The 288,358-nt window shown below is 43.8% G+C and overlaps 1 protein-coding gene across 3 annotated transcripts; it reads left to right on the forward strand.

The window, feature by feature from the left end:
- The first annotated feature begins 34,065 nt into the window (after positions 1–34,065).
- LOC126253640 (DNA-binding protein D-ETS-4) lies at positions 34,066–218,683 on the forward strand. 3 transcript variants are annotated; one of them, XM_049955134.1, is made up of 6 exons: positions 34,066–34,189; positions 211,821–212,221; positions 212,971–213,338; positions 215,504–215,658; positions 215,793–215,973; positions 217,121–218,683. In XM_049955134.1, exons 1-6 carry the CDS (start codon positions 34,151–34,153, stop codon positions 217,525–217,527), a joined length of 1,551 nt encoding a protein of 516 aa, XP_049811091.1. In that variant the 5' UTR covers positions 34,066–34,150; the 3' UTR covers positions 217,528–218,683. The 3 variants fall into 3 exon arrangements, with proteins under 3 accessions (XP_049811091.1, XP_049811093.1, XP_049811092.1); XM_049955136.1 differs by lacking the exon at positions 34,066–34,189 and adding an exon at positions 155,500–155,566; XM_049955135.1 differs by lacking the exon at positions 34,066–34,189 and adding an exon at positions 200,418–200,564.
- Positions 218,684–288,358: the final 69,675 nt, after the last annotated feature.

Here is a 288,358-nt window from a genome sequence, read left to right on the forward strand (position 1 = left end):
ACCGTAGCCCAGCTTCATGGAGACAGTTGCGAATGGTCCTCGCCGATACCCCAGGAGCAACAGTGTCCCTAATTTGCTGGGAAGTGGCGGTGCGGTCCCCTACGGCACTGCGTAGGATCCTACGGTCTTGGCGTGCATCCGTGCGTCGCTGCGGTCCGGTCCCAGGTCGACGGGCACGTGCACCTTCCGCCGACCACTGGCGACAACATCGATGTACTGTGGAGACCTCACGCCCCACGTGTTGAGCAATTCGGCGGTACGTCCACCCGGCCTCCCGCATGCCCACTATACGCCCTCGCTCAAAGTCCGTCAACTGCACATACGGTTCACGTCCACGCTGTCGCGGCATGCTACCAGTGTTAAAGACTGCGATGGAGCTCCGTATGCCACGGCAAACTGGCTGACACTGACGGCGGCGGTGCACAAATGCTGCGCAGCTAGCGCCATTCGACGGCCAACACCGCGGTTCCTGGTGTGTCCGCTGTGCCGTGCGTGTGATCATTGCTTGTACAGCCCTCTCGCAGTGTCCGGAGCAAGTATGGTGGGTCTGACACACCGGTGTCAATGTGTTCTTTTTTCCATTTCCAGGAGTGTATTACTAAATAACGCACCATCTTGTGCTTCTAGTTCCTAGGATACTATTTCGTGGACCTTCTTTAAATACTCTTCTCTTCCACCATCGTTTTCTTTTCCTTCGGTTTTCATTTCCGTTGTTAGCTGCGTGCGCAAGTACCAAGTAGGCCGCCGCTGCGATACTTTATCATCCTTTATACTACAAGACCGACACACGTGTGGCACAAATTCTGTTGCTTTGGTATAAATTAACCTGCCGCATGCAACATACGCCGCAAGATGTTGCCTTTTGTAGCATGCTACAAGGTGACGCACGCCACATTTCCGTAGCATGCCACAATGTTGCAAGACGTCGCCCCAGCGTAAACGAGGCTTTAGAGCCACGTCTGTATTGTATGGTGGATGTGATGTGTTGCGTACGAAACTAAAACCTGCCATCAGATCCAAACGTCGTGGAAAACTGTGAAGAGGTGTCATCCTGCAACAAGATAACGCTCGCCCACATTCTGCCAAACGGACAGCCGTCGCAAAAAGAAGTTGAGATTCGAGGTGCTGGAACATCCACCATACAGTACAGACCTGGCTCCAAGTGATTTTCACATGTTTGGACCCTTACAGGAAGATTTGAAAGAGATGAAGACGTCATTGCTGCGGTGCAAAATTGGTTACAGATGCAACCGAAAAACGTATTTTCTGATGAAATAAAAAAAAAAACCTCGTAAAACGTCGGGAAAACTACATTAAGTCCAGGGAGGTTACGTAGAAAAATAACGCACGTTTCAGTTTTCTATCATCAGAATAAGTACAGCTTTTCACAAATGTGCCTTTACTTTTTGAATTCCCGTCGTATACCTGTATGTAGATGATTTTGTAAATAAGCTTTACCTATAATGAACTTTTAAAGATTCGAGGTGTGGCTAGAAAAAAACCGGACTAGTACTGGTGAAACAATAAAACGAATGCAATAAGGCTGAAAGTCGCGTGGCTTGTCACGTGACTCTCGCTCCGCCTACTGCTCGAGTTTCATCTGCCTCCTGCACTCAGTCTGCCCGTGGCGTCTGTTTTAAGTAGTTGACGTTTTGTCTGTGCGTCGGAAAATGTTGAGTGTACAGAAAGAACAGCGTGTTAACATCAAATTTTGTTTCAAACTAGCAAAATCTGCAAGTGAAACGTTTGTAATGTTACAAAAAGTGTACGGCGATGATTGTTTATCGCGAACACAAGCGTTTGAGTGGTTTAAACGATTTAAAGATGGCCGCGAAGACACCAGTGATGACACTCGCACTGGCAGACCATTGTCAGCAGAAACTGATGCAAACATTGAAAAAATCGGTAAACTTGTTCGACAAGATCGCCGTTTAACAATCAGAGCAGTGTCTGAGTTAACAGGAGTTGACAAGGAAAGTGTTAGGCAGATTCAAATGGTTCAAATGGCTCTGAGCACTATGGGACTCAACTGCTGAGGTCATTAGTCCCCTAGAACTTAGAACTAGTTAAACCTAACTAACCTAAGGACATCACAAAGATCCATGCCCGAGGCAGGATTCGAACCTGCGACCGTAGCGGTCTTGCGGTTCCAGACTGCAGCGCCTTTAACCGCACGGCCACTTCGGCCGGCTAGGCAGATTCTTCATGAAAGTTTCAACATGAACAAAGTGTGTTCAAAACTGGTTCCAAAGTGTCTCACAATTGAACAGAAGGAACGCCGAAGAATGATTTGTTCTGACATCCTGGAAAACATTGAAAGTGATCCCACCTTCTTACAAAATGTTATTACTTGCGATGAATCGTGGTTTTTTACTTACGATCCCGAAACTAAACGCCAATCGATGCATTGGAAAACTCCTGGTTCTCCACGACAAAAAAAAGCACGAATGTCAAAATCGAAATTCAAGGCAATGATGATTGTTTTTTTTTGACATCAAAGGGATTGTGCACATTGATTGGGTACCAGAGGGACAAACAGTGAATCAGCATTACTACATTAGCGTCCTGGCTACCCTACGTGAGCGAGTACGGAGAAAACGGAACGATTTGTGGAGAAAAAAGTCATGGATCCTTCACCAAGACAATGCCCCAGGTCACAGTGCGTTGTCAGTGAAGACGTTTTCGGCAAAACGCAACATTCCCATCTTACAAGGGGAGGCCTCCAATTGTGAAATTCAGATTCGATTCATACTGCGCATAATAAAAGCTCATGGCCAGAGGTGTAATGTGGCAAAGTACCAAGATGCACTTCTCAGCCGTTGTCGAGAAAATCGACAGTTAAAAGAAACCGTTGCCGTGAAATACTCTCTACGATTAATGAGTGCGCCTCCATTTTTCCGTTTGTTTAACAGGGTGTAGCAAAGCTCTCCCGTCCGCACTCATTTTCGACGATGTAATAAGTTGCGCTAGGGACCGCATCTACCTTCTTTCGAAGTTAGCAGGCAACTACGCTGTTATGCGGCGGCTCGTTTCGGCCCATTCAACATCGGTCCTTCAAGTGTAACGAGCGAGTAACGGAGTTTATATTTCATACCTGCCACAGCGAATCTGTGCTCGTGGGGTCTCTATTCTAATTCGAACGTTTGACTTATGCTATACGTATTCGTTTCGGAATATCGTTTCTACGTCTTCCGTTAACTATACGTGATTAACATTATGAAGACGATTAATAACATTTGTGAAATAGAACTTTGTTTGCGGAAAACATAATGACGTTCGAAGTCGCCAGTTTTTTCACGACAAACGACTTTCAACAACTTATTATATGCATAATTGTTGCAACTGATCGCCGGGAATTATACACACACACACACACACACACACACACACACACACACACATATATATATATATATATATATATATATATATATATATATATATATATATATATATATGATTGATTGGTTTGTGCGGCGTGCAACTGCGCGGTTATCAGCGTATATATATATATATATATATATATATATATATATATATATATATTTGAATTACAAAAAACAAATACTAATAAAGAAAAGGTTGAATGGCGCGAGATTCGATCCGGCGACCTTCGGATTACGAACCCGAGCGCTTACCGCTGCACCACGACGCTGTAGAAAGTAGAGAGTATTTCACCGCAACGGTTTCTTTTAACTGTCGATTTTCTCGACAACGGCTGAGAAGTGCATCTTGGTGCTTTGCCACAGTGCACCTCTGGCCATGAGCTTTTATTATGCGCAGTATGAATCGAATCTGAATTTCACAATTGGCGGCCTCCCCTCGTTAGATCATCCACCCTACTCACCTGATTTGGCCCCCTGTGACTTTTTTCTTTTCCCTAAAGTCAAGTCAGCTTTGAAAGGAACTAGATTTGAGACAGTTGAAGCAGTAAAAGAAAAAGCGACGGAAGTAATGTATGGACTTACCGAAAATGATCTGCAGCATTGCTATGAACAGTGGAAAATTCGTATGGAGCGGTGTAGAGACCGAGGAGGAGAGTACATTGAAGGAGATAACATGAAATTGTAAATAATTGTAAATAAATGTTTTTTCCAGCATCGGTCCGGTTTTTTTCTAGCCGCACCTCGTATAACAAGGGATGGCTTTTCTGATAGTGCATACGCGTGCATAGTGAGTTTCGGCAATAACTGTTTAACCATGGGTAACGCCGCGGTCCAAGCTAGTAACATATGTAATTATACTAACCCCCTAAGACATCCCCCCCCCCCCCCCCACTGGTAAAAGCACAAATCGCACCCTGGGCCAAGCTCAATCCTTCAGCAGCAAATCTGACTTTGTACGTAAAGAAAACCATTGGAGCTGCGATCACTGAATAGCAAACAACTATGCGAGACGTTCCGCCTATGGACCGTCAACGTACAAAGTGACGTTTGCTCAAGGCGTGGTCTACTGTTAAGCACCGCCCGTAGCTTCGACGCTCTGTAACGTCGTTGGCTGACGTTTCCGGACACGGGTTTCTGTTCCGACGTAAGGACAAGCGCCGGCACGACGACGAAGGACGGAAGAGCGGAGACGGCTGTGAGACGACGTCAGCCAATAGCAGGCTGACTAGGACGAGACCACGACAGGGGCCCTATTCTGTATGGTTAATACCGATTGGTGCAGTAGGTTAGTCTCGGTAGTGACGTCATTTTCGGTTCTTTATCGAAATATCCTATTCAGTAAGCTTCTGAGACTTGTTACCGAACGGTCCTCCCACCGATTTTGCGACAATTGTACCGAGAGGTTTTGGATTTCAGTGTGGCCCTGTCGATCGGTGACCTGTGGTTTATGTTCACCTATAATTTGTTATTTTAAACATATTGAGCGGTTTTAGCTTTGGATTTAGTGACTGTGTTACAAAAGAATAACCAGAGGACGCATCCAGTTGGAAAGTGAGTTCGTAATAGACTATTTTCCTTTTTTAGAAATATGGTTAAAAATGGTTCAAATGGCTCTGAGCACTATGGGACTTAACATCTGAGGTCATCAGTCCCCTAGAACTTCGACTACTTAAACCTAACTAACCTAAGGACATCACACACATCCATGCCTGAGGCAGGATTCGAACCTGCGACCGTAGCGGTCGCGCGGTTCACATCTACATCTACATCTAAATCCATACTCCGCAAGTCACCTGACGGTGTGTGGCGGAGGGTACCCTGAGTACCTCTATCGGTTCTCCCTTCTATTCCAGTCTCGTATCGTTCGTGGAAAGAAGGATTGTCGGTATGCTTCTGTGTGGGCTCTAATCTCTCTGATTTTATCCTCATGGTCTCTTCGCGAGATATACCTAGGAAGGAGCAATATACTGCTTGACTCTTCGGTGAAGGTATGTTCTCGAAACTTCAACAAAAGCCCGTACCGAGCTACTGAGCGTCTCTCCCGCAGAGTCTTCCACTGGAGTTTATCTATCATCTCCGTAACGCTTTCGCGATTACTAAATGATCCTGTAACGAAGCGCGCTGCTCTCCGTTGGATCTTCTCTATCTCTTCTATCAACCCTATCTGGTACGGATCCCACACTGCTGAGCAGTACTCAAGCAGTGGGCGAACAAGCGCACTGTAACCTACTTCCTTTGTTTTCGGATTGCATTTCCTTCGGATTCTTCCAATGAATCTCAGTCTGGCATCTGCTTTACCGACGATCAACTTTATATGATCATTCCATTTTAAATCACTCCTAATGCGTTCTCCCAGATAATTTATGGAATTAACTGCTTCCAGTTGCTGACCTGCTATTTTGTAGCTAAATGATAAGGGATCTATCTTTCTATGTATTCGCAGCACATTACACTTGTCTACATTGAGATTCAATTGCCATTCCCTGCACCATGCGTCAATTCGCTGCAGATACTCCTGCATTTCAGTACAATTTTCCACTGTTACAACCTCTCGATACACCACAGCATCATCTGCAAAAAGCCTCAGTGAACTTCCGATGTCATCCACAAGGTCATTTATGTATATCGTTCCACACTGAAGCGCCTAGAACCGCTCGGCCACACTGGCCGGCAGAAAGAAATATGGTTAGGTTAGGTTGTTACTGTGAATGATTACATAAAAAAAAAACGTTTTCGCTCAATATTCTCTCATAATTTGTTATTTTTATGCAAATAAGAGTTGAAATATCATTAAATATCAAGACATCGGTTCTGCTTACGTATATTACGTGAGTGTGAACTGACGTTACTAGCGACTTTGTGTACTTTTTCCCACAAATAGGTTAGTTAATAATTATCGAAACGTGTTTACAACTTTCAAGTAACAATGGAAAGCAATTACGTGAAGCCTGATATTGGAAACCTTCCAAACTATCACGCATTTATGACTTACGGAGCACCGTTTGGCAACGAAGTCAGCCTACATTCCTCTACACAATACTACAACAAATGGGCACCGCATTGCTGTTGTTTGGCGTGGCCAAGTAGCAATAAATCGGCGGGAGGTGGCAAGAAAAATCAAGGGAACTTTGATTGAAAACTGTCAAAGTAGCATAGACCAGTTCCAGAGAATACCGTTTATCAACATGTAAATTTTATCAAAGGCCTACTACATAGCACAGGTTCTCCCCATTCCATCAATGGTGGCGAAGACGATCATGTCGACCTTAGCAAAGTTCTTCTGGAAAGGGGAATTTTTTCGAGTGCCGGTGAAGACAGCAGTTTTGGATCCAAGCAATGGAGGAATGGGTCTAACCGACATCAAGTCTAAAGCGATGGCATTGTATGTCAAACGAACATGGAGCATAATGCGTAACGATCCAGGGTGCATTACAGCAAAACTATACGACATTGTCAGGCCAGAAGGTGTAGAGCTGCCGATAAATATACAAAGAATAAGTTTTAAGCTAAAACACATTAGGGAGCAGTATCTTGAACTAAGTTATCTCAGCAAAAAGCTTTTAAACTCCAAAAACGCTACAGCAAAGGCGATTTTAGCTGAAAGACGGAAACATGAAAGGAAAAATAACATAGAAATTAAAGCTACTGGAATAGCATGGAATGTGGTCTGGGAAAACATCAGTAGTGATGTTGTTTCGTCTGACGTGAGAACAGCGTGGTACAAGGTAGTCAATAACATCATCAGCGCTAATGAGCGTCTCTTTGCCATCAGTTTAAGTGACACATACCTCTGCAGCAAATGCAACCTCGTTGATGGTGTGCCTCATCGTTACACATGTGGAGGTCGGATTATCAACTGGAGGCGGAACAGGGAGAAAATTGCTCAGATAACAAGAACTTCAGCAATGTACCGACTAATATTTTCGTCACACCAGAAGAAAGTTACTATCATCAGGCAAAAAATAACGCAGTGATTTGGTTAATGGGCAATTGTACAAGTTATGTTTTTAACAATATTGGGAGCGATGAACATATTGAATACAAGATGTATATGGAAAATGAATTGGAGAAAATACTCAAATATCAGAATCACAATAAGAAATATGGTAACATGCTCCGAATTGTCTTCAACAGAATGGGTATAGGTTAGGAACTGGATTCCTCGTAGAGAGGGAATGGGTTGCATCACGTTCCCGACCCTAACCTCACCTGCAAGTCACACATGACAAATAAATCAGTAGTACAGCAGATACAAGAATATGACGACAAACATCTGATGTCTGTTATAAAGGAAGATCTTGAACTCCCTAAGGATGCGTTTTAGAAGGCTGGAGCTGAGAAAAATAACAAGGCAGTGAAGGATTTTGCGATGTCGCTGTTCGGGACTGCTCTTGTGTCCACGTAGTTTACCCTGGAAGGAACACACATCAAGGATTTACTGACTGATTAATTTGGGTCTGGGAAATGATGGTGAGGAACCTCAGGCTGCAGAAGAAGAAAACGTGCATGCTGAAGTGCCACCAGTTGAAGATGACAGCGAAGGTGTTAAATTGTGCTACTGCTAATGGCTGAATATCATTCCTCATTCTATGAATGCTGTAATTTATGACTGCAATTATCTGTCACCTTATTTACGTGATTTCATTGTAGCAATTGTTGTTACTGTTTTTGTGAAATAAAAAAAAGTGGTTAGCGCGCGGGAATGCAATTCCAAAGGTCACGGGTTTGCGCAAGGGTGGACGCAAATTTTTTTTTTCCTCCTCATATATGCAACACATTCTGAGACATTGTTATTCGTGTAAGTTCAGATTTGTCTGCAATATTCGTTATTACTTACATGTAAGAGCGCACTTCCTCAGTAATGATTTCGTGATTTTTGTGTGTTTAAAATACGAAATATGAAATTGTTGGAGATGAAATTGCTGTGAGTGAAACAACCGACAGTCGACAGTGACCTTTATATTTTTTCTTGTCAGAAATAATTCACCATTTTTTCCGAATATGTAGCGATTTCCGAGTATGCTGTTAGACAGTAATCTAAGAGCACAACTTAAATTACTGAGAACGTAACTATCAGCAATCATCTTCATAATCTTGCTTGTCACAAGTATTTATCTGCGATCGAATCCTCAACCACAGTAGATAGAGATGAAAGAACTCTGCGTAATATATTTATACTGTAGCATCGTATACAAAACATTTTCATTCATGAGATGCATGTTATAAACTTCGACGAACTGCAGGCGATCTCTAAAATGCGTTTTTTTTTTCAATTTTGTTTTTAAGACCCAAATTGTTGACGCATCATATAGGGAAGTGGGCTACTTAATAATTTGGATCTCTAGGAGTGTGTTATAACGACATTCTGTTTATCTTCTTATTCTATGAAACTCTCAGAATCAATTTTTCGGGTGTTTTTGTAGATGTATTAGTACTATGTGGTACTACACACTATTCCTAACTCATTTTCCGAAACGTAAAATCCAAAACACGATGCCAGTGTGAATGAGAATAAGATGACATAATGCGGCATTTACGACAATCTGCAGAATACAGTCAAATACACTATCGTTATTATGCATGCATGGAAACATGCGGTCAGAGAAACTGTAAAACTTTTTATGCATTTCAGCTGAGAATCATGGAAATGGAAATACTGCACCTGATACTGTTAAGGAGGAGGCAAGGGCGATGAAGGCGGGCACGTCAGCTCGATGGAATGTCGCGTCATGCGTTATGGCAACGTAAACGCAATTTTCGGTACTTGGAAGAACAGTGCGTCTATGTCGCCTGCTAGCCGCTTTGTGTTCGTGGCGCTGTGCGCGCTGCAGTGCGCATGCGCGGATCTGCGGCCGCTTGCTTTTGACTGGCTTGTGCGACGCGAACCGGCAACAGCGCTTCGGTTCTCTAGACCCGAACGGTATCGCTACCGATATGGATACTGAATAACGCAGGGACTCTAATTCGAGTACTAGACCGTTCGGTGCTATTGAGTACCGAAACGATCGGCACAGTGGCGGAAAGATACAGAATAGGCACCCAGGAGCGGCATCTACACAAAAGAATAAAAGCGCCGCGCCCGCGGCCGGATTGGATGACTAGCCGTCATACTAACGCTACAGCAGCGACTTACGAACTGTTTTGTTTTGCTTGTATTGCTTGAACTGTGGTCTAGGGATCTGAGAAAACAGCTTTTTAGCCATCCTATATTATTAGGCAGGATACTACAGTTTTCCTATCCTCCATTTGTTCCTCAAGACACTTTCTACAACCCCTTTCAGTTTGTCGCAACATTCCTGGGACGTCCTAGACATTTATACTAGGTGCTCGGAAATTCCCATTCCAGACTTCTAGGACTTATAGAGGGAAGTGAGTAGATAATATTTTGAACTGGAAACCATGTCTGGAAATGTACTGTCTCCGTTCTACAACCGTTTGAAAACATGTTGATAACGTGACCACTTTTACAAGTAATTGCTTAGGTGTGACCCAATACATCACTGATTTTGCAATTATATTCATTAACAGGCAAAGAAATTGCTCGTGTCCTCTTTCCGGGTTCTCTTCAACGTGGAGTACGGCCTCTTCCAATTCGGGTGTGCGGCATTTCCATGGAGCACAACAGTCACGCCTGCTGATGGTGAAGGTAGCCTGTGTCGAAGCCGTAGCATAATTGTGGCGAAAACGGAAGGCGATAGAATCGGTCTTCCATTAACTAAGCTTCGCCATTCACAAGGAAGTGTATTCTCCAAATATACACACAACCATGTTGCTCTAACACTCGTAGAAACGTCAATGAGGCTCGAAACAGATCAGAGAGGATTGCTGCGCTAGTATTAGTCTTAGTCGTAGGAAAGGGGAATTTTGTTAAAATCCAGTAGAGGCGCGGTTGGGCGATGAAGTTTGGCGCCGCTGGTAGTGTGTGGTAATAGTCGGCAGCCAGTAGGCAAGGCGGAGTAAACATGGCGCGGAGCTGCAGCGGCGTATTGCATGTACGATGTATTTGGAGTGAAGCAACAGCTAGGCAGGGAACTGCAGCATTGCTCTAAGTTATTGCGATGTATGAGGCGAGGCAGTAGGCACAGCCAGGAGGGCAATGTGTAAACGGTTGACGTACGGGAATTTACCCCTGCCATAGTTTCTGTCTCTCTCTGATACTACGTCAGAAGCGAGCGGAAAAGCAGTGTAAATAGTCAGTCACCTTTAGCTTGAGGGTGTGCCAGGTCAGTCGAGAGTCGGGTCGGACCCGTGCTGGTCTACGCTTATAGGGGCCAGTCTGGCAGCGATGTTTTAAATATTCTGTGTAAATCTGTTCTTTGGTTCTATGCACTTGTTCGGGCTCTATCCCGCCTCCGGGGGCACAACACCGGGGCGGGACGGAACGGCAGCCAGGTACTTGGAGATTGCACGATCTGCCTGAAGGAGGGCAGTGGCAGTGGTCTGCAGTGGGTCCAGGACGGGCCACGTTCACTTCCCACCTGGCATACCGGGGTCCGGGCGAGGCGTGCACTGCAGGGGCATCAGAGACAACGGCGGGTGTTGCCACCCGGCATTCACCACTAGTGGCAAGTTGCGGCACTGCATCCAGGAGGGGATGGGTTCGAGTCTGGTCCTGTCCTGGGAGCAGCAGCGGCCGAGGGCCACGGGTGACCAGTACATCCACCTTCGTCCCGTGGTCGGACAGAGCAGGCCAAATGGGCTGCAGGACGGCAGGGACCAGGGACTGTAACAGTCTCTAGAATTGCGCGCAGCTACGCGACGCAAGATACGACTAATCGGCAGGCGGCGACCAGTCAGAGCGCGGCCGGCTTTCAGCTGAGCGGCCTCGCAGACGGCAGCAGCGGTGTTGGCATACCAGGAGTTGCTGAGCAGGCTGGACTCGCGGGACAACACTGCACCGACACTACGCTCCACCCATTATAATACTGTAAATTATGTGAATAAGGAAACGCTTCCAAATACCGCTGTATCAGTCCGACTGTCCCTTGACGCTATTGAACTTGCTCGGCCACCTGACGAAATGCGCTGTGTTGGGCCCCAGCTTCAGCTTTGCCAGCTGGAGTCCCGGGTTCGACAACCGACACGCCGCGACAGGGTGTATAGACGTCAAGTGATATCGCCCGATCCATCTTAACCACCCCGTGGCCGGCCGAAGTGGCCGAGCGGTTCTAGGCGCTACAGTCTGGAGCTGCGCGACCGCTACGGTTGCAGGTTCGAATCCTGCCTCGGGCATGGATGTGTGTGATGTCCTTAGGTTAGTTAGGTTTAAGTAGTTCTAAGTTCTAGGGGACTGATGACCTCAGAAGTTAGCTCCCATAGCGCTCAGAGCCATTTGAACTATTTAACCACTCCGCACCATGACTACCATGCTGCATACCTACCTAGCAAACATGTTTTCAAACGGTTGTAGCAGGAAATGGTACGTTTCCAGACATGGGTTGGTTCAAATGGCTCTGAGCACTATGCGACTTAACTTCTGAGGTCATCAGTCGCCTAGAACTTAGAACTAATTAAACCTAACCAACCGAAGGACATCACACACAACCATGCCCGAGGCAGGATTCGAACCTGCGACCGTAGCGGTCGCGCAGCTCCAGACTGTAGCGCCTAGAACCACGCGGCCACTCTGGCCGGCCCGGACATGTGTTCCTATTCGAAATATTATGTACTCACTTCCCTATACAAGTCCTAGAGGTTTGCAACGGGAACTTGTGAACACACTGTATACAGGGCCTCTCTCCTAAGAGTCGTCAGGTACATTTTCTTTGGTGTCTCAGCGGATAACTGCAATTTCGTTTACACCGTGTATTGCTGGAATCAGCTCAAACAAATACTGCTCATCACGTCTTTTACGCGACGCCCAGTGTGGATGGAAAGCACCGGTTTATTTCCTGTTATGAACGAAATCAATTTTTGGGCGTTATTTTACGTGCCATCCGATAGTGCGATCCCAGATTAGTCTAGTGTGAGATTTGTTACGTGTCCCATTACTTGCGAACAGACTGATGTAGTTACCAACGTTATTCACCATGGTAATTACACACAGGATGTTCCAGGAGGAATGGTCAATATTCCGGAATATTACGGGAACGCTCATTCGAAGAAAAAAAAAAAGTCTAGTAAACATGGGGCGTCAAATGCGTACCTTAAGAGCAATGACACTTGGTGCGTGGAGGTGCGTGGAAGAGATGTGTTTAGCAGTAACAGAGATGAAAAACTGCTCATTTTTTTAAGGCAGGCAGTTTGTAGGCCATGTTCACTGGACTTTTTTCCTTGTTTTGGTCCATACTACCACCTCCCAAAATGTGGAAAGCAAACAACTTGCAGCAGAAGAGATTTGTATCATAATATTGAAGACGAATAAGGTATACATTTTATTTTTTTTTGTTTCGAATCATGGTTCCTGTCATATCCGTGAATACTGACAATTCATGAAGATAAGAAAATATTTTAATATACACTACTGGCCATTAAAATTGCTACACCACGAAGATGACGTGCTACAGACGCGAAAATTAACCGACAGGAAGAAGATGCTGTGATATGCAAATGAGTAGCTTTTCAGAGGATTCACACAAGGTTGGCGCCGGTGGCGACACCTACAACGTGCTGACACTAGGAAAGTTTCCAACCGATTTCTCATACACAAACAGCAGTTCACCGGCGTTGCCTGTTGAAACGTTGTTGCGATGCCTCGTGTAAGTAGGAGAAAAGCATACCATCACGTTTCCGACTGTCATAAAGGTCGGATTGTAGCCTATTGCGATTGCGGTTTATCGTATCGCGACATTGCTACTCGCGTTGGTCGAGATCCAATGACTGTTAGCAGAATATGGAATCGGTGGGTTCAGGAGGGTAATACGGAACGCCGTGCTGGATCCCAACGGCCTCATATCACTAGCAGTCGAGATGACAGGCATCTTATCAGCATGGTTGTAACGGATCGTGCAGACACGTCTCGATCCCTGAGTCAACAGATGGGGACGTTTGCAAGACAACAACCATCTGCACGAACAGTTCGACGACGTTTGCAGCAGCATGGAATATCAGCTCGGAGACCATGGCTGCGGTTTCCCTTGACGTTGCATCACAGTCAGGAGCGCCTGCGATGGTGTACTCAACGACGAACCTGGGTGCACGAATGGCAAAACGTCACTTTTTCGGATTAATCTAGGTTATGTTTACAGCATCATGATGGTCGTATACGTGTTTGGAGACATCGCGGTGAGCGCACATTGGAAGCGTGTATTCGTCATCGTCATACTGGCGTATCACCCGGCGTGATGGTATGGGGTGCCATTGGTTACACGTCTCGGTCACCTCTTGTTCGCATTGACGGCACTTTGAACAGTGGACGTTGCATTTCAGATGTGTTACGACTCGTGGCTCTACCCTTTATTCGATCCCTGCGAAACCCTATATTTCAGCAGGATAATGCACGACGCATGTTGCAGGTCCTGTACGGGCCTTTCTGGATACAGAAAATGTTCGACTGCTGCCCCAGCCAGCACATTCTCCAGAACTCTCACCAATTGAAAACATCTGGTCAATGGTGACCGAGCAACTGACTGGTCACAATACGCCAGTCACTACTCTTGATGAACTGTGGTATCGTGTTGAAGCTGCATGGGCAGCTGTACCTATACACGCCATCGAAGCCCAGGCGTATCAAGGTCGTTATTACGGCCAGAGGCGGTTGTTCTGGGTACTGATTTCTCAGGATCTATGAACCCAAACTGAGTGAAAATGTAATCACATGTCAGTTCTCGTATAATATATTTGTGCAATGAATACCCGTTTATTTATTTCTTCTTGGTGTAACAATCTTAATGGCCAGTAGTGTACTTTCTTTTTCATAACATTATGAGATGTCCGTCCTATCCGTCCAGTCATTGAAATGTTTGTTCTCTTTCTGTAGCCTTGGCACTTGTCATACTATACGTTGGTTATAGAATATGCGCCTTGTGGTAAGAGTACATTACCGTCGCAAGTAAATGTGATGAATAGTGAGAGCAGGCGAGACACCACACAGACGTCTCAGAAATAGTTGGTTGATTTGGAGCAGAGGACCAAACAGCGAGGTCATCAGTCTCACAGAAATGAAAACAGCAAATAAACGGGTGTGAACAATTTTACAACAAAGGAATTCAGGAGTCAAGACTTCCAGAAGCGGAACGCTACTTCAAAAATGTTTTGACAGAGCACAGAGAAACTATGTGACTGTTCAAAATGGTTCAAATGGCTCTAAGCACTATGGGACTTAACATCTATGGTCATCAGTCCCCTAGAACTTAGAACTACTTAAACCTAACTAACCTAAGGACATCACACAACACCCAGTCATCACGAGGCATGTGACTGTGAAACTGTCGCTTTCATTTGTTGCTGCTTATGTGACAAAGTATTACGTTTTCATCATCACATTCACATTCATACGAACACCTATATTAGGCAAAGAGGCATTCTCACCCACTTACCAGTCGTACAAATGAGGTGTGTCGATAAGAGATTCCTATCATATGACACATGGACTGTCACTAATGCCGTGTATGACGCACCAGACGTGTTTTCCAGTGGAGGGTTCGGTTGACTTGTCGCCTTCTCATCAAACGTTTGCGGTTCCCATTCGAGAGCCACTTGCTTTCTCGGCTGGTGATAGAGCAGTTATACAGAATCGACTGTGAGAGGTTTCTGCCTTACATCTCGCTGTTGCAAACAGACGTCACACCACGACATAGACACAAATTTGAATAAAGCGAACAGTGAAGAAAAAAAAATTGTATCGAGGGATGTGTGAACATGCCTCGCCCTCTTGGTAATCCAACATCGTAACCACTTCACCCCGACGCCATTCCTGATGTGGTGTTTGGTGTTTGGGGCGATCAACTGCGTGGTCATCAGCGCCTGTACAAAGTCACCACTTTTTCGCAGTCCAATTTCTTAGACAGTCCAATCTAGCCACTGTCACGAATGATGATGATGACAACACAAACACCGGAGTGGCCGTGCGGTTCTAGGCGCTACAGTCTGGAACCGGGCGACAGCTACGGTCGCAGGTTCGAATCCTGCCTCGGGCATGGATGTGTGTGATGTCCTTAGGTTAGTTAGGTTTAATTAGTTCTAAGTTCTAGGCGACTGATGACCTCAGATGTTAAGTCCCATAGTGCTCAGAGCCATTTGAACCATTTTGAGTTAAGTCGCATAGTGTTCAGAGCCATTTGAACCCAAACACCCACTTCCGGGCAGAGAAAATCCCCAACAGGCCGGGAATTGAACCCGGGACCAGGACACCGTGATGCAGAGGCAGCAACACTAGCCACTTTTTTTTTCGGTATTGATCGTTGGGTTTGGTCGTTGCGGACGTCACATGACATCCGATAAAGTTCGTTTGTTGATCCTTCTACTCAGTTTTTTATTACAGAGGCCAACCAGCTCTCTGGTCGCGACACTAGACCACGAGCTGTGGACAGACGCCAGTTCTGTTCGCGGCTGCTCTATATTGCACTTCTTGTTCTTGTACCATTCACTGTTTCCATTCTGCTCTCTTTTCACAGTCCAGTACACCTTCTGTCTGTTTTCATGGTTGATCTGCGTTCAGTTTTTGACGTGTTATCCACTGGACCCTCTTACCCCTAAATCTGAGGGGGGTGCGATGGGGAGTTTCCGTGTGAGATCCCCCGCCATAGTACCGTAGCATGCCGCTAGAGGAAGCAGCACTGATAAAGTGTAGAGAGCCTGTATAGGGAGAGAGTGGCCATAGGTGAAGTTGCCCGTGATTGGTTGATTAGCTTTGGCAGAAAAATGGCGCCAAACGTCTCTCGCGCTTCCTATGTACGCCGTGCTTTTGACTTGAAGTTCAGAGGACTTTTGGAAACGATTAAAAGGTATTTGAATTATTGAGAGACTTGTTATGCGTTGTGCATGCATGTTCGATTTAGTTGTATATCGTTTTTAGTACGTAATTAGAGTTTGCGATCTTAAATACGAGTTGAAATAATGAAGCGTTTTGTGATGAAGTCGGTACGCCTACATGTTTGAAGTAAACACGTTAGTAATTGTACAGTATTGTTTTTTACATCTGTAATTCGTTCTGCAGACGTTCGTAAACGATGCCAGGTTGTGCTGCATTTGGTTGTTCCAATAGAGGCGAAGGTGGATTTCGCAGTCTTTTTAAATATTTTTAGTGACGCAAAACAGGTAGGTCTATAACAATTTACTGCATTTTTAAGCTCTTATTTCTTTAACAGTTCGTGCATACTGGTAGCATCACAAACTTTTCTGAAGCCAATATCTGACAGTCCTTGCTGGAAACGGAAAGTTCCTGTAATTGTTGTGCCACGCTCATTAGACTTTATAGCGTCAAACTTTATTTCGTTCCGAATCCGAAGACTAGGCACTATTTTGGTTACAGTATTATTGCCTGACTGTTGACGCAGGCAAGTTGTAAGCACGTTTTCCGCAGTTGTCGTGGTTGCTGAAACATTATTCGTAGTAAATAACTGTAGGTACTCTTGAAGACAGTTTTTAATAGGCCTACTTACTGTGGGGTAGAAGGGATACGGTAGTTTTCTTGTTATACTTTGAAACACCCCCGTTTAAAATTCCTTTACTGGATTTGTGTAATTTATCGAAGCCGCTAAACAGTTAATTATTATGATTATATGACCGTGTGCTTAATGGATGAAAGGCTATCGGTTTTTCTGCTGTGGTTTCGGGGGCATTTCAACCGAGTGCGGCTGTTCTGAGACCGAATAGTGGAATGATTGAAAGTTTTCTATTATTAAGGACCACAAAGGTTGCGATGTACAAACTGTATTGTATTTTCTACGAACACACAAATTCTGAGGCGGTTGCTACCTTCGCCTTACACGTCTAATTACGGCTATATCTTTTTATTGATTGCTGATTTTCAGTACTTCGTCACACGCAATGCTGATGGTTAACATCCACAACAATCCTCACTGCAATCCATGGTTGTCGCTGGCCGACGCGGTTGAAGCGAAACACGTAATTCAGCACTTGTCACTTTCTGTTTCATATCACTCGCGAATCGGTATTAGTGAGGGTCAACCCCACGACTCGTCATACTCCGGTGAATTTTACCGTTTACAACTCACTCGACCACCCTTCTTGCCCGTCTCTCCTGCGCTACCGCTCACTCGACACTCTCCCATACTACTCCGCACTCGACACTCGTCTCACTGCCTTCTGCAGCGCTCGACAATCGACTCCTGTCTACTATCGACCCGGGCGTCGGACACTATCATGTTCGTGGGATCACGGACCCCTTACAACTTGGTCGTTATTACAGTAGCCTACATTTAACATTACCTGATTTTTGTAATCTTTTTCGTTTGTTATCTACGAGAGGTATTCAGTGTATATATGAAAGAAAGTCGTAAGCAGTTGTTTATTTGTGACATGCAAAAAGTTTGAAGACGGGACAAGAAGTACTAATACGACTCACACTTTTTGCATGTCACAAGTAAACAACTGCTTACGACTTTCATTCATCTGTATGAAATTTTCCTGTGCTGTACGTAGTAGGCTACAATGGGTATATTAGAGCTGTAAAGAAAGGCATTTAACGAATGATTTCGCCATATTATCTTGTGCTTTTGGTTGGGTGAGTGTGTACTCCACTACTGCCCTACTGGCCATTTAAAAGTTTGGCAGAAAAATGGCCGCCGAATCGTCCGGTTGGCCACTCTCTCCCTATACAGGCTCTCTAGTTTCCCCGTCGTGCTGACGCCGGGGCGACGCCGCTTCCACGAAGCGCACGCCCGATCACCGCAGCCAGGGAGAGTTCCGGAGCGCCGGCCCTGCTGTTCCGGGGGCAGTGAACACCTCTGGTCGCACACCGCCCGCCGCTTTCGCTGCGACGGGCGCCGCTGGAGTTGCCGGGGCACCCCTTCTTCGGGTTTCCGGTCAACGACTTGGCTTGCACTGTTCCCTAGTCGTGTGCTTCCCGGTCTTCGTCCGAGTTGTTGATTGCATTTTTATGCACAATTTTTGAACGACAGACTCAGTCGTCTTCTTCACCTGCCATGAGTATGCTGTTAAGTGTAATCGCTGTCTTGGACTCTAACCAGACTGTGAGCAATAGATCTTTTTTGTTTTTTGCTGTGTATTTTGAAGTCCCATATCATGTGATCTCCACCTCATCGTGTCAGATTAGGGACGATAGGATACAATCTGGTGAGCAAGATGTATAAGACAGGCGAAATACCCTCAGACTTCAAGAAGAATATAATAATTCCAATCCCAAAGAAAGCAGGTGTTGCCGGCCGAAGTGGCCGTGCGGTTAAAGGCGCTGCAGTCTGGAACCGCAAGACCGCTACGGTCGCAGGTTCGAATCCTGCCTCGGGCATGGATGTCTGTGATGTCCTTAGGTTAGTTAGGTTTAACTAGTTCTAAGTTCTAGGGGACTAATGACCTCAGCAGTTGAGTCCCATAGTGCTCAGAGCCATTTGAACCATTTGAAAGCAGGTGTTGACAAATGTGAAAATTACCGAACTATCAGTTTAATAAGTCACACTTGCAAAGTACTAACGCGAATCCTTTACAGACGAATGGAAAAGCTGGTAGAAGCCGACCTCGGGGAAGATCAGTTTGGATTCCGTAGAAATGAAGGAACACGTGTGGCAATACTGACCCTACGACTTATCTTAGAAGCTAGATTAAGGAAAGCCAAACCTACGTTTCTGGCATTTATAGACTTCGAGAAAGCTTTTGACAATGTTGACTGGAATACTCTCTTTCAAATTCTAAAGGTGGCAGGGGTAAAATACAGGAAGCCAAAGGCTATTTACAATTTGTACAGAAACCAGATGGCAGTTATAAGAGTCGAGGGGCATGAAAGGGAAGCAGTGGTTGCGAAGAGAGTGAGACAGGGTTGTAGTCCGCAGCTCGTGGTCGTGCGGTAGCGTTCTCGCTTCCCACGCCCGAGTTCCCGGGTTCGATTCCCTCCGCGGTCAGGGATTTTCTCTGCATCGTGATGACTGGGTGTTGTGGGATGTCCTTAGGTTAGTTAGGTTTAAGTAGTTCTAAGTTCTAGGGGACTGATGACCATAGATGTTAAGTCCCATAGTGCTCAGAGCCAGCCAGACAGGGTTGTAGCCTACCCCCGACGTTATTCAATCTGTATATTGAGCAAGCAGTAAAGGAAACAAAAGAAAAATTTAGAGTAGGCATTAAAATCCATGGAGAAGGAATAAAAACTTTGAGGTTCGCCGACGACATTGTAATTCTGTCAGAGACAGCAAAGGCCCTGGTAGAGCAGTCGAACGGAATGGACAGTGTCTTGAAAGGAGGGTATAAGATGAACATCAACAAAAGCAAAACGATGATAATGGAATGTAGTCGAATTAAGTCGGGTGATGCTGAGGGAATTAGATTAGGAAATGAGACACTTAAAGTAGTAAAGGAATTTTGCTATTTGGGGAGCAAAGTAACTGATGATGGTCGAAGTAGAGAGGATATAAAATGTAGACTGGCAATGGCAAGGAAAGCGTTTCTGAAGAAGAGAAATTTGTTAACATCGAGTATAGATTTAAGTGTCAGGAAGTCGTTTCTGAAAGTATTTGTATGGAGTGTAGCCATGTGTGGAAGTGAAACATGGACGATAAATAGTTTGGACAAGAAGAGAATAGAAGCTTTCGAAATGTGGTGCTTCAGAAGAATGCTGAAGATTAGATGGGTAGATCACATAACTAATGAGGAGGTATTGAATAGAATTGGGGAGAAGAGGAGTTTGTGGCACAACTTGACTAGAAGAAGGGATCGGTTGGTAGGAGATGTTCTGAGGCATCAAGGGATCAGCAATTTGGTATTGGAGGGCAGCGTGGAGGGTAAAAATCGTAGAGGGAGACCAAGAGATGAATACACTAAGCAGATTCAGGGGGATGTAGGCTGCAGTAGGTACTGGGAGATGAAGAAGCTTGCACAGGATAGAGTAGCATCGAGAGCTGCATCAAACCAGTCTCAGGACTGAAGACCACAACAACAACAACATCAGTGAAGTGCATGCAGAAAACATTATGAGCGATGGGCTGGTACGGAAATGGGCGAGAATTGCTGAAGATGGCCGTACTAATGTGAATGATGTGGAACGAAGTGAGCGATCTTCAGTCATTACTGGCGAATTAGTGCAGAAAGTTGATGAAAAAGTGAGAGACAACGGACGCTTTACGATTTCGCCGTTATGTTATGAGTTTTCTCAGGGGACAAGAAGTGTGCATTATGCAGTTCTTGTTTAATCAGGCGGCAGATATCTGCGAGGTTGGTAAGCAAAAGTTGTTTGTACGATACATACGTACCTTAATATTTGTGGGAATTGTATAGAAAAGTAGGTTAAAATAGAGGCTTTCATGTAAAAATGAAAAGGCTGAGAAAAGTCTACTTGTCATGTTGATTAATGGGGTTCCTGCCGGTTATTCGAGTCTTCCTTGCACGATATTTCAACTGCGTGACTCGCAGTCTTCTTCAGGTGCTGTCTGATACTGAGGGCGGGTGGAGGGGGGGGGGGGGGATCCACCGGGGCTGAACCGCACAATAGCCCGGGGTTCGGTGTGAGGCGGCGGTGGAGTGGGTGGACTGCTGTAGCCTGTTGTGGGGTTATGAACCACAGGGCTACGGCGAGATGAAGCCTCTCCGTTCTAGGTCCCCTGTTCAATACACAACATATATAAACAGCTGCAATTCTCTGCGAATATTATAACTTTATTTTTTTATTTTTTGGGCGTTCATTTTATTGCCACTTCTGATCAAAGTACTTGCTCACACATCGAATGTATTATAAGCAAACAAAAGCAAATACACCATCCAGTCATATTAAAGTGACCACCTCCTATGTTCGACGTCAACGTGCAGTAACCACTCCCAGGCGGCAGGCGGCAGCAGTGGAGGGTATACAGTATAAAGAGTATCGGGTGGGAGGGGATTCCAATTCGGTTTTACAGAGAGTACTCTACTGCATTGGCTCCTTACTTAGCCTGCATTTATCGCGAGTCTCTTGCCCAACGTAAAGTCCCGAGCGACTGGAAAAAAGCGCCGGTGACCCCTATATATAAGAAGGGTAGAAGCATCGCTCCTGCGAAACGCAACTCGCCCTTTTTTCACATGATATCTTGCGAACCATGGATGAAGGGTATCAGACGGATGCCATATTCCTTGACTTCCGGAAAGCGTTTGACTCGGTGCCCCACTGCCGAGTCCTAACTAAGGTACGAGCTTATGGGATTGGTTCCCAAATATGTGAGTGGCTCGAAGACTTCTTAGTAATAGAACCCAGTACGTTGTCCTGAGGTGAACGTATCATCTGGAGTGCCCTAGGGAAGTGTGGTAGGTCCGCTGTTGTTTTCTATCTAAGTAAATGATCTTTTGGATAGGGTGGATAGCAATGTGCGGCTGTTGGCTGATGATGCTGTGGTGTACGGGAAGGTGTCGTCGTTGAGTGACTGTAGGAGGATACAAGATGACTTGGACAGGATTTGTGATTGGTGTAAAGATTGGCAGCTAACTCTAAATATAGATAAACGTAAATTAATGCAGATGAATAGGAAAAAGAATCCTGTAATGTTTGAGTATTTCATTAGTAGTGTAGCGCTTGACACAGTCACGTCGATTAAATATTTGGGCGTAACATTGCAGAGCGATATGAAGTGGGACAAGCATGTAATGGCAGTTGTGGGGAAGGTGGATAGTCGTCTTCGGTTCATTGGTAGAATTTTGGGAGGATGTGGTTCATCTGTAAAGGAGATCGCTTATTAAACACTAATACAACCTATTCTTCAGTACTGCTCGAGCGTTTGGGATCCCTATCACGTCGGATTGAGGGAGGACATAGAAGCAATTCAGAGGCGGGCTGCTAGATTTGTTACTGGTAGGTTTGATCATCACGCGAGTGTTACGGAAATGCTTCAGGAACTCGGATGGGAGTCTCTCGAGGAAAGGAGGCGTTCTTTTCGTGAATCGCTACTGAGGAAATTCAGAGAACCAGCATTTGAGGCTGACTGCAGTACAATTTTACTGCCGCCAACTTATATTTCGCGGAAAGACCACAAAGATAAGATGTCTACATCTACATCCATACTCCGCAAGCCACCTGACGGTGTGTGGCAGAGGGTACCCTGAGTACGTCTATCGGTTCTCCCTTCTATTCCAGTCTCGTATTGTTCGTGGAAAGAAGGATTGTCGGTATGTTTCTGTGTGGGCTCTAATCTCTCTGATTTTATCCTCATGGTCTCTTCGCGAGATATACGTAGGAGGGAGCAATATACTGCTTGACTCTTCGGTGAAGGTATGTTCTCGAAACTTTAACAAAAGCCCGTACCGAGCTACTGAGCGTTTCTCCTGCAGAGTATTCCACTGGAGTTTATTTATCATCTCCGTAACGCTTTCGCGATTACTAAATGATGCTGTAACGAAACGCGCTGCACTCCGTTGGATATTCTCCACCTCTTCCATCAACCCTATCTGGTACGGATCCCACACTGCTGAGCAGTATTCAAGCAGTGAGCGAACAAGCGTACTGTAACCTACTTCCTTCGTTTTCGGATTGCATTTTCTTAGGATTCTTCCAATGAATCTGTCTGGCATCTGCTTTAGCGACGGTCAACTTTATATGATCATTCCATTTTAAATCACTCCTAATGCGCAATCCCAGATAATTTATGGAATTAACTGATTCCAGTTGCTGACCTGCTATACTGTAGCTAAATGATGTGGGATTTTTCTTTCTGTGTATTCGCAGCACATTACACTTGGCTACATTGAGATTCAATTGCCATTCCCTGCATCATGCGTCAATTCGCTGCAGATCCTCCTGCATTTCAGTACAATTTTCCATTGTTACAACCTCTCGATATACCACAGCATCATCCGCAAAAAGCCTCAGTGAACTTCCGATGTCATCCGCAAGGTAATTTATGTACATTGTGAATAGCAACGGTCCCACGACACTCCCCTGCGGCACACCTGAAATCACTCTTACTTCGGAAGACTTCTCTCCATTGAGAATGACATGCTGCGTTCTGTTATCTAGGAACTCTTCAATCCAATCACACAATTGGTCTGATAGCCCATATGCAATATCCAATGAAAACTGAGTGATCTATAACCAATCGGCCATCACAGTGGAAGATGCTGGTGAATACTAATTAAAAAACCGCTCGTTGTCCCGTAAGGAATTCATTTTTGCATACACAATACTATATGAACATTACTCATGGCGTTGAATTAAAGTTATTTTCTATCTTCTTGTCACAGGGCCAGTACCCTATATCATGCAATGTAACTTCTATTTGCACCGTCTTAAGATGTCCTGAAAAGGTCCGAAAACCAATTTCTCGAATGAACGAGTGTTTCAAGTCAGTGACTCTTTGCAATTTTCTGTATTCAATTGGCTTTTGTTACCCGCCTTCATAGCCGAGGCCGCTAATGCGATGCCTATGCGGTGGCGCTCGACTCTGAAATAAGCAGGTTCGAAGCCTGGTGGCGGAGGAAATTTTCACTGTCATTGTTTGGCCGGAAAGGGGAGGAGAGGCGATGGCGTGAAGTTTCTGATCACGAGTCTTTGTGCCAAAGTCCTGGACTGAATTTCAAATCTCTCCACAGTGTCATGTGAACTGAGGGCATTTGACGCTGCTGGTGGTGTTCCCTCCGTCTGATGGGGACGTTAAGATCGGCGACCCCGTTGGTGCTTTTCGAGAGGAGTATGCTTTGTGCCTCAGTTGTACGACTGGATTCGTGATTTCCTCTCGGAAAGGTCACAGTTCGTAGTAATAGACGGAAAGTCAGCGAGTAAAACAAAAGTAATATCCGGCGTTCCCCAAGGAAGTGTTATAGGTTCTCTATTGTTCCTGATCTATATTAACGACATAGGAGTCAATCTGAGTAGCCGTCTTAGATTGTCTGCAGATGATGCTGTCATTTACCGTATTGTAAAGTCATCAAAACCAAAACGAATAGCAGAATGATTCAGATAAGACATCTGTATGGTGCGAAAAGTGGCAATTGACCCTGAATAAAGAAAAGTGTGAAATTATTCACATGAGTACTAAAAGAAATCAGTTAAATTTCGATTACGAGATAAACCACACAAATCTGAAGGCTGTAAATTCAGCTAAATACTTAGCGATTACAATTACAAATAACCTAATCTGGAACGGCCACATAGATAACATTGTGGGTAGAGCAAACCAAAGACTGCAATTCGTTGGCAGAACACTTAGAAGGTGGAACAGGTCTACCAAAGAGACTGCTTACACCACGCTTGTCCGCCCTATTCTGGAGTATTGCTGTGCGGTGTGGGATCCGCATCAGGTGGGACTGACGGACGACATCGAAAAACTACAAAGAAGGGCAGCTTATTTTGTATTATCGCGAAATAAGGGAGCTAGTGTCACAGACATGATACGTGAATTGGAGTGGCAATCATTAAAACAAAGGCGATTTTCGTTGCGACGGGATCTTCTCATGAAATTTCAATCACCTGTTATCTCCTCCGATTGCGAAAACATTCTTTTGGCACCCACATACATAGGGAAATATGATCTTCACGATAAAATAAGAGAAATCAGGGGTCGCACAGAAAAATTTAAGTGCTCGTTTTTCGCGCGTGCCGTTCGAGAGTGGAACGGTAGAGAGACAGCATGAAGGTGGTTCATTGAGCCCTCTGCCAGGCACTTTATTGTAAATAGCAGAGTAATCACGTAGATGTAGATGTGATGTAGAGCACCGACTGTCATCCTCTGTCTTTCTTCCATCCATGAAAATACAAAACCATTACTACACTGCACGAGCACTCAACGCAATCATCCACACGACACAGACACACACACTTGACACTTCATCACAGGCCGCAGGAAGGCAACGGCGAACCACCTCCACTGGGACCTTTCCGTCAGCGGTAGTGCTGGATTCTTGCACCTGCTCCCACTACGCTCATCCGCTGAGTATGGCACTACTATCTCTGTCCTTATTTCTTCTTTTGCTATAAAATCGTATATTAGTTTCTACACTTGAGGTGTCAGGTCAGATGGGTGTTCTGAACACAATTTCCACACAAAGCAGCTCAATAGGCTGTGGAGTGGAAGGGGTAGGCTAGCAATAGAACAGTGCATCACCATTGACTAAACACTCATTTATTGAACACATACGTCAGGTATTACCCAAAAGGAATATTCAGTACAAATTACAAAATAATATTCTTTTCCTTTAAACCACTCAAACATTTAAACAGGCAAATAGCAATCATTTAACTGAAATCCTTTTAAGAAAGCAAGACTAGAAAATTTGAATGATGAGTTAAAATCTTATTTAAATAAGCTATGACCGAGCACATATTTTAAAACGAAATACTTCCTTTAAGGAACCAGCGATCAAAATTAATTACATAATCCTCAACAATCATATTAAATCCAAGAGACATTTAAGATTAAACAGTAATATATAACAAATGGTTCAAATGGCTCTGAGCACTATGGGACTTAACATCTGAGGTCATCAGTCCCCTAGAACTTAGAACTACTTAAACCTAACTAACCTAAGGACAACACACACATCCATGCCCGAGGCAGGATTCGAACCTGCGACCGTAGCGGTCTCGCGGTTCCAGACTGTAGCGCCTAGAACCGCTCGGCCACTCTGGCCGGCAATATATAACATCAGAGAGCTGCAGTCCCAAGTTTTAAGCAGCACGTTTCAGATGGAATGCACTGCAAACGTACAAGTCCCTCAGACGATCTCCCCACACGGGAAGTTATTGCCGCAATCGACAAAATATCAACATCATTCCATGTACAGACTTAAAACAAACTAAAAGCTCACTTAAGTTTGGTACAGTTAATGCTCTTTCAACATAACATACATCACAAGTCTAGGCCTAGGACGGCACCGACACCCCGCAGTTTAGCCCGCGAAAAACTACAGCGTTGCACTCATGACGTATCCTTACACAATCCAAGAACAGAGAGCCGGCTCCCCAATAGCGGAACATTTAACCACGCGCAGCATGCGGGTTTGCGGGATGCTGATCTCGCCCTTAACCTCAACACCAGTTCAAATACTAGTCAGCCTACAATCTTGAACCACCATACACATTCCTTCAGTTGCTGCAGAGAAAGCCAATGTGATAGGCAAACAGACCAGCATATGATAAAGGCTTAAGCAATTTCCTTACTAGACAACCCTTATGAATAGTAGCCGTAATTTTTTTTTAACGTGAGCACACCCACAATCAAAAAACAACGCCAATCATAAGGACAGTAGCACATAAGCAAGTAGCAATGGTAACTTCTGCTTAGATTGGCTACAAATCAGAGCGTGATTTAACACACCAGAGAACAGTCTTTCCAACATAACCATCAATACAATAGCAAATTACTCACACGTGTACTCTCCCACGATTTCGATTCGCAAAGCCATAGACAAAACGCGGAGAACGTATCACTTAGACCAACATAATGGTGCTCCCTCAGTTACCCCAAATAACTGACTCCCTTAGTTGCACAGCAAAGAACCAGACCTAATGAAACCACCACAGTTTTCGCCTCTAAATTGTCACAGTATAAGTGAGACTCAATCACAAATGTAATTTTACATCGCCAGTTCCCGTATAGTCAATACGAGCGCCTGATTTTCACCCGTTTATAACGGCAGGCAGCAACATCGTACGGAAAAGAGCTTAGACACAAGCTCTTACCAATTCTCTTCTCCGAAAGCGGCCACCGCAACTCTCGGGAACCACTGGGACATCCAATGCAAAAATCGTTACTCCTTCACACAAATTACAGGACGCCCGCTTCCCGCTGCTTGCTACGGCGCCTTCCGTTCAGAGCCAACTTGTATATCTCCGTGCGGTAGGTCCGGTCCCACACTCGCCGCGTCAACGCGACAACCGTCTTCCACCACGTCCCGGAGCACACCCCCCACAGGACCTCGCCTCGTTACTCCTCGCGTAGGCCCCAGAGGTCGCTGCTCACCGCCCTGACCGTGGCACGAAAGATAAACCACCAGAGTGGCACTATCGATGTGAGCCGCCACGGCTCAACACTTTTAAGTCTTCAGTCGCTAAAATTGTTTGAACATTCGTTGGTTATGCATTGCCGAAGGACTCCACACGCTGCAGCAGCATCGCAGGTTCTTGATATTTTCTGTTGCACCCGAAGAAAATGCGGTTAAGTTCTTCTTCTCTGCCACATTCACATGAAGAAGATGCGATATGCTGAGGCGATGTAGATGCTACCGGAAACTCTCGTGATTAAATCGAAGGTCTGCAATTCTCACTACAAAGTTTCTGTAGTACTTGGAATTTTTTTTTCTTTATCGAGGGCCTGATTTGGAGGGAAGGTGGTTGGGGGGGGGGGGTTGGATCCTGAGTTTAACTTTGTGATACCGGTGCAGGTTTTCGTTCCACTGGGCATGACTGTAGCCTTTATGGCATGTGGTATATAGCCAGGTGGCCCGGACCTATGTCTACCGCTTCCTTGGCCAGCGTGTCTACTTCTTAATTTCCCTTTAATCCGCTGTGCATCTTCTGTCATAATATAATGGTAATCTTATTTAGGCTTTCATAATTTTATGTACGGGATAATTTTTGGTATTGTTTACATCGTAGCATCATCGATCAAATCTGAGTGCGAATCTAGTAAAATAATGACTGTTTCTTCTTGAACTCCTTTTGCGTGTTAAAATCCCTCCAAAAGAGCTGTAAGTTTTGCAGTGAGTATGAACACTTCTTCAGGGAGCTTCAATTTGTCGCCTGGATTAGTCTTTGTTTTTTCGAGATAATAGTCTTATAAATTATTTCTCAATGGCATTTTTTTGTCGGTACGCTATATCTCCCGTATTTCTTAATCAAAATTAATAATTGAGACATCATCTTAAATATTTGGCTCACCACTAATGACAAAAAATACAAATAGATATTTAAGATAATTCCTATTTATTGTTCCGTCTGAGTTGCACATTTCTTTAATTCGATTACATGTTTCGAGAACTCCGGACCAACTTCAGATCTAAGAAATTGCATCAGCACCCTGTCTTGCTACTCAGAACAACATATCAGCACTCTGATTTGTTGTTCTGAGTAGACAGGACAGGTTGCTGATGCAATTACTTAGATCTGAAGATAATCCACAGTGCCGAAACATGTTATTGAATTAAAAAAAGTGTATAACTCAGACCGAGCAATAAATGCGAATTATCTTAAATATGTACTCGTATACAGTTGCTGAATTCTCTGTAGACGATTATGCCGACTATAGAGAAAAAATACAAAAAAATACTGAAAAGTTACTGTTATCTCTAAAAATTTTATTTTGAAGACATCTTTGTAAAGTCTATGTGGGGCGTGCCATCTATTGACAACCTGTTTACCTAATATACGTGATGGTTGTTGCTGTTGTTTTGATTCTTTACGAAAGCGTAGTATATCACGTGAGTTCAGTCATACACGTCGATGTAAAAAATTTGGAAGGCGCTATCTATAAATCTAATCTTACTATTACGCACAACAGCGGTTGGTGGTGTTTAAATTCTGTAAGCAAGCGATGAGCACGGCCCAAATAAACTGAATTACACCAATGTTCATTACAACAGGTCATTTCTGTTTTCTTTTATAACTTAATTTATAACTTTTTTATTTAATTTTTAATTCGTTTGTAGCGTCACGTTACACTTCTTCTAACCTCAATACCGTTAATCTGCATCAAAATTGCTAAACACTGTTATTGTAATAACGATAGTTTTATTACCACCGTATTCAATGCCACAGAAATCAATGAAGAATATGTTTCGGAATTTTATTCAACGGCGATTCTGTGTCCAAAAACGGTGACTGTACAACAGTTAATGAATATGAATGTCATTCAGTTTGTTATCTACAGAGCCAGTGGTTTACCTCAGTTCTGATTCTGTCCAACCTGAAGAAACAGACAACGTTCAATTATAACTAGTAGACCCGTCTTGTTTACCACCTTATCAATTGCTTTCAAAGTAAAAGGTTATTATTATATTAATGTGAGATCTTAACGCTAATCTGGCATTAATTACTGTTGTAATATTAGTGGTTACTCAATTATGCGAGTACATCATCACTGCCAAATTTTTTGATTCCGATAAAATGTGCTCACACCCCGCATTAACCTCACACCTTCTGATCCAGCCATGCTTTTCCAAGTAACAAGACAAGAATTTTCAACAAAAGTAGCTTTTGCAATGACCGTTAATAAATTGTAACGTCTAACGCTTTATAGGGCAGAACTGTAATTACCAGAACCTGCTTTTTTCACATTGAAGTTATATGTGGCTTTCTCGCGAGTTCCCACATTTAGTGACAATTTTTTTTGTGCTAAAGACACCTACAACCAAAAAGTAAACGATGATCTCATTATAACTGCTAATGTTCTCTTCAAAGAAGTTTTGTAAATTTAAGATTAAAAAAGAATTAAATTAATCTCACAAAGACAGTACCTGCTTTTCATATGTCTTACAGTTAACAATATTGTACATAACGATGATTTTTTACATTGAGACTAATATTTATTACTGTGTAAAATATCATACATTTTATTAATAAATACTCGCATTTACTTATTACTCCAATGCTGTATAAACATCGAAGCGCAACATCCGCACTGATAAAGGTGACAGATGACCTGAAACTTTTCATGGACAGACAAGAAGCGACTATCATTTGCTTGTTAGATTTCAGCAAAGCATTTGATACCGTCGACTTCGACATCTTACTAGCCAAACTTAGCGGTCTAAATTTCTCACCAAGTGCAGTGCAATGGTTTCACTCATACATGACGTCTCGTCAGCAACACGTCCTGTCTGGAAATATAAAATCACAATGGCGGCAGGTAGTGTCAGGCGTTCCCCAAGGCTCAGTATTAGGTCCTATACTCTTCTCTCTGTATGTCAATGATGTGTCCTCGGTTCTGACCTATTGCAAATATCATATGTGTGCTGATGACCTTCAGTTGTATCTAAGTGCGAAACCAAGCAATCTCAAGAAAGCTATTGAAAATTTCAATACTGACCTCGATGCACTGTCAAAATGGGCACAGGACATAGGACTAAAACTAAACACATCTAAAACCCAAGCGGTACTTGTTGGTCACTCTAAGCTTATTAGCCCAAAACAGCGGGAATCCGTACCGCCTCTTATCCTAAATGGAACAAATATTAACTTCTCTCACTCAGAAAAGAGTTTGGTAGTAATAATAAATGAAAATCTAAATTGGACAGAGCACGTAACTGCAGTGTGCAAAAAAGTATCTGCATCCCTTCATGTCCTACAAAAATATAAAAAAAACTCTTCCCTTTCGAGTTGAAAAAGAAATCAGTACAAACGCTTATACTCCCAATCATTGACTACAGCGATATTATCCTACAAGGCCTCTCTCACGAAAATTCGCGACGTCTAGAACTGGTCATGAATGCCTGCGTCCGATATATGTGACGTTCGACTTTTTGATCACATTTCATCAGCATATGAAAAATTGTCCTGGCTGCGTGCAGACAAACGCAGAGGTTTCCATACACTCTGTCTCATCTACTGCCTTATAAATGTACACTGTCCCTCATATCTCTCCTCGTCCCTAACGCTCATGTCGGAACAACATGACAGAAACACACTTTCCCATCATAATAAAATCCTCTCTGTACCACTGCATCGCTCAGTCACCTCCTCCAAGTCCTTTACAGTAGCGGGAACCCGACTCTGGAATAGCCTCCCTCGTTATGTTAGAGAACTTAAGAACATGTCCGGCTTCAAAAAGCAGTTAATGACGTATCTACTTAAGCAACAGTAATGCCTTCCTCTGTACATGAATGCACTTCACCTCATTACTTCCCTCTTTCCCCCTCCTTAAATCTCTCTTCCCCAAAACTCGCTATACTAGTAAACATCTACTTTACACACCAAGATATTAACGTACATCTGCACAAATCTTCATTACTATTGCCAATTTTTCTCATGTTTGCCGTTATTATCTGATTTTTTTTACTGTTATTATTATTGCTTTTATCATAATCTGTATGTATAGCACCTGTTGTAAAAATACTGCCAGCGTTTACTTTATTAGGTCTTAGTCACTACTCTTTATTCATATTGTCCGAAAACAAACATCGAAAACTATTCGGAGGGAAAAAAGAAATTATGACAAACGGCGACTAGATGAGATAGAACAAGATTTTAAGAAGAACAACACCAGGAATTTTTATAAGACGTTTAAAGAACATATTGCAGGATACCAGCCACCCAATCTTTGTTTCAAGAAACCGGATGGTTCACTAGAAACTAACACAAAGAATAACTGCCAAATCCTCGCAGACTATTTCAACAAACTTCTCAACTGCGAAAGACCTACAGAGGATATTCACTACGAGACGTCTACACCAAATCCTGACGCTAAACCGCCAACCATCAACGAAATAGTAGAAATTATCAAGACTCTGAAAAACAATAGAGCCCCAGGAGAAGATGGAATTATTGCAGAACTATGGAAACTAAATGACGAAAGATTAACAGGAAAAATTCACAAAATCATATTAAACATTTGGGAAACAGAACAGATCCCTTCTGAATGGAAATGCGCACTCATCCATCCACTCCACAAAAAAGGGGACAAAACTGAACCAAATAATTACAGGGGTATCTCACTCGTACCGGTCACATATAAAATCCTATCAAAAGTTCTCATGAATAGATTAGAAGAACAAGCTGACCCACAAATAGGAGAATACCAGGCTGGTTTTCGCAAGGGACGATCATGCATAGAGCAGATCTGGAATCTGAAAATGATTCTCCAGATGAGAAACACCCGAAACACAGTGGTTACTTTTGTAGATTTTAAAAAGGCCTACGACTCAATAGACAGAGTAGTGCTCTGCAAGACGCTGGAAGAATTCAGCATTGACAGAAAGACAAGAGCAATCATTCGGGAAACATTAACTGACACAATCTCCAAGGTTAAATTTATGGGGGATATCTCGGAACCATTTGAAATCCAAACTGGAGTGCGACAGGGTGACGGACTTTCTTTAATATCATTCTTGAAAAAATTATCAGGACATGGGAAAAAGAAGTCAAAGGAATCCAAATTGGCATTAGAAAAGATAATAGATTCAATGTGAAGTGTTTAGCTTTTGCAGATGACCTTGCAATCCTCACAAATAATAGAAAAGAAGCTACTAACGCCATAGAGAAATTACACGAAATTGCACAAAGAACCGGCCTGCAAATCTCATATGAGAAAACCCAGTACATAGAAAGAGTGCCACAAGACAAATCGCCTATTGTGACAACCCATGGGAAAATTGTACAAGTACCACATTTTAAGTACCTGGGAGAAATCATCCAGCCATCAGGGATCAACCTAAAGGCCAATGAGGAAAGAATAAAAAAACTACAGAAAGCATATAAACTCACGTGGAACTATTATAACAAAAAGTCCATATCCATTAACGCAAAATTGAGGCACTACAACACCGTCGTACTTCCGGAGGCACTGTATGCATCTGAAACAACACAAATAGGTGGGCAAACTAAAATCAAAGAAATAGAGAAACAAGAAAGGAAAATTCTCAGGAAAATTTTTGGCCCGATACAAGAGCAAGGAATCTGGAAGAAGAGACCAACATCAGAATTATATAAATACACAGACAAGATTACAGATACAATAAGGAAAAGAAGAATGCAGTTCTACGGACATATCCACAGGATGAATGAAAACAGAATTTCAAAGCGAACTGTTAAAGTCATCAACTCAGGCAGGGGAAAAACAAAATGGATAAAAGAAGTTGAAGAGGACTTCAGACAAGCACACATAACAGTAAATTATGCAGAAAATAGAACTGAATTCAGGAACATCATCAAAAAACATAAATTTGACACCACAACACAGAAGAGAACAGGATACAAATGGACAGCGGAGCGAAAGAAACAACACAGTGAACACATGAAGAAAATTTGGGCTCAGAAAAAACATAAACAATCATCATAAAGGAATTCAAGTTCAAACGCTCTCTTAAATGGGAATAATCGAAAATAATAATAATAATAATTGTCACTAGAGTAATCTAATTTTCTTATTTAAAGTATTGTCATGATGTAACTTGATGTGTGAAATGCTGCATGTGTGGAACACTGGTCCGATGTAAGAGAGGGCCTGATGGCCCTAATATGATCAGGTTAAATAAATAAATAAATAAAATAAACAAATAAAATATATCATCTGTAGGCGATTGATCAAGATAGAGTGCGAATTACTTGCACAGGTAAACTGGTTAAACCTTAATGACTACCCTTTGTAATCAGACACTTGTGTCATTACATCAGTTTCAGGCTCTAGACTATAGGATCAGTGCCCTTTTTTTTAATGCTTGATCCGCCTTTTCCCAACCCTGCAGCACGTCTTACGTCGTCAGTGATGCCTAGCCGCCCCTCTTGTAAACATCCAGCGGATGACAGTCGTTTGTTTTCATTTCGATCGCCGCAGTTTCTGCCAGGCGTCGCCGATTTATTAATCGTCCGCCGTTCTATTCCCAGAACGGCCAATATAGCAGGAGCAAGGCAAGGCGAGGTCGGGAGCGAGCCGGCGCCGAACTCTGCCGAGCGCACACGAGTGCGCCCGAGCGTTACGTACCGTGTCTCGGCGGCCGCAGCGGCGGGTAGCAGTCGCAGGAAAGTGGCAGACAGAAGAGCCACGCAGCTTGAGCCAAGACACACACAACACACACGGCCTGCAGCCACCATGTGCGACCTCATGTACTTCGACGCCCTGCGGGAGCCGGTGAGTTTATTTTATGGCCTATTGTGCTTCTTGTTTACCCTGAGGACAGGTGACTGCCCCGGAGGTTCTGCGTCATCGTAGCGGCACTTGGCGCTCTTCCACGTCGGTGCATTGTCGTGTTGCTTGAACACGTGATTATCCCTATTTCAGGTGGCACATCTCTGCCGACATGCTTGCTGTGGGCATTTCGGAAGCACGTGTCAGTTCGAGCTGCCCGCGCTATTCGAAAGCGGCAGTCTTGTTGGTGTCATTGTGGACTTGTTGCTCTTTCTCTGCTTCTATCTTTTGCCGATTTCAGCAGAAATTCTTCAGATGCGCAGTTCTTCTTTGCAGCTACAGTGATACAGCAGTACAGTTATTCAATAAGGTGCCAATTTGCCCACTTATTGTTATTTTTTGTGTTTGCTGTCGCAAAGCGCTTCAGTTGGAAGAGGTGGAGGTGCACTGACCCCTGGCATAGGGCGACATGTCAAACGAGCAACGACGTTCCACTTTCGTCTCAGCTGGACCAGCAAGCGGCACAGTGATTTACTGTTTTCGAGAAAAAAAAAAAAAAACATCAGCAGTCGCGTGCATGTTGTGGAAGGTTCTCTCGGAGGGCGTACCTCGTGGCGGCTTGCTGCGTTGTCGATGTCGTCGTTTTGTCGCTCCCGTCAAGGCTGCCCGACTCGAGAGAAAGGAGGTCACGACGGGCGCGCGCCATCTTGCTTCTTGGTGCTAGTTAGAGACGCAATACGGACACCTTCGAACGCGGTACACCCAGGCGCTGGGTGTCGGAGCGAAGGAGGGATAAAAGAGGGAACTGACAGAGGCGGAGAATCGTGAAACTATCGCCGTTTCTTTCGGATCGCACGCTGCTCCGCGCCGGTCACAACGCTTGTCTCAGACTGTGCACCTGTTGCATCATTCCTTCAAATATCTCGACGGGGGGGACAGGCAGTTGGTGACATGGCGAGGCCACATTCCAGGTCTGCAAGGTCGGGCACCTGACGCGGCTGTAGTGCATGAAATGGACCTTAAGAGCAGCAAACATATTTACCGAAATAATGAAATAATACGAATGAAACATTATTGTATTTTGAGGAATAATCACACGAATCATATCCAGATCACAAAGATACGCATTTTCTTAATTTTCCGAGTTGTTTAGTGGTGAATTCAATGATTCTACCTTGTGCATGACCTTACTTTTATCAACAATTTTACTGTCGACAGCCTGATCGAGCACAAGAAAACAGTAAACATCGAAATGTGTACAATCGTACAAAAGTTCCACGCTGAGCAGTTACGTAATAACGTGGCGCACTCTCTCTCTTGTCAAAAACTTCTCTTCGTGGTAATTAACCGTCCCGTCGTCATTAAGCCCATTAAGGCGGGGGGCTGTTAGAGTTGACGAGGACGGAGGGACACCTGCCTTTGAGAGAAAGCATCCCAGCATACGTCTAAAGTGATACAGAGGAAAAACTGAAATCCTTAATCTCGAGGCAGCCGGGATTTATATGCGCTTCTCTTGAATCAGGAGATAGTGACTTTTTCATCTTGTTGACAAACTATGTTGTTGGCCTTAAAATGTAGGACAGAAAAACACATCCTTATGAAGCTCTGCTTTATGCTTTCTGAGGAAGTATTTTCGCCGCCATCTCTTGAAGCTACAGAAATTACTGCTCATTTTCCACTCATCACCCAGCTTCAAGTAACCTTAGGAATAGTGAATTCCAGTCTACAGAATACTGATCAGAAAAAAAATTGCGCCGGAGACCGTTAGGCTGTATTAGAAAGCAGAGCAACCGTGGAGTTGCGAAGACAGTCGGGAGATAGAAGCTATAAGTAGACTTCAAGTATATTCGGCTGGCTCAGTCAGAAATATCATTGCTCACGAAAACCGTCTTTTACGACGAAGAGCTGGAACGATCGCTGGAAATCCCTGAGCCGGCTGGCACCTGTCGCACGAGACCGATGTAGGTAGGAGTGGATGGCAACGTGTCGATCAGGGGCTCCGTATGGGAGCTGAGTCCTCTGTCCACATGGACAACGCCGCTAAGAACCAACGGGGACGGCGGGACACGGAGAGATCTCCACACAGACCCCCCCCCCCCCCGCCTCTTATCCTACAGCTATATTGTTGAATAATTGTGGATCTAAGGCAACCATTTCCAACAAAGAAAACAGTGCAAATCTAATTTATTTCTTGGTCGTATCGGTCCCCATCTAACATAGCTGAATCACCGTCAAAAACAACGCTTTTAATAACGAATGAAATAATTATGTTAACGGAACGGACCATCCATAAATATTTTCGACATACCACCCCCCCCCCCCCTCCACACACACACACTTTATAACATCGTGGTACGTTTTCACTATTAGTTTTCTGGATAAGTAACTAGAGGGAGGGCAGGAGTTTGACGAGAAAACACTCCATTTCAGTAACGCCACCTAGAACTAAAAGTGATGGAGGAAGGAAATTTCTGTTAATTTAGCTGAACAAACCATCTCCGTGTTTAGAGAATACAGTGAGAAAATAAAATTACAATAATGGGCGGAACTGTAATTGGTGGCACCTTCCGAATGCGATGGATTACAGTGCCACCATGGTGGCAGGAAGCGATCACTCTTCACAAGGGGGCATAAACACATGTAAATTTCATTGTCAGTCTCTTTTTGAATGGAAACAGCCAAGTATTCTCCCGAAATCATCTAGGGAATCATGGAAAGCTTTAATCTGAACGAGTGTAAAAAGATCCGAACCCCGTTTCTTCCAAATACATGAGACCAGTGCCGTAAACATTGAGGAGCCTCTCTTGGTTTATCAACAGTATGGTCTACTGATCTTTCTGAAAGTAGAGTAATAACAGACTGAGAGAAAGAAAAGCATAGTTTTGAACGTCTTCCTGAAGTGCACACGTCAGAAGTTCTAATTATCAGATCATTTTCTCTAAGCTTCGCAGCGTTTATAGACTGAAATGACATTGTTTTTAGCTTTAGTGTTACGAAATGCACTCCACCATGAGGTTAAGTAGTCGAGACAACTTAATGCTGAAAGACTATTTCAGTATATCACGCTTATCTCTAACTCGACTGCTTAAGGCGGAGAGTCTGAATGTACCACTGTTTGTAATTCGGTCTGTGAACATATTCCAGTGGACCATTCGAGGTTGCATGTACAACTCGGCTATCCGTCACCGGCCAGGCATGCACGCCAGTTCACCACGGAAAGGCCTCGTGGAGGTACAAACAGTCTATGAAGATGATTACGCTGTGGGCTTCTCATCCCTGAGTCCGGCCAGGCATGCACGCCAGTTCACCACGGAAAGGCCTCGTGGAGGTTGGCGGCCTCGGACAAGATCGTTGTGAGAAATGCCTGCCAGCATATCTTGATTCCACTGTTGAAACTCCATTACATGCCCTGTGTCTACGCAGAAAACTGCCTTGGGCGCTGCTTATGTAAGTCTGCAGAGCTGTTTCCCTTTTTCTTCTGCGCAGATAACGCGCAAGGCGATGGTAATCAAAGACAAGCTGTTCGTCCGTCTCATCAATTACACCCAGGTGACACTACCATAATTAACTTTTTACTGGCAGAAACTGGAAAGAAGATATACATATAACTAACAATGTAAATGTGCATAGGTGGAAACCGTCTGCGCCAGATGTCCTATGATTTAAGTAGTAAATACACTCCTGGAAATTGAAATAAGAACACCGTGAATTCATTGTCCCAGGAAGGGGAAACTTTATTGACACATTCCTGGGGTCAGATACATCACATGATCACACTGACAGAACCACAGGCACATAGACACAGGCAACAGAGCATGCACAATGTCGGCACTAGTACAGTGTATATCCACCTTTCGCAGCAATGCAGGCTGCTATTCTCCCATGGAGACGATCGTAGAGATGCTGGATGTAGTCCTGTGGAACGGCTTGCCATGCCATTTCCACCTGGCGCCTCAGTTGGACCAGCGTTCGTGCTGGACGTGCAGACCGCGTGAGACGACGCTTCATCCAGTCTCAAACATGCTCAATGGGGGACAGATCCGGAGATCTTGCTGGCCAGGGTAGTTGACTTACCCCTTCTAGAGCACGTTGGGTGGCACGGGATACATGCGGACGTGCATTGTCCTGTTGGAACAGCAAGTTCCCTTGCCGGTCTAGGAATGGTAGGACGATGGGTTCGATGACGGTTTGGATGTACCGTGCACTATTCAGTGTCCCCTCGACGATCACCAGTGGTGTACGGCCAGTGTAGGAGATCGCTCCCCACACCATGATGCCGGGTGTTGGCCCTGTGTGCCTCGGTCGTATGCAGTCCTGATTGTGGCGCTCACCTGCACGGCGCTAAACACGCATACGACCATCATTGGCACCAAGGCAGAAGCGACTCTCATCGCTGAAGACGACACGTCTCCATTCGTCCCTCCATTCACGCCTGTCGCGACACCACTGGAGGCGGGCTGCACGATGTTGGGGCGTGAGCGGAAGACGGCCTAACGGTGTGCGGGACCGTAGCCCAGCTTCATGGAGACGGTTGCGAATGGTCCTCGCCGATACCCCAGGAGCAACAGTGTCCCTAATTTGCTGGGAAGTGGCGGTGCGGTCCCCTACGGCACTGCGTAGGATCCTACGGTCTTGGCGTGCATCCGTGCGTCGCTGCGGTCCGGTCCCAGGTCGACGGGCACGTGCACCTTCCGCCGACCACTGGCGACAACATCGATGTACTGTGGAGACCTCACGCCCCACGCGTTGAGCAATTCGGCGGTACGTCCACCCGGCCTCCCGCATGCCCACTATACGCCCTCGCTCAAAGTCCGTCAACTGCACATACGGTTCACGTCCACGCTGTCGCGGCATGCTACCAGTGTTAAAGACTGCGATGGAGCTCCGTATGCCACGGCAAACTGGCTGACACTGACGGCGGCGGTGCACAAATGCTGCGCAGGTAGCGCCATTCGACGGCCAACACCGCGGTTCCTGGTGTGTCCGCTGTGCCGTGCGTGTGATCATTGCTTGTACAGCCCTCTCGCAGTGTCCGGAGCAAGTATGGTGGGTCTGACACACCGGTGTCAATGTGTTCTTTTTTCCATTTCCAGGAGTGTAATTGGTCTATTTTAGCATTTCAAGCCAGTGAAGCATCTCCACACGTTTATTTGGCATCATTTATGAGATGGTATGCTTATGTAAACAATGTGGTCTTGCATGCTCTGGTAGACGTTCCAGTCTAAAAAAAATTATTTGCTTGAATCTATAGCCGCACGTGTATTCTGTTTAATGACTACCGATTTCGGTACCAAATACCATCGTGAGGTCGTCCTTTGGTCGGCAGTCCGCTAGTTCGCTTATCCAAGCAGGTGTGTCACGTACTCATCTTTCAGTCTCCATTTACAACATAGACGGAGCCGTCGCTAATGACTGCGCCTTGGCCAGAACTTTAAACACTAATCTCCTTTCCTTTCTTTTACATCCCCTCCCCCCACCTCCACCCAGCCACCCAACGCTGTTTTTGAATACGAAGAATGCGAACAGGCTATAGCGTCGTGTGTTCAGTTTAGCTGTTTTGCATTTCTCTTAAAATGTGCGCAAGTTGAATGTAGACCTACGCATCACGTTAAAACTGTTCGTCTCGATAAGCTATACAAATACGCCTCACACACTACACTGAGGTTACAGAAAATCACGGGCTTGCAAGATTTTGTGCACGAACTGACCTGTCGATTATGAACCGTAAATGTTCAGCAGGATTAATGGCGGGCGATCTGGGTGCCCAAATAGTTCACTCAAATTGTCCACGATATTCTTCAAACCAATCGCGAACAATTGTGGCTCAGTGGCGTGGCGCATTGTTATCCATACGAGGTGCATTCAAGTTCTAAGGCCTCCGATTTTTTTTCTAATTAACTACTCACCCGAAATCGATGAAACTGGCGTTACTTCTCGACGTAATCGCCCTGCAGACGTACACATTTTTCACAACGCTGAGGCAATAGCAGCACAGCTGGTGAATGTGCGGCCACGGAGAGTGTCTTTCATTGTTCGAGAAAGCCAAAAGTCACTACGAGAGTCCCATTCATGCTGTCGCTGTGCGTCAACATTGCTCGGCAACATGCCACACGGGCAGCCGTGTCGTCATCCGTCAGCATTCGTGGCACCTACCTGGATGACACTTTTCGCATTTTCAGGTCGTCGTGCAAGATTGTATGCACAGAACCCACAGAAATGCCAACTCTGGAGGCGATCTGTTCAACAGTCATTCGGCGATCCCCCAAAGCAATTCTCTCCACTTTCTCGATCGTGTCGTCAGACCGGCTTGTGCGAGCCCGAGGTTGTTTCGGTTTGTTGTCACACGATGTTCTGCCTTCATTAAACTGTCGCACCCACGAACGCACTTTCGACACATCCGTAACTCCATCACCACATGTCTCCTTCAACTGTCGATGAATTGCAATTGGTTTCACACCACGCAAATTCAGAAAACGAATGATTGCACGCTGTTCAAGTAAGGAAAACGTCGCCATTTTAAGTATTTAAAACAGTTCTCATTCTCGCCGCTGGCGGTAAAATTCCATCTGCCGTACGGTGCTGCCATCCCTGGGACGTATTGACAATGAACGCGGCCTCATTTTAAAACAATGCGCATGTTTCTATCTCTTTCCAGTCCGGAGAAAAAAAGTCGGAGGCCTTAGAACTTGAATGCACCTCGTAAAAATTCCATCGTTGTTTGGGAACATGAACACCTTAAACGGCTACGACATAAACAATTCTACTCAATGATCGGTTCGGTTGCACCAGAGGACTCAGTGCATTCCATGTAAACACAGCCTACAGCACTATGGAGCCACCAGCAGCCTGCACAGCTTGGTTCATGGCTTCGTGGACTCTGTGTCGCACTCGAACCATACCAACTGGAACCGTGTCTCATCTGACCAGGGTTTTCCAGTCGTCCAGGGTGCAACCGATGTGGTCACGAGCCCAGGAGAGGTGCTGCAGGCGATGTCCTGCTGTTAACAAAGGCACTCGCGTCGCTCGTCTGCTGCCACAGCCCATTAACGCCAAATTTCGCCGCACTGTCGTAACGGATGCGCTCGCCATACATCGCACATTGATTTCTGTAGTTATTTCACGCACTGTTGCTTGTCTGTTGGCACTGACAACACTGTCAGACGCCGCTGCTCTCGGTCGTTAAGTGAAGGCCGTGGGCCACTGCACTGTCCATGCTAAGAGGTGATGCCTGAAAAGTGACAGTCGCGACACACTCTTGACACTGTGGTTTTCGGAATATTGAATTCCCTTACGATTTCGGAAATGGAATGTCCCATGCGTCTAGCTCCAACTACCATACGCGTTCAAAATCTCTTAATTCCTGTCGTGGGACCATAAACACGTCGGAAAGATTTTTTCAAATGAAACAACTGGTACAAATAAAAGCTCGTCAGTGCACCGCCGTTTTATACTTTGTGTACGCGATACTACCGCCATGTGCATATCGCTATGCCATGACTTTCGTCCCCTCAGTGTGTATTCTCACACACAAACGAACACATACACACACAGTATGAGTTGTCCGCCCTGATAGCTGAATGGTCAGCGTGACGGATGTCGTCCTAAGGGGCCTGGGTTCGATTCCCGGCTGCGACGGGGATCTTCTCCGCTCAGGGACTGGGTGTTGTGTTGTCTTCATCACAAGTTCATCCCCATCCGGCGCTCAGGTCGCCCAATGTGGCGTCGAATGTAGTAAGACCTGCACAGAGGCGGCCGGACCTGCCCCGCAAGGGGCCTCCCGGCCAATGACGCCAAACGCTCATTTCCATTTCCACTACGACTTCATATTTTGAATGGGACGTATTGTCTCAGAAATAAAGGGTCCCCATTGCTCCACTTCCCACCAAGAGTTACAGGAGGCTTTGACTGGTTGTATGCCAAATACTGTAGCCGGTAATTCATTCCTACATACGCAGTTCTTCTCTGCCCTTTCCCCAGTTGACGATTATTCAGCTGAAAATGAAAACCGAAATCTGAAATAGGCATAGTAAAAAAAATATGTGATTCGAAACTCGACTAGGCTGAAAATGACTAAAGTTTCGCAATGGCCCTTGCTAACCATTCTTGCCACTCCCTCCTAAGCTGCTCAGAGCTTCCCACTCCGTACAATGGCTCTTGGCACCTATGTGAGAATTTCTTTTTCTCTTGGCTACAACCTCAGTATTATTATTAAGATGTATTGCTTTTCAGTCAGTCAGCAGTGACACCAGTACACGAAACATATCGTTTTATAATGATTCCGTGTGCAAATTGTGATGGTGCATTTAATTCTCATTTTAGCTTCTTTCCTGTTTCACACTAGCTCAATTTTTTAATAAGTAATGGGAGATATCAGTTAGAGACTTCTCCAAGAAAACATTTCAGCATTTTTCTTTCCACCTCTATTTAACAAAAACTTTTGTTATTTTTTCTTACTCTGTTTTTGTTAACGTTTAATGTATTCTAGCTTGTGTTATTTTCATTGAATGACCCATTCCAGCATCCATCAGTAATGGGTTTTGGAAAATTCAAAAACTATGACGGTCAGAAAGGGGTATGAACTCGAATACTTTTTCAACGTTTTTGTCACTGTGGCTCCACGCTGTGTTGGAGTGCCGGTAACTGAGCCGACACACTATGCTCCAAATTCAGACAATATGTCGAAGGCTTGTCTACTTGCTGATATACTCTTTATTTTAGGAGACAAAGAAACGAAGATTATGATGTGAATCAAGATAACGTGAAATGTACGATCCTTCCTTACATTATTAGGGAGACATTTTAATCATGTTATCAGTTTGCTTGATTCATCCAGGTTTCTTAAGTTGTCAGGAAGGCAGTCTTTCCTGGTTACTTCAGCCTGCTCCTTGTTATTCTATCCAGGTTTCAGACTATATTAATTATTTTCACAATTTTAGTGTGCTTGCTTGTGTGTGAATGAGTATTACTTCAGCTGAACGTGCATTCTATGCTTTTTGACTTTTACAAGTCTTCATTACAACTGACTAGGACTATTTTAGCAAGATGTTACTATCCTCGCTGTTTCCCCGTCGAGTCGGAGATTTCTCCGTTCGAGGACTGGGTGTTGTGTTGTCCTTATCTTCGTGCCGTCATAACTGACACGAAAATGGCTTACATGGTGTCACATGACAAGTCTAAGCCTCTGTAGCTTCGTACCAGGATGCAGCTCGGCCCTAACGAATCTTCTGAATCGTCGAAACACACTGTCGTATCTTCCACTGTTGAGAGGGCTGTATGGGCCCTACCCGAAAGCCAATTAATTAAAAAAGTATCCTCGCAGTAGAGCGTCTTAACTAACCCACCAACCCATCCAAACACACACGCGCAGCCGGCCGTGGTGGCCGAGCGGTTCTAGGCGCTCCAGTCTGGAACCGCGCGACCACTACGGTCGCAGGTTCGAATCCTGCCTCGAGCATGGATGTGTGTGATGTCCTTAGGTTAGTTAGGTTTAAGTAGCTCTAAAGTTCTAGGGGACTGATGACCTCAGAAGTTAAGTTCCATAGTACTCAGTGCCATTTGAACCATTTTGAACACACGCGCATACACACAACTTAGTTCCTCTGCTTGTAGTACAACGATGGTATTCTTCACATCATTCATTGAATTTGATTTCATAGAACCCAAGTACAGAGTCGACCAACATCGTCGTGTAGAGTGTCAAGAGCTTAAGGAACATTTGGGGAAAAAATGAGTGACCATTTAAGAGTTGTGCGTTCTCTGTACCCAAAGCCAATTCCAGCCATGTAAGACTACGGGAAGGAATACTCTATGTTCTTGTTCAACGATTCATCCTAAACATTCGCCAAGGGTGCTTCGAGAGAGGAGAGAAGCAGGAAAATTAGAGTAGAGCCTATCGTCTCATCGACACTTGTTTACTTATGGAGCACAGACTGGTCACGAGGACTGGGAAGTGAATTTAAAGTGGCCTTACTTTAGGCAACGAGGATAATGGAATGTAGTCAAATTAAATCGGGTGATGCTGAGGGGATTAGATTAGGAAATGAGACACTTGAAGTAGTAAAGGAGTTTTGCTATTTAGGGAGTAAAATAACTGATGATGGTCGAAGTAGAGAGGATATAAAATGTAGACTGGCAATGGCAAGGAAATCTTTTCTGAAGAAGAGAAATTTGTTAACATCGAGTATAGATTTAAGTGTCAGGAAGTCGTTTCTGAAAGTATTTGTATGGAGTGTAGCCATGTATGGCAGTGAAACATGGACGATAACCAGTTTGGACAAGAAGAGAATAGAAGCTTTCGAAATGTGGTGCTACAGAAGAATGCTGAAGATAAGGTGGGTAGATCACGTAACTAATGAGGAGGTATTGAATAGGATTGGGGAGAAGAGAAGTTTGTGGCACAACTTGACTAGAAGAAGGGATCGGTTGGTAGGACATGTTTTGAGGCATCAAGGGATCACAAATTTAGCATTGGAGGGCAGCGTGGAGGGTAAAAATCGTAGAGGGAGACCAAGAGATCAATACACTAAGCAGATTCAGAAGGATGTAAGTTGCAGTAGGTACTGGGAGATGAAGAAGCTTGCACAGGATAGAGTAGCATGGAGAGCTGCATCAAACCAGTCTCAGGACTGAGGACCACAACAACAACAACAACAACAACATTACTTTAGGCACGTGTGAATAGCGTATGGACATGTGGATAGTTGTGAACATTCTCTGCAGCTGGTCCACTTGGAGCCTCATACTGAAAAACTTTACTAATATCCTCAGTAGTCCTAGGAATATTTACTATTATCGTTGATGCACAACCGAAGTTTTAAAGTGTGTGTGATTGGGTCAGCACAAGTCGAAATATGATCGTGGGTCTCTACGCTATGTCATAGTTTTCCCCAAGTAAACTGCGTAGGAACTAAACATAAATATAGTGATGGCGCAAGAAGAAAATGTCTCGGACGTCTGTGTAGTACCTGGAAGTTGGCGATTGTTGCGGTGACCTTTAATTTTGCCTTTTCTTTTTACTAGTCGAGCTACTCGCTTGTTACCCCGTGGAGGAAATACCACGCAAAGAACATGCCGGCGCCGCCGGTGAAAAGCGTCGAGTCACGGATGCCAGAGCAATTAGATATCGCAGGAGACTCGTCTGGCAACAGTTGCGACTGGTCGGTCACCTGCGAGCGTTTCAAGTCCTCTGATCTCGCCGTTTATTACAACAAACTGGAGCTCATCTCGAACCTTTTACGTTGTAAGTGGCTCCTAGGTCTTTCCGTTTAATTTTGTGAATGTCTCCGTTGGACCCATTCGTTCGCAACATCCATCTTATGTGAGTGTTCGCGTATATGACTGTAAAAAAAAAAAAATCGTAATCTGGATATTAGACATGTTCGTTTCCGCTCACAAATGACAAAAAAAAATTTTTTTTATTGTAGCTATTTCCCTCCATAATGCCTGTCTACTATATTTGTTATGGCCGCGTGGGATTAGCCGAGCGGTCTAAAGGCGCTGCAGTCCTGGGCTGTGCGGCTGGTCCCGGCGGAGGTTCGAGTCCTCCCTCGGGCATGAGTGTGTGTGTTTGTCCTTAGGATAATTTAGAATAAGTAGTGTGTAAGTTTAGGGACTGGTGACCTTAGCAGTTAAGTCCCATAAGATTTCACACACATTTGAATTTCGAATTATATTTGTTATCGCAGTGAAAAGTGGGACCGTACGAAAGGGAGAAAATACAGTATGTCACTGTAGTCGTTTTACGTTTGTGTGTGTATTGTATGACTTAGACACCGTTCGTACTCGCTTGGAGTTTTTATGGCAATTTGACTTTCAGATTTCTGCCTGAAGATGAATAGCACTCGAAGTGCATTCGCGAAAAAGGAAAATATAAAATATGTTTTGATAACTGTAACCGGAATCTATCATGTTTACTAATAACGTGAATACTGTGACCTGTCTCACGTCAAACTACTATAATCTTAATATTTACTATACTCGTAATACTGAAAGTTTAAATGGGGTGTCAAAGAAAGCATTGCCTCATTTTAAAATTAAATAACACGAAAATAAACGAATGCAAAAAAAATGGCTCTGAGCACTATGGGACTCAACTGCTGTTGTCATTAGTCCCCTAGAACTGAGAACTACTTAAACCTAACTAACCTAAGGACATCACACACATCCATGCCCGAGGCAGGATTCGAACCTGCGACCGTAGCAGTCGCACGGTTCCGGACTGCGCGCCTAGAACCGCGAGACCACCGCGGCCGGCGAAACGAATGCAACAAACGGTCTGTTTATTGTGAAACTTGTAAGAATTTTAAACGGAAGTTTCGAAAAAGTAGTTGCAAAGGTGTATAAAGAAACTCGTCCTCTGCAGACACGCTTTGCCATCATATCACTATCTTTTGAAAGTGTCTACCGCTCTCCGGCCGCTGTGGCCGAGCGGTTCTAGGCGCTTCAGTCTGGAACAGTGCGACCGCTGCGGTCGCAGGTTCGAATCCTGCCTCGGACATGGATGTGTGTGATGTCCTTAGGTTAGTTAGGTTTAAGTAGTTCTAAGTTCTAGGGGACTGATGACCTCAGATGTTAAGTCCCATAGTGCTCAGAGCCATTTGAACCAGTACCGCTCGCAGTACAAAGGTGTTACAATCGAGCAATGAAATTTGTCATTTCGTCTTATATTGTCTCAAGAGAAATAGATTCAGTTGCCACACAGATCAACAGTGCAAGCTTGTCCAGCGTGGCTGGACGGTTACGATAGACACTGTTTTTCAACGTGTCGCGCAAAAAGTAGTGGCAAGGAATCACATTGTGTGAATATAGAGGCCAGACCACGACTACACGCGTAAATTCGGGGTTCCGAAGGATTCATCAAGAAAGTGAAGTACCTGTTCGGTGCGACGAGGGGGAGCCCCATCTCGCACGAATCATTCGGTACCTGGTCGATCATCCAGCGCTTGCTGTTTGGCGACAATTGGTCAAATTGCAACGTACCATTCACTTGACACCAATTCTCACATGAAAAAAGGACCGATAATGCCTCTACTGCATACCGTAGCTCAAACAGTAACTTAGGATGAAAGCAGTGGTTTCGCTTCACTCAAATGGGATTTTTTCGGAACCTCTAGATGTTTTGTTCAGTCCCGAGACCATTCAGGTGAAAGTGTGCTTTACTAGTGAACCAGATGCAGCCAGCATCAAATCTTTCGTAAAGGCAACCTTTTGTGATACAGCGCATGCTGGTATCACCCGGTCACTTTAGATTTTGAATGGAACTATTTCTCGGGATTGTACGCGTGCTGGAACACTTCAAGCCGTCTATGCTGTAATTCTTCGGACGGATTTGCTAAATAAATCTAAAAGCTGGGAACGTTTCCAGCTGTCCGAGTAACTGCAGCTGGCCTGGCACCAACATTTCCCACTTGATCACCAGCCACGAAACCACCCGCAAACCCGCAAGGAAGTCCAAAACGGAGCACCCCCCCCCCCCTATCGCCCAGGTCCCCTCCCCGTTCCTTCTAGAAGTGATTTCCTGTGATTCCTCTAAACGTCCCGATGTTTGCAGCGAGACAATACTAAGGTGTGTCGAAACTGACAGACTTATTTATATCAAAATGGCGATTTTAGAGTCGCGGACTCCTTCCATCCGCCCTCTCACCCCCCCCCCTCCCCCCCTCCACCGGCGCCTACGGCCCTGGATACATATCTGCTAACACCCAGGCCACGTTACTTGTCCGTTCGAATTGGTGAAAAGCTTGAGACTGACCCCTTTGGAATATTACATTGTGTTTGAAATGTTGTTCTTCAAATGGTTCTAAGCAATGTGGGACTTAACATCTGAGGTCATCAGTCCCCTATGATAGTGTGCCTTTATCCAGTTTATGGAAAGCTTTAATATCAATAGGAATAAATCCAAGAATAATTAAAGCAATTCAAAATTTATATAAAAATTCTATTTCAAAAATAAAAATTGGTAAATATCTATCACATGGATTCCAAGTCACAAAAGGATTACGTCAAGGATGTAGCATCTCACCTACATTGTATAAAATATATACAGAAGTAACTTTACAGAATTGGAAGAAAAAATGTCACGCTATGGGAATACCAATAAATGATAGAACAATATACTCGTTACAATTTGCAGATGACCAACTGATTATAGCCCAAGACTATGAGGACATAGAGTATATGACCAGAAAATTGATTCAAGAATATAAAAAATCAGGTCTAAATGTAAACATGAATAAAACAAAGTACATGGTAATTGGTGGAGTGAATGGAGATTTAATATTAGAAGAAGGGATGGGAACAATAACAGCTACCGAGGAATATAAATATTTAGGTGTGAAAATTACAAATGATGGGAAACAGGACAAAGAAATTAGATCAAGAATAAATTCTGGAAAGACGACAATCTCTTTATTGAATGGAATTCTCTGGGACAAACACATAACAACTGATAACAAAATAAGGATTTTTAAAACAATAGTTAGGAGCATTATTACATATGGTTCAGAAGTGTGGACAACAAAATGGCAACTGAAATCAAAATTATTAGCCACAGAAATGGATTTCTGGAGACGTTCAGCAAGAATATCAAGACGAGAAAGAATAAGAAATGAAGTAATCAGAGACAAGATGAAATGTAAAAATTCAATTATTGATTTCATCGAGCACAAACAACTTAAATGGTATGGGCACATCAGACGAATGGAACAGGAAAGGCTACCAAAATGCATAATCGACTGGGTACCAATTGGAAGAAGAAAAAGGGGACGACCACCTGATACATGGATACAGGGAGTTCAGTCAGCAATGAGGAAGAACAACATTCCTGAAGATTTATGGACAAATAGAGAAGAGTGGAGAACGATAATTAGTGACTTACTGTAATCTAGAATGGGTTCTGGAAAAATGTACTCACAGTGTAAATCCAGAATAATAATAAATCAGTCCCCTAGACTTATAGGGAACCTCCCCATCCCACCCCCCCCCCCCCCCTCAGATTTAGTAATAAGTTGGCAAAGTGGATAGGCCTTGAAAAACTGAACACAGATCAATCGAGAAAACAGGAAGAAGTTGTGTGGAACTATGAAAAAAATAAGCAAAATATACAAACTGAGTAGTCCATGCGCAAGACAGGCAACATCAAGGATAATGTGAGCTCAGGAGCGCCGTGGTCCTGTGGTTAGCGTGATCAGATGCGGAACGAGGGGTTCTTGGTTCAGGTCTTCCCTCGAGTGAAAAGTTTTATTTTTTATTATCAGACAATTATCAAAGTTCAGGCACTCACACATAATCAACTTCGCTCTCCAAAATTCCAGGACATGTTCAGATTTGCTTGGACACATGCAGGATTTGACGGTCTACACACGGAAAAATTTGAAAAAGTTAAAAACATATGTTTTGACAGAGCACAGGGAACACTGTGCGACTGTGAAACTGTTGCATTCATTTGTTGCAGTTTATGTGACAAACTCTTATGTTTTCATCACTTTTTTGGAAGTGATCATCACATCCACAAGAAAACCTAAATCGGGCAAGGTAGAAGAATCTTTTTACCCATTTGCCAAGTGTACAAGTTAGGTGGGCCGACAACATATTCCTGTCATGTGACGCACATGCCGTCACCAGTGTCGTATAGAATATATCAGACGTGTTTTCCTGTGGAGGAATCGGTTGACCTATGACCTTGCGATCAAATGTTTTCGGTTCCCATAGGAGAGGCACGTCCTTTCGTCTACTAATCGCATGGTTCTGCGGTGCGGTCGCGAAACACAGACACTAAACTTATTACAGTGAACAGAGACGTCAATGAACGAACGGACAGATCATAACTTTGCGAAAATAAAAAAAGGAAACTTTTCACTCGAGGGAATACTTGAACCAAGGACCTGTCGTTCCGTAGCTGCTCACGCTAACCCCGGGACAACAGTGCTGCTGCTCTCAAATTATCCTTGATGTTGCCTCTCTTCCTCATGGACTACTCAGTTTGTATATTTTGCTTATTTTTTTCATAGTTCCACACAACTTCTTCCTGTTTTCTCGATTGATATGTGTTCAGTTTTTCAAGGCCTATCCACTGTGCCAACTTATAACTAAATCTGAGGGGGGTGCGATGGGGAGATTCCCTTGTTAGAACTACTTAAACCTAACTAGCCTAAGAACAGCACACACATCCATGCCCGAGGCAGGATTCGAACCTGCGACCGTAGCAGCAGTGCGGTTCCGGACTGAAGCCCCTAGAACCGCTCGGGCACAGCGGCCGGCAAATGTTGTTGTAATACGTTGTTCTAACCTGTGGTATTCCAGTACCAGGAGCACACGTTACTCAGTAGTCTACATGATTTCAAGCTCTTCCTTCGAAAATTTCTACCGTCTCCACAATAAACGAACCGTTTGTTGCTTTCTTATGTCGATATTTGTCTTCATTTTGCTTAATTTTAAGATTAGAGTGTCTTTTGTTGGACACCCTGTACGTGTGAATGAAATGGGTGCTCGCCGCTTTGGCCGAGCGGTTCTAGGCGCTTTTCCTCTCTACATATGAACTGAAACTGTGGTTCGGAGTCCACGCTAAATTGGAGGTTTCCCTGTAACAGCCGGGGTGAGTGAGTCCAATAGGACCATGCCGAGCAAAGCACTTGAGGTGTTCTAACCTGCGTTCGGCCTGAGGACGCTTCGCTTGCTGGCTGATTGTGGGTTCTCTCCAGCCGCGTCTCCCAAGCCTGATAGAGAACGTAGCTGCCTGCCTGCGGCGAGAACGTCCAGTAAACAAGATCCTGGACGCAGCGAGGCGTCAAAGGTCACGAGATAGGCGCTGGCGACGACGCAGTCAACTGTCCGCTGGTGAGCGCGTATAAAACGGCGCTGCCTTCCACAGAGTTCGCCGACCATCTACCTGATCGAGGGACGACCAGAACCAATCAAAGTGAAGACGCAGCACTCTGAATTTATGCGGTTCTGTAAGATAGCGGTTCAGGAAGGACTTGATCCCAAAACACAAATATGAGTGATACAGAACTCATTGTACGACTGGTCCCAAAGTCCTTTGTAGCAGGGCTTTCGTTGTAACGAATATAGCACTATCAATGTCGATGTTATTTCAAGAATTAGTTGCCTCTGAGCACTATGGGACTTTACGTCTGATGTCATGAGTCCCCTAGTACTTAGAACTACTTAAACCTAACTAACCTAAGGACATCACGCACATCCATGCCCGAGGCAGGATTCGTACCTGCGACCGTAGCGGTCGCGGGGTTCCAGACTGTAGCGCCTAGAACCGCTCGGCAACTCCGGCCGGCCAAGAATTAGTTACAGACGATACCTTTTTCCTCTGGACACATCTGAAATATCTAATTCAGCAAATCAATTTGTCTCATTTCAGTTTAATGCCACGGAGAACGAGAAACTAGGTTGTGACTTCCTCCGTTGGCGAAACGTTTATACGTTTCTGAAACTACATCGTTTTGTACCTGTTCGTGAACAGAACAGTTCAAAGAGTGACAATATGAAAAAGTCAAACGGTGGGTAGTCAGAAGACTTGTGCGAGTCAAGCTAAATGATACTCTGCTACCTACGAAGATTATTTCCTTTCGTGCACCGCGCATGCGCAGCTTTTCAGTTGTTATTATCACTTTCTTTAAGCTCCAATGAAACCGACGGTTTTCCATATTTGTATTAATGACAGAAACAAAAATTCGAATCAGTGTACAAGTATTAGCATCAAAATACAAAGAGACAATTTTTAAATACTTTAATTTCTGGCCGGCCGGGGTGGCCGAGCAGTTCAAGGCGCTACAGTCTGGAACCGTGCGACCGCTACGGTCGCAGATTCGAATCCTGCCTCGGACATGGATGTGTGTGATTTCCGTAGGTTGGTTAGGTTTAAGTAGTTCTAAGTTCTAGGGGACTGATGACCTCAGAAGTTAAGTCCCATAGTGCTCAGAGCCATTTGAACCATTTTTTAATTTCTGGAAATATTGCCTTGGTACTGAAAAAAGTTACTTACAACGAGCACTTCACTGTATGAATTATCTATCTAAATAATACGACGTCCTCCATCGCTAAAATTAAGCATAGCATGGTAATTTCCGGGCCAGTTGTCCAGTACGAAAAAAGAAAAAAAATACTGTGAGCAACATCATTTGCATATGGATATAATTTCTTAGGTACGCGTATATGAGATGATGTCAAATTAACCTAAACAGCAATAAAAATCAGTTGTAAAATAGGCTACATTTGGAAATATAAACAATATCTTAAAAATTAAGACCTGAGATGAAAGAGAGATACTTTTAGCATTTCTTGCTGCGCGGGGTAGCCGCGCGGTCTAGGGCGCCTTGTCACGGTCCACGCGTCTCTCCACGTCGGAGGTTCGAGTCCTCCCACGGGCATGGGTGTGCGTCTTGTTAGTTAGTTTAAGTTAGTTAGTTTAAGTTAGATTAAGTAGTGCGTAAGCTCAGGGACCGATGACCTCAGCAGTTTGGTCCCATAAAACCCTACCACAAATTTTCCAATGTTTTATCATTTCTTCCTCGGGAAAAGAGAGAGAGAACTAAGCGAGAAAGACCTAAGAAGAGATAAACAGACAATGCTGTGGAGCTTACTTAAAGAGTAATCAGTGAAGTGCAGAAGAACAAGAATTAGCCGGCCGGTGTGGCCGTGCGGTCTAGGCGCTTCAGTCCGGAACCGCGTGACCGCTCCGGTCGCAGGTTCGAATCCTGCCTCGGGCATGGATGTGTGTGATGTCCTTAGGTTAGTTAGGTTTAAGTAGTTCTAAGTTCTAGGGGACTGATGACCTCAGATGTTAAGTCCCATAGTGCTCAGAGCCATTTGAACCATTTGAACAAGAATTACTGGTGATCGACCTGTTACTGGCTATAGGATCCATTGTTGTAAATGAGTGGTGAAGAGAGGACCAACGGCTTTTCTGTGCCAAGGATTGGAATCTACATGACTATCCGACGGATGATAAGCGACACATACCAGTTAGAGATTTAGACATTCCAAAACAGCTGCTGCTACTTTAGAGTGTGGATTAGACGTTACTGACAGAATGTTCCGACCAGTTTTCCCGTTAGGTGCGATTTCAGAGTGATATGGAGGCAGCGGGAGAAGAGGTCGGTGCAAGGAGCAGTCCACCACGCAGCACGCGAGTCACAAGTGTGACGTCAAAGACACGTGCCTTTGGGTCAACGGTATACACGCCGTGACGCCGATTATCTCGTCTCGCTTTATCTGTTCTTTTGCCTCATGCACTTGATCACTGACCTGCTCGTACAAATGGCTTTACAGTTCACTGCTGTTTAAAGTGTTGCGGCAACCGTGGCATAAGATAAATCACAGAAAAATACTTTTATGCAACTCTGTCATTCACTTGATTAACTTCAAAAGTAAGAAAGTTCTGCTCTCCCGTTTGTTAATGAGCACCTAAATGACAATTGTTTCTCCTTACTATGGTTCATTTTCAGTGTTGTGTGTTGGGAATGACATTATACGACATGCCATAGCTTTTTTAATGGGGTCCACAGCCACCAGAAGACGAATGACAGCGCTGATACGGCGGTGGCAACATAATGGTCGCTCATTTTCCTAAGCAGTCAGGTTCTGTAAATTTACAGTTATCCCTTTTATCATCAGTTTAGCTTGGTTCAAATGGTTCACATGGCTCTGAGCACTATGGGACTTAACTTCTGAGGTCATCAGTCCCGCTAGAACTTAGAACTACTTAAACTTAGCTAACCTAAGGACATCACACACATCCACGCCCGAGGCAGGATTCGAACCTGCGACCGTAGCGGTCGCGCCGTTCCAAACCGTAGCGCCTAGAACCGCTCGGCCACCCCGGCCGGCCAGTTTAGCTTGTCTCCTGGCATATCCCAGATGGCTTTTTCTCTCCAATGCTCTCCAGTATCTCTGTCACACTGCAAACTATCTCTGCTTTTCTCGTCTTATTACTACTTTGTTTTCTCCTTTACATCACAACTGACAATCTTACCCTATTATTTCAGGCTCTTCCTCTGATCAGTATAGATTCATTTTGTCCTGTTGTTCAAAACGGCTTCCACTCTTCTCGGAATGGATAAATACAGGTCCTGTACATTCTCCAAGGGAATATTATAGAAGTCTTCCTGCAAAATAGTGGCAGGTTCGGGTAATAACGATGGAGCTGGACAGCAATCACGCACCATTCTCTGCAAAGTAGCCCAGGAGGCTCAACAGATGCGATAATTCATTCTCGTGCTCTCAAAACCAGTCCTAGACGATGCGGGCTCTGTCGGCTTGGACCACAGGATCACCATTGCGGAAGAAACTTTGTGCTATGAGATGGACCTGATCGCCAAAACGGTCACATAATCCTTAGGACAAAAACATTGTACCATAGGATGAAGCTGATCGCCAAAATTGTCACATAAACCTTGGGAAACAAAACATTGGGGTCGACTGATCGTCAAAATGGTCAGACAATCCTCGGGAACCAGACCTAGTACCGTGGGATGGACATGATCAGTCAAAATGGTCACATAATGTTTGGTAGTAATGTGACCCTGGAGAGCGCCCATGGTGCTCTCGGAATACCACGATATGGCTGCCAAAATCATCACTGAACCCCCTCTATATTTCCCTCTTGGCATGTAAACTCAGACAGAAGTTTGAATCAAGATTCATCCGACCGGATGACTCTTCCAATGCTCCATACTCCATAGGCCACGTTTTAGGCTTTGGCACCATGTTATCCTGTTAAGGGTATTTGCGTCGCTGATGAGTAGTTTTGCAGTTCCAGGTCGCCTTGTAATTCCCCGCTTACGGAACACTATTCATATTGTTTTGGTACTGACAGGCCTCGCACGTGACTTTTGCACCTGTCGCTCTCTTTCTCTCCGTCACAGTCCTCTTCAATGATCGTCTGTCATGATCACTCAACACATACTTTCGTCCGCGTTGTCACTTAGCGGATGATGTTTTTTTCCGCTTTCCCTGCATGTGGTACGGTAGCTCGTGAAGCACCAAACGCTTCAGGTGCCTTGGGTATAAAAGCATCCACCATACGAGCACCAACAATCTGCCCACGTTGATTGATTAATTGATTGATTGATTTTTATTGCCCTAAAACAAAACATTTACAGGGATGTAAAGCTTGTATAAGCAACGTCAATAAATGTACAAACAACAATGACAATAAATACACAAATAATTAATCTATGTTAGAAATTATGCTCACAGAAATCTTCCATCGTATAAAAACAATTTTGAATTAATAAAGATCTTACAAATATCTTAAATTTTTTCAGCTCCAGACTCTTAACTGACTCTGGTAGTTTATTAAATAGCTTTACAGATGTGTGTTTGAAGCTGTTTAGAGTTTTGGTATATGAGCAGTAGTCTCTTCTTACATCATTACTGTGTGGTGTGTTATAACTATGTACATCAGAATTCAGATCAAAACTAGACAAGTTCTTTTTAATGTACAAGAGACATTGAAATATGTATATATATGGCAAGGTCATAATACTAAGTTTAATAAATAATTCTCTACAGAGAGTTCTAGGTGGTACTTTACATATCAGTGTGACAGCTTTTTTCTGGGCTGTAAAGAAGCATTTTGAGTAGCAGTTATTTCCCCACAAGATTGTCCCATACGTTAAATTCACTTAGCTCTGACGTAATGGACTTACTACAGAGAACGCTGTTCTGGCCACGACTGACACCGGCAACGTATTGAGGGAATTGCAGAGGAGCCATTCGTGGTCCAGTACAACTGCACAACCAATAGGCATGGCCGACATCTGCATTTATGTCCAAGCAGGCATTTCACGCGATGTTTTCATATTGTTGTCCAATCTCTGAATATTGCTCATGTGTCATACAAAATGTAATGTTTATTCACTAGGAAGTCTGGTTAAATGTACGAGAGGGTTTGAAGGTCGTAATCCTGCAAGGTGAAATAATAGCATAAATAAATGAATTAATACAATCGATTTCCTTTCATATGTTGCGACGGAATAATGATAGTATATAAGCTGCACATGCCCTAATCTCTCCTAGGTTTATACCTTTCATCGCTACGGGATATGTAGGGTGACTCAGCTCCCCCTATCCGCTGGTTTTATGCAACTCACAACACCCTCAAATACCACGTGCAAGATTTTCATATTCTCTTGCTGGCTTTGTGCAAACTATTGGTCCTTTCACAATATATACAAATGACCTAGTAGATAGTGTCGGAAGTTCCATGCGGCTTTTCGCAGATGATGCTGTAATATACAGAGAAGTTGCAGCATTAGAAAATTACAGCGAAATGCAGGAAGATCTGCAGCGGATAAGCTCTTGGTGCAGGGAATGACAAATGAAACGTATTGCGAATACATAGAAAGAAGGATCCTTCATTGTGTGATTATATGATATCGGAACAAACACTGGTAGCAGTTACTTATGTAAAATATCTGGGAGTATGCGTACGGAACAATTTGAAGTGGAGTGATCATATAAAATTAATTGTTGGTAAGGCGGGTGCCAGGATGAGATTCATTGGGAGAGTGCTTAGAAAATGTAGTCCATCAACAAAGGAGGTGGGTTAGAAAACACTCGTTCGACCTATATTTGAGTATTGCTCATCAGTGTGGGATCCGTACCAGGTCGGGTTGACAGAGGAGATAGAGAAGATCCAAAGAAGAGCGGCGCGTTTCGTCACATGGTTATTTGGTAAGCGTGATAGCGTTACGGAAATGTTTAGCAAACTCAAGTGGCAAATTCTGCAAGAGAGGCGCTCTGTATCGCGGTGTAGCTTGCTGTCCAGGTTTCGAGAGGGTGCGTTTCTGGAAGAGGTATCGAATATATTGCTTCCCCCTACTTATACCTCCCGAGGAGATCACGAATGTAAAATCAGATATTCGAGCGCGCACGGAGGCTTTCCGGCAGTCGTTCTTCCCGCGAACCATACGCGACTGGAACAGGAAAGGGAGGTAATGACAGTGGCACGTAAAGTGCCCTCCACCACACACCGTTTGGTGGCTTGCGGAGTATAAATGTAGATGTAGATGTACAGAAAAAAATGAACAGGACCTTTTACAGGAAATTTAATGTAGTTAAAATTTTGTAGTGGGATGTGGTTTTTGCTACACGCTGTAGTGTTCGAATTATTCAGGAAAAATCTACAAAACAGACGTTCAAAGGCGTTTCTCTTCAGTAAGTCGAAAAACGAGGCCTCGAGAGAAGACATATCAGAGTACAACATTTAACTACATTAAATTTCCTACAAAAAAGTTCTGTTCATTTTATCTGCACGGCTAATAGTCTGCACGTAGCGAGCGAGAGTGCATGGTTTTTGAAGGTGTTGCGGGTTGCATAAAACCTATCGGTAGGGGTGGCTAAATAGCGTTGATACGGTGGTGGCAACATAATGGTCGCATATTTTCCTACGAAGTCAGGTTCCCTAAACTTACAGTTTCGCGAGCGTTACACCGCCTTTCTTCCCCGCTCCTAACCTCTCACCGTCGTTGTTCGGCCGTCGCGTCGCCGGCGTGTCAGCGTGCCCGCTGCCAGGGCGGCGTTAATTCGGGCCGGCAGGGCGTGTGGGCGACGGCAGCAGGTGTGGCAGGGCGGCAGGGGGCGGGGCTTCTGGGAAACGGGCCGCGTAGGACGCTCAGCAGTCCGTGCAACGGCAGGCGTCGGCTTAATGATGGCCGCGGGTCGGAAGGCTACCCTGCTGTGTAACATTGTTCTCTGTACTACTGTCGGAAAAGATCATATACGAGGGCAGTTCAGTAATGGTGCAACACTTTTTTTTCCCTTCAAACATTTTTTTTCTTCTCAACTCCAATACAAAATATTATTCACAACACTTTTGGCAACGAAACCCTGTTTTCCCACATAATCTTCATTCAGTGTGACGGCCTTACGCCACCTTACTGACAGGGCCTGTATGACCGCATGGTACCGCTCTACTGGTCGACGTCAGAGCCAGCCAGCATCTTGCTGTACAAATAACCTCACCATCATCCACGTACTGCTTCCCCCTCAGTGCAGCCCTCATTGGACCAAACAGATGGCATTGGGAATGTGCGAGATCCGGGCATCGGGTGGATGAGGAAGAACAGTCTTATGAAAATTTCTGAGCTCGTCATGGGTGCGGAGGCTTGTGTAAAGCCAGCACAGTCTTGGAGAAGGAGAAATTCGTGTGCAGTTATGTGGCGAAGTCGTTCTTCAGTTTTCTGAGGGTAGCACAATACACTTCAGAGGTGGTCGTTGCACCATGACGGAGGACACCAAATAGAATAACCCCTTCAGAGTTCCGGAAGACCGTTGGCATGACTTAATCGGCTGACGGTGGAGGAGAGGCAGTGTGGAGCCACTCTGTGGATTGCGTTTTTGTTCCCGGTTCGACGTGATGAATCCACGTTTCATCGCTTGTGACGATGTTCGATGGAAAATTATCGCGATCAGCTAAGTAACGCGCAAGCAATTCCGCACAGATTGTCCTTCGTTGCTCTTTATCGTCATCGACTAAGAGGCGAGGAACCCAGCAGTCAAACACTTCTGAGTACCTCAACTGGTGGACGAGTGTGCCAGCACTACCAACAGAGACGTCCAGTCGAGCAGCGAGGTGTTTGATTGTGATCAGCTAATCACCTCGAATGAGGGTGTCCGCACGTTCAAACAATGCAGAAGTCCCAGGTGTGTGCGACCGGTTGACACCCGGGGGATGCGACAGATTTGCGCGATCTTGTTGCGATGACGGCATACGCCTCGCCCAACGACTCGCCGTGCTTTTGTTCACAGCCAAGTCTCCGTAGACATTCTGCAAGCGCCTATGAATATCAGCGACATTCTGGCTTTCTGCCAAAAGAAACTCAATGTCGCCTCTCTGCTTGGAATGCATCTCTGTTACTGGCGGCCCACATCTCGTGGTCGTGCGGTAGCGTTCTCGCTTCCCACGCCCGGGTTCCCGGGTTCGATTCCCGGCGGGGTCAGGGATTTTCTCTGCCTCGTGATGGCTGGGTGTTGTGTGCTGTCCTTAGGTTAGTTAGGTTTAAGTAGTTCTAAGTTCTAGGGGACTTATGACCACAGCAGTTGAGTCCCATAGTGCTCAGAGCCATTTGAACCATTTTTTTTTGTTACTGGCGCCATTTTGAAAGCTACTTACAGCGCCGTCGCCAATTGGAACTTCATGAAACTTTAGGGTCTGAAGCGGAAATATTCCACAAATTCCGCATTTTTTCCCAACCGAAATTGGTAGAGAGAAAAAACTGTGTGGCATTACTTATTGGATGCCCCTCGCACGCCTCAGGTCTCTAAGACTTTGTTACAGCAGAGCATATACGTTCAGTACCAGGTCAAAAGCATCCAGACACCTATTAGTGGACATTAATACGGGGTGTGCCCACTCTTTGCCTTTATGGCGGCTTGAACTCTACTGGGGACTATTTCAGTGAGGTGTCCGAATGTCTGTGGAGGAATTGCAGCCCGTTCTCCCTCGAGATCTGAGACCAGACAAGGTGGGAATTTTGGGCGCTGGCGTCTGGGAAGAAGTCGACGTGTCATCCCAAAGGTGTTCCATCAGGACTCTGGACACGCCAGTTCATCTCAGGAATGTTACTGTCCATAAACCATTGCCTCACATATCTTGCTTTGGCAGTATGCATTTACCGTTTTCTTCAGCGCAATAAAGGGCACCATACCTTAACCACGAAAAAATACCGTTCTTCTTAAGACCAATTCCTCTGCACTTCACTGTTGGCTGTACACGTGATGGCAGGTAACGTTCTCCTGGCATTCGCCAAAACCAAACCCATCGGATTGCCAAAGGGCCTTGTGTGATTCATCGTTCCAAGTCGTTCGCTTCCAATCATTCACTATACAGTGATGTCGCCCTTTACACCACCTCACGCGTCAATTAGTAGTGACTACAGAAATGTGTGTCTTATGAGGAGCTGCTCCAACACAGTAGGGCCTACTCCATTATTCTTATCTCGCTGGCCACAGTAACTATGTTATACGGACTACTAGTAGCGTTTTGAAACGCACAAGTGATCCTTTCGCTGTATTTCATGCGATTTTGTACAACCACCCCCCGCAATGCTCCGTGGTTCCCCACTGTCAGTTCATTAGGTCTGTCTGGCCTTTGTTTGTATGTGGTTCTTCCTTCGCGTTTTCACTTCTTAATCGCATCGCCAATAGTAGGCTTGGGCAGCTTTAGAAGGGTTGAAATTTCCCGATGGTCTTTTTACTAGGGGTGACATTAAAAGAATACTCCGCGTTCGAAGCAAATGAGCTCTCGTGACCGATCCATTCTGCTGTAACTGTTTCTGTACTGACAGCACAACATTCCCCTTCTCCTTTCACACTGGTGGGTCCGCCTCTTGTACGCTTCTGGTCCGTTTCGTATTTCGTAAGGATGTCCGAGTATTTTTCATCAGACACTGTATCTACTGCAACCAGTGATAATTTTTAGAAATTAAAAATCTTACGTAAAACAGTGCACGATGAGTGAAATTCTCAGGAAAACATACTCACATCAAAAAGAGGTATGCATCAACTCGGTTCCGAGAGATCCGGAACCTGTACAGAAAATTGGAATAGAGATCGACATAGATATCATTTCCGCCCTTTTTATTGCTCATGAAATCACACATTGCATGTTGTACCACCATACAGCGAGACCTTCAGAGGTGTTGGTCCAGATTACTGTACACACCGGTACCTCTAATACCCAGTAGCATTTCCTCTTGCATTGATGCATGCCTGTATTCGTCGTGGCATACTATCCGCAAGTTCACCAAGGTACTGTTGGTCCAGATTGTCCCACTCCCCAACGGCGATTCGGCGTAGATCCCTCAAAGAGGTTGGTGGGTCACGTTGTCCATAAACAGCCCTTTTCAATCATTCCCAGGCATGTTCGAGAGGGTTCATGTCTGGAGAGCATGTTGGCCACTCTAGTCGAGCGATGTCGTTATCCTGAAGGAAGTCATTCACAATATGTGCACGATGGGGGTGCGAATTGTCGTCCATGAAGACGAATGCCTCGCCAATATGCTGCTGATATGGTTGCACTATCGGTCGGAGGATGGTATTCACGTATCGTACAGCCGGTACGGCGCCTTCCATGACCACCAGCGGCGTACGTCGGCCCCACATAATGCCACCCCAAAACAGCAGGGGACCTCCACCTCGCTCCACTCGCTGGACAGTGTGTCTGAGGCGTTCAGCCTGACCGGGCTGCCTCCAAACACGTTTCCGACGACTGTGTGATTGAAGGCATATGCGGCACTCATCGGTGAAGAGAACGTGATGCCAATCCTGAGCGGTCCATTCGGCATGTTCTTGGACCCATCTGCACCGCGCTGCATGGTGTTGTGGTTGCAAAGATGGACCTCGCCATGGACGTCAGAAATGAAGTTGCGCATCATGCAGCCTATTCCGCACAGTTTGAGTCGTAACACGACGTCCTGTGGCTGCACGGAAAGCGTTATTCAACATACACTCCTGGAAATGGAAAAAAGAAGAACACATCGACACCGGTGTGTCAGACCCACCATACTTGCTCCGGACACTGCGAGAGGGCTGTACAAGCAATGATCACACGCACGGCACAGCGGACACACCAGGAACCGTGGTGTTGCCCGTCGAATGGCGCTAGCTGCGCAGCATTTGTGCACCGCCGCCGTCAGTGTCAGCCAGTTTGCCGTGGCATACGGAGCTCCATCGCAGACTTTAACACTGGTAGCATGCCGCGACAGCGTGGACGTGAACCGTATGTGCAGTTGACGGACTTTGAGCGAGGGCGTATAGTGGGCATGCGGGAGGCCGGGTGGACGTACCGCCGAATTGCTCAACACGTGGGGCGTGAGGTCTCCACAGTACATCGATGTTGTCGCCAGTGGTCGGCGGAAGGTGCACGTGCCCGTCGACCTGGGACCGGACCGCAGCGACGCACGGATGCACGCCAAGACCGTAGGATCCTACGCAGTGCCGTAGGGGACCGCACCGCCACTTCCCAGCAAATTAGGGACACTGTTGCTCCTGGGGTATCGGCGAGGACCATTCGCAACCGTCTCCATGAAGCTGGGCTACGGTCCCGCACACCGTTAGGCCGTCTTCCGCTCACGCCCCAACATCGTGCAGCCCGCCTCCAGTGGTGTCGCGACAGGCGTGAATGGAGGGACGAATGGAGACGTGTCGTCTTCAGCGATGAGAGTCGCTTCTGCCTTGGTGCCAATGATGGTCGTATGCGTGTTTGGCGCCGTGCAGGTGAGCGCCACAATCAGGACTGCATACGACCGAGGCACACAGGGCCAACACCCGGCATCATGGTGTGGGGAGCGATCTCCTACACTGGCCGTACACCACTGGTGATCGTCGAGGGGACACTGAATAGTGCACGGTACATCCAAACCGTCATCGAACCCATCGTTCTACCATTCCTAGACCGGCAAGGGAACGTGCTGTTCCAACAGGACAATGCATGTCCGCATGTATCCCGTGCCATCCAACGTGCTCTAGAAGGTGTAAGTCAACTACCCTGGCCAGCAAGATCTCCGGATCTGTCCCCCATTGAGCATGTTTGGGACTGGATGAAGCGTCGTCTCACGCGGTCTGCACGTCCAGCACGAACGCTGGTCCAACTGAGGCGCCAGGTGGAAATGGCATGGCAAGCCGTTCCACAGGACTACATCCAGCATCTCTACGATCGTCTCCATGGGAGAATAGCAGCCTGCATTGCTGCGAAAGGTGGATATACACTGTACTAGTGCCGACATTGTGCATGCTCTGTTGCCTGTGTCTATGTGCCTGTGGTTCTGTCAGTGTGATCATGTGATGTATCTGACCCCAGGAATGTGTCAATAAAGTTTCCCCTTCCTGGGACAATGAATTCACGGTGTTCTTATTTCAATTTCCAGGAGCGTAGTAGCGTTGCTGTCAGGCTTCCTCCGATCATAATCCGTAGGTAGCGGTCATCCACTGCAGTAGTAGCACTTGGGCCGCCTGAACGAGGCATGTGATCGACATTTCCTGTCTCTCTGCATCTCCTCCATGCCCAAACTTTGCATCGCTTTGGTTCACTCTGGGACGCCTCGACACTTCCCTTGTTGAGAGTCCTTCCTGGCACAAAGTAACAATGCGGACGCGATCGAACCGCGGTATTGACCGTCTAGGCATGGTTGAACTACAGACAACACGAGCCGTGTACATCCTTCCTGGTGGAATGACTGGAGCTGATCGGCTGTCGGACGCCCTCCGTCTAATAGGTGCTGCTCATGCATGGTTGTTTACATCTTTGGGCGGGTTTAGTGATATCTGTGAACAGTCAAAGGGACTGTGTCCGTGATACAAGATCGACAGTCAACGTCTATCTTCAGGATGTGTTTATTTATATGAAAAGAAACAGCCTGATGAGCAACACCGCTTTGTGAGATATTTACGAATAACTTTTGCTACAGAATGTGTTATTTTTCACTTCACCTTCCAGCATTCTTCAAGAAATGCGCGCTAGAAGCAAACTGGTGAACGTCTGGTGGCGTAAGAAAAGATGATGTAATGTTATGCAACAAATGTTTGTTAGAAATGCAAAAAATACAGCTTTAGCCTCGGATTCGTTCTCACGCAAAGGAGTATCTACTTTGTTGGCGATAATGCGCTATCGAACTGATAAGTTTGAGAGGAAGACGAGAATAACGCTTACGTACATTGCTGCTGATAATGACAGAAGTGAACATTCGAGTAGCACGACTCTTGAACGCGGCCGCAACGGCTGGCGCACGGATGGCAGTAGAACGCCAGACGGCTCGAAGTGATAATAAATCGGAGTCTCGGATTTGTCCGTAACATCTCAATTATGTTGGGGAGAGAGCACAATGCCCGGTTACCTGAAGTGACGACCACGATATGAACCGCTGGAGCTATCGTCTCACTTAGTAGTTTCTGAGTTTTTAAATTACCGTATAGCTGCTAACAAAATACGGACCATAACAATTTTATGCCGCTCACACCTGCCATTATCACAGTGCATCGTTACATAGCGTTCATTTACAGTGAACTTCTTTCTTCACGTAAAAGCATTCATTTTTAATACAAGACAAGAGATGATATATGTGCTGTGTTGCCATGAAGCAACCAGAGTATAAAAATCAATACTCGATTCACTCTTCCAAGCTAGTGGTTACATAGTTAATATTATTGGCATATGTTGTTGAAGTCTGATACGTTTATTATAGAATACCCAGGAGCTGCGTATATTTTAATCCTCATTGTACTAGTGATGCAAGGTTATTATTTCCCTTACCCATTCGATACTTCCGATGCCGATACGTTCGTATTCGTTAAGCTACTACGAAATTATCGAATACTTGGCATCGATAGTTACACCATAGATATCGAAATTTACTTACTTGAGTATCGGAACGTCCCTGTCCTTAGTGTTACTCAAAGTGACGCATCTCACGATGCTGCAGTAACTACAATCGACTGTCGTTAATTCGAACCTCAATGGACCAAGTTGCTCCATGGATCAAATTAATTAGAAGTTTCATGATAAAACCACGGTAACTCGAAGAAATCCTACGTGTTTTGGCACAGTCGATATACTGAAGTGGTTGTCATAGAAGACAGCCCAGCTAACACATTTAATTCGAAATCAGTGGCTGTGTAGCTCCTGGCAATCCGAATTGTTTCGTCAGTTTTCCAAATAATTATTTCGCGACGCTCCATCTGTTTTCTCAATAGTACATGCTTACTAGAGTACATAAATAGTTGAAAAAGATGACTTGAAAGAAGTACAAATGTTTGACTTTACCAGAAAAAAGCAGGTTATTGACGCCGTGTAATGTGGTGTGAAAAAGAGGAGGATTTAGTGAAAACTTCAGGGATTCCGTCATCCAGACTGTCGACAATCCTGAAGCCTAACGACAATATACATACAAAATACACTACTGGCCATTAAAAGTGCTACACCAAGAAGAAGTGCAGACGATAAATGGCTATTCATTGGACAAATATACTAGAACTGACATGTGACTACATTTTCACGCAATTTGGGTGCATAGATCCTGAGAAATCAGTACCCAGAACAACCACTTCTGGCCGTAATAACGGCCTTCACACGCCTGGGCATTGAGTGAAACAGAGCTTGGATGGCGTCTACAGGTACAGCTGCCCATGCAGCTTCAACACGATACCACATTTCATCAAGAGTAGTGACTGGCGTATTGTGACGAGCCAGTTGCTCGGCCACCATTGACCAGAGATCACAATGTGCTGGCCAGGGCAGCAGTCGAACGTTTTCTGTATCCGGAAAGGCCCGTACAGGACCTGCAAGATGCGGTCGTGCATTATCCAACTGAAATGTAGGGTTTCGCAGGGATCGAATGAAGGGTAGAACCACGGGTCGTAACACATCTGATCGTCCACTGTTCAAACTGCCGTCAATGCGAACAAGAGGTGACCGAGACGTGTAAACAATGGCACCCCATACCATCACGCCGGGTGATACGCCAGTATGGCGATGACGAATACACGCTTCCAATGTGCGTTCACCGCGATGTCGCCAAACACGGATGCGACCATCATGATGCTGTAAACAGAACCTGGATTCATCCGAAAAAATGAGGTTTTGCCATTCGTGCACCCAGGTTCGTCGTTGAGTACACCCGTCTCAGGCGCTCCTGTCTGTGGTGCAGCCTCAAGGGTAACCGCAGCCATGGTTTCAGAGCTTATTGTCCATTCTGCTGCAAACGTCGTCGACTGTTCGTGCAGATGGTTGTTGTGTTGCAAACGTCCCCATCTGTTGACTCAGGGATCGAGACGTGGCTGCACGATCCGTTACAGCCATGCGGATAAGATGCCTGTCATCTCGACTGCTAGTGATACGAGGTCGTTGGGATCCAGCACGGCGTTCCGTATTACCTTCCTGAACTCACCGATTCCATATTCTGCCTACAGTCATTGTATCTCGACCAACGCGAGCAGCAATGTCGCGATACGATAAACCGCAATCGCGATAGGCTACAATCTGACCTTTATCAAAGCCGGAAACGTGATGGAACGCATTCCTCCTCCTTACACGAGGCATCACAACAACGTTTCACCGGGCAACGCCGGTCAACTGCTGTTTGTGTATGAGAAATCGGTTGGAAACTTTCCTCATGTCGACACGTTGTAGGTGTTGCCACCGGCGCCAACCTTGTGTGAATGCTCTGAAGAGCTAATCATTTGCATATCACAGCATCTTTGTCCTATCGGTTAAATTTCGCTTCTGTAGCACGTCATCTTCGTGGTGTAGCAATTTTAATGGGTAGTAGTGTGCAAAAATCAGTTCTTTTAATTTGGGTTGTGGTGCACTGAACTACGTATGTTATTGAAACTGCTGTACCATTTTGTAACTTACATCATTTCTTCGACCTTTTTCCTGATTCCACCTTGGTAAGTGCAACTTTTGTTAAATCAATCTCTCAGTAGCTAGAACTTTTTCTTAGGTCTCTTGAACCTCGAATTGTATTTACGTGAAGAGAGACAGGGAGCGCACGGGCACCTAGCTGCTGCTGTAAGGAGCAGGAGGCGTGTAGCCTTGGCAGTGGGGACTTCCAGCGTAGCCGTGGGCCGCACTCAGACCGCCGCCTACCCAGCTAGAGCAACCGGGTAGCGGCTGCTCCAAGGACGAAGCGGGCGCTGCGAGAAAGGCAGGTCCTGCCACGTCGCTAGCCCGACAGCAGTACGGATCAATCACTGTGAAAACGACTCAGCGCACGTTGAAAAAAAGAAGTTGAGCAACACAATAATAATTTGCGGATTACCGAAGTTCTGTTTCACAACTGACATCAGAGCCGTACAACGTCAATGACTGAAACCCAACTTGACGAAAACTATAGCAGTTAAACCGGAAAATCTTCCGGTAACGCAACTCTAAATGGATTGAACTTTCCACTTCTGCGCCTCGGCAGCAGCGCGGTCAGCACGGCGGATTCCTAAGCGAAGGACCCCGGGTTCGATTCTCGGCCAGGTTGGAGATTTTTCTCCACTCAGGGGCTGGGTGGTGAGTTGTCCTTACGTTTGTATCACCGTAGTTGCTATCACATTATGAACATGGCTGAATAATCACAGCCCGAGAAGGGAAAAAAAAGCTTTATCTCGGTAAGCCCTTACATCCTCCAAGTCTTTTTGCAATATTCACAACAGTTAGTACCACATACCTTTACCCTTCATCAACGATGGTTGCTCCTTTTGGTTTCACGGGTGATTATGTCGTTTCATGACGAAATTTTTCCGATTAGATGCCATATTAGAGCAACTGTATCTTTACTGCAGTATTCTTGCTTTGTTTGACGGAAGTAAGACATTCGTCTTTCTTTTTTCTGGACGCCATACAAGAAGGGCGCAGTGTACATATTTGGAGGTGCTACCACGCATTATTTTGAACTGTAACTCTAAATAAATGGCTGGAATCTTAATAAAAGTACCGTATTCCACAATCTTTATTGGTATTACTCAAATCCCGCCTATTTTGGCTCTGAGCACTACGGGACTTAACTGCTAAGGTCATCAGCCCCGCCGGCCGCGGTGGCCGTGCGGTTCTAGGCGCTGCAGTCCGGAACCGCGGGACTGCTACGGTCGCAGGTTCGAATCCTGCCACGGGCATGGATGTGAGTGATGTCCTTAGGTTAGTGAGGTTTAAGTAGTTCTAAGTTCTAGGGGACTGATGACCTAAGATGTTAAGTCCCATAGTGCTCAGAGCCATTTCAACCATATTTTTCATCAGCCCCCTAGAACTTAGAACTACTTAAACCTAACTAACCTAAGGACATCACACACATCCATGCCCGAGGCAGGATTCGAACCTGCGACCGTAGCGGTAACGCGGTTTCAGACTGTAGCGCCTAGAACCGCTCGGCCACCCCGGCCGGGCCCCGCCTATTTTATTGTTGTGGAAAAATTTATAGATGCGTCTCTAGCATTTGTTGATGATGTCGCCACTTTCCTGGAGCAAAGCAGATAAGCTGCCGACGCCGTTTCAGAGTAAGAACAAATGTTACAATCTGAAATATGGGTAAGGAAGGTATAAACAAGTAAAATAAGGTAAAAGAAATAGGGATATTACACCTGCAAGGTCTAGCATTATCTAACGCCTGTGACAATTTTTGTTAGTACCAAAATATTGAATAATTATGGTGTGTTTTAGACCTATTTGCTACTCAGTTACGCACCGCCCGTCCAAAAAATCTGAGGCGGATTTTATTCCCGGCTGCGCCGTTGCTGCGTTGCCATATTGAACTAACAACTGTAGCGAGCAGCTGTATATTTGACAACACCGATGTGAGCAGGCAATGTTTAGTAGTGGAGGTGTGGCCGTAGCGTGTCAGAGTTGTGTCGGAAGTCGCACTGGAGCAATACCTCTAAATTAAACCAAGTGTTCAAGATATTTTCTAAAATCTCTGAAGAAGGCAAAAGTATGTGCAAAGTTCGTCCCGCACACCTTGACTCCCGACGTCTAGACACCTGCCTCGACTTGATTAAAATACAAAATGAGGACGATTCTTTTCTAGAAAAAAATCATAGAGGATGACGAGACTTGATATTATCAACATGAACCTAGCATAAAGCGACTAAGTACAGAAATTCAAATGAAGCATCAATGCTTTGACGACATAACGGACATTCAAGCCAATGTGACGCACGAGTTGAATAACATCCCAAAGAAGGACTTTTCCAACAGCTTCACGTGGTTGTCTGAACGGACATTCCGTGTGCTGTACTCAAATAGATTTGGGGGGGGGGGGGGGGGGAGAGGATGGGGCGGCGATGGGGGTTCAAAAATGGTTCAAATGGCTCTGAGCACTATGTGACTTAACTTCTGAGGTCATCAGTCGCCTAGAACTTAGAAGTAATTAAACCTAACTAAGGACATCACACACATCCATGCCCGAGGCAGGATTCGAACCTGCGACCGTAGCGGTCGCTCGGTTCCAGACTGTAGCGCCTAGAACCGCACGGCCACTCCGGCCGGCGGCGATGGGGGTGGGGGGGAAGGGAGAGACTTTGTAGAAATGTAGAAAACAAGAAGCATTAAGAACACTATCTTAATTCTTCTATATTTTTTATGATTCCTATCTCCAGACTTTTTAGGAAAAAAATGGCTCAAATGGCTCTGAGCACTATGGGACTCAACTGCTGTGGTCATAAGTCCCCTAGAACTTAGAACTACTTAAACCTAACTAACCTAAGGACAGCACACAACACCCAGCCATCACGAGGCAGAGAAAATCCCTGACCCCGCCGGGAATCGAACCCGGGAACCCGGGCACTTTTTAGGACTGACGGGACATGTTACTTACCGAATATTGAATAACGTTTTCTACAAACGAGTGACCGCTCTTTGTTTGCTTTAACCCCCCCGTTACACTGACTGTTAAGGCGATATATTACAGCATCTCCTTATTTCAATCTTCACGCACCTCATCTTCGTTTGTTGATGCCTTCACAGATTACTAGAACTTCACTCACTGTCCCTTTCCGTATTTTTCTGATTCTTTTCATTCTGCATTTGTCCCTCTTGGTCTTTCTTTACATTTCAGTTTTGTTTCTGTAGACTCTGCTCGCATGCTTTAGCCTCATACCATTCCCCTGTCAAGTACTAGGTTTTCTGTGTTTTACCTGATCACATGACAATAATGCCGGGATGGTTTCTTCAGGAAGGCGACGTCAGGTTTCTGGCCCCAATCAAAAACGTGCTTCGTCTCGTACGTTCCTGACTTCGACGTGGTGCAAAACTCTAACATCATACTTCTCACCTTGGTCGCGATTACAGCATGAACATGGGAATCCATAAATTGCCTTAATATTGATCGCTGAAAAGATATTATTACATGTTGTAAATAAGTAATTTTCGTCTCAGTAGCTACGCTGAAACAGCAGAGCCACCGTCAAAGCATCAAGTAGTGTCGAGTTTAAATCGTAAACCGTATATGCAGCCACTGAAATGAGAAGACGTTTCCGGGAGACGCCATAAATAAATCTGCTAGTCTCCTTTTGCAAAAGAACGATTCCTCAACACCATTCTGTCTCTAGCACGAGTCAGTAACAAGATTTTTGCCCCCTTTCGGCAGCAGCTTTTGTCTGTATTTTGGTGAGATGCACTTGAAAGAAGACTGTACATTCCCCGCTGCCGTGAATATTGTCACCGGTAGAAAAGTGTCCCTTGAGCCGTCGAGGAGTGGAGGGTAAGACGCCTTTAGAAAACGATTCCGACGAGGAATATGAATAACAGCTATCATGTGCAAAAGAACAAGGCAATAAAGAAGTAGAAGATTTTGCAAGAAGATTGCGAGCGAGAAAAACATTGACACTGTCAGTTGGAATTTAGACACCTGTTGACGGCAGGACTCTATTCACAGACGGGCGAACGGTGTTGTGCGCTAGGTACTTTTCCTCTGACGGCGTTCCGTTAGAAGGAATTGGGAAAGGGAATGGAGAAAATCCCCAGCCTGCAAACAGCTCGCTCAGACTTGGCAGTCAGAAAACACCGCTTATCGCTCGCTGCTGTCTGCAGATAGTGGAAAGCTGGAACAGCTCTGTTATTGATTTCTGTGCCATCAGAAAAGCCTGACTGAGGCGAGACGTCGCCTGCACCCGACTTACCAGGCCGTTTTGTCCGTAGTCGTACGAAACTCGTAAGTCCTCCTGTCTGAGTTTCAATGCAGGTTGCAGTGCGCTCAGGCAGCGCCCACACTAATGTTACGTCTGATCCTCAAAAAAGAAACAGTTCTTCTCGAAAGACTTGGAAGGAACTGCCACGATTTACACTGCTGGCCACCGTAAATGCAACACCAAGAAAGACAAGAGGTAGCACAACAAAATTTTTTTTGTAGATAACATGTTGACCGAGTATCAACTGATTACGTTTACAGACGTCTGTGACATGTGGTTCCTGCCAGAATCAGTAGCCAGAGTAGCCGCCATTGTTGGAGATCACCGCTGCCACACGTCTCGGCATTGAGTCAAAGAGACGTTGGATGTGTTCCTGGGGTACAGCAGCCCAAGCAGCTTCCACACGTTGCCAAAGATCATCTGGTGTGGCAGCTGGGGATGTAATCTGGCTGGGTCACTCGTTGAGCAACCATGGACCACATGTTTTCTATCGGCTAAAGATCCGGAGAGCGAGCCGGCCAGGGAAGCAATTCAATCTGGTTATTGACGAAGAACCTTTGGACAATGCGTGCCACGTGTGGTCGCGCATTATCCTGTTGAAATATGGCTGTGCCTGAGCCCTGAAGGTAAGGAAGGACAACTGGCTCCAGCACCTCGGATATGTAGCGCCGGCTATTTAAAGTACCGGCAATGCGTACCAGAGGCGTGCGAGAGTAATATCCAATACCGCCCCATACCATAATACCCGGTGCAAGACCAGTGTGGCGGTGCATAATGCAGCTGTCCAGCATCCTCTCTCCACGGTGTCTCCACACTCGAATCCGACCATCGTGGTGCTGCAGACAGAAGCGTGCCTCGTCAGTAAAGACAACGTCATTCCATTCTGCCGTCCACATCAGTCTGTCATCACACCATTGGCGACGGAGACGTCTGTGGTTCTGCGTCAATGGTAGACGAAGCAATGGACGTCTTGCGGACAGACCACTCTGCTGTAAACGGCGTCGAATGGTACGCGCAGACACTGGATGATGCGTTACAGACGCAATGTGCTGTGCTACGGTTCGGGATGTCACTGAGCGATCCGTCACTGCCATGCGCACAATTTGCCTATCAGCACGTGCAGTGGTGCACCGAGGTGAATGCGATCGACCACGTCGGTCCGTCGTACCCTCCTGCATCCAACGGTCACATATCCGCATTACAGTTGTTTGGTTTCGTCCAACACGACTAGCGATTTCTCTGTATTATAATCCACAACCTCGGTAAGCCACTATCCTTCCTCTGTCGAACTCGGATACTTGATCAAACGATGTTCGCTGTTGTCTACGAGGCATAACTGATCGTCTTGTGAAACAACCACAAGGTAAACACACGTGCCGAACGTACACTCGTCGAAATCGCCAAGCCTTAAATGGCGCTATGAGGTGGCGCCACAGGCGCGCGTGATGTGCGTCTGCGCTGAAATTCTAATCAGTTGCATATCTCATCGCTGCAAACTCATGGTGTAAATTTCACTTGATTCGGATGCTTCCTTCAGGGTGTTGCATTTACGGTGGCCAGCAGTGTACGTCCTCGTTGAACAACCTTGCCACCATCCATAACGCCACAAGGGGTAACAGGCTTAGAAGTACCACATGCTGCTCCTGTACAATGTGCGTTTCCGAGAAATCTGATTTCAGAGTTTTACGAGCCTGTTGAATGCCATTCTAGAGCGCCGTGGCGTTACCGCAACCTGTTAAGACAGTAAACTACACTGCTGGCCACCGTAAATGCAACACCCTGAAGGAAGCATCCGAATCAATTGAAATTTACACCATGAGTTTGCAGCGATGAGATATGCAACTGATTAGAATTTCAGCGCAGACGCACATCACGCGCGCCTGTGGCGCCACCTCATAGCGCCATTTAAGGCTTGGCGATTTCGACGAGTGTACGTTCGGCACGTGTGTTTACCCTGTGGTTGTTTCACAAGAAGATCAGTTATGCCTCGTAGACAACAGCGAACATCTTTTGATCAAGTATCCGAGTTCGACAGAGGAAGGATAGTGGCTTACCGAGATTGTGGATTATTATACAGAGAAATCGCTAGTCGTGTTGGACGAAACCAAACAACTGTAATGCGGATATGTGACCGTTGGATGCAGGAGGGTACGACGGACCGACGTGGTCGATCGCAATCATCTCGGTGCACCACTGCACGTGCTGATAGGCAAATTGTGTGCATGGCAGTGACGGATCTCTCAGTGACATCCCGATCCATAGCACAGCACATTGCGACTGTAACGCATCATCCAGTGTCTGCGCGTACCATTCGACGCCGTTTACAGCAGAGTGGTCTGTCCGCAAGACGTCCATTGCTTCGTCTACCATTGACGCAGAACCACAGACGTCTCCGTCGCCAATGGTGTGATGACAGACGGATGTGGATGGCAGAATGGAATGACGTTGTCTTTACTGAAGAGGCACGCTTCTGTCTGCAGCACCACGATGGTCGGATTCGAGTGTGGAGACACCGTGGAGAGAGGATGCTGGACAGCTGCATTATGCACCGCCACACTGGTCTTGCACCGGGTATTATGGTATGGGGCGGTATTGGATATTACTCTCGCACGCCTCTAGTACGCATTGCCGGTACTTTAAATAGCCGGCGCTACATATCCGAGGTGCTGGAGCCAGTTGTCCTTCCTTACCTTCAGGGCTCAGCCACAGCCATATTTCAACAGGATAATGCGCGACCACACGTGACACGCATTGTCCAAAGGTTCTTCGTCTATAACCACATTGAATTGCTTCCCTGGCCGGCTCGCTCTCCGGATCTTTCGCCGATAGAAAACATGTGGCCCATGGTTGCTCAACGAGTGACCCAGATTACATCCCCAGCTGCCACACCAGATGATCTTTGGCAACGTGTGGAAGCTGCTTGGGCTGCTGTACCCTATGAACACATCCAACGTCTCTTTCACTCAATGCCGAGACGTGTGGCAGCGGTGATCTCCAACAATGGCCGCTACTCTGGCTACTGATTCTGGCAGGAACCACATGTCACAGACGTCTGTAAACGTAATCATTTGATACTTGGTCAACATGTTATCTACAAAATAAATTTTGTTGTGCTACCTCTTGTCTTTCTTGGTGTTGCATTTACGGTGGCCAGCAGTGTAAAAGGGTGACCGTGCTACTTTCTAGCATTTTTTTAATCTTCCACCGATGACTTTTCAATTGCTACTGAATATCTCGGTTACGGCTTCATTTTAGAAACACAGTTAAACGTAAATTTGCAGTCTACTGTAGTGAAGGAGCATCCAGAATGCTTATGAGCTGTCGACTAGCAAATCGATCATAGCAGGAAGAAAGCAGGCAACACCGACCTATCCCTCGTACAGGGGACATAGCAGTCATCTATTATTGGACCAACTTCCAAAATCATTACAAACACAGTGTACACGTATAGCTTGTATGACTTCACTAAGGTATGTGCATGACTATATCAAAGAAAATGTGCATTTCATGACGAATCCTTATTATACCTCTTCTACATATCACCAAGAATGTATCACTGCTAACTTTAGTATTATAATGTGAAAAAAACACCGTCTGGCTCAGAGCTCTCCCTATTAGCAAGTGCCGGTATCGATCTGTCCTGCAGATCATCTTCAGCTCTAATTTGGAAAAGAAAAAAGGGTTGATAAAAAAAGACAGAAACGCGTAGCATTACAAACCAAAACCGTCAAAGGCAGTACAAATTAAATCAGAACAACATGAAAGATACACATACGTGGCACGGCAAGGTACAGTTTGTCGACAGTGGTATGAATGGCAAACAACCAACTTAAAAATACAAAAGGTGTAGTGGGGGAAAAATTGCATAGTTAGTTAAGTGACATGTGCACGCTCATAGGTTAGGACACTGATACAGAGTAAAGAAATTCTTCCACCATAAGAAAAACAATTAATAACATTAACGAACATGTTAACCTAACACTTTTCAATATGTATGATGTGTTACAAAGTAAAAGATAAAATACAACTGTAGCAACACGTCGACAGTAAACTGTACATTGTACATTTTCCTTCTAGTTCATACATTTCGTAAAAAAGTCCGGAAATAACAAATACTTATAATTACAATTTTAAGAACTGGCTTTCATTTAATAAATAAAAACAAGAATAAAGGTAAAGATACTGAGAACTCCTACTGTAAGTTGAAACTGGGAGAAAGAATTCGGTTACATGTGGGTTTCATTATATTTTGATGTTATTTGTACTACCTTTGATGGTTTTGCTTTTTGACGTTATACTTTTGTAATTTTTTTATTGTCATTCTCTTTTCCTTTAGCAGCTTAGACCCGAAGACGAGCTGCACGACAGATCGAAACCATTAAACGCTAATAAAAAAAACTGTGACCCAGATAGTGTTTTTTCATTTATTATGACTTATGACAACCGAGATTAATGATCATAAAATGTGGCGTCAGTTATTGTCCCTTTCCGCAGGAACTTGATCCGTTGTAGCAATACATGTGTTTGGTGGAAGACTATAAAAAGCTCTCGTGTGGTATTCAACAGGCTCGTGAATCTCTGAAGATCCATTTCTCGAACACACTTTATAACGCATTGTACTGAGTCAGCATTTGTTACATCCAAGTATGTACTACAATCGTGCGAACGATGAGCAAAATCGGTGATGTGTTGGGTGTATGCCTCCCTTGTCAGTAAGATTATGCCGAAAGTTTCGAACTGGGTCTGGATAACAGTGCACAAACACGCCATTGTGAACTGTTTGCGAGTATCTCTCCCTCCATTGGAACGCAAATACACTCCTGGAAATGGAAAAAAGAACACATTGACACCGGTGTGTCAGACCCACCATACTTGCTCCGGACACTGCGAGAGGGCTGTACAAGCAATGATCACACGCACGGCACAGCGGACACACCAGGAACCGCGGTGTTGGCCGTCGAATGGCGCTAGCTGCGCAGCATTTGTGCACCGCCGCCGTCAGTGTCAGCCAGTTTGCCGTGGCATACGGAGCTCCATCGCAGTCTTTAACACTGGTAGCATGCCGCGACAGCGTGGACGTGAACCGTATGTGCAGTTGACGGACTCTGAGCGAGGGCGTATAGTGGGCATGCGGGAGGCCGGGTGGACGTACCGCCGAATTGCTCAACACGTGGGGCGTGAGGTCTCCACAGTACATCGATGTTGTCGCCAGTGGTCGGCGGAAGGTGCACGTGCCCGTCGACCTGGGACCGGACCGCAGCGACGCACGGATGCGCGCCAAGACCGTAGGATCCTACGCAGTGCCGTAGGGGACCGCACCGCCACTTCCCAGCAAATTAGGGACACTGTTGCTCCTGGGGTATCGGCGAGGACCATTCGCAACCGTCTCCATGAAGCTGGGCTACGGTCCCGCACACCGTTAGGCCGTCTTCCGCTCACGCCCCAACATCGTGCAGCCCGCCTCCAGTGGTGTCGCGACAGGCGTGAATGGAGGGACGAATGGAGACGTGTCGTCTTCAGCGATGAGAGTCGCTTCTGCCTTGGTGCCAATGATGGTCGTATGCGTGTTTGGCGCCGTGCAGGTGAGCACCACAATCAGGACTGCATACGACCGAGGCACACAGGGCCAACACCCGGCATCATGGTGTGGGGAGCGATCTCCTACACTGGCCGTACACCACTGGTGATCGTCGAGGGGACACTGAATAGTGCACGGTACATCCAAACCGTCATCGAACCCATCGTTCTACCATTCCTAGACCGGCAAGGGAACTTGCTGTTCCAACAGGACAATGCACGTCCGCATGTATCCCGTGCCACCCAACGTGCTCTAGAAGGTGTAAGTCAACTACCCTGGCCAGCAAGATCTCCGGATCTGTCCCCCATTGAGCATGTTTGGGACTGGATGAAGCGTCGTCTCACGCGGTCTGCACGTCCGGCACGAACGCTGGTCCAACTGAGGCGCCAGGTGGAAATGGCATGGCAAGCCGTTCCACAGGACTACATCCAGCATCTCTACGATCGTCTCCATGGGAGAATAGCAGCCTGCATTGCTGCGAAAGGTGGATATACACTGTACTAGTGCCGACATTGTGCATGCTCTGTTGCCTGTGTCTATGTGCCTGTGGTTCTGTCAGTGTGATCATGTGATGTATCTGACCCCAGGAATGTGTCAATAAAGTTTCCCCTTCCTGGGACAATGAATTCACGGTGTTCTTATTTCAATTTCCAGGAGTGTAGCTGGGAAAAAAATTCTCCCACCGCCGGTATTCGAACTAGCTGCTACCACTAAAAGTGCTACCAAAATTTATAGACCTCAACGATGTAGGTACTCTGCCTCCATAGCTGAAGGGTCAGTGCTGGTGAGTGCGATGAAGGGGAGACGGGTTCGATTCCCGGTACCTCCGGGAAATTTTTCTTTATGGGAAGACTGGTACGCAGTGGACTGAGTTTCCTGAGGCCAAGTAATGAGCTGTTCGACCGAACAGTAGCGATTCCAAGGTCGAGAAAACCGTCAACGAACAGAAGAACGGTGCTGACCATATGACGCTCCATACCGCATCCGATGACGCCACTTGCAGAAGATGACACGGAAGTCGGTAGGGCCAGAACACAGAACTTTTCTTTTTATTTAGTCTTGTAGGTTGCTACTGTTGGGCAAGATCCCTTAACATCTATTATTGGATCAAGCTGACGCGAGGAAAACTCAATAGATCGAGACTAGTAATGGGAGGTGAGTATCAAAGGTACAAGTGTCACTCCAGAGAGATGCTGTGTTATTGGTCTTGAAAGATGGACGCCACGCCTAAATGATTGTCATTATGTGGTGTGGCTAGGTGAATTAGATGATGAACTATCAGAATGCTAACACGAAGGATAGGATGTTAAGATTTTCCAGCTGCAAAATATGGCTTCCACCCGATACCCTTCACTGCGGGATTGATAACTACTTGAGAGAGGTAAAATCTTCTCAGGTATTGTTGAAAGGAAAGTGCGAGTATTAGTTGAGGACCAATTGGATGAAAATCAGTGTGGGTTTAGGCCTCTTAGAGGTTGTCAGGACCAGATCTTTAGCTTCGGCAAATAATGGAAAAGTGTTATGAGTGGAACAGGGAATTGTATCTATGCTTTATAGATCTAGAAAAGGCATATGACCGGGTTCCTAGGAGGAAGTTATTGTCTGTTCTACAAGATTATGGAATAGGAGGCAAACTTTTGCAAGCAATTAAAGGTCTTTACATGGATAGTCAGGCAGCAGTTAGAGTTGACGGTAAATTGAGTTCATGGTTCAGAGTAGTTTCAGGGGTAAGACAAGGCTGCAACCTGTCTCCACTGTTGTTCATATTATTTATGGATCATATGTTGAAAACAATAGACTGGCTGGGTGAGATTAAGATATGTGAACACAAAATAAGCAGTCTCGCATATGCGGATGACTTAGTTGTGATGGCAGATTCGATTGAAAGTTTAATATTTCAGAGGTAGATCAGAAATGTAAGGACTATGGTATGAAGATTAGCATCTCCAAAACGAAAGTAATGTCAGTGGGAAAGAAATATAAACGGATTGAGTGCCAAATAGGAGGAACAAAGTTAGAACAGGTGGACGGTTTCAAGTACTCAGGATGCATATTCTCACAGGATGACAACGTAGTGAAAGAACTGGAAGCGAGGTGTAGCAAAGCTAATGCAGTGAGTGCTCAGCTACCATCTACTCTCTTCTGCAAGAAGGAAGTCAGTACCAAGACTAAGTTATCTGTGCACCGTTCAATCTTTCGACCAACTTTGTTGTATGGGAGCGAAAGCTGGGTGGATTCAGGTTACCTTATCAACAAGGTTGAGGTTACGGATATGAAAGTAGCTAGGATGATTGCAGGTACTAGTAGATGGGAACAATGGCAGGAGGGTGTCCACAATGAGGAATTCAAAGAAAAACTGGGAATTAACTCTATAGATGTAGCAGTCAGGGCGAACAGGCTTAGATGGTGGGGTCATGTTACGCGCATGGGAGAAGCAAGGTTACCCAAGAGACTCATGGATTCAGCAGTAGAGGATAGGAGGAGTCGGGACAGACCGAGGAGAAGGTACCTGGATTCGGTTAAGAATGATTTTGAAGTAATAGGTTTAACATCAGAAGAGGCACCAATGTTAGCACTGAATAGGGGATCATGGAGGAACTGTATAAGGGGGGCTATGCTCCAGACTGAACGCTGAAAGGCATAATCAGTCTTAAATGATGATGATGATGATGATGATGATTGAGAGAGGTCGGACAAAAGTAAGAGAGCTCCTACCACGATGTGATACCCAGTCAAGCATTGAAGTGTTAAAATCAATATTGATTTTGCTTAATTTTTGGGATGCGACACGAAGAGACATTGGCGATACAGTATTTCGCGATGTAATCTGCAGGCAGTTGGTAGATACATGTGCACTGATACCTGAGCGGCCGCTGCTCATCAATCAGAGAGGGCTTTATCTTTAATCACGATAACGCCAAATGTCACGCTGTGTCACGCTGACTACGCGTGTTCGGCAAATATTGCGCGAGTATACTGTTTTACCGTGCATCCCCGGTTCCCTTGACCCTGCACTGCATTATCATTTTTTGAGACCCTTAACGAGAGAAGTTCTGCAGTTTCTGGAATAAATTACGCTATCACTCTGACGCCAATTCAATGGCAATTCCGCTCGAACTGATCCTTCCCGATTTCTATGTCGCGTAAGAAAAAGTGGCGGAGTGGTGCACGCACCTAATGAGTACAGTGCACCGCCAACTATGTTGTTGTTGTTGTTGTTGTTGTGGTCTTCAGTCCTGAGACTGGTTTGATGCAGCTCTCCATGCTACTCTATCCTGTGCAATCTTCTTCATCTCCCAGTACCTACTGCAGCCTACATCCTTCTGAATCTGCTTAGTGTATTCATCTCTTGGTGTACCTCTACGATTTTTACCCTCCACACTGCCCTCCAATGCTAAATTTGTGATCCCTTGATGCCTCAAAACATGTCCTACCAACCGATCCCTTCTTCTAGTCAAGTTGTGCCACAAACTTCTCTTCTCCCCAATCCTATTCAATACCTCCTCATTAGTTACGTGATCTACCCACCTTATCTTCAGCATTCTTCTGTAGCACCACATTTCGAAAGCTTCTATTCTCTTCTTGTCCAAACTAGTTATCGTCCATGTTTCATTTCCATACATGGCTACACTCCATACAAATACTTTCGGAAACGACTTCCTGACACTTAAATCTATACCCGGTGTTAACAAATTTCTCTTCTTCAGAAACGCTTTCCTTGCCATTGCCAGTCTACATTTTATATCCTCTCTACTTCGACCATCATCAGTTATTTTACTCCCTAAATAGCAAAACTCCTTTACTACTTTAAGTGTCTCATTTCCTAATCTAATTCCCTCAGCATCACCCGATTTAATTTGACTACATTCCATTATCCTCGTTTTGCTTTTGTTGATGTTCATCTTATATCCTTCTTTCAAGACACTGTCCATTCCGTTCAACTGCTCTTCCAAGTCCTTTGCTGTCTCTGACAGAATTACAATGTCATCGGCAAACCTCAAAGTTTTTACTTCTTCTCCATGAATTTTAATACCTACTCCGAATTTTTCTTTTGTTTCCTTTACTGCTTGTTCAATATACGGATTGAATAACATCGGGGAGAGGCTACAACCCTGTCTCACTCCTTTCCCAACCACTGCTTCCCGTTCATGCCCCTCGACTCTTATAACTGCCATCTGGTTTCTGTACAAATTGTAAATAGCCTTTCGCTCCCTGTATTTTACCCCTGCCACCTTCAGAATTTGAAAGAGAGTATTCCAGTTAACATAGTCAAAAGCCAACTATGATACTGCCCACAAATTATAATAGTAAAAACAACACTAGTCAATAATGATAACTGATCATGCCAGTCAACGTATACACGGTATGATGTGGCATAACTAAACATAACTAAAATGTGGGCACATAGTTCCCTACAGATAGCTTATATTGCAAATTAGAACGTGTCTGAAATTAGCAAAATAAATATATCGTTTTGATATACACTCCTGGAAACTGAAATAAGAACACCGTGAATTCATTGTCCCAGGAAGGGGAAACTTTATTGACACATTCCTGGGGTCAGATACATCACATGATCACACTGACAGAACCACAGGCACATAGACACAGGCAACAGAGCATGCACAATGTCGGCACTAGTACAGTGTATATCCACCTTTCGTAGCAATGCAGGCTGCTATTCTCCCATGGAGACGATCGTAGAGATGCTGGATGTAGTCCTGTGGAACGGCTTGCCATGCCATTTCCACCTGGCACCTCAGTTGGACCAGCGTTCGTGCTGGACGTGCAGACCGCGTGAGACGACGCTTCATCCAGTCCCAAACATGCTCAATAGGGGACAGATCCGGAGATCTTGCTGGCCAGGGTAGTTGACTTACACCTTCTAGAGCACGTTGGGTGGCACGGGATACATGCGGACGTGCATTGTCCTGTTGGAACAGCAAGTTCCCTTGCCGGTCTAGGAATGGTAGAACGATGGGTTCGATGACGGTTTGGATGTACCGTGCACTATTCAGTGTCCCCTCGACGATCACCAGTGGTGTACGGCCAGTGTAGGAGATCGCTCCCCACACCATGAGGCCGGGTGTTGGCCCTGTGTGCCTCGGTCGTATGCAGTCCTGATTGTGGCGCTCACCTGCACGGCGCCAAACACGCATACGACCATCATTGGCACCAAGGCAGAAGCGACTCTCATCGCTGAAGACGACACGTCTCCATTCGTCCCTCCATTCACGCCTGTCGCGACACCACTGGAGGCGGGCTGCACGATGTTGGGGCGTGAGCGGAAGACGGCCTAACGGTGTGCGGGACCGTAGCCCAGCTTCATGGAGACGGTTGCGAATGGTCCTCGCCGATACCCCAGGAGCAACAGTGTCCCTAATTTGCTGGGAAGTGGCGGTGCGGTCCCCTACGGCACTGCGTAGGATCCTACGGTCTTGGCGTGCATCCGTGCGTCGCTGCGGTCCGGTCCCAGGTCGACGGGCACGTGCACCTTCCGCCGACCACTGGCGACAACATCGATGTACTGTGGAGACCTCACGCCCCACGTGTTGAGCAATTCGGCGGTACGTCCACCCGGCCTCCCGCATGCCCACTATACGCCCTCGCTCAAAGTCCGTCAACTGCACATACGGTTCACGTCCACGCTGTCGCGGCATGCTACCAGTGTTAAAGACTACGATGGAGCTCCGTATGCCACGGCAAACTGGCTGACACTGACGGCGGCGGTGCACAAATGCTGCGCAGCTAGCGCCATTCGACGGCCAACACCGCGGTTCCTAATGTGTCCGCTGTGCCGTGCGTGTGATCATTGCTTGTACAGCCCTCTCGCAGTGTCCGGAGCAAGTATGGTGGGTCTGACACACCGGTGTCAATGTGTTCTTTTTTCCATTTCCAGGAGTGTAGTACAACAAACGTCAGTAGAGTATTACGAGTACTACCATTCACACTAAGGAAGTGTTGTGCGATGGTAACTATAAGATCACTGAATACCATTCTTGATGCAAAGTCCTTCACTGCAGAGACGTAAAGCACTTCATAGTGCAGGAGAAGTCCAGGGATCAAGAATGCGAACAGAAAATCTCTTTTTGATTGGACGTAAGACATGGTCTATGAGATTCCGACTGGGTGACACATGACGGTGTACTGAACTAGTTGCTGTTGCAGTCCACAGGATTACTGACCTGTCCTCGAGACTTCCCGCCTTCTACGTTCAAATCGTTGCCTATCGACAGACATATGCATTTACTGCAGATAAGCACCGAGGCCATGCCTTGTACAGTGAGAGTTCCAAGCTGAAGGCGACGCAGATGTGTGCCACAGTCTAAGGATACACCACTTACAATTTCAGTGACTGCTCATGGTCATTTCACCTATCTGCCACCTAAAAGAAAACTCAGAACTGGATAATATCGCAATTCCAGTGTCTGCATCAAGTTAATTCGAGTGATTATCAGCAAATATCGGAGTTCTGTTTGCGTCGTCGTCCTTGACTAAGCGTTCCGTGGTTAGAACTGCCCCCATAATCCAAGAACGGTAAAGTAACGAATTTTCAAGATTCTGCCCAGCTACTAATATGATGTACTTCTGATTATTAGTGCTCTCCATCAGAGTTCATGCTTTAGATGATACACTGAAGGAGGGAAGGACGCGACGTAAACGAGGTCATTAGATGATTCACACCCCCACATGTCTTATCACATTCTTGTTGTACCAGCTGCCACTTTTACTCTCAAAAGTCCACTTTCTTCTCAACAAACGGTGGAGGCAGATTGCAGTGCCGATTTGTGTATGTCCTGCTTTTCAGCAACGCTACTTTGGTAAAAACATACTCAGCCTCTGTGGAAACTTTTTTTTCACCCGTTATTACTATATAGCGATATTTTTTATCCTTTCTCAATGCGGTGGGAAAAAGTGTATTACTACATTGCGGCCTGAAAGCTGCACGTAGCTCTGTGAACAATATAACACATTGCATTGTCCGCCATAAAACGGATACAATTAATAAAATTAACGAACATGCTAACCTAATACTTTTCAATATGTATGATGTGTAACAAAGTAAAAGATAAAATACAAATGCAGGAAAACGTCGACAGTAAACTATACATCATACATTTTCCTTCTAGTTCACACATTTCGTAAAACAGTCCGAAATTAACAAACAAATGTAATTACAATTTTAAGAACTTGCTTTCATTTAATAAATAAAAACAAGAATAAAAGTAAAGATACTGAGGACGCTTATTGTAAGATAAAACTGGGAGAAAGAAGTTGGTTATGTGTGGGTTTCATGATATTTTGATGTTATTTGTGCTACCTTTGATGGTTTTGCTTTTTGTTATTATACTTTTGTAATTTTTTTTATTGTCCTTCTCTTTTTATTTAGCATATTAGACCCAAAGACGAACTGCAGGATAGATAAAAACCATTAAACTCTAATAAAAAAAACTGTGACCCAGATATTGTTTTTTCATTTATTATAACAATCGAGATCAATGATCATAAGACGCGGCGTCAGTTATGATATCTTCATTACTATTGTCCCTTTCCGTCCCCCAGAGAGTTGTTCGACTCGATGCTAGCAGGTTAAAATCCTCTTGGTGAAGAAATTTTCGCCATTTGAACTTGGTAGGCAAGAGGAGGAAAGATGATCAGAATTGGCTACAATTTCCTGGATTAAACTCCATATCTCATGAGATGATGGTAGGTGATGGTGATCCGTTAGTTACATGGGGACGTTAAACCTGGCAGTGTCTGGTGCCATTCGAGACAAGCACGCTATGCGCTGACACAGTTTCATTCTCTCCCTGCGCTCATCATACAACACAAACATGACAACGCAGTACACACACACACACACACACACACACACACACACACACATTATACTCATTATACTCGTACGCACACTACGTGAAAAGAAGCCATTGTACGCGAAGGGAGAAAGCATTTCCGACTAGGTCGTTAAACCAACGATGCGGTTGTCTACTAGGAAACAGTACCATACAACTCTTCCTCACTTTTCCCGTAAGTGGGATTATGCGCTCAGACCAATGTTTTTCAACTGCAATTACTGTGAACGACCCAGTGATAGAAACGAGGATAAAAACTATTCCCCTTTTTTTACTATCTGAAAATGGCTAGATTTATCGCGTTCTGTATTAAATAGACTAGTGTGCAAAACTTAGGGACGAAAGTAACCGTCGCGTGATGTGTCACGTGCCAAGTTATATAGCTTGGAAGATGCGTAGAATGAGATTGTACAGCACAGAAAGTAACTGAAAAGTGTGGTGTCTGGCGGTGACACCACATTCCTCCCCCGCAAATCGGCGGACGGTTGTGGTTGCGTGAGCGGTGGAGCGGCGGCTGCCGCATCGTTGTGCATTGCACGTTGACCCTGGACGAGCTGTCCAAGGGCATCCAGTAAGGCCTGCGTCTGCTGGTTCTGTAAGCGATAAAATTCGGACAGTACATCTGGAGATGGTGGCGAAGCCATTACACAAGTAAATCAGTCTGTATCAATACGAACGCAAAATACTCGTCGTCAAACTGTTGTGACTTGGCAAGACAGCCAAGCCACTATGAGATAGCCGAAAGGCACGCGTTTAAGCTCATGCAGGCTGGCGTGAGGTCTGGAACAGTTAAAGGAGTTGAGTCTAGTAAAAAAAGTACGTAGCTTCTGGAATACTTAACTTTAATCCATAATTGGTGAACATCGGTCTGACGGTACATGCATCAGAAGATAAATAGCAAATGATAATGGCGCCTTGCTAGGTCGTAGCAAATGACGTAGCTGAAGGCTATGCTAACTGTCGTCTCGTCAAATGAGAGCGTAATTTGTCAGTGAACCATCACTAGCAAAGTCGGCTGTACAACTGGGGCGAGTGCTAGGAAGTCTCTCTAGACCTGCCGTGTGGCGGCGCTCGGTCTGCAATCACTGATAGTGGCGACACGCGGGTCCGACGTATACTAACGGACCGCGGCCGATTTAAAGGCTACCACCGAGCAAGTGTGGTGTCTGGCGGTGACACCACAAAAAGAATACGCACTGAGACAAACACAAATGACACTTTTATTCAAAGATAATAATTACACTGAAATCATCGCGATTTATGATGGTGCAGCATCCTTGAGCTAAGGTGGTTCCACATCTGTTGAATAGAGAAGCTGCCTCATGTTCACATGATATACGAGTGTGAGTCAAATGAAAACCTTAAATTTGTAATAACAAATCGAAATTTCGCGCCGTTATCCTGTAAGTTGGTAAGCGTGCTACAGTGTGCAGAATGGTCTGTAGGTGGCAGCATAGTGCAGATGCACACATACCTTCGCAGTATCAGTATAAAGATGGCCGCCCCACTTGCGACTTGCACCAGGGAAGAACAGCGTTCAGTTATTTGGTTTTTGCGTAGTGAAGGTGTGAAACCTATTGAAATTCATCGACGAATGAAGGTTCAGAACTGTGATGCATGTTTGTCACAGCAGCAAATCTACGAATGGAGTAAGAAGTTCGCAAATGGTGTGACTTCAGTGGAAGATGCTCCTCGTCCAGATCAGGCACAACGAGTTGTGACTCCACAGAACATTGCAGCAGTTGAAGCCATAGTGAAGGTAAACCGCCGAGCGACACTGAACGACATTGCAGCATGTTCAGAGATTAGTCATGGGTCAGCACACCGCATTGTGAATGACGTGCTCCAGTTTCACAAAGTGTGTGCAAGATGGGTGCCACGGCAGCTGACTCCTGAAATGAGAGAACGACGTCTTGATGCTTGTGAAGAACTTCTTCGGCGCTTTGAGCGAGAAGGTGATGGCTTCCTTGCAAGAATCGTTACTGGGGTTCACTTCCACCAACCGGAAACGAAGAGAGCGAGCAAGTAATGGCGCCATTCCTCATCACTAAAACTAAAGAAGTTTCGAACAGAACCATCAGTAGGGAAGGTTATGCTGACTCTCTTTTGGGACGAAAAAGGCGTCATTTTGGAGCATTACATGCCTAAAGGGACAACTGTCACAAGTGCATCATTCACAGATCTCCTAAAAAATCATCTGCGCCTGCAATCAAATCAAAGCGACGTGGGTTGCTTTCAGCAGGTGTCCTTTTGCAACATGACAATGCAAGGCCTCACACTGCCCGTACAACAGTTGCAACAATCACAGACCTGCATTTTGAGTTCCTTCCTCATCCGCCATACTCACCAGACCTTGCCCCAAGTGATTTCCGTATGTTTGGACCACTCAAAGACGCAATGGGAGGAAAGAAGTTCCGTTCTGATGAAGAGGTACGCTACGCGGTGCATGAGTGGTTGCGCAGACTACCGAAAGAATTTTTTTCTAAAGGAATTTATGCACTTTGTAAGCGTTGGGGGACTTGCATTGATCATGGGGGAGACTATGTTGAAAAGTGATACAGCTTTGTACCACTTCTGTACAATTAATAATATTTAAAAAAATATTTTAGGCTTTCATTGGACTCACCCTCGTACTTCCTGATCAACTGTACACTAATTGCCGCATTATGCGTCTGAAGATGAAGCCTTTCGCTTCCGCCGTGAGAGGCTTAACAGCTGCCGTGACGACGTTCCCACCTCTCCCATTCCCATGGAAGCTACAAGGTATAGCAATCTAAAATCCTCGTGCATTTGAAATAAGGAAACCGCAACGGGTCGCGCACCATTCCTTTTGTTTGACTGCGCATACTGCGTGATCCCTTCGCTGTCTTTCTGCATCGCCACGGCCGGAGAACGGCGCACCTGGCGATTGCCGGAAGGCTAAACTTGCGCCACCGTGCCTGCGTCATCAGAGAGAAAGTCTGTGAGTCAGACTGGAGCGCCCATGGCGGATCCAGCCACCTATATGGCGTCACAGGGACGTGGTAGCTGGGCTGCGAAATACACCGCCCCTCGGCGGACGCTCTGCACAGATTCGTAGAACTGTTTCGCTTTCGTTCCCGAGTCTCTTTCGGCGTTGCGAAGCGGTAACTGGCACTTTCTCTCCGACTCCGGGGTTTCTGGTAATGGGCCTCGGGTGAAATGCATATTCCGCAAGTGAAAGTTGTGAAGGACAAGAAAGGGTCTATTGGAATGGCTGTCGCCGTACTGGGCACGAGCTATTATTACCGCTGGCCGGCTGGCAATCCTCTGCGCAGTATACGGGTACGAAAGTCGAACAAATCTTAGGCAGTGTAACGATACTATGTAGTTGTAATTAAAGTGCAGCTAGTCAAAGAGGTCCACTGTGGGCTGTAATTATGGTATGGCAGCGAAACTTGGTAGACATTCTAATGTGTTAATGCGGAATCGATTAACGCTGGAAAAGTTAGTTCCAATTTTGGCCACCAGGTTCGAATTTGGCGCTGTGAATGCAACAAAGACGTCTCCAGAAATGTTTCTATCTGTAATTGATTAGGAATGGGGCGTGGGCAGAGAAGGCCAGACAAGGGACGAAGGCATAAAGTTGTTCAACATGAGGACCGGAGAGGTCTACGAGATGCTATACAGCGTCAGATTTTGACCTGGTGGCCAAAATTGGAACCAATTTTTTCCAGCGTAAGTCATTTCTGCATTAACGCATTAGAATGTCTAACAAGTTTCGCTGCCATACAGTAATTACAGCCAACACGAGACCTCCTTGAGCAGCTGCACTATAATTACAAGAACGTGGTCATATACAGAGAGCCACATTTAACTTGACTACCTCAAATAATTTTTGTCCAATAACAAAATAAAACAAAAATTATCAAGCAAATGTTGTTTAGGCGCCAGGTTCATATTATCCAGCACGACTGCCTTTCTTGTAACTTGGCTCGTTAATAAGATACGAAGAACAGTACATCTTTTCTTTACAGCAGCCCATGTCTTTCATTCATTAATCCAGTTCCTCACCTTAAGATTTATTAAAGCTGTGTACCATTCATGTAAACATGACTTTGTTTAAAACGTAATACTAAACTAACTTAAATTCTCGTGTACACGCACACAATCGAGGTACCTAGGGGTAGCCGGCCGGAGTGGCCGTGCGGTTCTAGGCGCTGCAGTCTGGAACCGAGCGACCGCTACGGTCGCAGTTTCGAATCCTGCCTCGGGCATGGATGTGTGTGATGTCCTTAGGTTAGTTAGGTTTAATTAGTTCTAAGTTCTAGGCGACTGATGACCTCAGAAGTTAAGTTGCATAGTGGTCAGAGCCATTTGAACCTAGTGGTAGCACTTGTTGGAGATGACAGTAAACAAATGGAACCATAAGGAAAAAGCTCAGTGATCATTCAGTCAACTGTCTTCAGCTAAAAGTTTGTGTGAGTAGAATGTACAGCAACGAAGGCAAGGTAGAAATGCTGTTCATCTATGGATAGTGTAAGCTATCAAAATAGTAATTGAATAATGTTTCCTTACTTACAATACGCATACATATAGTACACTATTGTGGTATTTTTAATTTAAGCATGACAGTACAGGCTGAAGAAACCAATTAAAATTTGTACCATGGCCGGGACTCGAACCCAGGCTGCCACTCTGTCATTGCAGCTGACACAGCTACACGGATTACCCCAGTACGTCTCCCTCCCTAATACAAACACTAATTCACACGTCAGCCCATCTTTATGTCCCACTTCTTAAACGGGATGGTCTGTATACACAGCTTTCGCTGCGTAGTGAGCAGGAGACCTTGGTTCGAATCCCGGCCTTGTTAAAAATTTTAATTCGTGTTTTTGGCCTGTATTTAACATCATAGACAAATTTGAGACTTAATGTGTCTGTGGAACATATAATTCCATACGATTAATTTAATTTAAATGGTATGTTGTGTACTGTAAAGGCAGTCTTGATTAAATACTACATTATCATTACTTTTCTTTTACTGTGATTAACTAAATGACCGTGTGCACTTTCCTTGTGTTTCTATTTCTTTTCTGTCGACTCCAGCAAGTGCACAAGTTACGAGTACATTACCCCAAGTATCAGCCCTGTGTGATACTACAGCAGATCAAAGTCAGTATTGTGTTACGTTTTTAATAATTTTATGTGTCCGTGAATGCCACACCGTGATACGATTTTTAATAGATTTTGAGGAGAAAAAGTGGATTACCGAATAAAAACTATAGTGCGCTAATTAAAATAGACGTCTTTCTCCTCGTATCGTATCTTCGTAGCGAACCAAGTTACACGAAAAACAATCATACTGGTTAATGTACTCGATAATTTTTTTATTCTGCTTTTGGCCAAAAAGTTATTTGAGATGGTCAAGAGAAATGGAAAATATTATATAGAGAACGACTGGGTGTGCAGGATACAAGTAGGATTCTGGCGAGAGTTAAGAATTTTCAGCAATTTTCAGCATAGGCCTTAAATAATTTCTCCGAAGAGAGCACGTCGCCGAACGTAGCTATTGGAAATGTGTACTGCCTAGAGATATTGCAACTCACAGAAGGCTAACCAAGATCCTAGGTACGGAAAGAGGGGAGGGGACACAGCGCATGTGGAGGGGGAAAAGTGGAAACAGTTAAAGACTCATCCGGATTGGTCTGACAAAGCTGCAGCACTTCTGCTGCCGCAAACGAATTACGGTACGATACTTCATTTTATAAGTAGGTGCATCATTTTGTTTTGGTGCTACGGTACTGTGGCGTGGAGACTGCAGACATGCACCTGAGAAAGAAATATTAATTACGTAACTTATTTTGTCGAGGTGATAATTAAAACTTCATGACTAGTCCTCGGTAGTGTTTGCCTGGAAGGTAGGCAATCAAGTACTACAAGTTTCGAGGCTTATTTCTGAAAAGCCATCTTTTTCAATCTCAGATGTTCACCGATTATTTCACGCTCAAAGAGCCTTTAGTTTTATTTCAGTTTCCACGCCCACGCATTATCTGGGACAGTCGAAGATTAATTTTATCTAAACGAGCCGTCAGTATTGTACAAAACACAGTACTGACAAACCGTTCTTTCTTCCAAATTTTATTAGTTTCATGAAAAAATAAACAACATTCAGTCACGCGGCAGTTCATTTAGCTCTACGTGTTTCACAGATACTCAGTTGTTAGTGGTCAGACTCGGCTTTGGCTGACACATACATTTACGAATACATATTGATATACAGTAGCAGCACATTTTTAATCCCGCAACCCCTACTTCTCGGAGCATGGACGTCAACTCGAGGCGACAGACGAACTCGCTGAGGTTGGTTCCTGTTTTTAATGTGCGTGTAAGGCTTAGTAGTGAAAGGGGTGCTGAGTATGGTACAGCGGAAAAAAATCCGAACCACCTTTACAATGTTAGTGGTTTTTCTGTGAGAAATTTCATTAGATATGTGTGCTTCAGCCTGAAGCGGGCCCAACTGATAAATAATTTTATAAGGCTTGATATGATCAAGAATGCGAAACGGCAGTCTTAATTTTTGATATGACCTTCATTGCCGAGATCGCGAGTCTATAAAACGATATTACCAGTTTCAGTTGCGCTAGCGATCTTCTTCAAATCGTTACACAGTGTAACACGTCACAAGTTTTACATTCGAGTACTGAGTTATAAAACTGAGTACTTAGTATTTGAATGTACAAATGCGTCTCTAGTGATATTTTATGATATGAAGATGATTCCTAGCAAAAGCGAAACCGATATTATCGTCTTATAAACTCGCGATCCAGACAAATAATAGTTACATGATAAATAACTCGTTCATCCCACGAGATAGCTGCCGACAGGATTGTTTTCCCCTTTGACATATTTCTTTGCAGTCCTATATTTGCACTTTGTCACTGATAAAAAAAAAAACAATGGTATCGGCTGGCTGTTTGTGTACGCAGTACGTGACACGTCTCAGATCTTTTCTCAGAAATCTGTAAAACAGAGATATTGTAATGAACTAAAACAAATTTAGTGGCTCGTTTATGAAGAGTAATCTTGCTTAATCTCTTATCTTTGTCAATAAATACCCGCTCAATTGCGTTTTGTTTTCTTTGAGTTCCCTGGTCCGCCCGTTATCTGAGATTCTCATATATTAATTATGCCGAAAGGAGGTGTCACCCGATAAGTCCAAAGCAACTCGCACCAACACTCTTTCTGAAAAAAAAAAAAACGCCCTATGGTAAAAGATATGGGATGATGCATGGGAGAACTACGGCAGTACTAGTTTTTGGTGCTGGATTACAACAATAGCAAACCAGAGAAAAAAAGTGCTTCGCCGAAAATTATTGGACAGTTAAAACATAGGATTCGCAAATTATAAAAGTATTCGAAGGTAAAAACATTCTGTTTATTACAAATGGAGGACCACAAAAAAGGACACATAAATGGTTCTGTTTCATGTATTATGAAAAAGGAAATAAGAATTTTAACGAGACTATAATCATTTTTCTTTTCTGTTGTTGAGGTGCCCAGTGTGTCTAGCAACGCAGTCGAGTCTAGAGATAACGTATAGGCAGATAAAAAATGATTGTGACAACTATTTAGGAAAAATAATAATGGAAAAAAGACGGCGGATATTTCACATGCGTGTATTTAAGAGTATATGACACAGTGAAGGAGATGAGAGGAAAGTTCAGTGCCCGTGGTATTAGGTACAACGCCAAGGTTACATATACAATATGACATGATTGTCATGCCTGAATGAATGAAGGAAGGAACGAAAGAAGATTGTGGTTTAACAAAAACTGTTAAATGTGTGTGAAATCTTATGGTACTTAACTGCTAAGGTCATCAGTCCCTAAGCTTACACACTACTTAACCTAAATTATCCTAAGGACAAACACACACAGCCATGCCTGAGGGAGGACTCGAACCTCCGCCGGGACCAGCCACACAGTCCATGACTGCAGCGCCTTAGACCGCTCGGCTAATCCCGCGCGGCTGTGGTTTAACGTCCCGTTGACATCGAGGTCATTGGAGACGGAGCACAAACTCGGATTGTTTCAAGGATGGGGAAGGTTCAAAATGGTTCAAATGGCTCTGATCACTATGCGACTTAACTTCTGAGGTCATCAGTCGCCTAGAACTTAGAACTTATTAAACCTAACTAACCTAAGGACATCACACACATCCATGCCCGAGGCACGATTCGAACCTGCGACCGTAGCGGTCGCTCGGTTCCAGACTGTAGCGCCTAGAACCGCACGGCCACTCCGGCCGGCGATGGGGAAGGAAATCACCCGTGACCATTCCAAGGAACCACTCCGACAATTGCCTGGAGCGATTTAGAAAAATCATGGAAAACCTAAATCAGGATTCCCGGACACGGATTTGAGCTGTCGTCCTCCCGACTGCGAATCGTGTGCTAAGCACTGCGCCGGCCGCTGCGGCCGAGCGGTTCTAGGCGCTTCAGTCTGGAACCGCGCTGCTGCTACGGTCGCAGGTTCGAATCCTGCCTCGGGCATGGATGTGTGTGATATCCTTAGGTTAGTTAGGTTTAAGTAGTTCTAAGTCTAGGGGACTGTGACCTCAGATGTTAGGTCCCATGCTGCTTAGAGCCATTAGAACCATTTGAAGCTAAGCACTGCACCACCTCGCTCGTTTAATTAGTGAAAGGTGATTGGGGTATACGTTTCCAGCGACTAGGAGCTTATTAGCCCCGGAGCACTAGCATGCATTGGATAAGAACGGTACTGGTAATCAGCTTTGACATGAATAGGCTCGATCTGACGCTCTACATCTACATCTGCATGATTACTCTGCAATTCACATTTAAGTGCTTGGCAGAGGGTTCATCGAACCACAATCATACTATCTCTCTACCATTCCACTCCCGAACAGCGCGCGGGAAAAACGAACACTTAAACCTTTCTGTTCGACCTCTGATTTCTCTTATTTTATTTTGATGATCATTCCTACCTATGTAGGTTGGGCTCAACAAAATATTTTCGCATTCGGAAGAGAAAGTTGGTGACTGAAATTTCGTAAATAGATCTCGCCGCGACGAAAAACGTCTTTGCTTTAATGACTTCCATCCCAACTCGCGTATCATATCTGCCACACTCTCTCCCCTATTACGTGATAATACAAAACGAGCTGCCCTTTTTTGCACCCTTTCGATGTCCTCCGTCAATCCCACCTGGTAAGGATCCCACACCGCGCAGCAATATTCTAACAGAGGACGAACGAGTGTAGTGTAAGCTGTCTCTTTAGTGGACTTGTGTCCTGCCAATGAAACGCAACCTTTGGCTCGCCTTCCCCACAATGGTCTTTCCAACTGAAGTTGTTCGTAATTTTAACACCCAGGTACTTAGTTGAATTGACAGCCTTGAGAATTGTACAATTTATCGAGTAATCGAATTCCAACGGATTTCTTTTGGAACTCATGTGGATCACCTCACACTTTTCGTTATTTAGCGTCAACTGCCACCCGCCACACCATACAGCAATCTTTTCTAAATCGCTTTGCAACTGATACTGGTCTTCGGATGACCTTACTAGACGGTAAATTACAGCGTCATCTGCGAACAACCTAAGGGAACTGCTCAGATTGTCACCCAGGTCACTTATATAGATTAGGAACAGCAGAGGTCCCAGGACGCTTCCCAGGGGAACACCTGATATCACTTCAGTTTTACTCGATGATTTGCCGTCTATTACTACGAACTGCGACCTTCCTGACAGGAAATCACGAATCCAGTCGCACAACTGAGACGATACCCCATAGGCCCGCAGCTCGATTAGACGTCGCTTGTGAGGAACGGTGTCAAAAGCTTTCCGGAAATCTAGAAATACGGAATCAACTTGAGATCCCCTGTCGATAGCGGCCATTACTTCGTGCGAATAAAGAGCTAGCTGCGTTGCACAAGAACGATGTTTTCTGAAACCATGCTGATTACGTATCAATAGATCGTTCCCTTCGAGGTGATTCATAATGTTTGAATACAGTATATGCTCCAAAACCCTACTGCAAACCGACGTCAATGATATAGGTCTGTAGTTCGATGGATTACTCCTACTACCCTTCTTAAACACTGGTGCGACCTGCGCAATTTTCCAATCTGTAGGTACAGTGTTGCCAGTTACCAGTGTAGGGAACAACTGGAGTTACAGCCTACATTGGCGGCGTCGCCAAGTATTCTCCGTCCCTCTCTGCACAGAACGCACCCACACACCCGCCTTTCACTCGCACTCGCACACCACTCTAGTAAACACTCCCTGATCTTAGAATAGAACTGAAGAGCCTCAAGCGAGTGGTGCAACTTCGCACACAGGAGCTCTGTTATAGCGGTGCGAGCTTTCTCCCTGGGAAAACCTAGCGGGCAGCGGCGTGTTGGAGAAGTGCGTTACGTAAGCCGACTCCGCTCCACGTTGCGACCCACCCCGTCGTTTCTTTTCTTGAATGGCCGGACCCTGAAATTCTGGCGACGGAGCTGACGAGGCGGGCAGGTGATCAATCACGCTTTTCTCGATAAGGCGGTAATTAATGCCGGAGGCGGCCGCTGGCGGCAGGTGCGTATCGACCGCCGGCCGTTCTGCGAAAGTAGCCTTTTCGCGGGAATCCTTGCGTGAATGCAAATGCAGTTCTGCTTAGAGCGTAAAAAGATTTACGCTGGCCGTGAACGCGTCTGTAAAATGTCAGACCACGCCCTTCCTCCCTCGCTCTTAATCAAAATCAACAAATTTTCCCAGTTGGGTTAACAGAACCTACCGGTCCCGGATGTCGGTTTCGTCCCGTGATGTGGCGTGTGACGCCCTATGTTCGCAAGCAGAAAGACGACAGAAATATTTTCTTTTGCATCTTTATTCTAGTCTGGAACATAGGTGTGGCGATCTGTAGCGTAGCCAGAGGCATGGATAAGGTTGGAAAGGTGACAGTTTCGATGGAATTTGGGGAAGCCAACGGATGTGAACGCGAAATCTTATGTGCGATGATGTACTGATCCGAAGCGTAGTCCAATTTCTATGTTAGGCTGACGAGTGTCACTTAGGTTGTGAGTTCGTGAAGCGGTATCGAATGCACCAGGTAATCCACGCAGGCAGTACACTGGCAGATTGGAGGCTTCTGTAGGCCTGTACGGTGCGGCTGGATAGCTCAGCTGGTAAGAAAATTCTCCCTAGATGGCATGGTCCATCTCTGTGATTTGGCTCAGTGTCTAAATACAATATTTGTCCCTGTCAGTTTATGTAAAAAAGAGTGATATGGTTACCGGAAGGCGGGAATAAACTTCTTTCAAATACTAGTACTGGCAGCATGACCAACCTCTGATCGAAAGTACGAGGTGCATTCAAGTTCTAAGGCCTCCGATTTTTTTTTTTCTCCGGACTGGAAAGAGATAGAAACATGCGCATTGTTTTAAAATGAGGCCGCGTTCATTGTCAATACGTCCCAGGGATGGCAGCACCGTACGGCAGATGGAATTTTACCGCCAGCGGCGAGAATGAGAACTGTTTTAAATACTTAAAATGGCGACGTTTTCCTTACTTGAACAGCATGCAATCATTCGTTTTCTGAATTTGCGTGGTGTGAAACCAATTGAAATTCATCGACAGTTGAAGGAGACATGTGGTGATGGAGTTATGTATGTGTCGAAAGTGCGTTCGTGGGTGCGACAGTTTAATGAAGGCAGAACATCGTGTGACGACAAACCGAAACAACCTCGGGCTCGCACAAGCCGGTATGACGACATGATCGAGAAAGTGGAGAGAATTGTTTTGGGGGATCGGCGAATGACTGTTGAACAGATCGCCTCCAGATTTGGCATTTCGGTGGGTTCTGTGCACACAATCCTGCATGACGACCTGAAAATGCGAAAAGTGTCATCCAGGTGGGTGCCACGAATGCTGACGGACGACCACACGGCTGCCCGTGTGGCATGTTGCCGAGCAATGTTGACGCACAACGACAGCATGAATGGGACTTTCTTTTCGTCGGTTATGGCAATGGATGAGACGTGGATGCCATTTTTCAATCCAGAAACAAAGCGCCAGTCAGCTCAATGGAAGCACACGGATTCACCGCCACCAAAAAAATTTCGGGTAACCGCCAGTGCTGAAAAAATGGTGTCCATGTTCTGGGACAGCGAGGGCGTAATCCTTACCCATTGCGTTCCAAAGGGCACTGCGGTAACAGGTGCATCCTACGAAAATGTTTTGAAGAACAAATTCCTTCCTGCACTGCAACAAAAACGTCCGGGAAGGGCTGCGCGTGTGCTGTTTCACCAAGACAATGCACCCGCACATCGAGCTAACGTTACGCAACAGTTTCTTCGTGATAACAACTTTGAAGTGATTCCTCATGCTCCCTACTCACCTGACCTGGCTCCTAGTGACTTTTGGCTTTTTCCAACAATGAAAGACACTCTCCGTGGCCGCACATTCACCAGCCGTGCTGCTATTGCCTCAGCGATTTTCCAGTGGTCAAAACAGACTCCTAAAGAAGCCTTCGCCGCTGCCATGGAATCATGGCGTCAGCGTTGTGAAAAATGTGTACGTCTGCAGGGCGATTACGTCGAGAAGTAACGCCAGTTTCATCGATTTCGGGTGAGTAGTTAATTAGAAAAAAAATCGGAGGCCTTAGAACTTGAATCCACCTCCTAATACATAGTGGTACTGCTTTTGAAACAAGTCGTTGAATAAACTAAACACATGTCACAGCTTCTTGCAGTTATGTCTTCCCTTTCCAAACACTTTGACGCTGCGCAGTACAACGTACACACATTATATCTTGAGAGTTTTGTGTCGCTTTTGTTGGAGAATGGCCCGCTTGGCGCGAGAATTACCTTTCCAATGAATTCAATTTCACTGAAGACTTTACCTTTCAGAGCGGGAATATCCGTTATTTCCTTTGATTAGTTCTTCTCTCAGCCTGGTCGCCACGACGGAATCAGAGAAAGTGCGTTGCACGCCGAATCGGGCAAATAAAGAGAACAGAATAAGCGTGTTCTGAGAAGTTCCTGGCGCGATGGAGAATTTCTCGCCGTGGTACCGGAGAAAGCTAATAGCGTGGTGCACCGGCGTAGGTGAGTCGTATGAAAGTGAAAAGGACAGCAAACACATTCACAACCGTTCGATAGGTGTAGGGCGCAATGGCTTCCGCAACACTGGGTGAAACTCCTTAAATACACCGTTGTCTGCAAGTGTACTGTGAAGACCTTTGAGGTTATTAGAAAACCAAGACTGTAGAGGCAATTTGTAATAGTCAACTCACATCAGAAACAACGTTTTCAACAATACCAACTTCTTTTTACTGGTCATGGCGTTAATATTTTTTCACATTCAATTAAACCTAGTTCAATGCTGGCTTTCTTCCGGTAACTGAAAGTCACATTCGAACAATTTAGAGCTCCTATCAATGACTAAGGTATCGAAAAAAATTATACACTATTTATAGCACAAATTCACTTTTACTTACGGTATATTCTACTGATTTTCGAGGTGCTTCGGCAGACGATCTATCTACCTTAAATCTTTAAAGTGGGAAAACGCTTTGAGTTAGTTGTGTTAGTGCAGTAAAACACCTTCGAAAAACACACAGCACAACGGCACATAGGTTTTTCCGCACACAGAGCGACCACCAGTATACAAAAATAACTGGAGAGAAAGGGGGGGGGGGGAGACAGACAAACAGGCAAGACGGAGGGGGGAGGGGGACAGACAGAGAGAGAGAGAGAGAGAGAGAGAAAGAGAGAGAGGCCCCTGTACTCATTCCGAAGCACTCGTCACGAGTCCGAAGGAGCTCGGTCCCAGCTGTTGAGAAATAACCGTGGGATAAACAGGGTCCCCTAATGGGTTCCTGTTTTGCCTGGTGCAGGATTAATGTTTTCCTCCCTTATATGCTGCTAGATTACTACTTTCCTCCCTCAAACATCTACGTCAGACAGACTTCGAGGGGTCGTTCCGAGGTCTCAAACGAGAGCGACATGGTTATCTTAGCCCTAAGGCCATTCTTTCGTTCACGTGGTACTGTTCTCATTAATTTCCCAGGATGTTTAGAATGCTTCACAGCGAAATTTTTTACAGAGTACTGTCGTCAGTGTGTAAGAGACAGTGCGTCATAGTTACATACTATTCCTATATGCAAACCATCCGTAATTATGGATCATTTTTTGGAGGTCCCATACACAAAACGGGCACAGTTTTCAAACTACTGTAAACGTCTATTAGAATAATAATTAAAAATAGTAACCGAACTCCTTGTAAAGATCTGTTTAAAATAGCTGGTGTCTAACTGCATCATGTGAGCACACTCTCTTATGCACATCAAGAAGAACATCAGCAGTCACATCACGGCATCAGCATTCAAGATCATGTCACAAGAACCAGAGTAAACTTATATTTACCAAAAGCAAACAGACAAGAAACATTACATAGCATTTTCTGCAAGCGTGTAAACTGTGTAATAACGTGCTCAAGGAGGGTAAAGAGACAAAATCTGAATACCGAAAAAGTTAGTTAGTACACCTCTAAAACAATAACTTATACGACAAAGTCAACGATTATTTAGATACCACGGAGCAGGGAATGATAATAAATTGACGTAATTTAATAATAAACAGTTGTCATTCTGCGGTAAGCTGTTATGATTTAATGGTTCTTACTGTAAAAACCTTTTCCCAGGACTTATGACGGAAAATTTTAACTTGTTTCCAGTTTTTTCAACTCAACATTTCAGTCACCGAGATGAGGTGCTGACTCAGTTTTTCCGCACGGGCCAAGAGACTAACATGAAGAATTCGACAAAATGGCTGAAGTATCGTCAAGGTTCTGAAACCAGCAGGAAGAGTTGTGTGTGTGTGTGTGTGTAGTGTTGGCATTAACCAGCGACATGATACAAAATAATTACTGAAGTAGTTTTTGATAAGATAATGTTACTGCGTGCATGAATCAGTTATTTTTTGAAAGATACATACTTTTTCTAATAATATGACGTGTCTGACATAATTCTGCAAACGATATATGGATCATCAACAACTAACTAACTAACTAACTTAATCTTCGGTAGTAAGTTCATTTTCAGTGCCAAAGATATACCAACTTCTGTCTCATAACTACTAAACTATACCTTGCGCAAGTTTTGCGAAAATCATGTTGTCAGTTTGTGACTACTGTTGTCTCCTTATTGAATAAAATCGAGATTTTTTTAATTGTTGTTATACATTTTAGCCTCAAGTCACACAAACTGTACCACCACCAAGTTAGCATTAGATGATCTATTTAAAAAGAAAGGAAGAAGAGGCATCATCGTAAAATACTAGGAAACTAACAGAGTTCTATAGACAGTTGCACGTTGTTGAGTACGTTACACATTAACGTGTCAACTGAAGAGACCCAGGAACGAGCTCACACTGCGAACATATGTGCGCTGTGATTGAACTGAGGGCTAGAATTAACTACGTAACAGCGTACAATTCCTAATCTTTGAATCACAAATGCAAGACGAAAAATATTCACAATATAAAATTGTCTGTGAGAGAAAGCCTTCTCAAATTGAAAAACTGGCCAGGTGCGAGTAGAGAGTTTGGTACAGACTTAATTACGTATACAGACAGTTCATCCACCCCGGGAATCGAGTATCTCGACGATTTTTGCCTGTTATCGATCAGATACTCGCAAGGTATCGGTTTCAGGTTGTTCCAAGGCTTTTGACAATGTTTTAATCTTAAGTCTGAAGTCGGATAACAAATGACAAAAAATATATTTTTTTGTGTGGTATAATTACGTATTAGCTGTTTTTTTTATTTTCTTCCTTTATTTTTACCGTGACATCTTGCTTCTTGCCAAATTCCGTAATTTTAGTTCAACAGGAAGTACCCTATAGGTTTAACGAGCGAGTTTGCGAGTATCAGAATACGTGATATAAATGGCCGCATCTTTTAATTGCATTGATTCAGAAGCTTCAAGTTTTTACGCCGCCAACGGACCGTAGACTTTAATGTGTGACACAGATTTTAACGTGACACGTCAATCCGTTCTTGGAAAAGGGTTTCCAAAATTTGGACGGAAAGACAGACGTACGGACGGACAGCAAAGTGATCCGTTTTCACCGAATGAGAAACAGAACCTTAAAAATCGTAAAAATTTACTTAAGTACTAGTGTAAATAAGCTAGACGTTCAACAGAAGCGGGACAATGACGCCCGTCGCCTTCAGCAACGATCTACGAGTAGCAAAATTGTAGCTGAAGATCACGAGTGTGCATTAAATGGACAGAATAAAGCTACTGTCAAATCAAGCGCGAGCTGACATGAAAAAGAAATCTAAAGCAAAGACAAACGGCAAGAAACAGGGAGTAGAGACGTTATAGCAGAGCAGGAAGTACTTTCAGATATGCTTCGTTACAAAGCGTAGTCAGTAATTTTTTTTTTTAATCAGTTGAAATTTGAGTCTCTTCAAGTCTACCCAAATGGCATCCTTTAGGAATAAAATGACAGACATCAAGATGCTGATGTTGCGTCCTACTTTGTCTTTATTTATATTATCCGGTGAACACCTTGGGTTGAAATATATAATGAAAAAGGATTCAAGGCACTATGTCTAATCTATTTAAAATAGAATGTAATTTCTCCTTTATGTGCCAAATAAAAAGGTTTGTCGAGTGTCAGACACAAGCGTACACTTCTTTTGTTTGCGAGGCATCTTAAATGACGGCTTCTCGTGATCGTTTCTCTACATGTGCATCTGTTTTGTTACTCGTTTAGACTGTTATGGACACGCATGCTCATTTCGAAACTTTTCTCTTCGCTTATTATCAGTACGTTTGTAAACGCAGACGACGAAAAATTTTTAAAAGTAAACTGTTGAATTCTGTTAAGGTATTTTGAAAGTAATATATTGGTAATTTCATGAAACTGTATCTGAAGCACATAATTTTATGGAAGTAACAAGTAGCCGGCCGAAGTGGCCGTGCGGTTAAAGGCGCTGCAGTCTGGAACCGCAAGACCGCTACGGTCGCAGGTTCGAATCCTCCCTCGGGCATGGATGTTTGTGATGTCCTTAGGTTACTTAGGTTTAACTAGTTCTAAGTTCTAGGGGACTAATGACCTCAGCAGTTGAGTCCCATAGTGCTCAGAGCCATTTGAACCATTTTTGAAGTAACAAGTAGACCATCGGAAACTTGGGGATGCAGAAACGAGAAGCAACTGATACACGGTTCTATCCAAAAATGTTAAAAATTAAGTGTATACAAAAAAATGAAGTAAAAACTCACTGGAAGAACCTTACCAGAAGACGTGATAGGGTAGTGGGACGTCAGGGAGTAGTTACCTCGGCATTGGAAAAAATAGTAGACAAGAAAAATAGGAAAAGACGAAACTAAAATATGCAAAACAATTTATAGTAGATGCTGGATGTAGCAGTTACGTAAGAGTGAAGCCATTAGCACAAGATACAACATTCAAGCTTTTGTACTACCCTCTCTCCCGCCCCCTATATTTATTTCCCCTAGAAGTATGCTTCCTATTGACAAATATCAATGGGCACATTATTACACAAGATTTTCGTGGAAGCTTCTCATTATGTGATATTTTCCTAGTGTGTTCCCCAGTTTTGTTTACGTCCACCGTTTAATTTGCAAGATGCAAAATTCTTATTGACACAGTCGTCATTGACAATGTTACAGTGAGTGCAATGTTTCCCCTAACATATGTTGTCTGACAACCACGTCTCTGTACGTCTTTGCCAGTCTCCACACGTGAGGATGGCAGCTCCCGGCAAGCGTCAGCCATCGTCGAAATGAGCCCAGCCCTAATGTCTTTATAAGCACCTCATGCCAGCCTACGGAAATTTTTCTGCCTACATATCTTAATACGTAACCATCCCAGTAGAGAAGGAGAAAAATATTCACATTTAAAACCGTTCAGGCTTCAGGTTTACTTGACCGCTGTGAGTGCTCATCTTTGATGTACATGGTACAGAGAACTCTTTGAAATATGCGTGATAGCCCATCCGCGTAACTTTTCTGCACATGTATGTTCATTAATTTGAACTCAAAGATGCTTAAATTAGGTTGTGTACAATCTTTTCCGTTTGTTGTTGTTGTGGTCTTCAGTCCTGAGACTGGTATGATGCAGCTCTCCATGCTACTCTGTCCTGTGTAAGCTTCTTCATCTCCCAGTACCTACTGCAACCTTCATCCTTGTGAAACTGCTTAGTATATTCACCTCTTGGTCTCCCTCTACGATTTTTACCCTCCACGCTGCTCTCCAATACTAAATTGGTGATCCCTTGATGCCTCAGAATATACCATACCAACCGATCCCTTCTTCTAGTCCAATTGTGCCACAAGCTCCTCTTCTCCCCAATTCTGTTCAGTACCTCCTCATTAGTTATGTGATCTACCCATCTAATCTTCAGCATTTTTCTGTAGCACCACATTTCGAAAGCTTCTATTCTCTTCTTGTCTAAACTATTCATCGTCCACGTTTCACTTGCATACATGGCTACACTCCATACAAATACTTTCAGAAACGACTTCCTGACATTTAAATCTATACTCGATGTTAACAAATTTTTCTTCTTCAGAAACGCTTTCCTTGCCATTGCCAGTCTACATTTTATATCCTCTCTACTTCGACCATCATCAGTTATTTTGCTTCCCAAATAGCAAAACTCCTTTACTACTTTAAGTGTCTCATTTCCTAATCTAATTCCCTCAGCATCACCCGAGTTAATTCGACTACATTCCATTATTCTCGTTTTGCTTTTGTTGATGTTCATCTTATACCCTCCTTTCAAGACACTGTCCATTCCGTTCAACCGCTCTTCCAAGTCCTTTGCTGTCTCTGACAGAATTACTATGTTTTTATTTCTCAGACAGACTGAGTGTTTCCCAATTTGCAGTAACCTATGTGCAGACGATCCAGATTTTGTTTAACCGGCATGAGAGCGTCAGGGAACGCCACTCGGACACGGTACATGAAAGGAAGAGAGCCTTATTTTCGGAATTGTAAGAGACTGCGTACCAGTATGAGAAGAGAAACCAATTAATTCATCCAATAAACAACTTTCTTAAAGATTACTACGGTAAAATTAGAGACATAGTGGCTTGTACATAGGAAAATTGATAATTGTTTTCTCCGCGAATGGAATAGGAAGGGAGCGAGATGACCCCAGTACACTATTTATCCTTCTGCCACGCGCCGAACTGATGCTTGCAGCGTGAAAAGTGTAGAGTTATCTCGAACTGACTGAAGATGTCTTCAGGCGCAGGAAGATGCCATTAGTATAGTGGAACGCCAGCCAAATGAACCGTTGTTTGCGCATGCACGTGTTAACTTTGGTGCCATTTATCACTTCCATCGCGTCAGACTTTGAATATGTAATCCCTATATAGGCAGGTTTAACGTTTGTGTCCAACTGAGAAAGAGTTCAAAATATTGTCCGCACCTCGTGGTCGTGCCGTAGCGTTCTCGCTTCCCGCGCCCGGGTTCCCGGGTTCGATTCCCGGCGGGGTCAGGGATTTTCTCTGCCTTGTGATGACTGGGTGTTGTGTGATGTCCTTAGGTTAGTTAGGTTTAAGTAGTTCTAAGTTCTAGGGGACTGATGACCACAGCTGTTAAGTCCCATAGCGCTCAGAGCCATTTGAACCATTTTTAGTTCCAAATAATAAAGGTCTCGGTGCCTGGAATTTGAACATTTATAGAAGTTTAATTTCACTTGCTGCTCGGTACAAGACCCACCGCCTAATTTCTCGTGGTCGGTCGTTTATGGCCTCTTAGCCGCTTCGTCTGTTCGCCGAACCTGGAGGAGCCAAAGATGGCCACCACCAATCCCTCAGTTCACACGCATCACTTCCCCTGTCCGCGGCCGTTTCTTTTTTCTTCTTTTCTTTTGTTGCAGCAGCTTTTTATTTACTTACAATAAAATAAGTTTTGTGAAATGGAAAAATAAAGAAATTGTTAGATAATTTAGAAGAAAAAATGTAAGATGGGGTAGGTGATAGATGTTAGAACCTCCACCTTGATGCCTGCTGGTGAATACCTCGGTATTTGTCCTCGAGCCTTTGACTCCCAGACTCCATACTTCATTGCGGGTTAGTGGCGGGGAAATTTGTTTAAGTTAGATCTACCTTTTTGGTTATAATATGCGTAGAACTAAGGTTATGTACAGGTTTATAATACCTTGGTAACGATACACCGAAACTGTTAAAAAAAACTGCATTATACTTACGAACAGTTTTAAAATGAGCTTTCGGTTACGATTTCTGCCGCGCGGGATAGCCGAGCGGGCTAAGGCGCTGCAGTCATGGACTGTGCCGCTGGTCCCGGCGGAGGTTCGAGTCCTCCCTCGGGCATGGGTGTGTGTGTGTTTGTCAGTAGGATAATTTAGGTTAAGTAGGGTGTAAGCTTAGGGACTGATGACCTTAGCAGTTACGTCCCATAAGATTTCACACACATTTGAACATTTTTTGGTTACTATTTCTGATCTCTATTTAGCCTAAGGACTGCGTGAAGCACTGAATGACCAAGTTATTAACCTCTACAGGAAGGGCGTGTCCAGTAGGTGGCAAGAAGAAAGGCAGTCGCCGCCCCTCCCCCCTCTTCCCCCCCCCCCCCCCCCCCCAACTGAAAAGTATGACGGAAGTCGCATCCTGACCTGTCAAACAGTATCAGTACGAATGTTCACTCTGTATCGAGGTTTGCTCAGATTTGAAACTTCCTGACAATTTAAAACTGTGTGGTTGACCGGGACACTAACCCGAACTTTCGCTTTTTAGAGACAGGCACTGGCGGAAGTGAACTTGTGAGAATGGAACGTGGTTCGTACGTGGATAGCTCAGTCGAACAAACATTTTCCTGTGAATTGCAAAGGTTCCGGTTTCGAATCCCGATTGACAAATATTTTGGTCTGCTGGGAAGTTGCAGTACCAATATCAGTTTCAATAAAGCCAGAAGAAGCAGTGGGTACCGACTGATGAACACAGTGCCCTCTGTCGTGAAACATAAAAACTGTTTCCTCATTCGTCGTCAAACTAAGTTGAGCTGAACCCGCTCACTCACACTGTTCCTGGGTTCACCGTTCGGCCACAGTACATTGTGGAGGGAACCGCATCGGTGCGCCTGTGTTTTGCTGCGAGTGTAGGCACAGAGCGGCTGTGTTGGCAGGCTGCCCGCACGTGTGGCGACCAGAGTGTGTGGTGTGTGGAGGCAGGCGATAGCGGCTCGCGGAAATTCCCAGCCGTCGTGAAGGAGTGGCGGCCAGAGTTGCTCCGGACCTTGGCCGCGCCACCACACATTGGGAGAGAGAGAGAGAGAGAGAGAGAGAGAGAGGCTGAATGGCTGGTCTTATCAGTATCGGAGTTTTGTTATCTGGTTTCTGATGAGATTATACATTTAGAGATAAGACAACTGCTCCGTCACGAATAATCGACAACTTTTTCTCCCCAGATTTGCTGCAGTAATGTTGCGCAAAAATAGGCCACAGTTTACAGCGAAACGGAGTCGCCCTGTTAGCTGCCTAGAAGTGTGTATGACAGGAGACATGGGACTTGCGTAGGGGCGTGCATGGCGCTCGTCAACACGTGGTTTAGGCTGGGAAAGGAGAAACGGTAGGAATGAGTGTGTTGGATCTGGAAGGAAGGACAAATATCAGAGAAGATTTCACTGTGTGGGTGGAATAGGTTGTTGAAGTTGCGTAAGGGGAGGATATGTAGTGTCTGTAGATGTAGGATCAATGGATTGTCTTGATATTTGGTTGACTGCAGGCAAGGATGGGTAAGGGGGGCGGGATGGTGCACTTTGATTTCAGTTTGAGGGATGCGTAATATATATGGGAAAGTGGGCCGCCGTGGTTCTAGGCGCTTCAGTCCGGAACCAAGCGGCTGCTACGGTCGCAGGTTCGAATCCTGCCTCGGGCATGGATGTGTGTGATGTCCTTAGGTTAGTTAGGTTTAAGTAGTTCTAAGTTTAGGGGACTGATGATCTCAGCCCCATAGTGCTTAGAGCCATTTATATGGGAATGTATAGGACGCAAAAAGATTAAGGGGAATTTGATGGTAATGGATTCGAGTAGGGTAAGTGGGCGAGGGAAACCAGAAGTAGTGCTTAGCGTTCAAAATATTAGCGGCGTTGAAGGCGAAGTTGAACGAAGAAGAAGGGTAGAATCAAGGCTTTGTACGTGTGGAGAGTGATGCAGAGGTAAATCCCAATGATCGGCCAGTTAGTAGCGTTAGTCTATTGTGGACTTTAAAATAATTGAAAAGGCATGATCGCTTGAATCGTTTATTGCATGACCGGTTTCAGATCTGAAACGTGGATGATGTCCATATGGTTTTATAAATGTTAATCCACGTTTCAAATCTGATGATGGCACCTTCAGAGTGCTGAAACCGGTCATCCAATAAACGATTCAAGCCATCGTGCCTTTCCAATTATTTTAAAACCAGAGTGATCGCCCCACGATACACTATGTGTTCACTGCAAAATATTGTGGACTTTGTAGAACCTAATTGTAATACAAGAACACCGATATTGTTGTTCTGGCGTTTCTTGTCCAATGGTCATTGAGAAATGGGAAAGTACGTGGTGGTTGTAATTAAATTGAAGTACTCACGGAGGTCCAGAGAAGGCTGCAATTATCGTGTGGCAGCGCTTTGTAGATATGCTAATGTTGAACCGATTTACACTCAAAAAAGTTAGTTCCAATTTTGTCCACCAGGTGGAAATTTGGCGCGTGCACTGTTTGTATGACGGTATGACAACAACGCTGTCATTAATAATAACACCGACATTATGCCTTTCTCACTTGTTTAACTTTTTCTGCCCACGTCCCGTTCACTAATTCAGTACGCATGGAAACTTTTCTATACTTTTTCACAATCACAGGGCCAGATTTGGACCCGGAGTCCAAAACTGAAACTTTTTTTTTTGCGTAACTCGGTTTCGCAATAACACAGTAACATATCTACGAAGTTTCACTGCGGCTCGGGGTGAGTAGCTGTACTTTAATTGTAACCACCTGATATTTTTAGTCACAGAATACTTAGATTTTGAAGTAATAGGCTTAACATCAGAAGAGGCCCCAATGTTACCACTGAATAGGGGATCCTGGAGGAATTTTATAAGGGGGACTATGCTCCAGACTGAACGCTGAAAGGCGTAATCAGTCTTAAATGATGATGATGATGATGATGATGATGAATACTTAGCGGCTGCGAGATACACTGATTTTCAAAGAAATTATCTCTGGCGGTAGGGAACATTTTGAGGCTATACGAGGTGCATTCAAGTTCTAAGGCGTCCGATTTCTTTCTCCAGACTGGAAAGAGATAGAAACATGCGCATTGTTTTAAAATGAGGCCGCATTATTTGTCAATACGTCCCAGAGATGGCAGCACCGTACGGCAGATGGAATTTTACCGCCAGCGGCGAGAATGAGAACTGTTTTAAATACTTAACATGGCGACGTTTTCCTTACTTGAACAGCGTGCAATCATTCGTTTTCTGAATTTGCGTGGTGTGAAACCAATTGAAATTCATCGACAGTTGAAGGAGACATGTGGTGATGGAGTTATGGATGTGTCGAAAGTGCGTTCGTGGGTGCGACAGTTTAATGAAGGCAGAACATCGTGTGACAACAAACGGAAACAACCTCGGGCTCGCACAAGCCGGTCTGACGACACGACCGGGAAAGTGGAGAGAATTGTTTTGGGGGATCGGCGAATGACTGTTGAACAGATCGCCTCCAGAGTTGGCATTTCTGTGGGTTCTGTGCACACAGTCCTGCATGACGACCTGAAAAGGCGGAAAGTGTCATCCAGGTGGGTGCCACGAATGCTGACGGACGACCACTTGGCTGCCCGTGTGGGCTTGTTGCCGAGCAATGTTGACGCGCAACGACAGCACGAATGGGACTTCCTTTTCGTCGGTTGTGACAATGGATGAGACATGGATGCCATTTTTCAATCCAGAAACAAAGCGCCAGTCAGCTCAATGGAAGCACACAGATTCACCGCCACCAAAAAAATTTCGGGTAACCGCCAGTGCTGAAAAAATGGTGGTGTCCATGTTCTGGGACAGCGAGGGCATAATCCTTACCCATTGCGTTCCAAAGGGCACTGCGGTAACAGGTGCATCCTACGAAAATGTTTTGAAGAACAAATTCCTTCCTGCACTGCAACAAAAACGTCCGGGAAGGGCTGCGCGTGTGCTGTTTCACCAAGACAAGGCACCCACACATCGAGCTAATGTTACGCAACAGTTTCTTCGTGATAACAACTTTGAAGTGATTCCTCATGCTCCCTACTCACCTGACCTGGCTCCTAGTGACTTTTGGCTTTTTCCAACAATGAAAGACACTCTCCGTGGCCGCACATTCGCCAGCCGTGCTGCTATTGCCTCAGCGATTTTCCAGTGGTCAAAACAGACTCCCAAAGAAGCCTTCGCCGCTGCCATGGAATCATGGCGTCAGCGTTGTGAAAAATGTGTACGTCTGCAGGGCGATTACGTCGAGAAGTAACGCCAGTTTCATCGATTTCGGGTGAGTAGTTAATTAGAAAAAAAATCGGAGGCCTTAGAACTTGAATGCACCTCGTAAAAGCGAACCGATGTCGTAGTGTTTAGACGGACGGACGGACGGACGGACGAGTGCTGACCCCAGCGGCGGGGCTGTGAAACGCTGGCTGTGTGGACACTTGCCGGCGGTGCTCGGCCGGGTTGTGGCAGCGCGGCCCGGCCTGTCAAGGACGACCGGTGGTGGCGGCTGGAGGGAACGGCTGGCTCCGTGTCCGTGGTCTGGCTGCGGGCTGCGGGCGCCAAAAAGACCCACAAAGCGGGCCGCGCAGCCAGCCAGTCCAGCTGGGAGCCGCAGCGGGGCGGCCGCAGCGGGGTCGGGGCGTCTCCGGGCCTCCTACATCTACATCTGAGCCCGCTCACAATTTGTGGCGGGGAGTGCCTCCCGAACCACCATCATCCTTCCCCCACGAATTCTCTGTTCCATTCGCGAACGGTGCGCGGCTAGAGCGACTATCGATTGACTTCGGTCAGACCGCTTAATTTATCTGATTTTCTCACCGTGGTACAGCATACGGTCCAGTCACGTTAATATGACCACCACCACAAGCTATATTCGACGCCAAAGTGCAGTAGTCACTCACAGACGGTAGATGGCAGAACAAGTGGTGGAGGATATGCACTACTGCCCATTAAAATTGCTACACCAAGAAGAAATGCAGATGATAAACGGGTGTTCATTCGACAAATATACACGAACTGACATGTGATTACATTTTCACGCTGTTTGGGTGCATAGATCCTGAGAAATCAGTACCCAGAACAACCACCTCTGGCCGTAATAACGACCTTGATACGACTGGGCATTGAGTCAAACAGAGCTTGGATGGCGTGTACAGGTACAGAGAATCTGCTGGCCAGGGCAGCAGTCGAACATTTTCTGTATCCAGAAAGGCCCATACAGGACCTGCAACATGCGGTCGTGCATTATCCTGCTGAAATGTAGGGTTTCGCCGGGGTCGAATGAACGGTAGAGCCACGGGTCGTCTAACACATCTGAAATGTGACGTCCACTGTTCAAAGGGCCGACAGTGCGAACAAGAGGTGACAGAGATGTGTAACCAATGGCACCCGATACCATCACGCCGGGAGATACGCCAGTATGGCGATGACGAATACACCCTTCCAATGTGCGTTCACCGCGATTTCGCCTAACACGGATGCGACCATCATGATCCTGTAAACAGAACCTGCATTCATCCGAAAGAATGACGATTTGCCATTCGTGCACCCAGGTTCGTCGTTGAGTACACCATCGCATGCGCTCCTGTCTGTGATGCAGCGTCAAGGGTAACCGCAGCCATGGTCTCCGAGCTGATAGTCCATGCTGCTGCAAACGTCGTCGAACTGTTCGTGCAGATAGTTGTTGTCTTGCAAGCCTCCCCATCTGTTGACTCAGGGATCGATACGTGGCTGCACGATCCGTTACAGCCATGTGGATAAGATGCCTGTCATCTCGACTGCTAGTGATACGAGGCCGTTGGGATCCAGCACGGCGTCCCGTATTACCCTCCTGAACCCACCGATTCCATATTCTGCTAACAGTCATTGGATCTGTACCAACGCGAGCTGCAATGTCGAGATACGATTAACCGCAATCGCGATAGGCTACAATCCCACCTTTATCAAAGTCGGAAACGTGATGGTACGCATTTCTCCTCCTTACACGAGGCATCACAACAACGTTTCACCAGGCAACGCCGGTCAACTACTGTTTGTGTATGAGAAATCGATTGGAGAGTTTCCTCGTGTCAGCACGTTGTAGGTGTCGCCACCGGCGCCAACCTTGCGTGAATGCTCTGAAAAGCTAATCATTTCCATATCACAGCATCTTCTTTCTGTCGGTTAAATTTCGCGTCTGTAGCACGTCATCTTCGTGGTGTAGCAATTTTAATGGCCAGTAGTGTATCTACAGCACTTGTTCGTAATTCCTTCCGCCAATATCGCAACGAATCTGACATTTTAGAAGAAATGATCGGGGCACATAGTCGAAAGTTCCTGGCATGTTGCGTATGATTTTTTCTTTTTTGCGCCACCAAAAAATTCTTGCGACCAGCTATTCACAGACTTTCGCTTCCGCGCGCTCGACGCTAGCTGTTGCTTTATGGCTGTAGGTCCACAACGTTGAATATCAGCCCTATGGCTACTTGGAATAGTTTACTGGATTCGGTGTGCCCAATCCCGCTCTGGCCTTGTTATCAGTTTTTTTTTCCGCCATGCATGTATCATAGGGTGAGCTTTATGATAGCGCGATTCAACGGGTAGAATCGTGTTTTATTGTCAATGGAAATAGCAGCTGGGGATAACACCCTCATTCAAAACTTCCTGGCAGATTAAAACCGTGTGCCCGACCGAGACTCGAACTCGGGACCTTTGCCTTTCGCGGGCAAGTGCTCTACCATCTGAGCTACCGAAGCACGACTCACGCCCAGTACTCACAGCTTTACTTCTGCCAGTAACTCGTCTCCTACCTTCCAAACTTTACAGAAGCTCTCCTGCGAACCATGCTACAGCACTTGCCCGCGAAAGACAACGGTCCCGAGTTCGAGTCTCGGTCGGGCACACAGTTTTAATCTGCCAGGAAGTTTCATATCAGCGCACACTCCGCTGCAGAGTGAAAATCTCATTCTGGACCCTCATTCAAAGCTCACACTTTGTAATTCTCATAGTACCCGTTGATCCATAGGTCAAACACCATGTGCACATTACACATACAAATTTAACACTCACTGTCGTGTTAAAACCGCTAAGTATTATTATGGATATGACTCATCTTGGTCTGGCCCTATTCAGGTAAAAAAGAAGTGGATGTCAGAAATATCGTCGCACTGAGGTGGCGCACGCGGTAACAGGGACAGCAACAGTACACAGTACATTGCAACATATGACATGCGTCGCGCCGCGCTGCAGCGGGAATAAAAGCGCATGTTTTGCTGCGCGGCACCCAGACTTTTTCCTGGCCGCAGTTCACGTCTCTGACGCACGAGGGAGGCGCTGCTGGCAGCGTTCCACAAAGAAGCGAGCGCATCTCTGTAAACATTGTGAGGGAGTGGACAAGGCAGCCGCGCGGGTCATCCCAGCAACATAGTAGAGAGCAACGATTAAGCTTGTCCCGCTCCCTCACACACATACACTTCTTATGTATCAGCTACGACGGCCCTTGAAAAACAATCACGGGCAAGCCGCTTTCGTATTCAGGTAGCGCAGAAGCGTGCTCAGGCGAGTTCAGAGTTTCGCATTCATATCCGATACGCTAAGCGCGGAACGGCTGCCGAACGTTAAGAACCGCAACGCCGTAGGGAATAGCAAACGCGTGGGAGGTGGTCTGCATGTCAAACTGTGTCCAAATATGATGCTGATGAATACGGGATGAAAGTGCCTCTGCAAAGAATGTTGATTCGCCTTCGCTTCTTGGAAAAGCAGTCCGCCCCCGTCAGAACTTGTACAGCCTGCAACAAAATACACTCAAATATGCCTTTCCCGCCCTTACTCCCTGAAAAATAGGCTACAACTAATTGTTATTTATGCCCTTTCTTTAGAAGGCAGAGAGAATCTTAAGCATCGCATTGCACGATAAGAGTAACTATCTGATGATTGCTGCTTCTGTCAGATGTAATGATAGGGCAGGAAGGTAAAGGCGTCATCAACCCAAAATTAGTTTAAACACCACCTCACCCGACTTTTCGACGAAATTATCAGCCAGCTGTAACGGTTCTATAGTTTAAAATAAACTCTGTTTCACGTCGGCAATTTCCGTATTAACACCTCATTAGCAAATGTGAAAGTAGCGACAGGTGCCACAGAAAGACCGAGGAATAACCGGGGACTGAACTTGGGACCTATAGATTTCTAGTCTAGCACTTGCTCACAGAGCCACCGAGCTCAATGAACTATGAAAGGTTGGGTAGCGCCATCCAGAGAGTGTAAAACCGAATTTTTACATCAATTTACCATCAACATACAAACCTCCCAAGCCACTGGCGGAAGGTACTTCGAACTTTGCTAGATCCTTTTTCCACTTGCGATTCTGCCGGCCGCGGTGATCGAGTGGTTCTAGGTGCTACAGTCTGGCACCGCGCGACCGCTACGGTCATAGGTTTGAATCCTGCCTCGGGCATGGATGTGTGTGATGTCCTTAGGTTCGTTAGGTTTAAGTAGTTCTAAGTTCTAGAGAACAGATCACCTTAGAAGTTAAGTCCCATAGCACTCAGAGCCATTTGAACCACTTGTGATTTTCTAAGCGCACGGTTGTCCGAGATTTGATCAACGCACGATAAACTTATTTGATTCACATAAATTCTGAGCAAGGCCAGACTAGAGTATTATTGCAGTGCTAATAGGCAAAAAATGGCTCTAAGCACTATGGGACTTAAAATCTGAGGTCATCAGTTCCCTTGACTTAGAACTACGTAAAACTAACTAACCTAAAGACATCACACACTTCCATGCCCGAGGCAGAATTCGAACCTGCGACTGTAGCAGACGCGTGGTTCCGGACTGAAGTGCCTAGAACCGCTCGACCACAGCGGCAGGCCTGCTAATAGGCAACTTGTATGTTACCTATGACAATAAAGTCTACAGTATTTAAAATATTCGCGTAAAATATTCAGCGCCTTAATGCCATGTGTGCTTTCTGAAAGTATAGAAAACAACTGTTCATCGAATCTTCCTGGCAGATTAAAACTGCGTGCCGGACCGAGACTCGAACTCGGGACCTTTGCAAAGGTCCCGAGTTCAAGTCTCGGTCCGGCACACAGTTTTCATCTGCCAGGAAGTTTCATATCAGCGCACTCTCCGCTGTAGAGTGAAAATCTCACTGCGAATTCTGAAACAGCCTTTGGGTTGATGACCGCTTTATCTTTCTACCTTATCATTAGATCAAATAAAATAACAATCAATACATGAATAATCTTAATGTGCAGTGCGACGCTTAACATTCTCACCACCCCGAAGGAACGAGCATAATAATGAAAGTGACAATCAGACGTAAGCGGTTTAGCTGTTGGAAACATTTTCTGCACATATTTTACTGTAATAAAATTTATTGTTGAACGGAATGCGCTCGCTACCGATGTAATACGGCAAACACGTACAAGTTATAGTGCTGCACGAATAATCATAGCCGCGAGTGAAACTTGCGTTAAGAGAAGCTTTCTTGATGCGCGTTTATTTTCATGTAGTATTCGTTACGATAGAAGGGTAACTTTTAAAATTACCTTGTTTGAACAGGAGTTGAAAAATTTTACATTCACAAGACAAATCTCCATGTAGATTGCAGTACTTTAAAAAAATGAAATCTGTGTGTTCAGACTTAGCGTTAACTAGCCGGTCAGAGATAATACAATATATTCGACACAGATGTGGACTAATAAAATATAAACAATTGCACAGTAATCCGTAATGTCACGACGCACTACACTACACTGTTTCGCTCGAAAGTATAAAGTACAAATAACGAAATGTGCACAGCAGTATTTTGATATCCAACCGCGGCTGGTCTCAGCCGGTCGCGCCTGCAACCCGCACAGCACACCTGTGGTGAGGAGTAAGCGCTCGGCTCCTAATAAGGGGCAGGGCTCTGAGGCTTAAGCCAGAAAACGTTAGGTCATGGAAATGGTATTTCCGGTTTCTCAAGACAGTCTCCGTCTACTCGGCTTAAAAAAGATATCTGGCGTGCACAGTTTCGATTGATCATTGAATGTAGTGATGAATATGGCTCTAGTGTCGTTACCTCTTGCCACAGCTGCGCGATTGAGCATTTCTGATTGAGTTAAGATGTTGATACATCTAGTATGTGGAACACAAAAAGAGAAAACTGTGTGCGGAACAGGACCTCTTGACATTTATCTTTCGATGGCGATTTTGTGTACAGTGAGCCATCCTGCTCGTTTCACTAACCGACTGCTTCGCTTGACACTACTTTGGAAACTACGGAAAGATGCTAGTTACAAATTGACGCTTCGAGTTGAACCGCGGCATGTGCTAGGATAGCTCACAGGATGGAGAATGTCGGAATTCGAGTGAACATTACTGATATAATCCCTCACTAATGCTAAGCTGTCTTTTATAAAACAAATTACTGTTGTCGTACCGGCGATTTCTTTATCTGCGTTTCTCAAACTGCTCAGCATCTAGCATCGAACACATTTTTCCTAAACTCTGAGTCATAAAATGCTTCAAATACTCGTATAATATGAACTGTCATAAGGCGATGCACTAAAAGAAAAGCAAAATGTGCGTGATTCGTAAACTTACTCGCAATCACTCAGCTTTCATTTGCTATCATAGTTTTATAGTTCCTGTTTTATTGTGGTCTCGTTTTTCATGTTAATTCTTTATTGATCGTTTCCGAACGAGAAAAGTACGACCCAAGTTTATCTTTCTCTACAAAGTGCAGCTACGAACTTCTTATACTGAAATAGAATTTACCTCAACTAGACCTGTCTATGTTTTATAAAATGAGAGACGAGCGTTAGATTTTATTTTGTAGAAGCTATCCGATCAATTTCGGTGCCACAATTCTTAAAATGTACTATACCGTACTTCTCATATATGCTCTTACGTTTGAATGACTCGCGTGTTTTCGATACTAGTAGTCTTTCTAAAGAGAGGAATGCCCTCTTTCCGTGCTAGAATCGTTATTATAATCCCACTTGCTCCGTCCGTCACGTGTAACGTTGCTTCAAAAGTAGCAAAATTCGTTCATTTCATGAGCATCAACGTGTATGATAATCTCATTTCTGCTACTCATCATTAATTTCGTGTTTCATGATTTACTCACAGTTGGTATTCTGTGCTCATGTGACTGCTCATTCCAGTCAACAGGTACTGTAATTTTTCCTGAGTTTCACTGAGGATAGCAATACGGTCAGCAAATTTTATCACTGAAATCCTTTCACTCTGAATTTTAATCCCAGTCCTGAACTTCTCTTTTATTTCCGTCATTGCTTCTTCGACGTAGGGGTTCAACAGTGGAAAAGATAGACTGCATCCTTGCCGCACGCATTTTGTAATTCAAACTCGTCTCTTTTGGTCTTCCACTACTGCGATATGTGACATCAAAGTGAGTTAATCTCTGAGGTATGCGGTAAATCTTTCTCTTCGCTCGGACATATAGACTGTAACAACGGCAGATTCTAAGGCTTCTGTCTGCTTCGCTGTATACGGTGACGTAGCCACCCACGCGTTCCTTTCACTTGTACTAGAAGCAGACCGCAGTCCTGTCTCTCCCACTGCGGGCTGTGCATCGCCGCGGGAAGTCATGGCTCGGTGATACGGGTTTCCCAGCCCATTGTTCGTCGGGAGAAAACCAGACGAGCTGTGGCACTCGCCGGTGTCGATACATGCAGTATTGACAACGACGATGTGAGCGTGCTTACGAAATCTGCATATCGGCGAGTGGCTAATTATGCTTCCACACAGCGAGAGAAAGCGGCATATTCAATGGCCGCGTTTACTGCCTCAGATAGGGCAGAAATAAAAGACAAGTGTAGATAAAAAATTATTTCATTACCAAAAGTTACTTACACGTAATCACTGTAACGACTGAGGCATTTGTATCACCGCTGGACAAGCTTTCCAGTACCACCGACGTAAAATGTTGCCACCAGTGCATTGATGTGAGTTTTGATGTTGTCTATAAGCTCCTTGTTAGTTTGGAAGCGCTACACTCCTAGCCTCTTCGACAGCTCGGGGAAGAGATGTAAGTCACTCGGCGCTAGGTCGGGACTGAATGGCGGATGATCGAAAATGTCTCACTGAAACTGGTCGAGGAGCCGTTGGGATGCACCATATAACGATATGTTTACGTAATGTGTATACATAAACATACAGTTATAAATGTCCCCGTTCGTAGTCGCTAATTATAACAATATGCTACTTTTGTGCTGTAACATATAGCTATAATCAGCGGTGGAAATATATTTGCGAACGCCGACCGTGTGCGGCTGTTTCTTGTTGGATCGTCTGATCAGTCGGAAGTTGCATTGCAGAGGAGAGTAAATGCCTATTCAAAATATAATTATTTTGGATAGCTCAACATGAATTTCCTAAGGGACCGTAGTTTATCATGCATTTACCAGTAGAATATGGCGCAGAGAAAATATTTCGCCGCATACAACTTCCGTCCGATTTCGACGAAAGAATTCGTGACTGTGAACTCTCTATTTGGCAGAAACGTAAAGAAAATTAAATAACTTCATGAAGGAGTGAGACATAGATCCTATATTAAATAAATAGTCCATACACCAGTTCCATTTAAATCTGAATTTATGGCAATTAATAGACGAACTTACACTGCAGTGAAGGATTTAACATGGATGCCGTTTTGACTGGCACTTCTCATAATGAAAACAATTCCTTTGACGTTTTCACATACACGTCGCACAATAAATCTACTGCTAGGCACTTTTAGTATTACACAATTACTTTACACTAAAACAATATTATTTTTAACGATAATAATACGGCGGCAAGACATGCGCGTCCGACACAAGTTACAGGAGACAAGAGAAGAATGTGTAACTGTTCATCGAGAATATCTCGTACATCAAAAAAAATATGTGTAAAAAAGTGTTCTTCTTCTGTCCGTTTTTCGCGCCGCGGTTTTCAAAGTCAATAACTCACTGCATCTCTGACGGCGCTTTGACAATAAACAAGTTACGTCACAGGTCGTTCACCTTTTACATTCTTGCAACATTATTTGCTAACTGTAGCTGTTGCCGAGCGACTGCTTGATTAATGAATGATTTAAAATGATAAGGCAATCACATAATGTTACAACCAGCACTGTGAGTTGTCAAGGATCAGAACAATTCCAGAAGTCATGCACAATACCGTCACTCATAAAGTTTTCTCTCAACAAGCGGCTCATTCTTCGATGTATGTCTGCTAAATTATTTCCTACCGCTTGGGGGAAACGTATAGCGCTTAGCAGTCGCATATGGCGAGAGAATCAGTAAAGGCTGCCATGTTTATGTGACTGCAACTCAGCAAGACTGACGTCTTGTTGAACTCGGCAATGACAGCGTGTGGTGTGGGAGACACCTAGTCGCCCACAGTGCATACTGCCCGCCGTCCTCTAGTCTGGCGTTTAAGCTGTGCGACTGGAGCGTAAAAAAAATTGTAGTATAAGACGTGTATTCATGGCGAAGATGTAGCCCTACTGTGTCTAGGTATGTTTCCAGCTGAAAGAGTCTCCCTAATGACGGAAGCGAAAGCGGCACACACACACACACACACACACACACACACAGGCGCGCGCACACACGCATAATATGTTAGATTATCAAGCCCGTGACACAATTAGAAATCCTCCGACAACAGTGGATCTCGATATCGTCTTTTACAAAAGGAAATGTTAATATAAAAACTATGCTAATAACAATTAATTATTTCATGTATTTAGAACAAACTTTTAGTCTTAGAACAAAATTTTATGCATAAACAAAACTATCAAATTTTGCTAAATACGTACCAGCGATAGTCTCTGACAATGATTTTAACTCTTTGCTTTGTATATTGTCTATATTGTTCTTCATTGTGTACAGACTTGGCGGGTAGTTGCGATGAATGATGATCTAGTCTTTCTGTGAGGCCGCAGAAAGCAGTTATAACGATAGAATTGTTTGTTCAGATCGTGTCATTGCAATGTGTGAAAAGTTTCAGAATACTTTATTTCACTTCGTAATTTGAGAATACTAGATTTACACAATCCTTCCATGTGTTAATTTTCTACGTATTAGAGCAGCCTGTTAACATAATCATGCTCCTGGGAAGACAACGAAGACATTAGCACGATCAGCTGAGTGAAACCTTTTATGTGGGTACGCCCTTCGATGCAACTCACTTCAAAATAGTGACTAATGTCCCGTCTGAGGACCATTTATTGATATGCAACATTGAAGAGACATATTGCAACACCTACACGCAAAAGAAATCAGGAAACTTCAGTATGAGGAGTGTGACGTCTAAGAGTAGACAGAATTCTTTTCCCGTTGACGACGTTGCGCAGCTTCAGTTACTAACACGTTCACGCAGGAGCTGCGGAATTGTGTTTCTCGCTTTCCTCCTCTGGCGGCGCTGCTTTTCCTGTTATTCGCCGTGGGCGGCAGTCGTACTCAAACGCACTAGGCTACTATTTTAATAGATTAGCCCTTTATTCTTGAAACAACGAGAGATCACGTAAAATGATTTTACACTAAACTAATCATAAATTACGTGACGTCTCGTTGATTCAGAAAGCTCTCACGTTGAAGGGTACACAGAATTGTATTCAGAGTTGCTCTTTGCGCCTGGGTGATAGATACTACATCACACGTTGTTGTATTGCTGGTAGCATAACTGATAGAGTCGAGCGTGAACCGTCGGTGGTACACGCAACCCGGTGAACCAATACCAATGGTGGTAGATGCCGGCGTGAACGTGTTAAGCACCTGCAAGGAAACGGAAGTGTGTATGGTGGTTCAAAACCAAAATAAGCACCATGTGTGACTGTCATAAGTACGTAGAATGTGCTGGTCGTTGCGTGGAACATAGACATCCCATTGGACACCATTCCGCAACGCTTCGTCTTGGTAGCCTCCTTCCCGTAACTTCGACAGAAGATTTCAAAGGTAAGCTCCTATGACGATTTGCCCCGTACGAGCATAATCTGTTAGCACTACAACGTGTCCATCCCAGTGTCAAAAACATTCAGTATCACCTTGCCCGTTTACGGTTGCGTCTTCGCTCTTCGCCTGTGTTGGTGAATCCACACGTTTACGCTGTTTGGTCTTCTCCTTTGCTTCGAAGTCACAGTGATATACCCAGCATTCGTCCACGGTGATTAGGCGACTAAAGACGTCATCTGGATTGACCTGACACGGCTGCAACATTTCCTCGCACGCGGAACACTGCGGACGGCGACCATTGTCACGTTCAAAAGTCGTAAAAAACAAATTTTCACTTGTTTCCAATATCGCCCCGATTGTCATACGCCGCTCTTAGAAGACATGAGCCTCCAATTCTCTTGCGGTTCCCGGTCCTTCACCTCGTCCTTGGTCACTGACCTGTCTGACCACACTTGAAGCGTCTGTGTCACCCAGCCACCGTCTCATATGACGATCCACTGTTGCCGTACCTTTCGACCAACTCAGCGTGGGTTGCTGCAGCGTTGTTCCCCTCCAGATGCAGAGAACGAATTGCTGCACTATACTCAACTGGAGCAGTAAACAAAACAAAAAAACAAAAAACAAAAAAAAATTGGAGTGGGAAATAAAGTCCAGGGAGAAGAAATAAAAACTTCTATGTTTACCAGTGACACTGTGATTCTCTCAGAGACAAGAAAGGACGTGAATGAGCAGTTGAACAGAATGGACAGCGTAATGAAAGGAGGATATAAGATGAGCAGAACCAAAAGCAAAACAAGGATAATGGAATGTTCAAATGGTTCAAATGGCTCTGAGCACTATGGAACTTAACTTCTAAGGTCATCAGTCCCCTAGAACCCAGAACTACTTAAACCTAACTAACCTAGGGACATCACATACATCCATAACCGAGGCAGGTACCGAGCGAGGTGGCGCAGTGGTTAGCACACTGGACTCGCATTCAGTAGGACGACGGTTCAATCCCGTCTCCAGCCATCCTGATTTAGGTTTTCCGTGATTTCCCTAAATCGTTTCAGGCAAATGCCTGGATGGTTCCTTTGAAAGGGCACGGCCGATTTCCATCCCAATCCTTCCCTAAACCAAGCTTGCGCTCCGTCTCTAATGACCTCGTTGTCGACGGGACGTTAAACACTAACCACCACCACCACCGAGGCAGGATTCGAACCTGCGACCGTAGTGGTAGCGCGGGTCCAGACTGCAGCGCCTAGAACCGCTCGGCCACTCCGGCCGGCCGATAATGGAATGTAGTCGAATTAAATCAGGTGGTGCTCTGGGAATTAGAGTAGGAAACGAGACGCTGAAAATAGTAGATGAGTTTTGTTTCTAGGCAGAGGAATAACTGATGATAGCCGAAGTAGAGAGTATATAGTGTAAAATTGGAGCCGGGCGTAGTGACCGAGCGGTTCTAGGCGCTTCAGTCTGGAACCGCGCGACCGTGACGGTCGCAGGTTCGAATCCTGCCTCGGGCATGGATGTGTGTGCTGTCCTTAGGTTAGTTAAGTAGTTCTAAGTTCTAGGGGATTGATGGCCTCAGATGTTGAGTCCCATAGTGCCGAGAGCCATTTGAATGATTTTTGTAAAATTGGACAAATCAGAACTCGCGCGGTAAGATATAGGTGTTCATTTTACCCTCGCGCTGTTCGAGAATAGAACGGACAAGAAATATTGTAAAAGTGATCCTACGAATCATCTGCCAAGCACTGACGTGCGATTTGCCGGGCAGGCATGTGGATATGGAAAGTGTAGTAGGACTGCAATCATGTACCTGCAAACAAAAAAAAAGGTTTTACGTAATTTTTTTCCAGTTGAAACTCCAAACTTTATGGGTACCCCTCCTACAATCACAGATACGAGGTGTGGCTAGAAAAAAACCGGACTAGTACTGGTGAAACAATAAAACGAATGCAATAAGGCTGAAAGTCGCGTGGCCTGTCACGTGACTCTCGCTCCGCCTACTGCTCGAGTTTCATCTGCCTCCTGCACTCAGTCTGCCCGTGGCGTCTGTTTTAAGTAGTTGACGTTTTGTCTGTGCGTCGGAAAATGTTGAGTGTACTGAAAGAACAGCGTGTTAACATCAAATTTTGTTTCAAACTAGGAAAATCTGCAAGTGAAACGTTTGTAATGTTACAACAAGTGTACGGCGATGATTGTTTATAGCGAACACAAGTGTTTGAGTGGTTTAAACGATTTAAAGATGGCGGCGAAGACACCAGTGATGACACTCGAACTGGCAGACCATTGTCAGCAAAAACATGCAAACATTGAAAAAATCGGTAAACTTGTTCGACAAGATCGCCGTTTAACAATCAGAGCAGTGTCTGAGTTAACAGGAGTTGACAAGGAAAGTGTCGAACAAGTTTACCGATTTTTTCAATGTTTGCATCAGTTTTTGCTGACAATGGTCTGCCAGTGCGAGTGTCATCACTGGTGTCTTCGCGGCCATCTTTAAATCGTTTAAACCACTCAAACACTTGTGTTCGCAATAAACAATCATCGCCGTTCACTTGTTGTAACATTACAAACGTTTCACTTGCAGATTTTCCTAGTTTGAAACAAAATTTGATGTTAACACGCTGTTCTTTCAGTACACTCAACATTTTCCGACGCACAGACAAAACGTCAACTACTTAAAACAGACGCCACGGGCAGACTGAGTGCAGGAGGCAGATGAAACTCGAGCAGTATGCGGAGCGAGAGTCACGTGTCAGGCCACGCGACTTTCAGCCTTATTGCATTCGTTTTATTGTTTCACCAGTACTAGTCCGGTTTTTTTCTAGCCACACCTCGTACATAGTTGTGGGCAGGGCAGGGCGATGTGACGCTGCAGCAAGTGTGAAGAACCCATCTGTTTTACCTGTCGCGGCGTCCTGTTGTCCGTCGGGGCAGTGTGTACCGCCAGAGGGGCAGACGGCGGCCTGCGCTGCTGGAGCCACGCCCGCCTCCTTTGTGCGGCCGCCGCCGTGGCGTGGGCGGGCTCCCGCCTTTCAGCGGAGGCGGCGGCCTTGACACTCCAGGCGTAGCCGGCGAGCGGTCCGCGCCGAGCTTTTAATAGCCTGACATTTGCGCCGCTCGCACCGTTACTGGCCGGGCCGTGCCGTGCCTTGCCTACACACAGCCACGTACGCTGATCCATTTGGCCGCCTTTACTACCTGCCAGTCTGTTCCACGCGCCGATCACTGTGCCTCAAGCAGCGACAACGGTGCGCCTACGGATGGCCAAAAGACAGGCAACATCTAACAGGAACCATCTTAACTCCGCCTTTAGCCTTAATATTGGCCTCAATTCCTCCAGAGATCACAGGCTTCTCCTGGTATGCCACTTCCAGCTAAAGCTAAGGGCGCCGATACGACAGCTTTAGGGAGGGGGAGGGGGGCAAGACCTGGGTATATGATATACGAATGAAAATGAACCCAGAGCGACAAATATGTGCATGACGCGAATGAAAGGTGGTGGAGGATAAGTACACTACTGGCCATTAAATTTGCTACAACGAGAAGAAATGCAGATGATAAACGGGTATTCATTGGACAAATATATTATACTAGAACTGACATGTGATTACATTTTCACGCAATTTTGGTGCATAGATCCTGAGAAATCAGTACCCAGAACAACCACCTCTGGCCGTATTAACGGCCTTGATACGCCGGGGTACTGAGTCAAACAGAGATTGCATGGCGTGTACAGGTACAGCTTCTCATGCAGCTTCAACACGATACCACAGTTCTTCAAAAGTAGTGACTGGCGTATTGTGACGAGCCAGTTGCTCGGCCACCGTTGACCAGACGTTTCCAGTTGGTGAGAGATCTGGAGAATGTGCTGGCTAGGGCAGCAGTCGAACATTTTCTGTATCCAGAAAGGCCCGTACAGGACGTGCAACATGCGGTCGTGCATTATCCTGCTGAAAAGTTGGGTATCGCAGGGATCGAATGAAGGGTAGAGCCAGGGGTTGTAACACATCTGAAATGTAACGTCCACTGTTCAAAGTGCCGTCAATGCGAACAAGAGGTGACCGAGAGTGTAACCAATGGCACCCCATACCATCACGCCGGGTGATACGCCAGTATGGCGATGACAAATACACAGTTCCAATGTGCGTTCACCGCGATGTCGCCAAACACGGATGCGATCATCAAGATGCTGTAAACAGAGCCTGGATTCATTCCAAAAAATGACGTTTTGCCATTCGTGCTCCCACGTTCGTCGTTGAGTACACCATCGCAGGCGCTCCTGTCTGTGATGCAGCGTCAAGAGTAACCGCAACCATGGTCTCCGAGCTGATTGTCCATGCTGCTGCAAACGTCGTCGAAATGTTCGCGCAGATGGTTGTTGTCTTGCAAACATCCCCATCTGTCAGCGATCGAGATGTGGCTGCACGATCCGTTACAGCCATGCGGATAAGATGCCTGTCATCTCGACTGTTAGTGATACGAAGCCGTTGGAATCCAGCACGGCGTTCCGTATTACCCTCCTGAACCCACCGATTCCATATTTTGCTAACAGTCATTGGATCTCGACCAACGTGAGCAGCAATGTCGCAATACGATAAACTGCAAATGCGATGGGCCACAATCCGACCTTTATCAAAGTCGGAAACGTGATGGTGCGCATTTCTCCTCCTTACACGAGGCATCACAACAACGTTTCACCAGGCAACGCCGGTCAACTGCTGTTTGTGTATGAGAAATCGGTTGGAAACTTTCCTCATGTCAGCACGTTGTAGGTGTCTCCACCGGCGCCAACCTTGTGTGAATGGTCTGAAAAGCTAATCATTTGCATATCACAGCATCTTCTTCTGTCGGTTAAATTTCGCGTCTCTAGCACGTCTTCTTCGTGGTTTAGCAGTTTTAATGGCCAGTAGTGTATCTAAAAAAATATACTTTAATATTTCCTAAAATGATGAAAATGACGCATTCCACTTAAATATGAGTTGAGTCAGAAAGACTTGACATTGTAGGACATGTCCTAGCATTTCACGTTGTTGACCCAGATTAATATTTTGAAAAACAAATGGCGACTTGAGAGTAATCATAAAGTTACCAATTCCGAGTCTGTTAAATATCTGCTTTTTCTTGAAAGGAAAAACCTGATTACACAATGATTTTTTCCTTTCCTTGAGAGCTGCGTATGGCTGCAGTCGGCTGAAGCCATTCATTGATAATCAGATCCCGTAGAGCTACGAAATGGCGGGGATGGTAATTGTTCCTGTACACTCGCTGTTGTAAATAGTCTCACAAGGTGAGGGTCTAAAAGGCGAGGCAGACTTTTTGATTCACCTATACTGCGATGTAGGTTAGGTTTCCTGTTACTCAGACCGACTCATCAAAGTGGGCCTTCGTTTGCGAGTAATCGACGAAAACGAATTTTTCGCGCTGCACTAGAGCATTATAAACATTTGTTCTGAATGGTGGCGTAGCGTAATGGTTAAGGTACCTTTCTGGATGCCGAAGGTGGTAGGTTAGTAACGTGTTTGATGCTTCTAACTTTTTTCCGAAATAATCTTCATCATAAATTTCATCCAGTTAATTGGTTCAAACGTAATTTTTTTACTTCTAGTCATTTGCCGTATCATTTTAATCATCGTATCAACTTTTTTGCTGCTCTCTTTTTATCTTCCTATCATTCTTTCTTCAGTTGAAGTCTTTGTCCGCGTAATTTTAATTATTTTTATTTTTCCATCGTAAAATTTAACTGCTCAAACATACCGATCCATCGATTAAACAACAAAAGGCGAAATAGTTTACCACTATTTATACTGATTGTACAGTAGTCGCAAACATTTATTTTTCGTTGCGAGATCTCAATTTTTTCGATGATAGTCATCATACAAACATTTAAAACAAAGATTTTTAGTTGCACTGTGGAGAAAATAGCGCACATGAAGATTTAAAGCAAAGGAGGGATTATAAATAAAACGAAATTCAAGCAAAATGAGGAATAGAAACAGTGATTACAATAACATGAGCGAAAACATAAAATGATAAAAACAGAAGAAATTAAATCGAAGTTAAAACACGAAAATCATATGGATAAAGGTTGCAAATGGAAAGTAATTATAGGAAGAAAAAATGAGAGCAAATAAAAAAGTTGATACGATAATTAATTTGATTCGGAAAAATACCTGAAATAAAAAATGGTTTAAAACAATAATTGAAAAAAATAATGATGAAAGTCATTTCGGTAAGGGTTTAAAAATAAAAATTTTAAATGCATGTGACAGGATTCGAATGTACCACCTTAAGAATGTCAGCTGAACGCACCTTAACTACTACATTACTCCGTCACTCGAAATAACCGTGTTAATATACCCGCTTAATGCAACATGCGAAGATATGTTTGGGTCGAATAATCGCAAACGAGGGTCCACCCCTGGGGACCTTTCCTTGTCAGGTATTTTCTATGGAATGAAAGTCGGGTAATTTAGCTGCGGTAGGATGCCTGAGTGTTCCTCAAACTAGGAACCTGTCTGTGCTGTCCTGTGAACATGGCTGTGCTTATCATGGAAGGTGGTCGGATCCACAGCATACTCATTATGATGATATAGAACAGAGAGCAATATTTTGCCATCGAGAATTTTAAAATAAGCATCCTGGTTCAAGTTCTTATTATCTTTAATTAGGGGTCCAACTCATGGGACGACAAATAGCTTAAAAAACTCCGATTTGAAGTACATCCTCAACATACTGCTGGATAATTGCCTCATTGGACCCTTAGTGTACTCGAGGCCTTGCATCATTTGAAAAATGGCGAAATAGTGACTCGTCGGACAACGATACTGACCTCCAGGCAGCTAACGTTCAGTTGCCACTGTAAGCCATTTGCGAGGTACCTGATTTCAAATGCCCACTGCATGGAGTTGGCTTCGCAATGTGCGCCCATGAAACTGGATGAGATGGATCTGCAGTTACTGAAAGCAGCAGTTCCTGTCGCGTTTAAACCGACTGTCCTTGACGAGGTGTGACACACGTCTACGGCCCCTGTTAACTACGATTATTTTATACCACTGTTCTTACGCCGTGTTAAATGGCTGCGAGTGGTACACCTTTCCTTGTACCCAAGTTAGACAGTCCGCATTGATAGATCAACCAATCGAGCAACCTCATTCACAGTGTGGTCATGGCCACGTCCAAACACGGTAGTGTATTTCTTTCTACCCTTCTGTCTCGTCTCCAGATCGTTGAATCTTAACTGCGTTCGTTTCATACACCAAACTGCCACATACACACACTTCATAACCACGAGTTATGAGAGCGTTGGGAGAGGGGGGGCGGCGGGGGGGGGGGGGAGGGGGAGAGGTCAGATGCACCCCTGATACCAGTTTTATGCCGGCCGGTGTGGCCGTGCGGTTCTAGGCGCTTCAGTCTGGAACTGCGTGACCGCTCTGGTCGCAGGTTCGATTCCTGCCTCGGGCATGGATGTGTGTGATGTCCTTAGGTTAGTTAGGTTTCAGTAGTTCTAAGTTCTAGGGGACTGATGACCACAGATGTTAAGTCCCATAGTGCTCAGAGCCATTTGAACCAGTTTTATACCAATTACAGCGCTCGAAAGGGACTAGCGTAATCTTTTAAGGAAGTCACTCATATTATGTCCAGTACAACCTGGAAAAGAAAAGGAAAAAAAAAGAACTAGTAGTTAGAGACCATGCTGGGATTGACCGCCGTTGACGTCAGAGAAGCGCTGTGAGATGGCAGCAGCCGCATTTCCAATGTTTTGCTGAAACCGGTAGACTGCACATCAACATACACTCGCCAAGAATATGCCCGAGCACAAAGCTAGAATGCAAGCTGGTATAGTGGACGCGATTTGTAAAGTTTCTTCCAATACGTCAATTGATGGACCCCTATAGACAGTTTGCGCGGACTAGGTAATGGTCTACCAGTGAGGCAGCATGTCGCCGAAACTCTATTTGCCTGAGAAGGTGAATCATGCATGGACGGTATGTGTGGAGACACCCTTATCTGTAGCGAAATACGGGAGGTCACAGAGAATAAATCCAAGCTAGTTGCTTCTCCACGTTATATAACTGGAAATACTCAGCTCTCCTAGGAGTTCGATTTTTGTTTCATAATTTTGCAACGCCGCTATGGCGGAGAAGCTTATTTAAAATTATTAAGAGTTAGTGATAATGTAAATAATAAGCAGCGGTATCCTGCTTAGCAGCATACGCGTATCTAGAACAGGCACTCGCCACTGTGTAAGCGTGCAATGAGGCGGATCATATACACTCCTGGAAATTGAAATAAGAACACCGTGAATTCATTGTCCCAGGAAGGGGAAACTTTATTGACACATTCCTGGGGTCAGATACATCACATGATCACACTGACAGAACCACAGGCACATAGACACAGGCAACAGAGCATGCACAATGTCGGCACTAGTACAGTGTCTATCCACCTTTCGCAGCAATGCAGGCTGCTATTCTCCCATGGAGACGATCGTAGAGATGCTGGATGTAGTCCTGTGGAACGGCTTGCCATGCCATTTCCACCTGGCGCCTCAGTTGGACCAGCGTTCGTGCTGGACGTGCAGACCGCGTGAGACGACGCTTCATCCAGTCCCAAACATGCTCAATGGGGGACAGATCCGGAGATCTTGCTGGCCAGGGTAGTTGACTTACACCTTCTAGAGCACGTTGGGTGGCACGGGATACATGCGGACGTGCATTGTCCTGTTGGAACAGCAAGTTCCCTTGCCGGTCTAGGAATGGTAGAACGATGGGTTCGATGACGGTTTGGATGTACCGTGCACTATTCAGTGTCCCCTCGACGATCACCAGTGGTGTACGGCCAGTGTAGGAGATCGCTCCCCACACCATGATGCCGGGTGTTGGCCCTGTGTGCCTCGGTCGTATGCAGTCCTGATTGTGGCGCTCACCTGCACGGCGCCAAACACGCATACGACCATCATTGGCACCAAGGCAGAAGCGACTCTCATCGCTGAAGACGACACGTCTCCATTCGTCCCTCCATTCACGCCTGTCGCGACACCACTGGAGGCGGGCTGCACGATGTTGGGGCGTGAGCGGAAGACGGCCTAACGGTGTGCGGGACCGTAGCCCAGCTTCATGGAGACGGTTGCGAATGGTCCTCGCCGATACCCCAGGAGCAACAGTGACCCTAATTTGCTGGGAAGTGACGGTGCGGTCCCCTACGGCACTGCGTAGGATCCTACGGTCTTGGCGTGCATCCGTGCGTCGCTGCGGTCCGGTCCCAGGTCGACGGGCACGTGCACCTTCCGCCGACCACTGGCGACAACATCGATGTACTGTGGAGACCTCACGCCCCACGTGTTGAGCAATTCGGCGGTACGTCCACCCGGCCTCCCGCATGCCCACTATACGCCCTCGCTCAAAGTCCGTCAACTGCACATACGGTTCACGTCCACGCTGTCGCGGCATGCTACCAGTGTTAAAGACTGCGATGGAGCTCCGTATGCCACGGCAAACTGGCTGACACTGACGGCGGCGGTGCACAAATGCTGCGCAGCTAGCGCCATTCGACGGCCAACACCGAGGTTCCTGGTGTGTCCGCTGTGCCGTGCGTGTGATCATTGCTTGTACAGCCCTCTCGCAGTGTCCGGAGCAAGTATGGTGGGTCTGACACACCGGTGTCAATGTGTTCTTTTTTCCATTTCCAGGAGTGTATAATGATACTGTATTCAATATGGGAAATTAAAAATAAATGTAGCTTTGTTGTGTATATTGAAGTACGGCTTTGTTTAGCTTCTAGGTAAAGGGTCTTACTGCATAACTAACTGTAAAAAAAGTAGTTCCCCCAGGGCGCGAGGAGTATGTGAGCACACCTGACCCTTCAGCTTACCAGACACGTAAATATCACCGGGAGTGAGATAATGCGATCTTGCGGGGTGGAGAGGTTTCACTGTCTTTGCTGACTATCTCGCCAGCTATGAGTGTTTTTATATTGCTCATTTTGTCGGTTTCGATTTCTACTTAGTTCATTTCCATTTAAATTACATTGTCACAAGTTTTTCATGGATGCATAAAATGAATATTTCGTGGTCAAATGATGCTGCTAAACTGAAGTGGATGTATCGCCAAAAAACTGCCACTGTTTTCCTTGAAAATGGAGCTGTAGCGCCGAATCGCGTTAGACTGAAAGAAAGAGTAACAAGACGTGGTACTGACAAACATATTCGTAACCTGTAAGTGAACGTCACGGACAGCCCGTGACAAAATGTTTGTTAACAACATGGCAAATAGGAACGCAAAATCTTCGATGTTGATTTCTAAGCCATCTTCCACTTTCCGCGGTAGAAAAAACTTGCCAAAAGCATTACCAAGGGTAAAGGGCCCTTTTCGATGCCCAGCGATTCTTTCATTGTTGAAAACTGGCGAGAGATTCTTCTAAACCTTTGCCAGGAATCTGCTGCCAATCTTTTTCTCGAAATGAGGATGGCACGAGAAGCGAATTAATTTTGTTTCGCGTCGTGGATGATTCCTTTCGCTGCTGTACCCCTTTCGAGCCGCTGACAGTCCATGTTGAATGGTATCGGCAGTGTTTTTGTGTTGACCAAAGGAACAGTTATTTACCCACTACTGACTTCGGTCGTAAGTTGCGTCACGTTTCTTCGTAGATCTTTCTTACATCTCTCTTCACTCCCAGTCTCTGACTACTGATTTTGGCCCATCATTCTCTCCGCTGATGACGTCTTTCCACTAGTCGTTTATGTCATCGGCTTGATGCCGCTAATTTCTATGGACGTAAAATCTTTTCAGTTTTCGATACTCTTGTACCACCTAAACATGTCCCGCTCGGAATTTTTTATTATTGTTTCAGACTCGAGTCATAAACATGACGTTATCATTTTCTAAGTATTCCGTGATTTTTTTGATGTCTTTTCTCCCTACTTCTTCTTTGTTGGGGTTCCTTTGGTTGGCTCGCACTTTTCGGATACTTTCAATCTTATATCTGCGATCTAAGAATTAACGATTTCCACTATTACGTAGTTAATTGCACCAATCGGTTCCAACAATCATAAGGCAGGTAGTGTGTTTACACCATGAGCACTTCTCCGGGCCGCTTCAATTGAGGAGTTACTGTGTGACTTATTCACGTATGTATAGTTAGCCCTACGTATAGAAATTAAATGATTTGTAGTTTAAGTTTCCAAGTATTTTATCATCCTCCCTTTTGTTTCTCTTTAAACTGATCGCCCGATTATGACAGACGCCAGTAATGATACCATTTGTGTGACCTGAGTCTGAAATATACAGGGTGCCCAAAAAGTACTTGACAACTACAGTGCCATACAACTCGACATGTAATTAATTTAAAGGAAAAGATTAGCGTGAGTCTGATGCACCAACTCAAAAAGTTTTTTTTCCTTTTTCTTTAATAAAGTTCTAGATGTGCTCTCCATCTGGCACGTACAGTATGAGTCGATATTCCGGCTCTCAACATGTCAACGTCAATTGTCTCAATAAATGCCGTTTTTACTGCCTTCAAATCAGCAACATCATGCGCGGGCGTGCGGTACACTAGGTTCTTGGCGTACTCCATAAAAAGAAGCCAATGGGTGTAAGGTCAGGGGATGGAGGGGGCCATGGAATGTGCAGTTCTTTCGACGCCTTACGAACAGACTTCTGTGGTAAACGCCGGAAAACCTGTCGAATCCTCTCCGTATCTTCGTCCTTTCTCCTTGACTTGCCTAATGGTGCTTCAAACCCACACTTCCTGTGGCCATCCGCGGGACTGCTGCGGTCGCAGGTTCGAATCCTGCCTCGGGCATGGGTGTGTGTGATGTCCTTAGGTTAGTTAGGTTTAAGTAGTTCTAAGTTCTAGGGGACTTATGACCTAAGATGTTGAGTCCCATAGTGCTCAGAGCCATTTGAACCATTTGAACCTGTGGCCATGAAATTCCTGTGCGTTTCTCTTATGGATGCCCGAGAGGGTGGAGGTTTCCCGTGTCGCGTCCCGAAATTTCTCTGAATTGGGTGTCTGACTTGGTTTCAGTAAACAAAACGACGCACTGTGGCTTTTTCTGTGCAGACTCCATTCTTCAATTCACTTCTGGTGGTCCTACCACCCAGTAGCAACAAATAAAAAACTATTTTTCAGTTAAGTTGCTCTTATAGCCTGGAAAGGGAAAGCATTTGCTATCTTACATAAAAACCTTTCTCAGTTGGTGCATCAGACAAGCTTTAATTTTTTTCTCTAAGATAATTTACAAGTCAAGTTTATGATACTGAAGTTGTAAAGTACGTATTGAGATTCCCTGTACAGTTTTAAAAAAATCTGTGAAATCTCTCGTTTTGGGAGCACATCCGTTTGGCCAGTTGCTCAATATGTCTCCAGCTTGGCGCGTACGATCTTCCTTCTCCGTAACAACACACGAGAATCGCAGCGCACGACTGGTCAGTTTCATCAACTCAAAATGGGTTCAAATGGCTCTGAGCACTATGGGACTCAACTGCTGTGGTCATCAGTCCCCTAGAACTTAGAACTACTTAAACCTAACTAACCTAAGGACATCACACACATCCATGCCCGAGGCAGGATTCGAACCTGCGACCGTAACAGTCGCACGGTTCCGGACTGCGCGCCTAGAACCGCGAGACCACCGCGGCCGGCCCAACTCAAAATGGTGCTGGGGATCTAAAAGTAGGTTTTCCTCTACTCTGGTAACCATCTGAATGATTCCGGTACGAAAACGGACAAAAGTGACGTTGCGGCGGAAGTGACAACTTTGGTTGCTGCAACCTTTCCAATTCTCCATCCTGCAGCAGAGCACGGAGAGGAAGCTATTAAGGATGCAGAGGAAATTTGCGGGTTTCGAAACCGGACGTGCCGCCTCGTTAACAGTTCTATTGACGCTCGACGGTTTGCTGTCATATCCTTACACATGCTTTGAAACGCTGATATTACACATCTCCTTTGTTACGGTAGAAGACGCGAGAAGTGACAGCGGAGAAGAAGAAAAAAAAAAAAACCGCTCATCTCTCCAAAACCCGCTCATCTGTACAAAAGAAAGTATTGCATCAGGCTTCCCACAAAATATCAACGAGACTGTCTAATGTCAACGTTCAGTGAAAATAAACAAAAATGGAAAAAAAATCTGTGCAAAAATCAAAAGTAGCTATGAGTATCTTCCAGTCACTTGTTTCTTAGGTTCTCAGATGACTCATTCACAACATAGTAGTCTCTTTGGAATTACTGGTAGAACGCTGTCAACACTGGACTTGGTACTCTGAAGACCTCAGGACGATTTAAACTCATTCCAGATTGGATTGGCCCACAATGTCTCGACGTACTACACCGCCTGACCAAAAAATAACGCATCCGGAAGGGAACGAGCAGACAGAATGAATTTCACGGGTTGAGAGGGTATATGATGTAATTGCAGTGATTATAAAATCGTATCAAATTTATAAGGAACTGTGCAGCATGGGGCCACTTGTCAGTATGAAATTTCACCGCCTCTGGCATAGGTACGAGCACTGATTCGGTTAGGAAAGGTGTCATAAAGCTGTTTTATACTCTCCCGAGACAAGGTGGCCCATAGCTGTTGTAATCAGTCCTTGATATACTGGATCTGGTAATAGGACGGAGTTGACATTCAAGATGGTCCCACATATGTTCTATTGTGCACGGATCTGAGAATCTTACAGACCGTGGGAGAATCTCAACGTCACACAGAGAGTTCACAGAGTAACGAGCGTTGTCCTGTTGAAAAATGGCACCACTATATTGTCGCATAAGAGACAACACATGAAGACGCAGGATGTCTGATTGTGCCGCTTAAGTTCCCTCTTTCACTACTAGGCATGACCTGAAGTCATAACTGATGGCTTGCCAGACCGTGACGTCAGGAATAACATTGCAGTGCCCTTCCGAAACTTTGGAAGAATGGAACCTCTCCCCAAGTTTCCGCCATACTTGCCGCCCAATGGTCATCCAGAATTGTGCAGAACCGCGGTTCAATGCTGAACACAGTGCGATACCATTCTTCTACAGTTCATGCTCCCTGGTCACTTCATCACTCCAAACGCAGCCTTTGGTGTTAACGGCAGCCTACGCATGGGCCCGTAATTCAGTGGTCCGGCTACCAGTAGTCTCCGACCAATGGTGCGGGATGACACAGAATGCTGAAGGGAGATCGTTACTTGTTGTCTGGTGACAGGCGCAGACGTGAAGAAGTTGGGACGTCCATGGGGCACAACACGGCGATCCTTCTTTATAGTGGTTAGGTGTGGTCGCCCGGAAGCTTCACAACGAATATGCCTGCCTTCACGTTCCCATGCAGTCCAAATCGGACCATTAGTTACATCCGAATGCCACAGAAATCTTGATATTGCACGCACGGTTCAACCAGTTGGCCAAATGGAGACTCACAATGAGCCCCTTTTCAACCTCTTTCAGGTGCTGATAACGCTGTCCAACACGATTACACGGCATCTCTGCGTCCTTCACAGTGATCACTCGACTTACTGAACACTGGCCATTGTGTCACCGAGAACTGAGACTCTAATTACACTCCTGGAAATTGAAATAAGAACACCGTGAATTCATTGTCCCAGGAAGGGGAAACTTTATTGACACATTCCTGGGGTCAGATACATCACATGATCACACTGACAGAACCACAGGCACATAGACACAGGCAACAGAGCATGCACAATGTCGGCACTAGTACAGTGTCTATCCACCTTTCGCAGCAATGCAGGCTGCTATTCTCCCATGGAGACGATCGTAGAGATGCTGGATGTAGTCCTGTGGAACGGCTTGCCATGCCATTTCCACCTGGCGCGTCAGTTGGACCAGCGTTCGTGCTGGACGTGCAGACCGCGTGAGACGACGCTTCATCCAGTCCCAAACATGCTCAATGGGGGACAGATCCGGAGATCTTGCTGGCCAGGGTAGTTGACTTACACCTTCTAGAGCACGTTGGGTGGCACGGGATACATGCGGACGTGCATTGTCCTGTTGGAACAGCAAGTTCCCTTGCCGGTCTAGGAATGGTAGAACGATGGGTTCGATGACGGTTTGGATGTACCGTGCACTATTCAGTGTCCCCTCGACGATCACCAGTGGTGTACGGCCAGTGTAGGAGATCGCTCCCCACACCATGATGCCGGGTGTTGGCCCTGTGTGCCTCGGTCGTATGCAGTCCTGATTGTGGCGCTCACCTGCACGGCGCCAAACACGCATACGACCATCATTGGCACCAAGGCAGAAGCGACTCTCATCGCTGAAGACGACACGTCTCCATTCGTCCCTCCATTCACGCCTGTCGCGACACCACTGGAGGCGGGCTGCACGATATTGGGGCGTGAGCGGAAGACGGCCTAACGGTGTGCGGGACCGTAGCCCAGCTTCATGGAGACGGTTGCGAATGGTCCTCGCCGATACCCCAGGAGCAACAGTGTCCCTAATTTGCTGGGAAGTGGCGGTGCGGTCCCCTACGGCACTGCGTAGGATCCTACGGTCTTGGCGTGCATCCGTGCGTCGCTGCGGTCCGGTCCCAGGTCGACGGGCACGTGCACCTTCCGCCGACCACTGGCGACAACATCGATGTACTGTGGAGACCTCACGCCCCACGTGTTGAGCAATTCGGCGGTACGTCGACCCGGCCTCCCGCATGCCCACTATACGCCCTCGCTCAAAGTCCGTCAACTGCACATACGGTTCACGTCCACGCTGTCGCGGCATGCTACCAGTGTTAAAGACTGCGATGGAGCTCCGTATGCCACGGCAAACTGGCTGACACTGACGGCGGCGGTGCACAAATGCTGCGCAGCTACCGCCATTCGACGGCCAACACCGCGGTTCCTGGTGTGTCCGCTGTGCCGTGCGTGTGATCATTGCTTGTACAGCCCTCTCGCAGTGTCCGGAGCAAGTATGGTGGGTCTGACACACCGGTGTCAATGTGTTCTTTTTTCCATTTCCAGGAGTGTATTTACATATCCGCCGGGGTATGTACAGGCACGATGCTACTTTGTCATCCGACCATGTCTTCTAGGCCCTTCATTCTTTCTGTAAGGCAGTGTAATATACGTACTACGGCTGGAGTAGGCTGGGTCCTGAGGCTAATAGAGAAAATTAAACACAATGAAACGCAGCTTGATAGCCTGCGGTTCGTATCTGTTGTGCTTCAGAATTTCATCTTTCTGCTCGCCTCCCCCCCCCCCCCCAACGCCTCTCCCCCCCTCACCGCCGCCCCCCACCCTCCCGCCATCCAAGTCAACATCGCCACAATTCTTGTTCAATCGTCATCGCAACGTATTCGTTTATTGCAATCACCACGACTTTAGAATGAAGTGCTCTTTTCTGTATGATACAATTCAAAACATGGAACAAAACAAGTCCAAAGTCGCAATGCCTGGAACAATAACGCGATTTCTTTTTCGCTATTTCACTGCCGAACAAATGCAGAGCCGTAACAAAACAACAAAGTAAAATGTACTCCTTTCACTCTCGGCTGCATTGGCTCACTTAGCATACCGGGAGTGGCTTCTTCTAGTAGCCGAAAACAAGATTCCCAGATCAGTGCGCAATAGAACATTTGGGGGACCAGCTTGAACGTCAACTCCGTCCGATTGCCAATATCGATTACATCAACGACCGATTGCAACAGCTATGGGCCGCTTGTCTCTGCGTACCAAAGAGAGGTAGATCTCAAAGGATTCCTTTATTTTTGGGCCACTTGTCTCTGCCTACCAAAGAGAGGTAGGCCTCAAAGGATTCCTCTACCCTTTTCCATTCCTCATTTCGTTCGCCTATCATAAACGTGTGCCTCCACGGAAATGGCGTCCAGGGAACGCTCCCGGGCTGCCGTACCTCAGTTACGCAACAGCACATCGCTGAAGGAGGTTTGGAACGGCGATTTGCGTATAGTATACCCAGTAGAATAGAAACAGGTGTGTTCATGGTACTGTTTGATCTTCAAACGAAAAAGGAACTATCTTAAGGTTTAGACTTTAGAGGAACGAATTTTGGAACACAGGAGAATAGAAAGGAAGGCTTTGGTTCATTTGGCGGAAGACAGACACAATTTCTGTTTGAGTCAATACGTATTTAAGTACATCTACATCCATACTCCGCAAGCCACCTTACAATGTGTGGCGGAGGGTACTTTGAGTACCCCTATCGGTTCTCCCTTCTATTCCAGTCTCGTATTATTCGTGGAAAGAAGGACAGTCGGTATGCCTCTGTGTGGGCTCTAATCTCTCTGATTTTATCCCCATGGCCTCTTCGCGAGATATACGTAGGAGGGACCAATATACTGCTTGACTCCTCGGTGAATGTATGTTCTCGAAACTTCAACAATAGCTCGTACAGAGCTACTGAGCGTCTCTCCTGCAGAGACTTCCACTGGAGTTTATCTATCATCTCCGTAACGCTTTCGCGATTACTAAATGATCCTGTAACGAAGCGCGCTACTCTCCGTTGGATCTTCTCTATCTCTTCTATCAACCCTATCCCTATCAACCCTGTTACGGATCTCACATCGGTGAGCAGTATTCAAGCAGTGGGCGAACAAGTATACTGTACCCTACTTCCTTTGTTTTCGGACAGCATTTCCTTAGGATTCTTCCAGTGAATCCCAGTCTGGCATCTGCTTTACCGACGATTAATTTTATACGGTCATTCCATTTTAAATCATTCCTATTTCCTACTCCCAGATAATTTATGGAATTAACTGCTTCCGGTTGCTGACCTGCTATATTGTAGCTAAATGATAAAAGGTCTTTCTTTCTATGTATTCGCAGCACATTACACTTGTCTACATTGAGATCCAATTGCCATTCCCTGCACCATGCGTCAATTCGTTGCAGATCCTCCTGCATTTCAGTACAGTTTTCCATTGTTACCAACTCACGATATACTACAGCAAGTAATTAAATGAGACGATGGGTTTCGGCAACTCAGCGGAATCATCAGCAGATTGTTCCTTTCCCTGTGTACAATAATGTGATCAAGATCACATATGAACAGTTTTGCATCATTTGGAATACAAATATCATGACGATGAAACGAAATACTACTTGTTTTTTAATTACTAAGGGGGAAAATGTCACGATCATCCACCTCTGCCGGCCGGTGTGGCCGTGCGGTTCTAGGCGCTTCAGTCTAGAACCGCGTGACCGCAGGTTCGAATCCTGCCTCGGACATGGACGTGTGTAATGCCTTAGGTTAGTTAGGTTTAAGTAGTTCTAAGTTCTAGGGGACTGATGACCATAGATGTTAAGTCCCATAGTGCTCAGAGCCATTTGAACCATCCACCTCTGGTGGCAGACTCTACAAGAGAGATGTTGCGTATCGCAGTGAGGTTAACTGTCGAAATTCCAAGAGCGTATGTCCCTAGAGCCATCATCATTTAACCATACAGCGAAGCTGCATGTCCTCGGGAAAAATTACGGCTGTAGTTTCCCCTTGCTTTCAGCCGTTCGCAGTATCAGCAAAGCAAGGCCGTTTTGGTTAGTGTTATAAGGCCAGATCAGTCAATCATCCAGACTGTTGCCCCTGCAACTATTGAAAAGGCTGGTGCCCCTCTTCAGGAACCACACGTTTGTCTGGCCTCGCAACAGATACCTCTCCCGTGTGCTGAAGATTAGATGGGTAGATCACATAACTAATGAGGAGGTATTGAATAGAATTGGGGAGAAGAAAAATTTGTGGCACAACTTCACTAGAAGAAGGGATCGGCTGGTAGGACATGTTCTGAGGCATCGAGGGATCACCAATTTAGTATTGGAGGGCAGCGTGGAGGGTAAAAATCGTAGAGGGAGACCAAGAGTTGAATACACTAAACAGATTCAGAAAGATGTAGATTGCAGTAGGTACTGGGAGATGAAGAAGCTTGCACAGGATAGAGTAGCATGGAGAGCTGCATCAAACCAGTCTCTGGACTGAAGACCACAACAACAACAACAACATGTTCCTAGATGAGTTCCTCCTACGTAGAACTCACAAACAGATCTTGAAAGTATAATCGGAGAGATCATACTTTATTGTATAATTATATGATAGCGGAACAAACACTGGTAGCAGTTACTTCTGTAAAATATGTGGGAGTATGCGTACGGAACGATTTGAAGTGGAATGATCATATAAAATTAATTGTTGCTAAGGCGGGTACCAGGTTGAAATTCATTGGGAGAGTCCTTAGAAAATGTAGTCCATCAACAAAGGAGGTGGCTTACAAAACACTCGTTCGACCTATACTTGAGTATTGCTCATCAGTGTGGGATCCGTATCAGATCGGGTTGACGGAGGAGATAGAGAAGATCCAAAGAAGAGCGGCGCGTTTCGTCACAGGGTTATTTGGTAACCGTGATAGCGTTACGGAGATGTTTAGCAAACTCAAGTGGCAGACTCTGCAAGAGAGGCGCTCTGCATCGCGGTGTAGCTTGCTCGCCAGGTTTCGAGAGGGTGCTTTTCTGGATGAGGTATCGAATATATTGCTTCCCCCTACTTATACCTCCCGAGGAGATCACGAATGTAAAATTAGAGAGATTCGAGCGCGCACGGAGGCTTTCCGACAGTCGTTCTTCCCGCGAACCATACGCGACTGGAACAGAAAAGGGAGGTAATGACAGTGGCACGTAAAGTGCCCTCCGCCACACACCGTTGGGTGGCTTGCGGAGTATAAATGTAGATGTAGATGTAGAGATTCGAGCTCGCGAAAGCTTATCAACAATAATTCTTCTCGTCCATTTTTGTGACTGGAAAAGGAAGGGGGGGGGGGGTGAGAGTTGTACACAAAGTACCCTCCGCCAAACACCAGGTGGCTCGCGGACAATAGATGTAGATGTTGGTTTAACGGAGCAGAGTACCTGATGATGGCAGTACGTTACTGAAACGTTCCGTGCTGACTGCGTTCGGTCGGTCGGCAGATGTTGAACTGATAGTGACCGTAAAAGTGGTTTTTTCTCTGCAGGACGGGGAACGTGAAGCACTGGCTTACCCCGGCTATTTAACGCAGCGACACCTCCGCGTTCATCATCGCCAGAGTGCGTGACTGGTTCCGGAGATGTCGGAGGCCCAGCTGGAGGGGAGAGGGAGGTCTGAGGTCTGGTAGCACACTGGCACGATGACCGCCGGCCCGGGCCGCGTGCCAGGCGTGACTAAGGGCCGCGAAATCGGCATTTCAGAGCCCCAAGGCTCAGTAACAAGGGAACAATGGTGACGGGATTACCAGAAAGCCTGCGCTGCCGGCTGACTACTGCGATCTGCTGTCGCCCCAGTGAAGACACGCGTGTCCAGACGCAGTTCCGTTACCGTTCCTAGCACCTTCAAGTAAACTCGCGTCCGTGACCGACGTAACATACGGTTGCAGGGTGGCGCACCACCCCAAACTAACTGGGTCGAATCCCGACGGCGGAAAAATCTACATCTCCTCCTATACTGCTCCGCAAGCAACCTTACGGAGCGTGGGAGACGATATTCGCCGCCCCCTTCAGTGTATTAGTCAACTCTCAGATTTACTAGTTACTTTTTAGTGAGGGCCTGCTGACATGTACGGTACTGCGGCCATTACAGCCAGGTAAAGGCGCACAAGCAAAAGCTGACCTACCGGCTGTCCACAACAGATCTGACACGGTTCGTGAGTCTACAGGTAGTACCAGCAGACCACAGCAAGTTGAGTGACAGATACGAGATGATGATGAGGTCCCATACTCCAAGGAGCGTAGGGGACAATGCAGGAACCCCGCACCGCCGACTAGCGCAGGTGGTTTGCCATTGCCTTCCTCCGACCGTCATGGGGATGAATCATGATGATGAAGAAGACAACACAACACCACCCAGTCATCTCGAGGCAGGGAAAATCCCTAACCCCGCCGGGAATCGAAACCGGGATCCGGTGCGCGGGAAGCGAGAACGCTACCGCAAGACCACGAGCTGCAGACAAGGAAAGATATGGTGAACAGCAATTTACGGCTGTTTTCTTATGACGCTGTGGTGTCCGGTAAGGTGTCATCGTTGGGTGAATGCAGGTTACGTCGTTACGCACAGGATTCTCAGTTGGTGTGACAAATGGCAGCTTGTTGTAAATGTACAAAAATGTAAATTAATGCGGATAAACACGAAAAACAATCGTAAAACGCTCGTATACAGGATTAGTAGTGTGCTCCTTGAGAGTCACATCGATTAAATATCTAGCCGTGACGTTGCAAAGCGATATCAAATGAAATGTGCACGTCAGGTTGGTAGTAGAGAAGGTCAGTACTCGACTTCGTTTTATCGGGAGGATTGTAGGAAAGTGTAGCTCATGTATAAAAGAGAAGGGGTACCGTATGCTTCCAGTCGCTGTGGCCTAGCGGTTCTAGACGCTTCAGTCCGGAACCGCGCTGCTACTACGGTCGCAGGTTCGAATCCTGCCTCGGGCATGGATGTGTGTGGTGTCCTTAGGTTAGTTAGATTTAAGTAATTCTAAGTCTAGGGGACTGATGACCTCAGATGTTAAGTCCTATAGTGCTCATAGCCATTTGAACCATTTGAACAGAATGCTAGTGCGTACAATTCCTGAGTACTGCTCGACTGTTACGGAAGAAAGACATCGAAGCAATTCAGATACGTGTTGCTATATTTGTTACTGGTAGGTTCAATCATCACGCAAGTTTACCGAGATAATTCCTGAGGTCAAATAGGAATACCTGGAGAGAATATGAAGCTCTTTTCGCGAGGCACTATTAGGCAAATTTAGATAACAGGCATTTGAGGCCGACTGCATATCGGTTCTACTGCAGCCGACGTACATTTCGGGTAAAGGGCACGAAGATGATATGAGAAAAATAATGGCTTGTACAGAGGCTTATAGACGGTTTTCTTTTTCCTCGCCGTATTCGCGAATGCTACAGATAAGGAAATAACAAGTAGAGTTACAGGGTATCATCCGCTATGCATCATTCGGTGGCTCGCGGAGTATGTAAGTGGATATAGATGGAAGATGCTTCACTAACGGGGAAAAAAACTGCCGTCTTGGAAACAGACGGAAACGGCTGAGAGAAACAGCCTCCTGACTCATTTACACAATCGTATAGTCATAGTTTACAGTCGTAATGCGTAGGTAAATACCGATAATGGCGACTGCACACTTCGATTGTATATTGTGTAAATTATCACATTATCGAAGACGTGAGGGTCTGTTACTATAATAGTTCTTAAATTAATTGCGTGACATATGCACTTCTCACATTTTCGGACGTGCGCTTTTAAAACGCTACACTTTTCTACACTGGAATTTCTTGGCTGTTATCCCGAGGCAATATACTGTACACTAATGTAAAAGAATTATTGTTACATTAAAATATTTTTATATTTGATCGTAATCAAAAAATGGTTCAAATGGCTCTGAGCACTATGGGACTTAGCCGCGCGGGATTAGCTGAGCAGTGTAAGGCGCTGCAGTCATGGACTGTGCGGCTGATCCCGGCGGAGGTTCGAGTCCTCCCTCGGGTATGGGTGTGTGTATTTGTCCTTAGGATAATTTAGGTTAAGTAGTGTGTAAGCTTAGGGACTGATGACCTTAGCAGTTAAGTCCCATAAGATTTCGCACACATTTGAACTATGGGACTTAACTGATCAGGTCATTAGTCCCTAAGCTTAACGTAAATTATCCTAAGGACAAACACACACACACACGCATGCCCGAGGCAGGACTCGAACCTCCGCCGGGACCAGCCGCACAGTCCTGACTGCGGGGCCTTGGACTGCTCGACTAATCCCGCGCGGCGCATCCGACTCTTCTAAGAACGTCTGCTCTCGAAAGTTCAACACTAAATCTCTCCCTGCCACACAAAGCCTGTTTGTTTACGTAACGCGTTGCGCTTACTAAAGCATTCTGTGACGCAAAGTGCTGGTCCCTTGGGTCTTCTCCCTTTCTTCTTTTTAATCGACTTGGTAAGAGTCCCATACTGGTGAAGACCAGTACTCTAGTATCGGTCCTACATTTGTTTCGTAAGTCACTTCTTTCGTGGATGGATTACACTTCCTTATGCTTCTTCCAATGAATCTAAGCCTGGCACCTGCTTTTCCTACAGTTACTTTTATGTAATCAGTACATTTTAGTTCGCTCTGGACAGTTACTAGTAGGCATAATTTCTTTCCCAGGATTTAGTCAGCGAGAGGAGTGGCGGTGGCGTACATTTCGTGATCTGTACACTCGGCTCCAGAATCCTAGATTGAGTTCTCCAAAATAAATCATTGGAGAAGGAGATCAACTACAGACATATTTGTTTGACAGCAGATCTTAGAGAAAAGAAGTTAAATTAACTCGGAAACGCACATAGTACTTGTATTTATACACTACGTAAAAGTATTCGACAGTGGTAATAGCGAACAATTGTAGTCAGTATTGGGAAGTAATGGATATTCTGGCAAACTGATATAAGTCACTTGAAAGCCTTACATACTTTGTACTCATATCGCATCTCCAGCGGGAACATCTCGTCATCTGGACACAATATTTCGGCGGTCCACCTGGCCGCCATCTTCAGGTGAGTAGGCCGTCACACTATCTCGCCGGAACTGGCAGTTGGACCGCCGAAATATCGTGTCCGGATGACGAGATGTTCCGGCTGGTCACCCGATATGAATATAACGAATTATTACGCCGGAAAAGTTTACGGAGCCACAGCCTTACATACTACTATAAACAGAAGAAACAGACCGATGAAATTTTAATAAATAAAGGCACACAACAACGTTGCCCAGTTGTACCAACTCATCTCAAGTAATGTATAAATGACATCATCTATAATTGGAGGCAGTTTCTAATCACCTAGATACTGGTGCTGAAATACCTAAAGAAAAAGTTTTACATATTTTTCTATCTGCAGACTCTGTCTTAATACTTCTGGAATCAGAAGGAGGCCTACAGTGAGCGCTCTAGCTTTTACAAAAGGAATACCATGTCAAAATTTATTAAAGCTAAAATATTGGTTATGGCGTTCTGCGGCAAATATCAAGTTGGAAGTAAAACTGTTTTAGATTACATGGTCTTAGAGAAAGTATCACCGCACAGCAATTTGAGGAGTCAAATTGAATATGATACTAAGAGAGATCTAAGATTTGTACATAAATATATGTGACAGTATCCATAACGCATTCAAAAACAAAATCCGACAAGATACGAGAATGAAGATCTTTCATTCCTCTTATAAGGATGTGGCGGTGAAAGAAAGCTGCAAAAATAAATAAATATATAAATCATAACGTCGAAATGAAGTTTTTAAGCAGAGCAAGAGGTCGCTACAGAACAGAATTTATATGAAATGGAACAACATAGACAGTTCAGGAGAAAATAAATATGGTCCGCAACAACTAGTGTGTGCAGATACAAAGGATGGACACTTAAAATTTCCAAAAATAGCTTTGAATTATAAACCATGTGCGGGTAGAAACATTAGAAGATCTAAAAAGAGGTGGAAGTAACTTGTGAAGGCGGTAAAGGCTTAAAAGCCTAAGCCCTGAAGTAAGGATTCTAGTAGATTCGTAACATCTCATGGAGAGCCAGCATGCGACACTGTTGACTATGGTACGTCTATCTACAGTGGACCAGTTTGTCCAACCCTTTGGTGCTCTTTAGGAGGTTTCTCTGTCTTCCATCCTTTCTATGATGATTCGCAACAATACTACCAAAACACTAAACAATCACTCGTAACAATCGAATGCACAACTGTGGTGAGTAATGAAGAGCAACTCTACCTTATCATTTCAGTAACAAAGATTTACCAGAAGAAGAGAGGTTCAGATAGTCCTAAATCACTCCGTCGAATGCTGGGATGCTATTTACAAAGAAGCCGCATCAGTACATGGCTAACTCTGCCTGTCCTACCTTAACGACCCCGCCAGCGATGAACAACCGAATCACATCAAGTGCGATTATTGGTTTGTAGATTCTTATGGTCTCTCTATCTATCTATCTATCTATCTATCTATCTATCTATCTCTTTCTCTCTCCCCCCAGTGACATTAATAATTCCTAAATGCCGTGCGCATTTCACACTAATCTACCCCTTCTTCGGGTGAGGATATTCCGAATCTTGCGTATTATGCCTGATACCACTACATTTCATACTTTATTTCTTCATTTTCAGAGAAATGATAAGGTTAAGAGAAACGTGTGTAGATAATAGCTTAATTTTTAGGTCCATTGTCATGAGAAACACGTCAGTGATATATCAGTTTCGTAAATGTATGTTGTCGACAAGCAGCAGTTTGTGGCCATATTTATCGTCATTTTGGTGCATATCTAGAAGATCCGCACTTTACTGGTGTCTTCCGCATTTTACTTGTGTCCTTTTAGATGCCAATGTCTTCATAACGGCAGTAACAATTTTATGCATTTATATGTATTTATATGTATAAAACGATCTGAGGCCCTGCCAACTTGTGAATAATCTAACATCTTTTGTTTTGCCGAGAGTAATAGACCCTAAAAAAAGTATTGCAAATCGCGTGTTAAAGAAACAGAATATCATTGTTTGTCTTATTTAATCCCTTACGATTATGAGTTTAAAATGTATTATAAAATTTACAATAAACCAACACAGAATGCTTTCCCATGTCAAACCAAAACGCGGCTGGTTGTAATAAAAGAACCGTGGAACAATTTCATGTAAATGATTTCCTTAGCCTAATCGCCCAGCATATAGTACAGTCTAGTTATAATTAAACTTTCACTACTTGAGAGGTCCCCCATGAAAAACGAGTAATTGTAGGACAATGAAACTTCGTGGAACCATTTGTAAGGACTTGGCGGGAGAGAAATAACGAACAAACTATTGAAAGAAGCATATTTTGATTTCCACATGAGAGGATAACATTTGTTAATTAAGTAACGTGTTTACGTTTCTTGTTACAAACGTTGCTAAATGTGATGACCATCGACCATCCGTATCCACAAGAACCTAGAACTGCAACAGAGGATAGCCACGCGGTCACAGGCGCCTTGCCACGGTTCGCGCGGCTCCCCCTGTCGGATGTTCGAGTCCTCCCTCGGGCATGGGTGCGTGTGTGTGTGTGTTGTCCTTAGTTTGAATTAGGTTAAGTAGTGTGTAAGCCTAGGGATCGATGACCTCAGCAGTTTGGTCCCATAGGAACTTACCACAAATTTCCCGACAGAGTATGCCATTCCCCAAGTATTCGCAGCACTTGTCGATCGGTGGACCATGGAATTTTCAGTTGTCGTGACATGGCTCGTGCACTGATTGAACACTGCACATTGCGTCCAGCATTCTTAGCCGTGGGAACAGTAACTTCTTCCACAATTTGTGGCGCAATTGGCCGTCGGCCTCTCCTGGGAGCAATTCGCGCATTTTCAGTTAATTCTAATGGAAATGGAAATGTCGTTGGCTAGGGCTCCCGTCGGGTAGACCGTTCGCTTGGTGCAGGTCTTTCGATTTGACGCCACTTCGGCGACCTGCGCGTCGATGGAGATGAAATGATGATGATTAGGACAACACAACAGCCAGTCCCTGAGCGGAGAAAATCTCCGACCCAGCCGGGAATCGAACCCGGGACCTTAGGATTGACATTCCGTCGCGCTGACCACTTTTTTTTTTTTTTCAGCTGGATTTATTAGTCATAACATTCCACAGTAGTACATATTTTTCAATTGACATTTAAAAGTAATAAAACAAAGGTTCCTTGGCATTAAAAAAATTATAATAATAAAAATAAAAATAAAAAATAAACCGGGGCCGTACTCTAATGGAAATGAAATGATCTTATGGCATTGTTGGCCGGGAGGCCCCATTCGGGGGAGTTCGGCCGTCGTATTGCAAGTCCTTTTTAGGTGACGCCACACCGGCGATTTGCGAGTCAATGATGATGGAAATGATGATGAAGAACACACAACACGCAGTCCCCTGCCGGGAATCGAACCCGGGCCCCCTGCGCGCGGTAAGCGGTAACGCTACCGCTACGCTACGGAGGCGGACAGATAATTCTAAAACGAACAATGTTCTTCAATCCAGATGCGGAGGACGACCTCTCCGTATTCCTTCAATGCGTCGTTGCTCGCAAAGAACTGCAGCGCCTTTTTTTTTTTTTTTTTTGACAGCTTTACGAGTAACGCCCTTCTCACCTTGCCCAGACCCATGTTGACTGTCTGCAACTGTAGTGGACACTGCTGCTTGTATTTCAGCCCTACGTCGCTGTGCCAGTAGGACCGCCCAACGGCAATTCACAACACAAACACTACTAACAGCACAAAGCCTGCAGCGCATAGTCTGAAAATCATTCCTATAAAGTCTGGTACCTGTGGTGTCACCGCCAGACACCACACTTGCTAGGTGGTAGCCTTTAAATCGGCCGCGGGCCGGTAGTATACGTCGGACCCGTGTGTCGCCACTGTCAGTGATTGCAGACCGAGCGCCGCCACTCGGCAGGTCTAGAGGGACGTCCTAGCACTCGCCCCAGTTGTACAGCCGACTTTGCTAGCGATGCTACACTGACAAATACGCTCTCATTTGCCGAGACGATAGCATAGCCTTCAGCTACGTCATTTGCTACGACCTAGCAAGGCGCCATTACCAGTTATATTGAGCATATTAATGTACCGTCAAGAGCGATGTACTCCAATTATGGATTAAAGTTAAGTATTACAGCAACTGCGTCCGTTTTTCGAAGTTCTCATTTCTCTAACCTGTTCCAGACCTCACGCCAGTCTGCGTGTAATTAAACGCGTGCATTTCGGCCTCCTCTAGCAACACGGTGTTGGCTCTTCTGCCAACACAGCAGTACCCATACAGGAAACAGTTTTCTGTCTGCACAGGCTCAAGTAGCAAAAGTTTAATTGTAACCACTCTGTATTTCGACAGACTTTATTTGGGTTCTTACGCTCTTCGGCTTCGGTGTAAAACACGTGTGCTGGAAAATTGACGAGTTCGTGGTGTGCTTTCCTATTTCTTTTTTCCTCTCCGCGACGCCGGATGCAGCTGAGAGCGTCAACTCAACAAGTGGCCACAAAAGCCAGCGAAGAGGACCAGTCTTTGGATCGAGAACGTGCGACTTTTGGCACAGGGCGTTGTTACTGGAGCGGTGGCACGTCCCAGCCGTTCTTTGCCCAGTATGTGACTGTTCAAGGACCTGTAAACAGAGCCGGCGTCGCAGGGCAGCAATCACCGGTCGTGGTAATTACACCTCCGACAACCTGCCCAGGGACGCGGAGCGCGGCCTAAAGAGCCCGTAATTGTTTCTGCGCCGGCCTGCACTGTGGGAAAGAAGGCTGGCCGGCGCGCCTTTGGCGAGCTACCTCTTTTTCTTTCACCCCCACTTCGGTCTTGTCATTGAAACGATATGTAGGCCCGCGCGCCTTAACACCTGCCAGTCACGAAGTATGTCGTTACGAGCGAGAAGGTATTTCTGAACGTACAGCATGAAATTCCGATGTAATATATCTACGTCGCTATGCTGATTTTGCCCTTCGGTCGGCACATACCTTCCCACGGCTCCACCTGTATGCATAAATTTCGTAAGAATTATTCACGGTTGTTTCTGTAACGTATTCGTGGTAAGAAAGGTTCATATCGAGGATTACCAGTATAGTAGGTAATTACAGTTTCGTGATGTCAGAGTGCCTAGAGAGCAACACGCCGAGAGGAAATAAGCTGCCTTGACTTAGTACCACTAAAGCAGAAGAATTATAGAAAGTTTTAGTTTTATATTTTTTTATTGTAGAGGGAGGGAGGGGGTTATCCGTCAGTTTTCTGACTGGTCTGCTACGGGCCGCAACAATTTCCTCTTCTATTCCAATCTCTTCGTCTCAGAGAAGTATTTACCGTTCACAGCTATTTGTGGTATTTATTCCAATACCTGTCTAACCTAAAATTTTTGTCCCCTTCGACACTCACTAGAACTATGAAAATCATTCCCTGGTGCCTTAACACGTGGCCGATCGTCTTGTCCATTCTTCTAACTCTTATTTTTTACATACTCCTTTCCTCGCCCATTCTGCTGAGAACCACGGCATTCCTTATTCACTTGATTGTGAATAGTCTTCTTTCTGTAACTCCATATCTGACACGCTTCAGTTTCTTTCCTTTACAGTTATAAATACGTATCCTTATTAAAGAAATCATTGATAATATCCACATAAATGCAAATGAGTTTATCTCGGCAACACTGTATACGATATCCACTGTTTTACCACGACTCCCTATACTTCGTTTACGAACACGTTTATCTTATGTCAATGGCCGGCACTATTGAGTCAGCGTCATTTACATCTACATCTACATGGATACTCTGAAAATCACATTTCAGTGCCTGGAAGAGAGTCCACCGAACCACCTCCACAATTTTCTATTATTCCAATCTCGTACAGCGCGCGGAAGAAACGAACACATGTATCTTTCCGTGCGACCTATGATTTCCCTTATTTTTATTGTGGTGATCGTTTCTGCCCATGTAGGTCGGCCTCAACAAAATATTTTCGCATTCGGAGGAGAAAGTTGGTGATTGGAATTTCGTGAGAAGATTCCGCCGCAACGAAAAACGCCTTTGTTTTAATGATGTCCACCCCAAATCCTGTATCATTTCAGTGACACATTCTCCCGTATTTCGCGATAATACAAAACGTGCTGCCCATCTTTGGACTTTTTCGATGTACTCCGTCAGTCCTATCTGGTAACGATCCCACACTGCGCAGCAGTATTCTAAAAGAGGACGGACAAGCGTCGTGCATGCAGTCTCCTTAGTAGGTCTGTTACATTTTCTAAGTGTCCTGCCAATAAAACGCAGTCTTTGGTTAGCCTTCCCCACAACATTTTCTATATGTTTTTTTACAATTTAAGATGTTTGTAATTGTAATTCCTAGGTATTAAGTTGAATGTACGGCCTTTGGATTTGACTGATTTATCGTGTAACCGAAGTTTAAAGAACTCCTTTTAGCACTCATGTGGATGACCTCACACTTTTCGTTATTTAGCGTCAATTGCCAATTTTCGCATCATACACAGACGACGGTGTTGGGGAGAGAAATACAGAAACATATGAAAATTAGAATGTGTAAGACATATTATGATGTAGGTTAAATGAAGCTGGAAATTCTGCTAGGTAATTAGCTTGAATCTACGCGCGTTACCTTGGTTTTCATGGGTGTTCACTGTAATTAGTGGTTAGACGGTGAACCTCCTCCAGTTAACGTAGTGTGTCGAGAATGGGACTGGATAGCTGGCATGGATAGCTGCGAAGAATGCCTGTCCAATATAGTGTTTGTATTGTTATGATACATTTTGGCGATGCAGGGAACGAAGAGGATGAAACCAGTCCCATTAAATAAGCTATTCTTTGAACAGCCTGCCGAGCTTAAAGTTCACATTCAACAACGGGGTCACACACACTTACACATGCCCGCACTGTTAAGAGACGCTGCAGAGAAGTCTGAACTTTCACCGGGACCTTTCGCTAAAATGATGATGAAAATTTAGTCACCAGTATCAATGTATCGCTGTACGCATTTCTTTGTTATCGGCTGACACATTACTTCTAGATCATAGCTTTATATTAGAGGCAGCTGACAGGACAGTTTTCGAACGATCATCTCCGATGATATCCAGTCGGAGAACAGCAGAGTATATCTGTGCTGCCGTCTGAACAAAGCTTGGACCTTCTGAGATGTGGCCAAGTGCTGTCTTATTTGAATATAGCATTACGTATTCCCTGAAGCAGAAGCGTGTATTCGCCCGCTACAGCATCTTGGAAATAGCGGTTGCTACCTGCGGTTCTTGTAATCCACATGCAACTTGCAGTGTCGATAAAACTAACCACACATCCCATACGTTCAGTACTACAGCGGAAACGACGGTAGCCAAAGGCAGGGCCGGCCGGAGTGGCCGAGTGGTTCTAGGCGCTACAGTCCGGAACCGCGCGACCGCTACGGTCGCAGGTTCGAATCCTGCCTCGGATATGGATGTGTGTGATGTCCTTAGGTTAGTTAGGTTTAAGTAGTTCTAAGTTCTAGGGGACTGATGACCTCAGATGTTAAGTCCCATAGTGCTCAGAGCCATTTGAACCGAAGGCAGGAAGTCACAAAGCTGATTTGGGAAACTGAGAGTCAGCACATGTAGCAGGAGAACTTTTAGCCAGCGGTGTAGAGACAGTATAAACTAAGCCCAGATGTGTAGATATCTGTGAATGCTAGTAAAGGATGCATCAATTGCAAGCAAATTTGTGTGAGATATCCTGGAAACAAACTTCACTTATTGTTGTTGTTGTTGTGGTCTTCAGTCCTGAGACTGGTTTGATGCAGCTCTCCATGCTACTCTATCCTGTGCAAGCTTCTTCATCTCCCAGTACTTACTGCAACCTACATCCTTCTGAATCTGCTTAGTGTATTCATGTCTTGGTCTCCCTCTACGATTTTTACCCTCCACGCTGCCCTCCAATGCTAAATTTGTGATTCCTTGATGCCTCAAAACATGTCCTACCAACCGATCCCTTCTTCTAGTCAAGTTGTGCCACAAACTTCTCTTCTCCCCAATCCTATTCAATACCTCCTCATTAGTTACGTGATCTACCCACCTTATCTTCAGCATTCTTCTGTAGCACCACATTTCGAAAGCTTCTATTCTCTTCTTGTCCAAACTAGTTATCGTCCATGTTTCACTTCCATACATGGCTACACTCGATACAAATACTTTCAGAAACGACTTCCTGACACTTAAATCTATACTCGATGTTAACAAATTTCTCTTCTTGAGAAACGCTTTCCTTGCCATTGCCAGTCTACATTTTATATCCTCTCTACTTCGACCATCATCAGTTATTTTACTCCCTAAATAGCAAAACTCCTTTACTACTTTAAGTGTCTCATTTCCTAATCTAATTCCCTCAGCATCACCCGATTTAATTTGACTACATTCCATTATCCTCGTTTTGCTTTTGTTGATGTTCATCTTATACCCTCCTTTCAAGACACTGTCCATTCCGTTCAACTGCTCTTCCAAGTCCTTTGCTGTCTCTGACAGAATTACAATGTCATCGGCGAACCTCAAAGTTTTTACTTCTTCTCAATGAATTTTAATACCTACTCCGAATTTTTCTTTTGTTTCCTTTACTGCTTGCTCAATATACAGATTGAATAACATCGGGGAGAGGCTACAACCCTGTCTCACTCCTTTCCCAACCACTGCTTCCCTTTCATGCCCCTCGACTCTTATACTTCACTTATTAAGTCTTCAGAATTGTTGCTTTTATAGTAAGTGGTTGATGTTTATGTTTATGAAGGCTTTCAGCTATAGTCTTCGTTAGTTGTAAACTGTACACACTGAAAATTTCATAATTCTCTCAGCGTGTACATAAATACAAAGAGTCTACAACAAAATTGTTAGAGTGACATTTAAGGATGCTGATGAGTTTATCTGTGATACGCTTTCCGATGCTACGTGAACACTGTCACTAATTTCCTCCCATATTTCAGTCTCGCTACTGGATTGCTCTTGTTTGATTGCTGGAGACAGACTGGATCCACACCCACTTGCCCTTACACTTCGTTGACAGCGCAGTAAAATGCTGCCTTCTCCGGGAGACAGACCTAAAGAACCCTAAGCGCCTACGGTATAATCGTACTTCGGGAGCTCGGCAAACGCCAAACTGTTTTCACTTTGTTGCTGAGGCGTACTAACAAGGGAACCTCCCCATCGCACCCCCCTCAGATTTAGTTATAAGTTGGCACAGTGGATAGGCCTTGAAAAACTGAACACAGATCAATTGAGAGAACAGGAAGAAGTTGTGTGGAACTGTGAAAAAATAAGCAAAATATACAAACTGAGTAGTTCATGGGAAGATATGCAATGTCAAGGAGATTGAGAACGGAGGAGCGCCGTGGTCTCGTGGTTACCTGAGTAGCTGCGGAACGAATGGTTGTAGGTTCGAATCTTCCATCGCGTGAAAAGTTTAATTATTTATTTTCAGTTTATGTGACAAACTCTTTTGTTTTCATCACTTTTTTGGGAGTGATTATCACATCCACAAGAAACCCTAAATCGGGCAAGGTAGAAGAATCTTTTTACCCATTCGCCAAGTGTACAAGTTAGGTGGGTCGACAACACATTCCTGTCATGTGACGCACATGCCGTCACCAGTGTCGTATAGAATATATCAGACGTGTTTTCCTGTGGAGGAATCGGTTGACCTATGACCTTGCGATCAAATGTTTTCGGTTTCCATTGGATAGGCGCGTCCTTTCGTCTACTAATCGCACGGTTTTGCGATGCGGTCGCAAAACACAGACACTAAACTTATTACAGTGAACAGAGACGTCAATGAACGAACGGACAGATAATAACTATGCAAAAATAAAGAAAGAAAAATTTTCACTCGAGGGAAGACTTGAACCAAGGACCTCTCGTTCTATTGCTGCTCACGCTACCACGGGACCACGGCGCTCCTGAGCTCCTGATGTCCAGAATGTTGTCTATGTGGCCCATGGACTACTCAGTTTGTATATTTTGCTTATTTTTTCACAGTTCCACACAACTTCTTCCTGTTTTCTCAATTGATCTGTGTTCAGTTTATCAAGGCCTATCCACTGTGCCAACTTATAACTAAATCTGAGGGGGGAGCGATGGGGAGGTTCCCTTGTAAGGAGGGCGTCTTTATAGCGCGCTGAGCAGATGTTTTCGTCTTCTGCTGATTCAAAAATTTTCAATCACTGGATTTTGTATGGCACGGAGTCGACCCTACGTCAGGCGTAATACTATTTTTTGGCTGATCTGTCCGTCTGTTGAGAACCTTCACTGTGGCTCGGGATGGGCCGTGCTAAAAGGAGGAGAATTAATATTCTGTCGATATAGAGGTAATTAAAGACTGATTGCAAGCCCTGGCGGGACGATAAGGCAATAGTTTTGTTTCAGGTGACCATATGACTGGGTGTTTCTGTTGTCCTCATCATTCATGAATGTGGCGAGTTTGGACTGAGTAAAGGTTGGGAATTTGTACGGGCGCTGATAACCGTGTAGTTGAGCGCCCCACAAACCCAACATCATCATCATCAAGTGACCATCCTGGCAGTCGCCTCAAATGACTTAGAGAAATCACAAAAATCCTAAATCAGGTTGGCCGGATGAAGCTTCGAACGTAGCTCTACCAGAACAAGAGTTGGTTGGTTGATTTCTGGGGATTGTATAGTTCTTCGAGAGACGCAAGGTTTTTGCTTGCAACGGCTGGACACTGTACCTTCGCTCCAACCATTGCCGCCAAACAGCGACAGCAAAAACGGCAAAAAGATTATTCTGCTTCATGTAGTCCTCAAATCATCTGTACCAAACCCTCTTCAAGGAAGGCGCCAGGTTTTCACTGGTTGTAAAGCCCTCCTTCAGGCGACTGCATACGTCGAATTCCCCAGTTGCCACGATGGGATAGAACGGACCATGTTCTGTTCTGCCCCCCAAGCCCCCCCCCCCCCTTCCAACTAAAAATACTTGACATTACTAAAGATCGAACCTGAGTCCTTGTGTCGCCCAGACACTCAGCTGGCGAGCAGATTCATCAATTCCCTGTGATACTTAAATCCAATGCGTGCCTTACGAAGGTGCGTTGAGTCCACTACTGCCTTTTGTATGCAGTGTTAAATAATATGAGATACTTAAATCCAATGCGTACCTTACGAAGCAGCGTTGAGTCCATTACTGCCTTCTGTATGCAATGTTAATGAGACCTACAGTGTACAGAGAGATGCTGTATCGTCTTTGGAGGTCCGAAAGGTACTGTCCTCCATGTAACTGGCGATGTGATCCATAACAGTTACGTCAAACGTGCCTGAGTGGGGATGTCCGAATGAAGAACGAGACATCTCCTTCGTTATCTAGGCCGCTTTGCAAATAACCCGTTATAGCACATATGGCCCCTCCTGGCACTTGCTGGTACAGACGACGTCCACACGTACTACAACATTACGAGGCAGTAAACCAGAAAATAATTTTTGTAATAATCCTTTTACTTTCCATTGTCCCTCCTTGATGTACGTGACGCACATTTCTCGGGAAGTTCGCGCGTCATATCAGATAGTAATGTAGAGCTTAAGCTGCCCTCTGTTATCACTTGTCTGCCTTCTGGTTACAGACCCTTCAGAAATGTAAACATTTTCTCAGGCTTGTGGGTAGGGGTATTGTCTCGCAGGAGTAGAAGAGGTGTAGTAGTAAATTTACAATCCAGAACAGACGCCGAAACACATAAATACTTACTCCGTCTTAGCGAGACATCACACTGTTGAAGCACCAGTTCAACGATTCAGCTCGTTCTTACTCTTTTACTCGTGCAATCAATTTTGGGTGCAACTCGCAGCCGTGCGAAGGCAGTTTCTTGCTCCACAATAGATCACAACTTGTGTATCTCAAGCGAAACATAAGCACCTTCCGCATAATACAGGTAAGTTAAATTTCATTATACCCGATTTTCTTTCAGTTAACTTGTCACAGAGCTGAGTCAACAGATACCAGCTGTTGTTCGATCAACATCGAAATACGAATGGAATATTGTTTTATTGAAGAAACTTCCCAGAACTGCGATGAGTGTAGAAGAAAAGGGAGCAGACAATCCATGATGGTCACATCCGGATTTAAAACCGATGCAGTGGATATCTAGGTTTACTTTTCTCGTATTCTTTTGAAATTATATTTTATGTTGAAAGTAAATTTATACTTCCACTGCAAGTAAAAGCTTTTCTAACCAGAAGATTGCCTCTCCCGTCGATACTGGTTAAATCATAGCAAATAGAGTATTAACTAGGGGATGTGCGCTGCCTCTTGTTGTTCCATATTTCAACTATGATGCATTCAACAAAGAAACACATAAGGTATGGGAATAATATAAACAGTTATTTACTTTCTGAATCACTCGACTGCGCGATCACGGCGGCAGGTCATAGCTGGTGCTGGCAAGCTACAGTATCATGGAGCATTCGATTACTGAGATATAACTAACTGTCAGTTATTACACAACCGAGGCACGTAGAACGTACAGATTTAGGAACAGACCTAGTCAGAAAAACCCAAACCCGTCGTACCTTGAGCTGCCGCCTGCAGCGCTGGCGGCGCTCAAGGCCGCGCGCGCATGCGCGGTCGCGGCGCCTACGCTGTCAGTTGTTCAGTCGCCCAGCTGCGCGCGCACAATTCGACTGGCATGGCTGCCGAGCACGGCATCGGATGAGAGGTAATTTTGTTGTCAGCATGCAACACTCCGATGTTAATACTACATTAGCTTAATCCAACGCCTCATTTAGACACGCCTGTATTATCGAGTGTGTTGTCATGGACTTATTTTGTTTTTATAATAGCACCATTTACAAATTTTGGCAATCACTATTGCGACAGCTTTAATTTAGAAAAGCGATTGTGTTATATATAGTTAGTTTTTTATTTAAACATCATCTGATTTGTGTAAACAACTGTTAGCTCCGACTTATCACCTTTAATTTTAAGACGAAGAATTTATTAATCGTAAGTACATTCGATATTGTTGACCCGAGAATTTAGTTTCGAATAAAACTTTACCAAAAAAATTTCGTGGAAACTTTCCATATCAGATTTCAAACTGTATGATGATTATATCCTTTCTGAAACATGTTTCTTTTCGCACGCATTACAACTGTTAACCAAATATCGATATGTTACAGCTTACACGTACACTGTCAGTGAGGTACGAAATGCATTAAATGTGGAATATAATCTTAGCGAGTGTCTCGCAATATTTGTGCCAACAGAGGAAAGGCAACACTGTACTTCGGGCCGTAAATCTGCACAGTCGAGGACGCGGCGTGTTACAAGGTTGACGGGAATCCCGTCGGAGCCGACAGTTGAGAGGGAAACTTGTAGCGACAGAAGTATACGGCGTGTGTTATACCTGCCGTCTTCAAGTCGTGAGGGGCAGCGATGAAAAGTTTGCCACAGACCAAAATCTGATAATTGGGCTCAGCTCAGCATAAACATTGTAGCTATCGAAAGACTGCATCATCGAGCCTTTTAATAGAGTATTGCGAATTTTTTTTAATGTATTTGATTTTATATCTTAAGTGGTGTTCTTCACAGACGTTCGATGAAGCTTATATTGAGGTCAGTGTTCAATTTTTCACATTCATAGCGGTGAAGGCCTTTTTCTCTTCTTTAAATACAAGTGATACTTTTCTTTCAATGGGAACTGCGTTACTTACTTAGATTAATGTGGTCCTGGAAATGCCTGCAAGGCTACTATATTATTTTAACAGATACAGCTCACAATCGTGTACTTTAATTTTAGATTTTTCTTGATATCACCTATCGTACAGGCTTCAGTTCGTTTTTGTAGCTCATAACTCGTTCTTAGAATGCGACACTGGTATTCATGCCTACATTTAATTACTGATGATGTTTCTTCGTATCTCCTCGCTGTGAATTTGATAATGACTGCTCCAATTTTCAACCCAACACAAGAGCTGGGCCAGCAATTATCTTACAGAATTTCAAGTAATTTTGCTTAAGGGACGATCATTCCAATAACGATACACATAATGCAAAATTTGGTTAACTTATTCGATATCGCTCTATTATACTGAAAAATGAGATTACATCCAAGAGAATTAAAATTTTTTGATTGGTTAAGAGGAGTGCATGCAAAATATATTTTAGATTTCATAATTTCCGAAATATTATGTCAGTTTTTTTAATGTTGTTCATGATGGTTATGCACTGTCATTTCTGAAGAAGCGCTATTGATCTGCGAGTCCACCAAATCAACCAAAGTAGCGCACGATTGCTTCGTTTAGGAAAATCCGAACGCCACAGAAAGCAAAGGTTTTGCATTGTTTCTAGCGGCCATTTTGCCCTCTTCCTTCCACTTAACAATCACTCCACCCATGATCAGACCTACAGCTTCACATAAAACAAGAAGTAAAAAATTGAACGCTTGGCTGGGGGATCGGATCTATACCATTGTAGTCTGGTATCCATTAGAGTAGCAGTGTGGCCTGTTATTAACTAAATGCTCCCATCGTTAATATTGACCAAGTCAACAGTGATGTAGACGTTAGCAACAACTACCGGACTGCCTTAGAAGTAAGCCCCAGTGTTGACCTGTGGACGTAATGACGAACGCCGCGTGTACACACAACTACAGGGCATTCGTGAAAGAGCAAAGTTCACCGTCTCTCTGACTCTTTACGCGAGTTGTCAGCATAAACTGCGGCGACGTACGCCGTTTTTCGCGGAACATGTAGACAGTTATTTGCATTCAGAGCTGGAGCTCCCTTTTCCAGGAATATTCTTGACGTTAACGCCGCTTTTGACACGACAACAGCAAGCACCTAGGAATGAACTGGAACCTTTTCGTTACAGCTTCTTTCTCATGTGGGCACACACAACATATGTGAGAAGTCGCTTTTTCTGTACACCCGTGACGTCGCATGCCAGAAATCGCTCAAATCAGCAAACGGCGCGTTATTCCTTTGTAAGCAACCGAATTAAATTTTGCCACCAGTGAAATGGAGAACAAGCTCAAATAACTGATACCGATTATCAGCCGGCCGCCGTGGCCGAGCTGTTCTAGGCGCTTCAGGCTGGAACCGCGCGACCGCTATGGTCGCAGGTTCGAATCCTGCCTCGGGCATGGATGTGTGTGATGTCCTTAGGTTAGTTAGGTTTAAGTAGTTCTTAAGTTCTAGGGGACTGATGACAGATGTTAAGTCCCATAGTGCTCAGAGCCGTTTGAACCATTTGAACTGTTTATCACTTCCTCGTTTTCGTAACTGGTCGACATCAAATTACTCCTTATAATCTCGTTGATTTCTTGTGTTCGTCCTTTCACCGCAGTTTTCTTCATTCATCAAATGATATGACGCAGCGGTGAATGACTGCATTCCTGTTCGGGAGTTCGTTCCCAATGATAATAGCGATTGAAATTACCAAATGTGGGCAGTGTAAAACTAACGTCCGCAGCTCGTGGTCGTGTGGTAGCGTTCTCGCTTCCCACGCCCGGGTTCCCGGGTTCGATTCCCGGCGGGGTCAGGGATTTTCTCTGCCTCGTGATGACTGGGTGTTGTGTGCTGTCCTTAGGTTAGTTAGGTTTAAGTAGTTCTAAGTTCTAGGGGACTGATGACCATAGATGTTAAGTCCCATAGTGCTCAGAGCCATTTTTTGTAAAACTAACAAAGATGACATGAGAAAGGAATTTGTTCACTGCCACACAATTTGAGAACCTAGCGAGATAGTTCAGTGGTTTAAACACTGGACTCGGATTTCGGAAGAATGTCGCTCAAATCATGGTTCAGCGTTCTTGATTTGGGTCCAACATCATATTGCTGAATCACCTTAGCCGAAAGCAGGGACTGTTCGTTCAAAATGTCATAGCCAATTCACTGTTCAGGTAGAGCTTATGTTTCGTCTCTAACTACACCGACGTCGACGAGACGTTAAACTCTGAACATTCTACTTTCATGTGGAGCATTTTATGGATGCTCGTGGTTTGCATATCTGACAAGCCTTAAAATCTGAAACACAGTACTAATGTTCCATACGGTTGTGTGACGTTGGAAGTAACTAACAATGCTTCTGGGACGAGGAAAACAATAGTAACTCACTTGACAGAGCTTCAGAAGCCTCTTCGGTGTCTGAAGATTCTATACAATTTGCGCCTTGAAACGGGCGGCAAAGCTAAATCAGTGTAGCGGAACCGAGATACAAATCATAGAGTGCGCTTTGCGTATTTGGAAGTTTTTCTGGGATGGGTATTGTTGGCACACATGAATCATCCGTGTTAAAATGAAAGTATTAAATGTTTTATGGGTCCAGAGCTTTGAAGAATTACCATCACCTTCTACCAATACTGATTTAATCTTTTAATGCTATGGAGAGATTGACGTCCGAGGATTTGCGTACGGATTTCCCTTACGAGCCTGAATGCGTCCTGTTCCAGTGACCAGCGACACAAACCTCAAGCCCGGAGATCACTAGTATTGAGCAACGGAGATACAATCTATAAATAACTCTGGAACGATTGAAGTGGAAAGGCAGATAGATTACGTTAGTTCTTTCCAGTGATGAGTAACAATCGAGGAACTGTCTTGACACGAGTTCCGTCAGCAGTTCTAGAGTGTCACCACAGAGCGACCCCAGAAGTCGCTATAAACGAGAGCGTTCCGCGAAAAAATTTCCCAGCAGCGCTCGTGATCGTAATTACGTGCCGATCAGGTGGAAAATACGTCCGGCGCGTGCCAGGAAGTGTTGTCTGGCGATGACATAATGCGATTTCCATAGCCGAGAAAGAATAGAAGTCGCCGAGGCGACAGGGCGAGGTTTTCCCGCGGCTGGCGCGTGCGGAGGTCTCGGCTACGTCACGGTCGCCCATTGACTGGCGGTTGTAGTACGTTGCGCTACCTTCATTCGGTTTGCTCGCGGCGCCTCTGCAGCTACAGGTGAGTGCGAGCGTCGCATCGACCTATCGCTACACGCGATTAATCGACACCGCCCGCGTCGTTGCGTCGTGCGCAGAGCTGCTAGATCATCGTGCGTGCCGACTAGAGATGGGTCGAACTCGTTCATTCCCGTGAAGTACTTCATTCATTTCACTCTTTGCCGTGAAGCGTTCAAATGAAGTAGTTCATTCTTGAAGTACGGGAGCCTGGCGAAGTTGCCCAGTTCGCCGTTCAGCCGCGGCTACGCTCGCTTCGCTTCGCCTCGCTCGTACAATAAAGCTTCGTAATACTTCATATTTTCACCAACAGATGGCCGAACTATGGAGTAACGTGCACGCAACGTTTTGCGTCTTACAGCGTCTGAGTTAACTTAAATACAGGATGGTCGAAGGGGACAAAGGAAAGATAAACAGAGAAGCCTGTCACATATAAAGAAGGTATTACGTTTAATCCTGCTCGACATTTTTCTCATGAAGCGCCAAAAAGAATCTTCATCTGCCAAGTGAAACCTTATTTGTTGTATTTATGGACTGAAAACTAGGGCTACCAGCGAAATGCAGTCCAAGTTTATGTTCCTTTTAAAATTTAATCCAAAATAGAATGAGTATGTTTACCACTGTCACAAAGTCTATATACATACACTAAGTAATTATTCAGAAGTTTTCCTGGAGATTTTATTTTTATTGAGAATAATAACCCTCTAAATTCAAAACGTAAACTGTCACCTGTAGTCATTGGTACGATTTCAGGTAAAATCCCTCTTTATTTTATTCGAAAGCAGTTTTTGTGTCTGTTCACGCTTATACAATGGTTAGCAACACGCGATCGCGTAAAAGTAATGAAATTTGGGGTTTCTTCGCCGATTTAGGTTATGTGAAAGCAAAGTGCAACTGTTGTTCTAAGTGTATTTCACCGCGCGATTCGTCGACAGGCAGTACAGGGAGGATTGAAGTGAAGGGAGAATGAGTGACGTAGCGCCAATGTAGTGGGAGAGGGAGAGGGGAAGAGAGTGAGTGAACGAACTAGAAAAAAAGTGTGGAGTGTACTTACTATCTGTGGAGAGTTTGAAGTACCAGTTCACTGAAATTGAGTGGTTAGTTCACACTTCACTGGAGTGAAGCGTTCATTTAAACGACTCATTCACGAGCTCCCCATCACTAGACTGCCGACGAGCGACGGCAGAACTTCCGGTGTGACCGGTTATCAGTGGGAGATGCAGTGGCGTGATACTATCAGTGCATCGCTAGCAAAGTCGTCTATTCCTGAATTCGACAAGTTTTCGAAGTTGCGGAAGGTTGTGGATTTTACAAATTTGCTGTGCTAATGGTGCTGAGAAGTGAATTTGCCATCAAGGTGTTATTTTGCCTTAAGCTACGTGCAAAAAGACTTACTATTATGACACGGCTGTAGCGCCCAAGTGTGGATTGTAACACACGAAAGGCTACCAGCTTTTTAAAACCGCCATAACTCGTTTCGAGCTCGAGAACTCAGGTGATTGTTATTAGGTTTTCATTGTTGACGCCACAGCTTGTGATCTCACTGATTATCTTTGAAAGTTTCGATTGTCTAATAGCTTTGGAACGTCAGCATCTTTGAGTTCGTTGTTTTAGTTTATCGTTGGGAGCTGGCGCACATGCTGTCAGTTTCCCTACCACCACAGAGCGCCCAATAAAAGAGAATATTGAAGTCAGCTGGCACATGACAACATTCTAAAAATCTGTATCCGTAATATGCGATTGCTTCGTTCAGGGACATAAATTGGCAAGTTATCAAGTGCAGGGAGATTTATAAAAGGATAGCGTCCATTACAATGCATTTTCAGTTAGTAATTAAATTTGAAATATTAATCTCAGGTTATCACACCACTGAAAGACTAAGAAGAATCGTCAGCAGAAATTTCTGTTTCAGTGTGAGGGTGGATTTTTCAAGTCTGAAACCGGTTACGGTGACTTTCATTGACGAGATTCAAGACTTACTGTTGCTAAGTTATAATCCTCATATAGTTATGTTTTGGAGTGAAACATTACTTCTTAATTGTGAATAGGTTTCTCAAGATACGCTACCGCCTTTGTTCTGTCCCAGTCCAATTTTTCAAAGCTACTCACCTTTCACAGCTGTTATGAACAACTCACAGGTCTTGTGTTCGTACTGCGCTTATTGACACACTGATTAGGAAGCTGGCCTCGTTTGCGTAAGCTGCGGGTGTCGTATCGTCTGACTTAGAGCCTTCGCTGTTTACATCTTATAGTTTACATACGGTATAAGGTATTCAGTGGTGTGGGCCACCTTATTTTAAAAAAATCACTGATCTTCCAGTCTGGAAATGATTAAAAACTGTGAATACTATTGCAGTATCAGTTGCGACATTAGCATTTTATAACTATAGCTGCAGGGACAGAAATATGTATCAAACACCGTAAAACTTTAATAAAAATTCATGTCCGTTCTCTCAACAGCTTGATGCTATGTGACTGAATAGTATTTTCCCTTCACTTCTGCGTTCCTTTTGGCTGCTGATGAAACATCACACATTGCTGTAAATTTAAAATACAAGAGGGCACACATTAAATTATGTCGTCTTAAACTGTAGCAATAATGTGAGAATAGCGATTGCAGGACATGGTGGCAAAACTTTCTATGCAACTTTTAAAAACTCTGCCGTGCTTATAACAGCAGAAGTGAATAAAATAAAACGTAATTAGAGCTCTGGAAGATTGAGATGAGCTTATACATAAAATGATAAAACTATAGTTTCCAATGCTCTTATATATATTTGATAACTGAAAAATGATCAGAGGCTGGAAATGTTGTTTCTGTAGGCGACATCACAGTTATTTTTTTCTGTCTGGCCCTAATGCAGAGCGGGGGAGAGGGGGGGGGGGGCTGATAGTCATTAGTTTTAAGATTCTTAAAAGAGATCAGGCGCAAGTCTGCAACTCGTATCTCATCGAATAGATGTGTTACACGGCGTTTCTGCATTTTTTATTTCGATGTTAATTAGCTCAATAGCTTGGGTGGATATAATTTTCCTTCGCCATTAATCGCTAGTCTGGTGCGGCGGAGTATTTTTCTACCGCACAGGTGTAAATCACTCACATTTTTCTGTGAACTGAATTTTATTAACAGAGATGCGTGGCCGTTTTCTATTTATGGCTATTACGTCCTGGAGCCGGCCGGGGTGGCCGAGCGGTTCTAGGTGCTACAGTCTGGAACCGCGCGACCGCTACGGTCGCAGGTTCGAATCATGCCTCGGGCATGGATGTGTGTGATGTCCTTAGGTTAGTTAGCTTTAAGTAGTTCTAAGTTCTAGGGGAATTATGACCTCAGAATTCAAGTCCCATAGTGCTCAGAGCCATTTGAACCATTTGCACGTTCTGCTGAGAAAGGGCTAGGAAGCATGAGCTAGCTTAAATGTTGGAACCATTGTTGTGTATACAAACAAAACATAAACGTCGTTGACGCTAAGAGGCGTAACCGTGAGAAATTACTTGCTTCCTATCGGTATTATCAATGATAACATATTCCACAATTACTCGTACATTTGCTGTTTATAAATACTGTGTATGTAGATGATTTCAGGGTGAAATGGGAGAAGCAGGAAATTAAGCGCTTTCTTGATCAGTACAAAAGAAAAAGTCCAGATGTCCTATGCTGAATTCCAATGCCAGCAACCTGTAAGACACTTGCTGCGTTATGTGCCTATATTTGTGTAAGGAATGTCTTGAGCATTCAAACGATACATCTGGTGAATGTTTGCAGGTTGTAGCGCTGGATGCAGGTCATGTCAATTTTTTTTAATTATTTTGCAGCAGACAGTGATTGTATTGTATTAAACTGGGGACCTAGAAACGACCGAGAGACTTCGTCCCCGCCGTAACCCTCAGTGGTTCACAACCCCGCAACAGGCTACAGCAGTCCACTCACCCAACCGCCGCCCCACACCGAACCCAGGGTTATTGTGCGGTTCGATCCCCCAGTGGATCCCCCCGGGAACGTCTCATACCAGACGAGTGTAACCCCAAATGTTTGTGAGGGAGAGTAATGATGGTGTACGCGTACGTGGAGACTGTGTTTGCGGGCAGCAATCGCCGACATAGTGTAACTGAGGCGGGATAAAGGGAACCAGCCCGCACTCGCCGTGGCAGATGGAAAACCGCCTAAAAACCATCCACAGGCTGGCCGGCACACCGGACCTCGACACTGATCCTCCGGGCGGATTCGTGCCAGAGACCGGCAGCGATTGCTTCAAAATATATTATATTTGCAGTAGCTGTACCCGAGCATAGGTGTCCCGGAGCATAGGTGTCTACATAATTTATTAGTTTATATCCTGAAACAGCTACTCTCACTCGCTTCCATAACCTGAAAGATAAAATGCCCCATTGCTCCTATCATTACAGGCATTCTTCCGTGATGGATAAAATTCTCAGGAGCCGCTTCTTTGACGAGTTTGTGAAGCAGAACTGACGCAAAAGAGATGTGTGGAAAGAGAACTCAACAGCACTTAAAAGGCAAACACTACATTCTGGAGTACTATAAATGTGGGTTAAGGGGCTCCGGAAAGGCTCAAAATCACGAAAAGTTCAATTTTTACTTTTTTGCGTTTTCTGAATCTGCAGACTATTACCTTTTAATAGATATATAATTTATTCAATTCCAAAGACTACAACTATTTTTAAATTTTTTTTGAAATGTGTTCTACATGGGCGTGACCCCTGTGGCGCTGTTAAACTGCTGTCAAATGGTGTTATTATTAACGTCCGTGTTCATCAGGTACATTTTAGTGATGTGAGATAAAGTATGTGTTGTGGCTAACCTGTGATGGTTCAATATATATCGCTGGTGTGATTGTCGATTGTTTCATGTTTATTTACTCTGTCGTTATCTCGAAAATATTCGTAATTAATCCTGTTTCTTGAGTCTCTGTTTTGTTGAAGTATAATAATGAGTAAAAATAAAGTTATTAGAAATCCTCTGAAGGCTTTTAAGAAAAGGAGAAATGTTCGAAAGCCAAAGGTGTTTAGAAATATGAGAATGAAGATAGGTTCTAACATGGTACGAGCGATGCTTGCTTTAGACAAGGAACGCCTTCGGGCTGCAGACAGGGCTGTAAAGAGTCTAGAAATACAAGCAAGAGTAAACAGGAGGAGGAACAAGAGGAAGCTGGAGGAGGAGTTTGCAGAGGATGAAGATAATCCATCCTATGGACCTGGAATGCACTAAAATGTTAATCCAATCTTTGTCGCTCGATTTCCAAAACTTTTATTTTCTCATACTAATTACATGTTTTCTAAGGATCTTCCAAACATATTTGTTTCAAACTTTCAGTAAATGTTACACAGTACCTTCTGCGTAATTTAACACAGCCTTTTTCCAAAAAACTGTATATTTTTGAATATATAAATAAAAAATTGCAAAAAAATGTTGTGAATTTTCATTACAATTGAAAAAAAATCATCTTTAATAACTGAACTAAAATTTTGTAAAATCCCTGTGTTAAGTTGTAGCCCATATTCCAATAAATCATCTGTAAAAAGTTCAACTTCCTACCTCAAATACTTTGTGATGAAAGATGTAATTTATAAGCGTTATTTTAACATTGCAAGTATAGGGCGTTCCGGAGCCCCTTAAATCTTTCACCAGTAGTTTTAGAATAGGGCAAATGTACAGGGAACGGAAAATGTGTCCAGATAGGACCGATCGGGGTCTGTCGGCGAAATTCACCTATTTGATTTATGCGGCGAAGCCAAGGAACGTAGCCCGCATCTCGTGGTCGTGCGGTAGCGTTCTCGCTTCCCACGCCCGGGTTCCCGGGTTCGATTCCCGGCGGGGTCAGGGATTTTCTCTGCCTCGTGATGGCTGGGTGTTGTGTGCTGTCCTTAGGTTAGTTAGGTTTAAGTAGTTCTAAGTTCTAGGGGACTTATGACCACAGCAGTTGAGTCCCATAGTGCTCAGAGCCATTTGAACCATTTTGAACCAAGGAACGTAGATTTACTCTTGTAGAAATGACTCAGGTGAGATGTTGGAATGCAATCGAAAGTGGATTGGGTTCTCACGGGACTTGTGTGCGTCATGGTGATGGGAGGTATGTACATTAGCGTGACGTCATGCGTCGAATGCCGTCAGCTGGCGAGTAAACCCATCACAGTGCCTTGTGGCTGCGCAGCCTGCCGCCTTGAGATTGTCATCGTGTCGTAACCAGGTGCGTTTACTGGACGTCTTGTTTGGTTCCCCGTTATCTTATTATGCTCATTGTCCCCTTCCGCATGGGGTCTAGAGCGAGATGAGGATCGTGAACGCAGCGGAGTGCGCCCTTTGAGTAAGGCAGCCAGGCAGACTGGGTTCAGTGAATTCGCGGCGCCGCCTGTGGTCTTTCGGAGCGGAGCCGGAATTGGTTTCGGGGGCCGTCGTCCTTGCGTTTCTCTCGCCGCGCGTCTTACGTCACCCTACCGCCTGTCCCAGTCAGCACTGCCGAATTCTCGAACCGCTCTTGCAGCCGCGGCTGCTATTAACAGCTTGTTCAGCTTCCGTCTCGTTGACTCAGCCTGTAACTTTTCGCCAGTTTATAAAAAAATTCCTATCTTGAAATTATTATACTGTTCTGTGAGACTGCTTCTAGAATTTGTTTGGTCATATCATGTTACGGGAAGTGGTCGCTTTGATAACAGATCCGTTTTCAGATGGAACAGTTACGAATCCTTGTCTGACTACCGCGGTTCAAATTATCCTAGTTCATTATTATTATTATTATCTAATAGTTCCTTGAACGAAACCACGACTCACTAACTCGACAATTCTTGTCCAACCGTAACATCGTTATCTATAGTGGATTAATGTACACTACTGGCCATTAAAATTGCTACACCAACAAGAAATGCAGATGATAAACGGGTATTCATTGGACAAATATATTATACTAGAACTGACATGTGATTACATTTTCACGCAATTTGGATGCATAGATCCTGAGAAATCAGTACCCAGAACTACCACCTCTGGCCGTAATAGCGGCCTTGATACGCCTGGGCATTGAGTCAAACAGAGCTTGGATGGCGTGTACAGGTACAGCTGCCCATGCAGCTTCAACACGATACCACAGTTCATCGAAGAGCAGTGACTGGCGTATTGTGACGAGCCAGTTGCTCGGCCACCATTGACCAGACGTTTGCAATTGGTGAGAGATCTGGAGAATGTGCTGGCCAGGGCAGCAGTCGGACATTTTCTGTATTCAGAAAGGCGCGTACAGGACCTGCAACACGCGGTCGTGCATTATCCTGCTGAAATGTAGGGTTTCGCAGGGATCGAATGAAGGGTAGAGCCACGTGTCGTTAACATATCTGAAATGTAACGTCTATTGTTCAAAGTGCCGTTTACGCGAACAAGAGATGACCGAGATGTGTAACCAATGGCGCCCCATACCATCACGCCGGGTGTTACGCCAATATGGCGATGACGAATACACGCTTCCAATGTGCGTTCACCGAGAAGTCGCCAAACACGGATGCGACCATCATGATGCTGTAAAAGGAACCTGCTTTTACCCGAAAAAATGACGTTTTGCTATTCGTGCACCCAGGTTCGTCGTTGAGACACCATCGCAGGCGCTCCTGTCTGTGATGCAGCGTCAAGGGTAACCGCAGCCGCGGTCTCCGAGCTGATAGTCCATGCTGCTGCAAACGTCGTCGAACTGTTCGTGCAGATGGTTGTTGTCTTGCAAACGTCCCCATCTGTTGACTCAGGGATCGAGACGTGGCTGCACGATCCGTTACAGTCATGCGGATAAGATGCCTGTCATCTCGACTGCTGGTGATATGAGGCCGTTGGGATCCAGCACGGCGTTCCGTATTACGCTCCTGAACCCACCGATTCCATATTCTGCTAACAGTCATTGGATCTCGACCAGCACGAGCAGCAATGTCGTGGTACGATAAACCGCAATCGCGATAGGCTACAATCCGACCTTTATCAAAGTCGGAAACGTGATGGTACGCATTTCTCCTCCTTACACGAGGCATCACAACAACGTTTCACCAGGCAACGCCGGTCAACTGCTGTTCGTGTATGAGAAATCGGTTGGAAACTTTCCTCATGTCACCACGTTGTAGGTGTCGCCACCGGCGTCAACCTTGTGTGAATGCTCTGAAAAGGTTATCATTTGCATATCACAGCATTTTCTTGCTGTCGTTTAACGTTCGCGTCTGTAGCACGTCATCCTCGTAGTGTAGCAATTGTTATGGCCAGTTGTGTATTTTGTGTATGGCTACCTCACTAAAATTATTATTTACAATTATCTCAAACTAAAAACTAACATCCAGGCCACGAATGTAGTCTACTCATTCCCCTCTGCAATCTCCAGGAACTTTGTTGGATCGCAAGTGGAAGCTCTCGGAGGACATACTTGAGCTACATGGTGAGGAGTCTAAAGTTTTCAGCGCCACAATCACAAATGGTACAAGTTACTTTCTTCAGTAGAGGAATCTATGTAGGTGAGACTTTGTTCATTGAGTCCATAGCGTTCCAGTCTCTGTTTCAGATGAAATGTGAAATTTGAACATAGGGTTTCTTTAGGTACGTGGCGTTTGTCTGCCGTGTCTGTCTGAGTAGACAGACGTGGAGAATGAGAGTGTTCACGATTTGCTACTTCCTGTATCCTGAGGGTGAAGAGGCCGGTCTTCCATCTTCCAGTAGGTCCAACTACAATATACATTACAATAACAGTACTACAAATACAGTAATCGTAATAATGTGTTGCTGTCCAAAACAGGAGTAGCCAGTTCGAATCTAGGTGGTGAATGAAAGCTTCATCGCCAGTATTTGTCAGTGAAGGGGATGAGGTGGTAACCTAATCCCTGATGACGAGACTTTTCCACAGCATGTCACGGAGTGCGAGCATTTGGCACCGTAGACGGTGATCGCTTCGTTGGTCGAAAACTTCAGTCTCGGTGTTACCCGAGAGTCGTAATCCAAGTTCTGGCCATTCTCTACCAACCTGCTCCTTGCAACTTAGAAGAAAGCTGGAGAACTAATGGGGCACTACTTGATGAACACTCAGCATCAGAACCAGACATGCAAGATGCTAAGCATTCCTTCATAAATGGAATCCTAACCCTGTTGCGCTGTTAAGTTCCACTGACGTAGTCTTATGATGAGACTCTTGAAATTAATAGTGGCTCTTGATAGACAGGTACCTCATTAATATTTTCGTAGGTATGTTTTCTTTATCATTTTTCTGTTCTACGTATGTCAAATTTTTAAGTAGTTTTCCTCTACACTAAATAAAATGAAATAAATAATCTGTCATCGTCATCAATAACACCAACACGCCGCTACAGCCGGCGTGCATTCGTCAGTCAGCGGCATTCAAAGCTCGCTCTTCCGACACAAAGTGAAAGAAAGCGGGTGAAGAATGGAAACCTTTCTTGTTAGGCAGCTTAACTCAGTCAATAGAGCCTTACAATCCATAAGACCAATGACTTAAATTTTACTAAAATAACATTGGTCAAACACAGAAGCTGTCGCTTGCTGAGTGAAACATCAGAACTGTTTCTTGTGCTGCAAAAATTTATGGCAGTTGTTCAAAGACTTTACAAAACGAACGCAACATCCACTTCGCGTTCAAAATTTTTCACTTTGTAATAGGCTACACCAATCCCAAACAATACAGCATTGTAACAAATCTAAGCATAACATTTTTAAGAAACATCCGTAAGAAAACCCCAAACAGAAGAGGTCTGTGTTAAGAGTGGAGATCAATGCGAATTCATGGCACAAAATGAAGTATCATGAGAAATCAGAATGAATAGAGCTGGTCAAGTGATCGGCATAGACATAGATGGAATGACCAGAAGTGTACCGTAGACAACTGAATGGGAGACAGGAACCAAACTCAGGAAAAACTGGACAGAGATGAGAATAATGGTGGAATGGAAAGACAATTGATAAACAAATACGTCTAAAATATTAGATCTCAACGTGGGGAGGGTACACAAACATGACATTAATATCACAAAAAAATGGTTCAAATGGCTCTGAGCACTATGGGACTCAACTGCTGTGGTCATAAGTCCCCGAGAACTTAGAACTACTTAAACCTAACTAACCTAAGGACAGCACACAACACCCAGCCATCACGAGGCAGAGAAAATCCCTGACCCCGCCGATTAATATCACAGAGGGAGGGAAATGTACTGAAGATCTCAAATGAGGAGGGTATAAGTAGTACTCTTGAAATTGAGCTGCACCTAACACTGGGTTTTATGCAACTCTCAGCGCCTTCAAATACTACGTGCAAAATTCTCATGTTCCGTCGCTTGCTATGTGCGAACTATTACTCGTACAGAAAAATGAATAGGGCTTTTCTGTAGGACATTTAATGTAGTTAAATTTTGTACTGGGATATGTTTACGCTGATGGCCACAGTTTTCGAGTTATTCAAGAACAATGTGTCTGAAGGTCACTTTTGTGCGTTCTCCTTGAATAAATCGAAAGCTACAGCCTCTAGCCAAAATGTACCCCAGATCAAAATTTTACTACATTAAATGCCCTACAAAAAAAGTCCTCTTCATTTTTTTCTTGAGGACTAACAGTTTCGTTTAGCGAGCGAGAGAATATAAAAATCTTGTGAGTGGTATTTGCAGGCGTTGCGGGCTGCATAAAACTCAGCGGTAGTAGCAGTAAAATCACCGTGTGGCTCGGTGGCTCATTGTCGGCCTATGAATCCTAAGTCAGTGGTTCTAAGGCCATGTTGAATTACAGGTCCCCCAGTAATTGGGTAAGTCAGTCAGAAGGGCAGATCAAGATCACATCTAGTATTTACTGAGCGAGGTGATACAGTGGTTAGCGCCCACGATTTGCGTTCTGCAGGACGAAAGGTCATGTCCTCCTCCAGCCGGTCAAATCCTCCTCCAGCCATCCAGATTTAGGTTTCCCGTGATTTTCCTAAACCGCTCCCGGCAAATGCGGGATGGTTCACTTGATAAATGCACGGTCGATTTCCATCCCCATCTTGTGCTTCGTCTCGCTGTCGATGGAACGTTAAATTCTACTCTCCCTTCCTCCTTCCTGTCTAGAAGAGAACTTTTGTGTTCGGGTTGATGCTAGCTGTAACTTACACCTCGCGTAATGACCGCGAGGATAAAATAAGCGAAATTTGGGCTTATACAGAAGGGTGCTCAACATGAGCCAATGGAAGGACACTTTGTTACTTTCATTACCAGCGCCACTCGCCTCAATGTGGCATGCGAAGTGCAGATATAAATTTTCTAGAGGTGAGAGCGAAGCTGTTATCCAGTGCGGCAGAACCTGCTCATTTGGAGTGCGCGCTGCATGAGCGCGGGAGGTCATATATGAGCTGCACCGGCTCGCAGACTGTCCGTGGGAAAAACCCGGTGGATCAGGTTGGCGGACACCTGCGGACATACCGCGAGTGCGCAAATAGCTGGCAACGCCGCCCAGTCCTCACGGCCATAAATATGCATGCTCGTCCTCCCACTCGACGATGACGTCACAGCGGTGACGAGCCGCCGTAAACAAGACCCGCAGTCGCGGGTCGCAGGGCGCCACCCACCGACGCCTGTCTTCAGGAGCGGTACACCGCCCACTTGCTTCTGTGGTTCGTCTGCTTTTGCTCTGTTGCTTCCCTTTACATAATTCTGCGAAGTGGCTAGCTCGGTTAAGTAACTCCGGTAAGCAGCCCATCGTCCCAGTTACACACCTCTGCTTGAAACTTTCGCTCCGCGTGACAGCCACCTCTATCAAAGCTGTATTTCCGGGGAAGACACCACCTTGGGACAGGTTGAAACTATAGATAGCGTCTTAAATGGTTTGCTGAGGTGCTTCACAAATATAAGACGAGGGCATGCTACGTGTGCAAGTACTATGTTAAATGAAGCAAGATAAATCCTGTGTCACCGAACTTGCTATGTGTGCGACGACTATGTCAAATGAACCAAGATTCTGTGCCACTGAGCTTACTTTCCTTATGTTTTATGGTTCAAATGGTTCTGAGGACTATAGGACTTAACTGCTGAGGTCATCAGTCCCCTAGAACTTAGGACTTCTTAAACGTATCTAACCTAAGGACATCACACACATCCATGTCCGAGGCAGGATTCGAACTTGCGACCGTAGTGGTCCCGCGGTTCCAGACTGTAGCGCCTAGAACCGCTCGGGCACACGGGCCGGCTATGTTTTATGGCTTCATATAGCGCAACAGCCACTCAGCAAATAAAACGTGGGCTACAGAAGGACCAAAACTGTTAGTAGTTGGCAAGGCTAGTCAAGACAACTCACAGCAAATGTGATATTTGAAAACTCACAAATCGAACAGAGAAAGCAGTTTTAACTATTTATGTGAACATGATTCACGGGCAGCTGCCTGTAGTAGCTATACGTGGAGAGGAAAAGATTAGCACAAGGCAGGAAAAGATGATGGACAGCATAATGCTTGTACAGAGAGTGGTGACATACAAAAAAAGGAAAAAATTGTGCTCCGGAAATTGCAAATTGGAAAACCTTGTTAAACGCGTGTTCCAGGAAAAAAGAAGTCTCGTAACGAAGAATTTCATATACATTACGATGGGGCAGGTTTTTGCCATATCGTTAGTTGAGAATGTACTGCTATGTAGCAGAGCAGAAAAACGAAAACAAAAACGGAAGCTAGAAACAACGGAAATTTGTGTATGGAAAAGATTAGCCGAAACTGCTGTAGTTGGATCCATAAGAAGAGAGCTTAAAACCAGTAGTGATCCTCTTCAAGGAAACAGAAAGTTGAAAGATGAACCTCTGGGGCAACGCGGCATAACAGATGGATGAAGAGCGAGACATAACAGATGGATGAAAAGCATTCTGAAGGCAAATCACTAGATAAAAGGGGCACGCGAGACCGAGAAACAATTCTGCAAAGGCCTAAAGATAGAGGGTACTGGAACATTAAAACTATACTGGAATACTAAAGCTATCAAGAATTGTACGGTGAAGCAGGAGAGCCGGCCGGGGTGGCCGAGCGGTTCTAGGTGCTACAGTCTGGAACCGCGCGACCGCTACGCTCGCAGGTTCGAATCCTGCCTCGGGCGTGGATGTGTGTGATGTCCTTAAGTTAGCTAGGTTTAAGTAGTTCTAAGTTGTAGGGGACTGATGACCTGAGAAGTTAAGTCCCATAGTGCTCAGAGCTATTTGAAGACTGAACATAGTGGTCTAACAACAAAGCTTTTATAATATAGTGATTATGATGTAAGGACCTAATACAGATACTCCGGTCAGAGATCTACAGCTAACAAGTGCTGGAAGTTGAGTGCCGAAGGCGAGGCATGTATAAAGTATCGAGGCATTCTAGGTTATTTCTCATGAGAACATTCTTTGACCAGAGGTTCCTTCGTCTGTAACGAGCTCCATCGATGGAACAGTTGCATATTTTAACTTTTATTTACTGAGGTGGTTTTCCATCCATTAAATTACACGAGCACAGCCATTTCAAGCACAATCTAATACTGTACCTGCCTCCTGCTTTAATGGGTAAATTGATTCCCAAGACGGAGGATGACTTTGTAAACTCCTCTAGTATTCCACATAATTCTAAAAGGCCGTCGCACTGACATGAGATCACTAGTTTGGCGTGAAGGCCTCAGGTTTTAGAGGAGGGGGTTCTGCCTTCGCCCAGGTGGCTACCATCAAGCATATTCTGTCTCAAGACTGAAACAGAGTATACTCACGAGAAATGTGGTACATTTTACTTTGAGCTTGATGTGTACAAAGTGGAGATTATCATAATGAAAAATTGAGTACAGCATCCAACCAATCAACAGAAGTCGAGGAAAATAGTGAGAGAGTATACGGCAGAAATGTTTATTGACACAACTCTCATCATTTATCTGCAGTTTCTTAATGAGTAGATCTGAAACAGATCCGTAAACGGAAATATTCTTCCCTTCCTGATTAGTGGCTTCATTTTCCTGAAAGTCAATGGCCTTGCTTCAGCCAGTAAATAAAATGTTGCTCGTTGTAGACGAGGCTTTCGTGCAATAGCTGCATGCCCGTGACGGCGGAAGAGAACGTTCGTGCATGCTACGTCACGAATGCGTACGTTGAAACTAGCTAGGTGCTAGGTGGGAATCCTCGCTGGCGCGTCATCTCGTGACGTCATAACCGTTGCGCCATCGACACTGGCTGTGCTGTTAGGAGAAACCGAAGTTGCACACAGAGGTGCTAAATTCCGGAGCGTTTCCGCAGTGTCATTTGCAGATGACTTGCTGAGACACTGGCAACTCTGCAGCAGTGAAAGGAAAGCGAATGTTAGTCTCTTGCAAAGAAAGTCGGTGTGGGTATTAAACTTATCTGAGAATGTCTATCAAATAGAAACCAGTTCCCAAAATTCGAATATACTGCTTTAGGATCTCTTCATAACCAGTCGTTTTTGTTGCACGGATATCGTGATTTTTTATATTTTTTTAAGTAAGTTTGAAATGAGTGCTTAACTTCAGAGAACGTTGCTGACCAACCATTCAACGTTGCGCTTCGTATAATTTAATTACCGTTGTCAGTTCGTTCTTTGTGGTGGATTTCCCGGATCTTGGAGAAGAATGGCTTCCCCGAAAAGACCTTGCTTCCCCTGTCTATTAATTCGGTAGGAGCTGACCACAATCGTTCTCATCGCCTCAGACACACAATGGAACGGCAACTATCTCATTCTGCTGTCAAATGTCATTGTGTCATAACGATTATTGTCAAAGAAAACTCCTGTCGCCGAGATTGATTGAGAGAACAAGTTTTTTTTCCAGTTTCGATCTGCTCCACCATTTCAAAGATGAGAACACGGATTAATACTGAAGAAGGATTCACAAGCTCCTTAAAATTAAGTTCTTGCAACTACAGCCTTTGATGGTCACAAATACTGTTGTTCCATAGACCTTGGGCAAGTTTTATGCAACGTACCTCAAAATTTCACTTCTTCTTTCGGAATGATTGTGTAATCTGTAGGCTCTCCTTAACCTTCATTATATAGGACCTAAGCTCAAAACTGATAGTATCTATTAACAAGCTCAACAGTAAATTTGTCCAGCCATCGTTTAATTTCTCCAGCCATCGTTTAAATATCTCGTGTTAAAAAAACTATGAAAAAAGCACTCCTTCTTCAGGCCACGAGTGGCCTACCGGAACCATCCGACTGCCGTGTCAGCCTCAGTGGAGGATGCGGATAGGAGGGGCGTGGGGTCAGCACACCGCTCTCCCGGTCGTTATGATGGTATTCTTGACCGAAGCCGCTACTGTTCGGCCGAGTAGCTCCACAATTGGCATCACGAGGCTGAGTGCACCCCGAAAATTGGCAACAGCGCATGGCGGCCTGGATGGTCACCCATCCAAGTGCCGACCACGCCCGAAAGCGCTTAACATTGGTGATCTAAAAAAAACAAAAAACAAAAAAAAAACCTATAGGGCGGCCAAAATGAAAATGTCCCGAAAAGCACTTGTAAATTCTCCATGTTCACCTGTATGCAACATGCTGTCCGGATTTCTAACGATTCTTCTGCTGTTCTGCGTTTATGTCTACATACGTACTCCGCAAGCTGCCGTTCCGCCCGTGGCGGAGCGTTATCCTATCCCACTCGCAAATAAAGCGACAGAAAACGACTGTCTACATGCCTTCGTATGAGCCCTAATTTCGCCTATCTTATCTTCGTCGTTCTTTCGCGAAATGTATGTTGGCGGCAGCAGAACCATTCAGGAGTCAGCTCCAAATACCGGTTATTGATAGTGTTCCTCGAAAAGAACGTCGTCTTCCCCCCAGGATTTCCCATCTGAGTTCCCGAAGCATCTCCGCAACACTTGCGTGTTGTTCGAACCTACCGGTAACAAATCTAGCAGCCGGCCTCTGGATTGCATCGATGTCTTCCTTTAATCCGATTTGGTACGGATCCCAAACACTCGAGCAGTACTCAAGAACAGATCGCACTAGCGTCCTACATGCGATCTCTTTATAGATGAATCACGCTTTCCCGAAATTCTCCCAATAAACCGAAGTCCACCATTTCCCTTCCCTACCACAATTCTCTCATGATCGTACCAATTCATATCGCTTAGCAAAGGTAGCCCCAGTCATAAAAATTACAACTTCCGATTCCCCTCCACCAGTCATAAAAATTTCAAGTTCCGATTTTTTAAAACTCGTGAGAAAACTTGCAATGAGCAATCTTTTTTATAAAATACTGTTCTGAAATTCAGGCTCTTGAAACATGATTTCTTAATAAAAACAATAAAACCACAATATTTAATAAAACAACAGATGCCACCGGCTGTCCCCGTAGCGGTGGCAATTTGCTTCCTAGTTCTACCCGACATATCGGGTCAAGCAGTTAGTTTCCGTGACTATGACGTCATGTTTTCAACTGCCGCCAGTTCAAAGCCCAAACGTTCAAACACTTGCATTGTAGCTGCTCCGTGAACCGAAGTTTTGGGTGTACGCATGAATTCCTAGGCTTCTGAAAAGCACACCATGAATTTTCTGGAAACTTAATTTTTTTTTGTTTGGAATTAACTAGTGAGTTATTTTAGTTGCACAGTACTTTGCCCCATACAGCTGCCCATTGCTTCATGCTGGTTACCCATTGTCACGTTCACTACTGCCGGCGCTGCGACAAATTATAGTTACGTTGCGATACACGTGTGCTATTTTAAACCTCGGTGCCGACATTAAAAAAAAAAAATTGCAGTCCAGGGTTGCTCCCAGCGAATGATCCCGTGCAGCATGTGCCTGGTCGTCTTCAAACGCGCGCTGCTTCCGCCATTAATAATACACATAGCAGTTGGCTTCAAAATTACGTAAATACGTAAGTTTCACATGTTCTGGCATTTTAAAATATCTTCACTGCTAAAAGTTGTTTTTATTATTTAAATACGATTATTTTATTGTAATCTTAGTGGAAAATTGTCCACAATGTGAGGCGCTTGGATTCAGTCATGCTGACAATGCCTAAGAGCTCGGAACTTTCTGTGGATACAACCAACATGCGCAAGTAGTTGTTGAGCTACTAGGAGCGCCGTCTACTGGTAGCAATATCCCACATTGTAATATCCCACATAATAAATGCCAGAGTATACTCAACAGTATGTGCGCATGTCAGACAGAACGTGCACTTTAAGCGTAAATCAATTCTAGATTATCGAATTTTATTTGTCTTGATTGCAAATTTATACAAGGATGACGGGATTCGATTGCTCCGGCAATCATCTTCATATCATCAAAACCTTATTAGAGAACTCGTCAAGCATGTCCTCTGTCATTAACGTTTTGAAATAAGGTTTTAATGATCTGAAGATGACTGCCCGATCAATCGAAACCGGTCATCTTTTATAAATGTCCGCCCCTGGTAGCTGAGTGATCAGCGCGACGACGGAATGTCATACCTTACGGCCCGGGTTCGATTCCCGGCTGGGTCGGAGATTTTCTCCGCTCAGGGACTGGGTGTTGTGTTGTCCTTATCATCATTTCATCCCCATCGACACGCAAGTCGCCGATGTGGCGTCAAATCGAAAGACTTGCGCCAGGCGAACGGTCTACCCGACGGGAGGCCCTAGCCACACGGCATTTCCATTTATCCTTTATAAATTTGCTATCACGACAAATAAAATTTTATATTAAAAATTAATATCTCGTATTCCAAAAACCTGACAATGTTAAGTGTTAAACAGTTTTAGATCGTTGTGAACGTCTGAAGGCCTTTCTAGCCGGCCGAAGTGGCCGTGCGGTTCTAGGCACTCCAGTTGGGAACCGAGCGACCGCTCCGGTCTTAGGTTCGAATCATGCCTCGGGCGTGGATGTGTGTGATGTCCTCAGGTTAGTTAGGTTTAATTACTTCTAAGTTCTAAGCAACTGATGACCTCAGAAGTTAAGTCGCATAGTGCTCAGAGCCATTTGAACCATTTTTTTTTTTTTTTTGAAGGCCTTTCTATAATTCGTAATCGGTTTTAATGACTCTTCATTCGTGGGGCAGCGTTGGTAAATACCATTCGAAGCTTCCTTCGTTGTAATTTATTTTTAAAAAAGGAACAGTGTGTTTGTAGGTGTTACCCGCAGGCAAGGAGGGAAGTACCAAGTTCGTTCGCGCGACTGTTATGACGCGAGACTCTCGGATACTGCGTTGTTGCGCGTGGCGTTGCGGTCGGCGCTTCAAAGAACCCGGCGGGAGACTTAGCCTAGCGTCAGTGGACAAAGGAAAGATGGAAAATCAGCGTTTTAACGTCGGCGACACTGGCGTCGCAGACGTCCATAAGCCTGGATTGGGGAAGGGTGGGGAATGGAGTCGATCAGACATTTTCCCGAGGCCATTTAGGTAAAACACGGAAAATCTAGACCTGAATGGCCGAATGGGGATTTGAACTGGTGCCCTCCAGAATGCGAATCCAACGCTTGCCATCTTGTGCATGAGACTGCGACAATATGTAATCCTTGGCGACTTGTTTCGGTGAATCTCGCCGAGGAAGGGGGCGCAGACGATAACACACTATGCTTTTGTTCGAGAAGAGCGGGATTCAGTCCTCGTTCTCAGTGGGATCTTCGAAATTTTGCTGATTGGTGATTTGGCGTTTTCAAGAAGCTAGCTGTGTGCACCACCTCTATGAAGCCGATATAGTGCTCAATCATTAAGTACAAACTTCATATCCGATCACCTATAGCAATGGATCCTATTGTCAAATTAAAATTGAGTTGTTGCTCTGGGGTCGAAAAAGGGTCATTGCCATTTGCAGGCATTGTCCTTACCAGTTGAACAATCCACACGTTTAACACGCCGATTCAGAGCTCCAACTTTGCTAACTTGGGAAATGTTTCCTTACACAATTATGCGATGCCACATCGTTTCCAACTGCTATCTAATGCCATCGGGACGAATCCTTTGTCACAGGTTCAAATGGCTCTGAGCACTATGGGACTTAGCCGGCCGGAGTGGCCGAGCGGTTCTAGGCGCTTCAGTCTGGAGCCGCGCGACCGCTACGGTCGCAGGTTCGAATCCTGCCTCGGGCATGGATGTGTGTGATGTCCTTAGGTTAGTTAGGTTTAAGTAGTTCTACGTTCTAGGGGACTGATGACCTCAGATGTTAAGTCCCATAGTGCTCAGAGCCATTTGAACCATTTTGAACTATGGGACTTAACTGCTGAGGTCATCAGTCCCCTAGAACTTAGAACTACTTCAACCTAACTAACCTAGCGGGGTTGGGGATTTTCTCTGCCTCGTGATGACTGGGTGTTGTGTGATGTCCTTAGGTTAGTTAGGTTTAAGTAGTTCTAAGTTCTAGGGGACTGATGACCGTAGATGTTAAGTCCCATAGTGCTCAGAGCCATTTGAACCTAACTAACCTAAGGACATCACACACATCCATGCCCGAGGCAGGATTCGAACCTGCGACCGTAGCGGTCGCGCGGTTACAGACTGTAGCGTCTAGAACCGCTCGGCCACCCCGGCCGGCCTTTGTCACAGGAATTTTTCGGATGCACATCCTGCTGTGCTTCGTAGTTCATCCAATTTGTCTTCCATTGGAAAACGTATTAACTCCTTGATTTTGTGGGAGCTTTTAAATTGGACAAAAATTACTAAACAAACGACATTTGTTCCGAAAACATTTGTTGAGCGAAATATATGTAAAAATAAGGGGAAACTCCACTTTCTCAGCGGGGTACACAGAAACTGAAACTATGCTCCGGTACAGCTCTTGCCGTTCGGAAAGTATAAAAGTTATCGCTTTACTACATGACTCTATCTAAGGACGAACCATTATCATCAACAGTGAGTTATATTCACGTTCCATCCACAGAGCTTAACTCAGAACTTCGGCGCACATTCCAGTGATCACAATACAGCCTACCGCAGGAAGTGGAACGGTTTTCTTCCACGTCAAGTAGTAACGCATCCTCCTATTTCAGTGTCCTTGACGAGACTGGTGATACTGCAGCTGCGGTTTACAAATTGAGTTCTTTGTAACTTTACAGTCGAATCCTGTAATAAAAAAAGTTAGAAACCTATTTCGTTAATATAACTAGACGAAACTGTATGTGCTCCGACTGGAGGAAACAGTACTTACGCGTCATCCTCTGAATCCAAACTTTTGTTCGTGTGGTAGGAAGCTGGGTAGGAGCATGCTATAAACGAAGATAAAGCTGCTCTCATCCAGAAAGCTGGTTTGAGTATAGTGCTGTGCTAGAAGCGGTCTTGTCATAGATGGCATGCCTTTGCATTCATCCGTCTTTCTGAACTTCTTACCCAGACAGCTATTGAGGGACCGACAGTAAATCGAGGACTCTGAACCACGCTGTAATATGGAATTTTGCGGATATACGAGTCCTTGAGATAGGCGAAAGTAGCGATAAGTGATAAAAACTGAAAAAAAAATTCTAGGCGCGGATAGTTACCAAATACGTAGCGAATCTAGCCACCGAGCCACGCAACAAACGCGTCTGCCCTGATAATGCATATTATGAATGGAACTATCGATTAGTAGTCATCGCTTAGAAGCAGCTACGAAAAACCTTTAATTAGATAACATTCATAGTTTACGGAACATCATTGTAGCCATCTAGTAGCAGAAAGATACGAACCTGCAACGATCGCACAACTCTCCGCTGTGTACCGTATCTCACGATTTTACCGCTGTACCCGGCTCGAAGTGCAAAAACACTTGCGAGAAAAGAAACGATAAATTTGCCGCTGCATTTTCCTCCGCCTTCTTGTTAGCATTCTCTTACTTCATCTTGCGAAGCGCTTTAAACAATTAGCAGATAAACCTCTGCAATTAAGTCAGTTTCTCAGCTGCCAACAGGTTGCTAACCGGATACGTAGCGAGCGTGCATCTGTAGTAGCGCGCGTCCACACACACACACACACACACACACACACGCACCCGCGCGCGCGCATACGCGTGAGCGCCCACACACACATTCATGCGAGCGCGGTGTGTGTGTGTGTGTGTGTGTTGTGTGTGTGTGTGTGTGTGTGTGTGGTATGTACACATGCTAGCGTGAGAGAGAGAGAGAGAGAGAGAGAGAGGTGGGGGGGGGGGGGGAGAGGAGGACGAAGACACGAGTATGAAAAGAAACTTGCTTAGCAAAAGCGAGCAGATACATAGTTGAGAGGGAGAATTGAGTAAGGATACAAGACAAGGAACGCAAGTACAAAAACAAAAAGCTATGAAGTTGAGGCGTGGAACAGCATATCGCGTAAAATGTGCATCTAAGTAGTCTGCAAAATAGTGGGCGTGGTGTCAGAAATTAAATATAGCTGGAACTTGTTTCGGGCAAACGAGCTGCACGTGTGTGTGTGTGTGGGTAGTGACCGGTTGGCCGAAGGGCAGCTACTCTATGACAGGCCCGTGAACAAGCGCGTGTGTTTGCGCGTGGCTTTTCGCGGTTGCGGCGGTGCGTGAGTTGCGTAATGTAGGCGGTCCGCGCTGGACACAAAGAAGCGTTATGTAAAGCGAGCAGGGCTGCCCTCGCTCCACCGGACCAGAGCAACTCGAGCCGTCTTGCGCCGTGCGTGTTCATCGCAGCTCACCATCTAGAGTTGACGACTGGGTCCGGGACAGCGAAAAACGCTAAGCTTCCGCCGGCCGCGGTGGTCTCGCGGTTCTAGGCACGCAGTCCGGAACCGTGCGACTGCTACGGTCGCAGGTTCGAATCCTGCCTCGGGCATGGATGTGTGTGATGTCCTTAGGTTAGTTAGGTTTAAGTAGTTCTAAGTTCTAGGGGACTGACCACAGCAGTTGAGTCCCATAGTGCTCAGAGCCATTTGAACCATTTGAACCGGGACAGCGCGAGACGAACGGCCAGTCACTGGCCAGTACAGACGGTAGCTAAAATAAGGCAAACACAAACGTGAATCTTCCTGGCTGATAGTGATGGTCAGTGGGATTGATTAAATTCCGTGGCAAGAAACTGCCCTGATTCGATGACAGACTGCATCGAGAAAGGCTCACATTTAGGAAGAATGGCATTCTGACGCCCTCCAGATTCCACCTTTAAGGTGAATAGCGGAGTGGTGGTTCTTCTGCAAAACGCAACAACCGATACTCGCTCCTAGTCCGCTAAGAGCTTATGTACCGTCTCTAACGATATCGTCGCCGACAGAACGTAAAAGACGACTTTCAGAGATGCCAATGCAAATCCAAACACTTCTAGATAATGTTTTCTAAGCCCCAACTTTCGGAATAAAATTTCATTGTACAACTACCAACATCAGCTTCCCCTACATCTTACTTCCCAATTACCTCCTCATGATCTCATGACTCCGTTCCATCCAACTGTGTGAACAGAGCTGGTCACACAGTCTCTGGAATTATCTTCCAGCCACAAGAGCCACCATCATCATTCAGCACAATAGCTACATGACAACGATCACTGTGCAAGCCACCGAGCGAGGTGGCGCAGTGGTTAGCACACTGGACTCGCATTCGGGAGGACGACGGTTCAATCCCGCGTCCGGCCATCCTGATTGAGGTTTTCCGTGCTTTCTCTAAATCGCTCCAGGCAAATGCCGGGATGGTTCCTTTGAAAGGGCACGGCCGACTTCCTTCCCCGTCCTTCCCTTATCCGATGAGACCGATGACCTCGCTGTTTGGTCTCTTCCCCCAAACAACCCAACCCAACTGTGCAAACCATTACCACTTGAAGATCACTTGCTTCTGTAATGCTATCTGTTTGTTTCACACCTACTAAGATTTACTTCGAACACTTTTCTTCCGAACAAGCCTCGTGAGACCCAAAGGTACTGCCCGACCGCCGTTACATCCTAGCCGACAGGCTTCATCGGGTGCGGATATGGAAGGACATGTGGTTAGCAGACAACTCTCCCAACCGTTGTCAGGTTTCGAGACCGGAGTCGTTACTTCTAAATCAAATAGCTCCTCAATTGGCCTCACAAGGGCTGAGTGCACCCCATTGCCGGCCGGGGTGGCCGAGCGGTTCTAGGCGCTACAGTCTGGAACCGCGCGACCGCTACGGTCGCGCGTTCGAATCCTGCCTCGGGCATGGATGTGTGTGATGTCGTTGGGTTGGTTAGATTTAAGTAGTTCTAAGTTCTAGGTGACTGATGACCTCAGAACTTAAGTCCCATAGTCCTCAGAGCCATTTGAACCATTTTTTTGCATCCCATTTGTCAACAGCGCTTGGTAGACCCGGATGACCATCCATCCAAGTGCTTGTCAAGCCCGACAGCGCTTAACTTCGGTGATCTGACGGAAACCGGCGTTACCACTGCATCATGGCGACTGGCCCTATTTGAAACAAGCCGACTATACGGCTGTGGAGTAATGAAATTCTGTGATTCTTTGCGACCCGCTTTTTGCTCTTCACTCTTATCATACGGAACACGTCTGCCCGCAACTTTTCTCATCTTTGACTTTTCAGTTACGATTCTCTAAACTGATGTGAGAGACATTCTGGCCTCATACGCCAGTTTCTCACATATTTTTAGTCGATCCACTTTCAAAACGTCATTAATAATAACCTAAGAGGTGTCGTCTGTTGCAATTGATGGCCTTTCACTTTTTGGATTGTCCTCAGTACTTACCAAAACTTCACGGAAACGAGGAGCTCACCGTGATACTGTGCTACGATCTACTACACTATACCCACATATCTCTCGCAAAGCTTTGTTAACTTATGCTGGGTTCTTTCCACGTAGGGATTCGATTTTGATGTCACTACGTGTAATCCGACCTGAATCAGTTTCAGTTTCCATTTTAAAACGGAATTACTCACGACAAAGCCACGCGAACCAGCAAACAAATGCACGACCGTCACGTCTAAAGACTGTCTCACTACTGACGTGAATTTCAGCTCGATCACGTCACCGCATTGCGCAGACAGAGTGTGCACATTTTAAATGACCCACATATTTTGACACCAGTCTTATGAAACCGATGGATCGTTAATATGCGAGTCAGCAGCTGCCTTCTTAGTTATTAGGGCCAATAAGGACAAAATTCAATCTGTATATTGAGCAAGCAGTAAAGGAAACAAAAGAAAAATTCGGAGTAGGAATTAAAATACTTGGAGAAGAAATAAAAACTTTAAGGTTCGCCGATGAAAAAATGGTTCAAATGGCTCTGAGCACTATGGGACTTGACTTCTAAGGTCATCAGTCCCCTAGAACTTACAACTACTTAAAACTAACTAACCTAAGGACATCACACACATCCATGCCCGAGGCAGGATTCGAACCTGCGACCGTAGCGGTCGCGCGGATCCAGACTGTAGCGCCTTGAACCGCTCGGCCACCCCACCCGGCTTCGCCGATGACATTGTAATTCTGTTGGAGACAGCAAAGGACCTGGAAGAGCAGATGAACGGAATGGATAGTGTCTTGAAAGGAGGATATAAGATGAAAATCAAAAGAAGCAAAACGAGGATAATGGAATGTAGTTGAATTAAATCAGGTAAGGCTGCGGGAATTAGATTAGGAAATGAGACGCTTAAAGTAGTAAATGAGTTTTGCTATTTGGGGAGCAAAATAACTGATGATGGTTGAAGTAGAGAGGATATAAAATGTAGACTGGCAATGGCAAGGAAAGCGTTTCAGAAGAAGAGAAACTAGTTAACATCGAGTATAGATTTAAGTGTCAGGAAGTCGTTTCTGAAAGTATTTGTATGGAGCGTAGCCATGTATGGCAGTGAAACGTGGACGATAAACAGTTTAGACAAGAAGAGAATAGAAGCTTTCGGAATGTGGTGCTACAGAAGAATGCTGAAGATTAGATGGGTAGATCACATAACGAATGAGGAGGTATTGAATAGAATTGGGGAGGAGTTTGTGGCAAAGCTTGACTAGAAGAAGGGATCGGTTGGTAGGGCATATTCTGAGGCATCAAGGGATCACCAATTTAGTATTGGAGGGCAGCGTGGAGTGTAAAAATCGTGGAGGGAAACCAAGAGATGAATACACAAGATTGAGAAGGATGTAGGTTGCAGTGGGTACTGGGAGATGAAGAAGCTTGCACAGGATAGAGTAGCACGGAGAGCTGCATCAAACCAGTCTCTGGACTGAAGACCACACACACACACACAAGGACAAAAATGTCGCCCCGAAAATGTCTGTGGGTTTACGCAGTCGAAGTGAGGTATTGTTTACGGGTGCAATAGCCAAACTTGATCCATCAACAGGACTGAGTGCAGGGGACAAGCGTAGCGATAGAACAGGCGAGACGCGTGGTAGGGAAGTGTCGGCAGAGAGGGGCGGGTCGCGGTGAGCGAGAGCGGCGCGTAGGAGCGGCCGCGGCCGCAGCGGCGCTGGGGAATTCTCAAGGTGAGCGGGCGCGCCAGGTGAGGAGTCCTTGGAGCAGGCAGCGCGCCTTCCTGGTCGCTGTTACCACCGGCCTCTCCACTCGTAAGCCAGCACATTCCTCCCACGCGCCCGCTGCCTTCCCTTCTCTCCGTTCCCCATTTAACAACACCTCTACCGTGTTACGGCCAGTTCTCTGCCACACACCGTGACTACACGTTCACACACACATTCACAATGCAGGCACATGCTCAATGCAAACGCTTAGGCCTGTTTATTTCTACAAATCATGGCTAGCGTGGGACGGTGTACTTTTTATTCGGCTTGAAACAATCAGATATGGCCGGCAAGAACGCGCAATATGACTCAGTTTACTGACGATCAGCCCGCATCTCGTGGTCGTGCGGTAGCGTTCTCGCTTCCCACGCCCGGGTTCCCGGGTTCGATTCCCGGCGGGGTCAGGGATTTTCTCTGCTTCGTGATGGCTGGGTGTTGTGTGATGTCCTTAGGTTAGTTAGGTTTAAGTAGTTCTAAGTTTTAGGGGACTGATGACCATAGATGTTGAGTCCCATAGTGCTCAGAGCCATTTTTACTGACGATCAGCCTCGATATCACTATCATACTCTGGTCCTAGTCGTTCATAATCTTCTTCACTTTTTAAAAATGGCTCTGAGCACTATGAGACTTAACTGCTCAGGTCATCAGTCCCCTAGAACTTAGAAATACTTAAACCTAACTAACCTAAGGAAATCACACACTTCCACGCCCGAGGCAGGATTCGAACCTGCGACCGTAGCGGTCGCGCGGTTCCAGACTGTAGCGCCTAGAACTGCTCTGCCAGCCCGGCCGGCTCTCCACTTTTTAGACGTGATACGACTCCCACACGTGAATCAAGAAATATAAGTTCCGGTTGGTTATAATTAAAGTGCAGCTACTCATATTTTTCTGGTTAAATAGCCATACGATAATTACAACCCACACTGGTGCAATTAGATACGGCTATTTAACCAGAGCCGCGCGGGATTAGCCGAGCGGTCTAGGGCGTTGTAGTCATGGACTGTGCGGCTGGTCCCTGCGGAGGTTCGAGTCCTCCCTTGCGCATGGGTGTGTGTGTGTGTGTGTGTGTGTGTGTGTGTGTGTGTGTGTGTGTTTGTCCTTAGGATAATTTAGGTTAAGTAGTATGTAAGCTTAGGGACTGATGACCTTAGCAGTTAAGTCCCACAAGATTTAACACACATTTGAACATTTTTTTGGACATTTAACCAGAAAAATATATGCCACGGCTGACTTGAAAACCGAAGAAAATGAACGCCATAATAAAGGCTTAAGCAAACTGAAAACAACATTGAAATAAATGTAACAGCAGTAAGTGGATAGCACCTTTGCTCAGGCACACAAGACCCAGTAGGTTAACATATAGGTATTGATCAGGGAAGCTACAAGACAAAGTCAAAGATAAAGGTCAGAAAAACAAGTTACAGAATACGTGTACGCTATAGAACAGTCACAGATAGATGAACGTGCACTCAAATTACAATAAAAGAAGATACAATTGCATAAGAAGTTCTTGGCTCAAATGGCTCTAAGCACTATGGGACTTAACATCTGAGGTCATCAGTCCCCTAGACTTAGAACTACTTAAACCTAACTAACCTAAGGTCATCACACACATCCATGCCCGAGGCAGGATTCGAACCTGCGACCGTAGCAGCAGCGCGGCTCCGGACAGAAGCGCCTAGAACCGCTCGGTCACAGCGGCCGAGAAGATTTTCCTCAGTATAATTATTTTCTTTTCTTTTTATTATTTTTGTACTGATGGGAAAAAAATCTTACACTATTTTATCTTCTTGTGTTCTAAAAAAATAAATGTCGTGTGACTAGGGCCTCTCGTAGGGTAGCCCGTTAGCCGGGTGCAAGTCTTTCGCTTTGACGCCACTTCGGCGACTTGCGCGTCGATGGGGATGAAGTGATCATGATTAGGACAACACAACACCCTGAGCGAAGAAAATCTCTGACCCAGCCTGGAATCGAACGCGGGCCCTTAGGATTGAAATTCTGTCTCGCTGACCACTTTTTTCCCCCTTGATCTCATGTAGTTCGTTGCATCTGCTCGTGGCGGACGTCGCAAGACACCCTTTTCAGTTCGTCGTTGATCCATTAACCTTTGCCCGAGTTCGAGTCTCGGTCCGGCACACAGTTTTAATCTGCCAGGAAGTTTCATATCAGCGCACACTCCGCTGCAGAGTGAAATCTCATTCTGGTACCTGTACATGTCGGAGAAAAACATCGTGGTAGAAAATTTAGAGGCAGGTACTGGACGTCCAACAGAGCAAAATTCTCCGTGTAAACATACGTCGAAAATACACCGATGTGGTACTACGGCCATAAATGACAGCCAATCAGAGTGCGCGCGGGAATGTATGCATTCGAACCAGCTTGCCCCAGCTAATACCTGTTACGATGAAGAATGCAATTGCTAAGGGATCAGCTGAACACTCAAAGCTACTCAAACTTTAAATTTCTATCCATGGCTAGACACGAAATAGAATTGTTTTTAACGGCGTTTGACAGCTTTTGGGATTTCTCGATAACATTCATAGTTGGACTTTTCTTTGAAAGACGCCAGGACTTTTAAGGCCGAAATCTGCTAACATTGTGCTGCTTTAGCTCAACTTCTTTGTAAATATACCTAACAGAACAGAAACTGAGCTCTGCTGGCAGATTAAGACATTAGCATATGCACATATTCCAGTTTCTTCCCAAAGCGCTTGAGTGTCATGTCAGTCACTTCTCGGGCGCCGTATCATTGACTTACTGACTGCCAAATCATTCACTTCCTTTTATAAGTTATGGAAAACAGAATAAAGTTTAACATGTGATTCTGTATATGGTTGATGCTACATTTCCATAAATAAAAACGTCGGGAGTTCTATATAAATAGATGTGAGGCATGTTGTGCAATCATGATAGTATCTACATCTACAGTTCTCAACAAAGAGCATGGTAGACGGTATTTTTCTAGGCTCTGTTCTCTTGGCTTCTGAGCAAATTACGATATTAAGGAATATCTGACCAGATTTCTTGTTATTCTGAGGACTTCCTGATAACTACACTCCTGGAAATGGAAAAAAGAACACATTGACACCGGTGTGTCAGACCCACCATACTTGCTCCGGACACTGCGAGAGGGCTGTACAAGCAATGATCACACGCACGGCACAGCGGACACACCAGGAACCGCGGTGTTGGCCGTCGAATGGCGCTAGCTGCGCAGCATTTGTGCACCGCCGCCGTCAGTGTCAGCCAGTTTGCCATGGCATACGGAGCTCCATCGCAGTCTTTAACACTGGTAGCATGCCGCGACAGCGTGGACGTGAACCGTATGTGCAGTTGACGGACTTTGAGCGAGGGCGTATAGTGGGCATGCGGGAGGCCGGGTGGACGTACCGCCGAATTGCTCAACACGTGGGGCGTGAGGTCTCCACAGTACATCGATGTTGTCGCCAGTGGTCGGCGGAAGGTGCACGTGCCCGTCGACCTGGGACCGGACCGCAGCGACGCACGGATGCACGCCAAGACCGTAGGATCCAACGCAGTGCCGTAGGGGACCGCACCGCCACTTCCCAGCAAATTAGGGACACTGTTGCTCCTGGGGTATCGGCGAGGACCATTCGCAACCGTCTCCATGAAGCTGGGCTACGGTCCCGCACACCGTTAGGCCGTCTTCCGCTCACGCCCCAACATCGTGCAGCCCGCCTCCAGTGGTGTCGCGCCAGGCGTGAATGGAGGGACGAATGGAGACGTGTCGTCTTCAGCGATGAGAGTCGCTTCTGCCTTGGCGCCAATGATGGTCGTATGCGTGTTTGGCGCCGTGCAGGTGAGCGCCACAATCAGGACTGCATACGACCGAGGCACACAGGCCAACACCCGGCATCATGGTGTGGGGAGCGATCTCCTACACTGGCCGTACACCACTGGTGATCGTCGAGGGGACACTGAATAGTGCACGGTACATCCAAACCGTCATCGAACCCATCGTTCTACCATTCCTAGACCGGCAAGGGAACTTGCTGTTCCAACAGGACAATGCACGTCCGCATGTATCCCGTGCCACCCAACGTGCTCTAGAAGGTGTAAGTCAACTACCCTGGCCAGCAAGATCTCCGGATCTGTCCCCCATTGAGCATGTTTGGGACTGGATGAAGCGTCGTCTCACGCGGTCTGCACGTCCAGCACGAACGCTGGTCCAACTGAGGCGCCAGGTGGAAATGGCATGGCAAGCCGTTCCACAGGACTACATCCAGCATCTCTACGATCGTCTCCATGGGAGAATAGCAGCCTGCATTGCTGCGAAAGGTGGATATACACTGTACTAGTGCCGACATTGTGCATGCTCTGTTGCCTGTGTCTATGTGCCTGTGGTTCTGTCAGTGTGATCATGTGATGTATCTGACCCCAGGAATGTGTCAATAAAGTTTCCCCTTCCTGGGACAATGAATTCACGGTGTTCTTATTTCAATTTCCAGGAGTGTATTTACGGTAAATGATCTTATGGGTTACGCTGGAAGCTCTGTGGGGCATTTTGTAGATGACCCTAATTATGTAGGGAAGCCGCAACGCCAGTAAATTGGGCGAAGTGCAGGGATACATACAAGAGAAGAGTCTCAACATATGTAAATGAAACGTAAGTGCGCGTAAATAAGCACAAATGCTCATTATTAATCGATTATTGGCCATCAATCGCCGCAAAACAGCTACAACAGTAAAATATCTAGAAGTACACGTCTTGAGCGACCTGAAATGGAGAACCTACATGCAACCAGTCGTCGGAAAACAGATGCTATGCAAATTCATTGGATGGCTGCGAAGGAAATATTAATAATCAAGAAAGGTGTAGCTTACGAAACGCATATTCTAGCGACTTTTAAATACTACTCGTCAGTCGGGGACATTATCAAATAAGACTCAGAGACAGAAAGAGAGAAGATCCAAAGCAGAGCAGCGCATTTCAGCAGGAAGATGCTAGTTCAACTATAGTGACAGTCGCTACAAGAGGAGCTTTATGTATCACAGAGAGGTTTACCGATTAAAATTCCGAGAGTTCACATACCGCGATGAGGCAAACAACATTCTATTTGCTCCCAGATACATCTGTCGAACTGACCAAAATGGTCCTGGAGACCAAATGGTGGTGCTTGCGGATGACAGATTAAGCAGTGCAGAATAATACACTGAAGAATTCTTGTCAGTTAATTGCCCGACATCGCAGGGAGGTTCTTACTTCGACTATTTGCTCGTCTATCTCCGTCTTCAGCTCGCTCATGTACATGGACTTCCCATATCCTTCGTTGTAGTTTTCTACTTCTCATGTCATTCGAGATCGACGCGAAAAATTTGCAACGCCTACCTAAAATACATACTTAGAACGAGTAAACACGGTTGAGGAGAATTCTATTCGCTAAGGTATTTTCATGAAGGAACTGCCGTCAGTGTGTAGAATACCGCGCAAATAATACAGTAGCTGACTTGACGCTTCCGGGAGATGAGGACGCTGTCGGAACGGTTTTCCAGCAAAAATCGTCAAGAAGAAACAAAAGTACGCGGTATTGATGACGCCTGAGCAGGGACTGGCGCACCGACTAGACTCCCGTGCCGGAAGACACGAGGAAAGAAGGCGTCCAGAGCGACCGCCGGTACGTCACTGGAGCTTCCGGCCAGCGGAGGGAAGCCCGGAAAAAATGCCGATCTCGCGAGACGATCGGCCAGTCGTCTGCAGAGGTTTAGCATGCGCGGCTCACAAACTCACTTCTCGCTGGGGTACCCCAAGAGCTCTGATGGCGGCAAAATCTGCGACCTGGCTAAGCTACTGGTACGTACGTCTTACTAAGCTCGGTGGTCATTGGCATTCTATGTGGAGAAGCAGCTCTAGAATAGGCACTACGCTGAATGCGCAAGACATCGAGAATTGTGATTGCATTAGAGAGGTGTTTTCCCAATCTCATTTTGGCAAACACTGAAAAAAGTAACTGTTGCTTCGAAGATCAGTGTTTCTCAAACAGATAGTCTCCACAGGAAAATTGCTTTTTTTATAGAGAGAAAAAAGATTTAGATGTAGCCTTTTGCATCAGCAGTTAATCTGTGATTCGATGCTTCTTTGGCCTTTTTGTGTCAGTGTTTGGTTCTAGCAACACACTGTGCACAATTATAGGGTTAGCCTCGAACAGCTGGTAAACGATCTGAATGTAAAAGCAGAGAATCGTTGCAACAATTATTAAATTGGTGGCAATGGAATGAGAAATAATAAGAACTGGAATTACTTAATGGCGCATCACCCTTACGCTGACTGGGGCTTAGATTGAATTAATTCTATAGTAAATAAGAAGACTGTTGAACAGCGTAAATAAGTTTATTGTCGAGTAAAAACTATCTCTAGCAACGCCAAGGCGAGAGGAGGTACTTCATGCCCAACTTCTAAAAATATTGTAATATACTCAATTAATTTAAATTTTAAAATTTTGAAAAATATATATTTTAGTGTATTCTTCTACATATTCCATATAAATTTTAAATTTTTCAGTTAAACTTGACCCAAAAATGTTAGGCAGTGGAAGTCACTTTCCCCAATGAATGTCGTATTCAATATTTTTAGGTTCATGACCTTACTTACACATCAGTATCTCCTTAAAAAGCAACAGCAACAGCAATGAATGAAATCTGCTTTCTTAAATTTTTTGTGGTTGCCATAAAAGTTCATAAAACACATTGTTGAAAGTGCGTTGATATTGCTAATAGTGAGCTAAAAGATATTTTCAGATTCTGGACTCTGCTTACCTCTTTAAAAGTATGTTGTTAGCGTACTCCAACAACATTAACGACTTTTGTCATTTTTTAAATTGTTTTTAGGGTAGGCGTAAAGTACCCCCCCCCCCCCCCCCTGGTAACTCGCGTTATGGAAAGTGCCTTAGTATTGCTGCGGTTAAAGCAGCAATGTCGATATTTTCACGCTACATCATAGTCCAGTTTTGCTCAGTCATTAGCATAAGAAACAGCGATTTTTTGCTTATTGGCCCATAGGGGCAGCTGTAGAAATCTCGTACTTCATTAGTTGGCAAGCAGCTAACGAGAGGAAACAGCTGAATGGTTAAGCCAACCATGTAACGCCATCTCTTGACATGCGCGACAACTACACTGCAGCGCGTCGCTTGCGTCCACAACTGCAATTCGAGTACACAGCCACACGTCTCACCACTCTCGTCGATTTTGTTATTATGTTCAATGTACAGTACTGTGGTAATCTGCGGAATGATTTTCTGTGTACGATGTTTTACTTTAAATGTAAGATACGCGTTTCGTCACAATATGCTCTAATACCAACAGCAAAAATTCCTGTTTTTTACTCACACGTGAGCAATTTGTTGATACGAACTGGATCTCAAACAGCCCGCTTTACTCATCAGATAAAAGAACGAGAAAATTACTGAACATTTATTTAAAAGTTTACAAAATAGCTAAGGCCATAGGAATACAAGAAGAGTCCAGTACATTTAAAATGAAGAAGCATCTACCAAATAGCTTCGAGCAAAATTATAGACAAATTTGCTGCATGCTGTCTAAAAGCAAACACGAAGATGAATGATTGACGCGTTTTAAAATCAATGCAAGTGATTTTGAGCGACAGTTTGTTATTAAGAGATTTGGGCCCACCATTACAAGAAACCAAATAACATCCACCGCAGCGAGCCGAAGTCTGTGGCCTCGCACAAAAAAAAAAAAAAAAAAAAAAAAAAAAAAAAAAAAAAGGCGAGGACGATTGCATCTGCCACATAGTTTATGGTTAGCGATTTTTACGATGTAAAACGATTTCTTTTTATGGGTTACCTTGCAAAGGATGAAACAGTAACAGATGGGAGTGTTACGCATGTCTTCTGGACAAAGAGAATAAAAAAAATTACCATCAGAAGAGGCTTGGATAAGTGGAAACCTATTGTTTCAAGCAAATAGATTTGTGACAGTATATGTTTTTAGTGTAGTGAACTTATGGGAATCACTGATTTTACAGAATTCACAGAACCGCGCTTCTGGAGAAGTACACTGTGTGTGCTGACCGAAATATATTAATTCGGACGTTTTCGTCTGGATTGCGGTATTTATATAGACAGAAATAATTTCGTAACAACATTAGACTCATGCTGGAGTTTTTAACTCGATATTGGTTTTCGTATGTTAGTGTGAAAACTACATTGCTAAGGGATTAAATTGGCTAGGAACAGTATGAAGAGCCACAAGAAAGGAACAAAATAGAGCATCTTGTCACTTGCAATAAGCCACACTCAGAATGCTCTGCATCATGGTAATGTGTACCTTGCATCCATGCAATAAGATTCCATACAGTTGTGAAGATGTTACGCGGCCTTGTTCGTGTCACGGCGGAAGGTTGGCAAGCGTGCGACAAGTAGGACGCGAGGCGCAGTGGGTCGTCGGCCCACCTGCTAAGGCAGACAGCGCATTGCCAGACGCCCAAATAACCAGTTGACTTGACTCCTCCCACTCCCACCTCCCTCCCCCTCCCCCTCCCGACGAGCGTTGCGCAACACTAATAATCGGGTGGTCATAGGCAGCATTGCGTGCAAAGTTGAAATCTCCTTTGGTTAATCAACTACTGATGACTTACAAATATTTTGTACAAGTTTAAGACGAGTTATTCAGCCTGCGGATAACATGTCGCATCCTTTTTCTGAATATATTACAAATTACACAATTATTGCTGAGGATCTAGTGCAACATTAGCCTAGTGATACGGAAGATCGAAAGGAGGCCATCGATAACGGATATAAAAATGTTTTAGGAAGAAAACCGATGGATTTGAAAGCCATGTAACACGCATATTAAAAGTTTTGGAATCTGTAATTGCAATTAAATTACGTCCATATTAAACGGGCTGCAAACTGTTCAGTTATTTATGTAATGAGAATAATCATCTGATCACTGATTATTGCTCAAAAATGTTTTTTCAGTTCCGTGCCATCATCAGCGCGCCCTTATTTTCTTGTATATCTGGATATGTCTAACGATAAGATTTTCTAGTGAAAAATTAGATTTTGTTGTCTGTTTGTGGCAATCTTTTCTCGGTTTTCTAGAACCCTCATTAAATGCCACTACTGCCAATTTATTTATGAGGGATAGAGCTAAAACTGCTGTGCGATATTAAAATTATACTTTAATATTTTCCATTCACTCTCGACAATGTGTTTACGACTTGTTGCGTAGACAGCTCGGTAGATCTGCCGATGGTCTTTGTTAGATCGAAACTGGAAGTCGCCATTATAATTTGTGCAACTGAGGCAGTGGGAAATAAAGGACAGTTTTAACTTCATTAAATATCTGGGTAGTCCTGTTTCTATCGTTTTTACGAAGGTAGTGGGGAAATTAACTAATATCACTTCCGCTGTAATTCGTTTCGCTAAAGCATTTCATGAGTAGGTCCTGCTTACTATTTTTCTCCTGTTGTTGTTTTCGCGCCGGCCGCTGGTGGCCGAGCGGTTCTGGCGCTACAGTCTGGAACCGCGCGACCGCTACGGTCGCAGGTTCGAATCCTGCCTCGGGCATGGATGTGTGTGTTGTCCTTAGGTTAGTTAGGTTTAAGTAGTTCTAAGTTCTAGGGGACTTATGACCTCAGCAGTTGAGTCCCATAGTGCTCAGAGCCATTTGAACCATTTTTTGTTGTTTTCGCGCAACAAGTGACAGAGGAAGTGATTTTCGTTATTTTTCTACTGTAATTACAATAATAGACTACCTACCCGTTTAGTTAAGGTTCTACAAAATCTAACAGACCAGTAATTAATGTAAACCGACACAAACAAACGTTGGGGATTTTTTTTCCTCGCAACTGCTATTGCAAATTTTGTATTTTCTGATATGCAATAAAATAAGGACACAGCGATGATGTCATGTATGTGGGGAAAATCATTTGGGCAATAAAAATAAGAAAAATGTTTATTGCAAAAACAGGCGGTATCGATTCTTATAATATTTTCTACGAATGAAGTCTACTTTTAGAGGATCACAAACCAAAGCCTGACAGTCATATTTTCCAAATATGCACTAAATGGAGAGATATGTTTCGTATGAGAAATTACAATATAATGACTCAACTTCTTCATGGTATTCACAGCGGTTATTCTTGGCAAAATTGTGATAGTGAAATTAATGAAAATTTTAATAATAATGTCCGTCTAGCAATTTTTCAACAGTGTACTTAATTTGCCAATGTACATTTCGAAGCTCAGTTTCATTATCATGTTTCAATTTGTTATCGAAGGACCTTCGGTGACAGACTATATTAATACAGTTATTACTGCTGTTGAGTTCACGCATGTTCTCTGCTGTGATCTGACGTATGATTATTGGTGAATCGTACCTATGACAGGAGTCTTCTTTCCGGACCAAAGGGAAACATATTAGGTGGTATGAATAAATCCGTGAATACACTTTATACTCGAAATTTTGGAGAACATTCTCAGGTTCGCTTTAGCGACTCGGAGATTATACTTTAACCGGGAGTGTTCTCGGCGTGAGTAAAAGGGTGGGGTAAGTTTCTCAAAACAAAGAACATTCTCCGTGTTTTTAAGTGAGCTCCGTAGCATATTTCGAGGTAAGTTCTGTTGAGGTTAAGTTTTACTGAATTTTTGGTAGCAGTGGCAGAATTTATGTTACATGGAAGGCAAAAAAGGGAGGAACTGTAAAAGTTTATACGGGCTAAACAATAAAAAAACATTACTTGCATGGAGAATTTCCTTCCAGAAAATCTTGGAAGAAGAGGGGGCAACCTTTCAAACGAATTAAAACATTTTTGTTGCTATTTAGAAGACGCAAGTTTTCAAAGATTTAGATTCAAATGGTTCTGAGCACTATGGGACTTAACATCTATGGTCATCAGTCCCCTAGAACTTACAACTACTTAAACCTAACTAACCTAAGGACAACACACAACACCCAGCCATCACGAGGCAGAGAAAATCCCTGACCCCGCCGGGAATCGAACCCGGGAACCCGGGCGCGGGAAGCGAGAACGCTACCGCACGACCACGAGATCCGGGCTCAAAGATTTAGGTGTTCACCAAACAAGTTTCACTGACATTTCCGAATGTCCATCAACATGTCGTCTCACAACGTAAATCTTACATTTTGCTGTTTAGAAATAAGTCGGAGGATCAGAAAAATCGGCAACTCGTTTACTACAAACCTAGCGATCTGTTTCTTGTAACGAACCGCACGGGCGACGGCTAACGTACTTGACACGCGAGCAGAGCATTTGTGGTCGTATTTAACCAAAAATATCTCGTAGACATGAAATCTATTCGCATTTGCGACTATGGGCAACCATCAGCTGTATAATGTAAAGACGACAATCAAAATTGCGCCGGACCGTGACTCGAACCCAGATTTCGCCCTTATAGCGAGCGGCCGCCTTACCGTGTCTACAGCCTGTACTCGTACATCCATTACGTATATCCTCGTACAGGGGAGACATTTCACTGGAAGTGGTAAGTTCCTATGAGACCAAACACATTTTACTTGAAAGTCGCTTGCCCGGTGTCGGCTGATCAATCCGATACTGCAGCGCCTGTGTTATTCCGAATTACAGTGCAATGTTCCTTACGATAGCCTGCATGTGCCAAGGAACATTGCATGGTAATTCGGAATAACACAGGCGCTGCAGTATCGTATCGTATATACACTCCTGGAAATTGAAATAAGAACACCGTGAATTCATTGTCCCAGGAAGGGGAAACTTTATTGACACATTCCTGGGGTCAGATACATCACATGATCACACTGACAGAACCACAGGCACATAGACACAGGCAACAGAGCATGCACAATGTCGGCACTAGTACAGTGTATATCCACCTTTCGCAGCAATGCAGGCTGCTATTCTCCCATGGAGACGATCGTAGAGATGCTGGATGTAGTCCTGTGGAACGGCTTGCCATGCCATTTCCACCTGGCGCCTCAGTTGGACCAGCGTTCGTGCTGGACGTGCAGACCGCGTGAGACGACGCTTCATCCAGTCCCAAACATGCTCAATGGGGGACAGATCCGGAGATCTTGCTGGCCAGGGTAGTTGACTTACACCTTCTAGAGCACGTTGGGTGGCACGGGATACATGCGGACGTGCATTGTCCTGTTGGAACAGCAAGTTCCCTTGCCGGTCTAGGAATGGTAGAACGATGGGTTCGATGACGGTTTGGATGTACCGTGCACTATTCAGTGTCCCCTCGACGATCACCAGTGGTGTACGGCCAGTGTAGGAGATCGCTCCCCACACCATGATGCCGGGTGTTGGCCTGTGTGCCTCGGTCGTATGCAGTCCTGATTGTGGCGCTCACCTGCACGGCGCCAAACACGCATACGACCATCATTGGCGCCAAGGCAGAAGCGACTCTCATCGCTGAAGACGACACGTCTCCATTCGTCCCTCCATTCACGCCTGGCGCGACACCACTGGAGGCGGGCTGCACGATGTTGGGGCGTGAGCGGAAGACGGCCTAACGGTGTGCGGGACCGTAGCCCAGCTTCATGGAGACGGTTGCGAATGGTCCTCGCCGATACCCCAGGAGCAACAGTGTCCCTAATTTGCTGGGAAGTGGCGGTGCGGTCCCCTACGGCACTGCGTTGGATCCTACGGTCTTGGCGTGCATCCGTGCGTCGCTGCGGTCCGGTCCCAGGTCGACGGGCACGTGCACCTTCCGCCGACCACTGGCGACAACATCGATGTACTGTGGAGACCTCACGCCCCACGTGTTGAGCAATTCGGCGGTACGTCCACCCGGCCTCCCGCATGCCCACTATACGCCCTCGCTCAAAGTCCGTCAACTGCACATACGGTTCACGTCCACGCTGTCGCGGCATGCTACCAGTGTTAAAGACTGCGATGGAGCTCCGTATGCCGCGGCAAACTGGCTGACACTGACGGCGGCGGTGCACAAATGCTGCGCAGCTAGCGCCATTCGACGGCCAACACCGCGATTCCTGGTGTGTCCGCTGTGCCGTGCGTGTGATCATTGCTTGTACAGCCCTCTCGCAGTGTCCGGAGCAAGTATGGTGGGTCTGACACACCGGTGTCAATGTGTTCTTTTTCCCATTTCCAGGAGTGTATATAGTATGACAAAACTCAGGCAGAGTTCCAGTTTGAGTAGATAAAAGGTCAATGTAACTTTAAGATTTCGGCCGCGTAATGTGTTCACCAATTTATTGTTATTATGTAGTATTCTGCCTAGTAGCAGGTCCATGTCTTCGTACGGAGAATTTCTGATTGCACTGTTCCCTGTCTTCAGCTTCTTCCTTCAGTCTGTTGTGTCTCCTTCCATCTTTCATGTCGTCCAGATGTTGAATTCTTCTTCTTCCTCGTCCCGCATTTCATCTGAGTTTCCCTTCGATGACATCATGGTTCAAATGGCTCTGAGCACTATGGGACTTGATTGCTGAGGTCATCAGTCCCCTAGAACTTAGAACTACTTAAACCTAACTAACCTAAGGACATCACACATATCCATGCCCGAGGCAGGATTCGCACCTGCGACCGTAGCGGTCGCCCGGTTCCAGACTGTAGCGCCTAGAACCGCTCGGCCACCCTGGCCGGCGATGACATCATGTATGAGTCCCTCGTGTCTAAGTACATGTCCAATCCAGTTGGCCTTTCTCTGAAGAATTGTAAGCAGAATACTTATCTCCTACTCTTCGCAGTACATCATCATTTTTTATGCGATCTGTCCACTTGATCTTTTCCATTCTCCTCAACACCACATTTCAAAGCTCTCTAAGTATTTTTTCTTCTTCTTTCTCATGGTCCATGTCTCTGCTCCATACAGCGCAATGCTCCAAATGTAGCACTCTGTCAGTTTTTTCCTCAATGCCAAACTCAACTTGCTGGCCAGCAGAGTCCTCATTTTGTTGAAAGCAGCTTTGGCCATGGCGATTCTTGCTCGGGCTTCGTAGGTGCAGTGGGCATCCTTTGTGATAAAACTTCCCAGGTACTTGAACTGATTCACATTTTCCAGTTCCCGATTGTCAACAGTTATCTTCAAGTGTTTCTCGCGTTTTGATATGCGCATCACTTTTGATTTTTCGATGTTGATTTCCATGCCGTATTTTCTTCCCGTTTCCAACAAATTGTTCATTATGTATTGCAGCTGTCTCTGATTTTTGGCGAGCACTACCAGGTCGTCTGCATACGTGATGGTGTTGAGACGTCCTCCTACTTTGAAGTTTCCGCATCTTTTCAGCACTTCTATCGACAGCATTTCTCCATACAAGTAGATGAGACTTGGCGACAGACAACATCCTTGTCTCACTCCCCCTCCTATTTCCACAATGTTCACTTAACGTCACACAAAAAAAAAAAAAAATAAAAATAAATAAATAAATAAATAAAAATAAATAAATCCCACATGTCGAAAATTCGGTAACATCGCAAGGAAATGCATATTGGTAAACTGCCCGTAAAATAATTTATTGTGCCGGCCGAGCGGTTCTAGGCGCTACAGTCTGGAACCGCGCAACCACTACGGTCGCAGGTTCGAATCCTGCCTCGGGCATAATGTGTGTGATGTCCTTAGGTTAGTTAGGTTTAAGTAGTTCTAAGTTCTAGGGGACTGATGACCATAGATGTTAAGTCCCATAGTGCTCAGAGCCATTTGAACCATAATTTATTGCCGCATATAAAAGTAATGTAGAAACATAGTGTAAGTCTTCCTGAACAGATTGGTGCCAGTTCCATATTTGTACACTGAATTGTTCGCCTGTTTGAACGAGTTGAATGAAATGTGACATTATGCGAGCGTTCTGAGCCAGACGCGGCAGACGAGACACACCGAGGACCTTCTCAATGAAGGGAGGTAGTGAGAAGAAAGTCAGTCTCTCATCAGAGAATATGCTTCGAATTTTTTATTCATATGGAATTGAGAACTTTCTTTCTACTTTTGCTATGAGAATCTTCTTCTTTTTTTTCCATACGACCGAAGATGTGAGCTGTCCGTACTGCTGCCGCCACAAACAACAGTGCTACTTGGATAAAGAGAAAGGAATTCTTCGCGTTATGCTGCGAGCAGTGTGTGTGTGTGTGTGTGTTGCGCCACCTCTCTCGGGAAGGCCAGACGGCGAGTAGCGAACAAAGGAAAAGATATGGGCGTGGTCAGAAACACGGCATACCGCATCTTCTGGTACAGAAAGAGACGCGCGGCGAAGGGGCAGTGGCGGCCCAGAGACGAGTGCCATTGGTGGAGCAGGGGCGTGAGGGGAGTGGAGGGTGAGGGCGTGGGCGCGCCGCGGCGCAGCAGGTGCGTGCCGTGAGTCAGGGGCGAACCGTTAGCTAGGATAGAGCTAGCACGCCACGCCGCGCGGCGCAGCGCCGACCGAGCCGCCTAGCCAGTCAGTCAGGCAGCAGTCGCCATCGTGGGCACCCACAGCGCGGACCAGCGTCGCCATGCTGCCCTACTGTCAGTCCGCAGAGGTGAGCCCCGCACCACCCCTCAACTGCTACTACGCGGCGCGCATACGACACCCCAAATGCTTTGTTCTCGGCTGAAAGCGCTGCAGTGCCGTCAGGTGTTGCTCTCAACAGCACTACGTGTGCGTCGCACCTGTGCCTCGGGCTGCGTTATTACGCTTCTACCAGATCGGTAATGCCTGGAACACAGAACTATGCGTCTTCCGTCTTTCTGCATCTACACCCTGCAAAGTAGTGAAGTGCATGGCAGAGCGTACTTCCTAAAGTAACACGTAATAGGTTTTCTTCCCGTTTCATTCGCGTTGGAACGCGTGAAGCGACGCCGCTTAAATGGCTCTATGTTGACTGTAATTAGTCTAACCTTCGCGGTCTCTAAGGCTGCGATATGCATGTGTAATATTCTTAGATTTCTCCCGTAATATTTCTCCTCGCAGACAGTAGGCTGCCAGTTAACGTTTTTAAGCCTTTCTGTGACGCTCTCCCATGCATCAAACAAACATGAGACCATTTGTGCTGCCCTTCTTTGTACTTTCTTATTCGGTATTGGTCCCACAAAGTCGAGCAGTATTCCAGAATGCCTCGCACCAGTGTTTCGCAAGCAATCACCTGTGTAGCTCTATTGCATTTTCGCAGAATCCTCTAAATGGAGCGAAGTCTTCCATTTGCTTTAGCTAAGACTGAGCCTATGTGATCATTCCGATTCAAATCGCCACAAATTGTTTCATCTTGTTATTTGTATGATCTGATTAATTACAATTGTCTCACAGATATTGTAATCATACAATACTTCATTCCTGGGTTTTGTAAAATGCACGGTTTTACGTTAATGGACATCCAGAGCAAACAGCCAATTTGAAGGGTTATCAAGATCTGACTGAATATCTGTGCAGTTTTTATCAAACAAATTAAAGGTAACTATGTCATCTGCAAAAGCCTGAGATTACGATTAAAGTTTTTGTTATTGCTCTCTTTTTTTTATTTATCCGATTGACCCCTTAGTTCCTTCTCGGTGCCTTGAGGCCTCCAGAAAATAATAAAGTGAAAATGTACGTTTGCGATGTTATTGCTGCTGGCCTTACGCTGCCGAAACGACCGTGTGAGTTCCACGCTTCACAGCCACTGAAAAATTTCGTTAGACTGTGGGAAATCCAAATCTTGACTTTTGCAATTGTGGTAAGTTACAGTCCTGCGGTCCTTTGATGACTAGTGAAAATTACTCATCATCAAAATAATTAAGTTCGGTTGAGGTCATTAATTTGATGTGTTCTTGTTAAACATTCTCTGAAGCTGAAGGAAATCCATTGTAGTAAATAAACAAAAGTTGTGTATGGCTCCCAGCCTCGTTCAAGCGTTTCAGTTTGGTGTCAATTTGACGCCTTCCGCGCCAACTTTATTGCTTGTTGATTCAAACAGCTTCTACTTTGGCCCCACAACGCTGATTTGTGAGATGATCACTCGGAATCGAATCCACGACCTCTGCGCCAGCAACTACTGATGCCAACCACTAACCACTTGGACTCCCATCAGGTTTTCGTCTTACCACTGCGTGTCGACCAATCACGGATAAAATAAATAAATCCAGTTTACTTTCAACCAAGAGCCACAGCATCTGGCAGTATGAAACTGCAGTTTGAATACTGAGAGATCACCATGTCACAACCCTCGATTAAGCATCTCTGTGCTCAAATATGAGTTTTACGGTTGCCTGGTTTTGAGTGCGTGTTGAAGTGGGGTCTACAGAGGTTGTGGAACCGAACATTCGGTCGGAGGGAATATTCTAAAGAAAGCAAAGTAGTGTCCTGAATTTTACCGTCGCGTGTCGGAACAAGCATTTTTGAAAGTTGAAGTTTTATTCGAATCTCGTGACATGTTTTGTTACTATACAAAATACCTTTCGACGAAGGAAGCAATAAACTAACTGTGGCATCTCAACGATTCTGCTTAATGAACACTGCCCATCCGACTCTTAAACAATGCTAATGTCGAAACAATCCGTTATCAACAAGGAGGGATTTTCAGCGAAGTGAGTAAGGAATAGGAATCTCATAATACAGGGTGATTCAAAAAGAATACCACAACTTTAGGAATTTAAAACTCTGCAACGACAAAAGGCAGAGCTAAGCACTATCTGTCGGCGAATTAAGGGAGCTATAAAGTTTCATTTAGTTGTACATTTGTTCGCTTGAGGCGCTGTTGACTAGGCGTCAGCGTCAGTTGATGCTAAGATGGCGACCGCTCAACAGAAAGCTTTTTGTGTTATTGAGTACGGCAGAAGTGAATCGACGACAGTTGTTCAGCGTGCATTTCGAACGAAGTATGGTGTTAAACCTCCTGATAGGTGGTGTATTAAACGTTGGTATAAACAGTTTACAGAGAATGGGTGTTTGTGCAAAGGGAAAAGTTCTGGACGGCCGAGAACGAGTGATGAAAATGTAGCACGCATCCAGCAAGCATTTGTTCGCAGCCCAGGAAAATCGACTCGCAGAGCTAGCAGAGAGCTGCAAATTCCACAATCAACTGTATGGAGAGTCCTACGAAAAAGGTTAGTTATGAAACCCGAACGTCAGCTACCTGAGGCGATGCATCGGCCGCCAGGCAGCCCGTGACAGAGCACTTCATCACTGGCCTCCAAGAAGCCCTGATCTTACCCCCTGCGATTTTTTCTTATGGGGGTATGTTAAGGATATGGTGTTTCGGCCACCTCTCCCAGCCACCATTGATGATTTGAAACGAGAAATAACAGCAGCTATCCAAACTGTTACGCCTGATATGCTACAGAGAGTGTGGAACGAGTTGGAGTATCGGGTTGATATTGCTCGTGTGTCTGGAGGGGGCCATATTGAACATCTCTGAACTTGTTTTTGAGTGAAAAAAAACCTTTTTAAATACTCTTTGTAATGATGTATAACAGAAGGTTATATTATGTTTCTTTCATTAAATACACATTTTTAAAGTTGTGGTATTCTTTTTGAATCACCCTGTATATATGATGAAATTCAAAAAGCTTAACGTTTTCAGTATTCATTCAATTCTCGTGACTAATTAAATGATTGTCCGCATTGTAATGTGAGCAACCTAACAATTTTTATAGTTATGAGCGCTGTTGTAAAAATCTGTCAGCCTTATTGGGTGCTGAACAACATTCCCTGCTCCAAGGTCAAAGGATCGGATCGCACCTACGCCGCCATGCTGCTGTGTACCGCATTTTCAACAAATGCTTTCATCGGTTCCTCCTGGTGCTTGCCACTAATATCTCTTTACACTTGGAAATATGTTAAGTTATTCTAAATGCTATTTCAGCCCCATACTCGTTTTTTCTGTGTTTTAGTAATGAAAGTATGACGTTACGAAAAGAGAGTTATTGCAGTACGATGTTCATGAACTATACAATATTCCAGGCCCTGTTGCGTTTCTTGATCATCGATATGGCTACATTTGCCTCATACTTAGACTGTCGAAAACATTTCTGGCTGCAGTGTGGTGGAAAAGCATTCTGCCTGATCGAACCGCGATCGCAATTTGTGAAGATTGCGACCCCCATTAGCCTCTTGTTTTCCGACGCCCTAATTTTTGTCGTGGTGCAATGACTTCTGACTGATACAGCTGTCTCTTCAGGCCAGAGCATTAACCCCTAGCTGCGGCCGGCCACTTTCTCTCGATCGTAGAAAGCGGAGGAATGGACGGACGGAGGCTGTAGTGAAAGTGCGACAAGACCACCGACCCTCACGAAAAACGCGAGGTTCACCACACTGTGGTCAGCTAGCCCATTCGCGGTAGGTTCAGACAACACAGAGCTTACCCGTGACTTTCCAGTCGCGCTTTATTCCCCAGCAAGCTAATTATTGTTGCGCGGGAGATTGGTTGGTTGGAAAATCAATGGTGGTTTTGGAGTCGATTTTTGTTACGGAGCACATTTTGGGTCGAAAATCCATAGCTGCTAATTGCAGTATCGAGATGCCTCAGTTCATTTCTGTACATTCTCCTCCGACTACCATCTTAAATGCCTCCTTAGAGAGGGGCGGTTGTTGCTGTTGCGCAATGGCTAACCACACCCAACAGCAGTGGCCTCGATTACGGCTTACCGACTAGTCCACTTCATTATTTCTCGCGAAGGCCTTTATTATAGGCAGTGTTGCCAGCGACGGCGTCGAAGCGACTAGATTAAGGGGAGCACGACGTAACTTGCTTTTGTTCACAGTTCTGCTTAAGTACTTCGATGGATACAGCGGAATATATAATCACAATTCTGATTTTCATATATTTGTATCTGCGAGTACTCGTCGAAATACGTATGTTCCTATCATTGCCCAACCATGGGCACAGCACTCGGAGGGTAAACTTGTTCTTGGAAGTGTGAGTGACTACAAACACTGAATGGCTGTGTTCGCAGGACGGCAGTTGACAGATATGCGAATGGATGCTCGATGGTCCAAGGAAGTACTCTTCCTGAATTTCATGTAGATAAGAAAAAACCGAGATAAACTAATGGACGATGGATAGAATGATTAACAGATCGCCGGAGCAACATTGGTTCCTTCAGTCGAAGACCTAAATGCATGCCGAAGTTACAAGGAGGCTTTTATCAAGCAGTAAACGGCAAATGGCTGATGCGAAATGAGTAGCTCCGTTCGCGACCCTGTCATGAACAAGATAAAAAGATGATATCGCCACTTTTTACACTGTTTTCGTGCATCGATTTACAAAATGAGGATTCTGCAAGACAAAATGATACAACTAGTTTCGATCAATGTTTAGCCACATCCCATTATGTTTCACCGAACTAGGTGGCACAGTGGAGTAATGTGGCTCAATCCAGTAGCGGTGAACAACAGCACGAACGCAGGAAGCTGAACTGGTCAGGCATTAAATAGTACTTCAACGGGTTGGGATTTCATTGGCAATCGGATAGAAAGGAAGGAACAAAAGAATTAAAGTATCGTTGACAAAGAGGTCATTAGTTCTTCGATTTTTTTTTTCTCTAGCTCAGAATGTGACAATCCCCTCTGGCAATACTTTCTAAATGTGGATATGGTAAGATGCAACATACGCCGGGTTTCACCTTGCAGTTTGAGTTCCCCTCGTAACTGGTGAGCTTAGTTAGTTATACAGTTAGGGAAAATTCCAATTGGGTAACGTTGGACAAAGCACCAAGATGTTCGAAGCCATCCACTGCGTTGATTGATTCACTTTATGGCGCTATGATTCATTTTTGTAAGACATCAGCCAAGTCTACTCTATGCTGGTTGCAAATAAACTATAATAAATTATTAAAAGACTCTAACATGGGTTTTCTCCTATTGTTAGTATTGCTCGTAATGTGCACAGCCGATGAGAAAGAATCATGAAGCTTGTCTCTAGTTGTGATAATACCATTTGGGCAGCCAGTATCGTGACGAAAGCCCCCGTCCGAGCAGGTTTAATCCTGCGCCGACCGAATCGCGATCGATGAATCACTGGTTCATGTTTTACGTGGAGCGCTTTCGCAAGCGAAATGTCAGTTAACGGTATAGCAAACAGCCGCGCCCGCTAGCAGCGTTTTACTGAGAGGCAGTCCCGTTTCGTTCACATTGTCGTTGCCGTGCAATGTTCACTTCTCACGAAGAGGAACAACACAGTATTTGACATTATCTTTCCCAGAGGCGCAAAGTACTTCATGATGTGGTTCAATCCACATCGTTTGAGAGGTTTAGGCGGTGTTTTTTTTTACCTCTGGTAATGCACTGTTGTCGAAAAAATAAACACAATTGCACCGTCGTCAGGATTCCACGTCTGTCTATCGAGGATGACAGCGCTGTACTTACGACATTGGTGTTGTGTTCCGGAGGCGCCCCGCTTAAAAATCTCAAAAATCCTTCAAGTAAACTTGATTTCGATTTTCCCACGTTTTCCTAAGTCACAGACATTTGTCTCAAAAACGCCCCTGGCAGTTTCTTTCCCATTATAGTCGTCACATGCCTGCGATCTGTCTGTTTAATTATCTCGATTACGACGAAACACACCAAACTCTTTACCTTTGTTTCTTCTTTTCGCGTGAAACTGTGTGTTCACTCATAACAAGCTGAGTGTTCAGATTATATTGGATGGCGCAAGAGCACCCCATAACAAATGGGATTATTTGTATTTACATTTTGCTATTTAGCCGGCCGAGGTGGCCGTGCGGTTCTAGGCGCTACAGTCTGGAACCGCGCGACCGCTACGGTCGCAGGTTCGAATCGTGCCTCGGGCATGGATATGTGTGATGTCCTTAGGTTAGTTAGGTTTAAGTAGTTCTAAGTTCTAGGGGACTGATGACCTCGGAAGTTAAGTCCCATAGTGCTCAGAGCCATTTGAACCATTTTGCTATTTAACTGAACTTCGGATAAGTTCTTGCTTTATTTAATGAAGGGCGTAAGCAAAATATGGCGACAGGGTCTTTCTAATCTGCGCGGGAAAAGAACTATGACATCGCAAGTGTTTTAATTATACAATCGTGCTCGGTTTACCACGCAGAGCAAAAAAAAAAAAAAAAAAATGCTTTCTTAACAACCTACAGGCCCTGCGCCCTTCCGTTTTGCGACTCCCTTAGCAGTGAACGGAATCGTCATTTTTGCCGAATTGTTTTTTGTAACCCCGAAAATCTGTAGCAGAACGTGACTTTGTAAACCGCTTCGATTTTCTGGACACGAAGTGTAACTTCACATGACCAAAAAAGATGTCTCTGTCGAAAAATATAAGTGTATCAAATGAATTTCATCATTTTTTCTTGTAGAGACTAATTATATAGTACATATTATTATTTCTGAATGAAATTGAAGCTCGAAAGATTGCTCAGCATTTCAGAAAAACCAAGCAAGGTACAGATAATAAAAAATTTATACTATGGGAAACTCTTACCAGAAGAAACGACATGGAAATGGGAGTAGGCCTAAGGCATCCACGTATAGTTCCTTTGGAATTGGAAACAGGAATTTGGGGGGGGGGGGATTCAAGAGGAGGGAAAAGATTGCATTGTGTAGAGCTGCTGCTGAATGCAGCAATGACAAGTTTGGCGTACGAGTGGAAGAGGTCGAGAACGACAAACGACTCGAAATATTGATTGGTGACTTTATGTTTACAAAAAGTCTGAGGGATTATGTGCTCCGGCGCTCTCGTTCTCATTCGACAACAACTGGATTTACTTGTGCCCTTTCATATCGATTCGAGGATTCGACAAAGATAGTGTAGGTCTGCCAAGAAAATTCCAGGTCAGGTACAGATTTCCTGGCCAGTATCTGTGCTGATCCTTTCAGAATATATCTCGACCATTTTACTACAGCAAACGTGAGGAAAGACGAAGGAAGAGAGTAAGCATATTCCATTATTTGAGAATATATCCGAGAAAGTGGCGCACGTTAGGAATAATTTATTACAGTAGCACTCTGTCTCGTAGGTGAATGTGGTAGTGGTCCGAAGGGCCACTCGGTATCATGTGTTCACTGTTTAACGAGAAGTGCGCGTGCCTTAGTGCGGCAGTAAATCGGGTTAGGCGAGTGTGCGCCGTCGGAGCGCGTCGTGCCTGTGTGCGCGTTGTGTTGGCGACCCTGAGTGCGTGAAAGGCGGCGGCTAACGGTACCCTGTTGGCCGCAGCCGCACCTCGCTGGTCTCTGCTAGCCTCCTACGTGACTAGCCGCAGCTCGCGGCAGTCCTGTCTCTTACTGTAATGTAAGCAGATTGGTGCAAACGTTCTCGGGCAGCATGTCCCTAGCGGAACGGAACGGGAAATCGAGAAACTATCGCTCACACACCAGTAGCAAACGACGTTCTTCCGCAATGACCTACATATTGTATTCTCAAATAGCAATTTCCCGTTTTTGGGGGCCCCTTTCGGTTAGTACTTTCAGTAAGCACGCCATCGCAACAATATAATGTTCTTAGGACAGAAAACGTGGCTTCTGCTCGGTTTCAGGTCACAAACAAACATGTACGGAATTCACAAAAAAGAAAAAAATGGAAGTTTTGATAAAACCAAGTGGCATGTCGTGGCACTGTGGTTACGCCCTGGGACTCAGATCCCGAAGGTACGGTGTACAAATTTCCCTTCGGCCATGCTGATTTATGCTGTTCTTCCATAAATCACTGGGTTTGGACACTGCTATGTTACTGCTCTTTCTCCCGTACTGTGCCCGGCGTCTTCCTGCAGCGAACTAATTATTTACAAGAATTTAAACGCTTTGAAATTGAGCAGTGATTAAATAATACACGCCGCGCGGTCTGAGACGCCCTGCCAAGGTGTTCGCTCGGCTCCACCCGTCGGAGGTTCGAGTCCTCCCTCGGGCAGGGGGTGTGTGTTGTCTTTAGCGTTAAGTTAGTTTCAGTAGTGTGTAAGCCAAGGGACCGATGAGCTCAGTAGTTTGATCCCATACGAACTTACCACAAATAAAAATAATAATAATAATAATATTTTGGTTCCGTTCCCCCATATTTAGTTTTCCTACACCACTGCTGGCATTTACTGGATGTGGATTCATAATATAAATTTTACAAAGCGCAATACTGATGGATCGTTTTAAAAAATGGATGATATAGCAGCGCTTAGAATGTAACGTAATTACTTTAGATGGCATAAAACAGCCTACATCGTGTAGATATGTGAAATTATTTTCCTTCTATCATTTTTCCATCTCTATCCCTATTTTTCCACATTAACTGTGAGAACAAAAGAAAGATCTTTCTTCTGCAGCAGATTTATCGTAGGCGCTGCTGCACGGTTCTAGCAGTGTCTCAAGGAACATTCGGAAGAAATTGAGGCAGTCGAGATGGAACTGCAGTATTTCTGGCCATCTTATTCACAGTTCAGAACCATCTTGATACCTGTTTTCCAGATTCATGAGTCACTCAATATTGTAGCCACCAAGCCACCTAATGAGTATAGGAACTCGTGAATAAAGTGGGTGTTAGCCGCAGAAGCTAGAAAAATGCAAGTTACATACATAGGGCGATGTAGGATCTATTGCAGTCGAAATGGATGTGATGGATGATTTGTTGAACAACATTCACAGTTGTGAAAGTACGGATATGGCTGACGTACTGAAGTACCATTGTTTGTTTTACATACATAGACCATAACTGAGGCACTAATAAATTCTCATTATGCCTTTTCCCTAGATGAAGGCTTTCTTCTGTAAGGCCTTTTACGGCGATGTCATTATGTGCGACAGTTAGGCCGGACGAAGTGGCCGTGCGGTTAAAGGCGCTGCAGTCTGGAACCGCAAGACCGCTACGGTCGCAGGTTCGAATCCTGCCTCGGGCATGGATGTTGGTGATGTCCTTAGGTTAGTTAGGTTTAACTAGTTCTAAGTTCTAGGGGACTAATGACCTCAGCAGTTGAGTCCCATAGTGCTCAGAGCCATTTGAACCATTTTTTTTTTGCGACAGTTAGTCCTTAGGGCAAAAGAAGGAAGAATCACCCCGTGTCTATGATATGCAAGTCATATTTATATATGCAGTTTATATGGCATGAAAATGACATTAAGGCCATTATAGCAATAGCTCTTACTGTACTCGCACAAGGATAAGAACGGGAACCGGCCGCTGTCTTTTGAAATGGACTATTCAGACACTTATCGAGAAATCACGGAAAACCCCACACACATTTTCACGTAGGGTGAGGGCTGAATAATGTAATAGACCATTGTGCGGAATACTGATGAACAAAGACTGACACACGATTACAAAAGGCATAAGCGTTATCGAATTTCGCGAGCCCTCTTAAGCAGGATTGAGCGCTAAAGGCCTCGATGCCAGCAGCATGTTTTGCATTCAGGGTAGGTAACAAAGTGAACATTGGAAACTGAAGCTGAATGTGTTCATAAACGTTACTGTGATCTAAATGTATTAAACAGTTCAGGGAGGAATATGATTACGTATTATAAGGGACGAAACAAAAAAAAAAAATAATTAGATAGAGTAGTAGAGGAGCCGCTGTATCGCGACAAATGCACCAAAAAATGGGCAACCATTGTTTCTTGGTAGCACTGCTTAACTTCGGCCAATTTCCTGACTCCAATAGTCTTTCTTTTGCCGTTATCGAATACCCACTGTTCCAACAGTTGTACACGCCCTATCTAGTCCAAAAAGCGTCTGTTTATCTTCAGCAAACTTGTTCGCGCGGACGTTAACTATGTATCAAATCTCGATTTCGGAATTACAACTAGCATTATTAAGGTACACAGTGTCCAACAAGTGGTGCAGTTTAACGTGTACCAAAACGTGTGTGCCTGACGTACATCGAGAACTATCATGGTCGAATGATGTGTAGAGCAGCGTGAGAAATTGCGTCAGTGCACACGAGACGGTCTTTTTGTAGCCCGAAAAAGAAACTGTGGTTATAAATAGCCAGGTCGGGTTTACGCGAGGCGCCCGCGGGGAAGTTTTTTGCTGTCGTAGTCAGCTGTGCCTCTAACCCTCTTTCCAAGCTGGGGGCGCTCGCAACCCCTTTTTCTGTCTCGTCTGTGACGTCAGCGCCCTGCCGCCTTCCCACGGGGTTCCGTTGTCTGAGCAGCTTGTCCCTGTCTGCCTACCTCCATCTATCGCCACAGTTATATATAAATGCAACATGTCCTCATTATATTCTGCATTGGAAAATAGTGACTATCTGAAATTGATGACGACTTTACGAACTAGTTTGTAATAATCCATTGATCTAGAAGCGCATCAGCCCATTGTTTAAATTTATAGAGTTTTCCCAGCCCATTGTTTAAATTTATTCGGTTTTCCCGCTTCCATGTAGGAGCGCTCTTTACATTCCTTCATCCTGGTGTTAAAACACTTATTGATGTTACCAGGTGCCCTACTTGGTGCTAAATTACTGTCCCGTTCATCGGTAAAATGTCTGTACGCCTTTCAGTGTATCTGTGTATTTCAACAACTTGCAACCCTCATATCTATTATTCTATAGGCCGTCATATCCATTATTATATGTAGGATTGTCATAATACCCATTTCCCTTTCCATTCCAACAAAACACGTGATTTTCTGGCTGTATGTGTTCCGTTTGGAGGTATTATGACTTTGCTCTGACCTTGAATTATTTTAAATTGCGTCTCTCCTGTTAATGATTTAGTAATGAAACATCTGTAGTTAGTAAGGAATATTTGAACATGGCAGAAATTTATAGCTTATTAATATTTTACACATTATAAACTCGCATTCTCTGTGAGCATCTGAGTAGCACATCTAGCTTTGAGGATAACTGTAGCAGCACAGTACTGACCCAATCTCACAAAGACGTGGTCGTTACAGATGCCGCAGACGGTTCCGTCAGCCGGTTTCACGCCCCCGTGCGACTACAGCCAGTACTTTGCGGCAGAGTTATTCGACCTGTCGCTACTGCCGGACCCGTGCGAGCTACCGTCACCGCAGGGCATGTCATTCTACGGAGGTCAGCAACCGCCACAGGGGCCACCTCAGCAAGGCTCTGGTGGAACCCAGCCGGGCCCTGGGGGCCACCCCATTAAAGAAGAACCCATTTGGCAACAACATCTCCCACAGCAGCAGCCGGGACCAGTGTCGCCGTCACAGCGCTGTCCGTCATCTCCGGTCAAGCACGAAGAACAGAGTTTGGACTTGCGTGCCGTGCTTTCGGAACATCAGATGCTACTACAGGACATCAAAGAAGAGCCAGTACATCACCAGCACCAAAGGTATTTACATTTAAATTCTGTGGACATTCAGAAAACTCCAAAGGAATTACCACTCCACAGTGGAGTGTGAGCCAATTTGGAAATTCCTGGCAGATTAAAACTCTATGCCGTAACAAATATAGGATCTTTGCCTATTGGTGGGCAAATGATCTACTGACTGAGCTATCCAAGCACAACTCACAATCTGCCCTCACAGATTCACCTCTATTTTCCAAACTTCACATAAGTTCTCCTGGGTACCTTGCAGGACTAGCACTCATGGAACAAACTATCGCCTAGCCTGAACCATTTCTCTGCTACATCGTTTCTTCCAAGCGTGCCAGTCCTGCAAGGTACACAAGAGAATTTCTGTGAAGGTTGAAAGAAAGGAGAGAGGTACTAGTGGAAGTGGGGGCAGGTCGTGAGTCATACTTGGGTAGCTCAGTCTGTACGGTACTTACTCACAAATGGCAAAGATCTGTGGTTCATGTCCCAGTCCAGTACACAGTTTTAATCTGCCAGGAAATTTCATTCAAAAATTTGCAAATATTCTAATGGCATATAGCTTTATTAAATGTTACTGTTCTGAAAGAACTCAAACTGGCAGAATATAAATGGAAGCGATCTGTAATACAAACCTGTTAGCAGGATTATGATTGAATGGTTGGAAATTCTGTGTCACGATCAGCTTTCCAGTTTAGAAAGATATGTTTAAATGACTCCTATGTGACATTATGTAATCATTTACAATATTTGTATTCAATTTTCAGATCACCATCACACCAGGAAACTAGTGTGCCTCTTATGTTCCCTGAGCCACAACCTGGGCCATCATCTGCCCAAAGTGGGTTGCAGTCACTGCCAGTACCTGTAGCAACAGCATCAGGTTCACGAGGTTCTGATGATCACAAACTGTTGAGAGAGTTCCTGAGGGATCCTTCCTTCCAGAAAAAGTACAATTTGAAACCTTTCGAATTTGCTGGCCTTGGCAGTGGCTTTGTATCCGAAGAGAGGCTCGACTTGCAGCTAGGGCTGGGTTCCACATGTACCGAACGAATGGAGCCTGTACTGAGATTGGCTATAGAGCAGCTGAGGAGAGATGTTGGTGAAACATGTTCACAGCTGGGTATTTCACCAGGTATGAAGTTCATAATGTGCAATATGTAGTTCTTAAAATATCAAACAATCCATAATGTGCACTGTGTAACTCTTAAAATATCAAATGGTAGAAAGTTCAGGATGGAATAACAACAATATTGAACAAGACAAACTGCTACTGACCGTATAGAAGAGATGTTGAGCCACAGACAGGCACAACAGAAAGACTAATATGTATTTCAGCTTTCAGCCAAAAAGCTTTCCTCAGAAGTAGGACACACAGTTTTGTAACTCACACACACATGACCACTGTCTCTGCCCACTGCAGCTGGACTCCACCACTTGACCAGAGACAGTGGTAATGTGCTTGAGTGAATGTGTGTGTTTTACATACTTCAGAAGAAGGCCTTTTGGCTGAAAGCTACAAAATATAGCAGTCTTTTAGTTTTGCCTATCTGTGACTCAGCATCTCGTCTATTTGATAAGTAGCAATCCATTCTTTTCATAATATAGTTCTAAAACTATCTGTTGGTTAAATTAGTGATAAGTATTTAGTATAGAAAGTATTTAGTACAGAATTATAATGTATGGAAAGTTCTGGTAGAGAATTAAGAATTATTTCTGAATAAAGGAGATGGCTCACTGATAGGCAGAAGCACTGTGTCATTGGTAGGTACAACAAACACAAGGTACACAGTTTGGCTAGCATTCAAAATGCATTTCCTTTTTCAAGTGAGAAGGAAACACACACACACACACACACACACACACACACACACACACACACGTCTCTCCACATTTTGCTCAGTTGACTGCCAGCTCTTTCCTGGTCCACAATGAGTGTACTGGGGTGAGGTGGGGGTGTGGGATGAGGATGGAGAGAGGCGAGAGGCAGGGAGGTGTTGGTTGTTGGGGCAGGGGATAGTGTACACACACACACACACACACACACACACTCACTCACTATTGGGTGGGGAGTGGGGGAGGGGTCAGTGACTTACCTTAGGTTTAGGCCAGGAAGGTTACAGGAGTGAAGAATATTCTGCAAGGATAGCTCTGATCTGTGCAGTTCAGAAAAGCTGGTGATGGTGGGGATATTCTTACAGCACATCCTTAGCCTAAACCTAAACTCGCTGTCTCCTACCTCCCATATATGTGTGTGTGTGCGTGTGCATGTGCGTGTGCGTGTGTGTGTGTGTGTGTGTGTGTGTGTGTGTGTGTGCGCGCGCACGCACGTGTGTACACCATCCCTTGCGCCAGTACCCCTGCCCAATTTGTGTCCCAACAAACATCAGCTAGCTGTGTGCTATTATCTCAAGCCCAAGACTATGAAATCATATGCCTAACCGTCTGCCATCTGCCCCCTCAACCCACATCCCTAGTTAGTCCAGAGACAGCTCCCCACTCTCCGAACCGCTAGACACTTCCCCCTAATCCCTTCCTTGCCTCCTTCCTCTCTCCATCCCTCACTCCACCCCACCATGCACTCTTACCTCATACCAGTACACTCACCACGGGCCAGGAAAGATTTGGCATTGACTGAACACAATGTAGGAAGACAGGCATGTGCATGCGACTGAGAGTGTGTATATGTTTGTGTGCATATTTTCCCTACATGCTTGAAAAATGAAGTAAGTTCTGAAAGCTAGCCAAGCCATGTCCTTTTGTTTGTGTATCTATGAATGATGCAGCGCTTCTGCTTTTCGGTGAGTTATCTCCTTTATTCCTAAATAACTGCTACAGAATTATACAATCGGCCTTAAAAACAACAACCGGTACAGCATAACGTTCTATCAAACACCAGTAAATCTTTTTGTCCTTTGGTTTCAGTGGGAATAATAATGTTAATGTTAATTTAATGCCTCTAACAGCAGGAAGTGATATAATTTAAAACTGCATAATTTTCATATTTAATTCTCAATAAAATAAACTACTTAAAATTTAATACAGCATAGAAAAATTAATTATTATTCATTAATCTCTTTAGTTAACTGAAAGATATTTCAATGGACATGTTTTATGTCAAGTTTTGTACGCAATTCTAAATTATCAACATATTTTCAAAGAAAAGAAAGAAAAGCATCTTCTTCCCACATCGACCACCAACATACCTCTAATAAGTTATCTTGCATTCTGTAGAATATAATTCATAATTTAAAAAATGATTATGTCAGTTTAATCATGAATATCTCTTCACTATTGCAGATCCTGTAGGCTGGTCAACTACTGACGTGCAGAAATGGTTGCTGTGGGCATTGCATCATAATTCTTTACCTGTAATCAATATGGAGTACTTTGAGATGGATGGTGCATCCTTAGTACAACTTTCTGAAACGGATTTTCAGCAGAGGGCTCCACATGTAAGTATTACTTAGCTTTTAAAATGTGGACAGAAATTACTATAGTTAATTAAGTGAATGCAGAATAGGAAATAAAAAAATCTTTGCTTTTAAAGTCCCTTGCATTAACATTCTATAAATGTTCATTGTTGCAGAGTGGTAGTATTCTGCATGCACAGCTAGAGATCTGGAAGGTTGCATGCCAGGACCTTGAGGGTGTAGCAGGTCCTAGTGGATCAGTACCAATGCAAATGCAACCTACTTTGCCTTGGAACAATGGCAGTGGAGCTGGAAATGCCAGTTCTAGCAGTTCAAGTGCTGGTGAGCCCTCAGATGGTGAGTGGTATTATTTTTTTCTCATGTATTCCATTTTCGTGCGAGCAAAAAAATAAAAAACCCTGATGATACACAAAATGGTTGCATAATCTACAGCATGTTGTTTATTTTACTGGCATGATTGTAAAGGAGTCTTGTGTCACGAATTGTGGTATGGTACGTCTTTGATTGCCAGTTTGGCAGAGTCCTTAAGAACATTTTGTTCCATTGACTGCCTTTGACTACTGAAATCAGTTAACTGCTTATCACGGTCATGGACTTACATGGGATATCAAACATGCCAATATTACAGTAATGCTTGCCTATTTGTCGTACTACTAATGTATAGGTTAAAGGAAAACACTATGTCAAACTGTGTGAGAGTAGTACTTTTTAAACTTTGTTTTCAGTTATTGCAGAAACAGAAAGCCACTTTTTGTAGGTTTTAGTAAAGGCAACTGCTCAACATTGTCAGGTGGTGACTACTTGCCAAAACTAACAGGCAGCCACCTGTTGATAATGTCAAGCTTAATTTCAATCTCAGCTGTGGGATAATTCTTGGGAAGTAAGCTGTATGCCCTCAGAGAATATTCTTTACAAATGAAAATGAAACACAAATAATTAGAGGATGTTATTGGGAACACATCCAGAAGTCCAGTAGTTTTATCTGTCTTACCAATTACTGCAAATATATACAAAACAGGCACTGCATGTAGTCAGGCAAGAGTTAGGGCATTCATTTGAGTGTGTATTTATAGCTTTTTGCTGTGCATCAGTTTAGTGGGAGCAGTTTTACTCAACCTAGTCGACTGCTTGGGCAAATTATTACATGTCCCCTTTCAATGCAATTGGCTGCATGAAGTTTACAGGAAAGTTACTAGAAATATTATCATGCTAAATACAAGCCGAAGCATAAATACAAGTCAAAGCAAACAAATTATCTATACCAATAGGTTTAGTGTGAGGCTATAGGAATCAAATTATCTCTGCCAATAGGTTTAGTGTGAGGCTATAGGAATCAAATTATCTATGCCAATAGGTTTAGTGTGAGGCTATAGGAATCATGTTATCAGCAAAGAAAGAAATTAGTGGCTTTGATTCTGAAATAAAGCATTGCTTCAGCACTGAAAGTAGACAAAATAACAAAACATTATTCTTTTCTCTGCAGATGAGGATGAAGAGGAAGCACCAACTCCTCCACCAATGGGATCGACTGCAACTGGTACACTGAGTCCACATACTGGAGGAGGAAAGGCTCCATCAAGTCGCAGCCAGGGAGGTTCTGGAGCGGGTTCAGGATCGCACATCCATCTGTGGCAGTTTCTGAAGGAGCTGTTGGCATCACCTCAGCTGCACGGATCATGCATACGGTGGTTAGACCGTTCAAAAGGAGTTTTCAAAATTGAAGATTCAGTTAGGGTGGCTCGTCTCTGGGGCAAGCGCAAGAACCGACCAGCGATGAACTATGATAAGTTGTCGCGATCCATACGGCAGTACTACAAGAAGGGTATCATGAAGAAAACAGAGCGTTCCCAGAGGCTTGTTTATCAGTTTTGCCACCCATACAGTCTTTAAATGCTCTGGGTAACAGCTCCTCTTAAATGTAGAAAAGAGGGAGCTGCCTGGGGTTTAGGTGTCGGTTAACCCTCCTCCCTCAGATACTATCGCTTAATGGCGAAGGTGTTTGATGGGGCAAATGTTATATACTTCTGAAACAGGTGTTGTCAGAGGAGAGCATAGGTTCTATCTTATGCACTACATCTTTCTGCATATCTGGTTTCAGGAGCTCAGAGTATGCCATTGGCAATATAAATTTAGGTTTAGTTATAAGTTAATACGAGGAGCTTATGTCTGTCTGTCTTCTTCTAGCAGTGATTGTTCAGCCGTGGGAGGTAATTCTCATTGGAGCTGACAACATTGTTGATGGAGGTGGGGCAGTACGTGCACTTGTATTTTGTATTAAGGTTCTCATATGTTAGTTACTGGCAAGTAAGTATGATGCTTGCAATACAGACAACATTCTGTCACGATGCTCGTTCCGGTTTTACGGTTCTTGACGCTCGGGTGGGTTGCTGTTCTGTGCAGGCACTCTGCTGAAAGCTGGTGATTTTTGATCCCATATATCTATGATATATTTTCCAGTACGTTCTATGAACAAATTACTGTAACTGATAATTGTATTGTTTGTGTTGAATGTGGTCTCATGTGAGACACATTGACAGTTGCTTCAGTAAGAAGCAGCTGTCTCCCCTTTAGGTGATAATAAAAGATGTATCTATAAACTCACTTTAAATATGTATAACATAATAAGTACACTATATATCTTATTAGTCTCTGCTCCATTTTATTGATTGTGAAAGTGATGGAGAGAAAATTATGTGTATATATATCAGATGGATTATTTATTTGATTTAATTGTTGTATTTTAAATTATGAAAACTTTGAAGAGCAGTGCAGTACTGGATATTTCTGGTCTTTGTGTTTTAGTGGCGGTTTTGAAGTGAAAACTTACAAATAAATATTTGTGCCAATTGTTGCAACATAGCACCATTGTAAATAGTGTGTGTGTGTGTGTGTGTGTGTCATAAATGTGTATGCGTGTTCTGTAAATAAACAATTTTCTTGTGAGTTACTTTTATTTGAAAAATTATCAGTGCAATATTTTTTTAATGAAATACTATGTATCAGCACATTAATATGTGAAAAAATAAATAACATTATATTTACCACACTTCTGATTAAGACATATAATCTCTTCGCCCAAACAAAACCTCAAAACAAAACCAAATTGAATTTCTCTTGTGAGTATTACAAGCTGCAGCAACGATCATGCAGCATGGTTGTATGGTATCCTAAACAGAAATACTCATAAAATCTAAGTTATGCATCTGATATCTTCCTAGGCGCTACACATTTCAAAATTTGGCTAAAAAACTTGTAACTTGTACGTCTCTGGAAACCAATCTTACAACAACTGTCTTTAATACATTTAAAATGCACCAGAAAACAGTAAAATACTTATATTGCCATTTCAAAAGAATGTTGTCAGTTGTTATAACATCACAGTCAAGGTAAGAAGAATTGTAGAATGCTAGATTATTAAAGGGATCAATATAAGTATGATTTGTATACCGCAACTGAAATTCAGCTGCTCCAACTCCTATCCTGACAGAAACTACAACTTTCAAGTGTTTTGATCAAAACAATTGAAGTTGAAGATGCTTAACAATTTTCACTAAGTCATTCATCAATATAGCAATGCAAAACTCCCTTGTTACTTTCCCTGAGGAAATAAAGGTCAACATCATTTAACAGTTTGTTAATTAGATCTATGAGAAAACTGTAAAATGGAAGTAAGATTTTCAGTCCCGAAAGTACATAGGGAAGTTACTTTAGGCATGAGAGTAGATAAATCTCTTGACCACATTAAGCTATTGTATGCACAACCAATGGAGTGCAAAAATGATAACAGGAGATTGCTGTCTTTTGTCTTATGAGTATCAATAGCTAATGACTTGATGTAACCCCCCCCCCCCCCTTCCAACTTGACCTACAGGGTATGGGGGGCTTGAAATATAGAGACACACAAATAAAACCTCAGATCAAATTTTATATCCAAAGATGTAGGTTGCAGTAGTTATTTGGAGATGAAGAGGCTTACACAGGACATAGTATCATAGAGAGCTGCATCAAACTAGTCTTCAAACTGATCACAACAACAACAAGAGTAAATGCTTATGTATGCGTGTAGAAAGTTGTTCATAATCCTAGGGCTGCTAAACCTTCTCTCTGAGTATATTTTTGAAGATTATTTGTAAGTTTGATATAGAAAATCCAACTGATATGTTCATGATACTGAATGTGTCTGGCTGATGTAGCAAACATTAGCTTGAACCAAGACAACTACATACAAAGGTTATTTCACTTTTCAACTGTTCTTTGCAACACAGATACCTTATAAATATTCTACCTGCACGTATTGTAGTATTACCAAGACTTCATTACCTGACTGCCATATGTCAGGATTCCTTCCACTCAGTACAATTTCAGTTACGGATCTGTTCTCTGTCGTTTTCTCCATTTTCTCGTGTCAAGCTTCCTAGGTACTTGAAACTCTCCACTCTCTTCAATCGTTCCCCAGCTATTGTTATTCCAGTTGCTCCTCTCTCCTTCTTTCTTGTTGTGACAATCATCTCTCTTATTTATATTAAATTTTATCCCTTATTCTTTTACTGTACATTCCCATATGTCTGACTGCTCTTGTACTTCCTCCTCCTTATTCCCCCAAATCATCAGATCATCTGCAAACCTTTCATCTTCCTTCCACCAATTACTTCTGCTACTGTACTCATTACATCATCCATCACTACAATGAAGAGTAATGATGAAAGTGCACTTCCTCACCTCAAGCCATTCCTTTGTTCAATCCAAGCTGATCTCTCTCTTCCCACTTTCACACAGCTCACACTTCCATGGTACATTTCCCTTATCCTCCAAATAATCTGTTTTGCTACTCCTCTGTTCTCCAGGGCTTTCCACACTTCGCTTCTACGTACACTATCACACACTTTTTCAATGTCCAGGAAGGTCATTAGTAGATCTATTCCATATTCATAGTGCTGTTCCTGCAGTAGTCTTACAGCAAAAATTAGATCCACCATGGACCTTCCTGTTCTGAAGCCATGTTGCTCTTCTTTCATTCTTCCTTCTAATTTTGCCCAAATTCGTGCTTCCGAAATTTTCTGAAAAATCTTTGCACAATGACTCATCAATTTTCATTACTCGATATAGCCATTTTATCTCCACCTCTCCTGCTGCTCTCACCACCTCTACACTTAGCTTATCCAGACCTGTTGACTTCCCTCCCGTCATCTTGCCCAATGCCTCTTCCACTTCTCCCCATGTAAGGTCTTTTTCTATTTGCTGTTCCTCCTCTTTTTTTCTCCTCAGTTTGTGCCTCCTCATCCAGGTTCAGGAGTTCTTGAAAATACTCCTTCCACATGTTCTTGAGTTCCTCCTTATTCTCTACATCTTGTCCACTTTTGTTCACGATTCGAGCTTATTCTTTCCCATTTTTCCAGATTTTGATACGCCGATTACAAGATTTTTGCAAGTTTACAGTCCACTTTTTTATTTTTGGTTCTAATTTTCCTTGCAGTTCTTGACAGATATACAGCTGCGAAACAGTAAACCACTCATACTAATCACTGGCATTATCATATACAAATGTGTCATTGCATTCATTTATTGGGCAACCGACTCTGTCTTTTTTTCACATCAAAATGATAAAGTGAGGTGTGCATGCAGTTCTTTCATGAAACCTGACTGATCAGCGTAATAAACAGCAGTTACCAGAATAACAGCAAGTTTCATTTTTATGTCAGCTATGAATTGCTCTATATCATTTTCTAGCACTGGCAGCTGCTTTACACATTTATGTGATGTAAACTTCGTAATTTTGCAACTTCCTGTTCTGTATCATTTCTTGGACCTATGTAGCTAGGTCAATAAATACTGGAAATTAGCAATGTTCAGGTCAGATGCAATTTGGAGGACCCAGTCTTGCAGATCTCCATCAGTAACATTGCATAGCCTCTCACGAGCAGTTCTAAATCTTTCAAAGTGTTTAACATTCAGATGGTTTCGGGTTTCTGTTTGCGCATATATTTGTGCAGTTCATGCTCTGATTTTATGAAATGAAAACGCCTTTGCACACTGTGGAGCTTTAAAGAGTATTTTCCCTCCATTTGGCCAATATTTCACTTCCTTTTCTTTGTTACTGAAACCTGTTGCAGTAAGTGTTTCTTTAGGCTTGGAAGGTGTTCTTCTTCAGAACTGTTATTGGCACAACTGATGTCGTCTGAATCACAATTCATGGAATCGTCACAGTTATTTTCTATTTCTTCTAACATATCCCCAATTTCATAAGAAATGTTGATATCATTCAAAAGAACGTCGAGAAAATAACTAACAAGTGATACGTATGTACGTCCTCAGGAGAAGTAGGTAATTTCCACTGGAAACCATGTTCTTCATATTTCATCACTGCTACATTGAGAATGTTAATGGGATTTCACATTACTGTGAAACTCAAAGAAAAAAAAAAAAAGGTACTATTAGCAGGCATGCCTTACGAAAGCACAATAGATATTAATTCAGCTTTATCTGTATTGTCGATACTTACCAATACTGCAAAAAGCAACTGATAATGTGTAATAGATGTTACTTGAGTGGCTAATTTGAGAGAATAGTAATTGTGTACTGTAATGTCAGAGAAACTATCAACGAACAGTAACCTGAAATGTCCTTTACAAATTATGATTGGGTTGTGTCATGTTTCTTATATACCACTGAACTCGGCTGTGTGTGTGCCTAGTTGTGCACACGCAGTTGCTACAGTGCCAGCAGGGATGTACATGTCTATACTGCCACCTGGCACATTACAAATTTGGCAATTTTCAGCCATTCTTTTAAATACTTGCAGTGCCTCTTTTCTTCCTATGTAAAAAATTTCAGGGTAGGTTTTGACATGTCTTATTGGACCACTCCCTTCTGAGGGAGGACATGAAAAAAGTTCAAAGAAGGGCATAGCCTGAAAAATGCAAACACAACAAGATTCTGTCAATTCAAAATCTTTCTAGGCACATAAAAATTAAAGCAGAACAATTATAGTTACATACTAATTCAGCTTTAAGAAGTAGTTTCTAAAAGTAGTAACCTCTTTTAATGCACACTCTGACTTATTTTTCAATTTTGAAGGTGATGAGCTCTACAGAACACAAGATGATGATGAGATCTACAGAACACATTGAAATAAAAAACACATGATACTGAACTGGAAAGGTAAAATATAAAAAAATGAAGTAATATTAAGAATTATTAAAGAACAAAAGGGAATATAAATTGTTTGAGCACTGGATGAGAACAGATTTCTTTAGATGAAAGGAGAACAAAACATAAGAGAAACCAAAAGATACCAACTGACTCATGATATTAACGGAAAAAAATCATCATATTCTGAAAACTAGGATTATTATGAAAGAGGAAAGACTAAGAAACTTATTTCTCATGTTCCATATATTTGGTCGAGGAGAACTTCTAGGCATATGAAACAAGTCAAAGTATGTACTAACAAAAGGCAAGCAAATCACTGAAACTGCAATAACAATAACCTATCACTTTATTGCTTGATAATACTTGTAATTAAAACTGCTATGTATAACCTAGAAAATCTATGAGTGTCTTACATTGAAAAACAGTGCAGCTACCTCAGATGTATTAAATAGCTGCTGTTTCTCTTCTATGGTACCTCAATATTTACTTGATTACAGCGGTATTTTTCAAAGAAAATAGTTAACTGCATTTGCAACAGAGACCTATTTACAAAATGAAAGTGTTGCTTCTCGAGCAGATTTTCAGTGAATGCTGCTATCAGGAATTTTGAATTCTCAAATCTACGTACCTGTAATCAGATGGCTAATGTGTTATTTTTTGTTTTCTTTTAAATTGATCATGATTCCCAAGTTCTTGCTTTATGTTAGTTGGGGACTTGTTGAAGGCCTTTTTACTGGAGCACATAACTCCACCAAATCCTAGATAGGGAGACAAAGTCAACATGAAAATAATCTTTGTGTTTCTAGTATTGTGCTTAATGTAAATCACAATCCACATAAAACTAATGTGAGCTTTCAGGTTTCCTTTGTATGATTAATTAATGATATACTTTCAGGTTTCAAGCTGAGTTGTTGATTCCAGACCTTCACAGTCTGGTTGGAGTCCATCAGTGAGCATGCATAATAACATCTACATCTAAATCTATTCTTTGCAAGCCACCTTACAGTGTGTGGTGCATTTCTGGTACTACTATCTCTCCCCTTTCCCCGTTCCTTTTGCAAATGGTTGCTATTTATAGCCAAGACAAAGGATGTTTGTCTATCTGTCTACACATGATGGATATTTACAAGAACTCGCTTAGGATTTGTTTCACTCTACGGTGCCCATGTGGTATCATGAGAATTGCCCTTCCCATGGTCAATAGTAAGGAAAGTTTGGCAGTCTATATTACATTGGTACATATACAAAATCCTGATGATGCAGCAGCTGAAACATCATGATTGGCAGCAATGTTCTGAATATGTCTTCGGTTTCTGGCATGGATTGAAGTTGATGTGGCTGTGCATGTTCTATGGAGTGATGAGGCACATTTTACACTACAGGGTGCAGTGAATATGCAGAACTACGAAATTTTGAGTACCATTAAACTGTGTGTTTTGCACAAAGAGTCACTGTATTTGCTGTACGTGACTGTGTGGTGTGGTTTCACAACCACCCTTATCTCGGTCCATTCTACTTTCAAGAGAGTATGCCCAAATGGTATCTCAGGTTTACTTGACAACTGCACATTACTGAGACCTCATTGTATGGCATGTGGTTCTTGCCTTGGCAGAGCACAACTGAGTGGAAACCACTGTTTTTATGCAAGATGGGGTAACCATCCACAAACACATTATCTCCAGAGGTTTTACAGATGCATTGACTTTATGATCACCTGATCTGAATCCATGTGACTTTTGGCTCTGGGGATACCTAAAACAACATGTTTACCAGGAACATGTTTGGTCTCTACCTGATATGAAGGCCAGTATACAGGAACACATTGCTCATATTCCACCAGAACTGCTGCGAGCAACAATTCATCACTTTGTTTTATGAATGCAGTATCTGATCAACATCTCCAGTGTTCATATTGAGGAAATTGTGTAAGCGGTGGCTAATAATAAAATCAACATTATGTCTGCCCATGTCCTGTTCCTAATCTATTACATATGGGAACATTTCCATATATCTTCCTTGCATTCAGAATGCCAGATTTGCACCTGGTGGCCAAAATTGGAGCTAACTTGTTTTCAGAGTAAATTGGTTTTGCATTAATGCATTACTATATCATCACGTTTTGCTGCCATATGATATTTATAGCCCACACTCTACCTTCATGAGCAGCTGCACTTTATTTAGCTGACCTCCTTCCAGTGACACGAAAAATCACTCAAAATGATTCTTCCCCTACTATTATTCACTCACAAATAAAAACACTCAGTCCTGCAGAGACCTGCAGGGCTATTTACAGCAGACCCATGAAAATTAACTCATCAGTGTTCTAGAGTTTCAAGTTATCCACATAATGTCTGTCTCCACAATTATTCGATAGTGCATCTTCCTCTAAGCTATATCTTCACAATTTTGTTTGCTGGTTTGCTACATTAAAATTACAGAATATTTGCATAAAATAAAAATAATTTGAAAGCTTGAAACAAGCCCATTACTGCCTAAAGGTGACTATAAACTTATATTCAAATGGAATCATTCAAATTACAGAATATTTGCATAAAATAAAAATAATTTGAAAGCTTGAAACAAGCCCATTACTGCCTAAAGGTGACTATAAACTTATATTCAAATGGAATCAGTCATCTACAAAATACACGTTCTATATGCAACCTGTGTAGTGGATTGTTCTTCAGTCCTGACATTGATATCTTCACAATTTTGTTTGCTGGTTTGCTACATCATAACCGTTTTCTGGAGATGTTGGTCAGGAAATGATTTGGCCAAATTGCCAAATACAACAGATGGGATTGTTTGGTAAATGTGTACTTTTACTTGGACAGCAGAGTGTTTCAATGATTTCACAACAAAGAGAGGCTCGATATCTGTGACAAATAAAGAAACATCTAGTGACAGTCAGCACATGTCCCCGTATTGGAAGACCAATTGAAGAACAGAGCCCTAAGTTATGGGCAAATGACACAGTCTTACGTTCAGGATGTTTTGGCCCTATGTTACAATGTGAATCCAAATATGAAAGAAGTTGATAAAATGTCATACTTGAAAGGAAAATCAAACAACTGAAAATACAGGATGGAATGTAATAATATAATAAAAAGCTATTCACCATACAGCAAAGATGCTGAATTGCAGAAAGGCACAACAAAAAGACTGTCAGAAAATTAGCTTTTGGCCAACAAGGCCTTTGTCAAAAGTAACAACATACACACACACTCACACAAAAGCAACTCACGCAACCATTATCACAGTCTGGCTCCAGCTGACACCATAAATTTGTAGCCCCTGTGAAAAACTGTAAGACCAATGATAAAAATTCCCTGCTTTTACATTTCTTCCTAGTAAGGTTTACCTTGATTCTGAGTCCTTACTCGATGTCTCACTTGACTTCATCACGTTTTCTTCATATTCACATTTGATGTGACTGAACAAGTTATAGGTGGCACAAAAGACAGATGGTTCACACCACGGGTAGTCATGGAGTTAAGGGAATATTGTAGTTCATTGTGGAGAGGGGAGATGTGAGAGAGGAAATGCTGATGTAATCCATGATCGGTGTTGCAAACACAACTTGCAACATTTAGCTTCACCGCCCAATTATGATACAACTACTGGAAAAACAAGACAGTTGACACAAAGTGTTCTGGACTGAGCCGATACGTGATGAAGGGGCCACTTATGACTCAGTCTCATCTTTTTGCATGCATTTCCGATCTACTGTAGTCAGCAACAATATAAATTCAAACACCGAGTGTCGAAGAATGCCCAGTCATTATTGAGGAAACGTTGCCCATTTCTGGCTAGTGAATTCTTATTCGTTGGTGACTTGTTAAATCACTCAACAGCCATTGCAGCCACCTAATGGTTGTATGGGAGAGGGAGTGTCCCTTAAGCAATGGGAGTGCAGGTAGGGGTGAAAGCATTTGGTGAAGTGCTGAAAATATACTTTTAGTACAGATGATGTGCTATGACAGAGATGTCACACAGAAATTGAACAAGAGTTTTGAGATAGCATATTTTAAAGACTTTTGTGTTCAAGTCTGATGTGATACAGTTGCAACAACTACATACACTAATCATGTATATACTTTGTACAGCACACACCACACACTGTAGATTGAAAAGACTGGCAGCAATGATAGAGGGTATTAAGTGAAACTGTAGCACCTGAGCTTCCTTTCAAATTAACATTTTGCACAGAGTACAGAAATCCACTGAGCCGACTTCTAATAAGCTTATAACATCAATTGGGAAGTAAACTCATTGTACATGATAATGGGTAATAATGGCAAATATTTTTTTATTGTATTCTATTTCCATAACTTTGACTTAGCCTCAGGAAGTGGCACAAGCAGTTATGTAAACTACTCCGCAGCATGTGTGGTCAGCTCCCACGCTATTATGCTGAGCTAGGGACGCCACTATGCTATTGCTGAGTGAGACATGCCAACTTTCTGTCACAAACCCCCCAATGGGGGGACCGGGTGCCATCATGTGATGTACGAATGAGTGTCGGAGATGTAGCAGCCACGACAGTGGATCGCTCTCTTGCCTGCCAGCTTCCTTACCGTCTGGACATGTCTGCCAGTCCTTCCTATTGAGGGTGAAATGCTCTTTCTGTACCATGTGCACTTCACTCCACGGCTGTAGCCAGTTTTCGTGAATATTGTGTCCCTTAATGGTAGTTCTTGGGAACAAAACCCATTTTCCCCTGAATCCTGGCATTTATCATTTTACATGTAGGAAAACCACCCTGGATGCCCACCTGCTGCCATCCTGACATGTACATCATTTGTTCATGTCCCTGTTTCTCTCATCAAGTCTAACATAACACTAATGGTGGTGAGCAATGAAGTGCAGCTTGTAAGAAAAGCATTACACAATAACTGCAATGTCAAGTCTGTCAGTAAGCAGACGTGTGCATTTATGCTTTTGGTTTAACAACTTAGCTGCTGTGATGTTTTTGGTTTAATTCAACACGTTCATCAATTTTTGCTTTTTTTCTGGGTGAGCACAAAGAATGATCTCGCAAAAATGTGTGCTTTGAATGTCAATTTGTGGTCATAGCATGTTGGAAAACAGCTTCATTGCCGTGTACCCAGATGCTAGTTTCAATTTTTTGATGTGTTTTTACTTGCTGTAGCACATCTGTGATTTTTAAGAGCTAATTAAATCCATTATCACAAATTAATGTATAAACACTGAATTGTACATTTAATTTCCTTCACTTAGACAGATTTTATATAAAGTATTGGAGAGGATTCCTATTTTTAATAATATATGCCAATTACATGTGTTTTAGCTCGTATTTTGGGGGTCTTAACATTTTCCTCAAATCTACATTTTTGTCAATTTTGCAATTTTTTCAGCCTGGACCACATGAAAATATGAAATAGGGGTTCCACTGTGTCTAGATACTGGGACTGAAAGGTTCTTTTAGCTACATGGCAAGTAGTAATGTTTATTCCACAGCTGTATGCAAGTAATAATTTACTACAAATATCTTCACTACTTTTACATTGCCGAACACTTTTTGAAGATCGACAAGTCCTATGAATGTGTCTTGATATAATTCTTGTTTTCACTGTCAGTCGCAACGTCAGACTTGCCTCTCTAGCGCTCTCACCTTTCCGAGAGCCACACGAATCTTCGTCTAAGAGATCCCTAATTTGATAACACCTGTCAACAGTCTGGAATTTCCTCAATGCAGGAAGGTTACCACACTGTTCTAGATTCACTTGTTATGTAAATAAAACAGCCTGGTTTTGCTGCAACTAAATTGAGTTGCAGCACGAAAATAAGGTTTTATTTACAAAGTGAAGGCTGATGAGAAATGGATGTGGTGTACTCTTCAAATCCACCGACATAGAAATTGAAACTGTTTGTGTGTTTGTTTGGGAAGACTAAGTACAGGGGTGGGCATAAAATGGTAATTAGATCCTTCTAATGGCCACCAGAATCATATTCTGATGTAACCAAAAACTTTAGAGAAAACATCAGTTCACTTGTAGGTAAGATTCCCAATCATACTGTAATCACAGATCGGTACTTTAATAATTCAACAATCAATTGGGAAAATTGCAGTTTTATTAGTGGTGGGTGTGATAAACATATCCCGTGAAACATCATTAAACGCCTTCTCTGAAAACTACCCAGAACAGATAGTTCAGAACCCCACTCCTGATGGAAATATATTGGATCTAATGGCATCAACAGACCTGAACCTATTGGAGGATGACAGCTTCGAAACTGTTATCAGTGACCACGATGCGGTTGTAGAAACAATGATTACCAATCACATTTTACTGTCAAGAGAGCAATGTGTGATGCCTTCAGTGAGTATTGTAGCAGAGTATTGTCAAATGATGTTTCGCAAAAGCCAAAGAAATTATGGTAATATGTAAAGGTCGTTAGTGGCACTAAAATTAGTGTCCACACCGTAGCAAATGACACAGGAATCGAATTTGAGGGTAGCAAAGCAAAAGCTGAAATCTTTAAATCTGTTTTTAAATGTTCTTTTACAAAGGAAAACCCAGGACAATTACCCCAATTTAATCCTCGTACTGCTGAAAGATGCATGAAATCAATATTACAGTCTGTTTAAAATTACTTGACAATTGGCATCTGTCACTTGCCACTACAGTGTTGCCACATTACCTGATGGCTACTGCTCCGTTCTAGGTAACACACAAACACGGTAAGTCACTTCACAAATGTTGTTAATGTGTAGCATGGAGCAATGTTGGAAGCATCTGTCAGAAGGTATGTCAGAAATGAAAGCTGATTTTAAGTGACCAATGACTAAACTGCAGCTGGAGACACGTTTTGCGGCCCTGAATTTAAACTCATGTCCTAAGCTAACCACAACCTCATGATGTGTAATGTATTCGAGGAGGTAGTATCAACAATCTGCGTCAGTTCTAAAACCACGATCATTTTGTACACAGCTGTTAAAGCTGACCTCCAAGAGCAAACTCGAGACAGAAAAAGTTCAGTCCAGCAGAGCAGGTTATTAGACTAGCCATCGTGCTGAAGTACAACCTGCAGACAACCTGTTGTATGCTTGAATGTGGTCACCCAGTCGTCATGTTGAATTGTAGCTTTCAGAAACTTGTTTCATGCAATGTTGTGTAAAACTTATCTAACGCAAGCCGATCTCTGTGAGTACGATAACGGCACATGTGACCCTGAATCGCGTCTTGTGAAGAAGTATGTTTGTGAAGTGGTTATTATGTATGATGAAGTAAAGTGGAAGACCACGATTTGGGATCCAAATACATCAAGAAAAAATTCCAGACAAGGAATTGGAAGTAAACTGACCAAATGTAGTGGCAGTCTGGCAATGGCGAACGGTTTGGGTATGACACTGAGTGCTCTGATTGGAGGAAACCAGCTAACACATCTGTAGTGCCTCCTTTTCTTTTCTACCAGTAACTCACCGAAAAATCTTAACACAAGCTTTAATATAAAATTTAATTGTAGCATTACTGAGGATGAGGAACCGGGGAATATGAATCACCCACAAGCTTCACTTTAAGTTTGCATTTATTGCAACACAACCAATTAAAACGCCAACAATTACATGTTGCGATTGATTAGGTAGGTCACAGCTATGCTGACAACAATTTACACAAACAGATTAAGGCTTGCAAATTTAGAAATTTTAAATTCCACGAAAATTAGGGAATAAACAGTTACACTGAAGAACAACTTGGTTCAGATATGACTGGTATACATTATAGTACTGAAACACTTTTCGACTAAATAAATCGTAGAAAACGGAGAACTAAGCAGATTCATGTGTTACAGGAAACTGGGTCAGTTAGTTTAATTTGAGAGTGATATTTCAGTGGGCTTAAACACTAAATAAAGCAGGATAAATCTAGCACCCATTAATAGGGGCATATACATTAAATCATGGAAACAGCACAATAAATTTAAAAATATCATAAATATATGAAGAGCACAAGGCAAAAATGATGATAGTCACTTTTTTGTAACTTTTCAGGGCGATGAATTTTCTGCTCTAGTCTCTCGTATATCATAAGCGTTCACCGTATAATTATCACAACAGCATTTTTATTGTTCTATATCTATTTGTTTAGGTAATAAATGTAATACAATAAACACATTTTCAATTTTAAGGTGCTTTATTAATTAAGAACTTAAATAGGTACACAAAAAACATGGTAAAAGTGATGGCAGTCATAAAAAACTTCATAAAAACGATGAAAGTCCACTATCTTTCTGTGATTCTTCAGTGGATCTTGTAACCTGTAAACAGATTCTGTTTACTGTTTATTTTATAAAATTTTTAATATTCTAGATCTTAACACATTATGCCCATATAAATTTGATTTTAATACTGTTATTTACAACTTATGTTTTGTCAATGAGGAAGTTCTTCAAAGTACTTTTGAGCAGATGGACTACAAAACTGCTTCAGATGCTGCAGGTCTTGGTACTTTCCAGGTTTTAGTTTAATCAGATCTGGAAATAAGCAAACTTTTGGGCTAAAACAAGGGAACCTGCTGGTGGTTTTTGTCATAATATAGTAACCTACCTACTTACATAGCGTATTATGAATTTAACCAATAACCTAACTAAATATCTGTTGTAATAATGGCAAAAATATTTCCTGTACTGATACGTTTTCATTACTTTCAAGGTTACACTATTGTTATGAGGTATTATTCTATAACTCATTATATGTCTATAGATTATTGATATGTGACAGCAAAGGTAAAGTGTTGAGTCATTTTCTCTTACCTTCACGCAGAATTGGTGGTAAAGAGGATGTATTATCACCAGGGTCTTCTGTCTCTCTTGAAAGCTTGGTAAGTTGGTGTTGTGTTAGGATCGGTGACATAAGAAAGTACCCAGTGTATGATGATCTGTGTTCAACTAACCTGCAATGGTCTTTTGAAAATTTTATTTCACAAATTGGTCGTGTAGCAAATGGGCATTTCTTGTGATAGTGATTTTCCAAAAAAGTAGTCCATTTTCTAAATAGGTTTTGGTCAGCTTCAATCACAGTGAAAGGCGAAGGCTTTACTCTGGCATTCTTTATTTCATTTACCCAACATTGATAAGCCCAGCCAAGTATGTGGACTGAGAATCATTAGATTCTAAACTATTAAAATGAGAAATTAATATTTTTCTTTCACCTTCACAAACTCTATCATAACACTGTAGTGTTTTACATCTGCAATCGGGCCCAGTTTCATGAGTACACACTTTAAGTTTTTTCATCACATCTCTTACCCTTCCATGGGATTTTCTCTTCTTTGTGCTAGGTTTACTGACGTTTTCACACTCTTCATTCACACTTGACTCACTTAATTCACTCATTTTCACAAAAACTACTACCAAGAACACAAGCTATAAACTTTGGCAACTTTCTAACCACAAACACAAAGTAAACAAAAGAGTGAAGACAGCACGTTGAACTCCTGATCAAGCAGGTTTTGCCAACCTTATGAAATGACTCTCATCATATGTGCCGTGAACACAGATGACATTCATCGGTTTTACCGTGCACAACAAAAATAAAATCGCAAATAACTTAGTAACTGCCAGCATTCTTGCCATGTACACCCCGCTACAAATTCGGCCGTATTTGAGCTACTTTGTCCTAACCTGAAAAAGGGAAAAAATTGACTATCATCATTTTTGCCTTGTGCTCTTCATATATAAACAGGATTCTAACATAACTCTGTTTCACCATGAACAATTCAGCATATAAAAGGGGTTACAAACTATTCTTAAAACCATCACTTTGGGATCACATTGGCCATGTAAAATCAACTTAATAAACTCGATCACAATAAGTTACTGTCTAGAGCTATATAAAACTATCATAAGATCAAAGGAATCCTAATGGACCAGCACTGGCTTAAAGCTAGCTTGAGGAATTAAACCCCTCCCTAAGGCTGATGCAGGTAAAGAAAGGGTAAGATTGACCTCCACAAGGTGCTTAACTCATTAACTGAAGCGACTGGCCGAAGAACAAACAAGTCACGATAGAAATTGTAACAGCCACCAGGAGCCGGGCAACTGTAATGACATATAGGAAGAGACCCACCAATGAATCTTTGCAGATTACGGGCATTCACACTTCCAGAATTGTTGTTGTTGTTGTTGTGGTCTTCAGTCCAGAGACTGGTTCCAGAAAAAGGGTAGAAAATAAAAGACCTTGTAGTCACTCAAGAAATGAGAGGACTGGAATGAACTGCATAAAATTACTATTAATTAACCTAAGTAATAAATTAGTTATACCCCATATTACTGTTGTGAGTGTTGAGGCACTTAACAGACCATTAAGATGACATAATGTGGACTTGACCAGAGCTCAAAAAAAGAGAACATCGCATGTCAAAATCCCATTTAACAAGCGAAACAAGTTTTACATAATTTAAAGTATAAAATAGTTATTTAACTAATTGACTAAAACCTCATAGAAAACTGGATAAACACGTTACACAAATGCAAATTTAAGTCACATTTATGTTGGTTGCTTGACGTATGTCGTGAGTGGTATGGGACATCCTGGTTATTTATTCAAACAAACCCAGGACTCAACCACAAGACAACAAAAATTCATTTATAATAGATTGGGCTGTATATTAACACTGAAATGAACCCAACAGCACAAAACGGAAGAGAATACTAAAGCATCTGATAGGAACAGTCAACAGTAGTCACGATGAATAACTTTGGCAATATGGCCAGGTCACTGAATCACCGTTTTAGTGGAATGTGAATGTCAAGCACCACTAAACAAAGGTGTATGATAGGTCTTACTTTGATTGATGCACACTCCGACAAATAGCTACTGGTACCGGAACACAGTCTTGATTCCACACCGCCAACATAGAAGAAGCAGAACTGATAGAATTTCCATAATGTCTTGAATCAGGCACCACTACTACGTCCCGATGCCAGTAACCTTATCAAGGCCATGTCCACGCTTGGCATGGAGCGTCGACAACGGTCGCACTACTCGCTACCATTCCCCACTGCTGGCCTTCCCATCACCCACTGCAGCACGTGCAACGAGGAACCACTCCATGCAGAGCACACAGCGCCCCCTTGGAATTGCTAGTAAACAAAAGATGGCGCGTGGCGCGAATTAAAATTAACATTGCACGCGACATGAAGAGGGAGTGGAATCGAACTGTGAGGAACACACAGTTCAACATCAAGAATCAATTATCAAGTAATTTTAATCAGGCTATAATGTCAGTGCTGTTAAGAAACAACTGAAATCATTAAAACTGAACCAAGCTGGAAGAAACTTCAAGTTACACCCACCTACAAGAAGGGTAATAGAAGTGATCTACGAAACTATTGTCCAATATCCTTGACAATGATTTGTTGTAGAATCTTAGAACATATTCTGAGCTCAAAGATTAGGAGGTATCTTGAACAGAATGACATCCTCCATGCCAACCAGCATGGATTCCAAAAACATTGGTCACGTGGAGCTCAACTCATACATTTTTCACATGACATACTGAAAGCTTTGGATCAAGGCAGTCAGGTAGATGCAGTATTTCTCAATTTCTGAAAAGGATTTGACTCAGTACCACACCTGTGCTTACTACCAAAAGTTCAATCATATGAGGTATCAAGTGAAATTTGTGACTGAACTGAGGAGTTTTTGGTAGGGAGGATACAGCATGTTATCTTGAATGGAGAGTCATCATCACTGTACGTAGAAATAACTACAGGTGTACCTCAGGGAAGTGTGTTGGGACCCTTGCTGTTCATGAGGTATATTAATGACCTTGTGGACAATATTAACAGTAAACTCATATTGATTGCAGGTGATGCAGTTATCTATAATGAAGTACTGTCTCAAAGAGGCTGCATAAATATTCAGTCAGATCTTGATAAGATTTCAAAGTGGTGCAAAGATTGGCAACTTGTTTTAAATGTTCATAAATGTAAAATTGTACACTTCACAAAAAAGTAGTATCCTATGACTATACTATCAGTGAGTCACAATCAGAATTGGCCAACTCATACAAATACCTGGGAGTAACACTTCATACGAGTGTGACACGGAATGATCACATAGGCTCAGTTGTGGACATAGCAGGTGGTAGGCTTGTTAGAATACTGGGGAAATGCAAATATTCTACAAAGGAGACTGATTACAAATCATTTGTGTGATACATTCTAGAATATTGCTCAAGTGTGTGGGGCCCGTATCAAACAGGACTAACAGTAGATCTTGAACATATATAGAGAAGGGCAGCACAAATGGTCACAGGTTTGTTCGTTCTGCGGGAAAGTATTACAAAGATGCTGAAGAAACTGAACATTTGAAGAATGAGAACCGGCTTTAAATGATGGTTCTACAAATATACTACAACAACCAACATGTTGCTCACATAGGGGTCATGAGGACCAGATTAGAATAATTACAGAATGCACAGAGGCATTCAAACAATCACTCTCCTCATGCTCTAAACATGACTGGAATGGGAAGAAACCTTAATAACTGGAACAATGTGACATACAGTCTGCCATGCAATTCATGAGAAGGGTCTACTAGTCAGCTTTGATGTCACTTCTCTTTTCACCCAGGTGCCGCTGGATGATTCCTTAGCTCTACTCGAAGATCACTTCGATGAGGACACACTCAGACTCTTTCGTTTCGTGTTAACCACAACATACTTCAAATGTGGTGGGAAATTCTATGAACAAACATATGGTGTTGCCATGGGCTGCCCCCTGGTCCCAGGTATTGCCAACTTGTACATGGAGCACTTTGAAGATGTGGCACTGAACACCACCCGCCATAAACCAAAGGTGTTCTACAGATACGTAGGCAACAATTTTGTAGTGTGGCCCCATGGCAAGGAAAAACTACTGGAGTTTCTACGCCATCTCAATGGCATACATGACAGGATCAAATTAACCATGGAGGTAGAAGAGAATGGCTGCCTTCCCTTCTTGGATATTTTGATCAAGAAAAATCCGGATGATGCCGGCCGAAGTGGCCGTGCGGTTAAAGGCGCTGCAGTCTGGAACCGCAAAACCGCTACGGTCGCAGGTTCGAATCCTGCCTCGGGCATGGATGTTTGTGATGTCCTTAGGTTAGTTAGGTTTAACTAGTTCTAAGTTCTAGGGGACTAATGACCTCAGCAGTTGAGTCCCATAGTGCTGAGACCCATTTGAACCATTTAGACCCAAAAATCCGGATGGTACATTGGGACACTCCGTCTACAGCAAGAAGATGCACACGGACTTATATCTCAATGCTCAGTACTGAACACCTTAGTACAAAGAGTAAGGTCGATCTGTGACAGCGAGAGTTTGTCACATGAGTTAGCACATCTGCGGGAAATCTTCCATAAGAATGGCTACACCAAGACACAAATAAGACATGCCTTGCGTGCAGACAAGAGGCGGGAGGAGAAACCAAAAGAAGACGAAGCAAAACGTGTGGCGTTTCTACTGTTTGCTGGACCGCCAACAGCCAATATCGCAAGAATATTAGAGAAGCATGAAATAACGACCATCTTTCTCGCACTGAAGAAAGTCAAAGATATACTTCGCTCAACCAAAGACAAACTAGGGCTGCAGATGCCAGGCATTTACAGTATTGGGTGCGAATGTGGGGTGGAATATATCAGGCAGACACAACAATGTATCTCCCAGTGCTGTACTGAACACATCAGGAACGTACAACTAGGACAGACAAACAAGTCTGCTGTAGCAGAACATAGCATTATCAAGGGACACACCTTCCAATTTGAAAAAAAACGAAGAAGCTGTGCAGCACCAACGGTTTCTGGGACTCGATCTTCAAAGAGGCAGTGGAGATACATCTGCACAACAATTTAGTAAACACAGGTAGCGGTTTTCAGCTCAGTGCAGCATGGAATCCCACAACTGACAAAATATGTCAGGAATGCTCCGATCTGAAGGCAGCGGCGTCCGCACACAGATTGGATAGCCACCGGGTCTTGACGCCGGTCCACGCCGTGGTGCCCCCCAACCACCGACGACGCGGTACCCCCTTCTGGAGGTACATGATTGGCCGGCCTACAGTAGCAGATGATGGCCAAGCAGCTATATAGATATGCACAACACAGCATCCCAACACTTCACCAGAAGATGATGGGTATGAAACTCATTGAAACATTGCGACAAGACGACGCCACCACTCGGCTGATAACCCAAGAAGAATTCATCAGTGGAATACGCTGAGAAAGACTGAAATCGCATGCATTTCACAGTTGTTTGCAGAATGTAGACATAGTTGTAGATAACAGACAGGCAACAGAACTACTACTCTTTATGGACCTGTTGATTTTTTTAAAGATCCTTAGGGGTTGTATTTTAAAAGCTAATATCTGTTGATATGCATGCAATGTCTGCAGAACTAAATCTAACACATCTCTATTTAGTTATTTATTAGTGGGTGCACTGTTTGCAGCCGCTTGGAGGAAGTAGTTATTGAATTTGGTGGTGACACTTCCATGTGAGATTATCACAGTTGGATCCATGGTGTAAGAAACAAATAAATTTCTTATTTTTATTAATGAGCTCCCACACTGTACAAAAGCCACTACCAAGCATATTCTTCTAAAATTTTAGGCCTCTACATCGGCAATAAATTAAATTCTCGGTTGGTCCATTATGGCCAGGGGACATCGACTGGTTAAATAATTGTCAGTGTCAATAAAATTCACCAACAGCCATGTATTTTAAGATATTATTTTGTTTTATTCTTAAGGCTACCAGTTTCAGCATTTCATTGTGCCATCTTCAGGCCCCATACGCTTCTATCCAAATAAACAAACTTGTCGTATAGTACCATAAATCACTGGATATCATGAATTCAACCATTATACAACTGGTTCATTCAAAGGCGTGACAGCAAACTTGTGATTTATGGTGCTATATGACAACTTTTTTTATTTGGATAGAAGCATATGCGGCCTGAAGGTGGCATAATGAAGTGCCGAAACTGGTAGCCTTGCGAATAAAATACAATAATATCTCAAAGTACATGGCTGCTGCTGAATTTTATTGACATAGACAATAAATTAAATTTTCTTGATGCATAATGGATCAATGAAGATCAAGAATAAATTAAATTGGTTGTGCCATATTCTGGACTTGACAGAAAGACTTAGTTCAGCAACTTATACTCTACATATTATAGCAGCAACTGCAAATACTGATGTTGTTAAGGCTGCTTATTTTGGCTATTTTCATTGTTGTCATATGGGATAATGTTTTGGGGAGATAAACCACTGGCAAATAAAATATTTGTCACTCAGAATTCTAAGTGGTGTGAGTATAAATCATTCATGCAGAATCCTTTTTAAGCACAAAAAATATTAACAGTGACCTCACAATATATCCTATCCCACACGTCCTTTTTTATTTAAGAACCAACCCATACAAAAAAACAACAGTGATTATCTTGGCTATGACACAAGATCGAAACAAGACTTGCATGTGGATGGAAAAAACTTGAACCAGTACAAAAAAGCAAAAATATGTTTAATGCATTTCTTATGGACATGAAAAGTCTTAGTAGAGTAATACCGCAATTTAAAAGTAAATTAAAAGAATATCTTCTGGAACACTACATTTATTCTTATGATGAGTTCTTTGACATAAACAATGTGCACTAATCATCTCGGAGGGGGGGGGGGGGGGGGTTGTTTGGTGAAGGAGACCAGACAGCGCGGTCATCAGTCTCATCGGCAGTCTCATCGGGTTAGTGAAGGACAGGGAAGGAAGTCGGCCGTGCCCTTTCAAAGGAACCATCCCGGCATTTGCCTGGAGCGATTTAGGGAAATCACAGAAAACCTAAATCAGGATGGCCGGATGCGGGATTGAACCGTCGTCCTCCCGAATGCGAGTCCAGTGTCTAACCACTGCGCCACCTCGCCCGGTTTGACATAAACACTTCTATATTGTAAGTCAGATATGGCACATTGACTTTTAGTATTTGTTGTTACCACTTTGTAACTGAACATGATGACGTATGTCAGAATGACAATGTACTTCGCTTCTGGCATAGTCCATATCAATTCAGGCAGGCTAGGAAAAAATCTTACGTTCATAGTCTCTAATGTTATTGAATTTTGCATATGTTAAAGTAAAGGACTACGTGAGGAACACATATTTTTTTGTTTTCTTCAAAAAAAATTCTGCTCCAAGATACAGCCCTCCAAAGATGACACTGCTCATACTGTTTTAAAGATGTGAATTTTGGAAAAAATTTTAAAATCTCTGGAACAGTTCTAGATATTTTGTCTTTTTTTTTTTTTTGAAAGATAATTGCTTTATGATTACAAAGAAATCCTCCATTTGGACTTATCTGTCTTCAAAGCATTGTGAACAGGAAGGGAGCACTGATGGTGTTGTTGCTATCCTTCAGCTGGGAACCTGTATCCAGCAGCTGGTCCATGTGGTAGCATAAAGTTCACTACAATTTCGTTTAACTCATAACTGGTGTCTACAATCTCTGCAATCCACCAGTCACAGTCATACACACACGCCACAAACATCCCCCTTCTCAGGTTGTGAATCTGAATATTATCTTGCTGTTTCTGAGGTGTTAGCCGAACGAACAAAATTTCTTCTTTCTTGCTCTTTGAAGTCTGTGCAATATGAGTTCACCCATCATTTTGTGTCCAAAAATGTGTCTTCTGAATTCCTTTCACAGGAGTAGTTTGTTTGGACCATTCTTCTTCTTTTTGCTCATGGAATTCTACAATTTCCTCTTTGGACAAAAGAATGAGGGCTGTGGATGTGTAAGATTTCCCGACTCTCATAAAATCCTCAGCATTCTGAATCACAGCTATACTCGGTCTGGAAAGATTATGTTTTGTAGCGTGGTGCTTCAGCAGGCCTCCTACACCATCACATGGTCCCTTCCTGTGACCAGTATCACTGTATACCCAGTCAGTTGGCACAAACGACTTACTCAATTCATACAGGTGTTAACGATTTTTAAAATGACTAGCAGCACCATCAGAAATAATAATGATCTTCTCTGCCCCTGTTTGCAGTTGAAGAATTTGAGTTGCTTCTACAGGATGACCATAATAGGGATCTGGTCTTCCAAAGACTCTTTTTACAAACTTCACATTTCTTGATTTGTCTACCATGTACTTTGATACTGATGGAACATGGTTCAAAATTGTTTTCTTTGAATAAAAGTTAAAATTTGCTCCTTTTCACTGTAGGATCCACAATATTCAACAGTTGAATTGATATTTGTGAAAAATTCCTGGCAAGAGTGCTTTGGTTCATTTTCTTCTGAAGGTGGAACTTCTACTTTGAAGAGTATGGTCAGTTTTGCTGTAGTGTATTCATACACAGCTTTAATAATTTCTCTGGACTTTCTTGATGCATAGAGCTTATGACTCGACTTCTCTGACCATGGTTTCTTAACAGAACTAACACCTACCCCTGTAATGAGCTGATTCAGAATATTTAATTCTTCCTCCATTGATGCAAAATCTGCATCATTTGCACCATGGGAGACTTGACCTTGTTCAGATGCTATCATTGTCGTTATTCTATCAAAATGTTTAGGAAACAAAAAGTCATCACTGGAAACATCTTCACTTCGAAACAGAGTCTTCAAATGAGAACACTTATTCCCAACCTGAACAAAGTATGTCTTTTTGTGTCTTACATATCACTCTATTATGGATATGCAAATAGTCAGCACACTTCGCTCTCCTGTGGCCCCAGTCAGAAGACATTTCAAACAGTCCTTTTCACAAAACACACTGCAACTGTGCAACTGATAAATTCCTCATGAAAATGCAGAACTAACTGGATGGTCTCAGATTTCTTAGTAGCCTCTCCAGTGTGTGTGTATATATATATATATAAAACATTCCACGTGGGAAAAATATATCTAAAAACAAAGATGATGTGACTTACCGAACGAAAGTGCTGGCAGGTTGATAGAAACACAAACAAACACAAACATACACACGAAATTCTAGCTTTCACAACCAACGGTTGCTTCGTCAGGAAAGAGGGAAGGAGAGGGAAAGGCGAAAGGATGTGGGTTTTAAGGGAGAGGGTAAGGAGTCATTCCAATCCCGGGAGCGGAAAGACTTACCTTAGGGGGAAAAAAGGACGGGTATACACTCACACACTCACACACACATATCCATCCGCACATACACAGACACAAGCAGACATTTGTAAAGGCTGTGTATGTGCGGATGGATATGTGTGTGTGTGCGAGTGTATACCCGTCCTTTTTTCCCCCTAAGGTAAGTCTTTCCGCTCCCGGGATTGGAATGACTCCTTACCCTCTCCCTTAAAACCCACATCCTTTCGTCTTTCCCTCTCCTTCCCTCTTTCCTGATGAGGCAACAGTTTGTTGCGAAAGCTTGAATTTTGTGTGTTTGTTTGTGTTAGTTTGTGTGTCTATCGACCTGCCAGCGCTTTGTTTGGTAAGTCACATCATCTTTGTTTTTAGATATATTTTTCCCACGTGGAATGTTTCCCTCTCTCTCTCTCTCTCTCTCTCTCTCTCTCTCTCTATATATATATATATATATATATATATATATATATATATATATATATATACAAAGATGATGTGACTTACCAAATGAAAGTGCTGGCAGGTCGACAGACACACAAACGAACACAAACATACACACAAAATTCAAGCTTTCGCAACAAACTGTTGCCTCATCAGGAAAGAGGGAAGGAGAGGGAAAGACGAAAGGATGAGGGTTTTAAGGGAGAGGGTAAGGAGTCATTCCAATCCCGGGAGCGGAAAGACTTACCTTAGGGGGAAAAAAGGACGGGTATACACTCGCGCACACACACATATCCATCCACACATATACAGACACAAGCAGACATTTGTTGCGAAAGCTTGAATTGTGTGTATGTTTGTGTGTCTGTCGACCTGCCAGCACTTTCATTTGGTAAGTCACATCATCTTTGTTTTTAGATATATTTTTCCTACGTGGAATGTTTCCCCTCTATTAAAACTATATATATATATATATATATATATATATATATATATATATATATATATATATATATATATATACTCCTGGAAATTGAAATAAGAACACCGTGAATTCATTGTCCCAGGAAGGGGAAACTTTATTGACACATTCCTGGGGTCAGATACATCACATGATCACACTGACAGAACCACAGGCACATAGACACAGGCAACAGAGCATGCACAATGTCGGCACTAGTACAGTGTATATCCACCTTTCGCAGCAATGCAGGCTGCTATTCTCCCATGGAGACGATCGTAGAGATGCTGGATGTAGTCCTGTGGAACGGCTTGCCATGCCATTTCCACCTAGCGCCTCAGTTGGACCAGCGTTCGTGCTGGACGTGCAGACCGCGTGAGACGACGCTTCATCCAGTCCCAAACATGCACAATGGGGGACAGATCCGGAGATCTTGCTGGCCAGGGTAGTTGACTTACACCTTCTAGAGCACGTTGGGTGGCACGGGATACATGCGGACGTGCATTGTCCTGTTGGAACAGCAAGTTCCCTTGCCGGTCTAGGAATGGTAGAACGATGGGTTCGATGACGGTTTGGATGTACCGTGCACTATTCAGTGTCCCCTCGACGATCACCAGTGGTGTACGGCCAGTGTAGGAGATCGCTCCCCACACCATGATGCCGGGTGTTGGCCCTGTGTGCCTCGGTCGCATGCAGTCCTGATTGTGGCGCTCACCTGCACGGCGCCAAACACGCATACGACCATCATTGGCACCAAGGCAGAAGCGACTCTCATCGCTGAAGACGACACGTCTCCATTCGTCCCTCCATTCACGCCTGTCGCGACACCACTGGAGGCGGGCTGCACGATGTTGGGGCGTGAGCGGAAGACGCCTAATGGTGTGCGGGACCGTAGCCCAGCTTCATGGAGACGGTTGCGAATGGTCCTCGCCGATACCCCAGGAGCAACAGTGTCCCTAATTTGCTGGGAAGTGGCGGTGCGGAGACTGCGATGGAGCTCCGTATGCCACGGCAAACTGGCTGACACTGACGGCGGCGGTGCACAAATGCTGCGCAGCTAGCGCCATTCGACGGCCAACACCGCGGTTCCTGGTGTGTCCACTGTGCCGTGCGTGTGATCATTGCTTGTACAGCCCTCTCGCAGTGTCCGGAGCAAGTATGGTGGGTCTGACACACCGGTGTCAATGTGTTCTGTTTTCCATTTCCAGGAATATATATATATATATATATATATATATATATATATATATATATATATATATATATATATATATATATAAAAAACAAAGATGATGTGACTTACCAAATGAAAGTGCTGGCAGGTCGACAGACACACAAACGATCACACACATACACACAAAATTCAAGCTTTCGCAACAAACTGTTGCCTCATCAGGAAAGAGGGAGGGAGAGGGAAAGACGAAAGGATGTGGGTTTTGGGGGAGAGGGTAAGGGGTCATTCCAATCCCGGGAGCGGAAAGACTTACCTTAGGGGGAAAAAAGGACGGGTATACACTCGCACACACACACATATCCATCCACACATATACAGACACAAGCGGACATCGGAATCGGATCGGAAAGACTTATCTTAGTGGGGAAAAAAGGACGGATATACACTCGCACACACACACATATCCATCCACACATATACAGACACAAGCAGACATATTTTAAAGGTCTTTATATATATTTTTCCTACGTGGAATGTTTCCCTCTATTATAACCATATATATATATATATATATATATATATATATATATATATATATATGTTTGTGTGTCTGTCGACCTGCCAGCACTTTCATTTGGTAAGTCACATCATCTTTGTTTTATATGTGTGTGTGATTATAGTAGAGGGAAACTTTCCACATAGGAAAAATATATCTAAAAACAAAGATGATGTGACTTACCAAATGAAAGTGCTGGCAGGTCAACAGACACACAAACAAACACAAACATACACACAAAATTCAAGCTTTCGCAACAAACTGTTTCCGCATCAGGAAAGAGGGGAAGGAGAGGGAAAGACAAAAGGATGTGGGTTTTAAGGGAGAGGGTAAGGAGTCATTCCAATCCCGGGAGCAGAAAGACTTACCTTAGGGGGAAAAAAGGACAGGTATACACTCGCACACACACATATCCATCCACACATATACAGACACAAGCAGACATATTTAAAGACCAAATATGAATTTTGTATATATATATATATATATATAAGTGCCGGCAGGTCGACAGACACACAAAAAAACACAAACATACACACAAAATTCAAGCTTTCGCAACAATCTGTTGCCTCATCAGGAAAGAGGGGAAGGAGAGGGAAAGACGAAAGGATGTGGGTTTTAAGGGAGAGGGTAAGGAGTCATTCCAATCCCGGGAACGGAAAGACTTACCTTAGGGGGAAAAAAGGACAGGTATACACGCGCAGACACACACATATCCATCCACACATATACAGACACAAGCAGACATATTTAAAGACAGGCAATGATGAGGCAACAGTTTGTTGCAAAAGCTTGAATTTTGTGTGCATGTTTGTGTGTCTATTGACCTGCCAGCGCTTTCGTTCGGTAAGTCACATCATCTTTGTTTTTAGATATATTTTTCCCACGTGGAATGTTTCCCTATATATATATATATATATATATATATATATATATATATATATATATATATATATATATATATATATGTGGATGGATATGTGTGTGTGCGCGCGAGTGTATACCTGTCCTTTTTTCCCCCTAAGGTAAGTCTTTCCGCTCCCGGGATTGGAATGACTCCTTACCCTCTCCCTTAAAACCCACATCCTTTCGTCTTTCCCTCTCCTTCCCTCTTTCCTGATGAGGCAACAGTTTGTTGCGAAAGCTTGAATTTTGTGTGTGTGTTTGTGTTTGTTTGTGTGTCTATCGACGTGCCAGCGCTTTCGTTTGGTAAGTCACATCATCTTTGTTATATATATATATATATATATATATATATATATTTTGGTAAGTCACATCATCTTTGTTTTATATATATATATATATATATATATATATATATATATATATATATATATATATATATATATATATATAATTGCACTGAACAACTATAGGGGTAAGTCAATTATTACCCGCAATTTTGTTATATTTTTGTTTATTTTGGTAGTACTGTTGTTTTATGTTGATGCATGCTTTGTTTATTTGTTGTTATATCTTTGCAATTTTCAAGCTGCTAGGTTAGTTTTGTTAATGCTGTCTTGCTGTTAACCATGGCTGCTCCACTGTCTATTTGCACCAAAGAAGAGCAACGTTCAGTGATTTGTTTTTTTGTGGTCAGAAAGCGTATCAGGGGCCGAAATGGTCAGAAGGCGTATCAGGAGCCGAAATTCATCGAAGACTTTCGGTACAATACGAGAACAGTGTTTTGCCGCAATGGATTGTCTACGAATGGATTGAAAAATTTCAAAATGGTCGCACAAGTGTTACGCAGGATGGAGGAGACGGACAACCATTTACCGCCCCAAATGAAGAAACCATTTAGCGTTCACGTGAAATGATTCTCTTAGACAGATGATTAACTACTGACGAAGTGCCACATCGTCTGCAAATTAGTCATGATTCTGCTTACAAAATCATTCACAACAGACTTGGTTTTCATAAAGATTGTGACAGAGGGGCCCCAAAACAACTCACACAGTTGCATAAACAAACACGCTTGGACGTATGCAAAAACATTTGGAAGGCTATGGTAACAAAGAGAACAACTACTTAGACAGGGTCATAACTCATGACAAAACACAGATCCAGCATTACGAGCCACAGTGTAAATGGCAGTGTGTGGAATGGAAATATCCAAATTCGCCATGCAAGAAAAAGCTCAAGACCCAACCGTCCACAGGAAAACTGATGCTTAAGTTTTTTTGGGATGCATAAGGTCCATTACTGGAACATTATGGGGTAAAGGGCACAACAATAAACAGTGTACATTACAGTGAGATGCTTACTGCCAGGCTAAAGCAAAGGCTGTGGATTGCTGTCAAAAGGTGTCGCATTGTTGCATGATAATGCCTGTCCGCATACTGCTGCCCACTCTGCAGAAACGCTCCAGAAACTCGTATTTGAAGTACTGGATCATCCTCTATATGGTCCCGATCTTTCCCCTTCAGACTATCACTTGTTTGTTCTACTCAAGCAGGCATCAAGGGGCCGTCGATTTGCGTCGGACGAAGCAGTGAAAGAAGCGGTGCATTCCTGACTCACAGCTCAACTGAGAACCTTCTTTTATGAGGGCATCAGGAAGCTCGTACAACGATGGACCAAGTGCGTTGAAACACAAGGAGACTATGTCGAAAAATGATGTTCTTGTAAGTTTCCTATTGAATTACAATAAAATTTTATAACTACTTTGCGCATAATAATTGACTTACCCTTGTACAATACAGAAACATGCTATGAACAACCACGACAAAGAAACTGACAAGAAACGACAAGGTGTAAGAAATATCTGCAACAATGAAAGTGAAAAGAAGTAACTGCAAAAAAATGAAGCAATAACAAATAACTGCAACAAAAATAATATAAATAAACATTGTAACAAAGAAATTCGTAAGAAACAACTTCAGTGAAGACATACATTACCCTTGGAAGTTTAAAAAGAATAATTTTTTAAAATAAAATCTGTCCAAATTAAAAGTGGACGCTCTCCTTTACAGAGAATATAGTATTACATGGTACTAATCAACAGAAAAAAAATCTAACTTCTCAGGATTGGAAAAAAAACTGTAAATTATTAAAAAAAAATCAAAAGGTGACAGTAAAAGAACTTTGACAGATATGTCCAAACAGATGATACCATTGTAATCATAAAGGAATTATCTTTCAAATAAAAAAAAAAACCTCTAACAAAATATCTAGAACTGTTACAGAGATACAGTATTTTAAAAAATTTTCCAAAATTCGCAGGTTCAAAATGGTGTTCACTGTGCATCTTTGGAGACTTGTATCTTGGGGCAGGAATTTTTTTGGGAAAAAAAGGCCTATGTGTTTCTTACTTATTCCTGAATTTTAACATTTGCTAAATTCAACTGTGACTACGAAGGTAACCCCCTTGCCTGGAGTGATACGGATAACGCCCCTTGAAAAGTTATAACTTAATATGGAATAATTGTAATATATTATTGTATCCAGAATGAGATTTTCACTCTGCAGTGAAGTGTGTGCTGATATGAAACTTCTTGGCAGATTAAAACTGTGTGCCAGACCGAGACTCGAACTCGGGACCTTTGCCTCGCGGGCAAGTGCTCTACCATCTGAGCTACCGAAGCACGACTCACCCCCGGTCCTCACAGCTTTACTTCTGCCAGTATCTCGTCTCCTACCTTCCAAACTTCACAGAAGCTCTCCTGCGAACCTTGCAGAACTAGCACTCCTGAAAGAAAGGATATTGCGGAGACATGGCTTAGCCACAGCCTGGGGGATGTTTCCAGAATGAGATTTTCACTCTGGAAACATCCCCCAGGCTGTGGCTAAGCCATGTCTCCGCAATATGCTTTCTTTCAGGAGTGCTAGTTCTGCAAGGTTCGCCGGAGAGCTTCTGTATAGGTTGGAAGGTAGGAGACGAGATACTGGCAGAAGTAAAGCTGTGAGGACCGGGCGTGTGTCGTGCTTCGTTAGCTCAGATGGTAGAGCACTTGCTTGCGAGGCAAATGCCCCGAGTTCGAGTCTCAGTCGGGCACACAGTTTTAATCTGCCAGGAAGTTTCATATCAGCGTACACTCTGCTGCAGAGTGAAAATCTCATTCTGGAAACATCCCCCAGGCTGTGGCTAAGCCATATCTCCGCAATATCCTTTCTTTCAGGAGTGCTAGTTGTGCAAGGTTCGCAGGAGAGCTTCTGTAAAGTTTGGAAGGTAGGAGACAAGATACTGGCAGAAGTAAAGCTGTGAGGACCTCGTGTGAGTCGTGCTTTGGTAGCGCAGATGGTAGAGCACTTGCCCGCGAGGTAAAGGTCCCGAGTTCGAGTCTCGGTTGCGCACACAGTTTTAATCTGCCAGGAAGTTTTATTATTGTATTGTTTAACCTCTGTTTTACTTTCGGAAGTGTCTACAGTTGTAATTGTTAACATATTTTGTCCCTTTACACATACTGCAATTTGTATCTATTAGCATCTATAAGTAGGCTATGGTTCTCATGTGTAATTATGACTCGTTCCACATCTATACAATTCTCTTGCATCCTTAGACAGTTTTACTTTTTGAGCATAGGATATGACATACTTTTTTATAGACAGAGTGCAGGATTCTCCTGCTGCTAATGGGGTTTCAAATTTTGAGCACTGCTGATTCTCTGAATTAAATAGAGAGAAACTTTAATCCCAGAAGTTATCCACCCCCTTCAATTTTGGCTTTGTTTGTTTTATGGCTTTGCTGTAGGAAAATTTTTTAGCACTGCCTTCCTTACAAATTTCTCCAAACCATTCTTTCCATAATTTCTCCATAAAAAAAGATCAAATTATTGTTTATGATTCTACTGCATGATACTTTTCTTATATGATCGGTGCTTAATTGATCAATACATTTTATTGTTAACATATAACCATCATGGTCAAATAAATCATTCTGTATAACTTTGACAGTTAATTACTGCAGTTTTCTTGGTCTAAAAACAGATTTTCATTAGCTGTTTCACTACATCCTTCAACACTAGTAGGGAATTTACTGTTGGTAAAATCCAAAACTGGGCATCCATGTGCCCTCGGTCAGTACTATACGACAGGAGATCAGCATTAATATCCCCAAAAACAATGATTTTCCAGTTAAGTCTGCATGACACTTTCTTTTTTTTGCTTCTACAGTAGCACAGTATTAACTTCTGTCCATGAAGAAGAATTTGTTCAGTTACAGCAATTTTGATGTGATGTTCCGATAAGCACAAGTCTGCTAAAATTCCATCTACCTTTTCACTTTCCTGAATCAATGTGAGAAGTTACCTTTTTAATTATGAGGTTTCTGTTTGATGGAAGACACTAAATCCATTTTATTTAATATCCTTCACTTTGACCAAGCTGCAATATCTTGTTGTAATATTATCTGTCTCACCCGTAACTGTATTTATGCTGCAGTTCTATCTTTCAGATGAATGTACCCTAAAAAACAACCAAGAGAACACACCAGAAAACACTGGGATTGGATGGATACTTATTTGGTCAGACTGGATGCTTCTGGTAATTAGTCACACACATAACCTTTCACCAGAAATGTTCTGAGCTTGAGACGCAAATTACCAGAAGCACTCAGATGCAAAGAATGTCATGTAAAATGTGACTGAGTGAAGGGGGTTGCATCAGTCAGACTGGTGTGCATGTGCCTCTCCCCTGACGTAATTTTCCAAATTCTCCATTAACAGATTCCACAGAACACTTCATCCAGGCCTTGTTTCAGTCAAAGAGCAACCTATTATTTTTCATGTAGGGAGTATTTACTACATTTGACATGAACTTAACATTAGAACACCTCACGTGGTTTCTAATCCTATGCTTCCATGACAGTTTGCAGTTGTAAACTTGTCCAGATCGACAGTAAAATTTGCGTGTGGTAATCTGATAATAATGTCAGTTCAATAAAAAATAACGATTATGGGCTTTCTAAATCGAATTTTTTAATAAAACAGTTTGTAAATGGTAATAGTGCAACGACAGTTTCATTATATACTAGTAATTTCACTGCAATATTTAAGCTGAAATGAAAAGTCCAAAAGTATTATGAAGATTTTGCATTACTAAAGCAATAAATTGAGAACTGTGCCACATGCAAATGAAAAATAAAAATGAAGATTCTTCTTATATGTCATCCACTGCAGCAGAAACTAAAACTGATTGCTTGTATGTAGTCAATTAACAAAAAAATCTTTGTTTTACCTAATTTTTCATTAATTATTTTACATATATGTGCAAGTCTATTGTAAAATAATAATATATGTGCTCAAATTGTAATCTGCACAACAGCTGAAACTATAAATAGGCCTATATACTGATGTACCCAAATCGCTCTGAACGGTGATGAATAAATAAATAAAATTTATTACGGGAGATAACATTCCCATAATTTGCAAGATCAGCTGATTTCTAAGGAGTTGATAGCCGTAATGATTTCATATGACAAACGAAAACGCTAACTGCCAGAGAAACATACTAGTTTAGTTTACACGCACCATACTATCAAGATAAACTGTAATAATTTGTCTGTTACGTTGTACACAGCTGACAGTTATGTCAACACTGAAGTGACACAACAATATTAATTGTGTTAATACACTAATTTCTCAAAACTAAAACTTACCTTCTTGCACAAGGTTTTTATACTTATTTAGTCGCTATAAAAATCTTAATTGAAAGACATTGTTTCGTAGATTAAGGGTCACTGAGTTTTCAGTATGCAAATACAGAATAATTACTCTTCTGATACTATGAAGTTGGGAAAAACAATAGAACGTCCGAAATATATCATGCACACCTTCAATATCGGGCAACAATCACCAACGCAGCTACAATAATGAGATTATAGTGAAAGACATGCCTTTTATGCAGAACACCATGAAGGAAAACTATCGATCTTTTGTTCTTTATTCCTTCCTCCTTCATGTGCGAACGAAAATATAGAAATTGCAGATACATTCGTATTTTACAATGGTGAACACATTTGTACATAGTTAGTACAACGAAGAAAAATGTACAGTTATCGGTACTGGTTTGGAATTGAAGATATAATTGTGGGGAGCAGGTAATGAATTATTTCATATGTAGTGGTAGACAACGTCTGTAAGTGAAATTTAGAGGTACCTCGTATTTATTATTTATTTATTTCGAGTTTCATAGATGCTTAAGTGAACAGATGTCTGGATACAGAACGAGTCTTTTTTTAAAATTATTGTTTAGTGTAAAACAACAATAATAAGGCAGACAGTAATAGAACACATTACTATTACTTCGTCAGCATCGTTCACAGGCCCTGGACAGACAGTATGTGTGTGTCACATCTTAGCGACTGTATATTAAAACCACTACCAATAGTAGTAGTAGCTTTATTCATCCGTAGAACTCTTTTTACAAGGATATAGGATATGTCAAAGTATGTTAAAGTTTAGACCAATTTGAAATAAGCTAATTCGTATACACATAGCGTTACAGACTATTAGTTAGAGACAATCATTAGATTTACTCCTGGTATACAATACTTTCTTTTTTACAAATAATTTATTAAATAATGTTTTGCAACACTGTTCACTCATATCTCACAATCAGTCACTGCACTCACTATACACAATCTGCTATGCAGATTCGAAATTTTATGGAGAAATATGATATTGTTACGGAAAACCAATTTGGTTTCTAGCGTGTCAAAAGTACTATTGATGCAATTAACAAGTTTATCGCCAAGATCATCACATCATTAGACAACCATAATAAAGTTGCAGGAATCTTTTGTGATCTCACACAAGCCTTTGACTCTGTAAATCATGCACTGCTCATTTATAAGCTTGACAAGCATGAGATCAAGGGTAATGTTCTAAATTGGCTTACTTCATACCTACCAATAGGAAACAGAGTGTGATTGTCTCATCAAATGCAGCAAATTACTATTGAAAACGGAAAACAGTAGCCCAAGGTGTCCCTCAAGGCTCGATTCTAGGACCTATTTTGTTTTTGTCTATGTTAATGATTTACCGAACAATATAAATGCTCCATCGATTTTATTTGTAGATGACACATATGTGTTAATTGAAAACCAGGAGCCAGAAAACAACCCTGTCTATATAATAAACACAATGAACAAACTACTAAAACATGGTTCCAACTGAATGGATTAAGATTGAACGTCCCTAAAACCCACAAAACAGTCAAAGCCCCAAGAAATTAAAATAACTCATAAAAATCAGGATATAGAAGAAGTGGATTCTGTGAAGTTTTAGGGTTAAACGTAGATAAAAATTTAAATTGGAATAAACATGTTGACTACCTGTTAAACAAATTATGTAGTTTTGCATTTGCTATGCAAATATTAGCTGGTGCAACAGACATGAATACAAGAAAAATTGCATGCCACAGATACTTTCAATCAGTTGTAAGGTATGGTATTATTTTTTGGCAAAATTCAAGCAATATATTGCGCATACTAAAGTTACAGAAAATAATAATAAGGAACATGTTTACTGCCCATCCAAGGACATCATGCTGCCCACTATTTGAAAAACAACAGTTATTAACAGTTCCCTCCTTATACATCGATGATATTATCATATTTCTACACAGCAATTTAGAGTTATTCGAGAAAAACTGTTTCAATCACATGTATAACATGAGAAACAAAGACAATTTTATGCTTGCCACTCATCGCTTAAACCTATATGAGCAGTCTCCTCAGTATATGGCAATGAAAATTCATAACAAGCTAAAAGGAAAGAATGTTCTGAGTATGAACCTAGAGACACTGAAAACAAAGCTGTATGATATACTTGTCAAACGCTGCTACTACACTGTTGAGGAGTTCATGAAGGATGAACTGAACATTTGAGCAGGATAAATTTACTTATAGTCTTGTGTGTAAATGTAGCTGTCCTTCACAAAAGGGAGGAAAGAAAAATAAAAGTTTATATTAATGTTAAAATTCTTTGTACCAATTAGGCCTAAGTTGTGTCATCCATTGACGTGTCTCGTGTACACAAATCATATGATTAGAAATTGTATGTTATGAGACGAATACAACACTATTCACTATTCACTTTCATAACACACACACACACACACACACACACACACACACACACACACACTGGTGATCACTGGGCCATTTTCTGTACTACAACTTCCCATTTGCTATCCTGAAAAACTGTGTCAGCATCCCTCGTTAATGAGTGAGATGTTGAACTCAGAAAGAGGAACCAAAACTAACAAAACAGACAAGAAGCATTATACAACACTGTTGTTATAAATAGTGGTTACAAATAACAATTTGCAGCTCTTAAATGTTTCCAGTTTGTACCTACGCATGTGATGGTACCATGTTGGCCAATCTACAATTCTACTTGCAGAGAAAAATTCAGTTACAGAATGTAGTACCTGTTGCTTGATCATAAGCATCTGGCTAACTCTGAACATTAACTCAATGGCGTTGTTAGAACATTTGGTGTTAGTAGGTTGAATATCTTCAGGGCTGCTCTTGGAAAACTGTCCAGTGTCTTACTTAGGTGTCAGTTTGGAATATCAAAGTCGAACTTATTTCATGTGTTGTAGTTGTAAGTCTCTTGTTTCTTGCAGAAGGATTCTTGATTTTCTTTAATATAGACAGGAGAGTAGAAAACATACTGGTTAAGTGTTGTCATTATTCCCAGTTACTTGAAAATGGGTCTACAATGATCAAATTTCTTGCTGGAGAATATTATTCTTACAGCCTTCTCTTGTAGGATCAATATGTTTTTACTTCCAGCAGAGCATCTCCACAGCAGCAATCCATGTGGGGTCACGACTCGACAACTTCCAAATCTAATGAAATTTGGTATGGGGGTTCTATACGGTCTTTAATGGTTATATACCAAGTTTCAATTCCGTATCTTCAGTGGCTCAATTTAAAGGGGCTTTTTGATCATGTGGAATTTTTTCGGTTTCTTCCTTTGGTACATAAAAATGTTATGCCTAGAATACTGTCATCACAGAATTTGAACATATCATATAGAGTCAATATTTCATTGTCTAAGGACTTCTGTAGACAGCCGGCCGTGGTGGCCGAGCGGTTCTAGGCGCTACAGTCCGGAGCCGCGCGACCGCTACAGTCGCAGGTTTGAATCCTGCCTCGGGTATGGATGTGTGTGATGTCCTTAGGTTAGTTAGGTTTAAGTAGTTCTAAGTTCTAGGGGACTGATGACCTCAGCAGTTAAGTCCCATAGTGCTCAGAGCCATTTGAACCATTTTTTTTTCTGTAGACAAGCATGGGCTGCTAGTCTTTTTTTTGTTCCCCCAATGCCATCAAAAGGTGATTTACCATGGCTTGTTAAAAAGAAATTACATTCGGCAGTGATGCTGAAATCCTTTTCATGCAGACATATATTGATAAAATTTTTGAAATTCTAATATTGAGCAGCTGAACCACCACTAAAGCTATAAATGTTCTTCATGTTTTCAGCCTTTGTCTTTAAATATACTATTAACTTTATTTGAAAGTCATGGGCAGCAATGGTATCATGATGGATACAGTCGCTGATCATACAAATGCTAATACATTGACATTCTTTGCCACCAGAATATGCAACAAAAATGGTTCAAATGGCTCTGAGCACTGTGGGACTCAACATCTGAGGTCATCAGTCCCCTAGAACTTAGAACTACTTAAACCTAACTAACCTAAGGACATCACACACATCCATGCCCAAGGCAGGATTCGAACCTGCGACCGTAGCATTCACGCGGTTCCGGGCTGAAGTGCCTAGAACCGCATGGCCACCGCAGCCAGCTGGCAACAAATGGATGTAATGTGGCCTGACTATTCTCTTAATCAAGTCATTGCACAGCATCTTGAACAACAAATGAATATCTCTCTGCAAAATCCATCAACATAATTAATTAATTTTCCACAAGATTTCCTTTTAGCTGCTTGAAGTATAAACTTCTATGTTTTGACACAAAGTGGTGGTTTCTTAAATGGTAATTTTCAAAGCTTCAACAGTTCCTGACATGTCTCCAAGGTGCTAATAACATTAATGTCGATAAGCAGCAGGATTTTGGAACATATATGTATTGTGTTCGAATACTATGAATTGCCTAGAAGAGAATGGTCTATTGACAGATAGTCAACATCGGTTTAGAAAAAATTGTTCTTGTGAAACAAAACTAGCTCATTACTAACATGAAGCATTGAATAGTATTGACAAAGGATTTCAAATTGATTCCATATTTCTAAATTTCCAGAAGGCTTTTGAAACTGTACCACACAAGTGGCTTGTAGTGAAATTGCATGCCTATGGAGCATCGTCTCAGTTATTTGGTGGGATTCATAATTTCCTGTCAGAGAGGTCACTCCTGTCAGAGAGGTCACTCCTGTCAGAGAGGTCACAGTTCATAGTAATTGACAGAAAGTAATCAAGTAAAATACACTCCTGGAAATTGAAATAAAAACACTGTGAATTCATTGTCCCAGGAAGGGGAAACTTTATTGACACATTCCTGGGGTCAGATACATCACATGATCACACTGACAGAACCACAGGCACATAGACACAGGCAACAGAGCATGCACAATGTCGGCACTAGTACAGTGTATATCCACCTTTCGCAGCAATGCAGGCTGCTATTCTCCCATGGAGATGATCGTAGAGATGCTGGATGTAGTCCTGTGGAACGGCTTGCCATGCCATTTCCACCTGGCGCCTCAGTTGGACCAGCGTTCGTGCTGGACGTGCAGACCGCGTGAGACGACGCTTCATCCAGTCCCAAACATGCTCAATGGGGGACAGATCCGGAGATCTTGCTGGCCAGGGTAGTTGACTTACACCTTCTAGAGCACGTTGGGTGGCACGGGATACATGCGGACGTGCATTGTCCTGTTGGAACAGCAAGTTCCCTTGCCGGTCTAGGAATGGTAGAACGATGGGTTCGATGACGGTTTGGATGTACTGTGCACTATTCAGTGTCCCCTCAACGATCACCAGTGGTGTACGACCAGTGTAGGAGATCGCTCCCCACACCATGATGCCGGGTGTTGGCCCTGTGTGCCTCGGTCGTATGCAGTCCTGATTGTGGCGCTCACCTGCACGGCGCCGAACACACATACAACCATCATTGGCACCAAGGCAGAAGCGACTCTCATCGCTGAAGACGACACGTCTCCATTCGTCCCTCCATTCACGCCTGTCGCGACACCACTGGAGGCGGGCTGCACGATGTTGGGGCGTGAGCGGAAGACGGCCTAACGGTGTGCGGGACCGTAGCCCAGCTTCATGGAGACGGTTGCGAATGGTCCTCGCCGATACCCCAGGAGCAACAGTGTCCCTAATTTGCTGGGAAGTGGCGGTGCGGTCCCCTACGGCACAGCGTAGGATCCTACGGTCTTGGCGTGCATCCGTGCGTCGCTGTGGTCCGGTCCCAGGTCGACGGGCACGTGCACCTTCCGCCGACCACTGGCGACAACATCGATGTACTGTGGAGACCTCACGCCCCACGTGTTGAGCAATTCGGCGGTACGTCCACCCGGCCTCCCGCATGCCCACTATACGCCCTCGCTCAAAGTCCGTCAGCTGCACATACGGTTCACGTCCACGCTGTTGCGGCATGCTACCAGTGTTAAAGACTGCGATGGAGCTCCGTATGCCACAGCAAACTGGCTGACACTGACGGCGGCGCTGCACAAATGCTGCACAGCTAGCGCCATTCGACGGCCAACACCGCGGTTCCTGGTGTGTCCGCTGTGCCGTGCGTGTGATCATTGCTTGTACAGCCCTCTCGCAGTGTCCGGAGCAAGTATGGTGGGTCTGACACACCGGTGTCAATGTGTTCTTTTTTCCATTTCCAGGAGTGTAGAAGGTATTTCTGGCATTCCCCAAGGTAGTGTTATAGGCTCTCTGCTATTCCTTATTTATATAAACAATTTAGGAGACAATCTGAGGAGCCGTCTTAGGTTATTTGCAGATGAGCAGCACATTTTGTATTATCCCAAAATGGGGGGGGGGGGGGGGGGGGGGGAGCGTCACAGACATGGTACATTATTTGAAGTAGACATAATTAAAGGAATGGCATTTTTCATCGTGGTGGAATCTTCTCACAAAATTTCAATGACCAACTTTCTGCTCCGAATGCAAAATTATTTAGTTGACGTCGACCCACATAGGGAGAAACAATCATCATAATAAAATAATGGAAATCAGAGCTCACAGGGAAAATATAGGTGTTCGTTTTCTCTGTGCGCTGTTTGAAATTGGAATAATAGAGAATTATTGTGCACGTGGTTTGATGAATCCTCTGCCATGCACTTACGTGTTATTTACTTGTAGATGTAGGTGTAGATGAATGTGTGTATGTCGATGTGAATCCTCTGCTTGTATTCCATTGTTTCTTGAGGGTCATAGTATATAAAGCATCTTCAAGAAAAGCCCCTGGTTGCATTTTTCCTGGACATTCCTCACAACATTGCAGCCTACAATCTTTTGATTCCAAACTGCGTACAGTTTTTTCATCAAATCTTTGTAGTCATCTTGGATGGATGTTGCTGCTGCATATTTTAATTTGATCTCTTCATGAATAGCACATACACATAGTGAATGTGATCAAGAAGTGGCAACTGTGGTTCACTATTTTGGCCTGAGCTCACAACATTTTGAGAAGTTCAGTTAATTTCGATAGTAAGCAATGAACATTTCTTTCAGGTGACAAAGGTGCTTTTGAATCTTTTCCCATTTATTCTTACTCCAACACAGTCCTTTTTTCTTGGTCACAAACAAGAAAACTCACCATATTCAAAAAAGTAAGGTGATGTTTTACTTCATCATTGATCTTCTGCCCTTTTCAGTTTGCAGGTGTTACCAAAATCTTACCTTCCATGTTTAGTTTCCTACCTTTCTTCATGATTTCAATTGAAAAAGCAAATCCTTTAGCATTTTTTTCAATAATCCAGCTATTTGGTGCCAGCGTCAAAATTTGAACTTCGCTGCAATTGCTTGAAGTCTGAAGCTTAATCTTACGTTCTTCAGTTAAGATGTCCATATCTTTACATTTTTGACACTCTTCTGTTTGTATTTGAGCAATATCTTCTTGGCAGCACCAGAAACTGTGGCAATTACCTTAGTAATGCTGCCTTGGACCTTCAGAACTTTACACTTTATATACCCTGTTTAATCTCTTTTGCTGATCCATTGACTTTAATGGTGACTTTCCAAGTGATTAGCAGCAAAGCAAGGGTCGACAACATCCATGTCTTCAGTGGATGGTGATTCTTGCTTATCCTGATGGGGTGATTCTTTTTGTGCCACTTCATGTGTACATTTAATACAAATTTTCTGACCAGGTTTAAAAACTTCATTAGTCAATAACTTCAACCTATTAGATTTTGCAGTAGTTACTGGCATTAAAGCCTTCTTGGTTACATGTTTTTCTTTTTGATTTCCAATTCCATTGGGAACCATGTGCACCGTGACCATATTATTGTCAATATATTTTGGATAAATTTACAACTGATGCTACCATTTATCCAAAATGTATGATTTTTTTACAAAATGGGTTGCAGTATGTCTTCTGCAGGAATTTAAAATTTTGTCATCAGCAAGGCAATATAGTATGAACAAATTTTAACATCTTCAGTTAAATCAAGCTCAGACCTATGTAGTAGAAGCCTCTTGTGAATTGGTAACTGGTTGTAGTTGACTTCTTCTGAAACAGAATGGTGATGACTTATGGCAATCAGCTCCATCTGATCCAGCAAAGTAGCAGGGTGCAAGGCCCTCTTGGTTCATTTTATACAAAGTTTATTAACCTATTAGAAGCAATTTTGAAAGCTCATGAATATCCTGGTTTGAAGCATAACATAAGATGCTATTATACATGGTCATCATTCACCTAAAATATTACAGTTTTTTACACTGTCAAAACATGCTTTTTTAGGGACTACCTTAAGCTACAAAATGGTTATTGATGATTCAAACACTCAGCACTCAACACTATGATTTTACAGTATCAGCACCAAAGATAACATAGCACAGAAGACTGTCACTGTGAAAGTTGCCAATAATGAAAGCAACAGTTGAAAGTGGCGTGATTCAGCAATGTGTCATTGCAAGGATTGGAGCCTTAAAAATTATTGCTTCTTTGTAGTACTGATGGAAACTGAGTGACAATTCATGTATGCACCACCATACTTTGTAAGGTTAAAATGTTCTAAAGCAACATAGCATTTTATTGTGATCTCTTAGATCTGTTAAGAGTATTTTATGAGGTTTTATTATATTTGTATTCTATACTGTAAAATAATGCAAGAATACTTATTGTTGGCATAGTTACATTCAATAAACCACAGTCATATCCTATACTACTAAGAGACTACAAGCTATACTATTTTGATTTACAACTTCAAATTGTACAACTTTTTGTATTTATTGATAAATTCTTACTCATCAAAATGCTAGATCCAGAAATTAAACAATATAGCTTTGAAAGCTTAAAGCACACTCTTTCCAGCTCTGGCAAGAAAAAATGATTAAACAAGACACAGTTGAGATATTGCCCCACAAAAATAGCCTAAAATTTACACATAGAAAATTTTGGCTAAATTTTCAGCTATTTTTTCATTTAGGCATCCAACGTTTATATTAAATTTGATCCATATATAGACATCAAAGGTGGGAATAATGAATTTTTGGTGTGATTAGTTCATATGAAAAGTAGCAATGGTTGGATAAACCTTCACGCTCAGAACTGAGCGATGAATTTTTTAATCACTTTAGAGGCTTGTATCTATATGATGGTGTGGCTGAATTCCTAATTTTTGCCATGTGTGTCTCAGCAAAAATCGTTGTCTGTGTTTATTAAAGCAAATGACCAAATGTTTGCTAGAACTTTTAAGAATGCCTAACAAACTGGGCACATTTGCACTTCTGTATGAAATGCGAAGAGGACCAGCCCCTCTTTAAAACACCTAAAAATTCAATGACCATATAGAACCTTCACACCACATTTCATTAAATTTGGAGATGGTCAAGTGGGGAACTTTTTAATATTGGTCCCTTTGACATGGAATGACCCTATGTGATACAGTTGTGGCACAGTGTGTAATATATTGTGACTAAGTACTGATCTATTATCACACATTTGAGCTTCTTGAGGAGATAAATTATTCTTGAGGGCTTAGAGCACACATGAGCAGTGTGTTTGGTCCATCTCAGTTTATTGTCAGTTGTGATTTCCAGCCATTTGACACTACCATCATTTGCTATGGATACACAGTCTCCAAGGCAGCAAATATTTTCTGGGTTTTATCTTCATTTCATTTCATTTTGTTTGCTTTGAACCACTTTTTGGCTACTTCAAACAAAATATCAGCATCCTTTAGTGCCTCAACTGAATTTATACCTTAATCATTAGTGTTGTGTCATCTGCAAAGAGCAGGGCAACTTAAGTCAGTGACAAATATAAAAAAGTGTAGTGGGCCGAGTATGGAACCCTGTGGTACACTGTGTTTGAGTCCTATTTCATGAGACATCGCTCCCTGGATAGAAACACTCTGCCACGTGTTTCTTTAGGTAAGATGACAGAGTCTCAAAAATGGCATCCTTTATACCATAAGATTTTAATTTTTCCAACAGTACCTTACAAGAAATGCAATCAAATGCCCTCTTTAAATTGCAAAGAATTAAAACCATGCAGTTATTTTCTTCAAATGCTTCCATTATTTCTGTTATTACAACCAGCAATGCCCCCCTCTTCTAAACCCATGTTGGTTATTCAGGAATAGGTTGTTGTCTTAGAAATAACATAGCAGTTGGTTCCTCATTATAATTTCAATCACTTGTACTAGTATAGGTATTATAGAAATTGTTCTATAGCTGGATGGACTCAAACATAATGAGGTATCATGAAAAGAAAGACTTCCTTGCCAATCAGCATGGATTCCAAAAATAGCAATCACTTGAAACCCAGTTCACACTTTTTTTTTTGTTGCTTGAAGCTCCCAAAAAAACGTGGTATCCTGTGACTACAGTATCAGTGTTTAACAGTTGAAATAGGTCAACTCATGCAAATATTTAGGTTTAACACTTTGTAAGGATGTGAAATAGAATGGTCACATATGCTTAGACACAGGTGAATCAGACGGCAGACTTTGGTTTATTAGTAAAATACTAGGGAAATGCAATTAATCCACAACAGAGACTACTTACAAATAACTCCTATGACCTATCTTAGATACTGATCAAGTGTATGACATGTACCAAATAGAACTAACAGGGAGTATCACAGAGATTCCCAAGAAACTGAACCACCAGGCACTCGAAGAAGACAAATTGAAACTACTCTGAGAAATCATACTTACAGAGTTTCAAGAATTGGCTTTAAATAATGGCTATAGGAATGTACTATGACCCCCTTCATATCATTCCCATAGGGACTGTGCTTACAAGATAAGATTAATTACAATATCACAGAGGTATTTGAGTGTACATTCTTCCTGCACTCCACATGTGAATGGAATGAGAGGAAGTCCTAGTAACTGGTACAGTAAGAAGTACCCCTTGCAATGCACTTCAAAGTAGTTTGCAGAGTATTGATGTTGATGTAGAACAGTGTCATGCAGAAGTTGGTTCAAATCATGGACAGGCCTCTGAGCTGGCCAGTAGTTGTTTTCAAGAGGTGCAGCTCCCAATGTAACTGAAAGATACGCGTAAGAATAAATGTTAATTGTGGAAGTTCCCCTGGCTATCAGAAACAAACATTCCTTCTTCACAGCAGAAAGAGGAAATAGTTTGTGGTAGTGGGAGAGGTGAAAGGAAGGGACAGGGCAGGGTTTGTCTTCTTTCTTCCTCAGATTAGGAGGGTTAACTCTTAACCTGGATTCAGAAAGAACTACACTCTCCAGCCTGCCCAAGTATGTTCCCCTTCTGTTATGTGAAGAAGGAAGTTGTGGGTCTGGAAGCTAGGAGTTATGTTGCTGTTTGATTATACATATAGTTGTTTCTCACTTGTACTCGGAGTTTTGGGTCTCCAAGATGAGTACTGACCAGCCCATCAGCTGCTTCATAAATTTGCTGCAACCAACAATTTTTTTAAAGATCACAATAATGTGGTTATCCTAGAGATAGATGAAACGTTGATCAGAGTGGCATAATAATAAATATTGTACTCTATGTATGTATGTATGTGTTCAGTTCCTGCAGATAAAATAAGGATGTAGTACATCTAAATGACCATACAGTGTAATATAAAAAGTTCAATAGTATACTGCAAGAGGAAATACAGTTACTAGAAATGGATTGAGCAAACTAATATTTGACATTTGTGTTAATTGTTTTATAATGTTTTGTTCGCAGGGTGTAACATATGTAAAAGTCTGGCAACATAGATTTCAAATTATTACAGTATATCCTAACACATTCAGTATACCCTCTGATCTGCAGTAGAGGATGCAAGATATTTAAAAAGAAATCCTATTTTTAAAGTTGTGTTGACCATGAGAGCATGATGGTTCACTTAGTTGCCTTGCCTTGCTAATCGTAGCTATAACTGAGAAGTAAATGTGGACTGTTTGGTCATTATTACTGTTAGCTTTTGTAGGAAATTATCTTGCAAAAGGGTATGGATAGAAAATATTCAAAATATGCTAGCATTGTTGTAAATGTGGTTGTAGGAATGATAATGTGAAGAGCAAAGGTAGTAGCTTATTAATGTATTAGTCCCATTCTACACCTTTTTTCTGTGTTGAAATAAATAATTATGTCAGGGAATGAAATACCATTTATTTGTTTTGTAACAAAAATAATACAAATAATTATGTCTGATGTACAAGAGCCAAAATGATTTGCAATGATACATATTCCTTTGTTCAATATATATATATATATATATATATATATATATATATATATATATATATATATATATTTTGACCTGCCTACACTGTGATGCATTCTATGTGGGAATGACCAGCAACAAACTGTCCATTCGCATGAACGGACACAGGCAGACAGTGTTTGTTGGTAATGAGGATCACCCTGTGGCTAAACATGCCTTGGTGCACAGCCAGCACATCTTGGCACAGTGTTACACCGTCCGGGTTATCTGGATACTTCCCACCAACACCAACCTATCCGAACTCCGGAGATGGGAACTTGCCCTTCAGTATATCCTCTCTTCTCGTTATCCGCCAGGCCTCAATCTCCACTAATTTCAAGTTGCCGCCACTCATACCTCACCTGTCTCTCAACAACTTCTTTGCCTCTACTCTTCCACCTCGACTGACATATCTGCCCAAACTCTTTGTCTTTAAATATGTCTGCTTGTGTCTGTATGTGTGGATGGATATGCGTGTGTGTGCGAGTGTATACCTGTCCTTTTTTCCCCCTAAGGTAAGTCTTTCCGCTCCCGGGATTGGAATGACTCCTTACCCTCTCCCTTAAAACCCACATCCTTTCGTCTTTCCCTCTCCTTCCCTCTTTCCTGATGAGGCAACAGTTTGTTGCGAAAGCTTGAATTTTGTGTGTATATTTGTGTTTGTTTGTGTGTCTATCGACCTGCCAGCGCTTTTGTTTGGTAAGTCTCATCATCTTTCTTTTATATATATATATATATATATATATATATATATATATATATATATATATATATATATATATATATATATATATATATATATATATATATATATCATTTTACAGGTATTGAGGCAACATATTTCTGACAGTACATTTATATACTTTGCAATATCTCATGTCTAATTCTATCTTCATACTATGAATTATCTTCTGTATATTCTGCTACAGGACAATAGCATTCTCTCCTAGAACTGTGTCATCTGAGTATACAGGTTTTAAAAGTGATGTCTAAAATTTCCTGTGTGTTGAGTTCAGTAGTGATGCTGAAAATATTGAAGTATTTGCTCCAAACAGTAGCAAAAAAATTGAAATTTCTGAAATGTTCACTGAACTGGTGGATGGTATTTCTAAGTAATGGGGGACATGACCCTCTGATGAGAAATTGCTTTAATGACTTGCATCACTCACCATTTGGGATGTTATTATCCTAAGATCTGAATGAACTGCCCTTCCTTTCTAACCTTCTCCAACTTATCCCTCTCTGCTCGGTGTGGTAGGAAATGAGAGATCTAGAACAAGATAGAGTATGTTCCTTTATATATCTATCAGCAGTACTAAATGTCTCACTGCTTATTCATCGTCAGATCTGTCTCAGATTTTTATTTTAGTTTTCTAAAGTGAATTTTTCTGTTATACAATGGCAATTTACTTTGTTTGTTAAGAGTGGTATTTGTAGGTAGTTTCCTCATGTTTGCTGCCGGATCCTAAAATCAGTATGACTCGATATTTCAGCGATCCATCTGTCCACCATCTTAAGGAGAATGCTGCCAGAGACATCGAGTACAGCTTACAGTCAGCATACAGCAGAAGATCTCTAGTCTACCATGCACAATGCCCTGAACATAAATGTCGTCTGGTGAGACTAGCTTCTGTGTTCTAACCCATTTCTCTTAGTCATTTCCAAAAATTTCAAGTACATGGCCTATCCTTAATTTGTGGCATCGATGAGATCGACACCAGTATCGATCTGAGCATCATCTTTGAACCTAGCAAAACATTATCTTTGTGTAGTTCCACCATTCAGTTCTCTGTAAGCCTTACTTGTGTGAAGAGGTGAATAAATGAACTCCTGATTATAAGGTGTTGTTTGGTGTGTCTCACCCGAGCATACACCTCACTGGTGATCCCGAGTTGTAACGTATTCCGTTTTCGCCGTTTTACTGCGTCCGCGGCCTCTGCGTCAGTCATTTTAGCATGTGTTACATCAACATAACATTCGAACAATGGCTTCGGCCCAATGCATAATGCCGGATTTTGTGATCGACATGCGTTGTGTTGCGGGCAATGTACACCCTCCAGGACTGCAACACAATGCCTCTCACTCGTCGATTACTCTGATTTTGCCGGACATTTCCGTGCCTGCAACAATAAGTGAGGTTAGGAGTGTGCATGACTCCGGCTATCAGACGCCTTTGTTCCCGCCACATGTGCCCTCCCTCATCGATGGTGCAGTTATCTCTTACAGATCTCTGTGCGGTGCGGGATCAATGCCGATTTCTGCAAATGCTCTGTTGGATAACCCACCACCGCCAGGACAACAGTTTGCCACGCCGCAATCCGCGTTTTTGCCACGTGGCCGGAACTGCTTTGTTCACAGGTCAACCTCCTCAGCATCCGACCATGCCCAAGCCTGCCTCGGTTCAGCATCAGCACATGCCTTCCTGCTTCAATACCTCGGCCTGCAACAGGAACAATGGCTTGTTATCTGTGCCTCACCTCCATCTCTGTCTATTGCTATGCCTCAGTGTTTTATGCCACGACATTCACCTTTTCTGCACACCGTTTTGAGTGAAGTGACTATGAACAGTGAACATTCACACATTTCGCCCAACATTCGACATCATTTTCCTCACTGTGCTTTTGGACAGCCCGGACCTCCGCAGCCTCCCTGCAACACAAGTGGCTCCGACTCTGATAACATGTCAAGTTTTCCATGGACTGGCACGCATTTTCAAACTTCGAACTTTTTCTCACCTGTCGCCCCCACGCCGGCTACAGTTGAACTTCCGCAACCGCAATTGACACATTATGGTGTCTCACCCGTGTCGGCCTTCCGTGTCGCGACAGATTGCGCTCAACCACAATGCGTCACCTTCATGCTGCCACCTGACCAGCCGTCGTCACCACATACCCTGGAGACACACTATCCTGGAATACTGCAGCAACAACAGCTCGTTTCAGGCAGTGCCCCGACGAATTCAACTCACCCTGTTCTTCCAAACGTTCTACAACGCTTACCGACGCTGCCGCCGTTCAATCCCAACAGGGCAACAACCTGGTTCAAAATTGTGGACGAGGTGTTCGACCATTTCAAACTCGACGAATCAACCAGATTTCTGTGCCTTATCACCCACCTGCACGACCAGGAGGACTTGATTGCTGACCTGGTTGACACCCCGGACTCAACTACCCGGTACACTCTAGCCAAAAAGACAGTTCTACGTCGGCTTGCGTGCTCAACTGAGACAGAAATACGGCAAGTGCTCCACGTCGAGCAACTGGGCAACGACAACCCTTCACAACTTTGGAGACAGCTACAGGCCCTGGTCAGCGACGATCTACTCTCTGACACAGCTCTCCTCACCATCTTGACAGATAAACTACCTCCCCACATCCGCTTTGCTCTGGCTCAGAGGTCTCCCAAACCTGTGGAGCAACGAATGACAATTGCTGACAAACTACATGAGGCATCACTGCTCTCTTTCACCAGCCACTGCCTCTCTGGCAAGTCTCAGGTTCAGGCTCATCTTCCCGCGGCCGGACGCGGCCAGGGCCACACTATACCGACTGTTCTGCTCGCTCCAGGACGCAGTATACAAACAGCTGGGACGTTATCGGCTCCGCCCTCGGTCACGCCCCCTCCTGCAAGCGAACCGGCTGCGGCCACTGAACCTCGGCCACCGCCTCTGGCAACGAACTTTCCGCAGGAAATGTAGCCGCACTATCCATACTGTTACTCCACACACGGTTTGGTGAGGCGGCACGGAAGTGCAGACCACCCTGCTGCTTCCCAAACGCAAATCACAGGTAGGTCCGTGTGCCGCCTCCTGCGCACAACACGACAGGCACCTCCCAGTGCTCCATTCTGTCCGGGAACAATCAGATAATTACGGACGACTTTATATTAAAGACGTTTCGTCGGCATACATTTTCCTAGTGGACACAGGCGCCGATGTTTCGTTGCTGCCTACGTCCTTAGTGTCGTCGAACATCCGCCCTCATCATACTTCACTGCAAGCTGTGAATTCTACTAAACTACAATGCTCGGGTTCAACCTCCCACGTTGTCTCACTCTCCGAAAAAACTGCAAACTCGAGTGGACTTTTTTTAGTGTGCAATACTGAGGAATCTATACTAGGCATTGACTTCTTGCGACACCACAAACTTTTACAAGACATGGTACGTAACACCGTGTTCCATCACCCATCCAAAACTCACTTCCCCTGTGCTCCGTCACGCAAACCCCCCCGTGACCCGTCGGTCCGGGCTCATCTGATCTGTACTTGCTCGGCTCTGTCGACAACCTTACAAGAAACAACGCACAAGTGCCTTGTCGAGCTTGAAAACATCGCTCGCCTATGCAAGGAAAACTTTGAGCTCTCCCTCCGGCTCCACGAAACTCAGCTCCAGCTATCCGCAGCTATCCGTCGCAACAGAGGAATTACAGACACTGCAGCAAGGACAAAGCAAGGTCAGTAAGTTTGCCGAATCTGCTTGTAGTCCCAGCAATCAAGCCTCCGTGTGCTTACCTCCTGCTAATCCTCGCAACTGTGCTATCAAGTCTACCATAACGTGTACTGACAGTTCCACAGGACCACACCCCCTAACATGGCAGCATTTGACATTCGGCCGGACGCGAGTGCCCATGTGCGACGAGCATCATGTGTTCCCGCCCTGACAGCTCCTACCCCTCCCATCGCAGACAGCACCTCAAACTATGCAACTTCGGCTCTTGCGCACCGCTGTACGACCGCCACTGACAACACAAACAGTGCACTCACGCCTAGCGCTTCGTCCGCGACCGTGCTGCCACAGTCTGCGCTCTCGGACAATGGATTCACTAATGCTTCACGAGCTCTACCAAGCTCACGCGACCACGGTGCCACTGCTTCGGGCTGGCGGCCATCTTATCACGTTGACTCCTGGGACACTTCACCGCCTCGGCTCCCGTCAGATCCGTCGAGTGGCTCCGAACACCACGACCTCGCCTCGCCTGCCTCGCCCACCTCACATTGTAAACAAACCGCCTCCCATGCCGCTGGCAACATTTCCGTCGTCACCAACGGCACGGTTCACAAGCTTCACCTCATGCTAGGCTCCCCGATCTCCAGTAAACCACGTCGACTTTGTCCCGAGCACCTCTTAGACCTTAAAAAGCAGATTTCTGAACTTCTAAGCTCCAGCATCATCAAACCCTCTGCCAGCAGCTGGTCAACGCCCATTTATATGACACCCAAGAAAGACGGGTCCTGGCGCATGTGCGGAGACTACCATCGACTAAATGCATGAAGATTATGGACACCTACCCCATTCCCAACATTGCCGACTTTACCAGTTCCCTCGCAGGTGCGGCCACGTTCTCTGTCATTGATTGCAAAGGAATTACAGAAACTGCAGCAAGGACAAAGCAAGGCCTACCACCAGATCCCCATGGCTCCTGAAGACATTGAGAAGACAGCAATCACCACCTCAGTTGGGTTATTTCAGTTTCGATTCATGCCTTTTGGGCTAATAAACGCAACACAGACCTGGCAACGCTTCATCAACAAAGTTCTATTCGGCCTAAAATTCTGCTTTGCATATCTTGATGACATTCTTGTGTTCAGCTCCTCCAGCGAGGACAACATTCGACATGTGCAAACTGTTATGGACACTCTCGCGGCAGTTGGCATTGAGACCAACCAGGACAAATTGCAGCTACATCAACCCGCTGTCACTTTTCTTGGTTTTCGGGTCTCTGCCGATGGCACATCACTGCCCCCTGACAAAGTACAAACAATACTAAACCTACCCAGACCTTCGTCCTTCAAACAGCTCCGGCACTTTCTGGGGACAGTTAGTTATTATCACCGTCATCTACCTCGGGCTGCAGAGGTTCAAGCTCCACTGATGGACGCCTTGGCAGGCACCAAGACTTCTGGATGTCGGCCCGTTCTGTGGACCCCTGCTATGACTGACTCTTTCACTGCCCTCAAAAATCTTCCTGCCGAGGCCTGCACCATCGCGCATCCTCATCCCATTGCGCCTCCACCATCGCACATCCTCATCCCATTGTGCAGCTTTTCATCACTACAGATGCGAGCGATACTGCCATTGGCACTGTCCTTAGCCAGACAGTCGATGGCCACAGTTTGCCTCTGCAGTTCTTCTCGCACTAGCTCACCAATGCACAACGGGAATATTCCACGTTTGACAGGTAGTTGCTCGCAGTCTACAAAGCAATCAAGCATTTTAAGACTGACTATGAGGGACGCTCTTTCTATGTTTTAATGGACCACAAACCCCTGGCTGCAGCCATTACAAACCTACCAGTTGACCCGCCTCCTCGCCGCTCCAGATACTTGGACTTCATATCTCAGTTCACCACCCATGTCAGACATATAAAGGGTGCTGAAAATATAGTTTCTGATTTCCTTTCACGAGTCGACGCCGTCCATTCGCTGTTAGACCTCTCTGAACTGCCTAACCTCCAATCTGCCGACGAGGAAACACTAAACCTGATTTCAGACTCTACCTATTCACTACACTTCGTCCGCACCACCTTCCCTGGCATTTCTGGTGAGATCTGGTGCGACGACAGTGCGGGCACGATACACCCCATCATCCCAACCACGCTCCGTCAAGCTGTCTTCAACGCATTGCATAATTTAGCACACCCCGGTGTTCGTGCGTAGTGGAGCGCTTTGTGTGGAGAAATGTCAACAAGGACTGCCAGCAATGGGCACGCTCCTACGTCGCGTACCAATGCTGCAAAGTACACAAGCACGCTTCATCCCCCCTCGGCGCCTTTTCGATCCCTCCTCGGCATTTCCAGCATATTCATGTTGACATTGTCGGCCCTCTCCCCCCCTCTAACGGCTTTCATTATGTTCTCTCGTCTATCGACCGAACAACTCGCTGGGTTGAGGCTGCCCCTTTCCCCAATATCACGGCAGAAACCGTTGCTCGAGCTTTCGTCGAGTCATGGGTATCGCATTTTGGATGTCCAGCTATCATCACGACTGACCAGGGCAGACAATTTGAGTTGGCCCTGTTCAACAAGACTTGTAACATTTGCTGCATCTGGCACATCCGTACCACAGCATATCACCCGCAAAGTAACGGGCTAGTTGAGTGCTGGCACCGCACTTTCAAGGCGGCTCTTCGATGCCACGACTCTCTTTGGATGGAGGCCCTTCCCCTTGAGCTACTTGGCATTCGTGCAATCTATAAGGAAGACCTCAAAGGCACAATAGCAGAGTTCATATACAGCCAGTACATTGTTCTCCCTGGTGAACTTGTGAGCCCTTCTGCTTCTCTCCCTCAGTCTGACTTACCATCCTTCGTGGACCGTGTCAGATGCCACTTCATCAACCTCCACACACCTCCGCCTACCAGCCATTCCCACCCTAAGGTTCACCTCCCAAAATCTCTGAACAATTGCTAGTACGTCATGCTCCGAGATGACACTATTCGTGCTCCCCTCCAACCCCCATATACTGGCCCGTACCGATTTCTCTGGCACTCAGCCAACACCTACGACATCCAGATAAAAGATTCAGCTGTTACAGTCTCTTTCAACAGACTAGAGCCTGCTCATGTTGAGCCCGCTCCCTCCCCCCCCCCCCCCCCCGCCCCCCTCCCTTCAGGCCATGACCACGCCACTCAGTGTTGTGGCTCACGACACTCCGACCACTCCCTCCACATCGGACTTACTCACTCAGTCGAGTGACTTCCAGCTCCAATCGTCGAGCTCTTCTCCGACCTCGCCCTCTACTCCGGTCTCACGCACTCCGTTGAGTAATCATATGCTCCCCTTGTCGAGCTTACCTACAATCACGCCCTCACCGCCGGACCCATCTCTGGTCCCTTTGACCTCTCCACAGTCGCCTGCCTCGCCCTGTCGAGGTTTCTCACGCTCCCCCATCTTGAATGTGCCCTCATTCCAGGTGTTTGTACCTGTCCCCCCTGGACATAATCCATGACATCTCTATAATACTACGTGATGACACACTGTTCGTCGTATGTTTCCCTTCGTCCAGTATTCATGACACAACCTCCACCATTCCCTGCCACCTGGTGAAATGTGTTCCCCTCTAACCCGATGTCGACCTGGACATGCTTTGTGTGTTCACCACGCCCACCGCGGAGACATCGTCGTCATCGCTCCGTTCCTACCGCAAACTGCCAGCCTACCTGTTGCCGCACGATCAGCACGCCCAGTATGACGTCCGGCGCACTTCAACGACTTCCAGGTTTGGTGGCTGGACTTTCCTTCACGTCATCTACCAACACAGCTTCCCGACGACGCTGTCGAGCTGACCATGGTTCGGCTCCTGCATCATCTTTGAATCTAGCAAAACATTATCTTTGTGTAGTTCTGCCATCCAGTTCTTTGTAAGCCTTACTTGTGTGAAGAGGTGAATAAATGAACTCCTGATTATAAGGTGTTGTTTGGTGTATCTCACCCGAGCATCCACCTCAAAGTATTTTGATAGGAACACGTTTTTTTTTTAGAGTTTGATCTAAGGCTTGATTTGAACCACAGTTCCACTTTTGCAAAAAAAATTATGAAATAATAATAATAAAGATAACTAGTTGTAAGTACCTGAAAAAATTTAAAACACTACATCTGTCACAAAATGGCTTAGTAGAAGGAAGTAACTGATAATGGCATCAGCAAATTTATTCAACAGGGGACTCAAAGGATTTTTTTATGGACTTGCTGTGTAAATCATTTCAACCTAATGGAGAAGGTGTGTCAGTATGGGATTTGAGGGAAATGCTACGATAATAAAAAAAAAAGATGATGAATAGGAAACAGTGCACAAAAAAAAGACACACTAGTGATGGCAATATAATCAATTACAGACCTGAATTACAAACTGTAAAACATGATGTGCCACAAGTTTCTGTTCTCGGACCTGTTCTAGTCAGACTATATAAATCAGAAATTTATAATGTGTGCTAATGAGATGCCAATTATCTGTGCAGCTTAGGTGAAGGAAAATCTTAGAAGAAACCAATCCTGGATATTGAAAATGCAAATAAATATCCGTTACAAAACAATCTCATTATAAATCAGTCTAAAACAATGCTTCTAGCGTTTCAATCTAAAAAGTCTGAAGTATATAATATGGAAATTAAAATAAATAGAGAAGCAATTAAAAAATTAAGCAGGACAACATTTTTAGGAAGTATTATATATAAACTAAGGTGGGAATTTGAGGAGATGGGACCTGGATAAACTGACTAAACCAGAGGTTGTACAGAGTTTCAGGGAGAGCATAAGGGAACAACCAACAGGAATGGGGGAAAGAAATACATTAGAAGAAGAATGGGTAGCTTTGAGAGATGAAATAGTGAAGGCAGCAGAGGATCAAGTAGGTAAAAAATCGAGGGCTAGTAGAAATCCTTGGGTAACAGAAGAAATATTGAATTTAATGGATGAAAGGAGAAAATATAAAAATGCAGTAAATGAAGCCTGCAAAAAGGAATACAAACGTCTCAAAAATGAGATCAACAGGAAGTGCAAAATGGCTAAGCAGGGATGGATAGAGGACAAATGTAAGGATGTGGAGGCTTATCTCACTAGGTGTAAGATAGATACTGCCTACAGGAGAATTAAAGAGACCTTTGGAGAAAAGAGAACCATTTGTATGAATATCAAGAGCTCAGATGGAAACCCAGTTCTAAGCAAAGAAGGAAAAGCAGAAAGGTGGAAGGAGTATATAGAGGGTCTATACAAGGGCAATGTACTTGAGGACAATGTAATAGAAATGGAAGAGGTTGTAGATGAAGATGAAATGGGAGATATGATACTGTGTGAAGAGTTTGACCGAGCACTGAAAGATCTGAGTCGAAACAAGGCTCCGGGAGTAGACAACATTCCATTAGAACTACTGACAGCCTTTGGAGAGCCAGTCCTGACAAAACTCTACCACCTGGTAAGCAAGATGTATGAGACAGGTGAAATACCCTCAGACTTCAAGAAAAATATAATAATTCCAATCCCAAAGAAAGCAGGTGTTGACGGACATGAAAATTACCGAACTATCAGTTTAATAAGTCACAGTTGCAAAATACTAACGCGTATTCTTTACAGAGGAATGGAAAAACTGGTAGAAGCCAACCTCGGGGAAGATCAGTTTGGATTCCATAGAAATATTGGAACACGTGAGGCAATACTGACCCTACGACTAATCTTAGAAGAAAGATTAAGCAAAGGCAAACCTACATTCCTAGCATTTGTAGACTTAGAGGAAGCTTTGGACAGTGTTGACTGGAATATTCTCTTTGAAATTCTAAAGTTGGCAGGGGTAAAATACAAGGCTATTTACAATTTGTACAGAAACCAGATAGCACTTATAAAAGTTGAGGGGCACGAAAGGGAAGCAGTGGTTAGGAAGTGAGTGAGACAGGGTTTTAGCTTCTCCCCGATGTTATTCAATCTGTATATTGAGCAAGCAGTAAAGGAAACAAAAGAAAAATTCAGAGTAGGTATTAAAATTCATGGAGTAGAAATAAAAACTGATGACATTGTAATTCTTTCAGAGACAGCAAAGGACTTGGAAGAGCAGTCAAATGGAATGAACAGTGCCTTGAAAGGAGGATATAAGATGAACATCAACAAAAGCAAAATGAGGATAATGGAATGTAGTCGAGTTAACTCGGGTTATGCTTAAAGTAGTAAAGGAGTTTTGCTATTTGAGTAGCAAAATAACTGATGATGGTCAAAGTAGAGAGGATATAGAATGTAGACTGGCAATGGCAAGGAAAGCGTTTCAGAAGAAGAGAAATTTGTTAACATCGAGTATAGATTTAAGTGTCAGGAAGTTGTTTCTGAAAGTATTTGTATGGAGTGTATCCATGTGTGGAAGTGAAACATGGACGATAAATAGTTTGGACAAGAAGAGAATAGAAGCTTTCAAAATGTGGTGCTACAGAAGAATGCTGAAGATTAGGTGGGTAGATCACATGACTAATGAGGAGGTATTGAATAGAATTGGGGGGAAGAGGAGTTTGTGGCACAACTTGACTAGAAGAAGGGATCGGTTGGTAGGACATGTTCTGAGGCATCAAGGGATTACCAGTTTAGTATTGGAGGGCAGCATGGATGGTAAAAATCATAGAGGGAGACCAAGAGATGATTACACTAAGCAGATTCAGAAGGATGTAGGTTGCAGTAGTTACTCAGAGATGAAGAAGCTTGCACAGGATAGAGTAGCATGGAGAGCTGTATCAAACCAGTCTCAGGACTGAAGACCACAGCAGCATATATAAGCAACTGACAGGGGACAGGGGGTTATACATAGTAGCATAGATGCAATATGTATAAAGATAAGCACATACATCTTCCTGATCTGCAAAAAGGTTCTCAGGTTGATGTACTATTGTTTACTGTGTTCTGACAGAGTTCTCACCAGGATGCAGGGAGTGGAAGAAGCAAGTTCTGCCTACCAAAGCCAAACTCATTGACAGATGGAGGAAGATTAGCAGTTTGAGGGGAGAAGCAACACTGTCCTCATGTAATACTGGCACCTACACTTGTGCTTCCTCCAGCGTGGCATGGCATGAGACATCTCTTAATGGCTACTGTGGATGCAGCTACTGTCTTTTGATATAGCCAATGTGTTCCCCAAAGTAGTCTGGCTTGAGCCAACCCAAAACTATGGAACAGTCAGTTAGAATTTTTTTTGGTCATTTCAGAGTAGCACTTGCAACCTACGTCCTCAATTATTTGCTTGACGTATTCCAATCTCTGTCTTCCTCTACAATTTTTGCCCTCTACAGCTCCCTCTAGTACCATGGAAGTCATTCCCTCATGTCTTAGCAGATGTCCTATCATCCTGTCCCTTCTCCTTATCAGTGTTTTCCACATATTCCTTTCCTCTCCGATTCTGCGTAGAACTTCCTCATTCCCTAACCTTATCAGTCCACCTAATTTTCAACATTCGTCTATAGCACCACATCTCAAATGCTTTGACTCTCTTCTGTTCCGGTTTTCCCACAGTCCATGTTTCACTACCATACAGTGCTGTACTCCATACATACATCCTCAGAAATTTCTTCCTCAAATTAAGGCCGGTATTTGATATTAGTAGATTTCTCTTGGCCAGAAATGCCTTTTTTGCCATAGCGAGTCTGCTTTTGATGTCCTCCTTGCTCCGTCCGTCATTGGTTATTTTACTGCCTAGGTAGCAGAATTCCTTAACTTCATTGACTTCGTGACCATCAACCCTGATGTTAAGTTTCTCGCTGTTCTCATTTCTACTACTTCTCATTACCTTCGTCTTTCTCCGATTTACTCTCAAACCATACTGTGTACTCATTAGACTGTTCATTCCGTTCAGCAGATCATTTAATTCTTCTTCACTTTCACTCAGGATAGCAATGTCATCAGCGAATCGTATCATTGATATCCTTTCACCTTGTATTTTAATTCCACTCCTGAACCTTTCTTTTATTTCCATCATTGCTTCCTCGATGTACAGATTGAAGAGTAGGGGCGAAAGGCTACAGCCTTGTCTTACACCCTTCTTAATACGAGCACTTCATTCTTGATCATCCACTCTTATTATTCCCTCTTGGTTGTTGTACATATTGTATATGACCCGTCTCTCCCTGTAGCTTACCCCTACTTTTTTCAGAATCTCAAACAGCTTGCACCATTTTATATTGTCGAACACTTTTTCCAGGTCGACAAATCCTACGAAAGTGTCTTGATTTTTCTTTAGCCTTGCTTCCATTATTAGCCGTAACGTCAGAATTGCCTCTCTCGTCCCTTTACTTTTCCTAAAGCCAAACTGATCGTCACCTAGCGCATTCTCAATTTTCTTTTCCATTCTTCTGTATATTATTCTTGTAAGCAGCTTCGATGCATGAGCTGTTAAGCTGATTGTGCGATAATTCTCGCACTTGTCAGCTCTTGCCATCTTCGGAATTGTGTGGATGATGCTTTTCCGAAAGTCAGATGGTATATCGCCAGACTCATATATTCTACACACCAACGTGAATAGTCGTTTTGTTGCCACTTCCCCCAATGATTTTAGAAATTCTGATGGAATGTTATCTATCCATTCTTCCTTATCTGACCATAAGTCCTCCAAAGCTCTTTTAAATTCCGATTCTAATACTAGATCCCCTATCTCTTCTAAATCGACTCCTGTTTCTTCTTCTATCACATCAGACAAATCTTCACCCTCATAGAGGCTTTCAATGTATTCTTTCCACCTATCTGCTCTCTCCTCTGCATTTAACAGAGGAATTCCTGTTGCACTCTTAATGTTACCACCGTTGTTTTTAATGTCACCAAAGGTTGTTTTGACTTTCCTGTATGCTGAGTCTGTCCTTCCGACAATCATATCTTTTTCGATGTCTTCACATTTTTCCTGCAGCCATTTCGTCTTTGCTTCCCTGCACTTCCTATTTATTTCATTCCTCAGCGACTTGTATTTCTGTATTCCTGATTTTCCTGGAACATGTTTGTACTTCCTCCTTTCATCAATCAACTGAAGTATTTCTTCTGTTACCCATCGTTTCTTCGCAGCTACCTTCTTTGCACCTATGTTTTCCTTCCCAACTTCTGTGATGGCCCTTTTTAGAGATGTCCATTCCTCTTCAGCTGTACTGCCTACTGCGCTATTCCTTATTGCTGTATCTATAGCGTTAGAGAACTTCAAACGTATTTCGTCATTCCTTAGTACTTCCGTATCCCACTTCTTTGCGTATTGATTCTTCCTGACTAATGTCTTGAACTTCAGCCTCTCTTCATCACTACTATATTGTGATCTGAGTCTATATCTGCTCCTGGGTACGCCTTACAATCCAGTATCTGATTTCGGAATCTCTGTCTGACCATGATGTAATCTAATTGAAATCTTCCCGTATCTCCCGGCCTTTTCCAAGTATACCTCCTCCTCTTGTGATTCTTTAACAGGGTATTCGCTATTACTAGCTGAAACTTGTTACAGAACTCAATTAGTCTTTCTCCTCTTTCATTCCTTGTCCCAAGCCCATATTCTCCTGTAACCTTTTCTTCTACTCCTTCCCCTACAACTGCATTCCAGTCGCCCATGACTATTAGATTTTCATCCCCCTTTACATACTGCATTACCCTTTCAATTTCCTCATACACTTTCTCTATCTGTTCATCTTCAGCTTGCGACGTCGGCATGTATACCTGAACTATCGTTGTCGGTGTTGGTCTGCTGTCGATTCTGATTAGAACAACCCGGTCACTGAACTGTTCACAGTAATACACCCTCTGCCCTACCTTCCTATTCATAACGAATCCTACACCTGTTATACCATTTTCTGCTGCTGTTGATATTACCCGATACTCATCTGACCAGAAATCCTTGTCTTCCTTCCACTTCACTTCACTGACCCCTACTATATCTAGATTGAGCCTTTGCATTTCCCTTTTCAGATTTTCTAGTTTCCCTACCACGTTCAAGCTTCTGACATTCCACGCCCCGACTCGTAGAACGTTATCCTTTCGTTGATTATTCAATCTTTTTCTCATGGTAACCTCCCCCTTGGCAGTCCCCTCCCGGAGATCTGAATGGGGGACTATTCTGGAATCTTTTGCCAATGGAGAGATCATCATGACACTTCTTCAATTACAGGCCACATGTCCTGAGGATAGACGTTACGTGTCTTTAATGCATTGGTTTCCATTGCCTTCTGCATCCTCATGTCGTTGATCATTGCTGATTCTTCCGCCTTTAGGGGCAATTTCCCACCCCTAGGACAAGAGAGTGCCCTGAACCTCTATCCGCTCCTCTGCCCTCTTTGACAGGGCTGTTGGCAGAATGAGGCTGACTTCTCATGCCACAAGTCTTCGGCCGCCAATGCTGATTATTTATCAAAATTTAGGCAGTGGCAGGGATCGAACCCGGGACTGAAGATGTTTTGATTATGAATCAAGGACGCTACCCCTAGACCACATTGTGAAATACTAGACTCATGTTCCTAAATCTATCATATTCAGATCGTAAATGGCAGAGCGCACAAACTAGCTGCTTAGAAAATAATATTTGTCATTCAGAAAAGAGTAGTCAGATTTGTAAAAGAAATACCAATCAGACAGTTCTGTAGAAAAGCATTTATACAACGTAATATTATGGCAGTGTAGTCACTGTATAAAGGCTGCACTTTATTGCTGCTCATGTGGTTGGGATCCCATGATTGTTATGTGGGTGTGGATGGGAGGGTCATACTCACTGCCTTGCTGGATCTCAGTGGCCGCTCTGGACAAGCACCCAACAGAACAGACATATTGTTTGTTTGGCTGTGCCTATCACATACTGTCAGTTAGAAACTGTGCTTGTTTATAGCAAGACAAATGTCTATGTGGACAATGTGACAGTGTCTTGAGCACCATAGACTGTCAGCATGGTAACCATTCTTGCAGTATCTCTTGACAGGCCAGCAGAGGGAGGCATACTGACAGTGGTGCCCCCAATAATAACACTGGACATAGGAATGCATGCCCTTATATAGTGGTATGTGTGGAAAACAGGAACGGCTAAATGTTTTGCTACGAGCTCTGATGTATTCTATCTTGGTCATAATTCCTTTCTAGGTTAGTGGGAACATTGTCATCTATTTAGATGAGTGCTCTTTCTGCATACAGCATCACGAGGGATGTATTCTTACATGGAGATTCTGTCTTGAAATATAATACAGTCACATCTGGTTCGCATAGTCAGTAATTTAGACAGCAGATATTATATTTCTGACATGTTAAGGCTGGTAGCTGTGTGCCATCTTTGAGCTTTCTGATGTTGGTTTTCAACAAGATAGCCCAAGATTGTATGTGCCCATATCATTACATACCTTAATACAGAGGGTGTTTGACTGTTCCCATGGTTAGTGTGTCCTCCAGATCTCTCACCTATTGAAAACATGTAGTTATTAGTTGCTACTACTCACCAGCTACTGTGACTGATGAACTCTGGCCCATAGTTGAAACAGCATACAATGATGTGCCCATTTGATTTCATGTTCAACTGGGCTACAGACATTGTTACTGCCAGATGTAGCAATTCCTGTACTAAATTTCATACCCTGTACACCTCCAGATAATCTACAGATTTAATGATGGCTTCTTACAATGGTACTGTAATTTCATAGTAAGTAAAATTTCATAATTTATACCCTTTCTGGTGCAGCAATGTATATCTCTACCAGTCCACTCCTGAATGGGGGAAAGAAAAAGGAACAGCTAAATGTGTTGATGCAAGCTCTGATTTATTTTACCTCCATCATAAATTCTTTCTAGATTAGTGAGAACCAACAAAATAATGTGATGTTTGGAGAGGAAAGTTGTTGATTGCTAGTTCATAAAAAAAAGGTTTTGTTACAATAAAAAATGTATACATTTTAATGATTTCACTTTTTGTATCCAAGACACTGTCTCCACTGTTCTGTGGCTATGCAAAGATAGCCACTCTTCTTTTAACTTTTTTGGTCACTTCCACGAATCCTATCTGGAAAAGTTCTTGTACTTTAAGCATAGTGTAAACAATTTTTTTAGTGGATTTGTTGAACCTTCTAACTGCTCTTCACTTCAGTTTCCCTACAACATTTTCTGTATAATGACTCTAATTTAAATTCTTCTTAACTGTAACTCCTATGCACTTAATGGAATTGACTGTCTCTAAATTTGAATACTCGTGTAGAGTAAATCACACATTTTATTCTTGAGGGTCCATTGAAGCTTTTTACATTATTCAGCCAGTGGGCATTCTAGTGAGATCCTCTCGTGGAAATGCAGAATTCGTAGCAGAAATAAGTTGATTGAGGAGCAGGAGTGTAAGATCTGTGCCCTTCAGGTGCAGTTAGGAAACACAAAGGGGAATTAGATAGGTTGAGGAAGGTGAAGGGTGTAGGGGAATGGGAACTGGCAATTGGTAAGAAGGCAGCTAGGAGGAGGAGGAGTTATTCAGACAGTTTTACTTTGTGTATAACCAATAGATTTGACCAAAAGTCAGAATTTAGAGGATAGGAGCCTCTTGTAGCTGTAGGTGTAGGAAACATGCGGCAGTCCTCAGCAGTTAGGGAGCCTAAATAAGCTGCAAATTCTAATAGAAAGAAGAAGGTTCTGCTGCTAGGTAGTTTGCATGGCAGAGATGTGGGCCAGCAGTTGCAGGAAATGTTGGGGAGTGAGTACCAGGTTACCAGCATTGTGAAGCCTAGTGGAGGACTGGTTCAGGTGACTGTTAGCATAGGGGAGTTATTTTTCAAAAGAGGATCAGGTAGAGATTGTGGATGCATCTGGGTATAGTCTTAATAGGGACAGGGAATATGATGTATGTGGTGACCCGGTAAAGATAGCTACACAAGCTGGTGAAACTAATGTTCACATTGTGCAACTGTTTCAGCGGTCTCATCTTTAATGCTGCTGTTAGACATGTTACCATGGGGCTTCTTTCATGTCTGCGGTATTTCACGAAACATTCACGAGAAGATTGTCCACAACGTTGGGCCGTATGTCACAAATGCAAAAAAAGGGTCATGTGTCATCCTTTTGCAAATCCGACCGCATACATGATGTTCATGAACATCACGCTGATTCTGATTCTGTGTTGTCTGTCAATTGTACTTCTTCCCTTTCAGGGAAGTTATTCCTCATTGTCCAAATACTTGGTCGAGATGTTCACATGCAGGTGGATACTGGTTCTGCTGGCACTATCATCAATTCTCAGACGTATCTTCAGTTGGGTTCTCCAATCCTGTCACCTGTCACTAGGTAATTACGGACTTATAATAAACAGACGATTTCTCTCTTGGGACAATTTGATGCTGAGGTATCTTACAAATCTTTCGTTCGCACTGTTCCCATATTTGTGGTCGACCGTAGTAAGGCGGAGAATCTTTTTGGTTTCGAAGCCTTTCGCGTTTTTGGGTTCTCCATATATGACTTGGTCAATATTATCTCTGATGCTGTTCCTTATGCTCAATTGGATTCCTTGTCGACGACATTTTTGTCCCTTTTTTCTCCTGGGTTAGGCCGTGCAAATTACTTTGAAGCTCATATCACGCTCAAACCCACTGCTCGGCCTAAGTTTTTTCGGGCTCGGCCCATTCCTGTGGCCCTTCGTGATCAGGTCAAACGGGAGCTGGATCGTCTCACTGCTTCAGGGGTCTTGCTTCCTGTCACTTCCAGTGAGTGGTCCTCTCCTGTCATTGTCGTTGCTAAGCCAAATGGTGATATTCGTCTCTGTGGCGATTTCAAAGCCACTGTAAATGCTCAATGCATTATCAACACTTACCTTATGCCTCGACCTGAAGAATTGTTCACTAAACTTGCTGGAGGCCAGTTTTTTTCTAAATTTGACCTGTCAGAAGCTTATCATCAACTTCCTCTCGAGACTGCTTCCCGGCAATTTCTGCTCCTTAACATGCCTTTCGACCTCTGTCAATACCAACGATTGCCACTCGGGGTTGCCAGCGCCCCTGCTCTCTTTCAGCGATTCTTGGAACAATTATTGCTCACTGTCCCTGGGTGTATAAATTACCAGGATGACATTGTTGTCACTGGCTCTACCACTGTCGAACATCTTCAAAATCTCTGCACACTTTTTCATGTCTTACAGACTGCTGGTCTTAAGTGTAATCTTCAGAAATCAAAATTTTTTCAGGCATCTATCACATACTTGGGGTTTCAACTCTCTTGGGATGGTATTTGGCCGCTTCAGCAAACTGTCGCTGCGATTGATGCCCTTCCTCATCCCACGTCTGTTAAGGAACTGCAGGCCTTCTTGGGGAAAATAGCATACTATCACAAGTTTTTACCATCTGCTGCTTCGGTGGCTCAGCCGTTGCATCGCCTGTGGCATAAAAATGTGCCTTTACACAGGTCCGTGTCATGCGATGCGGCTTTCCAGAAATTGAAGACTATGCTGCAACAGACCCGTGCCTGGCTACTTATCAACCTGGCCAACATCTTGTTCTTGCCACGGGCACCTCTCAATACGGGGTTGATGCAGTCCTTGCGCACCATTTTTCTGACGGTTCTGAACAACCCATTGATTATGCCTCCAAAATGTTCACGGATGCCTAACCAAAGTATTCTCAAATTGAAAAAGAAGCTTTGGCCATTATTTATGCTCTTCATAAGTTTGGTATTTTTCTCTATGGATCCAAATTTCATCTTGTTATGGGTCACAAACCACTTGTTTCTTTGTTTTATCCATCATTGTTACTTCCCGACAAGGCTGCACACCGCCTCCAGCGTTAGGCTCTTTACTTGTCTCGTTTCAATTATGAGATTCATTTCCGGCCGATGGCTCAACATGCCAATGCTGATGCACTGTCTCACCTTCCCATGGGTCCTGATCTGGCATTCGATAGGGACGAACTTTTGTGTTTCCACCAGGATGTTGCCGAGCAGCAGGTTGTGGACGGGTTCCCCATCACCGGGGACTGGCTGACGGCTGCTACGGGTTCTGACCCTACCCTCTCCCGGGTTTTATATTGTATTCAGAAGGGTTGGCCAGATCATCCATCTGCTAAGACTTCTGATCCGTTGTGGAACTACTACGCTTTGCGTTACCACCTTATGGCCAGGGATGGTGTTATCCTCCTTTCCACCGAAAATGCTTCACTGCATGTTGTGGTACCAGCGTCTTTGCATGCTTCGGTCTTGCGCCTCCTTCACCAAGGGCAGTGGGGTGTCACTCGCACAAAATCTCTGGTGCGCTGTCATGTGTACTGGCCCAGCATCGACTCTGAAATTGCACACATGGTCGCTGCCTGCGGCCCTTGTGCATCACCGGCCAACGCCCCGAAGTCATCTTTGTCACCGTGGCTTTCACCTGAGAAGCCCTGGGAGCATATTCATGCTGACTTCGCGGGAGCTTTTTTAGGTACTTATTGGCTTCTCGTTATTGACGCCTACTCTAACTTTCATTGTCCGTTGCACGTCGCCTACCACTGCTGCAACCACCAATGCTCTAGCTCGCATTTTCTCTTTGGAAGGCCTTCCCTCTACTCTTGTTACTGATAATGGTCCACAATATGTCTCTTCCAATTTTGCGGATTTTTGTGCCCGTCATGGCATCATGCATGTCACGGCCCCTCCGTTCCATCCACAGTCAAACGGTGAGGCTGAATGACTGGTCCACACATTTAAGGCTCAGATGTGGAAACTCCTGACTTCTTCTGCTGATGATGCACTTATCCAATTTCTGGCTTCTTACCGTTTAACCCCCATGGGTGACCACAGCCCGGCTGAGCTTTTACATGGCTGACAGCCCCGCACGCTACTTCATCTTCTGCGGCCTTCCACCTCATGGCCACAGGTGCCTTCGCTTGGCCGGTTCACCGCCAACGACCTTGTATGGGTACGGGGATACGGCAGGCAGCAAAAATGGAGTCCTGGCCGCATCTTACAACACCGTGGCCAATGCCTGTATGAAACCCAGACGGACACGGGTGTTGCAGTGCGTCATTCGGACCAGCTTCGGCCTCGTGTGCTGGCAACATCTGTTCTGGATGCCGCTACACGACCTTCGGCTCTACCTGACGCTCGGGATGCTGGAATCTCTCATTACTCACAACGCAGTCCTCTCACCATCATATTGGTGTCAGCACAAGAACTGATGCCACCAGGAGATGTGCCCATGCCGGAACCAGATGACCATCATCTGTCGGAGCAACTCTACTCGCCTCCTTCTCCTACGGACGAAGACACATCACCCATGTCTCCTGTTATAACAACTGGACTTGCCGCAATGGGCAGATTGGTGCACAGGGCCCCGGCAGATTCGACCCCCACGTCTCCTGTCATCTCGACCGGTTATCATCGGGGACACTTCCGTCCATACGGGAAGCCTCCTCTTCGAGACTTTATGGCCACTCAAACAACACCTATGGACATTAGCAATCTATAGGCCACCTCCATCAAGACCTGTGCAAAAAATTCAAAGGGGGGAATAGTGTTGTGACTCGCCGATCTTTCAAAGTGCTGCCGCGCAGTTACGCGCATCCTCTACATGTGGCGCTGTCTGTCAGCCGTGCAGCAGCAACGCCACCTAAGCGGCCAGCCAGCCAGCGGCTGCTAGACGTGGACTCAGTTATGATTTGACTGTTAAAGTGTACACACGTCTTACTCTGTTTACTTGATCTGTGACTTTCATGTATTGCATCTTCCTTGAAATATATTTGTTCCACTTGGAGTTATTACAATCCCAGAACAGGCCACAGCAGTCTGCCCACCCCACTGCTTCCACACACTGCACCTGACCACCTGAGGTGGTTAAATATGAGTGGGAATATAAAAGGCACTTCTACCCAGAAGAGGTTAATATTTTTATTCAGTCGTTAGCAAAAGAAACTTGGGAAGATGTATACTCAAAATCATCAACTGATGAATCATTCAATGCATTTTATAATACTCTCATGTCCATATTTGACAAGTGTTTTCCAAAAAAAGAAAAAAAAACTGACAAGAATTAATGCCATGCCAAGAAACAGCAGCCAGTGGATAACACCTGCTATCAGAGTATCCAGTCAAAAGCTAAAACTTCTCAGTCAACTGAGAAAAGACAACCAAGCTGAATACTTTGCAGAATATGTTAAGACATATAAGAAAATTTGTAAGGAAGTATTAAAACAGCCAAGGCAATCCACAATGACAAAGTAATCATAGGGACAACAAACAAGTCAAAAGCAATATGGAATATAGTAAAAAAGGAAACGAACAAAAGCATTAAAAAGCTAGATGACATTGTATTAAAAGATGATCATGGTGTGTTACTCAGAAATGCTACTCTAGCAAATTACATAAATGACTATTTCATAAACACTCCAGTCAATCTGAGTAAAAATTTTGCTAGTTATAGTAGTACCACAGTTCAAAGAGAGCAAAGTGGTAATTTGATGTTGCTATGTCCCACAAATAAATTAATTCTCAATATAATAAAATCAATGAAGAATAAAATGTCCTCTGGAATTGATGAGGTACCAGGTTCAGTCATAATTAAATGTGCTGGTGTCATAGCAGAACCACTCTCACATATTGTAATCATATGATTAACAGAAGGTGTGTTCCCACAAAGATTAAAAATTTCAAAAATAAAACCATTGTATAAAAAGGGAAATATATATGAAGTGGGAAACTATAGACCAATAGCTTTGTTATCTGTAATTTCAAAAATATAATTACAAATTACCTCAAAAAATCCAATCTCTTGTCTGTAAACCAACATGGTTTTCACAAAAGCATGAGAACAGAAACAGCAAATGCCCAATTCATCGAAAACATTGTAATAGGTCTTGACAGAAATAACAATACAGTAGGAATAAACTTGGACTTACCGAAGGCATTCGATACTGTTGATCATGATATCTTGCTAGACAAACTAGAAGCTACAGGTATAAGAAGAGTTGCATTAAAATGGTTTCAGTCATATCTCCAAAATATAAAACAGGTAGTAGAAATTACCTCATCAAACAATAAAAATCAAAGCATTGTGTACAGATCGGACATGAAGACTGCACCAATCGGAGTACCTCAGGGTAGTGTTGTAGGACCTCTCCTATTTTTTATATATATTAATGATATCAAGATCCCAATCAGTGGTACACACGTAACTTTGTTTGCTGATGACACAAATATTGTTGTAACAGACATAAATACGGTATTGCCAACATCTGCAACCAGAGTTTTGGAATACATACAAAACTGGTTTGAACTGAACAGGCTAACCTCAAATATTTAAAAAATTCATTATATACATTACAGGAAAACAATGTCTCATCATGACATGAACCTCAAAATTCAAACTAAACAAATTTAAAGGGTAGCTGCCACAAAATTCTTAGGTGTGCAAATTGATGAAAATTTAGACTGGAAAGCCCACATTCTCTACCTCACTAACATGTTAAGCTCTGCTTGCTTTGCATTATGCATAATTATTACTGTGTGTAGGAGAGAGTGTAGCAGAACTGTCTACTTTGCTTACATCCATTCTGTTACCACCTATGACCTAACCCTCTGGGGTCACAATAAGGCAAACATGAAAACCATCTTCACCTTACAAAAATGACCTGTTAGAATAATTACAAACAGTAAAAGGCTAATACCTTCCAAACAGTTATTCCAACACCTAAATATTCTACCCTTACCATGCCTCTATATAAAAAAAGTGTTGCTAATATAAAAATGTGCATTGATAATTAGAAAACCAACCCAGATATTCATTCCTACAATACAAGAATATGCAATGACATCCACATAAAAAGAGTAAACAAGGCTTTAACACAAAAACAAACCAAAATTCAGGGTACTGTTTTGTGCAACAAACTTCCAACTCAGCTAAAAGAAATAAAAACATTGTCTACATTCAAGGAGGTAATATTTAAATTCTTAATGACCAACTGCTATTATAGCATAAATGAATATCTGCAGTAACATTGTAGCAAGTAACTACATTCATTTATTATATGTGAATAGTACCGTAAATCAAATGCTTGCCACAGCCTCAATGTAAATTTTCTGAACAAAAGTGTTAAATCAAATATTTACTTGTAATGTATTTCATGTAAAAGGCCCCAAACAAAAGTGTTAAATGAATTATTTACTTTTAATGTATTTCATATAAAAGATCCTTCTCATAATTTTATATTATTACAGTAATCAAAGTTGTACTTCCCAAAAATATTGTGATCGGTTCAATGAACCATTGTATTATGTAGAAAACTGTACACCCGTATCTTATTTTTGTTATACTATGTTCTTTGACGAAATCCATACAATGTACATTGTTGCTGGATGAATAAACTACTACTACTACTACTACTACTACTACTATTACTTATATGCATGGATTTTACATTTTAGATAACAATAACTGCTGTCAAGCATAAGTTTGGTGATGGGATGACTGTGTCCTATCCGTGTGCTATTACATGAATCATTACTATATTCATTTTAGAATCTGCAGTCTGAATTGTTCCAAACGAAAGTCCAATTTTTCTTGCTAAGCACTGTGGTATATTTCATCACACTGTACTGGAATTTCACAGTGTCATACATCACCCAACTTATTGCCATCCAACATTGATATCTGCGCCTGAATATCATGTATCAGGTTCATAGGGTGACAATAATAAGTGCAGAATCAACTGTGGAAGGATTCGTGTTTAAAGCCTATCTCCTTCGTAAAAGTTTTTATCAGTCATTGTCACTCCCACTGCAACTTTTCTGATATGTCCTTTCAGTGAGTCATTTAACAATTTACCTTGACAAAACATTGCACCTGACTTAAGGAGTATATTACAATAGGCATACAATTTGATTAGATTTGATTAGAAACTGTTTGAAAGGAATGGTATCAAAAGTCTTCTGGAAATTTAAAAATATGGAATGAACATGTGATCAATGTTGATATCACTCATTAACTCAAGCAATTATAAAACCACTTGTGTTTCACAAGGTTCATTTTTTCTGAATAAGTGCTGGTTGTCTGAACAGACCATTTTCTTCAAGGTATCTCATAATGTTTCAATACAATATATGATACAAAATTCTACTGCAAATTGACATTAGTGAGATGGGTCTGTAATTTTGCAGATTGCATATATTTCCTTTTTTCTGTATTAGTGCGACCTATTCAACGTTCCAGTCTTTAGGTAAGGATATTTCCTAGAGTGGCTGGTTTCTATCATTGCTAAAAATAGGTACATTCAGAATACAAAGTGTAGTCAGAACTTTTTATTATTTCCATGAAAAAACAGAGCTACATAACTAATTTTTTTACGTGTGTGGTATGTCCAAAAGAACAAACACCATTCATGATCCTACAGTTACATGAACATAATGAAAGAGAAATTCTGATATCAGGAAAGAAATTATGCCCAGATCCGGATTCAAACTCTGATGTCCCTGCTTTTCGTGAGCAATTGCCTTAACCACTTTGGCTGTGTAAGCTGCATTCGAGTCCCAATTGCAGCTGACATTGGAATTTCTCTCTACAGTATCATGAATAGTGTCTATTCTTTTGGACATACTCCCTTTGTCAGTAAAGTTCAAGAACAGTATTTTTTATTTATTTTTATTTTTAGAAAATTGCACTTGCAAAGTAATGATCCTAGCTCCTATTGAAGTAGTGCCCTCGGATATCTACGGAGGCCTTGGAAGCAAGCAGGGAATTTTTGGCTGTGATGCTTGTGAGCTCATTTGTCACAGCCGATTCGATGTCTGCCATATCTTGATGAGCTTTCCTTTCAGTTGCCTTTTCACTTCTGGAAACAAGAAAAAATTGCAGGGCAAGAGGTCAGGTGAATATGGCAGATGTGGGATGGCAATAACAGAATGTCTGGCCATGTACTTGGTAGCAGAGAAAGCAGTATGGGGTCTTGCATTGTCAGGCAGTCCTGAGAATGCCACAAATCAGGACGGCGATGTCGAATTGCTTGTCACAAATGTTTCAAGACTTCGATGTAAAGAGTTTGGTTCACCGTTTGACGTGAAGATACATACTAATGGTAATAATGGTGAAGTAATCCTTTACTATGAAAGAAAGTGATCAACATTTCTTTCTTCTTGAAGTTTGCCATCTGACTTTTTTTGCGGCTATTGATCCGTGACTCCGCCATTCAGCAGTTTGATGCCTCATGTGAGGGTCATACTGGTTGAACATTTTAACTCCAGCAATAATCTTTGAAAGAAATGTGGGATCAAGTCTGGCTCTATCCAATAGTTTAGCAAAAATTCTTCATCTTTCTTCTTCCTGTTCATCTGTTTGTGAGTGAGGTATGAGATTTGCATTAAGTTTGTTTCCCTAAATCTCCATTTAAAATTGTATGACACACAGGATGATTCAAGTTATGTTCTTCAGATATCACACTCATAGTTACATGATGGTCTTCGTGCAATAACTGCCCTACACACTCCACATTTGCAGTGGTATGTGCTGTAGCTGGGTGACCAGTGCTGGGATCATCACAAAACCTTTTGTGCCACTTGAAAACACAACTTCATGAAAGTGCCTTGCCTGCATATGCTTGCTTA

This window comes from Schistocerca nitens, chromosome 4 (assembly GCF_023898315.1).
Source record: "Schistocerca nitens isolate TAMUIC-IGC-003100 chromosome 4, iqSchNite1.1, whole genome shotgun sequence".
NCBI lineage: Eukaryota > Metazoa > Arthropoda > Insecta > Orthoptera > Acrididae > Schistocerca > Schistocerca nitens.

Coding starts and splice junctions, on each gene's coding strand:
- LOC126253640 (XM_049955134.1), top strand. CDS start 34,151: ATGTGCGACCTCATGTACTTCGACGCCCTGCGGGAGCCG. Junction 34,190..211,820: donor TCGACGCCCTGCGGGAGCCG/GTGAGTTTATTT, acceptor TGGTCGTTACAG/ATGCCGCAGACGGTTCCGTC. Junction 213,339..215,503: donor ACAGCTGGGTATTTCACCAG/GTATGAAGTTCA, acceptor TCACTATTGCAG/ATCCTGTAGGCTGGTCAACT.